Here is a 288,358-nt window from a genome sequence, read left to right on the forward strand (position 1 = left end):
AATCTGAGCTTCCATAACACCTCAACAGTGCCACAGGCTGATCGCCTCCATGCCACACCGCATTGATGCAGTTATTCATGCAAAAGGAGCCATGACCAAGTACTGAGTGCATTTACTGAAAAGACTTTTCAGTAGGCCCCAACATTTGACTTTAAAATAATTTTTTTTCAGATGGGCTTATATAATATTCTAATTTTCTGAGATAATGACTTTTGGGTTTTCATTGGCTGTAAGCTATAATCATCAATACTAACAGAAATAAACACTTGAAAAGATCACTCTGTGTGTAATGACTCTATATAATATGTGTTTCACTTTTTCTATTGAATTACTGAAATAAATTAACTTTTTGATTATATTCTAATTTATTGAGATGCACTTGTATCTTAGCACTACAGAGTGCAACTGTTTCCTTTTTGTTATAATGTAAAGACATAGACCCTTATTCCAGCCCTGAGTCACTTAGTGGGATGTTTGCTGTAGTTTTGATAAAATCCCTTTTTTTCCCTGCTGCAGAACTACCAGTTCTCTTAATGCTGAACTTTGTATTACTCCGCCCACACCACAGATTGGCAGCTTTCTGTGTACACTGTGCATAGGCAGAAAGCTGCCAATCAGAGGTGTGGAAGGGGTTATACAGATCTCATGAATATGTAGAACTACATGTCAGCAGGTTTACTAGTTGTCAAGGGATAGTCTCTTTTTGATAAAACCGTGATTGTATCAAAACTACAGCAAGATGCCCAGTAAGTTATACATCATTGGAATTAGTGTCTCTACCCCTACATTATGCTGCTCTGAGATTATGTGGCAAAATCCTGGTGACAGATTCGCTTTAATTATCACATCATTATATGCACACATATTATTTAGACAGACAGTGAATCCATTAAGTCTCTAGAATCGAAAGACATAGGTGTTGGTTTTCTATAGAAGCAAAATATTCCTCGGCGTATATATACTGCACTTCCCGGTATTCAATGTTTCTCCAGGTCAACCTTTGGTAGCTTCCTATGAGAACTATTTCCAAATTGATTTATGGCCTCAAAGTCGAGTTCTCTCACATTGCCACATGGTGAAGTTACGTGCCATCTGCCGTAATAAAGAGAAAATCAAATATTGTTATAACCACATCATATGTCACAATTTGTCAGCCAACAGGCACATTCAATGATAGTATATTTTATGTAATTTATGGCAGGTATTCAATAGTTGCTGAAAATCTGCACCATTGGGCACATTGAGCTGAAGAATTTGGCTGAATGCTGACCCCTAGTGGTAGAAACAGAATATGGACTGATTCCTTATTGCACTGACCTAAAGTTTATATTAATCTAATTATATGTTTTTTATCGTATGGAATGTTATGGCATGTAGGTGTTTATACTAACACCCTAACCCTAATATACATGAATCAGAATTCATGTGCTCTCTGATCGCTATTAGGCATTGAGTTAAGAACTAACAAACTTTTACAGCTGCTTTTCTTTCAGAATCGATGTGTTAAGACGCAATCATCCTGCCTCTAGTTTACATCATTGCAATTGATTTTCACAAATTTCTTTAGCTTAGCGTTATAATCTTTGCAATCACTTGTTTTTATATATTCCTTATATGAGATTTTGATCTCATTAGCAATAATTAAGCTACCGCTGTGTTCTCCGGAGCTGACAGCTATTTCAGCACTCCACTAACAGACATTTAACATCGTGACTAAGCGTGAAACGCGTTAAAGGATGCCTCTATTATTTTAGCAATGGTTTTAATGTGATTTGAATTTTCTACCAAATAATGAAGGCTACCTTCTAAAGGGAATCTGTCACCTACTCACCTGCGAGGCAGATCAAAGTACTGTAATGAACAGGTGTGGGAAAAGGTCAAAGACCGCTCGCGCATGCACACTACATCTGGACACGAGCGTGCAGCTGCATAGAAATACATGCAGCCGACCCGCTCCTGTCAGGACAGTGTGCGGCCATGCCGGGTGATCCAATGCGAGACTCATGAGATTCCTTCGAAAGTGTGACTCCGGCCTTAATTTCAGCCATGGGGTCTCAGAATGAACTCGGGTGAACCCTTTACATCACAGCAGCGTACCCCACACTACCGTGGGTGTCGCGGTAGTGATGTCATGGGTTCACCCAAGTTAATTCTGACACCCTGTGGCTGCAACCAACCTGAGTGATGTCGCGCTGATTGCGCAGCTCACTTAAGTCACTCTGGTGATTTGCTGTCACAGGTGGATGACTCTACTGTGGCTGAGGTTAACCCCCAGTGACATCACTGCTGATAGCGCAAATCACTTCAGTTGCAGCTTGGAACTCACAGCCGACCATCATGTTCTATGGCCGCTCGCTGTGAGCGTTACATGTAATAGTGCTGGAAGCGTCATAGTACCTCTTGTGAATTATTTCGGACTGGTAATAGTGTTTTGGGGGTAAATAAAATGGTGAAAGAGGGTGCTTTTTGTCTTTTATTTAAAAAAAAAAAAAAAAAAAAAAAAAAAAAGATTTTTGGGTTGTTTGTGTTTATTTACTTTCATTTACAGATTAGTGATGAGGGGGGTGTCTCATAGACACCTGCTATTGCTAATTGAGGACTTCATGGTAGATATGGGCTGCTATTAGCTCCTTATTAGGGACGGGCAATCTTGATCTGTGAAGATCGGGGATCGTACTGATCACATAGTGATCGTGTACATGATCCCATTCACAAACTTTCTCGGGAAGCTCGTGTTACAGATCGGGTCCAGTTCGGGTCCAGGCGCTGTAAAAAAAAAAGCACATTATTAAAAAACACTGACCATACTTACTGGTCCACAGCAACACGTTTTGCCAGAGCTGTATATATATATATATATATATATATATATATATGTATATGTGTGTATGTATGCATGTGTGTATATGTATATGTATATATATATATATACTAGAAGGTGGCCCGATTCTACGCATCGGGTAGTCTAGAATTTACGTATTGTGTAGTTAATGTATGATTTTTGTTATATATATAGATGTTGTTGTGTGTAGTTACCAAGTGTTTGTGTAGGGCGCTGTACATGTTCTGGGTGTTGTCTGGGTGTGACGGGGGGTGAGAGCGGTGTTTGTGTGTTGCGCGGTTTGTGTGTGTGTGGTGTGTTTTGGGGGGAGGTATGTTTTGTGCAATGTGTGTGTTGTGCGGTATGTGCGTATATTTGTGTGTGCCGCGGTGTTTGTGTGTTGGGTGTTGTGTGTGTGCAGCGTTGTCTGTGTGTGTGGGTGTCTGTGTAGGGCAGTTGTTTGTGGTTCCCAGTGTGTGTGTGTGGTGTGTTGTGCAGTGCGCGCGCGTGTGTGTGTGTGTTGGGGGGAGGTGTGCACTTCCCATCGTGCTCCATCCCCCATGCAGCGCACTCCCCATTGTGCTCCATCCCCCATGCAGCGCACTCCCCATCAAGCTCCATCCCCTATGCTGCGCACTCCCAAATGTGCTCCATCCACCATGCTGCGCACTCCCAAACGTGCTCCATCCACCATGCTGCGCACTCCCAAACGTGCTCCATCCGCCATGCTGCGCACTCCCAAACGTGCTCCATCCCCCATGCTGCGCACTCCCAAACGTGCTCCATCCGCCATACTCCGCACTCCCAAGCGTGCTCCATCCCCCATGCTGCGCACCCCCCATCGTGCTCCATCCCCCATGCTGCACCAGCATGAGCCTCTCTACCCGCAGCATCAGCCTCTCTCCTCCCAGCATCAGCCTCTCTACCCGCAGCATCAGCCTCTCTCCTCCCAGCATCAGCCTCTCTGTCCCCAGCATCAGCCTCTCTGTCCCCAGCATCAGCCTCTCTGTCCCCAGCATCAGCCTCTCTGTCCCCAGCATCAGCCTCTCTCATCCCAGCATCAGCCTCTCTCCTCCCAGCATCAGCCTTTTCTGTCCCCAGCATCAGCCTCTCTCCCCCAGCATCAGCCTCTCTCCTCCCAGCATCAGCCTCTCTCCTCCCAGCATCAGCCTCTCTCCTCCCAGACTACCCCAGCCTCAGCCTCCCCCAGCATCAGCCTCTCTCCTCCCAGCATCAGCCTCTCTCCTCCCAGCCTACCCCAGCCTCAGCCTCCCCCAGCATCAGCCTCTCTCCTCCCAGCATCAGCCTCTCTCCTCCCAGCATCAGCCTTTTCTGTCCCCAGCATCAGCCTCTCTCCTCCCAGCCTACCCCAGCCTCTCTCCTCCCAGCATCAGCCTCTCTCCTCCCAGCATCAGCCTCTCTCTTCCCAGCATCAGCCTCTCTCTTCCCAGCATCAGCCTCTCTCTTCCCAGCATCAGCCTCTCTCCTCCCAGCCTACCCCAGCCTCAGCCTCCCCCAGCATCAGCCTCACTCCTCCCAGCATCAGCCTCTCTCCTCCCAGCATCAGCCTTTTCGGTCCCCAGCATCAGCCTCTCTCCTCCCAGTCTACCCCAGCCTCAGCCTCCCCCAGCATCAGCCTCTCTCCTCCCAGCATCAGCCTCTCTCCTCCCAGCATCAGCCTCTCTCCTCCCAGCCTACCCCAGCCTCAGCCTCCCCCAGCATCAGCCTCTCTCTTCCCAGCATCAGCCTCTCTCTTCCCAGCATCAGCCTCTCTCCTCCCAGCCTACCCCAGCCTCAGCCTCCCCCAGCATTAGCCTCTCTCCTCCCAGCATCAGCCTCTCTCCTCCCAGCCTACCCCAGCCTCAGCCTCCCCCAGCATCAGCCTCTCTCCTCCCAGCATCAGCCTTTTCGGTCCCCAGCATCAGCCTCTCTCCTCCCAGCCTACCCCAGCCTCATCCTTCCCCAGCATCAGCCTCTCTTCTCTCAGCCTCCCCATCCCAGCCTTCCCCAGGATCAGCCTCTCTCCTCCCAGCCTCCTCCAGCACGCCGTGCTCCTCTGCCGACACTCACAGATCCGATCGCATACACTCACACACACCCGATCGCATACACTCACGCACACACACATTGATGATATTGCACATACGCGCTCACACTCACAACATCCGGAGATACCACATGCTTCTGGCCATGTGATCCTCCGGCAGGTCCTGGAAGCTCACAGCACAGTATCGCCGCCGAGAAGCAAGCGATATCCCAGGATGTTGTGAGTGTGTGGATGCGATGTGATGTGTGTGTGAGGTGTGTGTGAGAGTGAGTGTGATCTGATGTGTGTGTGTGTGCGTGCGTGTGTGTATGTTCCGCCGCTGCAGGACCTTGATGCGCTGGTAGCTATGCTACCATGGTTACCAGCGTATCTCGTCCCCCGCTCGCACGGGAGCCCACTCCAGCATACGCCGGCCAGCCCCAGCAATGCGAGGGTATGTGTCGGCTGGGTTGGCGGCGTACGCTGATGTGGGCTCCCGGGGGTACAGTACTCACCTGGGAGTCGTGGCTCCATGACCGTGTCCGTTCGAGGAATGCGTGGGGGGGCGGGGCCAGAGCTAGCGTGCATTGCGTGAGGGGGGCGAGGCGTGGGCGAGTTGCCAATGCCTGCAGGGTGCCGGGGCGAGAGGCCAATCCGTGTGGGGGCGGAGCCTGGGCGAGCGGCCGGCCAATCCGTGTGGGGGCGCAGCCTGGGCGAGCGGCCAATCCGTGCGGGGGGGCGGGGCCATGGCGAGCCCAGCGGCCAATCAGCTGTGTGTCACCGTAAGGACACAATTTTGGAGCAAGACAGACAGACAGACAGAATAAGGCAATTATATATATAGATTTATATACCGTATATACTGGCGTATAAGACGACTTTTTACCCCCTTAAAATAATGGCTACAGTGGGGGGTCGTCTTATACGCCGGATATACGGGGGGGGGGGTGTGTGTGTATATATATATATGTACACTGCAGGGTCCAGGGGAGGTGGGGGCAGCAGCTCTGGAGCACAGGGGAACGCTGCGGGCTGCAGCCTTTGATCTCCTGCACCCGCTCATATAATATGCACAGCCGCTGTCCATCTCCAATGGTGCTGAAATCGCACGCAGTGAGGGGCTGGGGCAGCGGTGCATATTATATGAGCCTGCGTCCCAGTGTGATCGCACATGCCCACCCCTGTGTTAGATTTGGCCCCCAGGCTGCTGCTCATTCTAAAATAAAAAAGCTTTACTTACCCCTGCAGCGTTTCTCCCCGTGTCCCTGCTTCCACTGTGATCAGGCAGAGAGCTCAGTCTGCTGTGCCAATCACATGACCGCACTGAGAACCAGGAAGTGGAAGAACAGAAGCACGGAGCCAGACAGGAGGGAGATCAGCGCTGCAGGAGATAAGGAAAGAGGGTTTTATTTTACTTTGGGCAGCAGCCTGGGGGCGATATCTAACACAGGGGGACTTGTGCGATCTATAGGGGCCATGGGCAGCACTATGGGGGCGATATCTGACACAGGGGGACTTGTGCGATCTATATAGGGGCCATGGGCAGCACTATGGGGGAGATATCTAACACAGGGGGACTTGTGCGATCTATATAGGGACCATGGGCAGCACTATGGGGGCGATATCTAACACAGGGGGACTTGTGCGATCTATAGGGACCATGGGCAGCACTATGGGGGCGATATATAACACAGGGGGACTTGTGCGATCTATATAGGAGCCATGGGCAGCACTATGGGGGCGATATCTAACACAGGGGGACTTGTGCGATCTATAGGGACCATGGGCAGCACTATGGGGGCGATATATAACACAGGGGGACTTGTGCGATCTATATAGGAGCCATGGGCAGCACTATGGGGGCGATATCTAACACAGGGGGACTTGTGCGATCTATATAGGGGCCATGGGCAGCACTATGGGGCGATATCTAACACAGGGGGACTTGTGCGATCTATAGGGGCCATGGGCAGCACTATGGGGGAGATATCTAACACAGGGGGACTTGTGCGATCTATATAGGGGCCATGGGCAGCACTATGGGGGCGATATCTAACACAGGGGGACTTGTGCGATCTATAGGGACCATGGGCAGCACTATGGGGGCGATATATAACACAGGGGGACTTGTGCGATCTATAGGGGCCATGGGCAGCACTATGGGGGAGATATCTAACACAGGGGGACTTGTGCGATCTATAGGGACCATGGGCAGCACTATGGGGGCGATATATAACACAGGGGGACTTGTGCGATCTATATAGGAGCCATGGGCAGCACTATGGGGGCGATATCTAACACAGGGGGACTTGTGCGATCTATAGGGGCCATGGGCAGCAGCATGGGGGCGTTATCTAACACGGGAACGTGTGCAATCCATAGGGGACCATAGGCAGCACAGGGGAACGTGTGCCATCACAAGGGGGCTATATTCAATATAAGGGGGCCATATCCAGATTAAGGGGGCTAATTTTAGGATGGGGGGCTATGAGGGACATATACCCTATATGATTTGTTAGAGGGACACTGGCATTATAAGATGGACCCCATTTAACATTAAAAAAAAAAATTCTCTTTTCCTTCACCAAATTTGGGGGTGCGTCTTATAATCAGGTGCGTCTTATAAAGCGAAAAATACGGTATATATCATACAGCAGGGGTCGGGAACCTATGGGTCGCGAGCCAGATATGGCTCTTTTGATGGCCGTATCTGGCTCGCAGACAGGGCTCCTACCTGTCTATGGGCAAATGCCGGGGCCCTGGAGAGCCGGGGGGGCCCACTCGGCCTCGTCAGTTCTCCTGTCCCTTGGCCGGGGCCCACTCGCCTTTATAGTTCTGCTGCCCCCGGCCAAGTTCCGGGGACCGCAGTCCTCGGCAGCAATCTGCGGCGCCGTCACTTTAAGGCGCGCAGACATCCTGTTTTGAATTTCATCTGTGGGCGGAGCTACCGCCTTCTCAGTCCCACAGATGAAGGAGGCGAGCTTCTGTCCGGCGCTGTGTGGGCCCCCTCTCCACCGTGACCTAATCGGGTAAATGCCCTCCCCGCCTCCCCATTATGGGCCCCGGTGAGCTGCTTCTAACCCCCCAGATGTATGCCCTGCCAATCCCCCCCCCGCCAATGCCGCGGGTGCTGTACCCGCCGAGCCGCGGGTGCAGGCCCCACAGAGCAGCAGAGTTGTGTGTATTTGTCTGTATGTAGCAGAGTTGTATGTGTTTGTCTGTATGTAGCAGAGTTGTATGTGTTTGTCTGTATGTAGCAGAGTTGTATGTGTTTGTCTGTATGTAGCAGAGTTGTGTGTGTTTGTCTGTATGTAGCAGAGTTGTATGTGTTTGTCTGTATGTAGCAGAGTTGTGTGTGTGTGTTTGTCTGTATGTAGCAGAGTTGTGTGTGTTTGTCTGTATGTAGCAGAGTTGTATGTGTTTGTCTGTATGTAGCAGAGTTGTATGTGTTTGTCTGTATGTAGCAGAGTTGTATGTGTTTGTCTGTATGTAGCAGAGTTGTATGTGTTTGTCTGTATGTAGCAGAGTTGTATGTGTTTGTCTGTATGTAGCAGAGTTGTATGTGTTTGTCTGTATGTAGCAGAGTTGTGTGTGTGTGTTTGTCTGTATGTAGCAGAGTTGTGTGTGTTTGTCTGTATGTAGCAGAGTTGTGTGTGTTTGTCTGTTTGTAGCAGAGTTGTGTGTGCTTGTCTGTTTGTAGCATAGTTGTGTGTGTCTGTTTGTAGCAGAGTGTAGTACCATTGTTTCAGTCCAGTTGTGGCTTTATACAGCAGGGAGGAGCATTCCTTGCTGTACTAAGTGAACATTGGAGCGATTGATCTGTCAATGGCCCTTTAAAAACATATTGTACAGCTCTCGCGGAATTAAAATTAACATGTTGCAATCAAAGCAGACTTTTTTTCATTTGGGAGCGGGGTAGTCTTATACAGTGAGTATATCCCAAATTCTATATTTTTAGGGCAGAAGTTGGGGGTCGTCTTATACGCCCAGTCGTCTTATACGCCGGCATATACGGTATATAATATAAAACATATATATATATTTATACACACACACAATCTATAGTTGTATTAAAATAACTAAATAATTTAAAAAAATGACATAGCGCTCCGCGGTATTTTTGATTTTCAGTGCACATAGAGCAGATGGCTAGGGGTTGCTACCCCCATCTGCCTGGCTTTACCTTGGCTGGCAATCAAAATACAGGGAAGCCCTTTTTTTTTTTTTAAGTTTAAAAAAATAATAAAAAAGAAAAAGCGTTGGCTCCCGCTGCATTTTATATTGCTAGCTAAGGCTAATCCAAGCAGCTACTAGCTGCTAACCCCCACTGCATGGTGTTACCTTCACTGGCAATAGAAAATGAAAAAGTTTTTTGCCAAAAATTAAAAAAAAAATGACGTGGGTTTCGCCATATTTTTGTATGCTAGCCAGGTACAGCAGGCAGGTACTGGCTGCCCCCAACCCCCAACTGCCTATTTGTACCTGTCTGGGAACCAAAAATATAGTGAAGCCCTTTTTTTAATTATTTCAGGAATTTCATGAAATAATTAAAAAAAAAACGACGTGGGCTTCACCCAATTTTTGTGTTCAACCAGGTACTACTAGGCAACTGGAGATTAGAATCCGCAGCGCAGGGTGGCCCAGGCTTTCTGGGCTCCCCCGCTGCAAATTGCAGTCCGCAGCCGCCCCAGAAAATGACACTTTCATAGAAGCGCCATCTTCTGGCGCTGTATCCAACTCTTCCAGTGACCCTGCTGCCTGGTGGCACGCTGGGTAATAAGGGGTTAATACCAGATTTGTTTTACAAGCTGGTATTAAGCCCGAGATTCTTAATGTCATGCCAAGTTTGACCCAGCCATTAAGAATCTCCAATAAAGAGTTAAATAAAAGACACCACACAATGAAAAAATACTTTATTAGAAATAAATACACAGACACACTTAGGGACTCCATCTTTATTACTCCCTCTCACCCCTCCACGAGCCTGGTCTTCTGTCACTGATCTAGCTCTGATATAAGAAAACATGGAGAGGAGAAAGAACACTTCTGCTCCCTGTGCTGTCTAATCACTGAGCAGAGACTGTGGGTTGGTAAGCGGTGACATCACTGCTGCCACTGTTGCAATAGTAACCCAACGAGCGGGTTACTATAGCAACGGTGATCTCCGATCACCTGATTCCCGGCGCCGCTATTCATTGGCTGTGGCATTACAGTGTGTGGCAGCTAATCCCTGCATGTGGGCTGACTCTGTAAAGAGCGCCAACATGCAGGGAGGGGGAGCCGAGCATGTGCTCGAGCATCTCACCGGTAAACGGTGCTCGCCAAGTATCTTGAGTGCTGAGATGCTCGAGTGAGCATCGAGTACCGGCGGGCATGCTCGCCCATCCCTATCCACTGACACTACAGGACCTTGCATGACGTTACAGCCATGTGACCAGTCCGTAACCAACAAGGTAATACAAAATTCACACCTGACTGGTCACATGGTTATGACATCACGGAAAGGTCCTTTAGTCAGCGGTGGGTACTGGGAGGATACAGTGGTGATCGGACTCGGAAGCAGAAGCGGCGGGAGTCTGCAGGACTCATCGCGGGACATGTAAGTATAATGACAATGTTTATTATTAACTATATTCTTTATTTTACAGCCCCCCCGCCCCATCCCATAACTGTAAAGCCCGAGATCAGTGATTGGACGCAAGATCATGTTATCTCGATCCCGATTCTGAACTTTACAAAACGATTGGGCAATTCTCCCCGATCCCGACCATCAGGGGGATTGCCCATCACTATTCCTTATTACCCTGATTTCCACCGCACAAGTGCAACGGAAAGAGCTGGGTTCAGCATCAGAATTGTGGGACTGGGTCAGCTGCGGGATGCTATGGTTAGACTGGAAAGGGCCAAATAACCATGGCCCGTCCCACCCTAATAATGTCAGCTCCCAGTTGTCTGCTGCACCTTGGCTGGTTTTAGAAAAATGGAGGGGACCTCATTAAAAAAAAAAAAAAGAGAGTGGGATCCCCTCTATTTTTAACAACCAGCCAAGATACAGCAGACAGCTGAGGGTTGCAGCCCGCAGCTGCTGCTGTTCCTGTGCTGGATATGAAAAATGTGGGGGACCCCACGTCATTTTGTTTTACCAAAAAATAATTTAGAAAACAGCTGGCCAAGCTAGCTATCCCTCTATCTATTGAGCTATTCTATTATTTCTTTCTATCTATTCTGTTCTTTCTAATTATCTATTCTATATGTTCTTTCTTTCTGTCTAATCTATATGTTCTTTCTATCTATTCTAAATGTTCTTTCTATCTATTCTATATGTTCTTTCTATCATCTATTCTTTCTATTTTTTCTATCTATTTATCTATTCTAGCTATATATCAATTATCCTATCCTATCATATTTTGTTTCCACTTTAAAAAACACATTAACAAAAGTGCACCTAAATGCGGTAAAAAAGCGGCAAGCGTTTTTGATGCATTTTTCTGCCAGAGAGTGCGTTTTTCGCTGGAGAAACAAAAACTACACATGTGCGCACATACCCGAATACTGTTTTTTGTTTTCTCCAGGTGTCTGCACCAAACTACACAATAGCAACCTCCTCTGATTATTGCACGTCTGAGCTCCCAAGATACTCGGCTGAGCACCATGAGCACCTGAGCACTCCAATACTTGATAGCGTACCGAGCACGCTCACCCATCATTAATCTCTATGTAGCTGTATAATTTGCCCATGGAGTCAGAGCCTGCAATGCAGCTTTAAGATTGCATAATCTTACTATGACATAATCAGAACCTGTGGCTCTAGGCTTTAGCTCCTGCCTGCAATATTGATGGTTGTTAGTTTGTCCTGGGTGGGGGAATAATTTTTTTTTTACATTTTGTAATTGTTTCTTATTATTTTATAGTAGTTTTATAGGAACAAAACAAAATCTGACTTTTTCTTCACCTCTAGCATACAGGAACATAAAAATACACTGCAATGTACAATGTACCTATATGTTCCAGTATAATCTGCTTTTGGGTTCTCTGTCTGCACTACAGCTCAAGATTACCAAATCCTCCTATCTTTCACAGTGGGGATGGTGGCTCATTGGTATAGCTGTTGCATGTGAATGGCGAGGTTCTGTGTTTGAGTCCTGGGGACACCAGAGGAGAATTGTTAATTTAATTTATGCTCATTAGCGAAATACCGGCCCCTCTCCCGAGGAGGAGGAGCTATGGAGCACGAGAGGAGACATGAGAAGAAGTCCAGGCCAAAAGCCCTGACTGCCGGGAAAGTGGGTCTGAGCCATCAAATTAGGACTGTCCCCTTGAATACGGGACGGTTGGGAGCTATGGATAAAGCTGCATGAGCACGGATAGCAGAAACTATCATACAGAATTGTTCACTGTGCAACAAGATGTCTGATGCCAAGGGTAACTTGAAGTTCCTGGGTCCCAATACAAACATGTAACAGGCATTTTTTTTAGTGGCCCTTGGGGACCCATGTACAACTTTTTACTACCGTAGTTGAACAAAATTATTTGTAGGTCACTGGTCTAGCAGTCATGTTGGTAGTCAAGTGCTGCAGAACCAGGACCTTGTAAACCTCTACCTTCTTAATAGTTTCCCCAGGACTTCTTTTGATTTGTAGGACGCCATGACAGCATCGTTGCAGCATGATGCATGGATTCAGTAGAAGAACAGTGGATCCAAGCAGTGGATGCGTGGAGGTTTCGCAATGCATTGTTGACCACAGAATACTGATCTAGCCACTGGACCAGGGTCCTGAGAATCTTTTCTTTATCTGCTATCTATGCACTCCTATAGATTCACCCCTGTCTGTCATATTTCCCATAAACATTTTTTTCCTATACATATTTCTGTAAGACTATCTGTTGCTTACATCTGTCCTTACCTCCTTTGTGCAATGAAATGTAGAAGGATCTGACAGAGACTGATAGTCTGAACATGTGAAGTCCACAGATCGAGAAGATGAAGACATGCTAGATTGTGGCATCAGAGTGGAAATCCAAAGTCTGAGAAAGCATCAATAATTTATTAATAAAAATATATAATTTCAGATAAAAAAGATCCTATACTATCTTGATGACTAGCTTAATCAGCATGACAGATGTTTTCCACAATGTGGGAACCATGCTGCAACTTTCCCAAATAGCCATTCACTTATATAATTAGCTAAGCGTATTATGATATATATCTATATATACAAGAGCCGTTGTGATTACTCGTGGTTACTCGCTAATCCCTTCACTCCATGTGACGTCATCACAGCCGAGCCATCCCACACATAAACTCGCATGCACCGCCACTGCCTCCTCCTCTCCTACCACGCCTCCTCACCTGTGGATCCGCCTGCCTATACACTTTCCCGAGCTTCGCGCACCCGCCGCCTGCTGTATACCCGCCGGGAAACCCGCCAATATTCAAGGCTGCAGTGTAGTGTCACGGTGATTAACCCTTACACCGCTAGCCCGCCGGGGAAGGACAGCTGTATACCATTGGGGGAGGGGAGTTTTATACCCTTGGGGGAGACCTGTATACCCTTGGGGGAGACCTGTATACCAGGGAGGTGAGCTGTATACCCTTGGGGGGCAGAGAGCTGTATACCCTTGGTGAGAAACCTATATATCCTTGAGGGGAGGGGAACTGTATACCCTTGGGGGAGAGCTGTATACTCTTGGGAGGAGAGCTGTATACCAGGGAGGTGAGCTGTATACCCTTGTGGGGGAAGAGAGCTGTACCCTTGGGGAGCGTTAGCTGGCTGAGAACGCCCACTATATATATATATATATATATATATATATAAATATATATATATATATATATATATATATATGTAAATATATATATATACACAGTATATATATATATATATATATATATATATATATATATATATAATGTATATTTTCATTAGTTGCCACCGTTAACAGGTTAGAAAGAACGATGGTTTGCATAACTTACCTAGTTCTCACAGATTTAGAGATTGTCTTAATGTCAATTCTACGAATCAAGAAGGGGATAAAGGCCAGAAGCACACACAGAAGAATACAGCACCCGCCAATGACACAAGCTAGCTGGAATGTGGTGAGGGATGACCGGCAGCATTCGCCTCCGTAACACAAAGATCTCATCTGCTGGCACCTATAGTAAGGAGGCATTGGCAGTAAGGATGGTAAATGAGAACAGAGCATATCATTGAGTTCTACTGTCCACTAGTACAGAACATTTAGTTTTATTGGATTTTATTGTATAGCTTCATAATAAGTGTAAAAAAAATACAAAAAAGTTTGAAGATCCCTCAATAGGATTTCATGAATGTTTGTAGTACCTCCCTAGGTTCACTTCCATGTTGGGACTGATAAAGGATAGGAGACAACTTCTTTTGTTTGTACATGACCAGTGTCTTTATGAAATGAACTGGCTGACTAGCTCATTTTAATAACTAAGCCAGTACCCTTCTCAGTATCAGCTATGGTGGAGAAAGTGCCTGAATAAGCAATTGAAACAATCAATCCTCTTCATACATATCATCTGGATACTGATACATGAAACCTAATGTAGAACATGAGCTGCTAGTAGTGACATTTATACTGGTACATTGAGGCACATCTAAAAAATAAAGAATGTTAATAAGTGCCATTATATTAATACATTAACGAGCAAAGGGGTAACAATGTTTTGAACTTTTGAATTTCAGGCTCCATATCTCACTATCTACTACGTCTTCCATCGTTAAACTACCTTCATTTTATAGACGATCATCTTGGCTATCTCATACATAATCTTGGCTTGCAACTATTTAGCATATGATTAGTTATGCAGATTCTTGTCAAGTCAGTAAAGTGTCACTGTTTTACTCATGAAAATCTAAATTTTAATTTGTATTATTTTGTTAGTATTCTGTAAATCCATCTTTAGCTTTCAACTCTGCCTGAATTCTTCTAGGCATTCTCTCAATGGCATTCAAGTATGTCTTGACTGAAACCTGATCTCAGGTCTCTTCTCCATGTTCCCAATGTTGGTGCATACTGGTCGACTCACTTGGGTATATATACAGCTTTTTCTTTAACTCTACCCACAAGTGTTCACTTGGGTTGAGGTCTGGGAGCCGATCCAGCTCCTATACTTCATTGTCATTGAACCATTTCTTCTCCAATCTCAATATATGCTTCGGGTCATTATTCTGCTGGAACACAATGTCGTCTTTTTTCCTACCCATAGTACTCGAGTGCATGAAGGAACTCGCCTTGTGGGATACTCACATATAGCTCAACATTGACACCACGATCGATTTTGGTCAAGTATGCAATGCAATTGGTTATGAAAAAAAACATCATCAGGTTTCCACCTTCAAACTTGACAGTTCCTTAAATTTCTCTATCTGTTTTGCTCCTTTTTTCCATTGTTTCTTCCAGACCTATTTGCACCCATCAAAACCTAGTCTATTGACTTTCATCTCATTGCTCCAAACCACCCATTTCCAATCTTCTACTGTCCACTTTTTGTATTTTTTTTGCAAACTCAAGCCAACGCTTTATATGATGGTATTGAAGTCGAATCTTCTTCACCTTTTTTTTGGGCCACCATTCCAGACTTATGTAATATGTGTCGCATGCTGCTTGTGAGGATGTCTGTGATCTCACTATTAAAAAACAGCCACCTCCCCTGCCATCTTTGCCACGCCAAAACTGATATACCTTGTGATGAGCCGAGTTATTTTGCCTGGACGTCCACCTCTTGGTGTTTGAGTGGATGCATGGACTTTATTTCATATTCTTCCAACTGTTATGGCACTCACGTGATGCAGTTTGGCAACTTCTTTCGCCGAGAGTCCTCAATCGATGAGCTAGATGATGATGTTTCTCTTTTCTTGGGAAATAGTCTTCATGGATATTACTTGATTCCAACCAGTGACCTGTCACTTGGGAATCAACCTAATAACACCCTGAGCTATTCGGAAATGAGAACAGGTTATAATTTGTTGTATACAGAAAGAAAAAGATTTTTCCACCACCAGGAGCAAAACAATAACAATGCAGCAACATGACAAGAATCTGCATAATTAATCATATGCTAAATATTTGTAAGTCAAATTTATGTGTGGGATAGCCAAGATGATTGTCTGTGAAATGGTGGTAGTCTCATGCTCGTAGCTGTAGTGGATGGTGAGATATGGAGCCTGAAAGTCAAAAGTTCAAAACATTGTTACCCTTTTGCTAGTCATGGATATTTCTATATATAATTGTGTCCTGCATGGAAAGTTATGAAACTTAGCAAATAAATGTATTAGGGGACTTGTCTTCGTTCCTGTAAATTGCTTGTAAGTAGCTTCCAAACCCTTACTTTTTCTCAGTTTATTTGTCTGCCCTCAGGTGCACTGATATCAGAACGTAGTCATTTGGAGTATAGATGCTGGCAGTGAAGGGTCAGCACCTGTCTCCTCCTTTGAGTGTTGTGCTCAACAGAATGACCTCCTGCAGCAGCTTATCCTAAGGGGCACTTTGCACACTACGACATCGCAAGCCGATGCTTGCGATGCCGAGCGCGATAGTCCCCGTCCCAGCTGCGATATGATGGTGATAGCTGGCGTAGCGAACATTATCGCTACGCCAGCTTCACATGCACTCACCTGCCCTGCGACGTCGCTCTGGCCGGCGACCCGCCTCCTTATTAAGGGGGCGGGTCATGCGGCATCATAGTGACGTCACACGGCAGGAGGCCAATAGAAGAGGAGGGGCGGAGATGAGCGGGACGTAAACATCCCGCCCACCTCCTTCCGCATAGCTGGAGTGAGCCGCAGGACGCAGGTAGGAAATGTTCCTCGCTCCTGCGGCTTCACACACAGCGATGTGTGATGCTGCTTGAACGAGGAACAACATCGTAACATCGGTCATTTCCAAATTATGGAAATGACCGACGCTACACCGATGATACGATTATGACGATTTTGCGCTCGTTAATTGTATCAAAAAGGCTTTACACACTATGATATCGCCTGCGACGCCGGATGTGCGTCACTTTCAATTTGATCCCACCGACATCGCACCTTCGATGTCGTAGTGTGCAAAGTGCCCCTAAGAGTTAGTGAGGCACAGAGGCTGCCTCTTTCAATGCAAGCATCTGTACTCCAAATGAGTATGCTCTGATATCAGTGTGGGTAAATGAAGGCAAATAAACTGGGGAAAAATAGGGGCTTGGATGCCTTACATGCAATTTTTTTTTTACAGGAATGAAGACAAATTCCCTAATAAACAGATTTTCAGAGTCTCTTAACTTTCCATGCTGAGCAAAATACATACACAAAAAAAGTTTAGTTACTCTTTATGACATTTTCATAATACCGATATACTAACCTGCACATTGCCCCAATATTTTCCACAATAATGCACTGCCCCTTCTTTCCACAAGAGATGCCACCAATGTCACACTGGCTTTTACAAACACCGCCATATTCTTTATAGCCAGGCTTACAATATATTGGTCCAGGATTAGGGCTCATTGTTGCCTCCAATGGGCTGAATATTCCATCAAGTAACTTTTCGTTGCCTGTGGTTCTCGGTACCTCGCTGTTTTTTTTATGGGTAGGAGATGGTGAAGTGTTGTATGAAGACTGCTGTATATCTGCTATAGGAGGTGTCTGGAGGAATTGCGGTGTTTTATGAGTCGTTTCAGATTTACCTTTTTGAGGTGTCAAAGTTACAATGTTGTCCTCGTGGTCAGGACTTACAGAATTATACCTCCCACTCCCTTCTTTTTGAAAGATAAAGTCCTCTTGTGACGAGGGAGGAGTCTGGTAATCAGTTTTGTAGGGTTTGGTATATGTTTCTTCAGGCTGTATGGTATCTGAGTAAACTTCTATTATGGGATTTTCTGCTATTGGCACCAACACTGTCCAACCCTGTGCATCATCTGGAGGAAGCTCACTACCTCCATTACTTGTAGGGTGGACTGTCACTGAAGACTGTTCTGCTCCTCCATTAGGAAAAAAAATGAAATGTTCATTTGCAATAGTCACCAAGGAGGACTCAGTTTCTTCCAGATGATCCTTTATGGTACTGGGTTTTTTAGATGTTACCTCCCCTCCACTCTCTGAGAAGAAATTCATTTTTCTATGTCTAGCATAATCCAGAGTAACATGTTCTCTTGATCCATTCCGTATGACAAACTTCTGCTCTTCTTCTTCATCTCTCTTTTGTAGGACATCCATTTGTTGAGTATCGTTAGAGCTTTCTCCTCCAAGGTGGTATGTCACTAGGACATCCTCATTTAACACCTCCCCATCAATCATAGGTGGTACTCCCAGGTAATCTCCCCAGTTCCTTGGTAATTTACTTATTTGGATTTCCTTGATTCTCCCAGATATTGATTGTTTTTCTCCTGTTGGTTGTTTTTTTTTCCAAGATCTGCTGAAAAGTTCAATTCTTTTGGATCTTAATTTCTTACGTTTTACCTCCTTGAATCCCTCTCCTTCTTCTGATTGATGCGTTAGCTTTGGCTCTTCAACAGTATCAGACTTTTGGGGTTTCTTGAGTTTTTTTGACCAACTTTTCCTCTGGGAATATTTTTTGCGCAGTTTTTCATACTCTTTTTGTATGTTACTTAAAGGAACCTTGTAGTTTGGTTTGGGTTTAGCTGATGTTTTCACTTCATCTTGTATCCTCCCACCTAGCTGTATGGTTTGACCACTGTGAGGATTGTTATCAACTTTGTCCAAACTATTCTTTATAGACTTATTTCTAGTTAATGGTCGAAGATGAAAGCTTACTACGCGTAGATCAAGGTCCTTTTTTGGGTTATTCAATGGATATTTCAAGAACTCTTTTAAAATATTTCTTTCCTCCATTATTTCCATGTCGTCCACTACTACGGGAATATGATGTGAAAAACATTAATTCAGTGATGCACAATTAGGCCTCATGCAAACAAAAAATATAGAGCTATTCAGGGTACCACAAAGAAATGTCCACAGGTTGTGTGTGGTATTGCAGCTCAGACCTTTTCACTTCAATGGAGCCAAGATTTAATTCTAGAAACAACCCATGGACAGGTAGAAATACAGTATTTTTCTAAAAAAAAGCAGCCATATTTTCCTCAGTACTACACATTTAAGGCTAAGTTCACATTTCCTGTAGTCATTCGTTAGAATGGATCTGTTGGGAAACTGATTTCTACCGGATCAGTTTTTTGTTTTTTTTAACATGGGAGTCTACGGACAACGGATTTGTTAACAGATTGCTATTTAGCCATCCTTTGTTCTTGCCTTTGTAACTTATCCATTGTTTTCTTGGCGGATCCGTTATGAATGGACAATAAATAGCAATCCATTTAAGGATCTATTGTCCATAGACTCCACATGTTAAAAATGCATCCGGCAGACATCCGTTATTTAACAACAGACAAAAAAGACAACTTTTTTGCAACTGGATCTGTAACGGATCTATGAAAATGAATGACTACATGACATGTGAACCCAGCCTAAAGGCCCCGTTACACGCAACGAAGTACCTAACGATATATCGGCGGGGTCACGGATTCCGTGTCGCACATCCGGCATCGTTAGCAACGTCATTGCGTGTGACAGCAAGGAGCGACTGTTAATGATGGAAAATACTGACCTTATCGTCCATCGTTGACACATCGTTCCTTTTCAAAAAATCTTTGATTGTTGAGCTCGCAGGTTGTTCGTCGTTCCCGAGACAGCACACATCGCTACATGTGACACCTCGGGAATGACGAACTACAGCTTACCTGCGGCCGCCAGCAATGCAGAAGGAAGGAGGTGGGCGGGTTGTTACGCTTCTATTGGGTGGCCGCTTAGTGGCGCCGCTGTGACGCCGCACGCACCGCCCCCTTAGAAAGGAGGCGGTTCGCTGGTAACAGCGACGTCACTAGGCAGGTAAGTCCCGTGTGACGACTCTGAACGATATTGTGTGCCACGGGCAGCAATTTGCCGGTGACACACAAACGACGGGGGCGGGCGATTTCACCAGCGATATCGCTAGCGATATCGCTGCGTGTAACACCCCCTTAAGGCTTGAAATGCCTTGGCCAATTAATCATTCTTTTTAAAGGGATACAGTATTCCCATCCCTTAATTTAGTGATATATTGCTGTGATACGAGGGGTGTTCTGATGTCTGAGAATCTACTTAGCCCAAAAACAAAATGATAGATGTCTCTACAGCAGTGTTTGCATGGTAGTACCCCCCACCCTCCAGTCATCTACTTTGCAAGGAACTGCAACAAAGCTCTACTCAAGTGATTGAAGAATTGTTGTAGTTCCCTGCACAGTAACCTGCTGTACCTGTGTGGAACAACTGCTGAAGAGATACCTGTTCTATCATTTTAGTAATCAATAGATGTCCTGGACTTCACTGTGTAATGCCTCCTTCACACATGCATGTCTCTGGTACATATGACATCCGTTTTCACATGTACCGGAGGCACGGACACACATAGACCCATTAAAGTCAATGGACTTGCTCATCTGTCTGTGTTTTGACACGAACCAGGTGTCCATGTGGAGCACATGCGTGTCCATGTGTTCCACACGGCAACATGTCCCATTTTGAAGGGGTTGAAACCAGAAGTTTACATACACTATCTAAAAAGACACATATGCATGTTTTTATCATTATCTGACATGAAATTAGAATAAAGCTTTCCCATTTTAGATCAATTAAGACTACCAAAATTATCTATATTTGCCAAATACCAGAATAATGAGAGAAAATTTTTTAAGGCATTTTTATTACTTTCTGCAAAGTCAAACATTTACATACACTAAAGGGTGCTTTACCCGCTGCGACATCGCTAACAATATATCATAGGGGTCACGGTGTTTGTGACGCACATCCGGCGTCGTTAGCGACATCGCAGCGTGTGACAGCTAGGAGCAACGATCAACTATCGCAAAAACGGCAAAAATCGTTGATCGTTGACACGTCGCTCCAAATCATAATGTCGTTGGTGTGTCATTCCGCAGGTTGTTCGTTGTTCCTGCGGCACCACACATCGCTGTGTGTGACACCGCAGGAGCGAGGAACATCATCCTACCTGCGTCCATTGGAAAGGAGGAAGGAAGGAGGTGGGCAGCATGTTCCGGCCGCTCATCTCCTCCCCTCCTCTTATATTGGGCTGCTGTTTTGTGACGTCGCTGTGACGTCAAACGCACCTCCCCCTTGAAGGAGGGATTGTTCGGCAGCAACAGCGACGTCGCTGAACAGGTATGTGCGTGTGACGCTGCCTTAGTGATATTGTTCGCTATGGCAGCGATCACCACATGTCGCACGAACGACGGGGGCGTGTGCTATCGCTCGCAACATTGCTAGTAATCGCTAGCGATGTCGCAGCATGTAAACCACCCTTAAGAGTACTATGCCTTAAACAATATGAGACAGCCATTATGATGATGTCATGTCTTTGGAAGCTTCTTAAAGGTTTATTGGCAACATATGAGTTAATTAGAGATACACCTGTAAATGTATTTTAATGCACACCTGAAACACACTGTTTCTTTGTGTAGCATCATGGGAAAGTAAAAAGAAATCAGCCAAGCTCACAGGAAGAGAATTGTGAACTTGCACAAGTCTGGTTTATCCTTAAGTGCAATTTCCAGATATCTGAAGGTGCCTCATTCATCTGTACAAACAATTTTACGCAAGTACAAACAAGATGGGAACGTCCAGCCATCATACTGCTCAGGAAGGAGATGGGTTCTGTGTACTTGAGAGGAGTGTGCTTTGGTTAGACATGTGCATATCAACACAAGAACAAAAGTAAAAGACCTTGTGAAGATGCTGGCGGAAGCTGGTAAGATTGTGTCACTATCCACAGTGAAACAAGTACTGTAACAACATGAGCTGAAAGGCGCCTCTACCAGTAAGAAGCAATTGCTCCAAAAAAGACATAAAAAAAAATCCAGATTAATTTTTACAAATGCATACAGGAACAAAGGACTTACATTTTGGAGACATGTCCTGTGGTCTGACAAAAGTAAAATTGAACTGTTTAGCCATAATGACCATTGTTACATTTGGAAGAAAAAGAGAGACGCTTTGAAGCCTAACAACACCATCCCAACTGTGAAACACGAGGGTTGCAGCATCATGTTATGGGGTTGTTTTGCTGCAGGAGGGGCTGGTGCACTTCACAAGATAGATGGCATCTTGCAGAAAGAAGATTATGTGGCAATACTGAAGCAACATCTCAAGATATCAGTCAGTAACTTGGGAAATGGGTCTTCCAAATGGACAATGACCTGAAACATACTGCCAAACTGGTTACAAAGTGACTTAAGGATAAACAAAATCAATGTTTTGGAGTGGCCATCACAAAGCCCTGATCTCAATCCTATTGAAAATTTATGGGCAAAACTGAAAAAGCAGGTGCAAGCAAGGCGACCTACAAACAAGGCTCACTTACACCAGTTCTGTTAGGAGGAATAGGCCCAAATTCCTACCAACTTGTGAGAAGCTTGTGGAGGGATATCTAAAACATTTGATCTAAGTCAGACAGTTTAAGGGCAATGGTACCAAATACTAATGAAATGTATGTAAACCTTTGACTTTGGAGAAAGTAATAAAAATGCCTTAAAACATTCTCTCTCTCATTATTCTGGCATTTGGCAAATATAAATCATTTTAGTTCCAAATTGACCTAAAACTGGAAAGGTTTATTCTGATTTCATGTTAGATAATGAGAAAAACATGCATGTGTGTCTTTTTAGATAGTGTATGTAACCTTTTGGTCTCAACTGTACATACCCACATAACGGACTGTGCAAAACGTGTGAAGGGGGCCTAAGGAAAATCTGCGAAAGAGCCAATGCAATGTGGCCTTTCATGTTGGGAATTTGTGGGGTCCTGTTAGTCAGACCCTCATCAATTATTATATATACAATATATATATTATATTTTATATATAATACTATATTGTATATTCTAGTATTTTATTACAACTGTCTTTATTCTGCCATATAGGTTTCATTTAAATACATTTGCCACATAAAACACTAATTTAGAACTTCCGGCATCAGACATTCTTGCATTGTGGCCAGTAGGTGGCAGCACAGATATATAGGCTGCATTCTTCCAGACTCACTGAGCTGTGGGCGGTGTTTCACCGCTGTCACAGCACAGCGCGTCCCCTGCTTGCAGTGTTCTGCTGTGAGGGAGGAGGGAGCAGGGAGCAGGGAGCAGATGGGCACCTCTCACAGGACTATTGCCAACACAAGGTATTTGAGAGAAACATTGTTTCTCAAAATAATATCGAATTAGACAATAAAAAATATGGGTGAACCCTTTAATATATAGGAACATGCAGGAATTCTTTGCGGTTTAGTGTCATTCTTGTTATGAAAATTTAGGGTGCACACTAACTTAGAAGAGAACAATCTCCACTAAAATGGTACTGAGCTGCAATGCCAGTCACATCCTATTGGAAAGAGTGGCGCTGTTTCAGGGAAAAAAAAACAACTTTTTTTTAATCCAATCTGCAGAAAATAATGACTAATAACCTTTTACAGTCATGTACTAGTTCGATTGCTCCGCTACTTGAAACTTAAAGAATTACTCACATTTTATGTCATTTTTTTTATCCCGCACACTATACTTTGATCAAAAAGCAAATATGGGATCATAATGGGTTCTTTTAACTAATACTGAAAGGCTTCAGTTAAAGGGAATCTCTCAGCAGGTTTTTGATACCTCATCTGAAAACAGCATAATGTAGGAAAAGAGACCCTGAATCCAACAATGTATCTGTAGCGCCCTTGAGCCATTAGGAGCTAGAGGGACTTGCATCCTGTCAGAGATGCAAAGCCTGCCCCCAGGGACCCAGAAGACCAGTGTCGGTAACACCAAAACACTCATACAACCCGTTTTTTCTCCCCCAAAACTGGTGACGGGCTAGGGTTGGACCCTATGGATGGCCACCTAGAGGTGGACCCGATCCAGTTCACTAGATAACAACCAGGGAGTAGGGACCAGACAGTCAGTAAGTGGAGGTGAAAGGAGACGTAACAGTACTGACGGGAGAGTGTAGCAGTGACCTGTCAGCCTGAGGCATGTGGTTGCAGAGGGAGTACGGCGGAGTACTCGCGGAACCATAGCACCAGCAGGGTGCAGAGCCCTAGGTCAGGAAAACGCTCCAGGCAGACCTGATAAAATCTGCACGGTGAGGGGACCATCCAGGACCTCAGCGACCGTAAAGTCCGGGGCACAGTAGTGACGGGAGAACCTGGGTACGAGAACAGAGATCTGACCCAACAGGATTCAAGTTGCCTGTCTTACGGACTAAGACTGAAAGACAACCAGAAGGGGACCCCCAGAAGCTCCAAGCCACGGGGACCCACCAACCAGAGACAGGTGCAGGTGAAGTAAGCCACCAGGTCACCACACCGGCTCTGGGACAAAGGGGACCAGTGGTGAGGACCAGCCTCCATCGGGTTGCAAGCATCACCAGCATGAGTAAAAAAACAGTTACACTGCAATCCCTTGTGTGGCCTACCTTCTTTCCGCGCCCCAGTATCAACGGACATAAACAACAACCACCATCATCTATCCCCTTAGGGCTTGGCCCTACTTGTGAAGGGCCCCAACATCCAGGCTGCCATTAACATCAGCCCCAGCAGTGACAGACTGTGCAGCGGCAGCTCAATCTATATAGCCGCAACCCGCAGGTGGCGTCACGACCAAAACCTTATTAATAATCCCTGTAAATACTCCCCTTTTAAAAGCGACCCCCCCCCCCAGGGTCACGGAACCAGGTATCGGCCATTACACCTGTAACACTTCCCAGTGAAACCAGGCCCGGGACAGAGTACCCCATAGCCCTGGGGTGCGACATATCATTAATTTACTGGGTGCAGCAGTTGTGACACAATCAGAGTTTTTAGATTTGGCATGGCTCAGAAAGCTGCCCCACCCCCACCACAACTTTGTTTGTACATTAAGGGGTACTTTGCACACTACGACATCGCAGCTGCAATGTCAGTGGGGTCAAATTGAAAGTGCCGCACATCCGGCGTCGCTGTCGACATCGGAGTGCGTAAATCCTTTTAGCTACAATTAATGATTAACGAGTGCAAAAGCGTCGGAATCGTATGATCGGTGTAGTGTCCAACATTTCCATAATTTCGCGGCAGCGACAGGTACGATGTTGTTCATCGTTCCAGCAGGCAGCACACATCGCTGTATATGAAGCCGCAGGAGCGAGGAACATTTCCTTACCTGCGTCCCGCCTGCAATGCGGAAGGAAGGAAGTGGGCGGGATGTTTACGTCCCGCTCATCTCCGCCCCTCCGCTTCTATTGGCCGCCTGCCGTGTGACGTCGCTGTGACACCGCACGACCCGCCCCCTTAGGAAGGAGGCGGATCTCCGGCCAGAGAGACGTCGCAGGGAAGGTAAGTCTGTGTGACGGGTGTTAGCGATGTTGCAGGGCAGGTGAGTGCATGTGAAGCTGCCGTAGCGATAATGTTCACTACGGCAGCTATCACAAGATATCGCAGCTACGACGGGGGCGGGGACTATCGCGCTCGGCATCGCTACCATCGGCTTGCGATGTCGTAGTGTGCAAAGTACCCCTCACAGTTTAAGCAGCTTATCAGAAGAGGGGACGTGGTCGATCTGGCAGGGGAATGAGTTGTAGCCTGGGCATTGACAATCTACTGGTGATAAAATCTTAAACAAGTATTCCCACTTCCAAATGTAAAAATAATAATATTAGCAAATACCTCCAATTAGAAATGTTGTATGGTTCTCCTGATTAATTATGTCACTTACCTTTCTTTCGTGCAGGATATTCCAGCTTAGGTATCCATGGTTATTATGACCACTTGCAACTAACTGCACTATATGAGTGGTCATAACCATGTGGTCTGTAATGCCCTGTACATGAGGTAAGCAACAAAGCTAATCAGGCGAACTATACTATATTTCTAATTAGAGGTATTTGCTAATATTATATTATTATTATTATTATTATTACTACTACTATTCTTCTTTTTCTTCTTTTTCCTCTTCTTCTTCTTCTTCGTCTTCGTCTTCTTCGTCTTCTTCTTCTTCTTCTTATTATTATTATTATTAAACCTACTAAATATCGGATGTTGGAGATGGGAATACCCTTTTAAAGAGAATCTGTTAGAAATTTTTTGCTACCTCATTTGAGATCAGCATGATGTAGGCAATGATGTATCACTTAGTTTACTGGGTGCAGCGTTTGTGACACAATAGGAGTTTTTAGATTTAGCATGCGGCAGAGCGGAGAAATCAGGTCGCACCCACACCAGGCTCTCTATGTACAATGTTTATAGACAGTGATCTGCTAATGACAGCAGGGGGCATTCCGGACTAAATTACCTCTTGCTGACCTTGGCTGGCAATGATAATCTCCTGAAGCTAAAATAAACATACAAGGTAAACAACAGCACACATTGTGATAAGAGACCATCACTGAAATCTGTGGGTTAATCGTTACAGCATGCTGTCTTCAGATTACATAGCAAAACCCTGCTGACAAACTCCCTTTAATACCATGCACATATCAGAAATCAATTCTGCTGCAAATCACAACCAAATACTATTTCTACTCCCCCTTCTTACCTGTTCCAGCAATAAAGAATACATGTCCGAGACAGCAAAGCACAAAACTATTTAGCAGCATCCTCCGAAATAATGTCCTTATTATGTTCCCAGCTTATTCTGTGCTGCTCTGCATCCAGGGTAAGTCACCTCACATAAAGTGTGAGGTCTTCTTATGTGCTTTATTATAGCGCTACCGCTTCTATGTAGTTCATCCAACTCCCATCTCTAATTAAGATCTCAATTCTATTTCAAGCATTCAAGCATGTGGGAAATATAGCTTGTGCCTCCCTCCCTGCCTGCATTTGCAAGATTTCCAACATTTCTACAGATTGATCTCTATGTAAATATGTCCTATATATGTGTGGATTGGACCCGGTGTTTGATTGATACCCAGAGTACTAAAGGATCCCAGGTCATGACAACAAAGGTCCAGTAGAAGATAGTGGTGCCATGTTATATATATTATATATATATTCGGAACGGCTGTAGAACCTTTTCCCATATACCCTCAGTGGTCGCTCTCCTAAGGGACACTTATTGCTTACAGCATGTCGTCCACAAGGAGCAAAGCCCCTAAGGCACAGGTTTTTTTCGCAGCCTGTACCTCTTGTGGGGCTATGTTGCCTGCGGGATCCGCCTACCCTCACTGTGATCAATGCTCGACTCCTGCCACGCTTGCTCAGCCGGAGCCTAGGGCACTTGTGGGCCCCTCGGCTCATGTAGATCCCCCTGCTCCCCCTGAGCAGGCTGCAGGGACAGAGTCACCGTCATTGGCCTCTTTCGCTGAGAAACTCTCTGTCACTTTCTCAATCCATTGCACAGTCTATGGACAAATGGTCATCTAAGCTCCTTAAGGCATTGCAGTCCAGACCGGGCTCTTCACAGGCCCCGGCCCCTGTTAGTTTGTCTCCTCCAGGGCCTTCTCGGTCCGCGCCGCAGCGCGCTCCCAGGATAGCCCCTAGGTCCCAGGCGGAGGACTCCTGCCCGAATCGCAGTCCCAGACCGGCTAAGCGGCCTCGCTGGGACTCTTCCCCGGCCTCCTCACGCTGCTCTGGATCTCAGCTTGAGGACTCTCAGGATGACGAGGCGGACGTGGGAGCTCAGGGCTCTGACCCTGACTTCGCCCTCAACCTTGATACCCCTGAGGGGGACGCCTTAGTAAATGATCTTATCTCGTCCATCAACCAGGTGTTGGATCTCTCTCCCCCGCCTCCACCTTTAGAGGAGTCGGCTTCTCAGCAGGAGAAACACCAATTTCGATTCCCCAAACGTACGCGCAATACGTTTTTTGATCACTCTAACTTCAGGGACGCTGTCCAGAAGCCCAGAGCGGTCCCGGACAAGCGTTTTGCTAAAAGGCACTCTGACACACGTTATCCCTTTCCACCTGAAGTCGTTAAGGGCTGGGCACACTCACCCTAGGTGGATCCGCCAGTCTCTAGATTGGCTGCTAGGTCCGTTGTGTCTGTTGCCGATGGCTCATCCCTGAAGGATGCCACTGACAGACAGATAGAGCTCTTGGTGAAGTCTATTTATGAGGCCACGGGCGCATCTTTCGCCCCGGCCTTTGCGGCCGTGTGGGCTCTCCAAGCAATCTCGGCATGTCTGTCTGAGATTAATGCTGCCACGCGGAATTCTGCTCCGCATGTTTCTTCCTTGACCTCTCAGGCATCAGCATTTTCGTCCTACGCCATGAACGCCATCCTGGACTCCGCTAGCCGTACGGCCGTGGCATCCGCTAACTACGTGGCTGTCCGCAGGGCCATGTGGCTGCGCGAATGGAAAGCAGACTCTGCTTCCAAAAGGTTCTTAACTGGTTTGCCTTTTTCTGGCGAACGTTTATTTGGCGAACGGCTGGATGAGATTATTAAGGAATCCTCGGGAAAGGACTCCTCCTTACCACAGTCCAAACCTAAGAGACCTCAGCAGAGAAAGATCCAATCGAGGTTTCGGTCCTTTCGTCCCTCCGTCAAGCCCCAAGCCTCTTCGTCCAATCGGCCGGAGAAAGGCCAGAGGAACTCCTATGCGTGGCGGTCCAAGTCACGCCCCCAAAAGGCCGCAGGAGGCACTGCCTCCAAGACGGCCTCCTCATGACTCTCGGCCTCACCTACCCACATCCTCGGTCGGTGGCAGGCTCTCCCGCTTTGGCGACGCCTGGTGGCCACACGTTCAAGACCGTTGGGTGAGAGACATTCTGTCTCATGGTTACAGGATAGAGTTCAGCTCTCGTCCTGCGGCTCGTTTCTTCAGAACCTCCCCACCCCCTGCACAGGCAAAAGCGTCTAGCCAGGCTTCCGCAGGTCCGCACGTTCCTGCAGGGGGTCTGTCACATGGTCCCACCTTACAAACGTCCGTTGGAACCTTGGGATCTTAACAGGGTCCTGACGGCTCTTCAAAAGCCGCCTTTTGAGCCGCTGCGGGATGTCTCTCTCTCCCATCTTTCGCAGAAGGTGGCCTTCCTGGTGGCAGTCACATCACTTCGGAGAGTGTCTGAGCTTGCAGCGCTGTCATGCAAAGCCCCCTTCCTGGTTTTTCACCAGGATAAGGTGGTTCTGCGTCCTGTCCCGGAATTTCTCCCTAAGGTGGTATCCCCTTTTCATCAAAATCAGGATATCTCCTTGCCTTCCTTTTGCCCTAATCCAATTCACCAGTGTGAAAAGGATTTGCACTCTTTGGATCTAGTGAGAGCACTCCGGTTCTACGTGTCTCGCACGGCGCCCCTGCGCCGTTCAGATGCGCTCTTTGTCCTTGTCGCTGGCCAGCGTAAGGGCTCTCAGGCCTCCAGGTCAACCTTGGCTCGGTGGATCAAGGAACCGATTCTCGATGCCTACCGTTCTTCTGGGCTTCCGCTCCCTTCAGGGCTGAAAGCCCATTCTACCAGAGCCGTAGGTGCGTCCTAGGCATTGCGGCACTGGGCGACGGCTCAGCAGGTGTGTCAGGCAGCTACGTGGTCTAGTCTGCACACTTTCACGAAGCACTATCAAGTGCATACCTATGCTTCGGCAGACGCCAGTCTGGGGAGGCGAGTCCTTCAGGCGGCGGTTGCCCACCTGTAAGAGGGGGCTGTTTTCGGCTCTTTTGATTGAGGTATTCTTTTACCCACCCAGGGACTGCTCTTGGACGTCCCAATTGTCTGGGTCTCCCAATAGAGCGACAAAGAAAAAGGGAATTTTGTTTACTTACCATAAATTCCTTTTCTTCTAGCTCCTATTGGGAGACCCAGCACCCACCCCTGTGCCCTTTGGGCTGGTTGTTCTTTTGTGTACACATGTTGTTGATGTTGAATTGTTCTTTTGGTTCATGGTCTTCAGTTCTCCGAACATCCTTCGGATTGAATTTACACTAGACCAATTTATAAGTTTTCTCCTTCCTGCTTTTGCACCAAAACTGAGGAGCCCGTTGTCCACGGGAGGGTGTATAGGCAGAGGGGAGGGGTTACACTTTTTAAAGTGTAATACTTTGTGTGGCCTCCAGAGGCAGAAGCTATACACTTGGGACCGTCTTGTCTTGGGACCGTGAAGAAGGCGGCTGCGTCCGCCGAAACGCGTAGTCCATACTGCATATCCCTTGCACTTAACAACTTGTCAAGAGCTCTGGAATTTTTTATTCTTAGATAATAAAGTCAGAGAAAAAAAAAAACAAAAAAACTTTTGTTGCCCTTTGGAGTCATTCTGCCTTGCTGGATCCTTCTTCATGTCGTTCTACATATACATATTTATATATACATTTTTTATTTTATCTTTATTTTCACTATCTTTCACATTCACTTTCCAGCGTCACTGGCTTTGTATCATTGTTCTGATTACATCAAACTTGTTCATATATTCAGCACTCCAGCAATTAAACTGGTTACACCCTCTCTTTGCTCACAGCCATAAACATTTTTTTCTCTTTTTTTCTCTTTTTCCTTTTTCTCTTTCTCCTTTTTTTCTTTTTTCATTTCCTCCCATTTTTTTCCTTTGAGAGCTCCACGTGGCGATGAGTCACTGGTAAAAGGTCATGCTGTTCTTTTCTTGTACTGTCTTGTCCTGATGAAGAAGGTGGCTATGCCTTCGAAACGCATTGACTCGTGCCAATAAAGGAAAGGATTTCATCGCATCTCTTGGAATCGTGGTTTTTCTAGCGCAGCATTTAACCCGTTTTCTCTCACCCATCTTGTAATCTACATTTCTCCATCGGGGCTGCTGCTGACCACTACTGCATAATCTGCCTACATGCTCGCATAGGAGTTGTGCCTGTCACAACTGGAACAGGTGAGTACCTGTTTTTTCACGTGTATCCACTCATCCACCAGATAAGACCCTATTTTACGCTTTTCTCCTCCACAGTTTTTACCTGATGCTCCTGTATATGGGAGAGCTGAGCAAGATAGCTGTCGGCTGAAAGATCAGACTATACTGTATGAGGGCTTTAGTCTTTTACTTATTCGGCTGACAGACATGCAGATAGCTGTATTTTTAGTCCAGCACACTGACGCTATGTTTTAGGATCAAGACTGATAAGGTAAAGATTACAACAGCCACATGACTATCACCAGAACCACCATCAGTACAGTAATACACAACTAAAACCACACTAAATACAATAATACATAACCAAAACCACAGTTAGTACAGTAATACATCAACAGAACTACTGTCAATACAGTAATACATCACCAAAACCACCCTAAATACAATAATACATCACCAAACCCACACTAAAGACAATAATACATCATCAAAACCACCATCAGTATATGAATACATTGCCAACTTCGTACAGCAATCAAGTGCAGTGTCAGGTTAGACCCATATACATATATGTATTGCATTAACTTACAACGCCCAGTATGTCCTTAACAATGGTAAGGAGATGCTGGTAGTTGTTACCAGCTATCATTAGACTGTGGACCATATAAGAACCACAATACTGATTAGTTCCAGGCAGTAGACTTAAGTTTTGGAGGAGATCTTATATGTTTAGGTCCATTAATTCTGAGGAGATTAGTAGGGCAGAGGTGGGCTCACAATAGGGAGAAGGGGCATCATGGGGTGGGACTTGAGACCCCCACAAATTGCTCAAAAGACCTCTTAAGTGCACAGCTCAGGAGACAGGACTATGAAATTTTACTCCCGGCATCCATTCTGTCTACATGTTCTGGTTCTGGGAAACACTCGGGGCCACGGTAGTCGGACCCCCAACGATTGGAAAGTTATTCCCCATCCCAAGGATAGGGGGTAAGTTTCCAATGTGAGAAAACCCCTTTAAAGCAGCATTAACACTGCAGCCAAACATGGGAAACTGATTTATCTAAACAGTGTCCATCACCCGATGCACGAGCAAAACTTTTATTCGTCAGGTGAGATGATTTTTAAGCTGACTGAAAGGGAATCTGTCACCCCAAAATGACACCTAGACTGCAGAAATATTTATATGGGGGACATGATCTGTGGAGAAATAATCCCACCCATAGGCCCCTTTCACATTGCGTTTTACCTTCCACTCACAGGTCCCGTCGGAGCATCCGTCCGAACCGCCCCTCCCCCACTCTGCAAACCGTGTTCCGGACGCATGCGCCCGACAGGGCCATTCAATGCTATGGAGCGCACTGCGTTAGCGTGTGCTCTCTTTTGTGCCATTTTTTGCACATATACGTTTCTGCAAACGGACACCCGAACGTAGGTAGACTACGTTCGGGTGTCCGTCTGCAGAAACGTATATGTGCAAAAAATGGCACAAAAGAGAGCACACGCTAACGCAGTGCGCTCCATAGCAGTGAATGGCCGTCGGGCGCATGTGTCCGGAACACGCTTTGCAGAGTGGGGGAGGGGCGGTTCGGACGGATGCTCCGACGGGACCTGTGAGCGGAAGGTAAAACGCAATGTGAAAGGGGCCATATAGTTCAGCTTAAAAAGAACTGGTCACGACCTTTAATATTAAACTGCTCCATCGTCTTGTTAGTCAGAAAATGTGCATCACTTATGTTGTGTCACTAACAAGACATTGGGGGCAGTTTAAAATTGAAAAAGGGTGTAACAGGTTCCCTTTAATATTCACTGAAAAAGCCACATTTATTTGATATGAAAATTAGGACATTTCTGCGCGGCCTAAGCCTGGGTGCACAATACCACCTAATATAGGAAAATACTAGCCAGGCCTTTGTCTTGATTAATCCCTTCACGACCGGCCGATTTTTCGCTTTCCATTTTTTTTTCACAATTCTTATTCTGAGAGACGTAACTTTTTTATTTTTCAGTCAATATGGTCATGTGAGGGCTCATTTTTTGCGGAACGAGCTGTACGTTTAAATGAAATGATAGGTTTTACCATATAGTGTACTGGAAAACGGCAACAAATTTCCAAATGCAGAAAAATTGCAAAAAAAGTGCGATAGCACTATTGTTTTTGAGATTTTATTCACTGTGTTCACTGTATGGTAAAACTGATGTGATTTGAACTCTTAGGTTTTTTTAAATTTTTTAACTTTTTTTTTACTTTTTTTATTTTACTAGTCCCCCTAGGGGGCTATAGTGATCAGCAATCCGATCGCTCTGCACTAGCTGCTGATCACAGCTACACAGCTGTAAACAGCAGATACGTGCATTTCCTGCTTCCCTGGCCTTCCTGGAAAGCGAAAGTCAAAGTGGTTCATGTCTAGCACAGGAGTCATCACATGACCCTGTGCTACCATGACAACCACCGGAAGTCACATGATCATGTCACGTGACTTCCAGTATCGGGCGGTAAGTAAAACTTTACCGCGATCGTGTTTATAATGGCGCTGTCGCATATTGACAGCGCCATTACAGGGGTTAAATGGCACGAGCAGATAACGATTCTGCTTGTGCCTAGCAGGCACACATCTCAGCTGTGAAAATCAGCTGAGATGTGCGCCAATCGCGGCATGCTGCTGCCGGCAGACCGCGGGCAGTAACATTATGACCGCTAGAACGTAATTTTACTGCCCGCGTCGTTAAGGGGTTAATAGTGATCCATTGGTGAGAGTGAGCACCGTAACACCAGATCTCCTGACTGTACAGCACCCAACACTGCGGCACACTCCAAGCATCAGTGCGGGTGTGCACACAACACAGGAGGAGCACAGTGAGGAGGGGGACACGGCGCTGTGATGTGCTGTCTGCTCACTTCAACAACCTTCCTCCTCATTGAATCTGCAGTCAAATACAGGCAGCAACCAGGTGTAAGAACGTGCCTGCAGTCACATTGCATGCGCACCCACACTGACACTGCAGTCACATTGCGTGCACCCACACTGACACTGCAGTCACATTGCGTGCACCCACACTGACACTGCAGTCACATTGCATGCGCACCCACACTGACACTGCAGTCACATTGCATGCGCACCCACACTGACACTTGGAGTGCTACTCTGCTCCTCCAGTGTCAGGACACGTGCAGAAATGCTAAGTGATTTTAGACAGCACTGACTCTCACCTAAGGACGAGGGACTGTCTTTAACCCCTTCACGACCGCGGGCAGTAAAATTACGTCCTATTTTAACGTGACTTAACGACCAGGGACGTAATTTTACGGCCTAAACTTCATTTGATTGCCGTGGCCATAGCAACAGCTTTCAAATGATGTCCCCTGCTGTTTCTTACAGCAGGGGACCTTTGCCTGACCCGAGGGGGGTGGCATCACCACCCCCCATAGGCGATCGATGTGATTGGCTGTTCAAATCTGAACCGCCAACCACATCGTTCGCACTAATTTCGGCAAAAATAATGCCCGAATTAGTGCGATACTGTGAGATCCTGCTATGATCTATTGTAGCAGCTACAGCAGATCATAGCCGGATCTCTAACATGTCGCCCCCAGCCCCTGCAGCACTGATTGGAGCGATCGTGCTATGACGCGCAATCGCTCCAATCAGTGTGCAGTGGGGCGGTCTGATCTGCGGGTGGCCGCCCTCCCCAGGCCTGTCCTGGTCTGGGAACCCTCCCCCAACATGTCTGCAGCGTGGAGTGGCTGGTACTTTTGGTACCACGCCACCGCTGCTGCCGCCGCCGCCTCTGATGTCACCGCCACTCCTGCTCCAATGGTAAGTATTCCGCTCCCTGCGCGCTCCCGTGAAGGCCCCTGCGCGCTCCCGTGAAGGCCCCTGCCCGTGCCCCCCCCGATCTGCCCCCCTACGCCCCGATCTGCCCCCCGGCATCCCGATCTGCTACCCACGCGATCTGCCTGCCTCCTCTGTCATCTCTATTCTGCTTCCAAGGTTCCTTCCTTCTGCCTTTGCTTCTCCGCCCCCTCTGCCCCCCCTCTGCCCCCCCTCTCCCCATCCCCCTCTGCCCCCCCCGACGTCCTCTTACCTGCCTTCACGGGTCGTCCGAGGTCTTCACTGGCCCGATCACATCTGCCTCCATCGCTGGGTCCTTCTGCTGATCTGTCCAACGTCCTGCCTGCTGCTGGTGTAAAGCTGTCTATCTCACTGCCTTCTTGTTCCTCTGCAGCTCTTCTGGTCAGTGATCCTCTTGGTACTGTGAGTATAACTTTTTTTTTTTTCTTGTATCCTGTCCATTTTTACACTTCATCCGTCCGTGCGTCCCGCCAAGCGCTGATCAGGGATGCAGATAACGGATCTGCATCCGTGGTCAGTTTTTGGCGTGACTTTATTCCGTATTCGCGATGCTTTTTGTATCGCATCTGTCCGTGCGTCCCGCCGAGCGCTGATCAGGGATGCAGATAACGGATCTGCATCCGTGGTCAGTTTTTGGCGTGAATTTTTTCCGTATTCGTGACGCTTTTTGTATCGCATCCATCCGTGCGTCCCGCCAAGCGCTGATCAGGGATGCACATAACGGATCGGCATCCCTGCTCAATTTTTGGCGTGACTTTTTTCCGTATTTACGATGCTTTTTGTATCGCATCCGTCCGTGCGTCCCGCCAAGCGCTGATCAGGGATGCACATAAAGGATCGGCATCCCTGCTCAATTTTTGGCGTGACTTTTTTCCGTATTTGCGATGCTTTTTGTATCGCATCCGTCCGTGCGTCCCGCCAAGCGCTGATCAGGGATGCACATAATGGATCGGCATCCCTGCTCAATTTTTGGCGTGACCTTTTTTTTTTCCGTATCCCCAACGCTTTTTGTATCTCATCCGACCGTGCGTCCTGCAGCGGCCGATCAGTGCACTGCGTCTGTGCGTTTGAAAAGTCAAATGGCGTTCCTTCTCTTCTGAACCCCACCATGTGCCCAAACAATTACTTTCCACCACATATGAGGTATCTGCGTACTCAGGAAAAATTGCACAATATGTTTTATGGTACATTTTTTCCTGGTACCGTTGTAAAAAAAAAAAGCTACCTGGTTGATACAAAAATTTTGTGGTTAAAAAAAAATAATAATTTTCATGGTTCAACGTTATCAACTTCTGTGGAGCCCCTGGGGGTACAAGGGGCTCACCAAACATCTAGATAAATTCATTGAGGGGTCTAGTTCCGAAATGGGGTAATTTGTGGGGGAGCTCCACTGTTTAGGCACCATAGGGGGTCTCCAAACTTGACATGGCGTCCGCTAATGATTCCAACCAATTTTGCTGTCAAATGGCGCTCCTTCTCTTCTGAGCCCCGCCATGCGCCCAAACAATTACTTTCCACCACATATGAGGTATCTGCGTACTCAGGAGAAATTGCACAATACGTTTTATGGTGCATTTTTTCCAGATACCCTTGTGGAAAAAAAAGCTACCTGGTTCAAGTGACAATTTTGTGGTGAAAAAAAAAATTGTATTCATGGCTCAACATTATCAACTTCTGTGGAGCCCCTTGGGGCTCGCTAAACATCTAGATAAACTCCTTGAGGGGTCTAGTTTCCAAAATGGGGTCACTTGTGGGGGAGCTCCACTGTTTAGGCACCATAGGGGGTCTCCAAAACGTGACATGGCGTCCGCTAATGATTCCAACCAATTTTGCTGTCAAATGGCGCTCCTTCTCTTCTGAGCCCCGCCATGCGCCCAAACAATTACTTTCCACCACATATGAGGTATCTGCGTACTCAGGAAAAAATGCACTATAAATTTTATGGTGAATTTTTTGCTGATACCCTTGTGAAAAAAAAGCTACCTAGTTGAAGCAACAGTTTTGTGGTAAAAAAAAATTTTTTTCTTTTCATAGCTCAACGTTATAAACTTCTGTGAAGCCCCCAGGTGTTCAAAGTGCTCACCAAACATGTAGAAAAAATATTTGAGGGCTCTAGTTTCCAAAATGGGGTCATTTGTGGGGGAGCTCCATTGTTTAGGCACCTCAGGGGGTCTTCAAACCCGACATGGCGTCCGCTAATGAGTGCAGCTAATTTTGCACTCAAAAATTCAAATGGCGCTCCTTGCCTTCCGAGCACTGCCGTGTGTCCAAACATTTGATTTCCACCACATATGAGGTATCTGCGTACTCAGGAGAAAATGCACAATACATTTTATGGTACATGTTTTCCTGATACCCTTGTGGAAAAAAAAGCTACCTAGTTGAAGCAACCGTTTTGTGGTAAAAAAAAAAAAAATTCTTTTCACAGCTTAACGTTATAAACTTCTGTGAAGCCCCCAGGTGTTCAAAGTGCTCACCAAACATCTAGAAAAATTATTTGAGGGCTCTAGTTTCCAAAATGGGGTCACTTGTGGGGGAGCTCCATTGTTTAGGCACCTCAGGGGGTCTTCAAACCTGACATGGCGTCCGCTAATGAGTGCAGCTAATTTTGCGTTCAAAAAGTCAAATGGCGCTCCTTCCCTTCCGAGCTCCGCTGTGCGCCCAAACAATTGATTTTTACCACATATGGGGTATCAGCGTACTCAGGAGAACATGCACAATAAATTGTAGGGTGCACTTTCTCTTTTCTCCGTTGTGAAAATGAAAATTTTATGGCTAAAGTAACATTTTTGTGTTTAAAAAGTAAAATTTTCATTTTTTCCTTCCACATTGCTTTGGTTCCTGTGAAGCACCTAAAGGGTTAATAAACTTCTTGGATGTGGTTTTGAGCAGTGTGAGGGGTGCAGTTTTTAGAATGGGGTCACTTTTGGGTATTTTCTGTCACCTAGGTCTCTCAAAGTCACTTCAAATGTGATGTGGTCCCTAAAAAAAATTATTTTCTAAATTTTGTTGGAAAAATGAGAAATCGCTGATGACCTTTGACCCCTTCTAACTTCCTAACGAAAAAAAATTTTGTTTCGAAAATTGCGCTGATGTAAAGTAGACAAGTGGGAAAGTTTCTTTAGTAACTATTTTGTGTGACATAACTCTCAGATTTATGGGCATAAATTTTCAAAGTTTGAAAATTGCGAAATTTACAAAATTTTTGCAAAATTTCCTAAATTTTCACAAATAAACGCAAAAATTATCAGTTTAAATTTACCACTGACATGAAGTACAATATGTCACGAAAAAACAATCTCAGAATCGCCAGGATCCGTTGAAGCGTTCCAGAGTTATAACCTGTCAAAGTGACACTGGTCAGAATTGCAAAAAATGGCCCGGTCATTAGGGTGTTTTTAGTGGCCGGGGGTGAAGGGGTTAATATGCAAATAGGACGGTGCACATCTGCACCAAGACACCGGCCGCAACAGGGTGCACAGAACAGTCTGCATATATATAATAAAATATTAAGTTAAAACTGTACATGCCAGAGCGATGTCTCCTGTATAAATGTGTCTGCAGATTAATTGGCATTTTGGGAGTAAAAGTAAAATGTCATCGTTCTTAGCAACACATTGTCCTGCGTCTCCCAAAACCTCCCTCTTGTTTGGTTTGCTGCAGCACATGCTGCAATGGTGCCCGTATAGGGAATCTGTCACCAGGTTTTGCTCCCCCATCTGAGAGCAGCATAATGTAGAGACAGAGTCCCTGATTCCAGCAATGTGTCACTTACTGAGCTGTTTGCTGTCATTTTCTCTGCTGCAGATCTCGCAGTTAGGCTGGACTCACACGAACGTATTAAAAAACGGTCCCATTCTCGTTTGTGAGAGTCGGACGAATTTTTCTCACTTGTCATCAGTGTGCTGTCAGTATGCAATCCGTTTTTTTGCACAGCAGCTGTTACTCATTTACAGTCATGTACAGGAGAATTGACAGTGTTCTGTGCTACATGATAGGATTGTATTTAGAAAAACGGATGTCACTAGGATGGTCCGTGTGCCGTCCGTGTGACATCCAATTTTTCCTCGCACCCATTGACTTGTATTGGCGAGCATCGGACGTATTCTGGATCAAATCGCAGCATTCTGCCGCTTTTCTCGCATCCAGAATCTGGATGCAAGAAAAGCTGACCAACAGCTCTCCCTCATTGACTAGTATTGGTCCGAGTGCAATGCGAGAATTTTTCGCATTGCTCTCGTCCGTTTTTGTCGCTCGTGTGAGCGTACCCTTATACAGAGCTCATGAATATACTGGACTACCTGCAGCACACCAAGTAGTCCTGTAATGATAAAATCACTGTTTAATCAGCAGTAGTTATCAAAACACTAAGCAGTCCAGTAAGTGACAACACTGGAATCAGGATCTCTGCCCCTACATTATGCTACTCTCAAATTAGGTGGCAAAAACCTGGTGGCAGACTCATAATTCTCCTCACTAAAAGAGTAACCACCCTAAGTAAGCCCAAGGCTGTGCCCAAGAATAAATAATTGCCCATCACTGAGCTCACTTCACAAAAAATGACCTCACACCGTCTTACTTATAGTATACGGCCTCCACATTCTCTCCTATAACATTCCCACTACACTGCCCCCTGAAATGAACCCCCCCCCGTCCTCACCACTGAATTATACCCTCCAGACCTTCCTCACTTATGAACTACCGTATGACCTCCACTGTCCCCACCTCTCCATACAGCCCCCACTTCACTGCCCCCTCATGATGTCCCCACTCTATAATGAGCCTTATGCATCGCATTCTGTATACCGAGCCCTCCCAGGCTCCTAACTGAGCGCTCCCCGTGCTGCCCCTTCTCCATATCAAGCCCCCCCTATGGTTCCCCATTCTTCATACCATGCCTCCCCCCATGCTACCCCATTCTTCATACCATGCCTCCCCCCATGCTACCCCATTCTCCATACTGCAACTCCCATTCGCTATACTGTCCACCACCCTCATTTTCCCTCCCCCCATTTTACCATCCTGCTCCATCCCCCATGCTGCGCACCCCCATCATGCTCCAACCTCCATGTTGCACCCCCACATCATTCTTCATCCCCCCATCCTCCAGGTTGCGCCCCCACATCATGCTTCATCCCCCCATCCTCCACGTTGCGCCCCCACATCATGCTTCATCCCCCCATCCTCCATGTTGCGCCCCCACATCATGCTTCATCCCCCCATCCTCCATGTTGCGCCCCCACATCATGCTTCATCCCCCCCATCCTCCATGTTGTGCCTCCACATCATGCTTCATCCCCCCCATCCTCCATGTTGCGCCCCCACATCATGCTTCATCCCCCCATCCTCCATGTTGCGCCCCCCACATCATGCTTCATCCCCCATCCTACATGTTGCGCCCCCACATCATGCTTCATCCCCCATCCTCCATGTTGCACCCCCACATCATGCTTTATCCCCCCATCCTCCAGGTTGTGCCCCCACATCATGCTTCATCCCCCCCACCCTCTATGTTGCACCCCCACATCATGCTTCATCCCCCATCTTCCATGTTGCGCCCCCACATCATGCTTCATCCTCCCCACCCTCCATGTTGCGCCCCCACATCATGCTTCATCCCCCCCATCCTCCATGTTGCGCCCCCACATCATGCTTCATCCTCCCCCATCCTCCATGTTGCGCCCCCACATCATGTTCCATCCTCCCATCCTCCATGTTGCGCCCCCACATCATGCTCCATCCCCCCATCCTCCATGTTGTGCCCCCACATCATGCTTCATCCCCCCATCCTCCATGTTGCGCCCCTACATCATGCTTCATCCCCCCCACCCTCCATGTTGCGCCCCCACATCATGCTTCATCCCCCCCATCCTCCATGTTGCGCCCCCACATCATGTTCCATCCTCCCATCCTCCATGTTGCACCCCCACATCATGCTCCATCCCCCCATCCTCCATGTTGCGCCCCCACATCATGCTTCATCCCCCCATCTTCCATGTTGCGCCCCCACATCATGCTTCAACCCGCCATCCTCCATGTTGCGCCCCCACATCATGCTTCATCCCCCCATCCTCCATGTTGCGCCCCCACATCATGCTTCATCCCCCCACCCTCTATGTTGCACCCCCACATCATGCTTCATCCCCCCCATCCTCCATGTTGCGCTCCCCCATCATGCTTCATCCCCCCATCCTCCATGTTGCGCCCCCACATCATGCTTCATCCCCCCACCCTCCATGTTGCGCCCCCACATCATGCTTCATCCCCCCCATCCTCCATGTTGCGCCCCCACATCATGTTCCACCCTCCCATCCTCCATGTTGCGCCCCCACATCATGCTTCAACCCGCCATCCTCCATGTTGCGCCCCCACATCATGCTTCATCCCCCCATCCTCCATGTTGCGCCCCCACATCATGCTTCATCCCCCCACCCTCTATGTTGCACCCCCACATCATGCTTCATCCCCCCCATCCTCCATGTTGCGCTCCCCCATCATGCTTCATCCCCCCATCCTCCATGTTGCGCCCCCACATCATGCTTCATCCCCCCACCCTCCATGTTGCGCCCCCACATCATGCTTCATCCCCCCCATCCTCCATGTTGCGCCCCCACATCATGTTCCACCCTCCCATCCTCCATGTTGCACCCCCACATCATGCTTCATCCCCCCATCCTCCATGTTGCGCCCCCACATCATGCTTCATCCCCCCACCCTCTATGTTGCACCCCCACATCATGCTTCATCCCCCCCATCCTCCATGTTGCGCTCCCCCATCATGCTTCATCCCCCCATCCTCCATGTTGCGCCCCCACATCATGCTTCATCCCCCCACCCTCCATGTTGCGCCCCCACATCATGCTTCATCCCCCCCATCCTCCATGTTGCGCCCCCACATCATGTTCCACCCTCCCATCCTCCATGTTGCGCCCCCACATCATGCTCCATCCCCCCATCCTCCATGTTGCGCCCCCACAGGCGGCTCCATTTCCCGTTCTCCGCGGTGACGGCGGCGGGACCTCCCATCTTCCTCGGCAGCGGCTCCATCTCCCGTCCTCCTCTGCGCGGCTCTGCCTCACGCTGCTGTGACCTCTGCAGAGTGAGCGCACGGCAGCACGTTGGGGCGGGGAGCTGATTCCAGCTCCTCTGACCCCGGAAGTGCCGGCGCGCTCACAGTTTCATTTATTTTCGCGTGTTATAGACGCGACTATAAATGACTGCGGCGCCCCTCCCTCCTCCAAAAATGTAATAAAGAGTTTGGAGGAGGGAGGAAAATTTAAAAAAAAAAAAAATTAAATAAATATTTTTTTCTTTTTTTTTTAAGTTTTGGTCTGGGCGCCGCCCCCTGGAAGGTGCCGCCCCAGGCACGTGCCCTCAAGTGCCTAATGGCAAATACGGCCCTGCCGAGGCAGCACACATCGCAGTGTGTGACACCCCAGGAACGATGAACAGATCTTACCTGCGTCCTGCGGCTCCCGCCGGTTATGCGGAAGTAAGGAGTTGGGCGGGATGTTTACGTCACGCTCATCTCCGCCCCTCCGCTTCTATTGGCCGGCTGCCGTGTGACGTCGGTGTGACGTCCCTCCCACTCCAGGAAGTGGATGTTCGCCGCCCACAGCAAGGTCGTATAGAAGGGTAAGTACGTGTGACAGCTTTTAATCGATTGTGCGACACGGTCAACAAATTGAACGTGCCGCACATAGGATGGGGGCGTGTCACATCGCATACAATATCGTATGCTTAATTGAAAGGTGTAAAACAGGCTTTATGTGCATGGGGGTTGAGAATAGAAAGCTTTTCCACGATCTGCCTGCACTACCGCTCTCTGTTCTGTAGACAGCAGCTTGCTTTAAGCCTGTGGCCTACAGAACAGCAGGTGATGCATAAAACGTCAGAGTCCTGACAACGTGATGTCATCACACCGCAACTCTGATATCCTGTACGTGCGATAACAGAGTGTTGGTCCGCCCGTGCTTTGTGGAATGAATTCGTCAGGATCCTGGATTAGGTGAATATAGGATGTTTTTTGTTTTATATACAATACTAGCTGTAGTACCCAGCAATGCCCGGGATAGTAACTGTCTCTGTCTCTCTACCAGTCTCTCTCTGTCTGTTTGTCTCTGTCTATCTCTTTCCCGGTCTGTCTCTGTCTGCCTCTGTGTGTCTGTCTGTGTCTATATCTCTGTGTCTACCTCTCTGTCTGTCTCTGTATCTGGGACGCCCCTGGACTATCAGGTCATCACAGGGTACTGCACGCTCTCTCTTTAGTGCAGTATTCAAATCCCTCATGGTTTGGGTCCCCATCTTACAGTGCTGCCTCCAACAGCAAATCAAATCCTAGATACACCCTGTAGTAGTGAAGAGGAGTAGTGAAGTGGAGGAGGCTGGGAGTAGTGGCTCTCAGGAGAAGCTATCTAGGTTGCGGACGGTGGTCTGGACCTAGAGGAGTCGGACCCCCGGTCGCAGGGGATTGAGGCAAGGAGCCTGGACCTGTTAGAGAGAAAGGTCAGCAGCCTGGTCCTATCACCGGTCTGGGACCAAAGGCACGGCGGGGTACACGGACCCTAGGTCGGGGAGAAGCTTCAGGCAACCCGGCAATTAACCTGCGGAGAGCGGAGCCTTTATGGACTGTTCCCATTCGCTCGAGAATCGGGGCACTAGCGCAACGAGGGGCATAGGGCCTTCCATACAAGCAGCCCACTAAAATCCCAAGCATTAGCCCTGAGAGCAGGCTCCCACACTTAGCCACAGTGGGGAGCGGGGCCCGGCAAGTTTCAGACTACTGGGCAACTACGGTGAATTTACACTTTGTGCCAGGAGGCAGGTCACGGATCACCAAGCAGCACTGCAGGGGATGGTACCCAGACGAGCTCTTGAGAGGCAGTGGCACCCAGAGACTTGGTTTACCCGGTTGTCAGTGTCTGCTTATTGGCTGAGTGAGTACCTGAGTGATTTCCCCTTCACGGCACCCAGTAGCATCATCCAGAGTCCCGGGGCCAACTCCTACCCATGGAGGGCAACAACACTTTGCTGCCCCACTCCATCATCCCGGATACTCCCAACGGCAGTGGCGGTACTCCCAGTTACCGCACACCATGGGTGGCGTCACAAACTATAACTCCTCTGTAAATATCCCCCCTTTTACTTTAGAATGTGGACCCTAAGCCCCCGGGTCCGGAGACCCTCGAGCCACGAACGGACACTACCCCCGGATCCGAGCGGTTCGATCCGCTGCTGGGGCGGCACACCCTCTAAAAACTTGGCATCATGAACAGGATTCGGACAGGACCCACTAACCTGGGTGACGTGCCCCTTAAAATCTGAAAACTGCGTGTCAAAAGTCCCGTTCCCGCCATTTTACGCCATCTTTGGCACCAAAACGCCGTCTTCTCGACCAAAAGCACGCTAAGCCGAAGCCCCGCCCCTTGTCCTGAGAGTTTGCCCGGAATCGGAAGTTCCCAGAGGGCTCTGGCGCAGAACTGAGTGGCTGGCGAAAACCGAGGGGGCGTGACGGCATGTAACAGCGGAAGTGGAGCAGGGACGCCAGGACTCTGGGAGTAGTGGCTCCCAGGAGAAGCTATCTAGGGTGCGGACGGTGGTCTGGACCTAGAGGAGTCAGACCCCCGGTCGCAGGGGATTGAGGCAAGGTGCCTGGACCTGTTAGAGAGAACGGTCAGCAGCCTGGTCCAATCACTGGTCTGGGACTGAAGGCACGGCGGGGTACACGGACCCTAGGTCGGGGAGAAGCTTCAGGCAACCCGGCAATTAACCTGCGGAGAACGGAGCCTTTATGGACTGTTCCCACTCGCTCCAGAATCAAGGCACTAGCGCAATGAGGGGGATAGGGCCTTCCATACAAGCAGCCCACTAAAATCCCAAGCGTTAGCCCTGAGAGCAGGCTCCCACACTTAGCCACAGTGGGGAGCGGGGCCCGGCAAGTTTCAGACTACTGGGCCACTACGGTGAATTTAAACTTTGTGCCAGGAAGCAGGTCCCGGATCACCAGACAGCACTGCAGGGGACGGGACCCGGACGCGCTCCCCTTGAGAGGCAGCGGCACCCAGAGACTTGGTTTACCCGGTTGTCAGCGTCTGCTTATTGGCTGAGTGAGTACCTGAGTGATTTCCCTTTCACGACACCCAGTAGCATCATCCAGACTCCCGGGGCCAACCCCTACCCGTGGAGGGCAACGACACCTTGCTGTCCCACTCCATCACCCTGGGTACTCCCAACGGCAGCGGCAGTACTCCCAGTTACCACACCATGGGTGGTGTCAAAAACTATAACTCCCCTGTAAATATTCCCCCTTTTACTTTAGCGTGTGGCCCCTAAGCCCCCGGGTCAGGAGACCTTCGAACGGACACTACCCCCGGATCCGAGTGGTTCGATCCGCTGCTGGGGCGGCACATATCAGTCTCTCTGTCTCTCTCTATCTCTGTGTCTGTCTAGCTCTCTATCTCTGTGTCTGTCTGTCGCACCCAGGGATATGGGGTACTCGGTCCCAGGCAGTGTCTCTCTTGGGAATGTCACGGTGGTGGCCGTTGCCCGGTTCCGTGCCCTGGGCCCTTTTTGTAATGGGGTGTATTTACAGGGGATTTAGGTTAGTGTTCATACGTGACGCCACTTGCAGTGTTTCGGCTATATATATATGGAGCCACCGCTGCAGAATGTCACTACTAGGGCTGGTGGTAATTGCAACCTGGATGTTAGGCCCTCTGCAAGCAGGGCCGGGCCCCAGAGGATGGTTGTTGTGACGGGCTTCAGAAGGTAGTCCACAACTGGTTTTTACTCACTGCTGGTAGGTGGTAACAGGCTACCCGAGGCCGGCTGGTTTCACCTTCAGGTCCCCTTCGTCCCAGTGCCAGTTCAGTACTCTGGTACCTTCTTCCCCTGCACCTGTCTCTGGTAAATGGGTCTCCGTGGTGTAGAGCAACTGGGGGTCCCCGTCCAGTGGTTTGTCCACTTCTGTCCGCCTGACGGTAGCGTGAACCCTGTGGGGTTGGAGTCTATGGTCCTGTTCTCTGTTCTCCCTTTGCTACTGAGCCTTCAGATTCTTAGGGTCAGCGAGGTCCTTGATGGTTCCGTCGCTGTGCATGTGTTAACAGGTTGGCTTTAAGCTCTTTCCTCTCCTAGGGTCCAGTATCCCATCGGTGCATAATTTTCGGAGTACTCCACCGACAACTACTCTCCTAGGTACCAGGTTACCGTTAACCTGAGTCAGGACATTGCTTCACTTCCACCTTCACTCCTCTACTGCTCTCAACTCACTGGCTACTCTCCAAAGTCTGCCCCTCCCACCTGGTCAACTAGTGGACTGGTTTGTCTCCACCTCTAGGCAGCCATCCATTGGTCCGACCCTAGCTAAGTACCATTGTATGGGGGATTGTTGGGGAAAACTGGGAGTACCTGGGTTTTTGGTGTTACCGGCACTGGTCTCCCGGGGACCTAGGGGGTACCTAGGGGGTAGGCCCTTCATCCTTATAGGGATGCAGAACCTTGTAGCACCCTGATGGCTTTAGAGGCGCTACATGCCTCTCTCTATCTCTGTCTGTCTCTCTATCTCTGTCTCTCTCCCCGTCTGTCTCTTTGGCCATCTGTCTGTCTTTTTCCTTGTCTGTCTCTTTCCTTGTCTGTCTTTAGCTCTCTTTCCCAGGTCTGTCTCTTTCCCAGGTCTGTCTCTTTCCCAGGTCTGTCTCTTTCTGAAATCTCTTTCTGAGGTCTGCCTCTTTCTCAAGTCTATCTCTTTCTCAGGTTTGTCTCTTTCTCAGGTCTGTCTCTTTCCCCGATCTGTTTCTTTCCTCAGCTGTCTCTTTCCCCGGCTGTCTCTTTCCTCATCAGATCCTTAAAATTATAGGAAAATTCCATTAACCCAAATCACCGTGACCTGCTGAATTCTGAATGATTCTGTGCACAGAAAATCACACAAATTACTATGGAAAACTATTTTCTAACTGACTTTCTGCTCAATCGGCAATGTGCTGTAATTCTATGCTGGACTAATACATGTTCTGGATTATTAAATGCTGGATTATAGGAAAGACACTTTATTCTCAGATTAACTGGAAATTCTTGTTATATAAATTAATAGTCTCACATGAGAAGTATCCAGAACCAAAGACTCATTCCTGGCGGCGGTAGACGTCCTAAAGAAAACAGAATTCGGTGAGTGTCCACTCATCAGCGATGGACAATAGGACGAGGGTCCGTGTATAATAAAGCTGCGGACCTCCGGAGAGCTGCGGCTTGCTACCATCCTGTATATGTCCTGTACTGACGAATCCATAGGAAAATCTGTAAATCCAAAAAAGATTTAGTCACAGATCTGATAAAAACACAAACATCACAGCTTCCCACACATATTCATAGTGAACGGGGACCCCATTACACCCATACATGGAGGCAACATGAGCAAATCAAGTCTTTACTGAGTGTTTGTAGTCTCCAGTATAGGTAAGGCCACATGCAAAACATTGTACATTGCAGTGTACTGGGGCCTGTATATAAACATACATGGCATACATGGATTTCTATGTTCTTCATGCAAATAAATACAGATAACCACACAAAAATGGCAGCAAAAGTGAGTTCATTACCAAATGTGGCAAAGATCCCTAAACACTTTGGGGATGGTGGACAAAAAGGCGGTTGTTTCCCATGTGGATCATGTTTATCATGCCAACTTGGGAACATTATCCATTCTACATCCTTTAGATCCAGCACGGGTGATACGCAATATCAAATTAAGAAATACATAATGTGTGCTACGAGTTTTGTCATCTATCTCGCCTCATGGGCTGCAACAAACTCTATGTGGGTCTGACGTCGCGTGAACTACGTGTCCATATAAGGGTATGTTCACACATCAGGTTTTTGCTATGTGGCACAATCCGGTGCTTTGCGGGAAAAACGCATACTTTTTTTTTGCCACCGGGTGCGTTTTTTCCTCATAGACTTTTATTAGCGCCGGATTGTGCCGCATGTACTTGCATTTGATCCGTTTTTTGCCGAATGTGGCAAAAATCGTCACTACAGCGGCCGCACAGGACGCAGAGAGGAACGTTTTTTGCCAGCGGCAAAAAACTGCATAGCGCCACATCTGGTGCTGTGCGGCATGGTGCATAATGAAAGTCTATGCGTGCCGGTCCCCCCGAATTTTGATACCAGCCAAGATAAAGCCACACGGCTGAAGACTGGTATTCTCAGGATGGGGAGCTCCACATTATGGGGAGCCCACCACCCTAACAATATCAGCCAGCAGCCGCCTGGAATTGCCGCATCCATTAGATGCGACAGTCCCGGGACTCTACCCGGATCAGGGTTAATCATGGCAGGCGTCTATGAGACACCCTCAGTGATTAACCTGTAAGTGAAGGTAAATAAACACATACACCCAAAAAAATACTTTATTTGGAATAAAAGAAAAAAAAAACACACCCTCTTTCACCATTTTATTAAAATCCCCAAACACCCCTCCAGGTCCGACGTAATCCACAGAGGTCCCACGATGCTTTCAGCTCTGCTACATGAAGCTGACAGGAGCGGCAGTAGAAAACCGCTGCTCTCTATCAGCTCCACACAGCAACTGAAGTGAATTGCGCTATCAGCGGTGAAGTCACTGAGGTAGTGCCAGGGCGTGTGCAGTGATGATGCGTGCGTTAGTGCCCTCATGTGCGGTGATGGTGCGTGCGGTAGTGCCTGCGTGTGCGGTGATGGTGGGGGTGGTAGTGCCTGCGTGTGCGGTGATGATGCGGGCGGTAGTGCCTGCGTGTGCGGTGATGATGCGTGCGATAGTGCCTGCATATGCGGTGATGATGCGTGCGGTAGTGCCTGCGTGTGCAGTGATGGTGGGGGCGGTAGTGCCTGCGTATGCGGTGATGATGAGTGCGATAGTGCCTGTGTGTGCGGTGATGATGCGTGCGGTAGTGTCTGCGTGTGTGGTGATGGTGGGGGCGGTAGTAGCGGTGTTTGTGCGGTGATGATGGGGTCTCTCTCTCTCTCAGCATAAAAAAAAACTGATCCGTTTTTTTACCGGATCCGTCGCATCAGTTTTTACATAATCCAAGACGGATCCGTTGCATCAGGCACAAGCCGGATTGTGTCTGATTGGAAAAAACTGATGTGTGAACTTAGCCTAAGGGAACATGTTAGGGATATCTCTGCAGCTGTAGAGTATGATGAAGTTTCCAGTCTAAGAACTATTCCAAGGCATTTCAAGTTGCGCCACAACTGCTATCCCCGGGGATATAGGGCTTTTGGTATTGACCGGGTCCAATGTGGTATTAGAGGGGGACATTTGAAAAAGATCTTGGCGCAGCTTGAATGTCGATGGATAACCAACTTAGACACAATGGTTCCAGCAGGCCTTAATGAAAAATTAAGTTTTGCGTGCTTATTGTAAATTATGGGCTCCTGCATCAGATTGGTTTTTTTTTTTAATTATTTTTCATAGATTTTAGTAACACTTATTCTTTTTTGATTTTTAGCACTTCCCCTCCTTTTTTTGTATTTTTGATACTCCTTTTGGATATTATGGACCCCCATTAAAATTGGACCTGAGATTGATCGCTTTGGGACTAAGCCATCTTTTTAAGTATTTATATATTCCTACCGTTTGGACATATTTGGATCTAAAGATTTCATGTCCCAGTTAGTGATACACATGCTCTTATATTGTATGATTATGATGGATGCTATAACTGATGTTATTTATATGCATAGTGTGTATACAGTATATGGGACTGGGACTTATTGTATGACGAATTGATTTGTGTATGTCCTGGTCACGCTATATACGTATATGATGCGACTTTTTGGTAGTGACTAATCATATAATGAATTGATCTATCTATGTCACATGTCATGTTATATATTGCTGTATATATGTTTATCTCGCAGCGCGTCATTAGATCACATGATGGTGATTTTCCCTTACACTTGCCCTCAGCAATTATGGCGGTGATGAGAAAGCACATGCGCACTGGTTGCCGTCTTGTGAGCATTTCCTAAGGCCTAAAACACACTTCCGCAAAAAAAACGTACGTGTCTTACGGTCCGTTTTTCGGGTCCGTGTTCCGTTTTTTTGGGGCGTTTCTCCGGTACGTATGGCATCTGTGTGGTGGCGTATGCGAGCCTTGTGTACGTGTAAAATGTCCGTGTTTGTGTGTAAAATGCCCGTGTATGTGTACGTGGAATGTCCGTGTGGAATGCCCGTTTGTGTGATGCACAATGTCGTTGATACATGTTGGCTGACAGCAGACAGAGTTGCGCGATGAGAATGAACTCGGGTGAACTTCACCCGACTTCATTGTCATGCCGCGGCTCTGTCTGTGTGCCGCGTACTGATTAGCGGTCACCTGTGAAGGATTCACCAGTGACCGCTAATCCCCCGAGTGACTGAAGTGAGCAGCCCTCTCTCATACTTACTGCTCCCCGATCACCAGCGCGGCGAGGAACAGCTGTGCAGAGAATGCGCGGCAACAATTACTTTGAATATGCCGGCCGCTCATTAATCAATCTCGTATTCCCTGCTTTCCCCGCCCACCGGCACCTATGATTGGTTGCAGTCAGACACGCCCCCCACGCTGAGTGACAGGTGTCTCACTGCACCCAATCACAGCAGCCGGTGGGCGTGTCTATACTGTGCAGTAAAATAAATAAATAAATAATTTAAAAAAACGGCGTGCGGTCCCCCCAATTTTAATACCAGCCAGATAAAGCCATACGGCTGAAGGCTGGTATTCTCAGGATGGGGAGCCCCAAGTTATGGGGAGCCCCCCAGCCTAACAATATCAGTCAGCAGCCGCCCAGAATTGCCGCATACATTATATGCGACAGTTCCGGGACTGTACCCGGCTCTTCCCGATTTGCCCTGGTGCATTGGCATTCGGGGTAATAAGGAGTTTTTGGCAGCCCATAGCTGCCAATAAGTCCTAGATTAATCATGTCAGGCGTCTCCCCGAGATACCTTCCATGATTAATCTGTAAATTACAGTAAATAAACACACACACCCGAACAATCCTTTATTAGAAAAAAAAAACTAACAAATTGCCTTGTTCACCAATTTTATAAGCCCGAAAAAGCCCTCCATGTCCGGCGTAATCCAGGATGGTCCAGCGTCGCATCCAGCTCTGCTGCATGAAGGTGACCGAAGCTGCAGAAGACACCGCTCCTGTCAGCTCCACGCAGCTAATGAAGGGAATAGCGCGATCAGCTGTATTCAGCGTTGGCCGTGAGTAACCTCAGTGACAACTCAGCTGATCGCGCTATTCCCTTGATTAGCTGCGTGGATCTGACAGGAGCGGCGGTGTCTTCTGCAGCTCCGGTCACCTTCATGCAGCAGAGCTGGAAGCGACGCTGGACCATCCTGGATTACGACGGACATGGAGGGTTTTTTCGGGCTTATAAAATTGGTGAACAAGGCAATTTGTTAGTGGTTTTTTTTCTAATAAAGGATTGTTCGGGTGTGTGTGTTTATTTACTGTAATTTACAGATTAATCATGGAAGGTATCTCGGGGAGACGCGTGACATGATTAATCTAGGACTTATTGGTAGCTATGGGCTGCCAAAAACTCCTTATTACCCCGAATGCCAACGCACCAGGGCAAATCGGGAAGAGCCGGGTACAGTCCCAGAACTGTCACATATAATGTATGCGGCAATTCTGGGCGGCTGCTGACTGATATTGTTAGGCTGGGGGGCTCCCCATAACGTGGGGCTCCCCATCCTGAGAATACCAGCCTTCAGCCGTATGGCTTTATCTGGCTGGTATTAAAATTGGGGGGACCGCACGCCGTTTTTTTTAAATTATTTATTTTACTGCACAGTATAGACACGCCCACCGGCTGCTGTGATTGGGTGCAGTGAGACACCTGTCACTCAGCGTGGGGGGCGTGTCTGACTGCAACCAATCACAGGCGTCTGTGGGTGGGGAAAGCAGGGAATACGAGATTGATTAATGAGCGGCCGGCATATTCAAAGTAATTGTTGCCGCGTATTCTCTGCACAGCTGTTCTTCGCCGCACTGGTAATCAGGGAGCGGTATGAGCCGGGGAAAGAAAAAAAACGAGTGCCAATGTAAGTATGACTGAGAACAGCAGAAAAAAAGGTAAGTATACTGAATTTAATTTAAAAAAAATAAGATCATTAGTGTAAAAACGCACACGCACGAAACGTGCTGAACACGGACATACTCCGTGTGCGGTCCATGCAGGCACGGACCCATAGACTTTAGCGGGTCCGTGCCTGCGTGCTGCCGGCCAAAAACGGACATGTCGTCCGTGCAGAAAAGCGCACACACGTACTTACCACACGGTCACACGTTCCGTGTGATTTTACGTGTGTGTGCCATCTACCATTGAATAACATGGATCTCCGTGTGTACGTGTCTCCGGTACGTGCAAATACGTACCGCACACGTACAAAAAAACGGATGTGTGTTGCGGGTCTAAGGCATCCACACGGTGCAGGGCGGGACTATATTGACATCATAGTAAGGATTCTTCCCTCCCGCCCTGTATCCGGGATTGCCGGAAGTCTCGCTTTGCAGTGGGGTGCAGCGAGCATGCGCTAGAATATTGATACGATCTCCACCTGGTCCTCCTGTTACTATAAAAAGCTTGTGTTGATGTGATACACCTTATCTCCCTTCTTGATAAAGCATAGTGCCGGCTTCCGGACACAGTTCTGAATATAGGTAAATATTGATTTTTTTATTTACTGATAGGAGGACTGTTTCTATGCGGTTGCAGTAACCACTGTCAGGTTTACTTTAAGTTGTATTTACTAGTACACATAGGGTAGCTGACACGGATTGTTTATTGTCAGCACTAATAATTCCCCACTGTGCTCAGTGATATGCCTGCTTAGAACAATCAATTGAGCTTTTTGTGACTAGTTATTTAACATCACTCTGACAGCACTTTTACCTCTAAGGGTGGCTTTACATGTTGCGATATCCGACCCGATATCACTAGCATGACACCCGCCCCCATCGTTTGTGCGCGACGGGCATATCGCTGCCTGTCGCGCACAAAATCGCGCACCCCCGCCACACATACTTACCTGTCCTTCGACGTCGCTGTGACCGGCGAACCGCCTCCTTTCTAAGGGGGCGGTCCGTTTGGCGTCACAGTGCCGTCACTAAGCGGCCGCCCAATGTAAGCGGAGGGGCGGAGATGAGTGGGACGTAACATCCCGCCCATCTCCCTCCTTCCGCATTGTGGCCGGAGGCAGGTAAGGAGATGATCCTCGTTCCTGCGGCGTCACACGTAGCGATGTGTGCTGCCGCAGGGACGAGGATCAACTTCGCCCCTGCGACAGCAGCGATAATTGGGAGTGGACCCCCATGTCAACGAGGAGCGATTTTGGACGTTTTTGCAACGATCCAAAATCGCTCCTAGGAGTCACACGCTATGACATCGCTACAGCGGCCGGATGTGCGTCACAAAATCCGTGACCCCAACGAGATCGCTGTAGCGAAATCGTAGCGTGTAAAGCCCACTTTACACCCTTGGAACTGGTGACTGATTTTTCTGTCCTCAGCATATGTCCTCTAGATTTTTGTAATAAACTTTGCATTACCTTATCTAACTGTTTTTTATATAACAATATGTGATTAATAAAGATTTTGTATTTTTATTACAACTGGTGGCAACCTTGCCTTTTTGTTCTGTGTGATATATTGGGATATCTAATATTTTGGGATTATGATCCCTTTATCCATGGTTTTGAAAAAATTATCAAGTCCGTGTATAATAAAGCTGCAGACCTCTGGAGAGCTGCGGTTTGCTGCTATCCTGTATATGTCCTGTACTGACGAATCCGTAGGAAAATCTTTAAATCCAAAAAAGACTTAAGCGGGCTTTACACACTACGATATAGCTAACGAGATGTCGTCGGGGTCACGTCGTAAGTGATGCACATCCGGCATCGTTAGTGATATTGTAGCGTGTGACAGCTATGAACGAGCAGAAATACTCACCTTCTCGTTCATCGCTGACACGTCGCTCATTTTCTAAAAATCGCACGTCCTGTTGTTCATTGTTCCCGAGGCAGCACACATCGCTCCGTGTGACACCCCGGGAACAATGAACCGCTCATCTCCGCCCCTCCGCTTCTATTGGCCGGCCGCTGTGTGACGTTGCTGTGACGCCGAACGTCCCTCCCCCTTCAGGAAGTGGATGTTCGCCGCCCACAGCGAGGTCGTTTGGAAGGTAAGTACGTGTGACGGGGGTTACAGCATTGTGCGACACGGGCAACAAATTGCCCGTGCCGCACAAACGATGGGGGCGGGTGCGATCGCACGATTAATTGTAACGTGTAAAGCAGGCTTTAGTCACAGATCTGATAAATACACAAACACCACAGCTTGCAACACATATTCATAGTGAACGGGGACCCCATATATTGGACCCCATTACACCCATACATGAAGGCAGCATGAGCAAATCAAGTCTATACTGGGTGCTTGTAGAGTCTCCAGTATAGGTAATACCACATGCAAAACATTGTACATTGGATTGTACTAGGGCCTGTATATAAACATACCTGGCATACGTGGATTTCTATGTTCTTCATGCAAATAAATACAAGTAACTCCACAAAAATTACAGGTAAAGTGACTTCATCACCAGCACATAGAGCCGAGCCCCCAATAACAGTGTCAGGACACTAATCCCACTGACATTAGTGGTAAATAATGTCCCAATAAATAATACTTGCAGCAGTGTCCTATGTCACCTAAACATTAAATTCTGCTTTTCTGCAGCCACTAGATGGAGCACAGTGCACCAGTAAATACAGATTACTCTGTTAGCACCCCCTAGTGGCCGGTGACAGCAGCTGTGGCAGAATTCTCTGCTCTGCCCGGTTTCTCGCCTATTTTGAGTTTAGGTGAAATGATAAAATCATCAGCGGATTCCAGATAACAGGAAAGAAACATCGAGTAGATGAGATAAATCAGTGTCAGGTCCATCAGGGAATGTGATGGCGGCTACTCACCAACATCCACCTCCACTGGTCACTGTCTGCAACACACTGAGGACAGTGACAGTTTGTGTTTATTTTTCCAGATTCAAATCCAGCAATCTTATTGGCTGCTGACCAGTGTCATGGAACAGACAGAATTTAAAAGGACAGGACTCTCTTATTTCTCCACAGTGCATTTCATATAGACGTCTTATAACTCTGCTTAATATATGAAGCTGGGGAGATAATCTGGGGGAGCAGCTTTATGTTTTCATACAGAGCAATTAAAATGTCACTATCGATACCGTCAGAGCATTATATTCTACATATTATTAGAGTGTTGGTGCATGAAGGAGTTAATTATAAATTATATTATTTTCAATTACCTCTTCCTAAACAGGATATTGTACAAAATTTTCTTTTATCACACGGCTGATGGCTTATTTCTACATTACTGACATGTAAATTAATGAGGCTGACTGCGGCCGAGGTGTCAGGCTGGGATCCATTGGGTGCAATACGCTCTGAGCTGATGGCGCTGAGGGATATTTTCTGATTTAGAAGGAAAGTGATCATGTTATGTCTTTCATCTGCTGCACTGTTTCCTTGACCGATCACTGCATCTACAGTGCTCAACGTCGCCCATTTCTTGGTGCATCTTTTCACCCCCGGGTGATTTTCCGTTTTTCCATTTATTTTTTTTATTTCTCTGTCAATCTTGCCATAGAAGAGCTTATTTTTTGCAGGATGAGTTCTACTTTTAAATGAAAGTTTTACCATATAGTGCACTGGAAAACAGCAAAAAAATTCCAAGTGCAAAAGAATTTGCAAAAAAAGTGCAATTGCATGATTGTTTTTGGGATACTTTTTTCACAGTGTTCACTATATGGTAAAACTGATGTGTTGGTGTGATGCCTCAGGTCAGTAAGAGTTCGTAGACACCAAACATGTATAGGTTTACTTATATTTAATTGGTTAAAAAAAATTTAAAGTTTGTCCCCAAAAAATGGCACACTTTTTGCATAATTTTCCGTGATTGGCTTAGTGATGGCTTATTTTTTGCGTCTTGAACTGCCATTTTTAATGGTACCATTTTTGCACAGAAGCGTCGTTTTGATCGCCTGTCACATTTTGCACAAATGTCGCAGCGACCAAAAAACTTAATTTTGGTGTTTGGAATTTTTTGCTGCTACGCCGTTTACAAATTAGATTAATTAATTTTATATTTTGATAGATCGAGCGTTTCTGAACGTGATGATCCCAAATATGTGTATATTTTTTATTTTTTTAACCTTTTACTTTTCAATGGGGCGAATGGGGGGTGTTTTGAAGTTTTAGGTTTTTTTATTTTTTCTTTCATTTTTTTAAAGCTTTTTTTTATTATTTTACTAGACCCCTTAGGAGACTATAAAAATGAGCAGTCTGATCGCTCTTCCATTTCTCCAGATCACAGCTACACAGCTGAGATCTGCAAAAAAGCAGCTCTCCTATTACAAACGGCAGTCTGACGGGTGTAAGAAGAACTGACTCATGATAGTGACAGGAGTCATCACATGACCCTGTGCTACCATGGCAACTATCGGATTCACGTGATCACATCACGTGACTTCCGATAGAGCCGGGTAAGTGAATGCTTATCACGGCCTGCTATTACATCACGCTGTGACATTTTCACAGCGTGTTGTAAGGGGTTAACAGACACAAGTGCGTATCGAATCCGCTGCACATGTCAGGTGTTCAAATCCGCTGACATGTGCAGCGATTGCTGCTGGCTGCCGGCAGCAGCAGGCAGGCATTAACCTGACACGATCTATGATGTACCCAGTACGTGAAGAGTTTAAAATTCCTTGAACAAGAAATCTTGGAACCCCAGTCTGCTTTGAAATTGTTGCCACTATTTGCTGTGCTCTGTCTTGACATGAAATTGTCTTCATCAACCTCACCTTTGCAGTTGAGTATGTTTTTCCTTCACCCAGTTTTTCTCTATTTAAGGCCCCGTCACACACAGAGATAAATCTTTGGCAGATCTGTGGTTGCAGTGAAATCATGGACATATTGTTCCATTTGTACACAGCCACAAACCTGGCACTGATTGTCCACAATTTCACTGCAACCACAGATCTGCCACAGATCTGCCACAGATCTGCCACAGATCTGCCACAGATCTGCCACAGATCTGCCACAGATCTGCCACAGATCTGCCACAGATTTATCTCTGTGTGTGACAGGGCCTCAACTCACACACCTGACTCAGGGGTGGACACAGATTGCAGGGGGCCGCTGTGCAAGAAATCTTTTTGGGCCCCCTTCATACCAAAACAAAATGATGTAAACATATAGATTGCACTGTTTATTACTAGCTTAGGACACAACTACCAAATCTAAACGATAACTAAGTTCAATTTTTACCAACTGAATATAACACAGCACAGTCCGGCCGCCCTTCTATCTGCTGCATCTTCAGCGCTGTCTCCAATGCTTCTAGTTACATTGGCTGGAAATAGCACAGCCTGGACACCCTGTGTGTTGCAGCTTGTCAGTGGTATACAGCTCAAGTCTGAAACCAGTGATTGTCTGCAGCAGTCACATGGGGCACCTGGGCTGTGATGTTTGCAGCCACTGTAAACAGAAGCATCAGGGAATGCAACACTAGAACTGTCAGGTGGAAGAAAGATGAGAATTATAGTATATTAAACGGATTGTCCAGACAAAGGTCATTACCTGGAGGCCAGATTCTGAAAAATAATTAAATAAATTGTATTTACCTGCTGTCCCCCTCCTGGATCCAGCGCCGGCCGTCCTGTGGTCTGTGCCTGCATTAATTATGTCACCGTTCTATGGGACACAGGACCTCTACAGCTTGTGATACCTGCAGTTCAAGTCACCTGAGCGCTGCAGCCGATCACAAGCTGCAGTGCTCGTGTGTCTGGTGAAACGGTGACATAATTAATGCTGCACAGACCACTGGATGGTTGGCGCTGGATTCAGGAGGGTGACAGCAGGGGGGAATAATTATTTTGTTAGTTTTACAAAATGTAACCCCCATTAGATCCTTTTGCCAGACAGTTTCTTTACAGTACATGTTTCACACAACTCCTTTTAAAGGGAACCTGACAGCTGATACCCATGAGCCGTGTGCAGCCTGTACCAGGCAGTGGCTGTATGATCATAGCCAGGTATGTGTGACCCTAAAATGCTGCGCAGATTCAGGGAAAGACATTAATAGATGTCGGGGACTGAGCCGCATAAAATACTAGTCATACATATGTGATGTCTGATACAGGCTCCTTGATCCACGGGTGATATGTATCCGCTGTCAGGTTCCTTGTAAGCAGTGCTCTATACCACATTAGGGTATAGCAAAGAAACAGAGGAAATACAACAAAAAATAGCTGCACCATAAACACCATTAAAGAAGGTCTCACTAATTTGTTTATTGATGGGATATGTGTATATGCATGTAGTGTCATAATATACTCACCTACCGCCAGTGGCGTAACTAGAGTTTGATGGGCCCTGGTGCAAACTTTGGACCGGGGCCCCCCTCCATGTACACAACACTTAGGGTACGGGATAATGATGCTGACACTTGGCTTTTACCCACAGCACCCAGGTTTCCCATGATCTAAAATCCCTCTATCAGCACCCTGCTTTCCCATGCTCTGTCATACATCTTTCCCTCAGCACCCAGCTTTCCCATATCAGAGCATGGGAAAGCTGGGTGCTGAGAGATGTATAGCAGTTCATGGGAAAGCTGGGTGTTGAGAGATGTATAGCAGAGCATCGGAAAGCTGGGTGCTGAGAGATGTATAGCAGAGCATGGGAAAGCTGGGTGCTGAGAGATGTATAGCAGAGCATGGGAAAGCTGGGTGCTGAGAGATGTATAGCAGAGCATGGGAAAGCTGGGTGCTGAGAGATGTATAGCAGAGCATGGGAAAGCTGGGTGCTGAGAGATGTACAGCAGAGCATGGGAAAGAGCCCTTTTCCCTCAGCACAAAACATTCCCATCCCATACTTGTATCTTTTTCCTCCCTCATATATAGTTCTCCAAATACTATAATGGCCCCCACATAGCCTTCCATATAGTATAAAGGGTCCCACATAACCCTTTATATATTAGAATGCACCCCCATAGTCCTCCATGTATTATAATGCATTTCCCATAGTTCTCCATATTTTATACTGCACCACAGTCCCCCATGCTTTATAATGCACCCCCACAGACCATGTGTCAGGTAGCCTCCATAGTCCTCCATATATTATAATGTAGCCCCCATAGTCCTATATGTATTATAATGCAGCCCCATAGACCTCCATGTATAATGCGCTGCTATAGTCTATGTATAAGGTGTCCTTCATGTTTATTATGCAGTCCCATAGACCTCCATGTATCATGCAGCCACACCCCCAGGCCTCCATGTATTATGCAGCCAGTCCCACCAGGGCCTCCATGTGTCATGCAGCCAGCCCCACCAGGTGTCATGCAGCCAGCCCCACCAGGGCCTCCATGTGTAATGCAGCCAGCTTCCCCTGGGCCTATATGTGTCATGCAGCCAGCCCCCCCAGGGCCTCTATGCGTCATGCAGACAGCCCCCCCAGGGCCTCTATGCGTCATGCAGCCAGCCCCCCCAGGGCCTATGCGTCATGCAGCCAGCCCCCCCCCAGGGCCTCTATGTGTCATGCAGCCAGCCCCCCCAGGGTCTCCATGTGTCATGCAGCCATCCCCCCCAGGGCCTCCATGTGTCATGCAGCCAGCTTCCCCAGGACCTCCATGTGTCATGCAGCCGGCCCCCCCAGGGCCTCCATGTGTCATGCAGACAGCCCCCCCAGGGCCTCCATGTGTCATGCAGCCATCCCCCCCAGGGCCTCTGTGTCATGCAGCCAGCCCCCCCCCCAGGGCCTCCATGTGTCATGCAGCCAGCCCCCCCAGGGCCTCCATGTGTCATGCAGCCAGCCCCCCCAGGACCTCCATGTGTCATGCAGCCGGCCCCCCCAGGGCCTCCATGTGTCATGCAGCCAGCCCCCCCCCCCCCCAGGGCCTCCATGTGTCATGCAGCCATCCCCCCCAGGGCCTCCCTGTGTCATGCAGCCAGCCCTCAGGGCCTCCATGTGTCATGCAGCCAGCCCCCCCAGGGCCTCCATGTGTCATGCAGCCAGCCCCCCCAGGGCCTCCATGTGTCATGCAGCCAGCCCCCCCCCAGGTGTCATGCAGCCAGCCCCCCCAGGGCCTCCATGTGTCATGCAGCCAGCCCCCCCAGGGCCTCCATGTGTCATGCAGCCAGCCCCCCCAGGGCCTCCATGTGTCATGCAGCCAGCCCCCAGGGCTTCTATGTGTAATGCAGCCTGCCAGCCAGCCCCACCAGGGCCTCCATGTATCATGCAGGCAGCTTCCCCGGGCCTATATGTGTCATGCAGCCAGCAAAATAAAAAAACAAGTACCTCTCAGCTCCTTCTGACCCCTGCGACTGCGGTAGTTACGCCCCTGCCCCCATATGTCACACACTCTGCTCCCTATACAGCCTGCACCCCCATATCACACACACACCCTGACCCACATATCTCACCCTGCCCGTACTCCAACTTACCCCTCTCAAACACTGCACCCTTCACATGCTTCTGTCACAGTCTGCAGCCCTCATATCCCACTCACCCTGCAGCCCCTCCCCTCATGTCCCCTCTTTTCTCATTACCACTCATGTGTTCGAAGTATCTTCTCCTGCTTTCTCCCCGGCATCCTGTGTCTCCTCCCACACAGTCACATGGGCATGACATCATCGCAGGTCCTGGTAGGGATGGTTTCCGTCTGCCGTGCAGGAGCGCTTCTGCTCTGCTGTAGGTCAGGAACGCCTGGTGGCCTCTCCAGGTCAGGGGCCCCTCTGCAGACACTGGCCCCCCTGAATCACAGGCCGGCCCCCTAACGATCTCACAGTCGGCCACTACACAGCGGCACTACACATAGGGGCCCGGCAGCCGGCTCTGCAGAGCGGCTGCCGGGCCCCTATAACCCTGCGGGCCCGGTCGCAGTGGCGACCTCTGCGACCACGATCGTTACGCCCCTGCCTACCGCCACTCTCTGGTGACCAGTGCTGTTCTGTTCCTCTTCTCACTGACATCACCACTCTCCAGTATCTCCAGTGTCCAGCGCTGTTCTGCTATTCTTCTCACTGACGTCACCACTCTCTAGTATCTCCAGTGTCCAGCGTTGTTCTGCTCCTCTTCTCAGTGATGTCACCACTCTCCAGTGTCCAGCGCTGTTCTGCTCCTCTTCTCAGTGATGTCACCGCTCTCCAGTATCTCCAGTGTCGAGCGCTGTTCTACTCCTCTTCTCAGTGATGTCACCACTCTCCAGTATCTCCAGTGTCCAGCGCTTTTCTGCTCCTCTTCTTACTGATGTCACCACTTTCCAGTATCAAGCGATGTTCTGCTCCTCTTCTCAGTGACATCCCCGTTCTCAAGCATCTCCGGGTCACACTGCTCTGCATGACCTGAAAGTGACTTACAATATTAGTCTATGGAGCATCAGAGAGATGCTGTATAGGCTTTAATTGTAAAAGACTTCTGGCTCAGAGTGTAGTGTGACCCGAGATACCGGAGAGTGGTGACTGCACTCAGGCAAGTAGAAGAGTAGAAGTAGGTGAGTATATAAATACACTCACACTACATTACATTCACAGACACACTCCATCAGTAAAAAAGTGAGTAGGAGGCTTCTTTATATGAACGTATTCACCTATATGCTCACATGCGACTTCACCACACACCCCCGGCCTTGCTCATACTTATAATGGAGCTGAAATAACATGTGCATATAGGTTAATACAAGGATGTATACAGATAAATACACGTACAACATATACACATATGTGCAGAAATACATAGACATAACACATACAAACATATTAGACATATAGATGAATGCATGGATAGATAGATAGATTAGATAAACAGATAATAGATAGATAAATGGATAGATATATAGATAGATAGATAGACAGAGGGATAGATAGGTAATACATAGATTAGATACACAGATAATACATTATATATACAGATAATAGATAGAAAGATTAGATACACAGATAATAGATTAGATACACAGATAATATATATAGATATACAGATAGATTAGATACACAGATAATATATAGATAGACATAGAGGGAAAGTTAGATAATACATAGATTAGATACACAGATAATAGATTAGATACACCAATAATACATTAGATACACAGATAATAGATAGATTAGATACACAGATAATAATAGATAGATGAGATACACAGATAATAGATAGACAGAGGAATAGCTAGATAATAGATAGAATAGATACACAGATAATAGATAGATTAGATACACAGATAATATATAGACAGATAGAGGGATAGATAGATAATAGATAGATATATTAGATCAGGGGTCTCAAACACGTGGCCCGCAGGCCGTATGCTGCCCCTGGGGCTGCTTGTTGCGGCCCACAGACCCCGTAACGATCGCGGCCCGCAGGCCCCGTGACAATCGCAACTATGCTGAGGGTCTGCTCCAGCAGGACTTTACTGCATTTGAATCCATTTGCAGTGCCGCGCAGAGGAACTGTCAGCTCTATTCAGGCCCGGACTGCCCATAGGGCAATTCTGGCAAATGCCAGATGGGCCGATGCTTGTAGTGGGCCGCTCTATGTTCAGACACCGCCGCTCTGCTCAGCAGTGTGCAAGCCGGGCAGTATTATCTGCCGTGCACACACTAGCTGTAGCAGGACCAGGAGGAAGTGTGCTGCGCCGGCTCTGCTGTGTGATAGTGTGCCTGGCCTGCACACACTGCTGAGGAGCGCGGCGGTGGCGGTACCGGTGACCGCAGCTTCCTCCTTCCTATTCAAATGTCTTTGCATTTTTCAGAAGTAAATACATTTGAACAGTGCGCCGGGACTGAGCCCCGCCCCGATGTGCAGCAAGATGATGAGATCAGCACCTTGCTGACGTCATCACAGTGCTGTGGGAGCCACACTGGATGCATCAGGCAGCGGTAAGCGCTCCATGGAGGAGCCGAAGAGACAGGTTTAATGGGGATGAGTGGGGAGGGGCTGAGGACATGTAAAAACATTAAAATTAATACATCTAGTTCTCAAACATTTTATAGTAGGACATATTATATACGTTCACAGTTCTGTTTATGTTGGAGGGCATAGCTTATCGATAAAGTTTCTTATAAGGAATAAATATTAAGATATCCATATTGAATATACATAAGGGCTGACATGGTATATATATATATATATATATATATATATATATATATCCTTCCATCTGGAAGCTTCTAGTGATTACGTCATGTGTAACTGTGTTCAGCTGAAATACCCTATATGGATTGGACAGTTGACATATAACACACGGTGGGAGGGGGTGCCTGCTCACTCCTGCTCCGAGAGTCAATTCACACATGTCAAGGCTGCAGAGTCCGGCCACCCGATTCAAGAAGCAAAACATGCCTGTCAGCCCTGCAACATGATTCTATTTGGGAACCAAGGTGAAATGGATGAAGATTTCTATTGATTTGTATGGACTCATTGAACTCTTTACGTAAGCTAATGAAGTATATTATTTTTCCTTTCTGTAACTGAATTTTGGCAACCATTTTAATAGATAAAATACATTTATTTTTTACATTTTTGAAGTTCTTTCTTTCATGCACTTTTACGTATTTGAAGAAAAATATATTTAAGGGTATATTTTTAACAGGACACATAACGGTGAACATTTGTGAAGAAACACAGCTTTGTGACAGGTAGAGGGGGAGTACTGCATTCCGAGGGAGGGAGGGGAGGGGAGGCAGGAGTGTGTAGTGATGGGGTAGTGTAATTTGTGTGTGTAGGGGGTGATGGGGGGTGCATTGTATTATGTCTGGGGAGGGGGTAATGGAGGGTGCATTGTATTGTGTGTGGGGGGAGGGGTAATGGGGGGTGCATTGTATTGTGTGTGTGTGTGTGTGTGTGTGTGTGTGTGTGCGTGTGTTGGGGGTGCGAGGGATAATGGAGGGTGCATTGTATTGTGTGTGTATGTGGAGGGGGTAATGGGGGTGCATTATATTGTGTGTGTAGGGGTAATGGGGGTGCATTGTATTGTGTGTGTGTGGGGAGGGGTAATGGAGGGTGCTGTGTGTGTGTGTGTGTGTAATGGGGGTGCATTGTATTGTGTGTGTATGTGTGTGGCTGGAGGGGTAATGGAGGGTGAATTTTATTGTATTGTGTGTGTGCATAGGGGTAATGGAGGGTGCATTGTACTGTATGTGGGGGAAATGAGGGTGCATTGTATTGTGTGTCTGTGTGGGGGGGGGATAATGGAGGTTGCATTGTATTGTGTGTGTGGGGGAGGGGATTACAAAAGAGTAGTTTGGGGGGAGTATATAAATAAATAATAATAATAAAGGGGCAATATGGGGGGATATTATGGAGAGAGGCAGTGTGGGGGTATATTATAAAGAGAGCAGTGTGGAGAAACTGTCTATGGGGACATAATGGAAAGAGGCAGCATGGGGGTATATTAATGAGAGGCAGTGGGGGAGGTATTTGGATAAGGACAATGTGGGGGGATATTTTGTGAAGGAAGCACAGCAATTATTTTTTCAGGGGCACAACATGGGAGATATTTATATTTATGGGGCTGTATAATGATACTTTTATTTTTAAAGGTGCTGTGTGGGGAGGTGCTGCTTCAGAGACGAGCTGTGGGGACAAAACCTCATCATGGCATCTGCACTGCGTGCAGACAAAAAGGATGGTGTCACAAACCACCGGGGGGGTCACTCAGAAATCCCCCGCGCTGGCTACCAGTACGTCACAATCGGGGTGTAACAAGTGGGGGGTCACCCCTCCTTTATACCTCCCGACCGACAGACAGAGCACGTGACGCGCTCTCTAGCGCCCCTCTTATAGTCAGGCCAATTATGGAATTGCCCGACCATAAGCAAGGAGGCCGCTATACTACTTATGCCGATTATTGAAGGGTCCCCGGTGAGAGTAAGGTATATATTCCCCCGACCTCCGCGGGCGGAATATATAAAATCTCCCCGAATCTCACTGGCCTCCCCACAATAATCCTTGGCACAATTCGCTGCCACCAACCGATTTACGGTAACTATTAGCCGAACACACAGACGTGGGATTCAAGATCGAGATAACAGAACAGCCCAAGATTAATTATATAATTTAATCAGCCTAAAGCACACTAGAAACTACAATATATACAATAGGGAATCTACAGAATATACATATGTCAGAGTACAGTTACAATCAAAGCATGGGTTACAAACAGGCATACACAGTTCCAGCAGTTACCTTGTTGCGTCTGGCCACAGGGGGGCGCTGTAGACCAGGTTTCCAGGAACTCCCTCACAGGTCTTTCCCAACCAGGCCCCCGAGCAGAAGAACACTGGAAAATGGCCGAAGTAGGGTTATCAACCTGGGCAGATCCAGGTCCCCTCCTACCTTAGTGACCTCACAGGGAAGCACTGCCACTCCCCCTGCATGGATCAGAATTATCCAGCAAAGGGGATATTGGCCATAACTTTGCCTGGGAGCGTCGTAGGCGGACGCCAATGCTCTCATTGTGACAGTTATGAATTTAGCTACAGAACGAGGGGACTCATGACCTGTCTGCCAGTTCCCCATTGGCTGATATCACGCCTGGGGCATTTCCCAATGTCCTGCTCCCATAAAAAGGGGGTGCCGGCATCGTCCACATGCGGAGACACCATTTTTATGGTTGCCATATTTATCGGAAATATGGCTTGCGAGATATGAACCATTTTTTACTGGAGTCGTTCTGTCTGCTAGTTCCATAGCCTTGCTAATGAGATACAACTCTTGTTACAGGGTGACGGCAGGGAGTCATCCTGTGTCCATTGTCCCTACACCACCTCATTTCCATATCACAGGACATGGCCATGGGATTTGTTGCTAAACCAGTTGTGTGAAGGAAAGGGGGGGTGACACCAGGAGAGGGCTTCCTGACATAACTTGAATATCATGATTTATCGTCATATCTCCGGATTTACCTCACACCTCCCCCCTTTTGAGGGCGCTAGGGGGCAGCACACTCCGGTGTTCCCCCGTGCGCCCGTCCGCGACCTCTCCTTGTCGGGACAGCCCGTCTGCGTTACCGTGGTCACGGCCCCTTTTGTGGCGAATGGTGAAGTTGTATTGCTGGAGCGCAAGGCTCCATCGCAACAATCGCCCATTCGTCCCAGAGACGGTGTGCAACCAGCTGAGGGGATTGTGGTCCGTCTCCACGATGAAGTGGCGCCCGTATAGATAGGGTTGCAGACGCTGCAGGGCCCACACTATGGCCAGGCACTCCTTCTCCATCGTGGAATAGGCAACTTCCCTTGGTAACAGCTTCCTGCTCAGGTACAAGACTGGGTGCTCTTGGCTCGCAGAGTCCACCTGGCTGAGCACCGCACCGAGGCCGAAGTCACTGGCGTCGGTCTGTACTACAAACGGCCGCGTGAAGTCGGCTGCCTGTAGCACGGGCGGGCTGGACAGGGCGTCCTTTAGGGCCCGGAAGGCTGTCTCGCAGTCCATTGTCCAATCGACTGCAGAGGGCAGCTTCTTCTTGGTGAGGTCCGTCAAGGGCTTTGCCAGGCTACTATAGCATGGAACAAACCTCCTATAGTACCCGGCGGTCCCCAAGAAGGACATCACCTGCTTCTTGGTCCTGGGGGTGGGCCAGGATGCGATGGCCTCCACTTTCTCAGGCTCGGGCTTCAGTGTTCTCCCGCCTACCCGGTGACCGAGGTACTGGACCTCGCTCATGGCCAGCTGACACTTTCCCGGCTTGATGGTCAAACCTGCCCGGTGGATCCGCCTGAGCACCTGTGCTAGATGCTCTAGGTGGTCCTCCCAGGTGGGACTGAAGACGGCAATGTCATCTAGGTACGCGGCCGCGTACCCTTCAAGTCCCTTGAGCAGGGTGTTGACCATCCGCTGGAAAGTGGCAGGGGCATTCCTCATCCCGAATGGCATCACCGTGGACTCGTACAGTCCAAATGGGGTAATAAAGGCAGAGCGTTCCCTGGCCTTGCGAGTCAGGGGGATCTGCCAATATCCCCGGCTCAGATCCATGATGGTCAGGTACTGAGCCCCGGCCAACTGATCGAGCAGGTCATCGATGCGTGGCATTGGGTACGCATCGGCGACCGTGACCGCATTGAGCCCCCTGTAGTCCACGCAGAACCGAGTGGTTCGGTCCTTCTTAGGGACGAGGACTACAGGCGAGGCCCAAGCGCTGTTGGATGCCTGGATCACCCCCAGCTTCAGCATCTCGTCAATCTCCTGGCGCATGTGTTGCTGCACCTCCAGGGAGACCCGATATGCTGAACGCCGGATCGGGGGATGATCCCCAGTGTCCACGTGATGGACAGCCAAGTCAGTCCTTCCGGGCTGGTTGGTAAACAACCCCCGGAAGGGGAGGAGGGTGGCCCACAGCTGGGACCGTTGGTCTTCCAAGAGCTGGTGGCCAACCTCCACATCCTCAATGGATCCGCCTGCCCTAACCTGGGCTAGCATATCCAAGAGGGTTTCCGCTTCTCCCTCCTCGGGCAGGTTGCACACGGGGAGCGCACATGCCTCCCGCTCATGATGTGCCTTCATCATGTTCACATGGAAGGGCTTCCGCCTTCCACGGGCAGGGTCCAGGGTGACCAGGTACGTTACAGGGTTGAGCTGCTGGTACACGAGGTATGGGCCTTCCCAGGCTGCCTGAAGCTTGTCCTGTGGTACGGGGACCAGTACCCACACCTTTTGACCCACTTGGTAGGTCCTCTCACAAGCGTTCTGGTCGTACCAACGCTTCTGATCGGCCTGGGCTTGAGCCATATTGTCGTGTACCAGTTGCGTCAAGGCCTGCATTTTGTCCCGGAAGCGCATGACATACTCGATAACCGACACTCCAGGGGTGGCCAAATCCCCTTCCCAAGCCTCTTTCACCAGAGCCAGGGGGCCCCGCACACGTCGCCCGTACAGGAGCTCAAACGGTGAGAATCCTGTTGAGGCCTGTGGAACCTCCCGGTAAGCAAATAACAGGTGTGGGAGATACCGCTCCCAGTCACGCCCATGGGAGTCGACCAACATCTTAAGCATCTGCTTTAAGGTGCCATTGAACCGCTCGCACAGGCCATTAGTCTGTGGATGGTACGGGCTGGCCACCAGATGTCGCACCTGGACTTGCTTACAGAGGGCCTCCATCAGCTGGGACATGAATTGGGTCCCCCGGTCAGTGAGCATTTCCTGGGGAAAACCCACTCGGGAGAAAATCTCCAGCAATGCGGTGGCCACCTTGTCAGCCCGAATGGACGACAAGGCCACTGCTTCTGGGTACCGGGTGGCATAGTCCACTACCGTCAGTAGGAAGCGTTTCCCGGAGCTGCTGGGGATGGCCAGCGGGCCAACCAGATCCACAGCCACCCTCCTGAAAGGCTCATCGATGATGGGCAGAGATACCAGTGGGGCTTTGGGGCGTGGCCCCGCCTTCCCCACTCTCTGACAGGTTTCACACGAACGGCAGTAGGCAGCCACATCGGCCCCCATTTTTGGCCAGTAGAAATGCTGGTTTAACCTGGCCTTGGTCTTAGCGATCCCTAGGTGTCCGGCCATCGGAATCTCATGTGCGATCCGCAACAACTCCGTCCGGAACGGATAGGGTACCACCAACTGTCGGTCCCTGGGCCACGCCTCCGGTGAACCCTGCTGGACCGTGGCCCGGTACAGCCGTCCTTGGTCCCAGACCACTCGCTCCGGGTCCGAGTCCGAGGGAGGCTGTGCCGCCTGCTCCTTAAGAGCTTTCAGGCTGTCGTCAGCTTCTAACGCTGCCTGAAACCCCTGACTAGATGTGGCCAGAATCGACGAGACTGTCACATCTTCAGTCAGTACCCCGGGACCTGTGTCCTGGCCTCCACCTGACTCGGCTGCCACTTGGTCAGAAGGGGAAGAGCTATCGGACCTCCGGGAGGCCCCTTGGCTTCCAGCACTCCCACTGCGGGTGACAGCGGCCACAGCCGCTGCGACCGTGGGTCGTGCCTGCTCCTCCTCCGTTCCTGACCAAGTCGCCGGTTCAGGCAGACCTACCTGGCTTCCTGACACCCCGGTTGTGGGGGAACCATGCACCGAGATCTTACCTGGGAGCACTTCCGCTCCTGGACCGGCCCCAATCTCACCTGCCTGTTCCCCTCCTGCAGCAACAGAACCCCGCTGTGAAATCTCTGGGGACCCCACATTTGCTGTGGTAGCCCCCACCCCACACACTGGTCCTCCCCCTGCAGCACCCTGCTCTCTGCTTATCCCTGCAGAGGGCAACAGATCCCAGCTCACCGGCTGGTTACTTGTAGAGGCATTGTCACACCTTTCTCTGACCCCCTCCCCTGTCACAGCTGCAGCTGAGTGTGTGTCTATGGTGTCTATGCAAGCAGAAATATCAGAGTTCACTCCCTCCTCCCTTACATCATTCATAGATAACACATTAACATTGTTAGGAGTCATGTCAGTACGGGCTGAAGGTTCAGCCCTTGGGGGGGGCCCAAACTGGGAGGTTATCTGCCCCAAATCTGTCCCAAGTAGCACGTTTGCAGGGATCCGATCAGTTACCCCCACCTCCCTCACCCCCCGCCCTGCGCCCCAGTCCACATAAATGTCAGCAACAGGCAGCGCCGGGTCAGTGCCTCCAATCCCGGAGACAGCGAGGGTTTTTCCAGGGATCAAGTCTTGGGGGGACACCATCTCAGGCCGCACCAGAGTCACCTCCGAGGCGCTGTCTCGCAGTCCTATGGTCACAGACCGGCCGACGGTGACAGGTTGGAAGCTGTCCAGGGACCTACCACCACCCCCACCCACACAATACACCTTGGGCGGCCCTTGGGACGGGGACGGAGCCGGGGCCTTGGGACGCTGAGGGCACATGGCCTTGAAGTGTCCAGGTAGGTTGCACTGGTGGCACCGTCTTGGTTCTGCCACGGGCCTGGAGAGGGGAGTTGAGGGGGACACCCCCTGCAGTCTAGGGGCAGGTGGGGCAGTCGCAGAATTCATCTTACCCCCTCTCCAGGTGCTGCTGGTGGCCGCTCTCCTGGCCTCAGGGGCCCGGTTGTTGGTGTAGTCATCGGCAAGGGCAGCTGTAGCCGTGGACCCCTTTGGCTTCTGGTCTCGGATGAACTGGCGGAGATCCTCAGGGCAGTTCCACAAGAGTTGCTCCGTGATGAACAAGTCCAGGATCTCCGGTCCGGTGGAAAGCTGCAGGCCTTGGGTCCAGTGGTCGGCAGCTCGGGCAAGTGCCCGCCGGTGGTCAGCCCAGGAGTCCTTTGGTCCCTTTTGCAGGGTCCGGAACTTCTTGCGGTAGGACTCTGGAGTGAGGTTGTACTGTTGGATCAGGGCCCGCTTGATGGTGTCGTAGCCCTGATCTGCCTCAGCAGGCAAGTCCCCAAGGATATCCAGGGCCTTACCCCTTAAACGGGGGGTCAGGTATTTGGCCCACTGGTCCTTGTCCAGATGGTGCTGCAAGCAAGTCCGTTCAAAAGCAGTCAAGAAAGAGTCCAAGTCTCCATCCTTCTCCAGCACTGGGAAGTCCTCAACACGGACCTTTGGAAGTTTGGTGTCTCGAAGGTCACGTGTGGCTGATGAGGGCCGGAGCTGAGCTAGCTGCAGCTGGTAGTCACGCTCTGCCTGGCGCTCTTCACGCGCTGCCTGCCGCTCCGCAGCCTCAGCCTCACGCGCTGCTTGCCGCTCTGCCCTGCGCTCTGCCAGGAGTCCCTTGTAGCCCTCCTGGTCTCCAGCCTGGAGAAGGGCCATAGCCATTTGAAGAAGGCTATCCGAGCCTCCCAGGCTCGGTGGAATGGCACGTGGTGATCTGCGGCCCGCTGCGGAGCCTGGTGATTCACTGTCCCTTGCAGAGCGGAGGGCTGGCATCTGGCTCGTTGAGGACCCTTGGGTGAGCTGCTCCTCATCTTGTCCATAATTGCCAGCTTGTGCGCTGTCCTCTGCAGAACGGTTTTCTGGCGTCGAGCTCCTGGAGGACTCGTGGGCAACCTCCTCATTACTGCCCACAGCACCGTCCTCCCTCTATTCGGCTCCTGCTTTAGCATTGGCCAGTTGCATAGCTCTGCTCCTGGTGCCATCAGCCATTCTTGCAGACTTTTGGTCACTGACACAGAACTGACACCTGATGCCTCCACACCCCTTACAGTATCTGCACTCTGACACTCTAGTGTTGAGCTAGTCTGAAGACCCCAGCAGCCACAGCTGCTGCAGGCAGTCTTTAGTGTCTGGGAGTATGGGTCTCACACTCACACACACTATTATCTCGATCCCACCGCTATGCCACCAATATGTCACAAACCACCGGGGGGGTCACTCAGAAATCCCCCGCGCTGGCTACCAGTACGTCACAATCGGGGTGTAACAAGTGGGGGGTCACCCCTCCTTTATACCTCCCGACCGACAGACAGAGCACGTGACGCGCTCTCTAGCGCCCCTCTTATAGTCAGGCCAATTATGGAATTGCCCGACCATAAGCAAGGAGGCCGCTATACTACTTATGCCGATTATTGAAGGGTCCCCGGTGAGAGTAAGGTATATATTCCCCCGACCTCCGCGGGCGGAATATATAAAATCTCCCCGAATCTCACTGGCCTCCCCACAATAATCCTTGGCACAATTCGCTGCCACCAACCGATTTACGGTAACTATTAGCCGAACACACAGACGTGGGATTCAAGATCGAGATAACAGAACAGCCCAAGATTAATTATATAATTTAATCAGCCTAAAGCACACTAGAAACTACAATATATACAATAGGGAATCTACAGAATATACATATGTCAGAGTACAGTTACAATCAAAGCATGGGTTACAAACAGGCATACACAGTTCCAGCAGTTACCTTGTTGCGTCTGGCCACAGGGGGGCGCTGTAGACCAGGTTTCCAGGAACTCCCTCACAGGTCTTTCCCAACCAGGCCCCCGAGCAGAAGAACACTGGAAAATGGCCGAAGTAGGGTTATCAACCTGGGCAGATCCAGGTCCCCTCCTACCTTAGTGACCTCACAGGGAAGCACTGCCACTCCCCCTGCATGGATCAGAATTATCCAGCAAAGGGGATATTGGCCATAACTTTGCCTGGGAGCGTCGTAGGCGGACGCCAATGCTCTCATTGTGACAGTTATGAATTTAGCTACAGAACGAGGGGACTCATGACCTGTCTGCCAGTTCCCCATTGGCTGATATCACGCCTGGGGCATTTCCCAATGTCCTGCTCCCATAAAAAGGGGGTGCCGGCATCGTCCACATGCGGAGACACCATTTTTATGGTTGCCATATTTATCGGAAATATGGCTTGCGAGATATGAACCATTTTTTACTGGAGTCGTTCTGTCTGCTAGTTCCATAGCCTTGCTAATGAGATACAACTCTTGTTACAGGGTGACGGCAGGGAGTCATCCTGTGTCCATTGTCCCTACACCACCTCATTTCCATATCACAGGACATGGCCATGGGATTTGTTGCTAAACCAGTTGTGTGAAGGAAAGGGGGGGTGACACCAGGAGAGGGCTTCCTGACATACTTGAATATCATGATTTATCGTCATATCTCCGGATTTACCTCACAGATGGGAACGACTCAGAAGATGTCACCTATAAAGATACCTGGATGTAAATGATTATTTGTGATATTGACTGCGTCTTATCAGTATTGTGGTTCCTGTATGGTCCGCAGTCTGATAACAACAACTCCCAGCATCTCCTTACCATTGTTAAGGACAAGGTGGGAGTTGTAGATTCCGGGCATCTTCCGAGCCTTCCCATTGATTTGCATTGTAAAATACAGAACATTTTCCGAGTGAAGAACACCAGAAGAAAGGAGCGGTCACTTCTTTTAATCACTTGGTGGTTTTAGAAACCCGAAGTTGGAAAAAGATGCTCAAAAGCCTGAACCTGTGCACAGCGAGGAGATGCAAATGGTTATTCGAGGATTTTTCATAGTGGTTTCCATGGTGGGATCTGCCCCCAAAAAATATCATTGCATATTCCCTAAGTGGTATGTGTCCAAAATTATCACCAGTGAAAACTACATCTTTCTTGATCACCTCTCTGTAGAATAGGTCATTAATATTAGTTCACGGGGATCTGATTTTGTATCCCTGCCCACCAACTATGTGACGATGACGCAGCATTATATGGAGAGCAGCATCCTCTTCATTATCTGCGAGACCCAGCTCTGTAGGGAAAATAACGGCTTCATCAGGTCCTGCTACTAGAAGTAATAAATAGGACTGAGCTGTAATACTGGACACAGTAGTGACTACATGTTATATGGTCGTGTTACACAACCTACAAGTGCACAAAGATATTACACATTCACCACGCGAAAAGTGGGCCTGTGCACCTCCAAATGCCAGGGCTGAATTTTAGTCCTAGTCCGGCCCTGGCTCTATTTCAGTTGCTGCTGCTGTCTGCCAATCATATGCAAGGAGGTGACGTCATACAGCGACGTCACTTCCTTTCATCTGATTGGCAGACAGCAGCCATTGGTCCAGACACAGCTCCTATGCACGGCACCGCAAATAGATTCAAATGCAGTAAAGTTCCTGCATAGAGCTGTGATCGTCACAGGCCGCAACAAGCAGGTAAGGTACGTGCTCAAGATCAGGACCCGTTGCGTCCTGGACACAGCGGGACCTGATCGGCGGGGCCGAAAGTCTCCTCCTTAGGAGATTGCAGCTGCCTGTGCCCGCGATCAGGGTTCGGGCTCCTGCGGTCTCCTCGCTGCCTAGGGAGGACGCTTCCGACTCCGCAGCATAAATTTACATGCTGCGGTCTCTGCAAGCCGCACCGCAAGTCAGTTTTCACTGCTGGTCGTACATGCACAGTGGGCATGGCATTTTTAGAAATCCCGTCCACTCTGCTTGTACTGTACATAGCAGGGTTTTGGACACAGCTGAAACATGCTGCATCCAAAACTCTGAAAACACTGATCGTGGGCACGCAGGGAACAAAGGAAAGGTGAGAAGATTTTTTTTTTTTTTGCGTATTACTAAAGGATAAGCAGAATACTAAAGGGATGGCCACAATACTACAGAGCACAATACTACAAGGATGGGCAGAATATTACAGGCCACAATACTACAGGGATGGCCACAATACTACAGGAATGGGCACAATACTACAGGAATGGGCACAATAATACAGGGATGGGCACAATACTACAGGGATGGGCACAATACTACAGGGATGAGCACAATACTACAAGGCACAATGAGGGGAACAATATTACTGGGCACAATACTACAGGGCACTATACTACTGGGCACATACTACAAGGATGGGCAGAATACTGCTGGGCACAATACCACAAGGATGAGCATATTACTACAGGGCACATGGATGGGGACATTACTGCAGCATGGGCACATTACTACAAGATGTTGGCTAAGATTACTATATGATGCTGCTAATTGTAAAACAATATTACAAGAAGGTGATAAAATGTAACAAAAAAAATTCATAATAAAGCATGACTTTTTTTCTGCCATTAAACAATAAACATAAAACAAGTGCACGTTTGTTATAATATACAAGCAAAAAATGTTTAAAAAAGTGATCCAAAGGTGTATAGAAAAAATCATGGAATCACTAAAAATGTTCACTTTGTCCTGCAAATAATGCGGCCCCTCTCAATTTTTTTTTTCTATATGCGGCCCATGCACCCAGCTGAGTTTGAGACCCCTGTATTAGATATACAGATAGATTAGATAAACAAATAGACAGATGGATAGACGGATAGATAATAGATGGATAGATAGATAATAGATAGATTAGATACACAGATAATAGATTAGATACACAGATAATATATAGATAGACAGATACTTAGATACACAAATAGATAGATAGATAGATAGATAGATAGCTGTGCACACATTACACATGGACTCTCTGCAGATGATTGCATATGGGGCCCAGGACGGTTCTTCTCTGGAGCCTGTACTTCCATCTTCTCTTGTGGTGCAGCCTCCCCTCCACCTCCTGGGGCCCGACTGCTGTATTTTCATTAAATAATTCCAGTGCAGGAGAAGAAGCAGCTCAGGGATGAGGGGAGGCAGGGAGCCATGTTTGCATACAGAGGCCCCTGCTCTGCTGGAGACAGAGCTGATGTGCAGAGCCTCCTCTCTCTGGCGCTGAAAAATTACGTCATCCTCTGTGCGGCCAGCAGCTCCTGCAGAGATGAATTCTCCCTCCTGCAGGCCCCCAACAGGTGAAGAAGGGGCCTGTGTCAGCTCAGCATAATCATATGCGTTCAGCTGAACGGGCCCCTGATTCTCCTGTTAGTGTTCAAGCTGCCACCGGCAAAATAAATCCCCATGTGTTTTCAGGACCTCGGGGGCCCCCTCCTACTCGGGACCCCTGTGCGACTGCACATGCTGGATGTCCGCCAGTGGAGAGAATTATTAAGAGCAGAAAAGAAGATCCAGCGCGGTCCAATCAATAAAACTCCACTTTATTTAGGTTTTCTTAAAATATAGCCTATACAGCACATGATACAGATATTCTCACTGACCTCTGTATCATGAGCTGTATATCCTGGATTTTAAGAAAACCTAAATAAAGTAGAGTTTTATTGATTGGACCGCGCTGGATCTCCTTTTCTAATCCTATTACCTAGTGGCCAGACCATTCCGTTCGCAGGACATTTTCATTAAAAGCCTTAAGCTGATCGGTGAGCTGGATTCTCTCTTTGTCTCAATTATTAAAGGGAACCTGTTACCACTTTTTTGGCTTATAAGCTGTGGCCACCATCACCGGACTCTTATATACAGCATTCTAACATGCTGTAAACGTCATGGCCAAAAGTTTTGAGAATGACACCAAAATTATATTTTCACATGATCTGTTGCCCTCTGGTTTTTAATTGTGTTTGTCTGATGTTTACATCACATACAGAAATATAATTGCAATCATATTATGAGTACCAAAAGGTTATTTTGACAGAATGAGTTAATGCAGCAAGTCAATATTTGCAGTGTTGACCCTTCTTCTTCAGGACCTCTGCAATTCACCCTGGCATGCTCTCAATCAACTTCTGGACCAAATCCTGACTGATAGCTGTCCATTCTTGCATAAGCAATGCTTGCATTTTGCCAGAATTTGTTGCTTTTTGTTTGTCCACCCGTCTCTTGATGATTGCCCACAAGTTCTCAATGGGATTAAGATCTGGGGAGTTTCTGGGCCATGGACCCAAAATCTCTATGTTTTGTTCCATGAGCCATTTAGTGATCACCTTTGCTTTATGGCAAGGTGCTCCATCATACTGGAAAAGGCATTGTTGGGCGCCAAACTGCTCTTGGACAGTTGGGAGAAGTTGCTCTTGGAGGACATTCTGGTACCATTCTTTATTCATGGCTGTGTTTTTAGGCAAGACTGTGAGTGAGCCGATTCCCTTGGCTGAGAAGCAACCCAACACATGAATCGTTTCAGGATGCTTAACAGTTGGCATGAGACAAGACTGGTGGTAGCGCTCACCTCTTCCTCTTCTAATAAGCTGTTTTCCAGATGTCCCAAACAATCGAAAAGGGGATTCATCTGAGAAAATGACTTGACCCCAGTCCTCAGCATTCCACTCCCTGTACCTTTTGCAGAATATCAGTCGGTCCCTGATGTTTTTTCTGGAGAGAAGTGGCTTCTTTGCTGCCCTCCTTGAAACCAGGCCTTGCTCAACCAGTCTCCGCCTCACAATGCGTGCAGAAGCACTCACACCAGCCTGCTGCCATTGCTGAGCTAGCTCGGCACTGCTGGTAGTCCAATCCCGCAGCTGAAACAGTTTTAAGATACGGTCCTGGCGTTTGCTGGTCCTTCTTGGGCGCCCTGGAGCCTTTTTGGCAACAATGGAAGCTCTCTCCTTGAAGTTCTTGATGATGCGATAGATTGTTGACTGAGGTGCAATCTTTGTAGCTGCAATACTCTTCCCTGTTAGGCCATTTTTGTGCAGATCAATGATGGCTGCACGTGTTTCTTTAGAGATAACCATGGTTAACTGAAGAGAAACAATGATACCAAGCACCAGCCTCCTTATAAAGTGTCCAGTGGTGTCATTCTTACTTAATCATGACTGATTGATCGCCAGCCCTGTCCTCATCAACACCCACACCTGTGTTAATGGAACAATCACTTAAACAATGTTAGCTGCTCCTTTTAAGGCAGGAATGCAATGATGTTGAAATGTGTTTTGGGGGTTAAAGTTAATTTTCTTAGCCAATATTGACTTTGCAAGTAATTGCTGTTAAGCTGATCACTCTTTATGACATTCTGGAGTATATGCAAATTGTCATTAGAAAAACTTAAGCAGTAGACTTTGTAAAAATTAATATTTGTAGCATTCTCAAAACTTTTGGCCATGACTCTATATAAGAGCCCAGGCTGCTGTGAGAACATAAAAAACACTAATACTTACCTAACGGTCGCTTGGTTGGCCATATGGGCGTCTCTGTTCTCCGGTGCCAGCGCCGCCTCTTTCGGCCATCTTCGTCCTCTTTCTGAAGCCTGTGTGCATGACGCGTCTACATCATACACACTCGCCGGTCCTGCGCAGGCGCACTACAATACTTTGTTCTGCCTTGCTCAGGACCTGAATGCCGGCGAGTGTGGATGACGTTGGACGCGTCATGCACCGCGGCTAGAGAAGGAGGACGAAGATGGCCGAAAGAGGCAGCGCCGGCACCGGAGAACTACAATACTTTGTTCTGCCTTGCTCAGGACATGAATGCTGGCGAGTGTGGATGACGTCGGACGCGTCATGCACTGCTGTTATGATCCGGAACCATGGAAGACCACCACAAATACTTGGCAAAAGGTGACAAGAGCATTGGCAACTAATCTGGCCGCCATCCCCTTACTAACCATCACAACTAGAAGTAGCCGAGGGGTGAACTAACATCCTGTGCACTGCGAACCCAGCCGGAGAACTAACTATCCTAAAAGGTAGGAAAGATGAATAACTCTCTGCCTCAGAAAATAAACAAGAATAGCTAGCCCCCCACAGTCAAAGACTGCGGTGATATAGGAAAAACACAATACACAGGTAGATGACAGGATTAGCAAAAGGTGAGGCCCCCGCTGACTAAAATAGGAAAGGATAGGAAAGGGACTGATGGTGACCAGAGAAAAACCCTGCAAAATACCAACTTCCTGATAGTACAAAAAGACCCTCAGATCGCACGATCTGAACTCCGTCCTATACCAGGTGCCCTTGTCATACCAATGAACAGAAAACAAGAATCATAACAAAGTCAACAAGCCACAAACACATGGACCCAAAGGAGCTATACTCCACACAGAACTGCAGGGAGTTCCTCAACAATCCACTAAGGGGGAAAATCCCTGCAAGCAAATAAACTGAAACCAACCACAGCAAATGACAAACCCAGATAAAAAAAAGAACCAGACAATAAATAAAGAGCAAGCACTTATCTGGGGAAGATGTGGTGTAGAGCAGGATTAAGCAGGCTGGAGATACAAAGAACAACTGACATCCGGCAACAGCCTGCAATCAGACCAGGATTTAAATAAGCAGAGAGTTAGCAAAGGAAACACCCACTGCACAACACACCTGGTCCAAGTCCAAACCATTCCTGGCCACCAGAGGGAGCCTCCCAGCAGCCAAAACATAACTAACATTCACAACAGTACCCCCCCCCCCTTGAGGAGGGGTCACCGAACCCTCACCCACGCCACCGGGTCGCTCGGGATGAGCATGATGGAAGGCGCGAACCAACCTGTCCGCATGAATGTCAAAAGCCACAACCCAAGAGTTATCCTCCTGCCCATAACCCTTCCATTTCACAAGGTACTGAAGCTGACGCCTACTGCGATGGGAATCCAGAATTTTTTCAACCTCATACTCCAGATCCCCTTGTACCAAAACAGAGTCAGGAGGCGCTGCTGCAGGAACTGCTGGCTCCACATGTTTCTTCAACAAGGACTTATGGAAGACATTGTGAATAGTGATGAGCGAGTACTAAAAAGATCGGGTGCTCGAGGCTCGGGCCGAGCATCCAAAGATACTCGTGTACTCGGCCCGAGCACCGAGCCCAATGTTATCCTATGGGAGACCCGAGTATTTTTATGAAATGACCCCCCGACAGCATGTAGAAACCCTAAAAATGTCACAAAAGTCTCAGAAGAGTGCTCAAATGACATGGCAAAAGCATGGGGAAGACCCCTTGAAGCATTTATCACTCAAAAGTCACAGCTGTGAACAATTTTATCCGAGTTTTACGCCATTTTTACGGACTCGCCAGAAAACCTTCCAAAATGACACCAAAATAAATTTTCATGGCAGAAATGTTAAGGGCACATACCCAATAGTGAGATAGAGCTGGTGTATGTTACTTTTTGAGATTATTACATGAAAGATTTTACGTAAAAACATTGTGTGGCACTCCGATGTCCAAAACGCACGTTTTGTGCTTTTTACTAGCGATGTCGGTTATTTTTTTTTTTTTCACTCTATCTCCCTCAGTCCGTCGGTTGGTCTCTCTGTCTGTCTGTCGTTCTCTCTCTGTCTTGTCTGTCCCCCTCTCACAGTCTGTCGGTCATTCCCCCCCTCTCTCATACTCACCGTTCCCCGATCACTGCCGCGGCGCTGCACAGCTGTTCACTAAACTCCGGCGGCTTTTCCTCTTTTGAAAAAGCCGGCTGCTCATTAATCAATCTCGTATTCCCTGCTTTCCTGCTTTTCGGCGCCTATGATTGGTTGCAGTGAGACACGCCCCCAAGCTGAGTGACAGGTGTCTCACTGCACCCAATCACAGCAGCCGGTGGGCGTGTGTATACTGTGCAGTGAAATAAATAATTAAATAATTAAAAAAAACGGCGTGCGGTCCCCCCCAATTTTAATACTAGCCAGATAAAGCCAGACGGCTGAAGGCTGGTATTCTCAGGATGGGGAGCTCCACGTTATGGGGAGCCCCCCAGCCTAACAATATCAGTCAGCAGCCGCCCAGAATTGCCGCCGCATACATTAGATGCGACAGTTCTGGGACTGTACCCGTCTCTTCCCGATTTGCCCTGGTGCATTGGCAAATCGGGGTAATAAGGAGTTATTGGCAGCCCATAGCTGCCAATAAGTCCTAGATTAATCATGTTATGCGTCTCACCGAGATACCTTCCATGATTAATCTGTAAATTGCAGTAAATAAACACACACACCCGAAAAATCCTTTATTAGAAATAAAAAACACAAACCAATTCCCTCGTAACCAATTTAATAAGCCCCAAAAAGCCCTCCATGTCCGGCGTAATCCACGGACCTCCAGCGTCGCATCCAGCTCTGCTGCATGGAGGTGACAGGAGCTGCAGAATACTCCTGTCACCTCCACGCAGCAACTGAGGTAAGTAGCGCGATCAGCTGAGCTGTCACTAAGGTTATCCGCGGCCACTACTGGATCCAGCGGTGGCCGTGAGTTACCTGACTGACAGCAGCTGATCGCGCTACTCACCTCAGTTGCTGTGTGAAGCTGACAGGAGCGGCGGTGTATTCTGCAGCTCCTGTCACCTCCATGCAGCAGAGCTGGATGCGACGCTGGAGGTCCGTGGATTACGCCGGACATGGAGGGCTTTTTGGGGCTTATTAAATTGGTTACGAGGGAATTGGTTTGTGTTTTTTATTTCTAATAAAGGATTTTTCGGGTGTGTGTGTTTATTTACTGTAATTTACAGATTAATCATGGAAAGTATCTCGGGGAGATGCCTGACATGATTAATCTAGGACTTATTGGCAGCTATGGGCTGCCAATAACTCCTTATTACCCCGATTTGCCAACGCACCTGGGCAAATCGGGAAGAGCCGGGTACAGTCCCAGAACTGTCGCATCTAATGTATGCGACGATTCTGGGCGGCTGCTGACTGATATTGTTAGGCTGGGGGGCTCCCCATAACGTGGAGCTCCCCATCCTGAGAATACCAGCCTTCAGCCTCCGGCTTTATCTGGCTGGTATTAAAATTGGGGGGACCGCACGCCGTTTTTTAAATTATTTATTTATTTATTTTTACAGTTTTACCGGCGGCAGATTATTGTGAACGATCAGCTGATCGCTCCCAGAAGCCGGCCGCCGGGTGATCAGCTGATCGCTCCCTGCAGCAGGCCGCCGGGTGATCAGCTGATCGCTCCCAGCGCCGGGTGATCAGCTGATCGCTCCCAGCGGCGGGTGATCAGCTGATCGCTCGGCCGCCGAGAATCTGTGCGGGGGGAGGAGTGCGGAGTGGGTGGAGCCGAGCGGGGCCATGGTGCTGAGGAGAGGCGAGTGTGTGTGTGCGTGTGTATATATATATATATATATATATATATATATATATATATATATATATATATATATATATATATATATACACATGCGGAGTGGAGTGCGGGAGGGGGCGGAGCCGAGCAGGGAAGTGTCGGGCTCCCTGCACACGTGGCCAGGGTAAATATCGGGTAAAGCACTTTCCTTGGTTACCCGATATTTATCTTGGTTATGGGTCCAGGGATCCAGAGAGAGTATGCGCAGTGAAATCCTAAGGATTCCGCTGCTCAAAAAAACGTCACTGCACAGTATACACACGCCCACCGGCTGCTGTGATTGGGTGCAGTGAGACACCTGTCACTCAGCGTGGGGGCGTGTCTCACTACAACCAATCATAGGCGCCTGTGGGCGTGGAAAGCAGGGAATACGAGATGGCTGTGTGCAGAGCACAGCGCGCCCGCCGGTATAAAGGCTCGGTCACGCTGTGCGGGCCGGCCAATCACTGCAATTCCACAACTAACAGGGCTGTGGCATTGCAGTGGTCTGCCAGCCAATCCCTGCATGAGGGCTGGCTCTCAAAAGAGCGCCAACATGCAGGGATGAAGACCACGAATACAGCACGAGTATCGCGAGATTACTCGGTCCCCGCCGAGTAGCCCGAGTACAGTGATACTCGTGCGAGTACCGAGTAGTGACAAGCATACTCACTCAACACTAATTGTGAATCTTAAATGACGCAGGCAGAGTCAAACGGAAAGATACAGGGTTAATAATCTCCGAAATCTTATAAGGTCCAATAAATCTGGGCTTAAATTTAGGAGACGGAACTCTCATAGGAATATGTTTAGAGGACAACCACAAATCATTGGCAAAAGGTGACAAGAGCATTGGCAACTAATCTGGCCGCCATCCCCTTACTAACCATCACAACTAGAAGTAGCCGAGGGGTGCACTAACATCCTGTGCACCGCGAACCCAGCCGGAGAACTAACTATCCTAAAAGGTAGGAAAGATGAATAACTCTCTGCCTCAGAAAATAGACAAGAATAGCAAGCCCCCCACATTCAAAGACTGCGGTGATATAGGAAAAACACAATACACAGGTAGATGACAGGATTAGCAAATGTTGAGGCCCCCGCTGACTAAAATAGGAAAGGACAGGAAAGGGACTGATGGTGACCAGAGAAAAATATAATAGCAGATTCTGTCAAGCAGAAAATATAGCCCAATAGTCCAATATAATAGTGAATAATAGCAAGGACTAAAACTTAGCTTTTAATAAATACATTAAAAGGGTACCAAAGTGCTAGTGCATGAATTGTGCAAATAACAAAAGGTGATGCCAAAATGGCAATAAATCAGAGCAATCTCACCCAGATCTTCTCCATGGATAAGATTAAACACCGGTCCGGGGTTGATCACTGGCTGGAAGAATCAGGGCAATGCGTCGGGTGATGGAATAGCAAACCCTGTCGTGCCCCGTGGTTAAACTTCCGCCCTGACAAGGGCAGCCCCAAATAAGTTGTCTGCCCCACAACCACAAAATGAAAATATATGTACTCCCGACGCGTTTACCTCTTAATAAAAAAAAGAGTTCCTCAGGGGAGAGAGATCAGCCTGCAATGGCAGGAGAGAGAAAAAGATCGACCTGCAGTGGCAGGGATCAATACAGGCTAGTGGATCAAAGAAGACCTATGTGCCCGGGTAGACGGTGATACACAGTCCCTAAAGCCTCCCACCACTTTATACATGTTGAATAATTGTGATTACCTCCAACTGTGAAGAAGAATCCTCAAAGGGCGCAATAGACTCCATTGCTTAGTGCAGCATTAGCGTCTGAGGTGATTTCCGGTTTGACAAACCTCCGACTTCCGCGTTCCACCCTGGGACGCATCATTCACAGTCGCACCATACCATGAGGTCACTTCCGGTATAGCGGAACTCATTCCATACTGCAAATACATGCAGTCAAATGGCAAGCTGATAGGAGCGTGCCTTTAACAGCTTAGCCGCATCCCACTTTATATATAATAATGGACAGTACATAAACGCAGTGTCCGTATTTCAAATACAAGCGCCGTGACTTCTGGTTTACTATCACAGCGACGCCCACACAGAGAGGGACAACCAAAGTCACCAATCAGAAAGTATAGCTTCGCTATTGCCTATTTGGTTACTGTATGTTATTCCATAAGGCGGCACCTACAGGGTTAATCACCCATGTTTTTTAGGTGCGTGCGTCGCTATGAGCGCCTGCTCAATTTCTTATGCCTGATGCATGTCTGTGTCACCTATCACTAGAGACGCTAGCATTGGTAAATCCAGCCACAGCCTATGGTTATGAGCTGATTTAGTAATACACGCCCCAATACTTTCTGATTGGTGACTTTGGTTGTCCCTCTCTGTGTGGGCGTCGCTGTGATAGTAAACCAGAAGTCACGGTGCTTGTATTTGAAATACGGACACTGCGTTTATGTACTGTCCATTATTATATATAAAGTGGGATGCGGCTAAGCTGTTAAAGGCACGCTCCTATCAGCTTGCCATTTGACTGCATGTATTTGCAGTATGGAATGAGTTCCGCTATACCGGAAGTGACCTCATGGTATGGTGCGACTGTGAATGATGCGTCCCAGGGTGGAACGCGGAAGTCGGAGGTTTGTCAAACCGGAAATGACCTCAGACGCTAATGCTGCACTAAGCAATGGAGTCTATTGCGCCCTTTGAGGATTCTTCTTCACAGTTGGAGGTAATCACAATTATTCAACATGTATAAAGTGGTGGGAGGCTTTAGGGACTGTGTATCTGTTACGGGGGGCTGTCTGATAATAACTGAAAGGAGTATCAGACAGTCAGGGTCCACCGTGCAAAGACTTTGCTGCAGACTATGGCAGAGTGCAATACCTCTGTTAACTCACAGAAGGATATAGTAAGTAAGTAAAGCAATTCCTCCCTTACTTGGAGGGTGTGTGGAATGATCTCTGTTAATAATCACAGAGACAAAGGCAATGTGTGCGAAATGGCACCTACCTAGGTCCGCTCTTCTAGTGGTGCAAAAGAGACGAACAGCAGCGTAAGCCGCACAAAGCTCCTACCTGCGTTCGCTCCACTAGTGTGCGAGGACACGAACCACTAGATATGGCACCTGCCTAGGTCCGCTCTTCTAGTGGTGCAAAAGAGACGAACAGCAGCGTAAGCCGCACAAAGCTCCTACCTCTGTTCGCTCCCCTAGTGTGCGAGGATACGAACAACTGCCAGACGCAGTATAAGGAACGTTACCCTAGCGGCAACGTCCACCTACGAGTAGAATCACAAGGCCCAGCCAGACCATGTGCCTCAGGCACCTTTACTTTACCGCTCCCCTAAGAGGTAAGGATACGGACAGCAGCCGAAGCTGTAAGGTATAAGAACGCTACCCTGCCGGTAGCGCTCACCTAGCATAGACAGAGGAATGCCTAGAGGAACGCGCACAGAGCGTCTACTCATATGCATGAACCAAGAGGACTGAGCACCATGCGGCGTGTGTCAGGGTCTTATATAGACTCTGTGCCTCATCCAAGATGGAGGACACCAGAGCCAATCCGCTGCCAGAACGACAGGAGTGACGTCATGCTGGCCTATCACCGAGCAAGACGTCACAAGCACATGACCAGCGACCAATCGGCATAGAAGGTGTCAGAGACATGTGACCTCGTGTCAGCGATGATGTCACCCGCACATGTGCAATGGCTCCAAGATTGGACTTAGTCTCCAGCGCTCGCACATGTGCAGTAGCAAGAAATCTGGACTTAGTCTCCAGCGCTCGCACATGTGCAGTAGCAAGAAATCTGGACTTAGTCTCCAGCGCTCGCACATGTGCAGTAGCAAGAAATCTGGACATAGTCTCCAGTGCTCGCAGCAACCGTAACAGTATCACCGTCTACCCGGGCACATAGGTCTTCTTTGATCCACTAGCCTGCATTGATCCCTGCCACTGCAGGTCGATCTTTTTCTCTCTCCTGCCATTGCAGGCTGATCGCTCTCCCCTGAGGAACTCTTTTTTTATTAAGAGGTAAACGCGTCGGGAGTACATATATTTTCATTTTGTGGTTGTGGGGCAGACAACTTATTTGGGGCTGCCCTTGTCAGGGCGGAAGTTTAACCACGGGGCACGACAGGGTTTGCTATTCCATCACCCGACGCATTGCCCTGATTCTTCCAGCCAGTGATCAACCCCGGACCGGTGTTTAATCTTATCCATGGAGAAGATCTGGGTGAGATTGCTCTGATTTATTGCCATTTTGGCATCACCTTTTGTTATTTGCACAATTCATGCACTAGCACTTTGGTACCCTTTTAATGTATTTATTAAAAGCTAAGTTTTAGTCCTTGCTATTATTGACCAGAGAAAAACCCTGCAAAATACCAACTTCCTGATAGTACAAAAAGGCCCTCAGATCGCTCGATCTGAACTCCGTCCTATACCAGGTGCCCTTGTCATACAAATGAACAGAAAACAAGAATCATAACAAAGTCAACAAGCCACAAACACATGGACCCAAAGGAGCTATACTCCACACAGAACTGCAGGGAGTTCATCAACTATCCAGTAAGGGGGAAAATCCCTGCAAGCAAATAAACTGAAACCAACCACAGCAAATGACAAACCCAGATAAACAAAAGAACCAGACAATAAATAAAGAGCAAGCACTTATCTGGGGAAGATGTGGTGTAGAGCAGGATTAAGCAGGCTGGAGATACAAAGAACAACTGACATCCGGCAACAGCCTGCAATCAGACCAGGATTTAAATAAGCAGAGAGTTAGCAAAGGAAACACCCACTGCACAACACACCTGGTCCAAGTCCAAACCATTCCTGGCCACCAGAGGGAGCCTCCCAGCAGCCAACACATAACTAACATTCACAACACACCGCGGCTAGAGAAGGAGGACGAAGATGGCCGAAAGAGACAGCACCGGCACCGGAGAACGGAGATGCAAATATGGCCAACCGAGCGACTGTTAGGTAAGTATTATAAAGTGTTTTTTATGTTCTCACAGCGGCCTGAGCTCTTATATACACTTGCCCCTTTCCAGCACCTCTCTTCAAGATAGAATCAATTTTAGGGGTTCTGGCGGCAATAACCAATTTCCTCACTTTTCCAATCAGATTTCCAGCATATCCCTCTTGCAGACTATCTCTTATTGCCAGCTGCAGCGTGTGCACAACACAACGCATGTGATGAATATGAAAGTGTTTTGAAGCAGCTTCAACAAGATCATCTAATCCTAAAGCATCATTTTGCTGTTCTTCTGTTGTAATATCTGTTTGTTCCTCAGTTACATGAACAGCACTGTGGCTCCATCTCACACATACTGAATCCTAAATTTTCTTCTAGCTGTTGTTCATTGATTGCTCTTATTCATCAGTTTAATTGTACTTATCATGTTTGAAGCATTGTCCGTTATTTTTCTAATCTGCTTTTGCTATTGAAACATTATTTATGAGCTCAACACCTTGTCAGGTAATGCGGTTTTTAAAAAGCTGATCTGCTTTTGCAGCTGAAAAACGTATCCTCAAAAAACGCAGCAAAAACGCCGTGTGTGAATGTAGCCTTAGATCAGGAATAGAACAGCCATTTATAGGACATTTCATAACTTTCATAAATTCCTATGAAAAAATATTCAGCCCATTCTGCATTGCACTACTGTCCCCAATTTATTATATGTTTTAGGAATTGGAGTCAGTCCATTTTATACCGACTCCGACTCCACCAAAATGAACTCCGACTCCACGACTCCAACTCCGACTCCACAGCCCTGGTCAGCAGCAGCGCCACTGACCTGTGTGCAGCTGTTCCCCTGCAGCATCGCGATGTCCTCCTGTCTGCCGGCCAGCTGACCTGTGTGGAGACTAGCGGTGTGCACAGGGATGACGTCATCGCTTTGCTCACCGCTCCCTACACAGATCAGCTGGCCTGCAGACAGGACATCGGGATGAAGAAGATACCCCATCAGGATGAAGAAAATCTTTCCCAAAATGAGCTTCTTGCACGTGAGTGTGTTCCAGATCCATATTACACAGATACTACACTAATGCATTTTTACACGTATGTTGCCAAGATTTTTTTTTGCAGCCAGCTTCTCATAAAATGGAAAAATCCGCCTCAAACCAAAGTGAATTTTATATTATCGTTCTACTTCTACCTTGAAAGCAGTGAATTCTGCTGTGAAAATCCTTAACAGAAATTGACATTGACATTGAGATTTTAATATGCAAGGGTGCTAGAGTATGGAGCAGGCTCAGGAGCTGAGACTGTTACAAACATGGTGGCTGCGCCTGTGTCACACAGCCGACACCTGGACTCTAATTATTGATGTTTAGCCACTTAACCCCTTCGCCCCAAGCCCATTTTTACCTTCGTGACCAGGCCATTTTTTTTCAATTCTGACCAGTGTCACTTTCTAATAATTCTGGAATGCTCAGTGCATCCCAATGAGTCTGATAATGTTTTTTGTGACTTATTGTACTTCATGATAATGGTAAATTGAGAACAATATGTTTTGTGTTTACTTGTCAAATTATTGGAAATTTGGCGAAAATTTTGAAAATTTCTAAATTTCCAAATTTTGGATTTTTACGCCCTTAAACCAGAGTTGTGTCATGCAAAATAGTTGTCGCGTTTGGAGAGCCCCTGAGGTGCCTAAACAGTGGAGCTCACTTATATTTGAGTTCAGATTTAGTTGGATTGGTTTGTGGGTGCCATGCCACATTGGCAGAACCCCTGTGGTGCCAGAAAAACAGAAACCCCCACAAGTGGCCGCATTTTGAAAACTAGACCTCTCGGTGAATATATCTAGATGACTGGTGGGCATCTTGAACCCCCGGGGGCTTCACAGAAATTTATAACGTTGGGCCTGAAAATGAAAAAATATAATTTTAACCACAAAAATGTTGCTTTAACCCCACAGTTTTCAAATTCATTAGGTAAAAGGAGATAATGGACCATACAATTTGTTGTGCAATTTCTCCTGAGTGCGCACATACACCATATGTGGTCAAAAAATACTTTTGAGGCGCAGTCCAAAGTGAAGAAGGGAAGGAGCGCCATATTGGAGTGAAGATTTAGTTGGAATGGTTTGCAGGTGCCATGTCACATTGGCAGAGCCCCTGAGATGCCATAACAGCAGAAAGCCCCACAATTGACCCCATTTTACAAATTGCACCCCTCAATTAATTCATCCATGGGTGCAATGAGCTTATTGACATTATAGGTGTGTCACAAAATTTTATAATATTGGGGTTTAAGGAAAAATAATTACATTTTTAACACTAAATTGTTGTTTTAGTCCCGGATCTCCAATTTTCACAAGGGGAATAGGTAAAAAAAAAAAAGACCTCATAATATGTTACACAATTTCTCCTGAACGAGGCAATACCCCACATGTGACCGTATATCACTATTTGGCCTCACCACAGGGCTCGGAGGGGAAAGAGCACCATTTGATTTTTCGAGCCCAGATTTTCCTAGAACAGTTTGCAGACCCCATTTACAGAACCCCTAACTGCAAGAACAGAAGAAACCCCCTCAAGTCACCACATATTGGAAATTACACCAACTGGGAAATCATCTACGGGTGTAGTGATTATTCAGTCTGTGGAAAACACAGATAGAGTCTAAGGATGGCTTTACACGCTGTGACATCGCTAGCATCGGCTAGCGATGTCGCGTGCGATAGCACCCGCCCCCGTCGGTGGCACAATATGTGGTAATCGCTGCCGTAGCGAACATTATCGCTACGGCAGCGTCACACGCACATACCTGCTCTGCGACGTCGCTGTGAACGGCGAACCGCCTCCTTTCTAAGGGGGCGGTTCATTTAGCGTCAGAGCAGCGTTCACTGAACCGCCGCCCAATAGAAAAGGAGGGGCAGATGAGCAGCCGGAACATGCCGCCCACCTTCTTCCTTCCTCCTTTTTCCGGTGGACACAGGTAAGGAGATGTTTGTCGTTCCAGTGGCGTCACATGTAGCGATGTGTGCTGCCGCAGGAGCAATGAACAACATCGTTACTGCAGCAGCAACGATAATTGGGAATAGGGGGGATGTCACCGATGAGTGATTTTGAATGTTTTTCCGACGATTCAAAATCGGTGTCACACACGACATCGCTAACGCGGCCGGATGTGCGTCACAAATTCCGTGACCTCAACGACATCGCTTTAGCGTGTAAAGCCACCCAAACACAATGAATGCTGCAGAATTAAAAATTGCAAATAAGTCCTTGCTGTGCCCAGTACATTGTAGTGTCCATACATTGTGCCGAGCTTGTGCTTCAGGAAACCTACACCCTGTAACTTAAGCGGGCTCTCCTCACTACACTAATGACAAATATGTAGATACTGTGTTTTAGACACATTGTGGTGTTCAGAAGGGAAGGGGGACATTAGGATTTGGTTTCAGTCATTATCAAAATTCTGAGGTAAAATCTGTTTTTAGTGAAGACTTTCCCATCACTGACATAGAAGATGGCAGTTGGTGCTGATGAGATTCTATGCAGACAGAAGAGGGAGGAGGCGGAGCTCTGCTTATAGCTCCTCCCTCTGCCTCTAGCTCCTCCCTCCTCCAGTCATCAAAGAAACTTATTTTTCTCCCATTTTCATAATATTTTATAGTAAAGTGAAAAACTACAACTCATCCAGCAAAAAGCAAAAAAACCCCACAAAAAAAAACAAAAAGTTATGGCTCTTGGAAGAAGAGGAAAAGAGAACTGTGACTATAGCAGGAAAGGGTTAAAATGGGTGCCTTTCCGAATGGAAAATGATTCAGCCATAACCCTCAGCCCCAATGTATTCTGCGGTGTAAGATGCTGCACCAAAAACCACACCGCCCGGCATGTGGGCAGCACTGCACTGGGCTGGGTCATGTGACCTTATTACGTCACCGTCTGGGATTGGCTCCTATGACTGCACGGTTTCCGAGTTCCTCTTCTTGCTATTACCTTCCCGTGCAGCAGATGGCGCTCAAGAGCTTCAGTGGGAACGCACGTGACGTTCCCGCTGTTCAATACAACTCTATGGTCTGGGCAGGACGTCCGCTCGTACGTAGCTGCGTCTACGCCGCTTCCGGTCCTGAGTCACGGTGAGAAGGAGAATGGCTCCGCCGGGTGAATTCAAGATGGCGGCGGACGGATCAGAACAGGTACCGGGTGTACGTATGTGTATGTAATGCGGGGCACGTACTGGAGGCTGCGGGTCCTGGCCCCTATTGTGTGCGGTATTTGCAGCCTGATTGGTGCCTGTTTACACCGGATAGTAATAGGCGTGCATGCCTTACAGCCCTGCTAGGATTACACATCAGGGGCTGTGCTGAGCCTTGAAGTCATGCAGATTTAAGGGGCCTGTCCACATGTAAGCCTCACTGCACGGTGTATGGAGGCCTTAAAGGGGGTGTCCAGTAGCAGCAAGATATCCCCCATGTATAGGTTAGGTGATAACTCATAGATAAGGGGGTCCACCTGATGGGCGGAAAGGGAACCTGACCAGAGCTGCATTCAGTCACTGTCTGCAGCGGTGACTGACTCATCAGAAGATGCCATCATGGAACCAGATAGTTCCCGTCAGTGGTTGCCCTATATTCATCCAATGAGTGGAGCTCGCCATTGTGGCTCCGTTATAAGAAATGGTACATGTAGTCACTGACATTACGGAAAGTCCACGTCAGACACATGAGGTGAACATAGCCTTTTGTGGAAAAAGCAATTCCAGCATCGAAGTAGGGAAGGGTTCTTTACAGTCAGAGCAGTCACACTGCACTGCCCGGCCATCAAGGTAGTAACAGCAGACGTGATATGTAGCCAAGGGCTAGATGTTTTATAGTGGTACAGAAGGTAGAACTGGACCTATCAGGGTTTTTTTTTGTGTAACTATTGGTGCGATCAATAATATTGTTTAAAGTTGTAAACTGCTGTCCTCAGGATGGCTCATCAAAGTCTGATTGGCCTGGTGCAACACCTGACAACCCCACTGTCCACCTTTTTCCGGTGCCTGCAGCGGCCGTGACTGCTCAGTTAATCTCCAGCTATGGTGACCGCAGCGTGGGTCCTGCATATCCACCCACTACTCGATTCAGTAGCTACTTCCGCTGGCACAGGGTACAGCCGATCAGCGGGTGGCCGGGTGTCGCACCCTCACCGATCAGACATTGATGACCTATCCTAACGATATGACCGCAATTTTAGTGTCCCAGAGATCTCCTTTAATAACGTAACTGCTGCGATCCATGCTTACGATGGAGCGATGACAGATGTATCTGTGGACACCTACATTTACATTCTGGTATTCTTAGTGATTTGTAACAAAATGTAGAGTTTTCCGTTTTAAATTTACAAGAATTATCTCCTATATGTAAGGTGGAGGATATCTGCAGTACACAAAAGTGAGTACACCCCTCACAGTTTTGTAAATATTTTATCTTTTCATGGGACAACACTGAAGATCTGACACTTTGATACAATGTATAGTAGTCAGTGTACAGCTTGTATAACAGTGTATATTAGATGCCCTCTAAATAACTCAACACATGGCCATTAATGTCTAAACCACTGGCATCAAACGTAAGTACACCCCTAAGTGAAAATGGCCAAATTGTGCCCAAAGTGTCAATGTTTTATGTGGCCACCATTGTTTTCAAACACTGCATTAACTTTCTTGGCTATGAAGTTCACTAGAGCTTCTCAAGTGCCACTGAATCCTCGTCCATCCTCCGTTACAATATCACAGAGCTGGTGGATGTTAGAGACCTTGCAATCGTGCACCTTCTGTTTGAGGATGCCCCACAGATGGTCAACAGGGTTTAGGTCTGAAGACATGCTTGTCCAGTTCAGCACCTTTTACCCACAGTTTCTTTAGCAAAGCAGTGGTCATCTTAGAAGTATATTTGGGGTTGTTGTTATGTTGGAATACTGCCCTGCAGCCCAGTTTCTGAAGGGAGGGTATTGAGCTCTGCTTCAGTATGTCTCAGTACATGTTGGTATTCATGGTTCCCTCAACAAGCTGTAGGTCCCCACAACCGGCAGCACTCATGCAGCCCTCAACCATGACACTCCCACCACCATGCTTAACTGTAGGCAGGACACCCTTGTCTTTGTACTCCTCACTGGTTGTCACCATACACACTTGATACCATCTGAATCAAATAAGTTTATCTTGGTCTAATCAGACCACAGGATATGCCCCCCCATCCCTTTACCTTTTAACCCCTGCAGCAATGCTGGCAGCATGCAAATGTCTATTTTGAAAGTGACAACCTCTGAATATGACGCTAAGCACGTGCACCTAGCTTTTTTGGTCGACCATGGCAAGACCTATTGTGAGTGGAACCTATCTAGTTAAACCACTGTATGGTCTTGGCCACTGTGCTGCACTTCAGGTTCATGGTGTTGCAATCTTCTTATAGCCTAGGCCATCTTTATGTAGAGAACAATTCTTATTTTTTTCATATCCTCAGAGAAGTCTTTGCTATGAGGTGCCATGTTGAACTTCCAGTGACCAGTATGAGAGAGTGTGAGCGATAACATCAAATGTAACACACCTGCTCCCCATCACACCTGAGACCTTGTAACGCTAAGTCACATGACAGCGGGGAGTGAATATAGCTAATTGGGCACAATGTGGCCCTTTTCACTTAGGGGTGTACTCACTTTTGTTGCCAGCGGTTTAGACGTTAATGGCTATGTTGAGTTATATAGAGGGCTGACTACTTTACATGGTATCAAAGTGTCAGATTTTCAGTGTTGTCCCAGGAAAATATAATGAAATATTTCCAAAATTTGAGTGGTGTACTCACTTTTGTGATATACTACAGTAGAAGACTTCAAGCTATCCAAAGAACAGGACTTTGGAACTTGAGAATCAAGCAGAAGTGTGTACATGCCTGACCTCCATTCTTGGAGAATGCAGAGTACGGAGCTCAGCTGTTTGTCAGTTCCATAGAGAATGAATAGAACAGAGGTTGATCATGTACACGGTACTGCAGAGACCGCCTCTTGGGATCGGTAGGGGTCTCAAGGATCAGTAAGTTATTTTAAAGGAGCACTCTGGTCACATTTGTTTATTTTTAATATTCCAGTGTGCTAGCTATTATGTATGTGAGTGTAGTAAGCTACTCACCGGCATCAGATATCAGTTTCATGCCAGCATCGCGTGACCACCTCTGTAACCTGCCGGATCACCGTGTGGTGTAGCTGTTACAATCTCAGTGTAAGTCTGTGGGACTCGGAACAAGGCTGCAGGACCTCATTCTGAATTCCCATAGACTTAAGGGGGCTTTACACGCAACGACATCGCTAACGAGATGTCGTTGGGGTCACGGAATTCGTGATGCACATCCGGCCTCGTTAGCGACGTCGTTGCGTGTGACACGAACGAGCGACCGCTAACGATCAAAAATACTTACCAAATTGTTGATCGTTGACATATCGTCCATTTCCAAAATATCGTTGCTGCTTTTGGACGCAGGTTGTTCGTCGTTCCTGAGGCAAAACACATCGCTACGTGTGACACCCCAGGAAGGACGAACAACACCGTACCTGCGTCCTCCGGTAACGAGGTGGGCGTGACTTTCATGTGGCTGCTCTCCGCCCCTCCACTTCTATTGGTGGCCTGCCGTGTGATGTCGTCGTGACGCCGCACAAACCGCCCCCTTAGAAAGGAGGCGGTTCACCGGCCACAGCGACGTCGCTAGGAAGGTAAGTATGTGTGACGGGTCCTAGCGATGTTGTGCGCCACGGGCAGCGATTTGCCCGAGACGCATAAACGACGGAGGCGGGTGCTTTCACCAGCGACATCGCTGGCGATTAAGCAGCGTGTAAAGCAGCCTTTAGGCTATGTGCGCACGTGTGCATTTTTCATGCGTTTCCGCAGCGTTTTAAACTGGGTCCTGCGTCCCCAGCAAAGACTGAGAATTTTGCAAATTCCATGCGCACTTTGCGTTTTAGAACACAGCGTTTTGAATGCTGACATTTTTTGCCAAAACGCTGCGTTCTAAAAAGGAACATGTCACTACTTTTATGCGTTTAGGATGCTTTTCCCACTCTGTCTATGGCAGAGCAAGCATCCAGAGCGCATGAATTCTGCATTCAAAATACATCCAAAACGCAGCTTTTCGGCTGCGTTTTGGAACGCACGTGCGGTGTAAAAAATCTGCGGTCTATTTGTCACTGCAGAATACAGACGTGCGCACATAGCCTTACGCTGAGAACACTCAGAAAGTGACCTCTACTGCACACAGCAACCACTGTGTGATTGGGGAGGTTAGAAATGCACAACTGAGCAGACGGTGCTGGGTGCTCCTGCGCTAATCACTCTCACATACATGATCTCTGGCACACGAGCCAATAATTGACTGAAGCGCTCTCTTCAGGATGTGCTCACACCACAGCATTGCTGCTTTTGTTTTCCTGTCCATTCCCAGTTACACAGTTCGGAGACCTACAGACAGCTTCATATGTGTCTGTTTCCATCAGTTGAGGCCACAGGACAAGAATTACAGCTATATTAGTGCAGCAGTGCTATTCCATGGGCCTGCCCTAAAGCAGAATACCCAGAAACGCTCCTTTAGGCTATGTGCGCACTAGGCCGTTTTACCCGCGGTTTTGCTGCGGAAATTTCTTGAGAAACGTTTGAAATCTTTCTGCAGACATTTCCCAGCAAAACCTATGGGAAAAAAAAATAGCTGTGCGCACGCTGCGTTTTTTTCTCAAGAAAATTCTTTGTGAAGATTTTCTTGAGAATATTTCTTGAGAAAATGTGCATGTCACTTCTTTTCCGCAGGTACCTGTGGTATACCCTCGGAATTTCACTCCATTCACTGTAATGTAATCGCGAAATACCGGGGGTATACCGCAGGTAGCAAATGATGTGCGGTATAGCCACGATTTACCTGCGGTAATGCTCATCGCTGCCTGTGGTTTTGCAGGAAGTGATGTCATTATGCCAGGAAGAGGAACCGGAGATGAGTAAACACAGACGTCACACTCCCTGGACGCCGCACAGAAGCACTTCCGTGTGACCTCCAGCTGCCCGTGCAGTCTGTGTCCTGCTCCAGCCCCGCGGCTGCCTGCCCTGCAGTGTCAGTGTCTGCCCGCAGTATTGGCAGCTTGTCACCCTGCAGCGCAGGCAGACACTGACACACAGCAGTGCGTGCAGCCGCGGGGATGCCGAGCGCTGCTGTCAGGAGATGAGATCATTACCTGCTGTGACGATCTCCTGCCTCCTAACGTCACCGCGGTCACTGCTGTCTATGCCCGTCTCGCGAGCGGCCCGAGACTTGTCACTAGCGGTGACGTCACGGGCTCTCTCGATACTGCTGACAACGCGGCGGGCATAGAAGTCAGTGACAGCGCTGACGTCAGCAGTACAGGAGATGATCACAGCAGGTAATGATCTCATCTATCCTCCTGACAGCAGCGCTCGGCATCCCCTGCAGTGACCTGGGCTATTGATGTTGGCTCAGGTCACTGCACTGCTCTCCCAGCCAATGGGGGAACATTCTGTTCTTCATGGACTGGGACAGTGACTATGGTATGGATCGCCGTGGGACCCCCCCCTTATTGGATTATGCCGGACGTGGAATTGATTGTTCTTATCAATAAATTGGTGAAAGAGGGAATGTGGGGAGTGTTTTTATTTCAAATAAAACTTTTTTTGTTGTCTATTTTATATTTCTTACTGACTGGGTTTGTGATGTCAGGTATCTGATAGACGCGTGACATCACTAACCCCAGGGCTTGATGCCAGGTGACATTACACATCTGGCATCAACCCCATATATTACCTTGTTTGCCACCGCACCAGGGCAACGGGATGAGTTGGGGCGAAGTGCCAGGATTGGCACGTCTAATGGATGCGCCACTTCTGGGGCGGCTGCAGCCTCCTGTTTTTAGGCTGGGGAGTGTCCAATAACAGTGGACCTCCCTAGTCTGAGAATATCAGACCCCAGCTGTCCGCTTTACCTTGGCTGGTGATCCAATTTGGGGGGGACCCCACGTTTTTTGTTTTCAATTATTTAATGTAAAATAACAGCGTGGGGTGCCCTCTGTTTTGGATTACCAGCCAAGGTGAAGCTGCCAGCTGTGGTCTGCAGGCTGCAGCCGTCTGCTTTACCCTAGCTGGCTACAAAAATAGGGGGAACCCCACGTCATTTTTTTTTTTTTTTTTAATTATTTATTTTTTGGCTAAATACAAGTCTAAGCACCCTTTAGTGCCACATGAAAGTCACTAAAGGGTGGCGGCTTAGAATATGCAGGCGGGTGGGACACATAGGTCTTTCTCATCTATCTATCTATTCATCTATCCATCTTTCCCTCTATCCATTATCTGTCTATCGATTATCTATATTATTTATTGCAGTTCAGCATAAAAAAACTGCAGGGACCAACCTGTGGAAAAACCGCGGCAAAAACGCATGCGTTTTTCCCGCGGATTTGGTGCGTTTTTTTATCGCTGGTGCTGTAATCTTCAACTCCCAGAAGTTTCTCAAGAAATTTTCTTGAGAAAAATCACTTTTCTAGTGCGCACATAGCCTAAGAAATTCTTTAAACATATTCTCTTTTGTGTCAGCGATCACATCACAAGTCCATAGGAAATTGACATCCTCATGGTCTCGCGTTTGTAAACTTTGACTGAAGCACTGGTATTTTTGTGTGACTATATGGACACGTTCTTCTGTTTTTATTGGCATTTTGTGAATTGTGTGGTGGAAATGATGTTAATGTGAACCTGTCAGGTCCTGTATGCACTCAGATCCACGAGTAGTTCTGGGCGCATATTGCTAATCCCTGCCTAACCGTCCCTGTATACAGTAGAATAGATAAGGAGATCTTTAGAAAAAGTATTTTTAAAGATCCTTTATGATATGCTAATGAGGCCACGGACTAGTCTCGAGCGTTCTTTCCCCCAACTAGTCCACCCTCTTAGAATGTTAGGACACCCCTGTAGGTGTGCTAACGTGCTAGTCAATGTCCAGCGTCTTCGACATTGGTGCGCATACCTGTCCGTTGTGTCCACCTCCAATGTCAGCCTTAGGCTTATGTGGCCACTTGGCATTTTTTGTGTTTTTTCCTTATTTTAATCAATAAAAGCAAGGAAAAAGCATCCCAGCAAAGTCTAAAAATAATCCTGACTTGCTGTGCAGACGCTGCTTCTTTTTTCCTTGCAGATTTTGTTGCTGAAAAAAGTATTTCAGTTGTTTTCATGTTGATGACCCAGGGTTACCATGGCAGCAATCGGGTCCCTGTGATCGCATTACAGGGACCCGATCGCCAGGGAGAAGTAAGCAATTCCTCTCACTGCCTCCTTTATACTGTAATTGCACTTATCATAGCATTTAGGGGGTTAAACTGCCAGGAGTGTTGCAGGCACCACTCTAGGCACTGAGAGCCAGGTCCTGGCTGCGATTTCGGGAGTACAGCACCTGAATCCCCGTGATCACCATGACTTAAAAGCTCAAAAATGCATATGAAAAAAACATGTAAATGCAATTAAAAATGTACATTCTTTCTGCCGCGGTTTCCTGACAAACCATGCCTTTTTCTGTGCAGAAGAGAAGCACCTAAAAAAGCAACGCGGGCACATAGCCTTAGGCTCAGTGCGGATGATCAGAAGTCCTGGCACATTCGGTCATGCGCACTAGACCTCTCTGAATCCAGGACGCGTACACCCGACTTCATAGTTCGCATGACCGGAAGTTTTAAAAATTAGTGCAGGAAATGGCCAGTTTATGAGAGCCCAACAGCCAGCGACAAGGCACATCTTTGGGACCTAACCTAATACCACTCTATCCTAATTTAGTAAGGATGGCACTCACATAACACTACTAGTCTCCACTTCATTCTCTGGACTATGAGGAGGCCCTCTGCGATCATGGCATCGTGCTATCGCTTCCCATAGTGATCTACAACTCACCTGGTGAAACAATAGCAGAACCAGCTGTCTGTCTCCTATATTACTTTGTTTTATCTTTACTCTAACAGCAGTAAAAATAAAATTACCATGATTTCTTCTCCATGCAGATGGATATGGATGAGACTCGTGGTGGCACCGGCTTACGTCAGTATTATTTGTCAAAGATCGAGGATCTACAGGTAAAAAAATGAAATATTCCCACTTCCCTGCTGCTTGTAATGCACTCGTAACCTGTGTCATGTTACATAGCCTTTTTTTTTCTGAAGCCTATGAATATACCCAAAGTCTAATCTGCGTTGTATTCAGAGGATTGTAGATCTACCATTCACTGCAGCTTATTTCTTCAGTCATTTGTGGTATGTGACTCTGGTCAATGTTTTTCTCTCTAGTTGGTCGTCAATGAAAAAAGCCAAAACTTGAGACGTCTTCAAGCCCAGAGAAATGAGCTCAATGCAAAAGGTAAGCTGAACAGACGATACTGGGCTCTGTGCACACTGGTGTCATGGCTTTCTTTCTCACAGTGTTCATTGTGGTTGATTACAGTCCAATATAATGGTTAGGCTGCTCGGCTTTGCTTTTATTCCTTTTTAAACTGGGTAGAATTTTGTAGCAAAAACCTGCTGCCCACTTTCTTCATTGTCTGGTCCTGGTACAATATTCTGTCCCTACAATTAACCCCACAGCCAAAAGCTGAAAGTGCCAGTTATATCACCTGATTCTGGGGTGCATGAGTGACTTGTATTGCAATATGACAACTGTTACCTTAAAGGGAACCTGTCAGGTCCAATATGCACCTAGATCCACGAGCAGTTCTGGGTACATATTGCTAATCCCTGCCTAACCGTCCCTGTATACACTAGCATAGATAAAGGGATCTTTAGGAAACGTATTTCTAAAGATAGTTTCTTATGATCCGGAGTCCCCTGGACTTCCAATTATGTGCACTGAATTGATGCTGGGTGTAAGCTTGCTGGCTTCAGTAAGGTATAGTGCACTTGATCGGACGTTCCAGATACTCCGGATCATGTGCAGTGCGCATCCATCCTCTGCTGGCCGCCATGAAGAGTGAGGTATGTGCGCGTCACTGCGCATTCATTAGCATGTTAGTACGCCAACAGGGCATGCTAACATGCAAGTGGGCCAACTAGCTGAGGGAACAAACGCGCTTGCGACTAGTCCCTGGCCTCATTAGCATATCTGAAACGATCTTTAGAAATACTTTTTCTAAAGATCTCTTTATCTATACTAGTGTATACAGGGACGGTTAGACAGGGATTAGCAATTTAATTTGTTGAAAGGAGAACTCCGGCACACTGTTTACCCCTTTAAGAAACAAACCAGTTGCATGTACTAAAAATTTTCTTTATTGATCAAAAAAATTTTCTGGATAGATGGTACATGTTTGTCCAAACAATCAATTGACGTTTCGGCCTTTGTCAGATTGGACTATTATCACACGTAAAGCATCAGTAATCAATTGGTATGTATGCCATAGTGAGGGTAACGAGGGTATTAATCGTCAGGAGGATGGAGTCCTGGAAAGGATAATATGCTATGTTTCCTCAGGGAATGCAGACTTTTCTATATTGCCGTGATGTCCTGCAGACAGTCAGACAGGGTAAGTTCTATACTGAAAATGGATTATATTTTCACATCTCCTTATGTCATATATGCTTTTTGTCATATAATCTTGTTGGAGTAAATGGTCATGTCAGAAAGGCACCAAACGTGGCGTAACAGCAATGGTGCAATACGTCCGGCAGGACCAGGTATGGGCTACCAGAAGAAGCTTGCTGTGGAGCGTGCCTGTGTGATCCCTGCAGTGTCATACCACGTTTGGTGCCTTTCTGACATGACCATTTACTCCAACAAGATTATATGACAAAAAGCATATATGACATAAGGAGATGTGAAAATATAATCCGTTTTCAGTATAGAACTTACCCTGCCTGACTGTCTGCAGGACATCACGGCAATATAGAAAAGTCTGCATTCCCTGAGGAAACATATAGCATATTATCCTTTCCAGGACTCCATCCTCCTGACGATTAATACCCTCGTTACCCTCTCTATGGCATACATACCAATTGATTACTGATGCTTTACATGTGATAATAGTCCAATCTGACAAAGGCCAAAACGTCAATTGATTGTTTGGACAAACACATGTACCATCTAACCAGAAACATTTTTTGATCAATAAAGAAATTTTTTTTTGTACATGCAACTGGTTTGTTTCTTAAAGGGGTAAACCGTGTGCCGGAGTTCTCCTTTGAATTTTGATACTTTCTTTGTCGCTCCATTGGGAGACCCAGACAATTGGGTGTATAGCTTCTGCCTCCGGAGGCCACACAAAGTATTACACTTTAAAAAGTGTAACCCCTCCCCTCTGCCTATACACCCTCCCGTGCATCACTGGCTCCTCAGTTTTATGCTTTGTGTGGAAGGAGGCACACATCCACTCATGCATTCTCAGATTAGTTATATCGGTTGGAAGAAAAGAGGACCCCCACGGGGTCCCCGGCATGTTCCCTTCTCACCCCACTAAAGTCGGCGGTGCTGTTAAGGTTGAGGTACCCATTGCGGGTACAAAGGCCGGAGCCTCATTCCGTTTTCCTTCACCATCCCTTAGTGGCTCTGGGAGAAGTGGGATCCTGACCGGTCGTACATTCACTGGGACCGGGCTCCCTCCGCAGCCCCTGTGGGAATCTGCTGGACAGGAGTCTATTCTTCATCAGGGATCGGGCCCTGCATCTATAAGGTACTCTGTGTCCCCATGGGGACTGTGCATGGAGCGCCTTATTCCCGGACGCTGCAGCAGCTGCTGATTTCGGAAGACCGGCGGACTTCCGCGCCGACCGAGCCTGCTTGTCGGCTGCGGTCTTAAATTTAGTCCCCGGCTTCATCGCGGCCTAGTAGCAAAAATCCCGCCCCCGGGCCTGCCTGTCAGGGGTAAGGGCGGGACGGCCGGCCTGACGTCGGCTGTGAGGGCCGGAGCACCCTGTATGTTTCCTCCCCCCTCACTGATCACTGTGGGGAACCCAGATTCCCGCACTTTTCTAGCACCGCCCACGGCTCCACTGCTCCCCTGAGAGCTCCGGCAGCCATGTTTTTGGCATTCTGCCGGTGGAGGATTATCAGAGAAGAGCTCTACAGCTCTGGGAGACCTAAGGCAGGGAATCTGGAGGACACACACTCGCTTTTTAGCGGTCGGTAAGCCACACCGGTCACCCGATGCTGGTCCCCCCCCCCCCAGGGTGCCGGAATAGATACGTATTTATATACATATTTCTGTTCGGTCAGGCTGTATACCCCTTCCCATATACCCTCAGTGATCACTCTCCTAGGAGACAACAGCATGTCGTCCACAAGGAGCAAAGGTGCTAAGGCACAGGGTTTTTTTGCGACCTGTACCTCTTGTGCGGCTATGTTGCCTGCGGGTTCCACCTACCCTCACTGTGAGCAATGCTCAACCCCTGTTTCGCTTGCTCAGCCGGAGCCTCGGTCACTAGTGGGCCCCTCGGCTCATGTAGACCCCCCCCCCCCCCGCTCCCCCTGTCCAGGCGGCAGGGACAGAGTTTGCTGCGTTTGCTGAGAAACTCTGAGTCAGTCTATGGACAAATGGTCTGCCAAGCTGCTAGAAGCTTTGCAGTCCAGACCGGTCCTTACACAGGCCCCGGTCCCCGTAAGCTCGTCGCCTCCAGGCCCCTCTCGGTCCGCGCCGCAGCGCTCTCCCAGGTTGGGCCCTAGGTCCCACGCGGAGGACTCCTGCCCGGATCTCAGTCCCAGACCGACTAAACGGGCTCGCTGGGAATCTTCCCCGACTTCTTCACGCTGCTCGGGTTCCCAGCCCGAGGACTCTCTGGAGGACGAGGCGGACGTTGCAGCTCAGGGCTCTGAACCTGACGTTGCTCTCAATCTTGATACACCTGAAGGGGACGCCTTAGTTAATGATCTTATCTCGTCCATTAACCAGGTGTTAGATCTATCTCCCCCGCCTCCACCTGTAGAGGAGTCGGCTTCTCAGCAGGAGAAACACCAGTTTCGGTTCCCCAAACGTACACTGAGTGCTTTTTTCGATCACTCTAACTTCAGAGATGCTGTCCAGAAGCCCAGAGCGGTTCCGGACAAGCGCTTTACTAAGCGCCTTACTGACACACGTTACCCCTTCCCCTCTGACGTAGTTAAGGGTTGGGCTCAGTGTCCCAAGGTGGATCCTCCAGTCTCTAGATTGGCGGCTAGATCTGTAGTATCGGTGGCAGATGGCTCATCGCTGAAGGATGCCACTGACAGGCAGATAGAGCTCCTGGTGAAATCCATTTTTGAAACCACGGGCGCGTCTTTTGCCCCGGCCTTTGCAGCCGTGTGGGCACTACAAGCTATCTCAGCTTGTCTGGCTGAGATTAATGCAGTCACACGTAATTCTGCTCCGCAGGCTGCGTCTCTGACCTCTCAAGCGACAGCTTTTTCTTCCTACGCCATGAACGCAGTCCTAGATTCTGCTAGCCGTACAGCGGTGGCATCCGCTAATTCTGTGGCAGTCCGCAGGGCCATGTGGCTGCGCGAATGGCAGGCAGACTCGGCCTCCAAGAGGTTCTTAACCGGTTTGCCGTTTTCTGGCGACCGATTGTTTGGCGAACGATTGGATGAGATTATTAAGGAATCCAAAAGAAAGGACTCCTCCTTACCCCAGTCCAAACCTAAGAGACCTCAGCAACGGAAAATTCAATCGAGGTTTCGGTCCTTTCGTCCCTCCGCCAAGCCCCAGTCCTCTTCATCCAACAGGCCGGAGAAAGGCCAGAGGAACTCCTATGCGTGGCGGTCTAAGTCACGCCCCCAAAAGGCCGCCGGAGGCACTGCCTCCAAGGCGGCCTCCTCATGACTCTCGGCATCCCCGAACCACATCCTCGGTCGGTGGCAGGCTCTCCCGCTTTTGCGACGCCTGGCGGCCACATGTTCAAGACCGATGGGTGAGAGACATTCTGTCTCACGGTTACAGGATAGAATTCAGCTCTCGTGCTCAGACTCGTTTCTTCAGAACCTCTCCACCCCCCGCTCGGGCCGACGCACTTTTTCAGGCAGTGGCCACTCTGAAAACAGAGGGAGTTGTGATCCCGGTTCCCCCTCAGGAACATGGTCGCGGCTTTTACTCCAACTTGTTCGTGGTGCCAAAGAAGGACGGATCATTCCGCCCCATTCTGGACCTCAAACTACTCAACAGACATGTGAGCACCAGACGGTTTCGGATGGAATCTCTCCGCTCGGTCATCGCCTCGATGTCACAAGGAGACTTCCTAGCATCGATCGACATAAAGGATGCTTATCTCCATGTGCCGAACGCACCCGAACATCAACGCTTCTTGCGTTTCGCCATCGGGAACGAGCACCTTCAGTTCGTGGCATTGCCTTTCGGCCTGGCGACAGCCCCACGGGTGTTCACCAAAGTCATGGCATCCGTAGTGGCGGTCCTACACTCTCAGGGCCACTCGGTGATTCCCTACTTAGACGATCTCCTAGTCAGGGCACCTTCTCGGGCGGCGTGTCAACACAGCCTTACAGTCGCTCTGGCGACTCTCCAGCAGTTCGGGTGGATAATCAACTTCCCAAAATCCCAGTTGACACCGACCCAATCACTGACTTACCTCGGAATGGAGTTTCATACACAGTCAGCGGTAGTCAAGCTACCGCTGGACAAACAGCTGTCCCTGCAGGCAGGGATACAATCTCTTCTTCGGGGTCAGTCATACCCCTTGAGGCGCCTCATGCACTTCCTGGGGAAGATGGTGGCAGCGATGGAGGCAGTGCCGTTCGCGCAATTCCATCTGCGGCCACTCCAATGGGACATTCTCCGCAAATGGGACAGGAGGTCGACTTCCCTCGACAGGAACGTCTCTCTGTCTCTTGCAACCAAGACGTCTCTTCAGTGGTGGCTCCGTCCCAATTCTCTATCGCAAGGAAGATCCTTCCTACCCCCAACCTGGGCTGTGGTCACCACGGACGCGAGCCTGTCAGGGTGGGGAGCGGTTTTCCGCCACCACAGGGCTCAGGGAACCTGGACTCCGGTAGAGTCCTCCCTTCAGATCAATGTTCTGGAGAACATTGGGCGGTGTATCTAGCATTATTGGCCTCCCATCGGTTGCTGGAGGGCAGACAGATCCGTATACAGTCGGACAACGCCACGGCCGTCGCATACATCAACCATCAGGGAGGCACGCGCAGTCGTCAGGCCTTCCAGGAAGTCAGGCGGATTCTGCAGTGGGTGGAAGCCACAGCCTCCACGATCTCCGCAGTGTACATCCCGGGTGTAGAAAACTGGGAAGCAGATTTTCTCAGTCGTCAGGGCATGGACGCGGGGGAATGGTCTCTTCACCCAGACGTGTTTCGAGAGATCTGTCGCCGCTGGGGAACGCCGGACGTCGATCTCATGGCGTCACGACACAACAACAAGGTCCCGGCCTTCATGGCACGGTCTCAGGATCACAGAGCTCTGGCGGCGGACGCATTAGTTCAGGATTGGTCGCAGTTTCGCCTGCCTTATGTGTTTCCTCCTCTGGCGATGCTGCCAAGAGTGTTACGCAAGATCAGGTCCGACTGTCGTCGCGCCATTCTCGTCGCTCCAGATTGGCCGAGGCGATCGTGGTACCCGGATCTGTGGCATCTCACGGGTCAACCGTGGGCGCTTCCAGACCGCCCAGACTTGCTGTCACAAGGGCCGTTTTTCCATCTGAATTCTGTGGCCCTCAACCTGACTCTGTGGCCATTGAGTCCTGGCTCCTAGCGTCTTCAGGATTATCTCAGGATGTCATTGCCACTATGAGACAGGCCAGGAAACCAACGTCCGCCAAGATCTATTACAGATCTTGGCGGATCTTCTTATCCTGGTGCTCTGATAATGGTTTTTCTCCCTGGCCGTTTGCCTTACCCACTTTTCTTTCATTCCTTCAATCCGGACTGGACAAGGGTTTGTCACTCGGCTCTCTCAAGGGACAAGTATCGGCGCTCTCCGTATTTTTTCAAAAGCGCCTGGCCAGGCTTCCGCAGGTCCGCACGTTCCTGCAGGGAGTTTGCCACATAGTCCCACCATACAAGCGTCCGCTGGAACCCTGGGACCTTAACAGGGTGCTAACGGCTCTTCAGAAACCACCTTTCGAGCCGCTGCGGGATGTTTCTTTATCACGTCTTTCGCAGGTGGCGGCATTTCTAGTGGCAGTTACATTACTCCGAAGAGTGTCGGAGCTTGCAGCGCTGTCATGCAAAGCCCCCTTCCTGGTTTTTCACCAGGATAAGGTGGTTCTGCGTCCTGTCCCGGAATTTCTCCCTATGGTGGTATCCCCTTTTCATCTCAATCAGGATATCTCCTTACCTTCATTTTGCCCTAATCCAATTCACAAATATGAAAAGGATTTGCACTCATTAGATCTAGTGAGGGCAATCCGGTTCTACGTGTCTCGCACGGCACCCCTGCGCCGTTCAGATGCGCTCTTTGTCCTTGTCGCTGGCCAGCGTAAGGGTTCGCAGGCTTCCAAGTCAACCTTGGCTCGGTGGATCAAGGAACCGGTTCTTGAAGCCTACCGTTCTTCTGGGCTTCCGATTCCTTCAGGGCTGAAAGCCCATTCTACCAGAGCCGTGGGTGCGTCCTGGGCATTGCGGCACCGGGCTACGGCTCAGCAGGTGTGTCAGGCAGCTACCTGGTCTAGTCTGCACACTTTCACGAAACACTATCAGGTGCATACCTATGCTTCGGCAGATGCCAGTCTAGGTAGGCGAGTCCTTCAGGCGGCGGTTGCCCACCTGTAAGAGGGGGCCGTTTTCGGCTCTTTTTATCGAGGTATTCTTTTACCCACCCAGGGACTGCTTTTGGACGTCCCAATTGTCTGGGTCTCCCAATGGAGCGACAAAGAAGAAGGGAATTTTGTTTACTTACCGTAAATTCCTTTTCTTCTAGCTCCTATTGGGAGACCCAGCACCCGCCCCTGTTCCCTTCGGGCTGGTTGTTCTTTTGTGTACACATGTTGTTCATGTTGAATTGTTGTTTTGGTTCATGGTTTTCAGTTCTCCGAACATCCTTCGGATTGAATTTACCTTAGACCAATTTATAAGTTTTTCCTCCTTCCTGCTTTTGCACCAAAACTGAGGAGCCCGTGATGCACGGGAGGGTGTATAGGCAGAGGGGAGGGGTTACACTTTTTAAAGTGTAATACTTTGTGTGGCCTCCGGAGGCAGAAGCTATACACCCAATTGTCTGGGTCTCCCAATAGGAGCTAGAAGAAAAGGAATTTACGGTAAGTAAACAAAATTCCCTTCATTTTCTCCTGAGCACCTGTGTTTCAGTGATGCAGAGTCTTAAGGCTACTTTACACGCTGCGATATTGGTACCGATATCGCTAGCGAGTGTACCCACCCCCGTCGGTTGTCCGACACGGGCAAATCGCTTCCCGTGGCGCACAACATCGCTAATACCCGTCACACGGACTTACCTTCCCTGCGACGTCGCTCTGGCCGCTATCTGCCTCCTTTCTAAGGGGGGCGGTTCGTGCGGCGTCACAGCGACGTCACGTGGCAGCCGTCCAATAGCAGCGGAGGGGCGGAGATGAGCGGCTGGAACATGCCGCCCACCTCCTTCCTTCCTCATTGCCGGTGGACGCAGGTAAGGAGATGTTCGTCGTTCCTGCGGTGTCACACATAGCAATGTGTGCTGCCTCAGGAGCGACGAACATCGTACCTGCAGCAGCAACGATAATAAGGAAATGAGCGACGTGTCAACGACCAACGATTTTTCACATTTCTTTGTCGCTCCATTGGGAGACCCAGACAATTGGGTGTACAGCTACTGCCTCCGGAGGCCACACAAAGTATTACACTTTAAAAAGTGTAACCCCTCCCCTCTGCCTATACACCCTCCCGTGCATCACGGGCCCATCAGTTTTATGCTTTGTGTTGAAGGAGGCTGACATTCACACAATGCTCCACATTTTAGTCAGCAGCAGCTGCTGACTATTTCGGATGGAAGAAAAGAGGGCCCCTAACAGGGCCCCCGGCATGCTCCCTTCTCACCCCACTGAGTCGGCGGTGCTGTTAAGGTTGAGGTACCCATTGCGGGTACAAAGGCAGGAGCCACATGCCGTTTTCCTTCCCCATCCCTTAGGGGCTCTGGGTGAAGTGGGATCCTAACCGGTCATCCAGGCACTGGGACCGGGCTCCCTCCGCAGCCCCTGGTGGTATCTGCCGGACAGGAGACTTAGTATCGTCAGGGACAAGGCCCTGCAACTACAGGTACTCTGTGTCCCCTTTGGGACGGTGCATGGAGCACCTGAGCCTCAGACGCTGCAGCGCCTGCAGTGTTGATTTTTGTCCGGGACTACCGCGCCGACCGTGCCTGCTTGCCGGCCGCGATTTTTACTTTAGTCCCCGGCTTTTGCGGCCTAGTACATTAAACTCCCGCCCCCGGGCCTGCCAGTCAGGGGCAAGGGCGGGACGGTCGGTCTGACGCCGACAGTGAGGGCTGGAGCACACATAGCTGTCCTCCTCCCCCCTCACTAATCCCTATGGGGCACCAGATTCCCGCACTTTTGTAAGTTACGCCCCCGGCTCCCTCCTCCCCTGTGAACGCCGACAGCCATGTTTTAACACATTCTGCCGGTGGAGGACTTCTGACCACAGCTCTGGGAGACCCGAGGCAGGGAATCTGGTGGCCACACACCGCTGGAGCGGTTGGTAAGCCACACCGGTTACCGGTGCTGGTCCCCCTAGGGTGCTGAACTGTATATAGATACATTATATTTGTATACTTTTTCCGGTTCAGCTGTACTGTTAACTTGTGGCTATATACCCTCAATGATCACGCTCCTGGGAGACAACAGCATGTCGTTCACAAGGAGCAAGGGGGCCAAGGCACAGGGTTATTTTGCTACCTGTACCTCTTGTGCGGCTATGCCACCTGCAGGTTCCACCTACCCTCATTGTGTGCAATGCTCGGCCCCTGTGACACTCACTCAGCCGGAGCCTGAGGCACTAGGGGGTCCCTTGGCCCAGGTAGAACCGCCGGCCCCCCCTGTCCAGATGGCAGGGACAGAGTTTTCTGTTTTAGCTGACAAACTCTCTGAGTCGCTTTCACATTCCATGGCTCAGTCTATGGATAAATGGTCTGCTAAGTTTCTAGAGGTTTTGCAGTCCAGACCGGCCCTTACACAGGCCCCGGGCACTGGGGGATCACCCCCAGGCCCCTCTCGGTCTGCGACTAAGTGTGCTCCTGGTGTGGCCCCTAGTTATTACGTGCAGGACTCCGGCACGGACCGCAGTCCCAGACCAGCTAAGCGGGCTCGCTTAGAATCTTCCCCGTCTTCATCACGCTGTTCGGGGTCTCAGCTTGAGGATTCTCTAGAGGAGGAGGCGGAGGTCGCAGCTCAGGACTCTGACCCTGACGTTGCTCTCAATCTTGATACACCTGAAGGGGACGCCATAGTAAATGACCTTATAGCGTCCATCAACCAGGTGCTAGATCTTTCTCCCCCAACTCCGCTTACAGAGGATTCGGCTTCACAACAGGAGAAACACCAGTTTAGGTTTCCTAAACGTACCCGGAGTGCTTTCTTCGATCACTCTAACTTTAGAGATGCTGTCCAGAAGCACAGGGCTTTCCCGGACAAGCGCTTTACTAAACGCCTTAATGACACACGTTACCCCTTCCCCGCTGACGTGGTTAAGGGTTGGGCTCAGTGTCCCAAGGTGGATCCTCCAGTCTCTAGACTGGCGGCTAGATCCGTAGTAGCAGTGGCTGACGGTGCATCGCTCAAGGATGCCACGGACAGGCAGAGCTGCTACTGAAATCCATCTATGAAGCCATAGGCGCGTCTTTTGCCCCAGCCTTTGCAGCAGTGTGGGCACTCCAGGCTATCTCAGCTTGTCTGTCTGAGATTAATGCGGTGTCCCGTACCGCTGCGCCACAAGTAACATCTTTGACTTCTCAGGCGTCAGTATTTGCATCCTACGCCATGAATGCTGTCCTGGACTCGGCTAGCCGTACAGGGGTAGCATCCGCCAATTCTGTGGCAGTCCGCAGGGCCATGTGGCTACGTGAATGGAAGGCAGACTCTGCTTCCAAAAAGTTCTTGACCGGTTTGCCTTTTTCTGGCGACCGACTGTTTGGCGAGCGATTGGATGAAATTATTAAGCAATCCAAGGGAAAGGACTCGTCCTTACCCCAACCCAAACCAAATAGACCTCAGCAACGGAAAGTTCAAGCGAGGTTTCGGTCCTTTCGGCCCTCAGCCAGATCCCAATCCTCCTCGTCCAACAGGCCACAGAAGAGCCAGAGGAACTCTTCTGCATGGCGGTCTAAGTCACGTCCTCCAAAGACCGCCGGAGGCACCGTCTCCAAGGCGGCCTCCTCATGACTTTCGGCCGCCCCAAACCGCATCCTCGGTCGGTGGCAGGCTATCCCGCTTTTGCGACGCCTGGTGGCCACATGTCCAAGACCGATGGGTGAGAGACATTCTGTCTCACGGTTACAGGATAGAGTTCAGCTCTCGTCCTCCGACTCGTTTTTTTCAGAACATCTCCGCCCCCCCGAGCGGACCGTTGCCTTTTTTCAGGCGGTGGACACTCTGAAAACAGAAGGAGTGGTGATCCCCGTTCCCCTTCAGGAACGCGGTCGCGGTTTTTACTCCAATCTGTTCGTGGTGCCAAAAAAGGACTGCTCATTCCGTCCCGTTTTGGACCTCAAATTGCTCAACAGACATGTGAAAACCAGGCGGTTTCGCATGGAATCCCTCCGATCTGTCATCGCTTCGATGTCCCAAGGAGACTTCCTAGCATCAATCGACATCAAAGATGCCTATCTCCATGTGCCGATCGCGCAAGAGCATCAACGCTTCCTGCGTTTCGCCATTGGGGACGAACACCTTCAGTTTGTGGCACTGCCTTTCGGCCTGGCGACAGCCCCTCGGGTCTTCACCAAGGTCATGGCATCCGTCGTAGCGATCCTACACTCTCAGGGCCACTCGGTGATCCCTTACCTAGACGATCTCCTAGTCAAGGCGCCCTCACGGGTGGCTTGTCAACACAGTCTGACCGTTGCTCTGGAGACTCTCCAGAGGTTCGGGTGGATCATCAATTTTCCAAAGTCAAAATTGTCTCCGACCCAGTCACTGACGTACCTCGGGATGGAGTTTCATACTCTCTCAGCGATGGTCAAGCTGCCGCTGGACAAACAGCGGTCGCTGCAGACAGGGGTGCAATCCCTTCTTCGGGTCCAGTCGCACCCCTTGAGGCGCCTCATGCACTTCTTGGGGAAGATGGTGGCAGCAATGGAGGCAGTTCCTTTTGCGCAATTTCATCTGCGTCCACTCCAATGGGACATTCTCCGCAAATGGGACAAGAGGCCGACGTCCTTAGACAGGAACGTCTCTCTGTCTCTGGAAGCCAAGACCTCTCTTCAGTGGTGGCTTCTCCCCACTTCTCTGTCGAAGGGAAAATCCTTTCTGCCCCCATCCTGGGCTGTGGTCACGACGGACGCGAGCCTGTCAGGATGGGGAGCGGTTTTTCTCCACCACAAGGCTCAGGGAACCTGGACTCCGACAGAGTCCTCCCTTCAGATCAATGTTCTGGAGATAAGGGCAGTGTATCTAGCCCTCAAGGCGTTCCATCGGTGGCTCGAGGGCAGGCAGATCCGCATACAGTCGGACAACGCCACGGCGGTTGCGTACATCAACCACCAGGGCGGCACTCGCAGTCGTCAAGCCTTCCAAGAAGTCCGGCGGATTCTGTTGTGGGCGGAGGCCACAGCCTCCACCATCTCCGCGGTTCACATTCCGGGCGTAGAAAACTGGGAAGCAGACTTCCTCAGTCGCCAGGGCATGGACGCGGGGGAATGGTCTCTCCACCCGGACGTGTTTCAAGAGATCTGTTGCCGCTGGGGAACGCCGGACGTCGATCTCATGGCGTCTCGGCACAACAACAAGGTCCCGGCATTCATGGCACGGTCTCAGGACCACAGAGCTCTGGCGGCGGACGCCTTAGTTCAGGATTGGTCGCAGTTTCAACTGCCTTATGTATTCCCTCCTCTGGCAATGCTGCCCAGAGTGTTGCGCAAGATCAGGTCAGACTGCCGCCGCGCCATCCTCGTCGCTCCAGATTGGCCGAGGCGGTCGTGGTACCCGGATCTGTGGCATCTCACGGTGGGGCAACCGTGGGCGCTCCCAGACCGACCAGACTTGCTATCTCAAGGGCCATTTTTCCATCTGAATTCTGCGGCCCTCAACCTGACTGTGTGGCCATTGAGTCCTGGCTCTTAGCGTCCTCAGGGTTGTCTCAAGATGTCATTGCCACTATGAGACAGGCCAGGAAACCAACGTCAGCCAAGATCTATCACAGAACTTGGAGGATCTTCTTAGCCTGGTGCTCTGAGAGGGGGTTTATCCCCTGGCCGTTTGCCTTACCCAGGTTTCTTTCCTTCCTTCAATCTGGATTGGACAAGGGTTTGTCTCTCGGCTCCCTCAAGGGTCAAGTCTCGGCGCTTTCCGTGTTTTTTCAAAAGCGTCTAGCCAGGCTTCCGCAGGTCCGCACGTTCCTGCAGGGAGTTTGCCACATAGTCCCACCTTACAAGCGTCCGCTGGAACCCTGGGATCTCAACATGGTTCTACGGGCTCTTCAAAAACCACCTTTTGAGCCGCTGCGGGATGTCTCTCTCACGTCTTTCGCAGAAGGTGGCATTTCTAGTGGCGGTTACTTCACTCCGTAGAGTGTCAGAGCTGGCAGCACTGTCATGCAAAGCCCCCTTCCTGGTATTTCACCAGGATAAGGTGGTTCTACGTCCGGTCCCGGACTTTCTCCCTAAGGTGGTGTCCCCTTTTTCATCTCAATCAGGATATCTCCTTACCTTCATTTTGCCCTCATCCAATTCACTAATGTGAAAAGGATTTGCATTTGTTAGATCTAGTGAGAGCACTCCGGATCTACGTGTCTCGCACGGCGCCACTGCGCCGCTCTGATGCGCTCTTTGTCCTTGTCGCTGGCCAGCGTAAGGGTTCGCAGGCTTCCAAGTCAACCTTGGCTCGGTGGCTCAAGGAACCGATTTTTGAAGCCTACCGTTCTTCTGGGCTTCCGATTCCTTCAGGGCTGAAAGCCCATTCTACCAGAGCCGTGGGTGCGTCCTGGGCATTGCGACACCAGGCTACGGCTCAGCAGGTGTGTCAGGCGGCTACCTGGTCGAGTCTGCACACTTTCACAAAACACTATCAGGTGCATGCCTATGCTTCGGCAGATGCCAGCCTAGGTAGGCGAGTCCTTCAGGCGGCGGTTGCCCACCTGTAAGAGGGGGCCGTTGTTTCGGCTCTTTTTATCGAGGTATTCTTTTACCCACCCAGGGACTGCTTTTGGACGTCCCAATTGTCTGGGTCTCCCAATGGAGCGACAAAGAAGAAGGGAATTTTGTTTACTTACCGTAAATTCCTTTTCTTCTAGCTCCTATTGGGAGACCCAGCACCCGCCCCTGTTCCCTTCGGGCTGTTGTTCTTTTGTGTACACATGTTGTTCATGTTGAATTGTTCTTTTGGTTCATGGTTTTCAGTTCTCCGAACATCCTTCGGATTGATTTTACCTTAGACCAATTTATAAGTTCCTCCTTCCTGCTTTGGCACCAAAACTGATGGGCCCGTGATGCACGGGAGGGTGTATAGGCAGAGGGGAGGGGTTACACTTTTTAAAGTGTAATACTTTGTGTGGCCTCCGGAGGCAGTAGCTATACACCCAATTGTCTGGGTCTCCCAATAGGAGCTAGAAGAAAAGGAATTTACGGTAAGTAAACAAAATTCCCTTCTTTTGCGCTTGTTGATCGTTGCTCATTGGTGTCACACGCTGCGATGTCGCTAACGACGCCGGATGTGCGTCACTAACGACGTGACCCTGACAATATATCGTTAGCGATGTCAGTGTGTAAAGCACCCTTTACCCTTACATTTGGGATTAGCAATTTACACCCAGAACTGCTCGTGGTTCTGTCTGCATATTGGACCTGACAGGTTCCCTTTAAAATGATTATTCCCTTAGGTCTACATCAGCCATTGAAAGCCGCTGCTGACCTGTCCTTGTGCTGCTTGCTTGGTATAGTGCACATGGCATATTCCCAAATGAAGAGGACAGCTACACAATACCCGCAGGCTACACAAGAGCTGTCGAGCAGCTGTTAGACACCACATGGTAGCTGTTCTCTTTCTGATGTTGGACTGGGAAGCCCTGGATAACTCTTCAAACCTAAAGGGGGCTTTACAGGCTGCGACATCGCTAACGATATATCGTCGTGGTCATGGTATTTGTGACGCACATCTGGCGTCGTTGGCGACATCGCAGCATGTAACACCTATGAGCGACCTTAAACAATTGCAAAAGAGGCAAAAATCGTTGGTCTGCTACACGTCGTTCACTTACCAAAAATCTTTGTCTGGTCAGTAGCGAGGTTGTTTGTAGTTCTTGCGGCATCACACATCGCTATGTGTGACACCACAGAAACAAGGAACAACCTCGTACCTGCGGCCGCCTGCAATGAGGAAGGAAGAAGGTGGGCGGGATGTTTGTCCCATTCATCTTTGCCCCTCCGCTTCTATTGGACAGCTGTCGTGTGACGCCGCACAAACCGCCCCCCTTTGAAAGGAGGCGGTTCGCCGGCAATAGTGACGTCGCAGGGAAGGTAAGTACGTGTGACGGGTGTAAGCGATGTTGTGTGCCACTGGCAGCGATTTGTCCATGACGCACAACCGACGGGGGAGGGTACGCTCGCTAGCGAGATCGCAGCGTGTAAAGCACCTTTTAAGGCTCCCCCAATTACAGGCAATCTGTCACTGGGTTTTTACCACCTAATCTGAGATCAGCATAATGTAGGGGCAGAGATCCTGATTATTGGGCTGCTTAGTGTAGTTTTGATCTACTGCTGATCAAAGGGCATAAGATAATAGACTTGTGACTTTAAGGTGACAGCTTGCTAAGGGGTGCAATCGTTAACAGTGCACAAAGCAATGTTCGTAACAGCATGGCTGGGGGACTTTTGGTGGAAGAACATGATTTGCCTCAATTCCGTCTAAGATTGTGAGATTGGCCCTTTGGTGATTAAGAGGACAAATTCTGACAGACCGACATGTATTTGCTTGAAAGCTGTCTTAGAAGAATGGAAGTTAAATATGCAAAGACAATTTGGGGAGGGAGAACAAACTCTATATTAATGACCATGGATTTAGAATCTGTGGTCATAAAATCTCCTGTATGTGGAAAGTATATGGGCGCCAAAATGTTTTGTCCATATAATGTATACAAGGGATGCTATACAAATCAACTTATGTCTTACCATATAAATCTCTGTGAGATTAAATAACTGTGTGTGTGTGTGTATGTATGTAATATATATATATATATATATATATATATATATATATATATAATATATATATAATATATATATATATATATATATATATATATATATATATATATATATATATATATATATATATATATATATATATATATATATATATTACACACACACACACACTTATTTATTCTCACAGAGATTTATATGGTAAAACATAAGTTGATTTGTATAGCATTATACACACATACACACGCACGCTATATTTACACCTCCATAGCCATGTAAGTTGTGCTTTTTCCAGTGCGTCTGCTTCGTGAGGAGCTGCAGTTACTTCAGGAGCAGGGATCCTATGTTGGAGAAGTGGTGCGAGCCATGGACAAGAAGAAGGTGTTGGTGAAGGTGAGGCAGAGCACCACACATTACTGATGACCTGTAGAAAGACTTCATGTAACTAACCGACTTGTCATCATCTAGGTCCATCCCGAGGGGAAGTTTGTTGTAGACATTGACAAAAACATTGATATAAACGATGTGAGTATTTTCTTTGGAAAGAGTTTTTGTTGTGCTGTAAGAGATTTATTACTGACCCCAAACTCTTTATCAGGTGACACCAAACTGTAGAGTGGCTTTAAGAAATGACAGTTACACTCTGCACAAAATCCTGCCCAATAAGGTGGACCCACTAGTGTCACTGATGATGGTGGAGAAGGTTCCAGACTCCACATACGAGATGATTGGAGGTTTGGACAAGCAGATCAAGGAGATAAAAGAAGTCATCGAGCTGCCAGTCAAGCACCCTGAGCTGTTTGAGGCACTTGGGATTGCACAACCTAAGGTTAGAGATTCAGCATGGATTGTGTACTGGTTTTATGATCTGGACAGCATTAGAGGTAGGGGAGCGGTGTCACACTCGGGACACTGGTCTGGGAACCACAAATGGAGAGCTAACACTTTAGAGCACTTCCTCTGTTTTCTTTATACCCCTATTGGAGGAGGGCAGGAACATGTAGTCTATTGCACCCTGCTGCCTGCAGTTGAGGTTCAGATTATGTATGTATGTATGTATGTGTGTATTATATAATTTTTTTTTTCTTCGGCGCTCCATTGGGAGACCCAGACGATTGGGTGTATAGCTACTGCCTCCGGAGGCCACACAAAGCATTACACTAAAAAGTGTAAGGCCCCTCCCCTTCTGGCTATACACCCCCCGTGGGATCACGGGCTGCTCAGTTTTCAAGCTTTGTGCGAAGGAGGTCAGACATCCACGCATAGCTCCACTGTTTTAGTCAGCAGTAGCTGCTGACTATATCGGATGGAAGAAAAGAGGGCCCATATAGGGCTCCCAGCATGCTCCCTTCTCACCCCATTCCTTTTGGCGGTGTTTGTTAAGGTTGAGGTACCCATTGTGGGTACGGAGGCTGGAGCCCACATGCTGCTTTCCTTCCCCATCCCCCTGAGGGGCTCTGAGGAAGTGGGATCTTACCGGCCCCCAAGCCCTGGGGCCGGGCTCCATCCACAGACCCATAGAACCTGCTGGATACGGAGCTGGGTACCGTTCAGGGACAAGGCCCTGCAACATTCAGGTACTCTGTGTCCCCGTTCAGACAGGCACAGGCACACTCCAGACTTGCTGGGTGTGCTAGTGCGCCGGGGACAGTAGCGCTGGGGTCGTGTCACTGCAGCTTAACTGAGTGACTTTATGGTTGGGAACTACCGCGCCGACCGCCCCTAGAGCGGCGGCGCGGCTGAGACTTGTGGTGCGCCGGGGACTTAGCGCCGACCGTGCTTTTACGACGGCGGCGCTTATAAATTTAGTCCCCGGCTTTTGCGGCCTAGCTCCGCTTCGTTCCCGCCCCCACCCTGTCAATCAGGGAAGGGGAGAGACGCTGTGCAATAGGCAGCGCCGAGGGCTGGAGCCTTATTTACATGCTCCAGCCCTCTCACTGGGCACAGTGGGACGCATGTTTCCCGCACTTTGTCTGTATACGCCCAGGGCCCGCCCCTCTCCACAGGACGCCGGCAGCCATTCCTGCATGCAGTCTGGCTGGAGAACGGACACAGGCTCTGGGAGACCCAGACAAGGGATTTTGGCGACCACACACCCGCTTTTCAGCGGGCGGTAAGCGGCACATATGTGCTGGCCCCACTAGTGCCACAGTGTTTTTATTGGTGTACTTTTACTGTGCCATATATATATATATATATATATATATATATATATATATATATATATATATATATATATATATATATATATATATATATATATATATATATATATACATACACACATACTGCACTGAGGTCGCTTCTTGGCTTATACCCTATACTGCTCTAAGGAGACAACAACATGTCATCCGCAAAACGCAAGGGTGCCAAGGCACGGGTTGTATACGAGGCGTGTACAGCATGTGGGGCTGATCTACCGGCAGGTTCCAATGACCCCCATTGTGTGCAATGTTCGACCCCTGTGCCGCTTCGGCAGCCGGAGTCTATGATAGTAGTGACCCAGGCAGAGACACCGGTGAACCCTGCCCCGGTGACGGGGACAGAGTTTGCAGTTTTCGCTGATAAGATGTCTGTGACTATGACAAAGATACTGGAAACCTTGCAGTCCAGGCCAGTTACCCAGACCATGGACACTGCTGAGTCAATGCTCCCTGGTCCCCCTCAGTTGGAACTTATCCGTGCTCCAAGGGGGTCCCTGGCATCACAGGCTGATGGCTCTGACTCGGATGACAGTCCCAGGCAGCCTAAGCGAGCTCGCTGGGAGAGACCCTCCACGTCATCACGCTGGTCAGGGTCTCAGCGAGAAGAGTCTCTGTATGATGAGACAGAGGGGGGTGATCAGGAGTCCAATCCTGAGACCGCACTCAATCTGGATACGCCTGATGGTGACGCCATGGTAAATGACCTTATAGCGGCCATCAATAGGCTGTTGGATATTTCTCCCCCAGCCCCTTCAGCAGAGGAGGCAGCTGCACAGCAGGAGAAGTTCCATTTCAGATATCCAAAGCGTAAATTGAGTACTTTTCTGGACCACTCTGACTTCAGAGAATCAGTTCAGAAACACCATACTTATCCAGACAAGCGTTTCTCCAAACGTCTTAAGGATACACGTTATCCCTTTCCCCCTGACGTGGTCAAACGCTGGACCCAGTGTCCAAAGGTGGATCCCCCAATCTCCAGGCTTGCGGCTAGATCCATAGTTGCAGTGGAAGATGGGGCTTCACTTAAAGATCCCAATGACAGACAGATGGACCTTTGGTTGAAATCTGTCTATGAAGCTATCGGCGCGTCGTTTGCTCCTGCATTCGCTGCCGTGTGGGCACTCCAAGCTATTTCAGCTGGTCTGGCACAGGTGGACTCTATCTTACGTCCAGCAGTGCCGCAAGTGGCGTCCTTGACGACGCAAATGTCTGCGTTTGCGACCTACGCTATCAATGCAGTCCTGGACTCTACGAGCCGGACCTCAATGGCGTCCGCCAACTCTGTAGTTTTGCGCAGAGCCTTGTGGTTAAAGGAATGGAAAGCAGATTCTGCTTCCAAAAAATGTTTAACCAGCTTGCCATTATCTGGAGACAGACTGTTTGGTGAGCAATTGGCTGAGATCATTAAACAGTCCAAGGGTAAGGACTCTTCCTTACCCCCCAGCCCAGATCAAGCAAACCTCAACAGAGGAGGGGACAGTCGAGGTTTCGGTCCTTTCGAGGCTCGGGCAGGGCCCAATTCTCCTCGTCCAAAGGGACTCAGAAGGACCAAAGGAACTCAGATTCCTGGCGGGCTCAATCACGCCCAAAGAAAGCAACCGGAGGAACCGCTTCCAAGGCGGCTGCCTCATGACTTTCGGCCTCCTCTCTCCGCATCCTCGGTCGGGGGCAGGCTCTCCCGCTTTTGCGACATTTGGCTGCCACAGGTCAAGGACAGGTGGGTAACAGACATTTTGTCTCACGGGTACAGGATCGAGTTCAGTTCTCGTCCTCCGCCTCGGTTCTTCAGAACTTCCCCACATCCCGACCGAGCAGATGCCCTTCTGCAGGCGGTGGGCTCACTAAGAGCAGAAGGAGTGGTGGTCCCTGTTCCTCTTCAGGAACAAGGGCAAGGTTTTTACTCCAATCTCTTTGTGGTTCCAAAAAAGGACGGCTCGTTCCGTCCTGTTCTGGACCTAAAACTGCTCAACAAGCATGTGAAAACCAGGCGGTTCCGGATGGAATCCCTCCGCTCCGTCATTGCCTCAATGTCCCAAGGAGATTTCCTAGCATCAATAGACATCAAAGATGCTTATCTCCACGTGCCGATTGCTCCAGAGCACCAGCGTTTTCTACGCTTCGTGATAGGAGACGACCATCTTCAGTTCGTAGCTCTGCCATTTGGTCTGGCGACAGCCCCACGGGTTTTCACCAAGGTCATGGCGGCACTGGTAGCAGTCTTGCACTCTCAGGGACACTCGGTGATCCCGTACTTAGACGATCTTCTGGTCAAGGCACCTTCTCAAGAGGCATGCCAACTCAGCCTGACTGTTGCGCTGGAGACTCTCCAGACTTTCGGGTGGATCATCAACTTTTCAAAGTCAAATCTGTCACCGACCCAATCACTAACGTATCTTGGCATGGAGTTTCATACTCTCTCAGCGATAGTGAAGCTTCCGCTGGACAAGCAGCGTTCACTACAGACAGGGGTGCAGTCTCTCCTTCACGGTCAGTCGCACTCCTTAAGACGCCTCATGCACTTCCTAGGGAAGATGGTGGCGGCAATGGAGGCAGTCCCGTTTGCACAGTTTCATCTGCGCCCACTTCAATGGGACATTCTCCGCCAATGGGACGGGAAGTCAACGTCCCTGGACAGGAAAGTCTCTCTTTCCCAGTCGGCCAAGGATTCCCTGCAGTGGTGGCTTCTTCCCACCTCATTATCACAGGGAAGGTCCTTCCTACCCCCATCCTGGGCAGTGGTCACGACAGACGCGAGCCTGTCAGGGTGGGGAGCAGTTTTTCTCCACCACAGAGCTCAGGGTACGTGGACTCAGCAGGAGTCCACCCTTCAGATCAATGTTCTGGAAATCAGGGCAGTGTATCTTGCCCTACAAGCATTCCAGCAGTGGCTGGAAGGAAAGCAGATCCGAATTCAGTCGGACAATTCCACAGCGGTGGCATACATCAACCACCAAGGAGGGACACGCAGTCGGCAAGCCTTCCAGGAAGTCCGGCGGATTCTGATGTGGGTGGAGGACAGAGCATCCACCATATCCGCAGTTCACATCCCGGGCGTAGAAAACTGGGAAGCAGACTTCCTCAGTCGCCAGGGCATGGACGCAGGGGAATGGTCCCTTCACCCGGACGTGTTTCAGGAAATCTGTCGCCGCTGGGGGGTGCCGGACGTCGACCTAATGGCGTCTCGGCACAACAACAAAGTTCCGGCCTTCATGGCGCGGTCTCGCGATCAAAGAGCTCTAGCGGCAGACGCCCTAGTGCAAGATTGGTCGCAGTTCCGGCTCCCTTATGTGTTTCCACCTCTGGCACTCTTGCCCAGAGTGCTACGCAAGATAAGATCCGATTGCAGCCGCGTCATACTCGTCGCCCCAGACTGGCCGAGGAGGTCGTGGTACCCGGATCTGTGGCATCTCACGGTCGGCCGACCGTGGGCACTACCAGACCGGCCAGACCTACTGTCCCAAGGGCCGTTTTTCCATCTGAATTCTGCGGCCCTGAACCTGACTGTGTGGCCATTGAGTCCTGGATCCTAGCGTCTTCAGGATTATCTCAAGGGGTTGTTGCCACCATAAGACAGGCTAGGAAGCCCACGTCTGCTAAGATCTACCACAGAACGTGGAAGATATTCTTATCCTGGTGCTCGGCTCAGGGAGTGTCTCCCTGGCCATTTGCATTGCCTACTTTACTTTCTTTCCTGCAATCTGGGTTAGAAAAGGGCTTGTCGCTCGGCTCCCTGAAAGGGCAAGTCTCGGCGCTATCCGTGTTTTTTCAGAAGCGTCTAGCACGACTTCCTAAGGTGCGCACGTTCCTGCAGGGGGTTTGTCATATCGCTCCCCCGTACAAGCGGCCGTTAGATCCATGGGATCTCAACAGGGTACTAGTTGCTCTCCAGAAGCCGCCCTTCGAGCCTCTGAGGGATGTTTCACTTTCTCGACTATCACAGAAAGTGGCCTTTCTGGTAGCGATCACGTCTCTTCGGAGAGTGTCTGAGCTAGCAGCGCTGTCATCTAAGGCTCCCTTCCTGGTATTCCACCAGGACAAGGTAGTGCTGCGCCCCATTCAGGAGTTTCTCCCTAAGGTGGTATCCTCGTTTCATCTTAATCAGGATATCTTCTTACCTTCCTTTTGTCCTCATCCGGTTCTTCGGTATGAAAAGGATTTACATTTGTTGGATCTGGTGAGAGCACTCAGAATCTACATTTCCCGCACGGCGCCTCTGCGCCGCTCGGATGCACTCTTTGTCCTTGTCGCTGGTAAGCGCAAAGGGTCGCAGGCTTCCAAATCCACCCTGGCTCGATGGATCAAAGAACCAATTCTTGAAGCCTACCGTTCTGCTGGGCTTCCGGTTCCATCAGGGCTGAAGGCCCATTCTACCAGAGCCGTGGGTGCGTCCTGGGCATTACGACACCAGGCCACGGCTCAACAGGTGTGCCAGGCAGCTACCTGGTCGAGTTTGCACACTTTCACCAAACATTATCAGGTGCATACCTATGCTTCGGCGGACGCCAGCCTAGGTAGAAGAGTCCTGCAGGCGGCAGTTGCCTCCCCGTAGGGGAGGGCTGTCTTTGCAGCTCTAACATGAGGTATTTCTTTACCCACCCAGGGACAGCTTTTGGACGTCCCAATCGTCTGGGTCTCCCAATGGAGCGCCGAAGAAGAAGGGAATTTTGTTACTTACCGTAAATTCCTTTTCTTCTAGCTCCTATTGGGAGACCCAGCACCCGCCCTGTTTCCTTCGGGATTTTTGGTTTTTTCGGGTACACATGTTGTTCATGTTGAACGGTTTTCAGTTCTCCGATGTTACTTCGGAGTGAATTTGTTTAAACCAGTTATTGGCTTTCCTCCTTCTTGCTTTAGCACTAAAACTGAGCAGCCCGTGATCCCACGGGGGGTGTATAGCCAGAAGGGGAGGGGCCTTACACTTTTTAAAGTGTAATACTTTGTGTGGCCTCCGGAGGCAGTAGCTATACACCCAATCGTCTGGGTCTCCCAATAGGAGCTAGAAGAAAAGGAATTTACGGTAAGTAACAAAATTCCCTTCTTTTTTTACCATATTTACCAGGTAGCTGACTTGTTGATACAGTTTTAATTTCATTTTTTCTTTTCAGGGCGTGCTTCTTTATGGACCCCCAGGTACAGGAAAGACACTACTGGCTCGGGCTGTTGCACACCATACAGACTGCACATTTATCCGTGTGTCCGGATCCGAACTTGTTCAGAAGTTTATTGGAGAGGGTGAGTATAAATGTTTTCTGAAACTGTATTTTTTTGGCATAATTGACTGAAATTACAGAAGAATATGGACGCTTTGTACAAATGTGGTCAGATAAAAGTGCAGTAGCCACACATTTAGAACCCAGAACTGGATTCGATACGATCGTGTATTCGAAGAAACGGTTTCCCAAAAGGTTATAAATCTTTTTCTCATGTGTTAGGCCATGTTCACACATTGAGTATTTGGTGGTTTTTTTTACCTCAGAATTTGTAGCCAAAACCAGGAGTGGAACGGTCAGAGGAAAGTACAATAGAAACACGTCACCACTTCTGTATTTATACGCACTCCTGGTTTTGGCTACAAATACGAAGGTAAAAAGACTCTCCAGATACTCAACGTGTGCACGTGGCCTTAAAGTAGGTACCGTATTTTTCGGACTATAAGACGCACCCTGGTTTTAGAGGAGGAAAATGGGAAAATAAAACTTTAAGCAAAAAATGTGGTCATGACACACTGTTATGGGGCGAGGATCTGCTGCTGACACTGTTATGGGGTAATGTCCCCAAATTCTCTACTAAGGTACCCCATCCTGGTAATGATCCTCCTGCGTTGTATATGATCCTGCTATAAACCCCCATCCTGCTCCTATACCAGCATCCTGCTCATATACCTCGATCCTATTGATATACCCCCATCCTATTGGTATACCCCCCATCCATCCTGTTCATATACTCCCATCCATCCTGTTCATATACTCCCATCCATCCTGTTCATATACCCCCATCCTGTTCATATACCCCCATCCTGCCTGCTCATATACTCCCATCCTGTTCATATACTCCCATCCTGTTCATATACCCCCATCCTGCCTGCTCATATACTCCCATCCTGTTCATATACTCCCATCCTGTTCATATACCCCCCATCCTGTTCATATACCCCCATCCTGCCTGCTCATATACCCCCATCCTGTTCATATACCCCCCATCCTGTTCATATACCCCCCATCCTGTTCATATACCCCCCCATCCTGTTCATATACCCCCCCATCCTGTTCATATACCCCCCCATCCTGTTCATATACCCCCCATCCTGTTCATATACCCCCCATCCTGTTCATATACCCCCCATCCTGTTCATATACCCCCCATCCTGTTCATATACCCCCCATCCTGTTCATATACCCCCCATCCTGTTCATATACCCCCCATCCTGTTCATATACCCCCCATCCTGTTCATATACCCCCCCCATCCTGTTCATATACCCCCCCCATCCTGTTCACATACCCCCCCATCCTGTTCACATACCCCCCCATCCTGTTCACATACCCCCCCATCCTGTTCACATACCCCCCCCATCCTGTTCACATACCCCCCCATCCTGTTCACATACCCCCCCATCCTGTTCACATACCCCCCCATCCTGTTCACATACCCCCCCCATCCTGTTCACATACCCCCCCATCCTGTTCACATACCCCCCCATCCTGTTCACATACACCCCCCCATCCTGTTCACATACACCCCCCCATCCTGTTCACATACCCCCCCCATCCTGTTCACATACCCCCCCCATCCTGTTCACATACCCCCCCCCATCCTGTTCACATACCCCCCCCCATCCTGTTCACATACCCCCCCCATCCTGTTCACATACCCCCCCCCCATCCTGTTCACATACCCCCCCCCCTATCCTGTTCACATACCCCCCCCATCCTGCCTGCTCATATACTCCCATCCTGCTATATGCCCCCATCGTGCTCATATACCATCCTGGTATATGGCCGGTATCCTATAGCACAGAGAAAAAAATAAACGTTTATACTCACCTTTTCCTCACTCCCTCCAGCACCGATCATCTTCCTCTCTGCGCCACTGACCTGTGTGTGTGGAGCCGTTCCCCTGCTGCATCGCGATGTCTTCCTGTCTGTGCCGATCAGCTGACCGGCACAGACAGGAAGACATCGCGTGCAGCAGGGGGGCGGCTCCACACACGGGGACGGGTGAGTGTACTGATTCACTGCACCCCGCGCTGGTAATGACGCGCGGGGGGCAGTGAATACAGCCGCACATGATCACTCCAGGCTGTAATTGCCAGGAGTGATCATGCGGCCGGCTCTTTGCTATGCGCGCGTCCCCGCTCGTCCTCCCGCCCACCTGTCAGCGCCGGCTTCTGCACTGAGAGATGGGCGGGAGGATGGGCGTGCATATGTAATGAGCGGGCCCACGTGGTCACAGCAGGCTGCTACAGCCTGCTCATGCCCCCGATGACCCGCTCCACCGCAGCACCTCATTCCCCGGAGCCACAGTCAGACCATAAGACGCACCCCCAACTTTCCCCCAACATTTGGGGGAAAAAAGTGCGTCCTCTGGTCCGAAAAATACGGTAATTGACGTTGGCTATAAGTTTACAGCTCCTGCACTGAGCCGAATTATCGTCTGCTGCATACGGACTCCATTAAAGATGGGCGAGTCAGGTGTCAAATATGCCCCATCACCAACTGGCATGATTGTGTTACTAAAAAGTGCATGACTACACAGGTAGATGTATTAATTCTTAACCTCTGGTACATTACTAGGCGCTCGTATGGTGCGAGAACTCTTCGTCATGGCTCGAGAGCACGCTCCTTCCATCATATTCATGGATGAGATTGATTCCATTGGATCTTCACGGTTGGAAGGGGGCTCTGGTGGAGACAGTGAAGTGCAGCGTACCATGCTCGAGCTGCTGAACCAGCTGGATGGGTTTGAGGCTACAAAGAATATTAAGGTATGCTATGCTTTAATGCATTAATAAACATGGTTGGCCTTTCAGCTTTCATATTCTATCACAAATCTATGTTCATCTAACTTGCTGACATATCCTAGTTATCTTTACTTGTAGGATTCCCTCGCGTTTCCTTGAAACATTCTTGGTTTTCTTTGTATGACATGATACAGATTTCAGACATATTTACAATAAGTATCTATGATGCTGTTTGGTTCAAAAGAACAAGAATTGCTTTATACGGACAAGAAAAAATAAAAACGATAGTCACGATAGTCAGGTGCTGTTTCCTTCAAAATAAGAGCCACGTACTCCAGAAAACGAAAAACTAAAATAGATCCTCATCACATGTTGCCATTAGTACCTTTTTATCCTATATGGACATATGACTGAGGCAACCAGAGAATGGGACCTCTGCCCTATGAGATTAGGGGTCTCCTTACCCTTTAACCCTCGTTTACTTGTCAGTGAAAATATATAGACCGGTTTTTCATCAGTCTTTTGGATCAAATTTTCATCTGGGTTTGGTCAGCAAAACAATCACGAACATGTGCATATCCACGTAGACTATAATCAGTACATGTTATGTCTGGGAAAGTATGGATTGAACACATACATAACATGTAAATGAGGCTTTATCCTAATGGAGATTAAATGGATAGATCAGTAGAAAGCTGGAGTGCAGACTGTCATGTAAGGGTGCTTTCACACATCCGGCATTTCACCGGTTTGCCGGATCCGTCACAATCCAGTACAGTGCAATACAGTACAATGGCATCGCGGCGACCTCCGGTCACATGTGACCGGAGCTTGCCGCAATGCCATTGTACTGTATTGCACTGTACTGGAGTGTGACGGATCCGGCAAACTGGCGAAATGCCGGATGTGTGAAAGCATCCTAATACTACGCTGCCAGTTATTACCGAGGTGTGGCCACATGCTGCTCTTAAGCCTGCTTTACCTGAGACGACCGATTGTGCGATAGCTCGATTGATCGTACCCGCCCCTCGTTGTTTTTGCATCACGGGCAATTAGTTGTCCGTGGCGCACAAACTCGTTTAAACCCCCGTCACACGTACTTACCTTCTGGACGACCTCGCTGTGGGCGACGAACGTCCACGTCCTGGAGTGGGAGGGACGTTCGGCGTCACAGCGACGTCACACGGCAGCCGGCCAATAGAAGCAGAGGCGCGGAGATGAGAGGGATGTAAACATCCCACCCACCTCCTTCCTTCCATTAAGCCGTCGGGTGCCACTGGAGGCAGGTAAGCTGCTGTTCATCGTTCCCGTGGTGTCACACGGAGCAACGTGTGATGCCACGGAAACGATGATCAACCACCGCCATTTTAATGAAAAAATTTTATGAAACCTAGCGACGAGTACACGACTCACGATTTGTGAGCGATACTGCGTCGCTAGGAGGTGTTACACGAGACGACGACGTGTACGATGCCGGATGTGCGCCACGAAAACCGTGACCCCGACGATGCATCGCACGATCAGCCGTCTCGTGTAAAGCCCGCATTAGGGTCTGCCAGTGGCCACAAGATTGGCAAATTTTTAACACCATGGCCATCTGCAGAATGTGGCTGGTCTCTAAGATTTCTTTTAAGTGTCTATTAAAAGGGTTGTTCATGTTTAAATGCAGTCTTCAGTTACTTTATATGACCCCATTTGCATACATGCGGTCACGTGCTGTTTGGGTATATTTTTTTTTTTTTTTATTCACTTCTATTGAAGAAACAGAGTGGCAGGTGACTGCATGTATTTGTAGCATTGGCAGTACCAGGGAATGGTGACGACATCTTTAACAGATTACAACCCCTATTATACTCTGTGGAGAGATGAGGAGCAGAGTGCGAGAATGGCCAGGGGGAGACTCAAAGATCACGCTGTGCTTCCTAATGGATCTTTTTCCTGAGCCCAGAGCTTGATTCACAGCTACGCTTCTCTGTATTTCTGTACAAGTTCCTCCATGCTACTTCGGCCCATGTGCTATCTAAGGCATGAAGAGCAGGAATCCTTCTGGGTACAGGCGTCTTCATAGCAGCAAGTCTCTTCCTACCAGCTCTGAGTCAATTGCAAAAACAGAGTGGAAAACTAATGAGCATGCAGGATACAAGTCATAATGGCAGACACAGCATTATTCCTTATGGACAACTTTTATCATCTAGCAGTTGCCCCCTCCATGTTTTGGAGGTGTGTGTGTGATTTGCTCCTCCTGCACCTGTGATGCCTCTACTTAGTGGGGGTTTAGCTGCATCCTAGTAGAGTACTAGTTTTTGGCCTGGGCTATGTACACACTGCAGCCCATCTTTGCTGTAAGTAATTGCTTAATTTCTTCGGCGCTCTATTGGGAGACCCAGACGATTGGGTGTATAGCACTGCCTCCGGAGGCCACACAAAGCAATTACACTAAAAAGTGTAAGGCCCCTCCCCTTCTGGCTATACACCCCCAGTGGGATCACTGGCTCACCAGTTTTCTGCTTTGTGCGAAGGAGGTCAGACATCCACGCATAGCTCCACTGTTTGTAGTCAGCAGTAGCTGCTGGCTCTATCGGATGGAAGAAAAGAGGGCCCATATGGGGCCCCCAGCATGCTCCCTTCTCACCCGCGGTGGTGCTTGTAAGGTTGAGGTACCTATTGCTGGTACAGAGGCTGGAGCCCACATGCTGTTTTCCTTCCACATCCCCTGGAGGGCTCTGTGGAAGTGGGATCTTGCCGGCCCCCAAGCCCTGGGGCCGGGCTCCATCCACAGACCCAGAGAACCTGCTGGATTTGGAGCGGGAGTGCCGTTCAGGGACAAGGCCCTGCAACTTTCAGGTACTCTGTGTCCCCGGCAGGCACGGACACTCTCAAGGCTTGCTGAGAGTTATAGTGCGCCGGGGACAGTAGCGCTGTACGCTGGGGTTAGGTCACTGCAGCTTTGCTGAGTGACGTTATATGTTGGGAACTACTGCGCCGACCGCTCCTGGAGCGGCGGCGCAGCTGCGACTTGTGGTGCGCCGGGGACTTGGCGCCGACCGCGCTTTTACGGCGGCGGCGCTTCTAACTTTAGCCCCCGGCTTCTGCGGCCTAGCGCCGCTTCGTTCCCGCCCCCACCCTGTCACTCAGGGTAGGGGAGAGACGCTGCTCAATTGGCAGCGCCGAGGGCTGGAGCTTTATTTACATGCTCCAGCCCTCTCACTAGGCACAGGGGGAAGCAGACTTCCCGCTCTTCGTCGGTGTACGCCCAGGGCCCGCCCCCCCCTCTCCACAAGGACGCCGGCAGCCATTACACATGCGATCTGGCTGGGGAGAGGCAGCAGGCTCTGGGAGACCCAGACTAGAGGGATTTCTGGCGACCACACACCGCTCCTAAGCGGGCGGTAAGCTGCACAGTAGTGCTGGCCCCACTAGTGCCTCAGTGATATATTAGTGTACTTCTTTCTTGGTACCATATATATATATATTTATATAGTGCACTGTAAGGTCGCTTCTTGGCTGGACACCCTGTACTGCTCTAAGGAGGCAGCAACATGTCATCCGCAAAACGCAAGGCTGCCAAGGCACGGGCTGTGTACACTGTTTGTACTGCATGTGGGGCTAATCTACCGGCAGGCTCCAATGATTTACATTGTGTGCAATGTTCAGTCCCAGTGGCACTTCGTCAGCCAGAGCCTATTGTGGTGGTAGCCCAGGCTGAGACGCCTGTGAACCCTGCCCCGGTGACGGGGACAGACTTTGCAGTGTTTGCTGATAAAATGTCTGAGACTATGTCAAAAATCCTGGAGACCTTGCAGGCCAGGCCAGTTCCTCAGACCATGGACACTGCTGTGTCTCTGCTCTCCGGTCCCCCTCAGTTGGAACTAATCCGTACTTCAAGGGGGTCTCAAGCATCACAAGCCGAAGTCTCTGACTCAGATGACAGTCCCAGGCAGCCTAAGCGAGCTCGCTGGGAAAGACCCTCGACGTCATCACACTGCTCAGGGTCTCAGCGAGAAGAGTCTCTCTGTGAGGAGACTGAGGACGGTGATCAGGATTCTAATCCTGAGGCCCCTCTCAATCTGGATGCCCCTGATGGTGACGCCATGGTTAATGACCTTATATCGGCGATTAATAGACTGTTGGATATTTCTCCACCAGCCCCTTCTGCAGAGGAGGCAGCTGCACAGCAGGAGAAGTTCCATTTCCTGTATCCCAAGCGTAAATTAAGTGCTTTTTTGGACCACTCTGACTTCAGAGAATCAATCCAGAAGCACGACGCTCATCCAGACAAGCGTTTCTCTAAACGTTCTAAGGATACCCGTTATCCTTTTCCCTCTGAAGTGGCCAAACGCTGGACCCAGTGTCCAAAGGTGGATCCCCCAATTTCCAAGCTTGCGGCTAGATCCATAGTCGCAGTAGAGGATGGCGCTTCACTTAAAGATGCCAACGACAGACAGATGGACCTTTGGTTAAAATCTGTCTATGAAGCTATCGGCGCGTCGTTTGCTCCAGCATTCGCGGCCGTGTGGGCACTACAAGCTATTTCAGCTGGTTTAGCACAGGTGGATGCTATCATGCATCCAGCAGTGCCGCAGGTGGCGTCCCTAACTTCGCAAATGTCTGCGTTTGCGACCTATGCTATCAATGCTGTCCTAGAATCTACGAGCCGTACCTCTATGGCGGCCGCCAATTCTGTGGTTTTGCGCAGAGCCTTATGGTTAAAGGACTGGAAAGCAGATGCTGGTTCCAAAAAATGCTTAACCAGCTTGCCATTATCTAGAGACAGACTGTTTGGTGAGCCATTGGCTGAAATCATAAAACAGTCTAAGGGTAAGGACTCTTCCTTGCCACAGCCCAGAGCAAATAAACCTCAACAGAAAAAGTGGCAGTCGAGGTTTCGGTCCTTTCGAGGCTCGGGCAAGGCCCAATTCTCCTCGTCCAAAACGACTCAGAAGGGACAAGGGAGCTCAGATTCCTGGCGGGCTCACTCACGCCCCAGGAAAGCAAATGGAGGAACCGCTTCCAAGGCGGCTACCTCATGACTTTCGGCCTCCTCCCTCCGCATCCTCGGTCGGTGGCAGGCTCTCCCGCTTTTGCGACATTTGGCTGTCTCAGGTCAAAGACCGGTGGGTAACAGACATTTTGTCTCGCGGGTACAGAATCGAGTTCAGTTCCCGGCCTCCACTTCGGTTCTTCAGAACCTCCCCACACCCCAACCGAGCAGATGCCCTGCTGCAGGCGGTGGACTCTCTAAGAGCAGAAGGAGTCGTGATCCCTGTCCCCCCTCAGGAACGGGGGCGAGGATTTTACTCCAATCTCTTTGTGGTTCCAAAAAAGGACGGCTCCTTCCGTCCTGTTCTGGACCTAAAACTGCTCAACAAGCATGTGAACGCCAGGCGGTTCCGGATGGAATCCCTCCGCTCAGTCATTGCCTCAATGTCCCAAGGAGATTTCCTAGCATCAATAGACATCAAAGATGCTTATCTCCACGTGCCGATTGCTACGGAGCACCAACGCTTTCTACGCTTCGTGATAGGAGACGACCATCTTCAGTTCGTAGCTCTGCCATTTGGTCTGGCGACAGCCCCTCGGGTATTCACCAAGATCATGGCAGCAGTGGTAGCAGTCTTGCACTCTCACGGACACTCTGTGATCCCTTACTTGGACGATCTACTGGTCAAGGCACCCTCTCAGGAGGCATGCCAACTCAGCCTGAATTTTGCACTGGAGACTCTCCAGGCGTTCGGGTGGATCATCAACTTCCCAAAGTCAAATCTGTCACCGACTCAATCACTAACGTATCTTGGCATGGAGTTTCATACTCTCTCAGCGATAGTGAAGCTTCCGCTGGACAAGCAGCGGTCTCTACAGACGGGGGTGCAGGCTCTCCTTCAAAGTCAGTCGCACTCCTTAAGACGCCTCATGCACTTCCTCGGGAAGATGGTGGCGGCAATAGAGGCGGTTCCGTTTGCGCAGTTTCATCTGCGTCCACTTCAATGGGACATTCTCCGCCAATGGGACGGGAAGTCGGCATCCCTGGACAGGAAAGTCTCCCTTTCCCAGACGGCCAAGGACTCTCTGCAGTGGTGGCTCCTTTCCACCTCATTATCACAGGGAAGATCCTTCCTACTACCGTCCTGGGCGGTGGTCACGACAGACGCGAGTCTGTCAGGGTGGGGAGCAGTGTTTCTCCACCACAGGGCTCAGGGTACGTGGACTCAGCAGGAGTCCAGCCTTCAGATCAATGTTCTGGAAATCAGAGCAGTGTTTCTTGCCCTACTAGCCTTCCAGCAGTGGCTAGAAGGGAAGCAGATCCGAATTCGGTCCCATCAGGGCTGAAGGCCCATTCTACCAGAGCCGTGGGTGCGTCCTGGGCATTGCGACACCAGGCTACGGCTCAACAGGTGTGCCAGGCAGCTACCTGGTCGAGTCTGCACACTTTCACCAAACATTATCAGGTGCATACCTATGCTTCGGCGGACGCCAGCCTAGGTAGAAGAGTCCTGCAGGCGGCAGTTGCCTCCCCGTAGGGGAGGGCTGTCTTTGCAGCTCTAACATGAGGTATTTCTTTACCCACCCAGGGACAGCTTTTGGACGTCCCAATCGTCTGGGTCTCCCAATAGAGCGCCGAAGAAGAAGGGAATTTTGTTACTTACCGTAAATTCCTTTTCTTCTAGCTCTTATTGGGAGACCCAGCACCCGCCCTGTTGTCCTTCGGGATTTTTGGTTTGTTTGCGGGTACACATGTTGTTCATGTTGAACGGTTTTCAGTTCTCCGATGTTACTCGGAGTGAATTTGTTTAAACCAGTTATTGGCTTTCCTCCTTCTTGCTTTTGCACTAAAACTGGTGAGCCAGTGATCCCACTGGGGGTGTATAGCCAGAAGGGGAGGGGCCTTACACTTTTTAGTGTAATTGCTTTGTGTGGCCTCCGGAGGCAGTGCTATACACCCAATCGTCTGGGTCTCCCAATAAGAGCTAGAAGAAAAGGAATTTACGGTAAGTAACAAAATTCCCTTCTTTTGGAGGATATTTATTCCTCTTTATGTTGTTTTCTTATGGACAGCTTGGTTTGAAGTTACTTTAAAGTGGATTTACCCCTTATGAAACGTCACAATCGTGTATCTATAGCATACTGGTTTCTAATACTTCGCTTGGGATGGATGCAGTTTGCTCAGTATTGCTCTTTAAGGCTAAGGACACACATCCGGCTTTTCTCCCGTTTGTCGGATCTGGCGCGCTCCCGTACAGTCTATAAAGTACAGTGGCTGCGCTGTAACTTCCTGGCCACTTGCTCCGGTCACATGACAGCACGTGACCGGAGCTTGTTGCGCAGCCACTCTACTATACACAGTGTACGGGAGCGCGCCGGATCCAACAAACGGGAGAATAGCCGGATGTGTGTCCTTAGCCTAATCTACCAGTTTTTGTCCTTCCACCTACTAAACCGTAAGAGAAATCATGTGTTTTTGGTATTTGTGTCACTGATTTATCCACTGTGGTTTTTCCCCAGGTCATTATGGCAACCAACAGAATTGATATATTGGATTCTGCTTTGCTGCGCCCAGGTCGCATTGACAGGAAGATTGAGTTCCCCCCTCCTAATGAAGAGGTAAACGCCTGCACCGTTGTGGTATATGGACTCTTTTCCAGTTCGCTCGGTCAGTTCCTGCACTTTTCTTTATCTTCACCAGCACATTAGCGGATATTATTTGCTTCTATACACTCAACACTGGCACTATCATGAATATTCCTGCTCGTATACATATTCTGCACATGTTCTACCAAAATGCAGAGACTCGGTACAGAAACTGGCCTCACGTTCCTGCATACTTTATGGCCTGCTATGATGGTTCCTCCTATATTAGGTTTGGGACAAGTGTAAGCTAAATGTTTTGTTTTGGTTTTTTTTTTTTCTTGTAGGCGCGTTTGGACATTCTCAAAATCCATTCCCGAAAGATGAACTTGACACGTGGTATCAACTTGCGTAAAATTGCCGAACTTATGCCCGGAGCATCTGGAGCTGAGGTGAAGGTAAGGATCCAGGGACTTGTTTGGAGAGTCACCGTTCAGTCTCACAACTCCAGCAGAGGGACGTATCTGTGCTATTGGCCCAGCACCCAGGTCCTTGCAGATGACGGATTAATAGGGAGCAGATGGATATTTGTGAGGCTGCTCTATAGCGCTCGACACCGCCCACAGTCCCAGGACACAGATCGCTGGGAAACAGATGTGGAAACTATTGTGAAATCCCCGTTTACCCCCTGGACATGTGTTTAACACCCATTCCCAAAATGTTACACCATGACCATACTTTCCGAGTAGTTCAAGTGGGACTGGATGTCAGTAATTTTCAGAGCTGTTTTTCTTGACTTTTTAAATTTAGTTTTAGAGCATGTGTACGGAGGCGAGCTCTGAGGAATCCATCGTGACCTGTAATTGCTAGCAGAGCACAAGTCTGAGTGACTTTTCAGCTGTTTCTATGTGAAGCCATTGTCTATAATAACCAGTTCAGTGTTGGTAATACTACCTGATTCATCCTAGTCCTTAAAGGGACCCTGGCACCAGGTTTGTCCCATATAAACTGCGGCTACCATCAGTTTATATGGGCAAAGAAGGGAATTTTGTTTACCATAAATTCCTTTTCTTCTAGCTCCTATTGGGAGACCCAGACAATTGGGTGTATAGCTACTGCCTCCGGAGGCCACACAGAGTATTACACTTTAAAAAGTGTAACCCCTCCCCTCTGCCTATACACCCTCCCGTGCATCACGGGCCCATCAGTTTTGGTGCCAAAGCAGGAAGGAGGAACTTATAAATTGGTCTAAGGTAAATTCAATCCGAAGGATGTTCGGAGAACTGAAACCATGAACCAAAAGAACCCTTCAACATGAACAACATGTGTACACAACAGAACAACAGCCCGAAGGGAACAGGGGCGGGTGCTGGGTCTCCCAATAGGAGCTAGAAGAAAAGGAATTTACGGTAAGTAAACAAAATTCCCTTCTTCTTTGTCGCTCCATTGGGAGACCCAGACAATTGGGATGTCCAAAAGCAGTCCCTGGGTGGGTAAAAGAATACCTCGATAAAAAGAGCCGAAACAAACGGCCCTCTCTTACAGGTGAGCAACCGCCTCCTGAAGGACTCGCCTACCTAGGCTGGCATCTGCCGAAGCATAGGCATGCACCTGATAGTGTTTCGTGAAAGTGTGCAGACTCGCTCAGGTAGCGCTGACACACCTGCTGAGCCGTAGCCTGGTGACGCAATGCCCAGGATGCCCCTACGGCTCTGGTAGAATGGGCTTTCAGCCCTAAAGGAATCGGAAGCCCCGAAAACGGTAGGCTTCAAGAATCCGTTCCTTGATCCACCGAGCCAAGGTTGACTTGGAAGCCTGCGACCCCTTACGCTGGTTAGCGACAAGGACAAGGAGCGCAGCAGAACGGCGCAGGGGCGCAGTGTGCGAAATGTAGAGCCGGAGTGCTCTCACAAATCTAAGAAGTGCAAATCCTTTTCACACTGGTGAACTGGATGAGCCAAAAGAAGGTAAGGAGATATCCTGATTGAGAAGAAAAAGGGGGATACCACCTTAAGTAGGAATTCCGGGACCGGACGCAGGACCACCTCGTCCTGGTGTAACACCAGGAAGGGGGCTTTGCATGATAGCGCTGCTAGCTCCGACACTCTCCGAAGTGATGCGCCTGCCACTAGGAAGACCACCTTCTGCGAAAGGCGTGATAGCGATAACTCCGAGGACGCTAAGAGCCAGGCCACAATGGCCACGCAGTGAGGTTGAAGGCCGCATAATTCAGATGGAAAATGGCCCTTGAGACAGCAAGTCTGGTCGGTCCGGGAGTGCCCACGGGCGACCCACCGTAAGGTGTCACAGATCCAGGTATCACGACCTCCTCGGCCAGTGTAGAGCAACGAGGATGGCGCGGCGGCAGTCGGACCCGATTTTGAATGACACTCTGGGCAGCAGTGCCAGAGGGGGAAATACATAAGGCAGTCGAAATTGCGACCAGTTCTGAACTGATGCGTCCGCCGCCAGCGCTCTGTGCTGGTGGTTGATGCACGCGACCGCCGTGGCGTCGTCCGACTGTATCCGGATCTGCCTGCCGTCCAGCCACCGCTGGAACGCCTTTAGGGCTAGCCACACTGCCCTTAATTCCAGAACATTGATCTGAAGGGAGGACTCTGTCGGAGTCCAGGTTCCCTGAGCCCTGTGGTGGAGGAAGACCGCTGTCCACCCTGACACTCTCGTCCGCCCAGGATGGGAGCAGGAAGGATTTTTCTTTCGACAAGAAGTGGGAAGAAGCAACCACTGAAGAGAGGTTTTGGCTGCCAGAGAAAGAGAGACGTTCCTGTCTAGGGACGTCGACCTCCTGTCCCATTTGCGGAGAATGTGCCATTGGAGTGGACGCAGATGAATACTGCGCAAAGGGAACTCCATTGCCGCCACCATCTTCCCTAGGAAGCGCGTGGGGCACCTCAAGGGGTGTGACTGGGACCGAAGGAGAGAGTGCACCCCTGTATGCAGCGAACGCTGTTTGTCCAGCGGAAGCTTCACTATCTCTGAGAGAGAATGAAACTCCATCAAGAGGTAAGTCAGTGATTGGGTCGGTGTCAATTTTTACTTTGGGAAATTGATGATCCACTCTAACCTCTGGAGAGTCTCCAGAGCAATGTTCGAACCGTGTTGACATGCCACCCGAGAGGGTGTCTTGACTTAGGAGATCGTCTGAGACGGGGATCACCGAGTGTCCCTGAGAGTGTAGGCCCGCCACCACTGATGCCATGACCTTGGTGAAGCCCCGTGGGGCTGTCGCCAGGCCGAAAGGCAGAGCCACGAGCTGAAAGTGTTCGTCCCGGATGGCGAAACACAAGACGCGTTGATGCTCTGGTGCAATCGGAACATGGAGATAAGCATCCCTGATGTCGATTGATGCTAGGAAGTCTCCTTGGGATCGAGACGATGACAGAGCGGAGAGATTTCATCCGAAAAAGTCTGGATCTCACGTGTCTGTTGAGCAGAATGAGGCCCAGAACTGAACGGAACGATCCGTCCCTTTTTTGGTACCCCGAACAAGTTGGAGTAAAACCGCGACCACGTTCTTGAAGCGGAACGGGGATCACAACTCCATCTGCCGTCAGAGTTCACCGGCTGAAAAAATGCATCGGTTCGCTCGGGGGGCGGAGATGTTCTGAAGAAACGAGTCGGAGGACGAGAGCTGATCTCTATCCTGTAACCGTGAGACAGAATGTCTCTCACCCATCGGTTTTGGACATGTGCCCACCAGGCGTCGCAAGAGCGGGAGAGCCTGCCACCGACCGAGGTCGCGGTCTTGGTTAGGCCGAAGTCATGAGGAAGCCGCCTTGGAGGCGGTTCCTCCGGCGGTCTTTGTAATACTTGACTTAGACCGCCATGCAGAAGAGTTCCTCTGGCCCTCCTCTGACCTGTTGGACGTGGAGGAACGGAACTTGGCTGAGGACCGAAAGGACCGAAACCTCGATTGTATTTTTCGTTGCTGAGGTCTGTTTGGTTTGGACTGGGGTAAGGACGAGTCCTTTCCCTTGGACTGTTTAATAATTTCATCCAATTGCTCGTCAAACAAACGGTCGCCAGAAAATGGCAAACCGGTTAAGAACTTCTTGGAAGCAGAGTCTGCCTTCCATTCACGTAGCCCAATGGCCCTGCGGGCTGCCACCGAATTGGTGGATGCTACCGCTGTACGGCTCGCAGAGTCCAGGAACGGCATTCATGGCATAAGGACGAAAAAACCTACGCTTGAGAAGCCAAGGACACAACCTGTGGAGCAGAGGTACGTGTGACCGCATTAATCTCAGACAGACAAGCTGAGATAGCTTGGAGTGCCGTCACGGCTGCGAAGGCCGGGGCAAAAGATGCGCCTCAGTGGCATCCATGAGAGATGAACCATCTGCCACTAATACTACGGATCTAGCCGCCAGTCTGGAGACTGGAGGATCCACCTTGTGACACTGTGCCCAACCCTTAACTACGTCAGGGGGGGAAAGGGTAACGTGTGTCATTAAGGCGCTTAGTAAAGCGCTTGTCCGGAAAGTTCTGTGCTTCTGGACAGCCTCTCTGGAGTTAGAGTGATCGAAAAAAACGCACTCCGTGTACATTTGGGAAACCTAAACTGGTGTTTCTCCCGCTGTGAAGCCGACTCCTCCATAGGAGAAGATGGGGGAGAGAGGTCTAGCACCTGGTTGATGGATGCTATAAGGTCATTTACTATGGCGTCCCCTTCAGGTGTATCCAGATTGAGAGCAACGTCCGGGTCAGAGCCCTGAGCTGCGACCTCCGCGTCATTCTCCCGAGAGTCCTCAAGCTGAGACCCCGAACAGTGTGATGAAGTCGTGGAAGGTTCCCAGCGAGCCCGCTTAGCCTGTCTGAGGCCGCGGTCCGTGTCGGAGTTCTCACCGTGGGATCTGGGTGTTACCCCAGGAGCCCCTTGTTGTACCGACCCAGAGGGGCCTGGGAGCGATGAACTCACAGCGCCCTGGCCCTGTGTTACCGGTCTGGACTGCAAAGCTTCCAGCTTAGCAGCCCCTCTGTCCATAGACTGGGCCATGGAATGTGAAAACGACTCCGAGAGTTGCTCAGTCAAACGTGCAAACTCTGTCCCTGCCATCTGTGCAGTGGAAACCGGTGGTACCACCTGAGCCGAGGGTCCCACCAGTGCCGGAGGCTCCGGCTGAGTGAGTGCCCCAGGGGCCAAGCATTGTACACAATGATAGGTGGAACCTGTCGGCAATATAGCCGCACAAGAGGTACAGGTTGCAAAGAAAGCCTGTATATATATTATATATATATATACACACTTCGGCACCCAAGGGAGACCAGCACCTGATTGGGAAACTGGTGCCCCCCAGTGCTCAGTGAGGGGGGAGGAGGATACCAAGTATGCTCCAGCCCTCACTGCCGACGTCCAGTCGGCCGTCCCGTCGTTACCCCTGACTGGCAGGCCCGGGAACGGGAGTATATGGTACTAGGCCGCAAGAGCCGGGGACTAAAGTTAAAAACGCGGCCGGCAAACAGGCGCGGTCAGCGCGGTATTCCCGGCCTCACAAACCACACAGCAACCGCTGTGGCGTTTGTCACCCAGGTGCTGCATGCAGCGTCCCAAAGGGGACACAGAGTACCTTATGGATGCAGGGCTCTGTCCCTGATGATGTCCAGTCTCCTGTCCGTCAGAATCCCTCAGGGGCTGCGGATGGAGCCCGGTCCCAGTGCATGGCGACCGGTTAGGAACCCCCTCTCCCGCAGAGCACATTCTGAGATCCTTCCACCGGCAGAATCATACTGAGACCCATATAACAATGGCTGCCGGCGTTCCGAGGGGAGGAAGGAGCCGTGGGCGTGAACCACAAGTGCGGGAATCTTGCCCCATAGTGATCAGTGAGGGGGGAGGAGGACAGCGAAGTGTGCTCCAGCCCTCACTGTCGGCGTCATACCGACCGTCCCGCCCATCCCCCTGACTGGCAGGCCCAGGGGCGGGAGTTTAATACACTAGGCCGCAAAAGCCGGGGACTAAAGTAAAAACCGCGGCCGGCAAACAGGCACGGTCGGCGCGGTAGTCCCGGTCAAAAAACCACACCGCAGTCGCTGCGGCGTCTGAAGGCCAAGGTGCTTCATGCACCGTCCCAAAGGGGACACAGAGTACCTGTAGATGCAGGGCCATGTCCCTGACAATACTCAGTCTCCTGTCCGGCAGATTCCCCCAGGGGCTGCGGATGGAGCCCGGTCCCAGTGCCTGGATGACCGGTTAGGATCCCACTTCACCCAGAGCCCCTAAGGGATGGGGAAGGAAAAACGGCATGTGGCTCCAGCCTGTGTACCCGCAATGTGTACCTCAACCTTAACAGCACCGCCGACTCAGTGGGGTGAGAAGGGAGCATGCCGGGGGCCCTTAGGGGCCCTCTTTTCTTCCATCCGATATAATCAGCAGCTGCTGCTGACTAAAATGTGGAGCATTGTGTGAATGTCAGCCTCCTTCGACACAAAGCATAAAACTGATGGGCCCGTGATGCACGGGAGGGTGTATAGGCAGAGGGGAGGGGTTACACTTTTTAAAGTGTAATACTTTGTGTGGCCTCCGGAGGCAGTAGCTATACACCCAATTGTCTGGGTCTCCCAATGGAGCGACAAAGAAAACCCGGTGATGGGTTCCCTTTAACCTTTCATGCATGTAGATGTCACACCGGCAGCTTGATAATTGTAGGTCACCGAGTGTATATTTTTATATGCGACTACTGAAAATATTTGTTTGTGCTGCTGCTCCCGTAGCCGATCTGTTACTAGATAGCTGAGGCCGCAGGGAAGACCATAGGGAGGTTCTTAATCACCTAACCTCTCTGATGCAACAATCAACAGATGATTAGACAAGGGGAAGGAGCTACCTTTTCTTTGTCGCTCCATTGGGAGACCCAGACAATTGGGTGTATAGGCTATGCCTCCGGAGGCCGCACAAAGTATTACACTAAAAGTGTAAAGCCCCTCCCCTTCTGCCTATACACCCCCCGTGCTCCCACGGGCTCCTCAGTTTTTTGCTTTGTGCGAAGGAGGCAGACATGCACGCACAGCTCCACAGATTGGTCAGCAGCAGCTGCTGACTATATCAGATGGAAGAAAAGTGGGCCCATATAGGGCCCCCAGCATGCTCCCTTCTCACCCCACTCTTGTCGGCGGTGTGGTTAAGGTTGAGGTATCCATTGCGGGTACGGAGGCTGGAGCCCACATGCTGTTTTCCTTCCCCATCCCCCTCAGGGCTCTGGGTGAAGTGGGATCCTATCGGTCTCCAGGCACTGAGACCGTGCTTCATCCACAACTCCTGTGGAGACTGCTGGATAGGAGCCGGGTATCGTTCAGGGACATGGCCCTGCTACTTGGAGGTACTCTGTATCCCTGTGGGGACAGCGCACAGCAACACTCCAGCTTTGCTGGGTGTGCTAGTGCACCGGGGACCGCGGCGCTGACCGGTTTAATATGTGCCATTACACACTCAGCGTTGCTGAGTGTGTTTATGTATAGGGACTGCCGCACTGACCGCCGCTGCCATGGAAACACCGCGGCGCGGCTGGGACTTGTAGTGCGCCGGGGACTTCCACGCCGGCCGCGCTTTTACGGCGGCCGCGTTCATTACTAGAGTCCCCGGCTTTTTGCGGCCTAGTTTCCTTTCCTCCCGCCCACAGCCCTGACAGGCAGGGGAAGGGCAGGACGCTGCACAGAACGAGCAGCACTGAGGGCTGGAGCATGCTTTGCATACTCCACCCTTCTCACTGTGCACAGTGCGGGCACCAGTTCCCGCACTTTCTGGGTCACGCCCACGGCTCCCTCCTCTCCTCAGGACGCCGGCAGCCATTCCTGTCAGCTCCTCGGACGCTGCAGAGGGGGACAAAGTCTGGGAGACCCAGGCAGGGACTCTGGTGGCCTCACAACCGCTTTAAGCGGGTGGTAAGCAGCACCTGTGGTGCTAGCCCCATTGTGCAGTAGTGTAACATTATATGTTTATGGTATATATATATTTTACACTGTATGGTGCACAGTTGATTTCTGGCTATATACCCTATTGTGTTGCTCAGGGAAGATAATAGCATGGCGCCCACGAAAGGCAGGGGTGCCAAAACACAGGCTTTTTATGCTGCCTGCGCCGCATGTACGACCCCGCTACCGCCAGGTTCCACTGACCCTCATTGTGTGCACTGTTCGGCCCCTGTGGCACTTACTCAGCCAGAGCCTCTGCTAAGAGGGGCCCAGGGGGAGCCACCTGCTAACACTGTTCAGGTGACGGGGACGGAGTTTGCAGTCTTCACTGATAAACTCTCTGAGACTATGGCTAAGATACTAGAAGCCTTGCAGTCCAGGCCGGTATCTCAGCACAGGGACTCTGTTGAATCTTTGTTCCCTGGCCCCCCTCAGTTGGACCAACAATGTCCTCCCGGGGTATCTCATGGGTCCCAGGCTGAGGGTTCTGACACAGACCCCAGGCCGACTAAGCGAGCTCGCTTAGAATTTCCCTCGACATCATCATATTGTGCAGGGTCTCAGAGGGGGGAATCTCTGGTTGATGAAGCGGAGACAGTTGATCAGGATTCTGATCCTGAGGCCGCTCTCAATCTTGATACTCCTGACGGGGACGCCATAGTGAACGATCTTATTGCGTCCATCAATCTAATGCTGGATATTTCTCCCTCAGCTCCTCCGGCGGAGGAGTCGGCTTCTCAGCAGGAGAAATTCCGTTTCAGGTTTCCCAAGCGTACACAGAGTATGTTTCTGGACCACTCTGATTTCAGAGAGGCAGTCCAGAATCACCATGCTTGTCCAGATGAGCGTTTTTCTAAGCGCCTTAAGGATACACGTTATCCCTTTCCCCCTGACGTGGTCAAAAGTTGGGCTCAGTGTCCCAAAGTGGATCCTCCAATCTCCAGACTGGCAGCTAGATCCATACTTGCAGTGGAAGATGGGGCGTCACTCAAAGATGCCACTGACAGGCAGATGGAGCTCTGGTTGAAATCCATCTATGAAGCTATCAGCGCTTCTTTTGCCCCAGCATTCGCAGCCGTATGGGCGCTACAAGCTATCTCAGCAGGTCAAGCGCAAATTGACGCAGCCACACGCACGTCCGCGCCACAGGTGGCGTCCATAACCACTCAGACGTCGGCATTTGCGTCTTACGCTATTAATGCTGTCCTGGACTCTGCGAGCCGTACGGCGGTTGCAGCCGCCAATTCGGTGGTACTACGCAGGGCCTTGTGGCTACGGGAATGGAAGGCAGATTCTGTTTCCAAAAAGCGCTTAACCAGTTTGCCAATTTCTGGCGACCGATTGTTTGGCGAGCGTTTGGATGAAATCATCAAACAATCCAAGGGAAAGGATACATCCTTACCCCAGCCCAAACCGAACATACCCCAACAGAGGAGGGGGCAGTCGAGGTTTCGGTCCTTTCGGGGCGCGGGCAGGTCCCAATTCTCCTCGTCCAAAAGGCCTCAGAAAGATCAAAGGAACTCTGATGCATGGCGGTCTAAGTCACGTCCTAAAAAGACCACCGGAGGTGCCGCTACCAAAGCGGCTTCCTCATGACTTTCGGCCTCCGCAATCTGCATCCTCGGTCGGTGGCAGGCTCTCCCGCTTTTGCGACACCTGTCTGCCACGGGTAGAAGACCGCTGGGTGAGAGACATTCTGTCTCACGGTTACAAGATAGAGTTCACCTCTCGTCCCCCGACTCGATTCTTCAGGTCATCCCCGCCTCCCGAGCGAGCCGAGGCTCTTCTGCAGGCGCTGGGCACTCTGAAGGCAGAAGGAGTGGTGGTCCCTGTTCCTCTTCAGCAACAGGGCCACGGTTTTTACTCCAACTTGTTTGTGGTCCCAAAGAAGGACGGGTCTTTCCGTCCTGTCCTGGACCTGAAACTTCTCAACAAACACGTAAAGACCAGGCGGTTCCGGATGGAATCCCTCCGCTCCGTCATCGCCTCAATGTCCCAAGGAGATTTCCTTGCATCGATCGATATCAAAGATGCTTATCTCCACGTACCGATTGCTCCAGAGCACCAGCGCTTCTTGCGCTTCGCCATAGAAAACGAACACCTGCAGTTCGTGGCACTGCCGTTCGGCTTGGCAACAGCCCCACGGGTTTTCACCAAGGTTATGGCTACTGTAGTAGCGGTCCTCCACTCTCAGGGTCACTCGGTGATCCCGTACTTGGATGATCTGTTGATCAAGGCACCCTCTCAAGAGGCATGCCAACACAGCCTCGACGCTACCCTGGAGACTCTCCAGAGTTTCGGGTGGATCATCAATTTTCCAAAGTCAAATCTGACACCGGCCCAATCGCTGACATACCTTGGCATGGAGTTTCATACCCTCTCAGCGATAGTGAAGCTTCCGCTGATCAAGCAGCGGTCACTACAGAAAGGGGTACAATCTCTCCTTCAAGGCCAGTCACACCCCTTGAGGCGCCTCATGCACTTCCTGGGGAAGATGGTGGCAGCAATGGAGGCAGTCCCTTTCGCGCAGTTTCACCTGCGTCCTCTTCAATGGGACATCCTACGCAAATGGGACAGGAAGCCGACGTCCCTCGACAGGAACGTCTCCCTCTCTCAGGCGACCAAAGCTTCCCTTCGGTGGTGGCTTCTTCCCACTTCATTATCGAAGGGGAAATCCTTCCTACCCCCATCCTGGGAGGTGGTCACGACGGACGTGAGTCTGTCAGGGTGGGGAGCGGTTTTTCTCCACCACAGGGCTCAGGGTACGTGGACCCAGCAAGAGTCCTCGCTTCAGATCAATGTTCTGGAAATACGGGCAGTGTATCTTGCCCTGAAAGCGTTCCAGCAGTGGCTGGAAGGCAAGCAGATCCGAATTCAGTCGGACAATTCCACAGCGGTGGCATACATCAACCACCAAGGCGGCACACGCAGTCGGCAAGCCTTCCAGGAAGTCCGGCGGATTTTGATGTGGGTGGAAGCCACGGCCTCCACCATCTCTGCAGTTCACATCCCAGGCGTGGAAAACTGGGAAGCAGATTATCTCAGTCGCCAGGGCATGGACGCAGGGGAATGGTCCCTTCACCCGGACGTGTTTCAGGAGATCTGTTGCCGCTGGGGGGTGCCGGACGTCGACCTCATGGCGTCCCGGCACAACAACAAGGTACCGACGTTCATGGCACGGTCTCTAGATCCCAGAGCTCTGGCGGCAGACGCCTTAGTTCAGGATTGGTCGCAGTTTCAGCTCCCCTATGTGTTTCCTCCGTTGGCACTGTTGCCCAGAGTGCTACGCAAGATCAGGGCCGACTGCCGCCGCGTCATCCTCGTCGCTCCAGACTGGCCGAGGCGGTCGTGGTACCCGGATCTGTGGCATCTCACGGTCGGCCAACCGTGGGCACTACCAGACCGACCAGACTTGCTATCTCAAGGGCCGTTTTTCCATCTGAATTCTGCGGCCCTCAACCTGACTGTGTGGCCATTGAGTCCTGGATCCTAGCGTCTTCAGGGTTATCTCAAGACGTCATTGCCACTATGAGACAGGCTAGGAAACCAACGTCCGCCAAGATCTACCACAGGACGTGGAAAATTTTCCTGTCGTGGTGCTCTGCTCAGGGTTTTTCTCCCTGGCCTTTTGCCTTGCCCACTTTTCTGTCCTTCCTTCAATCTGGACTGGAAAAGGGTTTGTCGCTCGGCTCCCTTAAGGGACAAGTCTCAGCGCTCTCTGTGTTTTTCCAGAAGCGCCTAGCCAGACTTCCACAGGTACGCACGTTCCTGCAGGGGGTTTGTCACATCGTTCCTCCTTACAAGCGGCCGTTAGAACCCTGGGATCTGAACAGGGTGCTGATGGTTCTTCAGAAACCACCATTCGAGCCAATGAGAGATATTTCTCTCTCACGCCTTTCGCAGAAAGTGATTTTTCTAGTAGCAGTCACATCACTTCGGAGAGTGTCTGAGCTAGCAGCGCTGTCATGCAAAGCCCCCTTCCTGGTTTTTCACCAGGACAAGGTGGTTCTGCGTCCGGTTCCGGAATTTCTCCCTAAAGTGGTATCCCCCTTTCATCTCAATCAGGATATCTCCTTACCTTCTTTTTGTCCTCATCCGGTTCACCAATGTGAAAAGGATTTGCACTTGTTAGATCTGGTGAGAGCACTCAGGCTCTACATTTCTCGGACGGCGCCCCTGCGCCGCTCGGATGCACTCTTTGTCCTTGTCGCTGGCCAGCGTAAAGGGTCACAGGCTTCCAAATCAACCCTGGCTCGGTGGATCAAGGAACCAATTCTCGAAGCTTACCGTTCTGCTGGGCTTCCGGTTCCCTCAGGGCTGAAGGCCCATTCTACCAGAGCCGTGGGTGCGTCCTGGGCTTTGAGGCACCAGGCTATGGCTCAGCAGGTGTGTCAGGCGGCTACCTGGTCGAGCCTGCACACTTTCACGAAACACTATCAGGTGCATGCCTATGCTTCGGCGGATGCCAGCCTAGGTAGACGAGTCCTTCAGGCGGCGGTTGCCCACCTGTAGGAAGGGGCCGTTTTACGGCTCTCTCACGATGTATTATTTTACCCACCCAGGGACTGCTTTTGGACGTCCCAATTGTCTGGGTCTCCCAATGGAGCGACAAAGAAGAAGGGAATTTTGTTTACTTACCGTAAATTCCTTTTCTTCTAGCTCCAATTGGGAGACCCAGCACCCGCCCCTGTTTTTTTTGTGTGTACACATGTTGTTCATGTTGAGTGGTTTCAGTTCTCCGATATTTTTTCGGATTGATTTTACTTTAAACCAGTTTATAATTCTTTTCCTCCTTCTTGCTTTTGCACCAAAACTGAGGAGCCCGTGGGAGCACGGGGGGTGTATAGGCAGAAGGGGAGGGGCTTTACACTTTTAGTGTAATACTTTGTGCGGCCTCCGGAGGCATAGCCTATACACCCAATTGTCTGGGTCTCCCAATTGGAGCTAGAAGAAAAGGAATTTACGGTAAGTAAACAAAATTCCCTTCTTTAATTTTTTTTTACCATATTCCCATGCAAATTGATCACAGGCTGCAGAATAATTAGGGGCAGTTGATTCATATAAAGGTCATAGGCCTACCATGTCTACATGTCTGATTGGCTATGCCACAGGTACATCCTCATAGATTGCACCATTTTATTACTAGCAGGCAATAATGCTTTGGTACAGGGAGTATAACACATAGAAGAAACCAAATGATCGCTGGGTGAAAATTCAATCCTTTTTTTAATGTAAGGCCTAAGCCACACGGCGAGAAAATCGGTGCGAGTGGAGTGCGATAAAACATCGCATTCCCCTCGGACCAATTCTAGCCTGTGTCAGCACACATGAGCGATTATTTTCCCTAATCGGACCGAGAAAACAATCGCAGCATGCTGCAATTCTAAGCTGAGACTTTCTCTCGCACCCATTCAAGTGACTGGGGCGAGAGAAAAATCGCACTGCACTCGCAGTACACCGGTGTACTGCCAGTGCAGTGCGAGAATGGCAATAGCAGACTACGGAGGAGAGAGGGAGAAAAATCCCTCCCGCCCCTCCACCGTGCCAGCCCGCCCCCCACAGTGGTTAAAATCTTCTGAATCTTTTTCAGCACTGTTTACATGAAATACACCTGTAAGAACATTACACGCTCCGTCCCCTGCCGTCAGTGTAATGTGTTTCTCGTCTGCTATCCTCTCATCACAGGGCGTGTGTACGGAGGCTGGTATGTACGCTCTGCGTGAGAGAAGGGTACATGTCACACAAGAAGACTTTGAAATGGCAGTAGCAAAGGTAAGATGACGGCTTTCATTGTCCCTGTGTCTCTGCTTAGGCAGAGTACAAGATAATGCTGTTGTAATAAAGGGTTTCTGATGTAAAAGCTCCAATGAAATCTAGCTGTATCCACCAAAGAGTTATATTAGAACCGCTCTGACTATCTGACATGTATCTAAGTGCAGAAAAGACTTTCATCTGCTATCCAGTGCATTCGGTAGAGCTGCAAGTTAACTTGGTTTTGCTGAGAATTATAGTATCTATTTTAAGAATGGAGCTTTATATTAAAACCAGATAAGACTGTCGGATGATGTGCCACTACTTTCGGAGAGTGGCTGGGAAGGAGTGGGTAGATCAAAACGGAGCTGCATCCCTAAAGTCGCCCACAGATGTTGGAGCAGCAAGCTTGGAATCCTTGGTCTCCAGGCGTGTGCACACATACGCCCACCCACTTTGGCTTTCTATAAATTATTATTGGTTTTCTGAGGAATGTTCTACCATATTGAATGTAATTGGGGAAAATCATCAAGAGCCGCTGCTGGCAGTTTCCTTTACAATTGTTGAGAAATGACATCCCAGATATGCTCAATGAGAGAAAAGTCCATAGACGCTGCAGGCCATGGTAGCACCTTTAGGACACACAGGCTGCTCATAGCAGTACGAGGAACATGTGTGTTGGCTCCTGGGACACTTTGGAAAAATTGGTTGTACCACTGTTTCCATGATCAAATCAAGAAAACGTCACGCTGGTCCTACGCCACAGATTATGGTGTGAAGTGACGTAATGTACAGTTGACGGATCCCTGAAGTGTTCATTCCAGGAACACTAACTGCTAAGCATTGGTCATGATATTATTTGTGCGTCCATTTCTCCAGTGTCCCCGGAGCCATTTTTCAACAGCGACAACACCAGGCCATGTGTTGCCCATGCTACATTGAGCAGCTACACGGCATAAATATACTACTATGGCCTGCAGCATCTCCGGACCTAACAGGAGATTCATGCTGACCAAACCATGGGCCACATGAATCAGACACCACCTGCCTTATTACAGAGAGGGGTTTGTTTCTTTTTCTGAAACTTGAACACATATAAAAGCTGGCCGAAGAGTGTCTCGGAGAAATCATCCAAGATGCATAGTCCCCAGACAGCTTTGTCATGCTTTCTCTGAGATGCCGCAGCAATTCAGAAAAAAAAGCCATACACAGTAAGTGTCAGATACATGCTGCCCCTTGTTTGGTGAGCATAAATCTCCCTGCTCCCATCCCTTTGACCCTTTTTCACCCAAGTATTCATTATGTACCTAGACTGAAACTGGTATTAACATACTGCTGCTATTTTCAGGTGATGCAAAAAGACAGCGAGAAGAACATGTCTATAAAGAAGTTATGGAAATGAAGCCGCCATGTGAGCATTGTCAGCCCCATTGTGTGCGACGTACAGCTGCTGCTCCTGCTTCCAGCCTCTTGTGTAGTTAGGGCACCCCAGGGCAAACACTTCTACATTCAAGAACTGAGCTGTTATTGTCTCCATCTTACTTTAACCTGCCAGGGGGCTGTATCCAAAGGGAAAAGCTCCTGTCACAGGACGCCATGAATCGCCGATCCCGTTACCCTGACATGCATGTAAAAGCCCTTCTTCTGTATTTCGGGTGTGTAATTGATGATCACATAGCAGCAAGTTGGATCGTGAGATGTCTTTTCAATTACTAGCGATCTAGATCTGGATTTGTTTTTGTAATATTACTGGAACGGAATCTGTCGTCTGTTTTTAATAAAGAACAGAACAAATTAAAAAAAAAAGAAGCTTTTTATTGTTATTTCTGAACCATTCAACAACAAAGAAATATTTAGCAATGAAACACTCAGACCCCGCTCCCGCAGCGCTGTAAACGGCACATCACTACCAGATCATGAGAAACGACAGCAGCCATTTTACCACAAACCCATCTGCCCCAGACTTTCCAATAAAGTTATTTAAGGGGATGGACTTTTTTTTTTTTTTAATTATCCTCAAGATGGGCCTCAAATATCGGATCATTTCCATAGTGGTTGTGGCCGTGTCCTGCATATACACCCCCTATTCAAATAGCTTGGGGTGGCTCTGTAGTACCCGGCCTCGTCCACCATAGAAATTCTACATTGGCTGTGTTCAAGAGCTTCCCAGAACTTTGTCCAGCGCCGGTAACAGCTGCTCGGTGGGAATGTAAGTTGTCGCACGCCCACTGATAAGATATTGATGGCTTATCCTAAGGGTAGGCTATGATTAAAACAAGCATGTCTCTGGTTATGTGCTATTACTACTGGCGTAATAACCTGATCATAGATATGTTTGATTGTAGGGAAACTGTAAGGCACACATAGATCTGCCTAAAGCTAGTTTGATTCTGGCTATGAAGCGCTCCCCAGCCTCTAGTGAACACTCTACCTACCTTTCCTTCTTTATTTATGGCAGTAGCGTCTAATCAGGAGCCCACCGTAGAGATAAATTGAGTTGAGGGGTCGTGGAGTGCTAATTAGGGACAGGAGAGTACATTATAGTTAGTGACTACCTACAGTGCCAGAATAAAGCTTCATTGCAAGAGTCCTGCTTCAAACTAGGCTATTTCACATGCCTGAGTATCGTGGTCCTGGTACGGACTGATTACAGGTCTCCTGACCCAAACTCAACAGCTTCTTTTGTGCCCGTGTGGCTGTGGCGTTTTTTTTTTCTTTTTTTTGTTTGGGCGACTCAAGGCTGGTCTATACTTGGATCGTGTTACCTGTATGTGTGAAACTAGTTAAAGGGAACATGTCACCAGATTTTTTCCCTATTAAACTAAAAGAATCACCTTCTGCAGCTCCTGGGCTGCATTCTATGAAGGTGCCCCTTGGCCCTGACTCCCCTTCCAGACCCCAAAAATAACTTTATAAAACTTGGCCCTTAGGCTGTGTTGGCCAGATGGGCAGGCTCATTTTCTGCTCCTTTCCCCCCTCCTGCCGCTGATCGCCGTCCTCCTGTCTTGATTGACGGGATGACCCCCTCCGTCCTAGTCACATTTTCAAACCTGGTGCCTGTGCAGTTAGGTCTGCTTGTGCAGGCGTAGTTCGCTCTGCCATATCGCGGGGAGAGCAGAAAACTGCTGCTCTAGCTCGCATCGAGATTATGGGCGGGTACAAGCATGGCGCTGGTGAGGTGATGCATAGTGCCGATCTCACCCGCCCATAATCTTGCGCCTGCGCATTTAGCTCACCGGTGCGAGCTAGGGCAGCTATGTAATGCGCATACCTAAGGGCCAAGTTTTATAAATTTATTTTTGGGGTCTGGAAGGGGAGTCAGGGACACGAAGCACCTTCATAGAATGCAGCCCAGGAGCTGCAGAAGGTGATTCTTTTAGTTTAATAGGGAAAAATCTGGTGACAGGTTCCCTTTAAAAACTTATATGAATCTGTTTAGGCAGGTCTTCTGTCAGCAAATTTGCATGTTTAAACGACTGCTAAACTAGAGTACAAAAAAGCTGGAACACAGCATAATGCGGATGGAAGAGCGCAGACTAGTACACTGTAAAGTGGCCACTGCCGAGTACTACACCACATCTCCCATTCACATAAATGGCTGTGCTGTCCACCTCTCCGGCAGTGGCCGGAGAGGTGGACATCTGCTGATCGGTGCGTGTGTCTGACCCCTACTGATCCCATATGGATTACCTATTCTTTTGGATAGGTCCCAAGTGTTAGTCCTAAACAACCTTTTTTAACATTTCTGCCCAAAAAAGTTACAAACTGATAAATTCAGACAGTGAATGGAATATTAGTTTTTTCCCGCTCATCCAGGGGGACTAAAAAACGTGCAACTAGCTATACAGTGCAGTTTGTAAGGTAAGTTTGCACGCTGCGTAAAAATCCAAGCCAGTAATGTGAATGAAGCCAGTACTGCAGTCTGTGCATGGACACCTACACCATTCAGATGTATACAGCAGTTGGGGAATTGTTTAACCATAAATCTGCCATGTGTGAGCATATTATTAATGCCAGAATGAATGGGCTGTTGTGGAAGACTGTGGGGAAGGACAAATATTCTCGTGGTTTATGATATAAATTTCGTAAAAGCTCTGTGAACAATATGGCCAAGATGGGTGATTTTCTCAGAGCTTGATGGAGCCAGACACTTCAAGAGCGTCTGACAAGTGGCATGCGCCTCTGTACACTTTGTCAGAAATCTTGCTCCAGTCACTGAGTGGAGAAGGATTTCTGACATAAGGAGCAGCACACTTTGTCATGCACTAAACGAGCGGTGGTGTCACGCCCCAGCTTCTTCAGTTTTGGCGGATCTTGGAGAAACTTCTTTTAAATATGGCTAAATTTTCGCGCAACTTCAAGTTGCGTAAAAATCTTGTGACTTTCAAAGTGATTTATCTAATAATTCTGGCTAAATTTACTTTGGAAAGGGAAATATTTAGGCCATCAATCATCAAAGTCATACATATTCTTCATCTTTTTGATTGCTGTGTATGCTGGGAGCATGTTGTCTGTCACATACGGCTACAATAATAATTAGGCTAATGGGTGAGGAATGGCTGCTGCCGAAGCACATGCTCCAGATAGTGTGGCTTAAGCCTAAGGACACAGATCCGGCTTTTCTCCCGTTTGTCGTATCCGGCGCACTCCCGCACAGTGTATACAGTACAGTGGCTGCGCGACAAGCTCCGGTCATGTGCTGTCATGTGACCGGATCATATGACCAGGAAGTTGCAGCGCAGCCACTGTACTGTATACACTGTACGGGAGTGCGCCGTATCCGACAAACGGCAGAAAAGCCGGATGTGTGTTCTTAGCCTCATCCTAAAATACATTCACGCAATTACAGATACCTTGTTCCTATATCACAACTTTTCCTGAATAAACATTCACAGGTAAGGGTTCCTATTAGAACTGGAAGAACAATCCCCATCTGCAGCCATCCTAGGACATGCCCTGAGAAAATAACAATATGGCTCCAAGTTGCACTCTTGAGTACATTTTGCAAGGCTAATTCACAGCATCGATCCCGTGCATCCTCCTTTATGCTGGCTGTGGGATGTCATGTTTATTATATAGGAAATGATACGACGCACCAGCCAAAAAGGAAAAAAAAAAAAAAAAAGATTCTTGCAAACATGGCTGCTGGTGATTACCTTAGACACAGTAGTGCAAAGATCTTATATATTAGCAATTTGCATAATAAGGCCCCTATAGAGAGGAATACATAACATTCACAATATCCTCAAAAACTACTAAAAACCAAAACCTTTGTACCCAGCATCCTCCACCAGAATATAGTGCAAATGGTACTTATGCTTGAAGTAATGAACATACATGCAAGATGACTACTAAAAAACTAACTGGCATATCTACAAGGCGGAAGAAAAACTCCAGCCGTACACTGAAGCATTGCGAATCTCCACTGGGTTATTCCTGAGCTTTTGTGATGTGAAGACATTAAATGTCACTTGAGTTTGGCACCTCAGTCCATGTATACAGACTGACATCAGAATTACTCCTCAGCAGGACGTCCCTTCAAAGTCTCACTAAGTCAATGTGCACACTGTGTCCTTTAGACGCCGATGAAGCCGATTCAGGGTTGTTGGAAGAGACATAAGATGGACTGTGCACAGCAGTGGTGTTTTGACATTGCTGTGCATTATGTTAATTTATAAGGTCCTATTTCAGGAGGATTCATGGCTGAATCCGCCTGAAAAAGACGTTCTGTACACAGTCTAAAGGCCGCTTTACACGCTGCGACAGTATTGTCTAGATCGATATTATATTGAGAAACAATGTTTCTCTCAAATACCTTGTCTTGGCAATAGTGCCTGTGAGAGGCGCTATTGCAGACCGCTGTTCCCTGTCCAGTGACGTACCCGTCAAGTGCCGCACACGTCACATCCGTGCAGCTGGCTACATTCTGAGCCCATCTCCTCCCCCCTCCCTATTCCCTCACAGCACAGCGCATCTCTTGCTTGCAGCGTTCTGCGAGGAGGGAGGGGGAGCAGGCGACGCGCTGTGCGAGGAGGGAGGGGGGGAGCAGGAGACACGCTATGCTAGGAGGGAGGGGGGAGCAGGAGACGCGCTGTGCTAGGAGGGAGGGGGGAGCAGGAGACGCGCTGTGCTAGGAGGGAGGGGGGAGCAGGAGACGCGCTGTGCTAGGAGGGAGGGGGGAGCAGGAGACGCGCTGTGCTAGGAGGGAGGGGGGAGCAGGAGACGCGCTGTGCTAGGAGGGAGGGGGGAGCAGGAGACGCGCTGTGCTAGGAGGGAGGGGGGAGCAGGAGACGCGCTGTGCTAGGAGGGGGGGGGAGGAGGGGGATCAGGAGATGCGCTGTGCTAGGAGGAAGGGTGGAGGATGGAGGAGGGAGCAGATGGGCTGTGACAGCGGTGAAACACTGCTCACAGCTCAGTGTGAGGTAGAATACAGCCGGCTGCACGGATGTGACGTGTGCAGTATTTGATGGGTACGTCACTGGACGGGGAACAGCGGTCTGCAATAGCGCTTCTCACAGGCACTATTGCCAACACAAGGTATTTGAGAGAAACATTGTTTCTCAACATAAAATCGAACTAGACAATAAAAAATATATGGGTAACCCACCCCTTTAAGGCCAAATTCAGATGACCGTGAACCACCGTCCCAGATGTAACCATGATGCATGGACTGACCTTAACTTGACAGTCTTATATGGGCCTATAGGTCTGTCAAGTTCAGATCAGTAGACACGAGGCCAGTCTGTGCATTGCAGCCCATGATAAATCGATGTCTAAATTTGGCCTAAAACGTAAAAATGTTTGGATTCCTTATTAACGCATAAACAGACGGTACAGATAATATTTTAACTATTTGAATCACCTCTTTAGTGCAGTTGGTTCTTCAGATAGCTGTAATACCTGGAGCTCCCATAGTCCCACTAGTGTAAGCTTAGAATACAGAATCCTACAGTGGTCCAGATTGGGCTGAATTGAACCACATACTGCTTGTGGGTCAGTACGTCTGCAGGTCTTCTGGTTAAACCTTACCTCACCATAGTGCTCTGCAGCGACCCATACTTGGATAAATTATGGCCATGCAGTCTTGCAGCACTGATGCTACAGAACTGTTTTTAATTATTTTCTTTCTCAAGTTTTTTTTCTTTTTAAAGGGAACCTGTCAGGTCCAATATGCACCCAGAACCACGAGCAGCTCTGGGTGTATATTGCTAATCCCTGCCTAACCGTCCCTGTAAACACTAGCATAGATAAAGAGATCTTTAGAAAAAGTAATTCTAAGATCTTTTATCTTATGCTAATGAGCAAGGGGACTAGTCCCCTGGTGTTAGTTCACTGGCCAGTCGCCCCTCATTAGCATGTTAGTACACCCCTGTAGGTGTGCTATCATGCTAATGAATACGCAGCATCACTGGATGATATCTCACCTCTCCGCTGCCATCACGTCCGACAGGAGAGTTCGGCTCAGTGCGCATGACCCCGGAGTACTGGTCATGTGCACTATGAAGCCGAGTGTACGCGTCCTGGCTTCAAACTGACGTAGTGCGCATGACCCAAATTCCGGGGTCATGCCCACTGAGCCGAAATCCAGCGATGGCAGTGGAGAGGTGAGTGAGATCATCCTGTGATGCTGTGTATTCATTAGCATGTTAGCACACCCACAGGGGCATACTAACATGCTAATGAGGGGCAACTGGCCGGGGAACTAATGCCCAGGGGACTAGTGCCCTTGCTCATTAGCATACGTAAAGACCTTTAGAAATACTTTTTCTAAAGATCTCTTTATCTATGCTAGTGTATACAGGGACGGTTAGGCAGGGATTAGCAATATGCACCCAGAACTGCTCGCGGTTCTGGGTGCATATTGCACCTGACAGGTTCCCTTTAAGATGCATGTAATGCCATATATTCATCCTCTGACTAGCCCTTAAAACTATATATCTTGTATTCTTTAGAAAAACTGAACTCATTCAATTGTTCTAGTGAGTTATGACTATAGTTTGCAGCTTTAGTAGTAAATCAAGTTCCTACAAGCTGATGTGGCGATACACCCACAAAACGCTGCTAGCCTAACCTTCTAGTAGTAAATCTGTGCAGTGTATATGCCGACGTTAACCACCAGATAACTATTGCTCTATGTGGAAGCACAGGAATGAAACATTTAGATGAAACTAATGTGTGCCTCATTTAAAGGGAACCTGACAGCTGATAGGAGCTGCACGAACCATGGCAGCATGACTGCAGCGTTTTAAGGCAAAACATACTTTAAAAGCTGCACAGATGGCTGAACCCATACAGCCAGTGCCTAATAGATGCTGTCTGGGATTCGGGCAGGACATAATAGCGGTCAGGTTCCTTCCAAGGTTTGGCATTGATTGTCTAAACTAAAGCATTTATAAAAATAACTCGAAGGCAGCATATCCCTATCGTACCTGAGAACTGACACACAGTCATTCCAAGGTGACTGGGTACATAACATAAAGATTTACATTTACAGATATAGAACATTAAAAACAAGGCACATGGAATGTATAGAAGCTTGTTCTGGACCGGGTTTAGGTGAGACGAATCCCCAGAACCTGCTCAAGTTCTTGTCTCCTTTGCTGAACCTAAAAGAAAAAACAAAAACTGTGAAATGTAAAGGCTGCAGTTAAAACTTGTCAGTACTTTATTTCCGCAAGAGATAAGCGGCATACAAAGGAAATTATATGCCCGGTCAGCCAAGGCCAGTGCCGATTTGTGCCGATCCTCCGTTTAAATGGGTAATAAGCCTCTTGCCATTGAAATAAAGTATTCACGTTTGGCCAAATTGATCAAGCTTGCTTATGGGGTCGTTGTGGGGGAGCGGGAGAATGACAACTATCTAAAGGGTATACCCTACCTACTCTTTTTGACCAGCTCTAAAAGGGCTGTAAAGAGAACCTATCAAAAGTGGAGTTTTTTCACTCCTATTTTATTCTCACTGCTCGCTTGAGTGTTTTGTTTTTTTTTGTTTTTTTAAATCTACTGTCCGGTTTCAGAGATATTGGCCTTTATATTTAGTGCCCCAATATACAAATTTGTTGGTCTTTCTTAGAAGGCATTGTTTATGAAGTAATTATGCCGAGCATCCTAAAGACATGCCGCCATAGAATGCCATGAGTATTGCCCCTCTGGTCAACATCATAAAAAGCAGCAGGAATAAAGTAAAGTGTTAAATCTGTGCACTTCTGAACTAGTGACAGGTCCTCCTTAACGATCCGCCATTTATATATTTTTGCCTTGCTGCATTTTAGTAGCTATAAGGTTAATACTAAACTACGTTTTTGACTACTGTCCGGCATATATGGTTATCAGGTACAACCCAGATGTTTCCTGTCGCATCCCTTTACCATAGTGAATCACTGCAAAAAATATGCACCACACCGTATTGCACATTAATTATGGCAATTCCTTCACTACACAACCCTTACTGATGCTTCTGTGCATGACACGGCCCTCATCGATGCTCTTATTCACTACATGGCCCTCATCGACGTTCTTATTCTCTACACGGCCCTCATCGACGCTCTTATTCACTACTCTGCCCTCATCGACGCTCTTATTCACTACAATGCCCTCATCGACGCTCTTATTCACTACACGGCCCTCATCGACGCTCTTATTCACTACTCTGCCCTCATCGACGCTCTTATTCACTACACGGCCCTCATCGACGCTCTTATTCACTACTCGGCCCTCATCGACGCTCTTATTCACTACACGGCCCTCATCGACGCTCTTAGGGTATGTGCGCACGTTGCTTTTTACCTGCTTTTTACCTGCTTTTTTGCTGCTTTTTCTTCTGCGCTGTTTAATGCCAAAATGGATGTGTTCTTCTATTCAAGCAAAGTCTATGGGAATTTGGGTTTCTTGTTCACACTATGTTGTTCAAAATGCTGCCTTTTTGTGGCAGAACTTTGGTCAAAAACTCAGCTTTTCAAAGAAGCAACATGTCAATTGTTTTTGCCATTTGGGTTTTGCACTGCAAAGCTGAGTTTTTGACCAAAGTTCTGCCACAAAAAGGCTGCATTTTGAACAACATAGTGTGAACAAGAAACCCAAATTCCCATAGACTTTGCTTGAATAGAAAAACACATCCATTTTGGCATTAAACAGCGCAGAAGAAAAAGCAGCAAAAAAGCAGGTAAAAAGCAGGTAAAAAGCAACGTGTGCACATACCCTCATTCACTACTCGGCCCTCATCGACGCTCTTATTCACTACAATGCCCTCGTCGACGCTCTTATTCACTACAATGCCCTCATCGATGCTCTTATTCACTACACGGCCCTCATCGATGCTCTTATTTCCTACTCGGCCCTCATCAATGCTCTTATTCACTACACAGCCCTCATCGATGTTCTTATTCACTACACGGCCCTCATCGATGCTCTTATTCACTACACGGCCCTCATCGATGCTCTTATTCACTATACGGCCCTCATCGATGTTCTTATTCACTATACGGCCCTCATTGATGCTTTTATTCACAACATGGCCCTTATCGATGCTTTTATTCACTACACGGCCCTTATCGATGCTTTTATTCACTACACGGCCCTCATTGATGCTCTTATTCACAACATGGCCCTTATCGATGCTTTTATTCACTACACAACGCTCATTGATCTTTCTATATACTACACAGCTCTCACTGCAATAATGACTAATGGACCCAATGCCGTAAAAAAAAAAATCGACAGTAGGTGGTCAGGAAGGTGTTCAAGTGTAAACTAGGTAACTCTTGTATTGTCTGGGGTGGTATGTAACTTACCACATATCGGTAACCTCAGGGTACAGCAGAGTCTGTTTTCTTCATGTACATTGTTTTTGTACAGGGGGCATCCTTAAGACTCCAATACACATTAGATTGCTGCTGATTTCGGCAGGATCAGCCAATCACTTTATCTATTGTCATCGCAATAAGATGTTAGGCATAGGAAGGATCTTAACTGTTGAATTTCAACAGGAATTCTTTTCGTTATCCCTGGAGAAAAGCCGCTGCCATATGACTCACAAAGAACACAGGACCCCTCGGTAGAGCAATGAGTTTCTGTGTTAAGGCCTTGCTCAAAGGAGGGTATGAATTGGACAAGTGCAATGCGAGAAAACCTAGCATTGCACTCGGACCAATGTTGGTCAATGAGTTGGAGCAGATGGTCAGTGTTTTCTCACATCCAGATTCTGGATGAGAAAAAAGTCGTAGCATGCTCAGAGTGGATACCGAAATTATGCGACACTCGTGAATACAAATCTATGGGACGCCACAGGGACCATCCTAGTGACACCTGTCTTTCACGGATACATTGCAATTCATTAGGTTAGAACACTATAAATGTTCCTATAAATGACTGTAAATAGATAATAGTTGCTGAGAAAAAAACGGATTGCATACGGATGACAAGTGAGAAAAAATCGTCCTACTTTTCTGGATGAAAATGTGACCAATTTTTAATACGCTCATGTGAACCCCAGCCTAAGGGAAAATTGAGTGAGATCACTGCTGGCCGAACAATTGCCTGGCCACCTGCTATATGATATCTATGGCCAGATTAGCTCGCCTTCATTATTCTATAATTGCATTTATTACTCCATTACAGTACAGGAGATGTGATGAATGAGATAAAAGTAAATGCCTTTTAATTATAGAAACTGACCTTAAAGTAGATGTGTCTTCCCACAGCTTCCTGAGCCCATGGCTGTTGGTAAAAGTCTGAATGTCTTTCCTCGTCTGGATTTCCCATCATATCTGTCATGATCTTAAATAATCAATAAAAGAACAATGTAAGAAATCACCTGTATCAGTTCTCCCCTTAAAGGGTTTTCCAGATGTTGATTGACAAGTCATCAATATCAGATCAGTCGGTGTCTGATACCTTCACTGATCAGCTGCTGTTGGTGCCAGCTGGGTGTAAATGGTAAAGAGCAACCCTGTTCACTGTCTACATCTGACTGCCACCAGACCTAATAACTGGTAGGTGAAGATACCTGGTGTCAGACCCCCATGGATCTGATATTGATTTTGAACAACCCCTTTAATGTATACAAATTCTCACATGATTAAAATCTTAAGCCCCCCATACACCTATAGCTACAGCGGAAACCAGAAGTTTACATACACTATCTAAAAAGAAACATCTGCATGTGTCTTTGCATATGTGTCTTTCTTTCTCGCTCCATTGGGAGACCCAGACAATTGGGTGTATAGCTTCTGCCACCGGAGGCCACACAAAGTATTACACTTTAAAAAGTGTAACCCCTCCCCTCTGCCTATACACCCCCCGTGCATCACGGGCTCCTCAGTTTTTATGCTTTGTGCGAAGGAGGCTGACATCCACGCATAGCTCCACATCTTAGTCAGCAGCAGCTGCTGACTATGTCGGATGGAAGAAAAGAGGGCCCATAACAGGGCCCCCAGCATGCTCCCTTCTCACCCCACTCTGGTCGGCGGTGTTGTTAAGGTTGAGGTACCCATTGCGGGTACATAGGCAGGAGCCACATGCTGTTTTCCTTCCCCATCCCTTAAGGGCTCTGGGTGAAGTGGGATCCTAATCGGTCTCCAGGCACGGGGACCGTGCTCCCTCCGCAGCCCCTGGGGAATCTGCTGGACAGGAGCCGGGTATCGTCAGGGACAAGGCCCTGCTACTGTGAGGTACTCTGTGTCCCCTTGGGGGACCGCGCATGAGCGTTTGTGCCATACACACTGCAGCACTGCTGGGTGTGTTAGTGCGCCGGGGACTACCGCGCCGACCATGCTTATTTGCCGGCCGCGCTTATAACTTTAGTCCCCGGCTTTTGCGGCCTAGTATCGCATATTCCCGCCCCCAGGCCTGCCAGTCAGGGGAAGGGCGGGACGCTGCACAGGACGTCAGCGCTGAGGGCTGGAGCATACTTTGTATCCTCCTCCCCCCTCACTCAGCACAGTGGGGCACCAGATTCCCGCACTTTCTAGGGCACGCCCACGGCCCCCTCCTCCCCACAGAACGCCGGCAGCCATTCCTGTCAGCACTTCTGACGCTGGAGAGGAGAGACAACACGGCTCTGGGAGGCCCAGGCAGGGAATCTGGTGATCACACAACCGCTTTGAGCGGTCGGTAAGCAGCACCTGAGGTGCTGGCCCCACTGAGTGCCGAAGTGTACAGATATATATATGCTTATATGCTATACATTTACACTGTACGGTCGCACTGTTGATTTTTGGCTATATACCCTCCTGGATTGTACTCAGAGGAGACAACAGCATGTCGTCCGCAAAAAGCAAGGGTGCCAAAGCACAGGCTTACTTTGCAACCTGTACCTCATGTGCGGCTATACTACCGGCAGGTTCCACCGACCCTCATTGTGTGCAATGCTCGGACCCTGTGGCACTTACTCAGCCGGAGCCTCTGCTACTGGTGGCCCAGGTGGAACCACCTGCTACCACTGTCCAGTATTTGCTGACAAACTGTCTGAGAGTATGGATAAATGGTCTGCTAAGATACTAGAAGCCTTACAGTCCAGACCCAGGCCCCGGGCACTGTTGAATCATTGACCCCAGGCCCCCCTCAGTTGGAGCAGCAAAGTGCTCCTGGGGTGACCCATAGGTCCCAGGGTGAGGTCTTTGACACGGACCGCAGTCCCAGGCCGCCTAAGCGCGCTCGCTGGGAAATTCCCTCGACTTCATCACACTGTTCAGGGTCTCAGCAGGAGGACTCTCTGGATGATGAAGCGGAGGTAGCAGATCAGGATTCTGATCCTGAGGCCGCTCTCAACCTAGATACACCTGAAGGTGACGCCATAGTGAATGACCTTATAGCGACCATCAATCAGGTGTTGGATATTTCTCCCCCAACTCCTCCAATTGAGGAGTCAGCTTCTCAGCAGGAGAAATTCCGTTTCAGGTTTCCCAAGCGTACAATGAGTACGTTTCTGGATCACTCTGACTTCAGAGAGGCAGTCCAGAAACACCGAGCTTGTCCAGATAAGCGTTTTTCCAAGCGCCTTAAGGATACACGTTATCCCTTCCCCCCTGACGTTGTCAAGGGCTGGGCTCAGTGTCCCAAGGTGGATCCTCCAGTCTCCAGACTGGCGGCTAGATCCATAGTTGCAGTGGAAGATGGGGCTTCACTCAAAGATGCCACTGACAGACAGATGGAGCTCTGGTTGAAATCCATCTATGAAGCTATCGGCGCGTCTTTTGCTCCAGCATTCGCAGCCGTATGGGCACTCCAAGCTATCTCAGCTTGTCATGCGCAGATTAATGCAGTCACACGTACGTCTGCTCCGCAAGTGGTGTCCTTAACCTCTCAGGCGTCGGCGTTTGCGTCCTACGCCATTAATGCTGTCCTGGACTCTGCGAGCCGTACGGCGGTAGCATCCGCCAATTCGGTGGCAGTCCGCAGGGCCATGTGGCTACGTGAATGGAAGGCAGACTCTGCTTCCAAAAAGTTCTTAACCGGTTTGCCATTTTCTGGCGACCGCCTGTTTGGTGAGCGATTGGATGAAATCATTAAACAATCCAAGGGAAAGGACTCATCCTTACCCCAGTCCAAACCAAACAGACCTCAACAACGGAAGGTACAATCGAGGTTTCGGTCCTTTCGGTCCGCGGGCAGGTCTCAATTCTCCTCGTCCAAAAGGCCTCAGAAGGATCAGAGGAACTCCGATTCATGGCGGTCTAAGTCACGTCCTAAAAAGACCGCCGGAGGAACCGCTCCCAAAGCGGCATCCTCATGACTTTCGGCCTCCTCACACCGCATTCTCGGTCGGTGGCAGGCTTTCCCGCTTTTGCGACGCCTGGCTGCCACAGGTAAAAGACCGTTGGGTGAGAGACATTCTGTCTCACGGTTACAGGATAGAGTTCAGCTCTCGTCCTCCGACTCGATTCTTCAGAACATCTCCGCCCCCCGAGCGAGCCGATGCTCTTCTTCAGGCGGTGTGCACTCTGAAGGCAGAAGGAGTGGTGATCCCTATTCCTTTTCAGCAACAGGGTCACGGTTTTTACTCCAACTTGTTCGTGGTGCCGAAAAAGGACGGATCCTTCCGTCCTGTTCTGGACCTAAAACTGCTCAACAAACACGTAAAAACCAGGCGGTTCCGGATGGAATCGCTCCGCTCCGTCATCGCCTCAATGTCCCAAGGAGATTTCCTAGCATCAATCGACATCAAAGATGCTTATCTCCACGTACCGATTGCACCAGAGCATCAGCGCTTCCTGCGTTTCGCCATAGGGGACGAACACCTTCAGTTCGTGGCACTGCCTTTCGGCCTGGCGACAGCCCCACGGGTCTTCACCAAGGTCATGGCAACAGTAGTAGCAGTTCTGCACTCTCAGGGACACTCGGTGATCCCTTACTTAGACGATCTGCTTGTCAAGGCACCCTCTCAAGTGGCATGCCAACACAGCCTGAACATTGCTCTGGAGACTCTCCAGAGTTTCAGGTGGATCATCAATTTTCCAAAGTCAAATCTGACACCGGCCCAATCACTGACATATCTTGGCATGGAGTTTCATACTCTCTCAGCGATAGTGAAGCTTCCGCTGGACAAACAGCGTTCACTACAGACAGGGGTGCAATCTCTCCTTCAAGGCCAGTCACACCCCTTGAGGCGCCTCATGCACTTCCTAGGGAAGATGGTAGCAGCAATGGAGGCAGTTCCTTTTGCGCAGTTTCATCTGCGTCCACTTCAATGGGACATTCTCCGCAAATGGGACAGGAAGTCGACGTCCCTCGACAGGAACGTCTCCCTTTCTCGGGCAGCCAAGGCTTCCCTTCAGTGGTGGCTTCTTCCCACTTCTCTGTCGAAGGGGAAATCCTTCCTGCCCCCATCGTGGGCTGTGGTCACGACGGACGCGAGCCTGTCAGGGTGGGGAGCGGTCTTTCTCCACCACAGGGCTCAGGGTACTTGGACTCAGCCAGAGTCCTCCCTTCAGATCAATGTTCTGGAGATAAGGGCAGTGTATCTTGCCCTAAAGGCGTTCCAGCCGTGGCTGGAAGGCAAGCAGATCCGAATTCAGTCGGACAACTCCACAGCGGTGGCATACATCAACCACCAAGGCGGAACACGCAGTCGGCAAGCCTCCCTGGAAGTCCGGCGGATTCTGCTATGGGTGGAAGCCACAGCCTCCACCATATCCGCAGTTCACATCCCGGGCGTAGAAAACTGGGAAGCAGACTTTCTCAGTCGCCAGGGCATGGACGCAGGGGAATGGTCCCTTCACCCGGACGTGTTTCAGGAGATCTGTTGCCGCTGGGGGATGCCGGACGTCGACCTAATGGCGTCCCGGCACAACAACAAGGTCCCGACATTCATGGCACGGTCTCAAGATCACAGAGCTCTGGCGGCAGACGCCTTAGTTCAGGATTGGTCGCAGTTTCAACTCCCTTATGTGTTTCCTCCTCTGGCACTGTTGCCCAGAGTGTTACGCAAGATCAGGTCCGACTGCTGCCGCGCCATCCTCGTCGCTCCAGACTGGCCGAGGAGGTCGTGGTACCCGGATCTGTGGCATCTCACGGTGGGCCAACCGTGGGCACTACCAGACCGACCAGACTTGCTGTCTCAAGGGCCGTTTTTCCATCTGAATTCTGCGGCCCTCAACCTGACTGTGTGGCCATTGAGTCCTGGATCCTAGCGTCTTCAGGGTTATCTCAAGAGGTCATTGCCACTATGAGACAGGCTAGGAAACCAACGTCCGCCAACATCTACCACAGGACGTGGAGGATATTCTTATCTTGGTGCTCTGATCAGGGTTTTTCTCCCTGGCCATTTGCCTTGCCCACTTTTCTTTCCTTCCTTCAATCCGGATTGGAAAAAGGTTTGTCGCTCGGCTCCCTTAAGGGACAAGTCTCAGCGCTCTCTGTGTTTTTTCAGAAGCGCCTAGCCAGACTTCCACAGGTACGCACGTTCCTGCAGGGGGTTTGTCACATAGTCCCTCCTTACAAGCGGCCGTTAGAACCCTGGGATCTGAACAGGGTGCTGATGGCTCTTCAGAAACCACCTTTCGAGCCAATGAAAGATGTTTCTCTCTCACGCCTTTCGCAGAAAGTGGTCTTCCTAGTAGCAGTCACATCACTTCGGAGAGTGTCTGAGCTAGCAGCGCTGTCATGCAAAGCCCCTTTCCTGGTGTTTCACCAGGACAAGGTGGTTCTGCGTCCGGTTCCGGAATTTCTCCCTAAGGTGGTATCCCCCTTTCATCTCAATCAGGATATCTCCTTACCCTCGTATTGTCCTCATCCAGTTCACCAATGTGAAAGGGATTTGCATTTGTTGGATCTGGTGAGAGCACTCAGACTCTACATTTCTCGTACGGCGCCCCTGCGCCGCTCGGATGCACTCTTTGTCCTTGTCGCTGGCCAGCGTAAAGGGTCACAGGCTTCCAAATCAACCCTGGCTCGGTGGATCAAGGAACCAATTCTCGAAGCTTACCGATCTTCTGGGCTTCCGGTTCCCTCAGGGCTGAGGGCCCATTCTACCAGAGCCGTGGGTGCGTCCTGGGCTTTGCGGCACCAGGCTACGGCTCAGCAGGTGTGTCAGGCAGCTACCTGGTCGAGCCTGCACACTTTCACGAAACACTATCAGGTGCATACCTATGCTTCGGCAGATGCCAGCCTAGGTAGGCGAGTCCTTCAGGCGGCGGTTGCCCACCTGTAGGAAGGGGCCGTTTTACGGCTCTATTACGAGGTTTTACTTTACCCACCCAGGGACTGCTTTTGGACATCCCAATTGTCTGGGTCTCCCAATGGAGCGACAAAGAAGAAGGGAATTTTGTTTACTTACCGTAAATTCCTTTTCTTCTAGCTCCAATTGGGAGACCCAGCACCCGCCCCTGTTCCCTTCGGGCTGTTGTTCTTTGTGTACACATATTGTTCATGTTGAATGGTTTCAGTTCTCCGAAATTCCTTCGGATTGAATTTACTTTAAACCAATTTATAACTTTTCCTCCTTCTTGCTTTTGCACCAAAACTGAGGAGCCCGTGATGCACGGGGGGTGTATAGGCAGAAGGGGAGGGGCTTTACACTTTTAAGTGTAATACTTTGTGTGGCCTCCGGAGGCAGAAGCTATACACCCAATTGTCTGGGTCTCCCAATTGGAGCTAGAAGAAAAGGAATTTACGGTAAGTAAACAAAATTCCCTTCTTTTATATAGTGTATGTAAACTTCTGGTTTCAACTGTATATGTTAACCGAACAATGGTTCCTGTGCTCTCTATGAGAAAGCCGCTCTCAGACATGTCTGGTGGCGGTTTATCTCAGGGAGAACAAAAGGATCAGTAGTACGAAACTGGACATGCTGGATCCCATGCGTAAGTCTAATGCACATACCTATTGTCATACCTAAAGCTTAGTGAATAAATGTTAGCATTACCTTGAGGTCTCTGCTTTGGGATTTCAGCCAGTCCTGGATAAATTCCTGTGGATCATTGCTGAAGCTTAGCATGAAGTCTCTCTGTGTCTTCAGCTGGTTGATGGATTCGATTGTCTCATGAATCTGAAAGGAGTAAAAGTCAAAAAATACATTACAAAGTCAAACGTCCAAGTGTGTAATTAATAGAAACAAAAGAACAGGTTGATGCCTTTTCTGGATCTTGGCAAAGATCGGTGAGTCTAACCTTGGAATCCAGGCTGGCGATCTCCTGCTGGTTTGTAGTAGATGCAAGAAAGTTACTCATTTGGGACTTTAGAGGGTCATCCACTTCAACCTCTATGTCGTAACATGCCGTCTTCTTCTGATCGTTTGGATCCACACTAAGCAAAACGGTGAATAACATATACTTGTTTATTAGGTTGGTTCTTTTTATTAAAAAGAACGATTCAAATTTACCAGAGGTGCACTTACCTAATGCTGTGATTAATTATTATAGGGTCTGGGTGCTGCAAGAGACTCGCTAGCTTCATGGGAATGTCAGAGAATCTCATTCGGATGCAGTTAAATATCTGTGATAATCATAAGGGGGAGATTAGATGTGGACACAGCAGAAGAGTGGAGAGTAGTAGAAAAGTAATCCTAAAACCAAGCCATACACACACGATAGCTGTTGGCGCAATGCTTGTTTGGCTGACAGCAATCTTCCAATCTCTCAAGCACAAGAACGTTCAACTCAGCCAAGTGTTCACATGTTTCCATTAAAGGAGATCAGAGTAAGTAGCTGCCAAACATCTCTGGCAGCAACTTATCACCTGAAGAAAAGAAGTCTGCATTTTCTATGTCAGATGATGGAGGCCCCATACACATTCCATGATGGTGGATTCAGCTGATTCAATCTAATATCTATGGGGGCATTAGACGGATATATCCGTCATGGAGCCGCGGGCAGGCAGCGGGGAACGGCGCACATATCAGCTGTTATCAACATGTTCCGAGTGGAATCGCATTCGACCCGGAACATTAACCCCTTACATCTCGCTGCCAAAGTCTGGCAGCGAGATGTATATGCGCGCGGCCATGTTTTTTTACTTACCGCCGCCCCCACCGGAAGTCACGAGAGTGATCACGTGACTTTCGGGGGTTGCCATCATAGCACAGGGTCATGTGATGATGCCTGCAGCTATGAGGTTTTACTTTCGTTTTCACCCGGCCGGAAGCAGGGTGAAAACAAAAGTGACTGAATCTGCTGTTTACAGCTGTATAGCTGTGATCAGCAGATAGATAATAGCGATCGGATTGCTGATCGCTATAGCCCCCTAGGGGGACTAGTAAAATAAAAAAAAAAAGTAAAAAAAAAGTTTTAAAAAATAAAAAAAACTAAAAAAAAAAACCTAAAAGTTCAAATCACCCCCCTTTCCCCCCATTGAAAATTAAAGGGTTAAAAAATAAATAAATATACACATATTTGGTATCGCCGCGTTCAGAAATGCCTGATCTATCAAAATATAAAATCAATTAATCTGATTGGTAAACGGCGTAGTGGCAAAAAAATTCCAAACGCCAAAATTACGTTTTTTGGTCGCCACAAGTTTTACGCAAAATGCAATAACAGGCGATCAAAACGTAGCATCTGCGCAAAAATGGTACCATTAGAAACATCAGCTCGAGACGCAAAAAATAAGTCATCACTGAGCCATAGATCCCAAAAAATGAGAACGCTACGGGTTTCGGAAAATGGCGCAAAATGTACGCCACTTTTATTGGACAAACTTCTGAATTTTTTTTAACCCCTTAGATAGATACACGTAAACCTATACAGGTTTGGTGTCTACAAACTCGCACCGACCTCAGGCATCATACCCACAAATCAGTTTTACCATAAAGTGAATAAAACATCCCAAAAACTATTGTGCCATCAAACTTTTTTTGCAGTTTTTCCCCACTTGGAATTTTTTTGCTGTTTTCCAGTACACCATATGGTAAAACTTATGGTTTCATTTAAAAGTACAACTTGTCCCGCAAAAAACAAGCCCTCATATGGCAAGATTGACAGAAAAATAAAAAAGTTATGGCTCTTGGAAGAAGGGGAGCAAAAAACAAAAATGCAAAAACGGAAAGTGCCCCGGGGCTGAAGGGGTTAAAGGGGTTGTCTCATGGAGAGGGGATAACTTCTTGATTGCTGAGAGTTAGAATGCTGGGACCCCCACTAATCTCAAGAATTGAGGATTTGAAGAGCCCAGTATGAATGAATCGTTGATCGAACATGTGTACTGCCATTTTATTCATTTTTAATGGGACTGCCGGAGATATCCGAATCCTGTGTTTGGCTGGTCTTAGTCACTCCCATAAGGATGAATTGAGCAGATGTGCGCATTGTCAACCACCGCTCCATTGACAGAGCCCTGATTCTTGGGTTCGGTGAAGGTCCCAGTGGTTGGACCCCTAGGTATCGGTAAGTTTTCACCTAGGGGATGACTTCCCTACTTGAGACAACCCCATTAAGGATGTTGGTCCTATAGCAGAATATCTGCACATGGTTTTGTAAATGATAAGTAGTTGTAAACGTACGCTTCTGTAGTAGTGTTAGAAGATATGAGTACTTGTCTTTGACTTCTCAGTGACCAGCATTTGTTGACTCTCCTACCTGTCTGAAGTAGCGATTGCAGTTGATGTATTCCTTCTCATGACTGTCTTGCAGCTTGTTGGTCTTAATATAGAGCCACAGAGCCTGCATGATGTTGGCACGGGTCTGAGTATGAACACCCAGCAGGCGAGCCAAGCGAGTGTCCAACTTATACTGAGGAGGCTGCCAAATTAATATAGAGGAAAAGAGATGAAAACAAGTGTATAAATATATACATCCCACTCATATCCATGTCTAATCTACGTGTTGCACTTTTGAGGATAGACGACTAGTGATGAGGTTAACAAGACCAACACAACATGAGCAGTATTTGCTTCAACAAAAAGTCTTACTACTTCTAACCACACCATATTTTGCCCTGTGTCTGGTACTTGTTTTAACCCAAAAGATCTAAACTCTAATATCAGCCATTATAAGGAACTAAAAATCCACTGCAAAAATAGGCTTCCTCATTTTATACCCTTTGCATGGCAGAGAGCAAAATGTACTGTGGATTTTCTCTGCTGTCTATGGATGACATTTTTGGAAATCTCCTCCATAGTGCTGCTACTGTAATAGGCAGTGGATTTTCGGTATGTAATTCCCCATCAGAAAACCTGCTGCTTAAACAACATCCCCTTAGTCTTACAGACCTATTCCTTCTTTCTTTTCTCAGTTCTTACCTGATGATCCAGCATAAGAAGCAGAGTACACTTCACATTCACATCTCCGGGTCGCTTCACCTGGAAGCCATCTGTCTCCTGTGTGGTGGCCATCCTGTGCCACTGTAAGGGGTAGATAAAAAATAATAATGCATCTTTTTCTGGGACGGTCCATGATTATTTAGCCTTTCAAGCCCACAGCTGCCAAAGGAGTGGCACATCACATAAGATGCGCCAGTTTTGGCTCTTCTCCTTGGATCTTCCCGATTTGCCCTGGTTTGGTGGCGATCGGGGTAATGGTAGTCGGGGTTGATGTCAGCTGTGTAGTATCATCTAACATCAAGCCCTGGTGTTAGTTATGGAGAGGTATCTATCAGACGCCCTTATTACTAACCCACTAAGTAAAAAAAAAAAGAAAAAGAAAAACACACACACAAAGAAAATCTTTATTTTTTAAAAAAACACTCTTCAGCACTTTCCCTGGTTCACCAATTTATTTAAAAAAAAAACAACCCATGCAGGTCCAACATTGTCCAAGGAATTCTACGTAGTCCAGGGAAGGAAACCTGAAAGACATAAAAAGAGAGAAATAAAAACAAGAGACTGTCCCTCATTCACTAATTTATTAGAAAGCAAAGTTCCCAGGAGAGTGCAGTGTGAGGAGGGAGTGGCTGCTGCTTACAGCTTAAGAAGACTCATTCTAAGGCTTCATAGCCTTTGATCTCCATAACTGAGGAACGTCATGGGAACTGCTGGAGTACATCAGAGCTGGGAACTTTGCTTTCTAATAAATTGGTGAATGAGGGACAGTCTTTTGTTTTTGTTTCTCTCTTTTTATATTTTCTGGTTTCCTTCCCTGGACTACGTCGGTCCTGCATGCTTTGTTTTGTTTTTTTAATAAATTGGCGAGCAGACAATAAAGTATTTTTGTGTTGTGTTTTTTTCAATTGTGACTTACTGGGTTAGTAATGGGGATTTCTGATAGACACATCTCCATTACTAAACCCTGGTATTGATTCCAGCTGACACTACACAGCTGATATCAACCCCAAAAAACATTACCTTGATTACCACCACACCATGGGAAGAGCCGAGGGAAAGCATCAGAATTGAAGCATCTAATATGCAGAGTGGCTGTGGGCTGGTATTTTAGGCCGAATTGCCATGGATCTTCCCAGCCTGATATTATCAGTCTGCAGCTGTCTGTTTTACCTTTGCTGGTTATGAAAAATAGGGGGATCCCACGTAATGTTTGCTAATTATTTATTAGGTTAAACCAGGCTAAACACTCTTTAGTGCCACATGAAAGACACGAAAGGAGGGCTGCGACATTATAACATCAGGATATCTCTTTCTGTAAAAAATTTTTTTATTAGTTGCCAAGAAGGTTCTGTTTGGGAACTTAGGGGAGTATATCACATGAGACTTGCCGATGAAAGCCGATGGGTGTGAGAAATAAAAATCAGACGGCACCACCTGTGTACCGTCCTTTCTTTCTGGCACCCATAGACTTTGGCATTTGCGAGTCTTGTTCAATATATACGTGGCCATTCACAGCATGCTGCAATTTTTCTTCTCAGCCCGACTAAAGCTGACTAAAAACTTGCAGATGTTCACTGCCTCATTAAATAACATTGCAGCCAGTGCAATCCGATTTTTTATCATATTGCACTCGGCATTTTTAATCGCCAGTGGGAGTGAGGCCTTACCAGAGCTGTATGACACTTCAATGTGTGAGCACTTACAATGCACCAGTTACAAATTATAATCGCAACCTCATACAGACAGGTCACATTAGTATATGATATGTTACTATTTAAAAAAAATTATGGTAAACAGTACAGACCAAAAGTTTGGACACACCTTCTCATCTCTAGAACAACTATTAAGAGGAGACTTTGTGCAGCAGGCCTTCATGGTAAAATAGCTGCTAGGAAACCACTGCTAAGGAAAGGCAACAAGCAGAAGAGATTTGTTTAGGCTAAAGAACACAAGGAATGGACATCAGACCAGTGGAAATCTGTGCTTTCGTCTGATGAGTCAGAATTTGAGATCTTTGGATCCAACCACCGTGTCTTTGTAGAAAAGGTGAACGTATGGACTCTACATGCCTGGTTCCCAACGTGAAGCATGGAGGAGGAGGTGTGACGGTGTCGGGGGTGCTTTGCTGGTGACAGTGTTGGGGATTTATTCAGAATTGAAGGCATGCTAAACCAGCATGGCTACCACAGCATCTTGCAGCGGCATGCTATTCCATCCGGTTTGCGTTTAGTTGGACCATCATTTATTTTTCAACATGACAATGACACCAAACACACCTCCAGGCTGCGTAAGGGATATTTGACTAAGAAGGAGAGTGATGGGATTCTACGCCAGATGACCTGGCCTCCACAGTCACCAGACCTGAATCCAATCAAGATGGTTTGGGGTGAGATGGACCGCAGAGTGAAGGTAAAAGGGCGAACAAGCGCTAAGCATTTCTGGGAACTCCTTCAAGACTGTTGCAAAACTATTTCCAGGTGACTACCTCCTGAAGCTCATCAAGAGAATGCCAAGAGTGTGCAAAGTAGTAATGAAAGCAAAAGGTGGCTACTTTGAAGAACCTAGAATATAAGACATATTTTCAGTTGTTTCACACTTTTTAAGTATTTCAGTCCACATGTTTTCATTCATAGTTTTGATGTCTTCAATGTGAATCTACAATTTTTAGAGTCATGAAAATAAAGAAAACTCTTTGAATGAGAAGGTGTGTCCAAACTTTTGGTCTGTACTGTATATATATATTTTAATGTATGTGCTTGATATAAATATATGAATTGTAAATGCTTTACTGTAGGGTGACATACAGAAACGTTTGGAAATTGTGCAACAAACAATATCTAAATAGACTGAACATTCAATAAGAACCTTTGTTTCACTTACCTCTACCAAGTGATTATCTGGCCCATAGAGGTCTTTGTCCAGCTCAATAACAAGACTCTTAAAGAATGAAGAGAACTTCCTTTTCTGCTTGCTGGGCTGCAAATGTAAAAATACTATTTTATGATATTATTTTTTGGGCTTTCTGCACTATCAAATGCCAGATACAAGTGATCTTGTTGTATTACATGTCACTCCAGTCATGGCTTGCAGCAAAGGCTGTCTTACTTCCTCTACTACTGCCTGAAAGTCCATCCCATGAGCGGGCGAGATGGGCTTAGGAGTCAAACATAGGCCCCATATCTTTTGAATAATGGGAGCTTGTTTTGGAGCTCCAAAGTTGGTCTCTCCTATAGGGCATGTCAGTGTTTTACTGAATGCACCCTGACTGCTGTGCCCTGGTAGTAAGGGGTTAAGTTCCCTCTCATGTCCGATTCTCCCTCCTCCCCCTTCCAGGGGTGTTATCCAATGGGAATGTTCCCATGATTCCACTCTTTCCCCTATAAATATTCCCCCTCTTCCTGGTTCCGGTCTCTCCTCACCTTGTGAGATCCGGACGCTGCTGTCCTACCCTCCCTCCCTATCTTTTGGTTAATCTTTTCAAGTCACAGCGGTTTTGAGCCAAACAGTTGTTCGGTTACGAAAGCTAAAGTGCGCCGGAAGTCCGGCCTGGCACAAAGTTTCGTTTGAAAGTATTGATTAATAATGGTTAATTGTGCTGTGACCGACCTCCATCCACAATAAAAGATGAGAGTTGTTTAATTTTGATAAAGCTCTCCTAATAAAGTTTGTATTTTGGTTAATTTGGTCTCGGAGTGGTTAATCGGACATGGGGAGGGTCTTGTTTGCGGGGTGTGGGTCTCAGCAGTCTATGTATTCTGAGAGAACCACACAAGTCTACATATTACATACCATACTCCAGCCAGAATGTGTATGGTTCAACCCCAGCTCCCAAATGTGTGCCCCAAGTGTCGTAAGGGTCAGGTCGTGGACATTTTTTCACATCTTGTTGACTTGTCCAGTGAGGGTACTGGGCCCAGGTGGTTATATTTCTACATAACAGTATGGAAATACCGGTCAAAGATTATTCCGGGACCTGCCTTTTGTTTATTGAGCCTGAACAGTGTCTGTTGACACCAGACAGGCTGTTTCTAAAGGAGTTCTTGTTTATTGCTTGGAAGTGTGTGGTTAGGTATTTGTTGTCTTCTACAATACCCACCATTTCTCTAAAAAAATCAACTGTAAATTTTTCCTTTGGTTTTAAGAAAAGTATTTATATATACATAGGCAGTCATGAAAAGTATACTAAAATCTGGGGTAGATGACTTGAGACCCCCTGACTGCTTAGTTTGCCTCTCCTTCAGATTGTCCTTGTATCACCTCAAGTCCATTTCTTGGTGGAATCAGACAGACACACAGAAGAAGCAGTTCATTTTTTCCCCCTTAATTTATTGTTGGATTTGTTTGTCGTCAGATCTGCTTAATGTCTGCACTGATGTATAAAATGTCTGTATACTGCATATTATATGTGTCGTAGGGATTCCCTCGCTTTACGCAGCTGGTAGCATTCATAAAAGCACATGGCTTCATGGTCAAACGGAAGTTTTTTGAAACTGCATAAACTTCTGGCAAAAATGGCAAACTAACACAGCCTTTTTTCAGCATCAAGGAACAAAAATAAACCGTCCACATACAGGTATATGTAGGCTCATCCATACAGATAAATGTCCAGCAGATAAGTGTCCAGCAGATGAATGTCTAGCTCTCATTTCAGGATCACCAGTGTAAGTTCTCTCACAAATGTAGTTCACGCTCCACTCCTAGCTCAAAGATCTCTCAAGCTCAGGATCGACTGTCCATCAAACGGGCTTTTTTCCTTTGGTCAGCAGCAGACTGCTCCAGCTCCCAAACCGACTCTTGCAGACTCCACTCAGACAGACTTTGTCTAAGCCTCCACATGCAGCTACCTCTCAGAGACTCACTCTCCCTGAGACTTCATTCAGACAGACGCTCTGCCTCAGTCTCCACCTGCAGCTCCCTCAGAGACTCACTGTCTCTGAGGCTCTATTTAGACAGGCTCTGTCCTGGCTGCCACCTGCAGCCTTCTCCCAAAAAGAACTCTACCTCTCTAAGGGTACTTTCACACTTGCGTTGTTTTCCTTCAGTTGCAATCCATCGTTTTGGAAAACAGCAGAATCCGTTAACATATTCCACTGCTTCCCTCCCATAGACTTGTATGGACGACGAATTGCGAGTGATGGACCTGCGTTGCTTCTGCTGGGCGACGCTGCATTGCTTCCGCCGGGCGGAAGGAACGCAGCATGTGACGTTTTTTGAGTAGCGCAATCCGTAGGATTTCACTGCACATGCTCTCTCTGGCTCCCTGCACACGTAACCAGGATACACATCGGGTTACTAAGCAATGCGCTTTGTCTAGTTACCCGATATTTACCCTGGCTACGGGTGCAAGGAGCCAGCGCTAAGCAATGTACGCTGGTAACCAAGGTAAATATCGGGTAACCAAGCAAAGTGCTTTGCTTAGTTACCCGATATTTACCCTGGCTACATGTGCAGGGGGCCAGACACTTCCCCGCTCGGCTCCGCCCCCTCCCGCAGTCTGCATGTACACACACACACACACTCACACTCACACTCACCTGTCCCCAGCCATGCAGTCCTTGCGGCACTGACGTCCTCAGCGCTTATCTCCCGCTCAGCTCCACCCACCCCACACTCCGCCCCCACCCCCCGCACACATTCTCGGCGGCCGAACGATCAGTTGATCACCCGGCGGCCGGCTGCTGTGAGCGATCAGCTGATCACCCGTCGACCGGCTGCTGTGAGCGATCAGCTGATCACCCGGCGACCAGCTGCTGTGAGCGATCAGCTGATCACCCGGCGACCAGCTGCTGTGAGCGATCAGCTGATCACCCGTCGACCGGCTGCTGTGAGCGATCAGCTGATCACCCGGCGACCAGCTGCTGTGAGCGATCAGCTGATCACCCGGCGACCAGCTGCTGTGAGCGATCAGCTGATCACCCGGCGACTGGCTGCTGTGAGCGATCAGCTGATCACCCGGCGACTGGCTGCTGTGAGCGATCAGCTGATCGTTCACAATAGTCTGCCGCCGGTAAAAAGAAGAAAAAAGAAGAAAAAAAAAGATTCCGTTGTTTTGTACGATCCGTTGCATCCGTTGTGCCACTAAATGCAACACATCCGTTGCATCCGTCACACAACGCAATGCAATGGATGCCGTTCAACGCAAGTGTGAAACTAGCCTTAGACGTTCCCTCCAGGTGAACACATGCCTGGTTCTATACAACAACTTATAGGTGCATTTCCTATCAATACATGCAGAGGAAGGATTTAACCCTCACCTTCCCAGTTATGCTAGATAACAGCAGAGTTAGGATTTAACCCTTACCACACTGGCTTCACTACAGTGCATATATGTTTAGTATCATCTTCTTTGTATACCGTTCTATCCTAGAGATACTTTGTACATGATTGTCTCTTTCAGATGCTGTACTGTGATGTGTACTTCATTCTGTAGTTTCCTAATATAGTTTATTTGTTTTTTTAAAAAAAATCCTCTCTATAGTCAAGAATGGAGAGATTTTTAATTCTAGTGTTGATGCTTGCTGCCCATGTTACTGATCACCTCTGCAATGTATCAGTGATGGCCGATTTCCTAGGAAAAGATGATGTGCTTACAAGCTATTTTTTGTAGAGCTTGCAAGCACCTCTCTGAAGCTGGCAGGATTACCCTGAAGCTGATGACTGCGCTCCTCCAGTGCTGAAGAGGAAAAGCTGCCTCTGCTTGCAGCATCAGAGAGCGCAGTGCACTGTTCAGACCAGTGAGTCAGTTATGCTGCTTAGTGTGGCGCCCCTGACCCGGTCAGGCACCAATGAGTACTGCACCCATGCTGGGACAGTACTTCCAGGTAATCCTAAAGGCCAGAATGAGGTGTGTACGCACAGACACATAGCAACCAGTTCTCCCACACCATTAGTTGGGACCCTTGGGTAGTCTCCAGAGGGGGCTAGCCTTCAATTCTTGTCAAGGGGTGTAGTGGAAGGGCTGGGAGCTAAAGTGCAGAGGTTGTCAGGAAAAGAGTGGAGCGAGCCAGTCTGGCAGTGGTGAGCGGCGGTTGCTAAGGGATACGCGCGCGGCCACTAGTCAGACCCTGCGTGGTATAGTGACAGTTGGCGGGGGAGAAAGGTCACATGGTCAGTCAGTAAGACAGTCAGTCAGTACGAGGTTGCCGGTGACTAGGCACACACGGGGAACAGGTCCCTGGAGCAGACTTTAGTTTTAACTACCTGCTAAACCTGCCAGTGAGGGGAACTACAGGTACCTCACCAACCACACAGAGTCCGAGCCTCAGCAGCAACGCAGGGACCCATAAGGAGACAGAGCTTGAAACTATCTCACCTGGTCCATGCTGCCGGCAAACGGGCCAAACACTGGGGAGAAAAGGCAGTTGCGACTCCCTGGATAGACACCACGGTACTTCAAGTCAGGGGTTATCCAAACACAGAAGTGCTAGAAAGGCGAGCTAACCTGTTACCCTCAGACTGGTCCAAGGAGCCCTGTTTTTTTACCTGGTTTATCATAGCATCGCCCGAGTCAGCTCACAATATCAACAAAGTGAGTAAAAAGCAGTTGAAAGACTTTCGGACTCAGCCTGTGTTATTCCTGGACCCGCTATCCTACTCACCTGAGACCCTGGGGCCTGCCCCACTCACGGGAGGCTACATCACCTGGCTGAAGACTCCATCAGCCAAAGACGCTCATAACACCTGCAGCGGCGGTCATCCACATCCCTGACCGCAAGCCATGAGTGGCGTCACGACACATAAAATAAAACTGACATTACCTGTTGCCATATCAAATAAGCTCTGTGGCATCCCTGAAGAGGCTCAGCATCCCTGGGGCGACACACTAGTCTAAACTGTCAATCTTCAGGAGCGCACCACCCTCCAGCAAGAAGAAAGCTGGAAGACAGTGGAGTAGTGTGCTCCTGAAGATAGAAGATGAGAATAACACTTTCTCTAAGCTTCATAGCCCTTCATGTGATTACTGCAGGAAACCAGAACATTATCATACAATGTGGAAGCTCCACAGAAGGGAACCTAGACTTCTAAAAGCATGTAATAAAGAATTTTCTCTCCGACAGGAGCCATAACCAAGACAGTTTACAGATAATAAAGGTATATGTCAGCGAGTATTTAACCCGACCTATGGTGTTCCTGTCTATGAGTAGATGAGTATATTATGACTAAAGTCCTCATTAGCAAAATGACTCATACTTACATCTTCCAACAATTTTCCTTCAACTCGCAGCTCCCAGGAGCTCACTTTTTCTGCTTCCTCTCCATCAGGTTTGCCCGGAGTGAAAGTGTTGGAAATATATATCCTCAGCTTACGCTTTTGCTGTAGAATAAGAAGTGGTGTTAGAAAATTAGGTATTGGATAAGGTGAGATATGAACTTATTAAATTTTTTTTTTTGCCCACTTGCCCATAAATTAAATCAAAGAAAAACTAGTAAATATACAATTGAGGCCTCGCTCACATCACCGGTATTTTGCGGCAAAACCGGATTCCGCACAAATGCATTTCACTTCAATGCATTTCCTCGCACCAAGATCCGGTCACATGCGGTTGCGTGCGTCATACACAAACGCATGTGACCATATCTTGCCAAGAGTCCATAGGAAATGTATTGAAGTGAAACGCATTTGTGCCGGATCCGGTTTTGCGGCAAAATACCGCTGATGTGAGCGCGGCTTGATTTTATATTTTTGAAGAGTAACATAAGAATATCACCTAGGAAGATCATCACAAAGACATATCTCACACAGCATATTCTGTGCATATATACATGGGCATAAATTCCTAATCCGTCAGCCCCCCAAAATTAAGGTCTTTGAGTAAAACAGATACATTGTGTTACAAATTGAACTGCACCTAAACCATTTACATAACTTGTGAAAGAAATGTATCCCTGCTATCCTCATACATAGGTAGCCCTATCATCACTCATCTTACAGTCAGAGGTTTCTTTATGGCATCTTGGATCTCCATTCTCTTCCTGGCAATTGTCTGATCTAATTTCCGCTCAAAAGCCAAGAGATCCATATACGCCTGTGACTCCGGTACGAGTTCTCGGATCTAGCAAGAAGACATAAAAGGGGAAGAGGTGTAAAAATTTAAACTGTCCTGTAAATAATGGTCATAAAACAAACATTAGTCCCAATTAAATGATTGCTTAATTTTAATAAGGGTATTCTGAATTTATTAAATGTCACCATCTCTTAGATCTCTCTTTTCTGTCAGTGGATGGAAATATTCAGTTTACGTGCTGAGGCTAAAAACCTATACTTCAGGAGTGAGGCTCATTAGAAGAAAGCTATCTGCACTGTAAAGACTCGCTCACACCACCGTATAAACCGGATGAGGGCAAACCGTTAAAAAGGTATTGCACTTGGACCAATGTTATTCAATGAGGAGGTGCAGAATAGCGTATTCTTTCTCATATCTGATCGGCGTGTGGTAAAAAACACAACATGCTTTGATTTGACTCGGAAATCGGATGAGACTCACTCATTCAAGTCTATGGGTGAGAGAAAAAAAAAACCAGATATAGCATCCGATTTTTATGGATACATTATGTACCGCCCTGCGGCCTCGGCTGCGGCCGCCGAGCCGCTCGGATCTGTGCTCGCGTTCTACAGGTGGTTGCTCGAGCCTCTCACGGACCCGGGGATCACATCGCTCTGCAAGGGAGGTTGGCGCTACGCGCAGGGGATGCGGGAATTTGGTTTTGGGATGATTGTTCGTGACGCCACCCACGGGTTGTGGTGATTGTGGACACCACCACTGCGGTGAAGGTGCGGGGACTCCCGGGAGCGGGGTAGTGGCGCAGCTAGGTGTTGACCCCTCCGTGGGTAGGGGATGTTGGTCCCGGGGCCCGATTGGCGAGGGCCGGGGTGCAGGGCGCAGTGTTGCGGTGCAGCGCAGTGCGGTGCCTGAGGGCACCGGTGTACTCATGATTAAACCACACAGATTCACTGGTAAACCAAACGGGGTGATGAACAAGGTCCGCAGCCGGCTGCAACTTCCCAGTCTGGTTGGCAATGTCCGTCTTTCTCCTGCACCTGTGTATGTATCTTGACTACTGTGCCTGGGCACTGGTAGTCCGCTCCCCGGTGTATAAGTGTCGTAGGAGCCCGTTTGCCCGCAGACGCTGGCCCTTTGGATCTCTGGCCTTTGGCGGTGGCTCCTATCCGGACGGATTGGGCTGTTGCCTTCAATCGGGACTTAGGTGGGAATGAACCTCTGAGGTCGAGACCGCAATCAGTTGATTTGACTATGGTGGTGGCTTATAGCCTAGTTCGGGGTCTGAGTACCCTGCCTGGTGCTCCGGTATCCAGTTGGCTCCCCGGTTCGGTTCCGGCGGGCCACTACCCTGTCCCGGTCCCTTACGGTTCCACCGGTCATATTCCCGGTCTTCTGCAGGCGGCCACTACCGTCCGCCTGCCTGACTGATCGGGGGTCCTAGGCTCCAACCCATGCCCCACGCAGAACTGTACTCCTCTCACTTCCAAACTTAATCTCGATCTGCTTGTATTTCCTGCCTCAGGCCAGCAGACTCCTCGGATGGCGTGTCTATCTGCCTGACTCCGCCCACCTGGTGTGCCTGTCTGACTCTGAGGGAGGCAATCAGGTCTTTGGTTGACTGATGATACCTTACTAGGGTGGGGGTGTATGTGGTGTGTGTAGTGACCTGTGACCCCTGGGTGTCCAGGGCGTCACAATTACAATTATGTAACATAGGAAACTGTAAATGGTCATGTAAATGATTAATGGCTACTGTAAAAAAAACGGATTGTACATTGATGACAAGTGACAAAGAAATTGTCCAACATTTCTGGATGAAATATTGACCAATTTTTTATACTGTCATATGACCCTAGCCTTACACGCTTCAGGCCAAATTCACACTTTTGACACTCATGGCCGGAATAAAGACTATGATGGTTGGACTGGCCACAGGTCTCCGTCTCCTGACCCGAGATCAATAGACTCCTATATGCCTATAAGTCCAGATATCGGGGAGCGGACTCAAACTGTGATTGTCAAACATATGAAATCAGCCTTACTCGTGTGTAAGCAGGACATGATCTGCACAGATTTTTGGCCTCTGACTGTAAACAATGAACTGTTTGCCAGCAGTGGTATTCAAAGCTGTGGGAAATTCATTTACAAAACATATTATTAGCATTTGTTTTATGGAAGAAAAATTCTTAAAGCGTTCAGCCACAATCTTTTTCTTGACGGCCTAAATTTCGCATTGTCTATTAATATCTGATTTATGGGGGTGTGACACCCAGCGTCCCTATTGATCTGCTGTTATTCTGGAAGGTCTTGGAAGCTGCCAGAACACAGCAGTTCCATCAGTTCTGTAGTAGCATAGGTAGCTACGGCCAGACCCTGCAGGTCCTCCCCTCTTGAGTAGAGAGTGAATCTGCAGTACCAGGCTGCGACCACTGTAGTTTTGACGGCGTTGTGTTTTAGCAGCTTCCGAGACCTCGCCAATAACAGCTGATTGGCACAACCCCACCACTTAGATATTGATGACCTATCCTAAGGGGCACTTTGCACACTACGACATCGCAGGTGCGATGTCGGTGGGGTCAAATTGAAAAGTGACGCACATCCGGCGTCGCAGGCGACATCGTAGTGTGTAAAGCATTTTTGATACGATTAACGAGCGCAAAAGCGTCGTAATCGTATCATCGGTGTAGCCTCGGTCATGTCCATGAATTAAGAATGACCAATGTTATGATGTTGTTCCTCGTTCCTGCGGCAGCACACATCGCTGTGTGTGAAGGCGCAGGAGCGAGGAACATCTCCTACCTGCGTCCTGCAGCTCACGCCAGCTATGCAGAAGGAAGAAGGTGGGCGGGATGTTTACGTCCCGCTCATCTCCGGCCCTCCGCTTCTATTGGCCGCCTACCGCGTGATGTCGCTATGACGCCGCACGACCCGCCCCCTTAATAAGGAGGCGGGTCGCTGGCTAGAGTGACATCGCAGGGCAGGTGAGTGCATGTGAAGCTGGCGAATTGATAATGTTCACTACGCCAGCTATCACCATGATATCGCAGCTGCGACGGGGGCGGGGACTATCGCGCTCGGCATCGCTATCGGCTTGCGATGTCGTAGTGTGCAAAGTGCCCCTAAATGTATGCCATCAATAAAAAGGTAGTGGCCAAACCCTATAAATTGCATATTAGTTGGACATTTATTTTTAGTTTACTGATATATTTTATAGACTCTACGCCGATCATTCTAGTCCTCTCCTTTTTCTGGACTCATCACGTCCACTTCTTTCTCTTCCTCGGTATCAGAACATGACGATGGCTATCAAGCTCAGTTCACAAGCTAATCAGGACCACTCCTCCATCACGGGAGATGTGAGACATGGGCTGACTTAGCTTGTGAACTGAACCAGACAGGCAGCCTTCAGGCTTGTCACTAGTCATGTGCTGACACAGGAGACAAAGTTCTCTGCCTGAGTCAGAACTAAAGCGTAAGCCGAGAGCGTCTGTCATAACATGATTTCATAAATAAAGTATATAAAATGTTTAACTTTTTGTAACATTTTAAAACCATAAATGACCTATTATTTAAATCCAGCTTTTATGATGAAGGTATTTTTTTCAACATTTTTTAGAATGTTTCATTTAATTTATCACTATCTGTTTTTTAAAGACAAATAAATATTTCTGAATTTTAACTCAGAACATTTGGGCTCAATATTAGAATCCTTCTTCCTATTCATGACATGGACATTAGTAGCAATAGAATGACCCAGACATGATTTCTCTGTATAGAGGTGTTATTGTGACGCCCTGGGGGGGGCTAGAGCAGAGTGTGTGGAGAGAGAGAGAGGAGAGGAGTCTGGAGTTGTAGCTCGCGGGCTGCTATAGAAGCATGCTCCAAAAGGGCAGGGACAGGCTGTTTGTAAGGAAGGGGCCAGAGGTAGCCGGGGCAGGGTAGCAGCCCGCCGGTACCAAGGGTGACCCGGATCACTGCAGGGGAGTGGACTCCCCGTTCCCGGCTGAGGGGAAAGAGAAAGAGTGGAGAAAGAGGCACCTGGCTGCAGGGAAAGAACAGGGGCTGCTGCACCGTGTGTGGGACACTAACACCCTCCGTACCGAAGGCTGCGGACTCCGGCAGTTTCTGGTTAATTCCTGACTCTGTGTGAATTTCTTTGCAAAGCGAACTGTGAGTAACAACATCCCCCGGTCCAACCGGACGCACAGCTCTCAGACCGTCTCCATCTCCTCCCTGCACCACCTCACCGGGGTACCGGAACACCAACATCCTACCCGTGGAGGGAAATAACCACCTTGATGCCCACCACCATCCCCAGGATCCATTAACCGGCAGCAGCGGTGCTCCGTTACCTCACCGCACACCACGGGTGGCATCACGGAAATCTGCCTTACCTAATCCCCTTCTTACTGTGGAGCCTGGGATCACAGACCGGGTCACGCCACCATGATACCCACAGAAGTGACCCCGCGGCCCGGATCTGAGTACCCCTTATCCCCGGGCGACACATTATCTGAGCATGCTCAAATCTAACCAAAGTTCATTGTCCAGGGAGGAGGAGGAAGTGAGCTGAGCCATCATTGTGAATGATGGACCCCGTGTCATTGTAACCCTTTGATAAGACTGTTGTGATGATCCGGAAGTGTGTCTCTAGTATAAGTCCTAAAAGCCAATGTGAAAACTACAACTTTTCTTTTTTATTATTATTATTATTATTATTATTATTTAATATAGGTAAGGAAAAGTGAAAAAAAAGTCAAACTTTTTAAAAAAATACATTTAAATTTAAAACCTATATATCCCTTTCTGATGAGACAATACTTTTAAGAAGTCAGGTAACTTCATTATACAGTGAATACACTTTATTTGCAACAAACTAAGACATAGGTGACAAGTCGGTGACAGATCAGAAACTTACCCTTTGTGGTAATATCTTATCAGCCATTTTCCTTCTTTTCATTCTAGAAAAATCAATAAGGGAATAATTATTAAGCTGTGTAAAATGCTGCCTAATCTTACAAAGTCTTATTTAAAGGGTTTGTCTGCTTTGAACAATCCCTATTTTTTGAAGGATCCCTTGACAAAGTGTCTCTTTGCTAGGAAGATATAGAAAAAAGCCATGGGGACACCTGGGCGTAAGGCTGGCCATACGCACAGATGGCTGTCGGCCAAATGATGCCGATTGTTCGGCTGACACTCCCATACCCAAGAGCGCTCAGCTGAGAAAGTTGTCCCGACTGACACATTGGCAGCGGCTTGTGTCAGAGAGAACGATGTGATTGGCAGTCCAAAATTGGACTTGCATGACTGACATATCTTCCGACCATTGGTAGGCCGACACACCCATAAACATTAGATCATTGGCCAAACCCGTCATAAACGGACAATTCAGCAGACGTTAGTCTAAGGTGTCCGTTTATGCACCACAGATCGGTAAATCGATTGTTTAAAGGGGATCAGTCAGCAGGTTTTGGCTACCCTATCTGAGAGCAGCATAATATAGGGAAAGAAACTCTGAATCCAACAATGTATTACTTAGATTATTGCCCGCAGCTGTTCTGACACAATCAAAGCTTTTAGATTTAGCAAAGCAGGAGAACTGACAGAGCTGCCCAGCCCACCCCAGATTCACAATAGAGATTGTACTTTGACAGGTTGACAAAGGAGGGAACAAGGCGGAGTGCCTTGTGCGAGACTTTGTAGTCCAGCAATGATAATGATTAGGTGATAAAGCCTTTAGTTTACGTAAACAACACCACATAGCCTGATAAGAGAGACATAATTGATTTTTGTTTTTTAACCCCTACAAAATGCTGTCCTCAGATTACATAGCAAAAACTCGCTGATAGATTCCTGTGCTGTTTCTATTTGTCTTAGTTAAAACTGTTATTTAATGTTTTTCATGCTTGTCTCTGCTGCCTCTACTGGTCAGACCTTTCGGCTCCTCTGTTTCTTTTGTCCAGCCCATGGGAGTGTCTGATAACCCTCTTGCATCACATCCTGGTATGTTGAATGTTCATTCCAAACCAGAGTTTGTGAGAACAACATCCCTTATTGGAGCTGCTAGAAGCAAAGTCTTCTGACCGTAGTAGCTTCAGAGACAAGCATCACAGGAGAACTACAATGCCAAGTACTTGGACTGCTGTACTTCTGCATGTCCTTAACCTTTGGAGAAAATAAACCACCATTGTTTCATCTCAGCATGTGCATGTTTAACTCTGGAGCACTCTGGTCCTGTCTGCCTCACCTATAGGAAAAACAAAGGTAAGATTCTCACAACTACACGCCTTCAATCGCCTTTAAGTGGCGACAGAACAGTCAGAAGACTGCTTTACAGCCCAAAGTCAAAACTTCCTTGAGAGCCCAAATCAGTCAGAAGACTGCTTAACAGCCCAAGTCAAAACTTCCTTGAGAGCCCAATCAGTCAGAAGACTGCTTAACAGCTCAATACCCCAGCTACAGATCCCTAAGAACCCTGCAACTTCACTTGTAATCTGCCTAGCAACAAGCCTTGTGTACTAGTCTGCCTGCAACAGTGCATGCCTGGACAAGCCTAAGGGGAAGCTCTCCCATCTGCCACGTCCTGTATCACCTCTGCTTGCATTGTAAAGGGAGAGTTTATGCACCTGCTGTTTCCCTCTAGCCTTACCCCTTCTATAGACTTGAAGTACATTTACACCTCATTACTGCATATTACTGGATTGCGAACCCCAAGTTTTGCTAAAGCCACCTTGGGAATCTCATCAGGGAGTCCTTGCAGAGCTGCACGACGATTTTCGGACCCCTATTCAAAAGTCAAGTTTCTTAAAGAGACAGTACACCTTAAATCAAAATGGCCGAAAAAGACCTCGGACAGTTCCCCACTGCTGAAACAGAGCAAATACAATCTGATACTGTCCATTATGAAGCCCAGGAGGCAGATCCCGCGCTTCCAGCAGACCAAGTTGTCCGACCGAAGCGCTATTCCAAACCCACGATAAAGGCCTCTGAAAACTATCACACTATGAAAGATGAGCTATGTGAACACCTGGAAGAACAGTGGGAACGAGTCACCTATTACATGTCAAGACTTGAATCCTCATCAGGTGATGCCGCATGCTTACTAGCCGCTATGGAACGGCTGAACACAGCTCATGAAAGATACAAGAGACTGTCAACAAGGTACATTACCTTTCTAAAAGACTCTAAAATTGATGAAGCTTTTTCAGACCTGAGCAAGGCAGAAGAGGTGGACAAGGAAAGAGATGCCAAGTTGCAAGATGCCATAGACAAGGCCAAACACCGTATCTCTCACCAGCAAGAAACTAGATCACACCGATCAACCTCATCTAGACGTTCCTCTCGGTCATCCGGGTCATCATCCTCAAGAAGCTCAGCCCTGAGCGACAGGATACTAGAGGCCCGCATAAGAGCAGAGGAATCCAAGGTGAGACGTTCCTTCACAGAAAGAAGTAGAGGGAGAAGCCAAAAGGGCAGAAGCCCTCGCAAAAGCAGAAGCCGCTAAAGCAGAAGCCCTTGCAAAAGCAGAAGCCGCTAAAGCAGAAGCCCATGCAAAAGCAGAAGCTGCTAAAGCAGAAGCCAAAAGGGCAGAAGCAGAAGCCCTTGCAAAAGCAGAAGCTGCTAAAGCAGAAGCCCTTGCAAAAGCAGAAGCCGCTAAAGCAGAAGCCAAAAGGGCAGAAGCGGAGGCTCGGATAAAGATTCTTCGGTCACAGATGGAAGAGGAAGTTGCACTAGCTAAAGTGAGACTACTTGACCAAGCATTGATCCAAGGTCCTGATCCAGCTCACTCGCCACCACTGGAAGCAGACAATCCAGTTGATCACACAAGAGACTGTGTACTGAATCAGTTACCTGTAGCAACCCCGGTTTGCAATACCGTCCAAGCCGACAACACCGAAACCTCCAACTTACCTCTATCAGTGCCAGTACCACCTAAAGCACCTGAGCAAATTAATAACAGTCACCAAGAGGTGCCCTCTCAAACACAGTCACCATGGCAAGATGGCAACCAAGTGTTTCCTGACCCACTTCCACAGCTCAAGCAGCGGTCATCAGAATCTACAGAGGCTAAACCACAGCTCAAGCCTGCAGCATCGTCATTCTACCCGGGCACATCTCATCCATTCACGCCAGGCAGCCCATATGCCCCAGGGGCATCACGAGTCGTCGTGGCAACAAGTGGTGAGAAATCAGATATGTCTGAGTTTGCCAGGTTCATGGTGAGCAGAGAGCTAATCAACACTAGTCTCACGAAATTCGATGATCGTGCAGAGAGCTACAGGGCCTGGAAAGCAACTTTCATGGCAGCCATCGCCAATCTCAACTTCACTGCAGAACAGGAGCTCGACCTCCTGATCAAGTGGTTGGGCCCAGGCTCTACAAACCGTATCAAGAGCCTCAGAACCATCTATGTGGGACAAGCAGAAGCAGGTCTCACTGCTGCATGGCAAAGACTGGAACGCACCTTTGGCAGCGCCGAAGCAATAGAGAAATCCCTATTCAAGAGACTGCAGGACATCTCAAAGATCAACCTTAAAGAAGTCCACAAGCTTCAAGACCTAAGTGATCTGCTCATGGAGCTGAAGCTCGCCAAAAGAGATCCTCGTCTGTCTGGGCTGTGCTACCTGGATACAGCCCATGGAGTGAACCCAATCGTGGTGAAGCTGCCATACAGTCTGCAGGAGAAATGGGCAACATCAGTCTCAAGGTACAAAAGAGTGCATGACGTCACCTTTCCCCCATTTATTCACTTCTGCAAGTTCATCAACGAGCAGGCCCAGATGAGGAACGACCCCAGCCTCGACTTCCTAGAGTTCAACACTTTGGCAGCTGTAACAACATCATCATCAAGGTATGAAGGTGCCATACACAAACGCAGAGACATTAAGAACACTGTGAGTGTCAGGAAGACTGAGCTACCATCACCTGCAGCACCCACAGATAAACAGTACGCCATCTCATCACGAGATAAGTCTTTCAATCAAGAATGTCCCATCCATAAAAAAACGCATTCACTGAACAAGTGCAGAGGGTTTAGATCCAAAACCCTACAGGAGCGCAAGAAAGTCCTCACAGAGCTCTGTTTCAAATGCTGTGCATCACTTGAGCACATGGCCAAGGACTGTAAATCCATCATCAAGTGTGAGGAGTGTCATAGCGAAAAACACGTTTCAGCCATGCACCCAACCCAGCTAGCTAGAGACACACCGGCTGCAGTCACCACTGCTCCACTCCAAGTCATGGCGGGGAGTCCAAGAATCAGACTGACACCACCACAGCCATCTCTTGCTCATGCTCAGAGGTATGTGGAGAGGGCCAAATGCAGAAATGTTGTGCCCGAAAATGCCTCATCAAGGTTTATCCCGAGGGACATCCAGAAAAGGCAATGAAGGTGTATGCCATCATAGATGACCAAAGCAACCGGTTCCTGGCAGGAACCAAATTCTTTGAAGCCTTCGGAATTAATGGACCATCAGGACCCTACATCTTGAACACCTGCTCGGGTTGCATAGAGACTAGCGGCAGAAGAGCCCAGGGATTCATTGCGTCTCCTATCAATGGGAAGACTGAAATACCTCTACCAACGCTTGTTGAATGTGACCAAATACCCAGCCACAGGAATGAAATTCCTACCCCAGAAGCTGCATTTCATCAACCACACCTAAGACACCTTGCTAGCGTTATCCCACCTTTGGACAATAACGCAGAGATTCTACTCCTGCTCGGCAGAGACAATCTAAGGGTACGCAAGGTGCGACAACAGTGTAATGGGCCTGACTATGCACCATACGCCCAGAGACTGGACTTGGGATGGGTAGTCATAGGAAATGCGTGCGTTGATCGAACAGAAATTGACTCCTTCAAGACTTACGTGCATGGAGATGGGCGCACAACCTGCCTAAAGCCATGTCGTCATCACTATGGAGTGAAAGAGAAGTCTCCAGACACAATACAGCTACCTGACATCGCTTCTTCTCTGCATATCGACAACTTGGGAAGATCAGTCTTTCACACAACCAAGGACAACGATAAAGAAGCCTTGTCAGTAGAGGACAGAGAATTCATCGGAATAATGGACTGTGAGTTTTCTAAAGACAAAACCAACCACTGGGTCTCTCCATTACCCTTCCGATCTACCAGGGTAAGACTCCCAAACAACCGAGATCAAGCTCAGACTAGGTGTAACTCTCTTCAGCGTTTCATGAATAGCAAGCCTGAAATGAGAGAACACAGCGCCGCCTTTATGGACAAGGAAGTCTGCAACAACCTAGCAGAACCTGTACCAACCGAACTGAATCCTGCAGATCACGCAACTAGACCTATGTCTATAAGTTCTTTTGCTAACTCTTCTTGGATTACAGGTCTAGAGTTCCTGCTGAGATAGTCAGAAGAAGGTGTCCAGGAAGCCTTCAGCATCCTAGATCCAGACAACGATCCAGATGTCCGAGCTGAAGTCAATACCCTGGCCACCAGTGCAGAAAAAACTTCCAACCTCGGTTGCCGTTTTGAACGTTTCTCCAGCTGGATGAGGCTCGTCAGGACTGTCGCTAGGTTAGTGCACATCGCCAGATGCTATCATACGGACCTTAAAAAAAAAGACTGTCATCGCTGGCATGTCTGCCACAAACACCTTTCTGCTGAGGACATCTCCCATAGCGAGTCCCTCATGATACGCCACCTCCAACAGAGTGAATTCGCCATAGAATGGAAGTGTTTATACAACAAACAGCAGATTCCATTAAGAAGTCCTCTCGCCAATTTAAACCCAGTCATCGACAGTTTCGGCTTACTGAGAGTTGGCGGTTGTTTAAATCAGGCTGATCTTGGAGTTGCAGAACAAAATCCTCTCATCATTCCCAACAAACACCATGTTACAGTCTTGCTGATCCGACACCACCATGAAAAGACTGAACACCAAGGCAGGCAAATTACAGAAAGTGCTTTACGGTCTGCAGGCCTCTGGATTATTGGGATGAAGAGACATGTAGCACAAATACTACACAATTGTGTGCACTTTCGTAAAGCGAGAGGAAAACAACTGTACCAACAAATGGCTGACTTGCATACAGACAGACTTTCTACAGAGCCACCTTTCACCTACGTGGGCCTAGACGTTTTCGGACCCTGGATGGTGTCCACATGCAGAACTCGCGGCGGCCAAGCAAACAGTAAGCGGTGGGCCGTGTTATTCACCTGCATGAGTGTTCGAGCCGTTCACATTGAGGTGTTAGAGTCCATGGATACCTCCAGCCTAATCAACGCCTTGAGAAGGTTCCTTGCCATCAGAGGACCAGTGAAAAAGCTGAGGTCTGACCGTGGAAGCAACTTCGTCGGTGCATGTAGAGAACTGAACATCGACACCAAACCTATCCAAGATCAGCTGGCAGAGAAAGGTTGCACCTGGATCTTCAATCCCCCTCACAGTTCTCACATGGGAGGCTCCTGGGAGAGGATGATCGGGATTTCACGCAACATCTTGAACTCCATGCTAATGGACGTCAATTCCTCAAGACTCACACATGAGACTCTAGTCACTCTTTTAGTTGAAGTCTCAGCCATTATCAATTCAAGACCCCTTGTGCCGGTGACCATGGATCCAGAAACACCAACCATATTGACTCCTACTATTCTTATTACCCAAAAAACTGACAACGTGGTAATGCCCAGCGGAGAGTTCACCCACGCGAACGCTTATCAAAAACACTGGAAACAGGTTCAATACTTGGCTGACTACTTCTGGAACTGATGGAGGAAGGAATACCTCACCATTCTTCAAGGAAGAAAGAAGTGGCGACATCCCAAGCCGAACCTCAAAGAAGGAGACCTAGTTCTCATGAAAGACCAGACCACAAAAAGGACTGACTGGCCTATGGGACTGATTACTAAGATACTGCCTAGCCAGGACGGAAATGTTCAGAAGGTAGAGCGAAAGGTCATCAGGAAAGGTGAGACGAAGACCTTTGCAAGGCCAATCCACGAATTTATTCTGCTGTTGCCCATAGAGAGCGTCCCTACGGGATGAACGCTACCGGACCTGAACTTTGAGCCATCCTCCTTGTTTGGACTCAATTGATCTTGTTTTTGCATTAACATGCCTTTCCTTTCAGGTTGTATTATGGACTTAATAGTGAAATCCCCAAAGTGAATTTCAGACGGGGAGTGTGCTGTTTCTATTTGTCTTAGTTAAAACTGTTATTTAATGTTTTTCATGCTTGTCTCTGCTGCCATCTACTGGTCAGACCTTTCGGCACCTCTGTTGTCCAGCCCATGGGAGTGTCTGATGACCATCTTGCATCACATCCTAGTATGTTCATTCCAAACCAGAGTTTGTGAGAACAACATCCCTTATTGGAGCTGCTAGAAGCAAAGTCTTCTGACCGTAGTAGCTTTCAGAGACAAGCATCACAGGAGAACTACAATGCCAAGTACTTGGACCGCTGTACTTCTGCATGTCCTTAACCTTTGGAGAAAATAAACCACCATTGTTTCATCTTAGCATGTGCATGTTTAACTCTGGAGCGCTCTGGTCCTGTCTGCCTCACCTATAGGAAAAACGAAGGCAAGATTCTCACAACCTCTCACAACTACGCGCCTTCAATCGCCTTTAAGTGGGGACAGAACAATTCCCTTTAATAGCCTTTTTACACAATCTACCAAAATAAACTATGCACACTGGGCAATCTGTGATAGAGGTCTCCTGGCCAGAGGTATAAAGCCTCATTCATATTCAGACCATGAATATCAGACATGTAAAAGTGGCTTAAGTGTGTAATTTCTCCGCAGCGCTATCATGGGAAGAAATATAGCATTACACAGTGCCTATTAAAAAGAGAGGGTGTAATACAGGACAGGAGATATCCTCCAGACTAAGACACCCATTATAGCTCCTCTCTGCTCCATGAGATGAGGATCCTGAGCAGAGGACCCTCTAGAGTATATAATTTTTTTTTCTAAACTCGAGAACCCCTTTAACCGTGTCCCTTAATAAAACGCTATGAAAAAAGCACTTTAAAACTACTCACCCCCTCCTTGGGTTTGGTAAAGAAGGATGTCCTTGTGGGGTCATAAGTCTTTTCCTAAATGAGTCCATCAACATAGGGTTCATACCAGGTCGCATAGGGGATCCTGGTCCATATGTGGGGAGCATTGGTGATCCAACCGGCATGCCCGGTACAGGCATGCGAGCTCCATGCATCATCCCGGGGCGCTGAAAAAATATCAGATGTGAGAATGAAAATCAGAACGATGGCGGTGATAGCCTGGAGGTATAACCGTAACAACAAGTGAAATCGTTTATTTGATTTACATAGAAATAATTGGCCATAACGATCGTTCTCAGTCATTCCGCTCACTAAATCTGTGCATCCGAATAACACCAAGCCACGCCATCTGTTAAAGTGCTTGTAAACTTTATTAGAGATACGCTTTGAGAAACAGAACACGTACCGTGGTATTGTAATATAAGCTGCATTAAAAAGTACAGCACAATATATGCACTAGCGTAACTTTAATGAAGCATACAATTTTACAGAAATTTTTTTTTACTTTTGCAGCTAAAGTTAAAAAAAATAAAATAAAGCAAATAGTGTTCCTCTCCTAGGAAAACCAATATGTCTCCATGGTTACAGGCTATCCTGTGTGTAGTCTGGCACTGTAGATACATTTTTTCTCTTGGGAGGCATGGCCATTTTTAGGAGTTTTTCCGGCTATAATTTTTCCCTCCCATTATTTCAAGAATATTTTTATATTTTATTAGTTTGGACAATTAAGTGATAATACATTACACTGTGTGCAGAATTATTAGGCAAATGAGTATTTTGATCACATGATACTTTTTATACATGTTGTCCTACTCCAAGCTGTATAGGCTTGAGAGCCAACTACCAATTACGTAAATCAGGTGATGTGCATCTATGTAATGAGGAGGGGTGTGGTGTAATGACATCAACACCCTATATAAGGTGTGCTTAATTATTAGGCAACTTCCTTTCCTTTGGCAAAATGGGTCAGAAGAGAGATTTGATGGGCTCTGAAAAGTCCAAAATTGTGAGATGTCTTGCAGAGGGATGCAGCAGTCTTGAAATTGCCAAATTTTTGAAGCGTGATCACCCAACAATCAAGCGTTTCATGGCAAATAGACAACAGGGTCGCATGAAGCGTGTTGGTCAAAAAGGGCGCAAAATAACTGCCTATGATTTGAGGAAAATCAAGTATGAAGCTGCCAAGACGCCATTTTGGCCATATTTCAGAGCTGCAACATTACTGGACTATCAAAAAGCACAAGGTGTGCCATACTCAGGGACATGGCCAAGGTAAGGAAGGCTGAAAAATGACCACCTTTGAACAAGAAACATATGATAAAATGTCAAGACTGGGCCAAGAAATATCTTAAGACTGAATTTTCAAAGGTTTTATGGACTGATGAAATGAGAGTGACTCTTGATGAGCCAGATGGATGGGCCAGAGGCTGGATAAGTAAAGGGCAGAAAGCTCCACGCCGACTCAGACGCTAGCAAGGTGGAGGTGGGGTACTGGTATGGGCTGGTATCATCAAAAGATGAACTTGTGGGACTTCTTTGGGTTGAGGATGGAGTGAAGCTCAACTCCCAGACCTACTGCCAGTTTCTGGAAGACAACTTCTTCAAGCAGTGGTACAGGAAGATGTCGGTATTGTTCAACAAAAACATGATTTTCATGCAGGACAATGCTCCATCACATGCATCCAACTACTCAACAGCGTGGCTGGCCAGTAAAGGTCTAAAAGATGAAAAAATAATGACATGGCCCCCTTGTTCACCTGATCTGAACCCCATAGAGAACCTGTGGTCCCTCATAAAATGTGAGATCTACAGGGAGGAAAAACAGTACACCTCTTGGAACAGTGTCTGGGAGGCTGTGGTGGCTGCTGCATGCAATGTTGACCGTAAACAGATCAAGCAACTGACAGAATCTATGGATGGTAGGCTGTTGAGTGTCATCATAAAGAAAGGTGGCTATATTGGTCACTAATTTTTGGGGGTTTTGTTTTTGCATGTCAGAAATGTTTATTTCTAAATTTTGTGCAGTTATATTCGTTTACCTGGTGAAAATAAACAAGTGAGATGGGAATATATTTGGGTTTTATTAGGTTGCCTAATAATTCTGCACAGTAATAGTTACCTACAAAACAGATATCCTCCTAATGCCTGCTTTACACACTTCAATAAATCTTTCAATCCGTCGTCGGGGTCAAGTTGTAAGTGACGCACATCCTGCATCGTTCGTGACGTATTTGCGTGTGACACCTACATGCGATCAAGATTGAACGAAAATACGGTGATCGCATACACGTCGTTTATTCCTCATACATTGGACGTTTTGTTGTATGAACCTAGTCAATTGAAACGTGTGACATCCCTCATACGATTTTGATGTCTGAGGCTATGTGCGCAGGTGTGCGCTCTGCACCGCAGCTTAAAAAAGGTCTGCTTCAGAGCGCAGCTGAAAAGCTGCGTTCTGAAGCGCCTCACAATGTCTGTCATTCCCTAATCTCTGTCAGTCCGTCACTATCTCTGTCCCTCTCTCTCTGTCCATGTCAGTCTTACCCTCTTACCCCCTCTCTCATACTCACCGCTCCCCGATCACCGGCGCGGCTCTGCACGGCATTCACACTGCTCCGGCGGCTTTTACTGTTTTGAAAAAGCCGGCCGCCCATTAAACAATCTCGTATTCCCTGCTTTCCCCGCCCACCGGCGCCTATGATTGGTTACAGTGAGACACGCCCCCACGCTGAGTGAAAGGTGTCACACTGCACCCAATCACAGCAGCCGGTGGGCGTGTCTATACTGTGCAGTGAAATAAATAATTAAATAATTAAAAAAAAACGGCGTGCGGTCCCCCCCAATTTTAAAACCAGCCAGATAAAGCCATACGGCTGAAGGCTGGTATTCTCAGGATGGGGAGCTCCACGTTATGGGGAGCCCCCCAGCCTAACAATATCAGTCAGCAGCCGCCCAGAATTGCCGCATACATTAGATGCGACAGTTCTGGGACTGTACCCGGCTCTTCCCGATTTGCCCTGGTGCGTTGGCAAATCGGGGTAATAAGGAGTTATTGGCAGCCCATAGCTGCCAATAAGTCCTAGATTAATCATGTCAGGCGTCTATGAGACACCCTTCATGATTAATCTGTAAATTACAGTAAATAAACACTAGAGATGAGCGAACTGGTCCCGGTTCGGCTCGAGGCCGGTTCGCCGAACGGGGGTCCCGTTCGAGTTCGGTTCGTCGAACGTTCGACGAACCGAACTCGAACGTATAGGCTAGAATGGGAGGCAATCACAAACACATAAAAATGCATTATAAATGTACACAAAGAGTTAATAAACATTGCCATAACACTTACCGGTCCTCGCGATCCCTTCTGCACTCTGTCTCCTGCCGCTATTCCATCCGATGATCGCTGAATCCTCCCGGTGACCTGCACTGCCAGCAGAGATGCAGGACCTATCTTGACGTCAAAATAGCCATGTGACCAGTCACGTGGCTATTATCTCATTGGCTATAGACTGGTCACATGACTATGACACGTCATGTAGGACCTGCGAGTGCATCTCTCCGGTACACGGTGCACATATGTGTATCGCCGTGTACCGGCAACATGCTCTAGCACACGGTCGACTCCCCGTTCCGTTAGGGACCGGCTGACACAGCCGGTCATTAACGGAGATCACCGTTGCCATAGCAACGCAGTTAGCGGTGACGTCACCGCTAACCGCGGCTCCGAGAGCACCGTTGCTATGGTAACGCGTCTGTCAGCGTTACCGCTAGCAGCCAGCACTGATCACTCACGGAGTGAAGGCTGCACGCTGCTTCCCGATTGTAGTGATGATTGTAGTGAGGATGGAGGTTCCCCAGCCCCAAGTGATGAGCTGGTGAATCTCATCCTTCCTCACTACAATCGTCACTACTACTACACTAGTGATGATTGTAGTGAGGATGGAGGTTCCCCATCCCCAAGTGATGAGCTGGTGAATCTCATCCTTCCTCACTACAATCGTCACTACTACTACACTAGTGATGATTGTAGTGAGGATGGAGGTTCCCCAGCCCCAAGTGATGAGCTGGTGAATCTCATCCTCACTACAATCGTCACTACTACTACACTAGAAAGAAAGAAGACAGAAGACCATGGATCGTGGAGGGCTGACAGGGGGTAATAAAGATGGAGTCTCTAATGTGTCTGTGTATTTATTTCTATTAAAGTATTTTTTCTCTGTGTGGTGTCTTTTTTTTAACCCTTTATTGGAGATTCTTAATGGCCGGGTCAAACGTGCCTGACATTAAGAATCTCTGGCTTAATACTGGCTGGTAAAACAAAGCCAGTATTAACTCATGATTACCCAACAAGCCACCCGGCTCCAGGGCTGTTGGAAGAGTTGGATACAGCGCCAGATGATGGCGCTTCTATGAGAGCGCCATTTTCTGGGACGGCTGCGGACTGAAATCCGCAGCAGAGGCGCCCAGAAACCTCGGGCTAACCTGTGCTGCGGATTCCAATCCCCAGCTGCCTAGTTGTACCCGGCTGGACACAAAAATAGGGCGAAGCCCACGTCATTTGTTTTTTAATTATTTCATGAAATAAGTGAAATAATTAAAAAAAACGGGCTTCCCTATATTTTTGGTTCCCAGCCGGGTACAAATAGGCAACTGGGGGTTGGAGGCAGCCCGTGGCTGCCAGCTGTACCTGGCTAGCATACAAAAATATGGCGAAGCCCACGTCATTTTTTTGGTGGGCAAAAAAATTCTGCATACAGTCCTGGATGGAGTATGCTGAGCCTTGTAGTTCTGCAGCTGCTGTCTGCTCTTCTCCATACAGACAGACAGCAGCTGCAGAACTACAAGGCTCAGCATACTCCATCCAGGACTGTATGCAGAAGTTTTTTGCCCCCTGAAAAAATTATGTGGGCTTCGCCATATTTTTGTATGCTAGCCAGGTACAGCAGGCAGGTACGGCTGCCCCCAACCCCCAGTTGCCTATTTGTACCCGGCTGGGAACCAAAAATAAAGGGAAGCCCTTTTTTTATTATTTCATGAATTTCATGAAATAATTAGAAAACAAATGACGTAGGCTTTGCCCCATTTTTGTGTCCAGCCAGGTACAACTAGGCAGCTGGGGATTGGAATCCGCAGCACAGGTTGGCCTGAGCTTTCTGGGCCCCACTGCTGCGAATTGCAGTCTGCAGCCGCCTCAGAAAATGGCATTTTCATAGAAGCGCCATATTCTGGCGCTGTATCCAACTCTTCCAGCACCTGCCTGCTATACCTGGCTAGCATACAAAAATATGGCGAAGCTCACGTCCTTTTTTTGTAGTTTTTTGGCAAAAAAAATAAAAAATGCTTCCCTGGATTTTCCATTGCCAGTGAAGGTAACACCAAGCAGTGGGGGTTAGCAGCCAGTAGCTGCTTGGATTACCCTTAGCTAGCAATACAAAAAATGCAGCGGGAGCCCATATTTTTTTTTTTTTAATTATTTATATAAATAACTAAAAATAAAATGGGCTTCCCTGTATTTTGATTGCTGGACATCACAGTGCTGTAAAAATAAATCTTTAAAAAAATGACGTAGCGCTCCGCGGTATTTTTGATTCTCAGCGCAGATAAAGCAGACAGCTATGGGTTGCCACCCCCATCTGCCTGCCGTTAACTTGGTTGGCAATCAAAATACAGGGAAGCCCATTAATTTTTTCTATTTAAAAAATAGTTAAAAAAAAAAATGACGTTGGGTCCCCCCATTTTTGATAGCCAGCTAGGGTAAAGTAGACGGCTGTAACCTGAAAACCACAGCTGGCAGCTTTACCGTGGTTGGGGATCCAATGTGGAGGTCCCCTCAGGCTCTTTTTTATAATTATTTTATAAATATTAATAATTACACAAAAAAAGTAGGGTCCCCTCCAAATTGGATCACCAGCCAAGGTAAAGCGGACAGCTGTGGTCTGGTATTCTCAGGGTGGGAAGGTCCATAGTTATTGGGCCTTCACAGCCTAAAAATAGCAGGCCGCAGGCACCCCAGACGTGGCGCATCCACTAGATGCGCCAATCCTGGCGCTTCACCCCAGCTCATCCCGTGCCCTGGTGCAGTGGCAAACGGGGTAATAAATCGGGTTGATACTAGCTGTAAAGTCACCTGAGATCAAGCCCAGCAGTTTGTGATGTCATGGCATCTATTAGATACCCAACATCAAACTGTCAGTACTAACAAAAACAAAAAATCGACAAAAGAAATTTATTTGAAAAAACAGTCCCCAAAACATTTCCTCTTTCACCAATTTATTGTAAGAAAAAAAATAAAGGCGTCCCACGACGACTCTGGACCGTCTAGAATATGGGGGGAGACACTCAGGGAACGTATCCCCCATTTTCTAGGAGTGCGGACCCTTCATGTGAGGAGTGTGGGTGCAATGAATCTGCACTCACTCTCCCCGGGTCCACAGCAGCAGAGTCCATGTCGTAATGGTTGCTACCAAAGCTGCAATGCCCTGCTCATGAGGTAAGGGCATGCCTAATCAGGAGAACTACTGTAGAGGAAGCTCTGCTCACTGGTATATAGGTGCTCAGAGGTAATAATAGATAAAATTAGTGAGTAACCTCAGCACTCTAAATCTCCCAGACTAAGTCAGTAAGTCCCAATGGATAGTAATGCAAAATCACTCTTTATTGGTCCGTATTAAGAACATTTTTTTTTTCATAAGCATATATGTTTTTTTCCAAAACAAGTTACAATTGACGTTTCGGCCTGAGCCTTCGTCAGATTGGACTTATCTGCATGTAATCATGAAAAATGACAATAATCAGTATCACATAAGAGTGAGAGAACAATAACATAAACTCGAACAATGTAGAGGTACAATTGGGATGCAGCAAAAAAATTGCAACACAGCAAGAAATGAAACACATGATACAAATGTCATAATACAGTACAAGGACAATATAGTAATGACAAATATGGGGTCAGAGTAGACTTAGACAGCTCTGGTACGAAAGAGATGTCAATCATAAAGTAACATGTGCAGTAGGTGTAGAGCTACAGTATGCATGGCAGAGCTAATGGGTAGACCGACCATAGAAAAAGAACGGAGAATAAGTGGAGAAAAAGTGGAGAAAAAGTGGAGAAAAAGTGGAGAAAAAGTGGAGAAAAAGTGGAGAAAAAGTGGAGAAAAAAATGGAGAAAAAAATGGAGAAAAAAATGGAGAAACAGTGGAGAAAAAGTGGAGAATAAATGGAGAATAAGTGGAGAAAAAATGTAGAAAAAGTGGAGAATAAGTGGAGAATAAGTGGAGAATAAGTGGAGAATAAGTGGAGAAAAAGTGGAGAAAAAGTGGAGAAAAAGTGGAGAAAAAGTGGAGAAAAAGTGGAGAAAAAATGGACAAAAAATGGAGCACCCTTTGGTGCCTTTCATGTGGCACTAAGGGGTGCTTAGCTTTGTATTTAGCCAAAAAAAATGAAAAAAAAAATGACGTAGGGTTCCCCCTAGTTTTGTAGCCAGCTAGGGTAAAGCAGACGGCTGCAGCCTGCAGACCACAGCTGGCAACCTCACCTTGGCTGGTAATCCAAAACTGAGGGCACCCCACGCTGTTATTTTAAATTAAATAAATAATTAAAAAAAAAAAAAAATCACGTAGGGGTCCCCCAAAATTGGATCACCAGCCAAGGTAAAGCAGACAGCTGGGGCCTGATATTCTCAGACTAGGGAGGTCCATGGTTATTGGACTCTCCCAAGCCTAAAAATAGCAGGCCGCAGCCGCCCCAGAAGTGGCGCATCCATTAGATGCGCCAATCCTGGTGCTTCGCCCCAGCTCATCCCGCGCCCTGGTGCGGTGGCAAACGGGGTAATATATGGGGTTAATACCAGATGTGTAATGTCACCTGGCATCAAGCCCTGGGGTTGGTGAGGTCAGGCGTCTATCAGATACCCGACATCACCAACCCAGTCAGTAATAAAAAAAAATAGACGACAAACACATTTTTATTTGAAAAAACACTCCCCAATACATTCCCTCTTTAACCAATTTATTAGAATGAAAAACAAATCCAGGTCTGCTGTAATCCAAGGGGTTGCCATGACGATCCACACTGTCCCAGTCAATGAAGAGCAGGATGTTCCCCATTGGCTGGGAGAGCAGTGCAGTGACCTGAGCTAACATCAATGGGTCAGCCCAGGTCACTGCAGGGCATGACAAGTGCTGCTGTCAGCGAGGTACATTACCTGCGCTGATCTCCAGCACACTGACAGCCCCTGTCACGGAGGTCAATGACCGGCGCCTTCACATCAAGTATCGCGAGAGGTCCGTGACGTCACCGCCAGTGTCAGTCTCGGGTCGGAAGCGATAGGTGATGTGACAAGCGGCGGCCATGGAGGACAGTGACAGCGCCGAGGTCGGGATGGCGGGACTTCATCACCGCAGGTAAGCCGAGCGGGGGGGGGGGGGGGTGAGAGTGTGTGTGTGTGTGTGCGTGTGTGTATATGTATGTATACATGCCGCGGGCAGGAGGGGGCGGAGTGAGCTGAGCGGGAAGTGTGGGCTTCCTGCACGTAACTAAGATAAACATCGGGTTACTAACCAAAGCGCTTTGCTTGGATACCCGATGTTTATCTTGGTTACCAGCTTGTGGCAGGCTGCCAGCGATGGCTCCTGCACACTGTAGCTGGGAGGGGGGGGGTGTGCGTGAGTGAGAGTGTGTGTGTGTGTGTATATATGTGTACATGCCGCGGGCAGGAGGGGGTGGAGTGAGCTGAGCGGGAAGTGTAGGCTTCCTGCACGTAACTAAGATAAACATCGGGTTACCAACCAAAGCGCTTTGCTTGGATACCCGATGTTTATCTTGGTTACCAGCTTGTGGCAGGCTGCCAGCGATGGCTCCTGCACACTGTAGCTGTAAAAAGCCCTGCTTTTTGCTGCTAGAACCGTTCTCGAACGTATCTAGAACTATCGAGCTTTTGCAAAAAGCTCGAGTTCTAGTTCGATCTCGAACAGCCCCAAAAATCACTCGAGCTTAGAACTGGAGAACCTCGAACCACGAACCGCGCTCAACTCTAATAAACACACACACGCCCGAAAAAATCCTTTATTAGAAATAAAAAACACACACATATACCCTGGTTCACCACTTTAATCAGCCCCAAAAAGCCCTCCATGTCCGGCGTACTCCAGGATGGTCCAGCGTCGCATCCAGCTCTGCTGCATGGAGGTGACCGGAGCTGCAGCAGACACAGCTGCTCCGGTCACCTCCACACAGCTAATGAAGACAGCCGCGCGATCAGCTGATCTGTCACTGAGGTTACCCGCTGTCACTGGATCCAGCGGTGGATCCAGCGGTGGCCGCGGGTAACCTCAGTGACAGCTCAGCTGATCGCGCTACTCACCTCAGTTGCTGAGTGGAGGTGAGAGGAGCAGCGGTGAGTAGCGCGATCAGCTGAGCTGTCACTGAGGTTACCCGCGGCCACCGCTGCATCCACTGCTGGATCCAGTGACAGCGGGTAACCTCAGTGACAGATCAGCTGATCGCGCGGCTGTCTTCATTAGCTGTGTGGAGGTGACCGGAGCGGCTGTGTCTGCTGCAGCTCCGGTCACCTCCATGCAGCAGCGCTGGAAGCGACGCAGGAGCATCCTGGATTACGCCGGACATGGAGGGCTTTTTGGGGCTGATTAAAGTGGTTAACCAGGGAATATGTGTGTGTTTTTTATTTCTAATAAAGGATTTTTTCATGTGTGTGTGTTTATTTACTGTAATTTACAGATTAATCATGGAGGGTGTCTCAGACGCCTGACATGATTAATCTAGGACTTATTGGCAGCTATGGGCTGCCAATAACTCCTTATTACCCCGATTTGCCAACGCACCAGGGCAAATCGGGAAGAGCCGGGTACAGTCCCAGAACTGTCGCATATAATGTATGCGGCAATTCTGGGCGGCTGTTGGCTGATATTGTTAGGCTGGGGGGCTCCCCATAACGTGGAGCTCCCCATCCTGAGAATACCAGCCTTCAGCCGTATGGCTTTATCTGGCTGGTTTTAAAATTGCGGGGGACCGCACGCCGTTTTTTTTAATTATTTATTTCACTACACAGTATAGACACGCCCACCGGCTGCTGTGATTGGGTGCAGTGTGACACCTGTCACTCAGCGTGGGGGCGTGTCTCACTGTAACCAATCATAGGCGCCGGTGGGCGGGGAAAGCAGGGAATACGAGATTGTTTAATGGGCGGCCAGCTTTTTCAAAATAGTAAAAGCCGCCGGAGCAGTGTGAATGCCGTGCAGCGCCGGGGATCGGGGATCGGTGAGTATATGAGAGAGGGCTGCTCAATTCAGTCACTCAGGAGTTTAGCGGTCACCGGTGAGCCCTTCACTGGTGACCGCTAATCGGGACGCGACACAGACAGAGCCGCAGCATGACCATGAAGTCGGGTGAGGTTCACCCGAGTTCATTCTGACAGTGCGGCTCTTTCTGTGTCTGCTGTCATCTGCCATTCAGGTCTGCTACATGGCTGTCTGTGTCTGCTGTCAGCGGCCATGTAGCAGAGCTGAATGGCAGATGACATAGTAAAAACGCATCTCTACACATTACACACGCTTGGCAAGTAAATAAATAAAAAAAAAAAGGGTGCCCAATGCATACGTCACAGAAAACATGATCTAAAGGATCGCACACAAAATTGATCAATTTAACATAGACTACTAACGCACGTGTGACAGCAAATGAACGACCTACGTGCAATCTCATAAGATCGCATATGCGACCTGGGCGTGTCACATCGCATACGAGATCGCACACCTAATTGTAAGGTGTAAAGCTGGCTTAAGATAGCCAAATCTAAAAAAAAACAAAAAAAAAAAACACACTCCAACTTCCAAAAATATTAAGCTTTGATATTTATGAGTCTTTTGGGTTGAGTGAGAACATCGTTGTTGATCAATAATAAAAAAAATCCTCTAAAATACAACTTGCCTAATAATTCTGCACACGGTGTACATTGTTTATTTCTTTAGACCTTGCTATTCGTGTTTTGAGAAAAAAGGCAATTTAAAGGTAACCTGACGTGTCATTTATGTTACCAAAACCAGTAGCAGCATAAATCGGATTATGTGCACAGAGGTTTGTTCGGTTTGTTTTTTTTTGTTTGTTTTTTTTTTAAAACAGCTGAAAAAAAATTGTTCAAAAATGCTGAAAAACCTCTTATTTCTATAGCAAAACCATGCTGTTGTTCATATGTTCAGTCTTTAGTCTTTCTGTTTTCCCTTTTCAAAAATGGCTGGTGGGAAAAAAGAAAGTGTACCTCAATTCTTTAAAACTAGGCGCTGTCCAACTAGAAGGCCACAAAATGCATCAGGAAAATATGCTTCTAAAACACATAAAAACTCTTCAAAACTGCTTCAAAAAACAAAAAAACTTGTTTCAAAAACTCTTACATAAAGGAGTGAAATGGTTTCAACTAGAAAACTCATACTTTTTAGTCACCTCAAAAAACTCTATGTGCTCATACTCTCAGAGCCCGGCTCAGTCATTTCAGCGAGGTATGTTTTAGTCAGAAAAGCTGTGGAGTTTCACAGACAGCATACATATAAATGCCAGGACAATGAGACTGGGATAACTAGTTCTCGAAGGCGGTCACCGTCAGCTTCTCCCTGCTCTTTTCTTGAATGACAGGTCTCTCCCTATGTGTGTGTGTGCAGAGAGAAACCTGTCAGTCATAGGAGGCAGGGCAGGGAAAATCCAGCCTGTTGGACTAGTCACTTGAGCCCCATGGTACCCTGCCAACCTATACAAGTACACTTTTTTCTGAAACGCCATTGCGTTTCGTGGTAGATCATCTCTGACTTAAGGGGAACCTGTCAGGTCCCATATGCGTTCTGACCTACAAGCAGGGTGATGTGTGGCCTAGAAACCCCTTTCTACCCATCCTTGTGTTGTAATATTGTGTAATATGAATTTATAAAAAAAAAAAAAACGTTTTATACCTTACGTGTTCCCTAGGTAAATAAGCAAGAGGGTATAGTCCCCTGGGCATCGCTTAGTCCTGTGGGTGTTTGCATGCTGTCCGTGGTATCACGCCCCTGTGGGCGTGATACCATGGATTTACATGAGCGACGTCACCGTCAGCTCCTGGAGATCCCGCTCTTGCGCTCTTCTCATTCGTGCAAAAAATCTTATCTGGATGTTTACTTGCCAGCTTTAGACGAGCTCTGCGCATAATCGGAACCGCAGGAGTCTTCTGAGCATGCGCAGTGCACTTAAGAAGCCAAGAAGCAAACATCCGAATAAGAAGGCTGCGCGAATGGCAAGTGCGCACACGCGGGATCTCCAGGAGCTGACGGTGACGTTGCTCATGTAAATCCATGGTATCACACTCACAGGGGCATGACACCATGGAAAGCATGCAAACACTCACGGGGCTAAGCGACGCCCAGGGGACTAGACCCTCTGCTTATTTATTTATTTATAGGAAACACGTAAGTTCTAAAACTTTTTTTAATAAATTCATATTACACAATATTACAACACAGGGATGGGTAAGAAGGGGTTTCTAGGCCACACTTCAACCTGCTTGTAGGTTAGAGCGCAGGTTCCCTTTAAAAGATTCAGCCGGACTATTATTCATCAGCATGAATCTGTTGTCGAGTTCTATTTAAACTTTTACACTTTTACATATGGAGGGGAATGAGATTACTTTTTATTGTTGTTTTTTTTTTTACATTCTTATTTTCTTTAGGGGAACCATCAGAGTAAGATACAAGTGAAACGCGAGTCAGGGGTGCTTCTTTGGCCATCACACACGTCTTTGTCTTCCAACATTTACATCACATCTGGCACCTGCCTTTACCTAGCTTCAATCTTGCAGCATTTTTTTGGGTCTTGTCATCTTGCATTTTGAGGATTTTCTGTACCCCTATAACTATGCCTAATGTCACATTTCGGATTTAGACCCCTTCTTACAGCATTTTAAACCTAATTCTGCATTTTCATTTGTTGATGATGAATCAATTCAGTTGTTGTTCATCTCTGTAGTAATGTTTCCACGGTGTGTGTGTGTGTATATATATATATATATTATATATATATATATATATATATATATATATATATATATATATATATTATAATTACACTTCTGCAGTTTGGTCATTTATGATTACAGTTAATTTCGGTAACTGTTTTCTTCTATACTTGGGAGGCTCTCTGTGATTCTCTCCTTGTCTAACACTTTCCTTTTAGTAATGAGATTTTTTAAAAAGTGTTACTAATGTTCAATAAAGATTTCTTTTTATTCTGGCTGCTCCTGATCTTGTTCTTGTTAGGAGGGCTTTTAACACTCATGGTCTTTAGATTACCTGTAATTGTTTGATCATCTATAAAATACACGTCAACACTGCCATTTTGTAGTATATTGTAAAATTGACAATTTCCTACAAACAAGTGGCTGGGCTTCATAGGTAACATGGCAGTCAAGGTGTCTTCATTAGGTCCCTAGCTGCCATCACAACCTATGGGCACCTATGGAATCGCTTCATGTGCGAAAGGTGGTGTACTGGTGTCGGAATAGCATCTCCCTGTGTTTTCTAACCTCTTAAATGAGATGTCACAATTTACATCAGTATAAGAGCTAAAACTGTAAACTGCAGTGACTCTGGGAGCCCTGTAATCTGCCACCGCTGTTTCATGAGGAGAAATCCCTGAAGCAGTGACCTGTCATTAAAAGACAGTAGGTGGGTGGATGGGCCGGGGAATCATAGACAGGGAGGAAAGGCCTAATATACAGTCCTGCCCCTGTGCACCCCAAGCTAATCAGTAGAAAACTTCAGATGGTGATTAAAGAGGAATAAAGGGGATTTATTCACCAAAGATATCGATGTAATCAGCATTAGAGTGTCATTACAGCCATGGCTTTACTCTACAATACAAAATCAGGCCATCAGGTTCTCATTAAAAGGAATAATTTATATAAATATATATTTTAGATAATTTACAGTGCAATAAAATAGCTTAGAATTTTTTAAATAGCAAAACTAAATGCCAGAGCTGAATATTTAGGCTGGCCAGGACTTGGTGATTGTCGAAAAGTAGAGCGTCACTGATCCCTGCAAGTACACAGCCCCTTTTATATACACGTAACACGGCGATGGACACTGAGCTGACCACGACATTCATTCTCTGACTGTAACAAGCTTCTAGAGACTTCCACATCTTTCACCGAAACCACCAGGGTGTTCAGTACAGTGTCTCTGATTCTCATTGGACATTGCATGTCATGTGACCCTCCACAGTGTATTATGGTATTGTAGTTCGCTTCTTAGGTACTTGTTCACAACTTTCCAGGCATTGGAACTACACATCCCATGATGCATTACTATGATATTTAGGCGCCATTTTCCTAATCCTATGGCGTATTTATTTGATTGCCTATGACAATTGTTAATGGCACATATGTAATTCGTGTATAATTAGCCTATATGTGAGGACTGGTCAATTAAAATCAAAAGTATAATAAATAATCTTTCACATCAGACGTCAGTCAGACTTCAATAATATCCGCATTAAGAACGAGCAGTCCCATAAGCATAGCGTGTTTACTGACTGAGAGGATTGTTTGTGCTGAAGCCAATGTCATGTGCTGTTCTAGAGATAAAATGTGAATTATACATGCATAAGCCTGATTTAGTACCACAGGGCTGTAAACTGTGTCTTCTGAGGTGATTTATATCCAAAGCTATGGAATAGTCGTAGAGAAATGTGATTTACACATCCGTCTTGTGAGGTAGAAAGTACAAATAATGTGATTTACATGCAGAGAAATGAGAATGTCATCTGTAATGTACAAATGATGAGAGCAAGTAATCTCTGGAAAGTACCCTGTATACAGCGATGTATGGGGGGGATAAATCTGAAATGGGAAATACCCCATATACAGGGATGTATGGGGGATAAACCTGAAGTGGGAAATACCCCATATACAGGGATGTATGGGGGATAAACCTAGAGTGGGAAATACCCCATATACAGGGATGTATGGGGGGGGGGATAAACCTGAAGTGGGAAATACCCCATATACAGGGATGTATGGGGGATAAACCTAGAGTGGGAAATACCGCATATACAGGGATGTATGGGGGGGGGGATACAATGGGGTGAGATGCTTCATATACAGGAATGTATGGGGGATAAAACTGAAGTGGGAAATATCCCATATAGAGGGATGTGTGACGCCCTGGCCTATCAGGTCGTTACAGGGTATTGTGCAATCTGCCCTTCTGCACAGTATCCATTCCTCCTTGGTTACGGATCCTGGTCCTTTGGTGTTGCTAACAGCTTAGCCAGTCAAAATCCTAGGAACACTTTACATCGAACCCACCAGACACACCATTGGGGGGCCTGAAGGGAATAGGGCTGCCCACATGGGGGGTTGGTATGGAGAAGTGAGAAAGTGATAGAGAAGTGAAACAGGAGTGAAAGGAGGAGGAGGAGGTGAAAAGTGACTCACTGGGAGAGAGAGGTCACCGGTCCGGAGCAGGACTTCTGACGTTTACTAGGTGGCAGATGTTGGTCTGGGCCTGGTAGGAGCTGCAACCCCATTCGCAAGGGATCGCGTCAAGGAGCACGGACTGCCTAGGAGGGCAGCCGGCGGCCTTGAGCCATCGCCGGGCAGGGGCCAGGGCATGACGGGGTACGTGGACCCTAGGCTGGGAAGTAGCTTTACGCGTCCCGGTAATTTACCCAACGGGTGAAGACTTCAAAATTCATCCCCAACTCGCTCCAAAATCGGGGGTACTAGCGCACCGATGGGATAGGACATTCCCAAATACAGTCCAAAGAAATCCTACGTGTGAACCCTGAGAGCAAGCTCACTCTGTTAGCCATACGGATGAGCGGGACCCAAAAAGTTTCAAGCTTGAGGGTCCAACTAGTGAGAAGGTGCCACGGAAAAGGCCACAGGCTAACAACACCACCAAGGGCACAGATCCCAGCGTGCTCCCTCCAGGCTGCAGTGGTGCTCAGAATTCTGGTTTACAAGCTGTCGGTGTCATTATTCCTGGACTGAGTGAGTACGCTGAAAAGCCCCTTTTTCACTACCCAACGGTACCCTAAACGCCACCACCCGACGGGCCCCGGGTACAAACCACCTACCCATGGAGGGGTTAAACATCCTGCTGCTACACCATCGCCACCGGGCTCCCCCAACAGCTGCGGTGGTCTCCCACATTACCACACACCGTGGGTGGCGTCACAAACTTTCAATCCCCCTGTAAATATCCCCCTTTTACTGAGTGGTCTCGAGCCACCGCGGATCCGGATCCGAGCAGCCCGGCTGCTGGCACGGGGGCGGCACAGATATATGGAGGGTAAACTTGAAGTGGGAAATACCCCATAAACAGGGATGTATGGGAGGGGGAATACAATTTTGTGAGAAATGCCTCATATACAGGGATGAATGGGGGATAAAACTGAAGTGAGAACTACACCATATACAGGGTTGTATGGAGGATAAAACTGAAGTGGGATCTACCTCATATACAAGGATGTATGGGGGATAAAACTGAAGTGGGATCTACCCCATATACAGGGATGTATGGATGATAAAACTGAAGTGGGATCTACCCCATATACAGGGATGTATGGGAGGGGGAATACAATAAGGTGAGAAATGCCTCATATACAGGGATAAATGGGGGATAAAACTGAAGTGGTGAATATCCCATATACAGGGATGTATGGGGGCATAAAACTGAAGTGAGAACTACCCCATATACAGGGATGTATGGAGCATAAAACTGAAGTGGGATCTACCCCATATACAAGGATGTATGGGGGATAAAACTGAAGTGGGGAATATCCCATATACAGGTCTGTGAGAGCCAGAAATCTTGCATGTTTTAGATGACTAAATACTTATTTTCCACCATAATTTGCAAATAAAATCTTGCAAAATCAGAGGAGATTTTCTGGATTTGTTTTCTCATTTTGTTTCTCATAGTTGTGGTCTACCTATGATGTCAATTACAGGCCTCTCATCTTTTTAAGTGGGAGAACTTGCACAATTGGTGGCAGACTAAATACTTTTTCCCCACTGTATATCAGACTGCATTCAGATGACATCTGAGTGCAGTCCGATGTTTTGCACAAGCCCATAGATTGAATGGGTGCACACTGTCCGATGTACGCTGCCAATCGTAGCATTAGGCCCTTTTTTTCTTAACACGAATCAGCATTACCCCGATTGCCACCACACCAGGGCAATCGAAAAGAGCCGGGTAAAGTGATGGGGTTTCGCATCTAATTGATTCGACAATCCTGGACAGCTGCAGGCTTATATTTTTAGGCCAGGGGGGGGGCAATAACCATGGGTCTCCCTAGCCAGAGAATACCAGCCCCCAGCTGTCTGGCTTTATTTTGGATGAGTATCAAAATGGGGGGGGGGCGCACACTGTTTTTTTTCCAATTATTTATTTAAATAATTAAAAAAATAAAAAAGTAGCATGTGGTTCCTCCTATTTTGATGCACAGCAAAGATTAGTGCATGGCTGGGGGCTGCAGCAGTATTATTTTCCTGTGCTGGGTATCATAATATGGGAGGAACCTAAGCCAAAAGTTTATTTATTTATTTTTATATGACGATAGTGACCCGCAGACAGTGCCTGTGATTCGTTGCAGTCAAATGCTGTCACACAGGCTGGGGGGCGCGTCTGACTGCAACCAATCACAGACTCCAGGACGGCAGATGGGCGGGGAAAGCAGTACCTATGGATTAGCAATAATGAGCAGCTTCGAAAGCGGCCTGGAAGTAGTCACAGCTGTGCCGGAGACTCGGTAAGCATGAAGTGCTTGCACCTATCCCACTATCCCTTCTACCACTATTTTGAATCACTAGATTCTGGTCCCCATAGACTTATATGCATAACCGGGACCAATCCCGAGCCGGAACCGGGATTTTGTTTTTTAACCTGGTTTAGACTTGTCCGTACTGGTTACCTGCAAGGCTGGCCATCACTAATGACAATCTGATTCAGCCGACAAATGGAAATCGCGTACGTGGAAAAAAACCAACGGACTTTTGCAACTGTACCGCGTACATTCATTGGTCCATTTGTCACTTAGATTTTATAAAAAGCTACACCTTGAACACACAAATGTTTTATAATTCTTCCCTTAAAATGTTTCCATATACAACAATGATAACTAAATCCAAGCTTGTGTAATTTATGATCAGGCAGTTGGGGATTCTACATGAGCTGGAATTAGATCCAAATTGAAATTCTGTCTACACAAAGGCACGCTGAGTGCAATATAGATAATGTATCTGCCTGGAATAAGATTTATTGTATTTATGCAAGGCAAACAATGAAATGCAGAATGTTGTAGAAGGTATGGTAGAGTGTTTGATCACGAGTAGTTCTGCCAAACAATAGTTTTGTTCAAGTTGTGATACAGTGTTTCCCCGAAAATAAGACCTACCCCGAAAATAAGCTCTAGCAGGATTTATTTATTTTTTTTGGAGTATGCTTATAATATAAGCCCTACTCCAAAAATAAGCCTTGGCTGCGGTTCATGATTGTAGTATCCTGAAATAGGGCTTGTGCACCCCTTTCAGGATATGTAACTTTTAGGCTATGTGCCCATGGAGACATTGTCCTGCGGATATATCCGCAAGACATTCCGCAGGTGCTCCTAGAAATCCGCAACAGAACTTTCTGTTTCAATGCTGCGGATATACAGCGGAATGTCGTGCGGATATGGTGCGGGCATTCTGCATTGAGGATACAGTACCATGGCTTCGGCACTGCATCCTCAATGCAGAACAAGTGCTGCAGTGATCGGGGTGCTCATACTTACCTCCATCATGCAGCACCTCGCTTTCTGGCGGCCGGGTCACTGTCAGGCAGCGTTTGGTTCACTGTGCTGGAGGTGGGCGGGCCTGAACTAGCTCCGGCTGTCACATGACCGGAGCTCATGCCGGCCCCGCCCACCTCTTCCTTCCTGTACCTGGCTGGATCCACCGCGCTGCTGCCGCTACACCGGACGGAGAAAGTGACTCAGGTCTCTATCAAGGCAGGTAAGTATATGGGACCCTGCGGAGAAATCCGCAACAATAATTGACATGCTGCAGATTTTTCCGCACGAAAATCCGCACGATTTCCGCTGCGGAAAAATCCGCAGCGTGGGCACAGCATTTCCCAAATGCCATAGAAATGGCTGGGGAGTAGCTGTGCTGCAGATTTCTGGAAAATCTGCGGCTTTTCCGCGATAAATCCACGGCAAAATCCGCGCATTTTCCGCAGCGTGGGCACATAGCCTTATTGGTGCACACCCGCTGTTAATACAAAATAAATGCTTCCCTTACCCATGCCCACCTCTCTGTGTCGTCAGTAATTCATGTATACCACCATTTAATACAATCTATTTAATATGTATTACTTAGGCTATGCTCATATGCAGCATTTTTGCAGCTTTTAAAAAAAAATTTTGATGCAAATTAAAAGCTGTTTTTTATAGTACCAGCAAAAGTCATGAGATTTCAGAAATCTCATGCACACACTTGTTGTTTTTTTTTTAACTTAATTTTACAACTGCAGCGTTTTAAAATCTGCATCACATCAAATTTTTTAGTGTTTTTACTGCATTTTTTCACCCACAGAATGCAATGAGAAAGTGGAAAAAAAACTACAAAGGCATTTTATGGGCTATTTTCAGAGCATAAAACTAACTTTATTAAACATGTAGGGTAGACAAAGCACACATTTAAGCTTCAATCCCCAAAAAGTAACAAAACCCCGGTGAAAATGAGAAAAACAGTTGTTTTGAAAAAGGTGCTTTTACTGCCAATGGAGCAGGTTTTGGCTGCATGTAAAGATAGCCTTAGGGGTACTTTGCACACTACGATATCGCAGGTGCGATGTCGGTGGGGTCAAATCGAAAGTGACGCACATCCAGCGTTGCTGTCGATATCGTAGTGTGTAAATCCTTTATGATACGATTAACGAGCGCAAAAGCGTCGTAATCGTATCATCGGTGTAGTGACCGCCATTTCTATAATGTAGCTGCAGCGACGGTCCGATGTTGTTCCTCGTTCCTGCAGCAGCACACATCACTGTGTGAGAAGCCGCAGGAGCGAGGAACATCTCCTACCTGCGTCACCGCGGCTCACACCGGCTATGCGAAAGGACGGAGGTGGGCGGGATGTTTACGTCCCACTCATCTTCGCCCCTCCACTTCTATTGGTCGCCTGCCGTGTGACGTCGCAGTGACGCCGCACGACCCGCCCCCTTAGTAAGGAGGCGGTTCGCCGGCCAGAGCAACGTCGCAGGACAGGTGAGTGCATGTGAAGCTGGCATAGCGATAATGTTCGCTACGGCAGCAATCACAAGATATCGCTGCTGCGACGGGGGCGGAACTATCGCGCTCGGCATCGCAAGCATCGGCTTGCGATGTCGTAGTGTGCAAAGTACCCCTTAGCTATGTCTGCAAGCTGCGTTCTGGTTTAACAACAAAAATGCACCCTCTGGCAGACTCTTGACAAACAGACAGAGACAGAGCCATGTGATGAGAATGAACTCGGAGGAACCTGTGAGGTCAGTGCCAGGACACAGGCAGTAGTGTGGGGTCCGCAGCTGTGACTTCAGAGCTTCACCCGAGTTCACTGTTATCATACGGCTCTGTCTCTGTGTCGCGGCCTGATTTGTGGTCACAGGTGAAGGACTTACCTGTGACCGCAAATCACCTGCGTGGTGTCCCGCTGATCGCGCGACTCACTTCAGTTGCTGCGTGGAGCTCACAGCTAGTGTTTGTGCTCTATGGCCGCTCATTGTGAGCTTCCGATGTAGCAGAGCTGGAAGCTTTGTGGGTCCTCATGTGGATTACGTCGGACCTGGAAGGGTGTTTGAGGGTTAATAAAGTGGTGAAATATGTTTTTTTTTGTCTTTTATTCCAAATAAAGGATTTTTTGGGTGTATGTGTTTATTTACTTTCACTTACAGATTAATCATGGGGGGTAAATGTGACGCCCTGGGCTATCCAGGTCGTCCCAGGTAGTCACACACACACACACACAACATCACACCCCTTCCAGTTAGGTGGCAGCAGTCAAACATAGAAAACCTTGTCACCACCCTCTAGGTTTGATGTCCACACCAGGGAGAGGTGGAGCCAGGCGGTTGGAGTCAAGATTCACATACAGGTGCAGTAGAAAGGCGGACACTACTAACCTAACAGGAAAAGCTGCAGCCGGCTGCGGGCCCCGTTCATCACTCCGTTTGGTTTACCAGCGACTCCAGTGTCTTGTATCAGAGTGAGTACACCAGTGCTATCAGGCACCACACCGCAACACCGCGCCCTGCACCCCGGCCCCCTCAACAATCGGGCCCCGGGACCAACATCCCCTACCCACGGAGGGGTCAACACCTAGCTGCGCCACTACACCGCTCCCGGGAGTCCCCGCACCTTCACCGCAGCGGTGGTGCCCACGATCACCACAACCCGTGGGTAGCGTCACGAACTATCATTCCAAAACCAAATACCCGCATCCCCCGCGCTTAGTGCCAACCCTCCTTGCAGAGCGACGTGACCCCCGGGTCTGTGAGAGGCTCAAGCCACCACCCGCAGTAAACGAGCACGGATCCGAGCGGCTCGGCGGCCGCAGCCGAGGCCGCGGGGCGGTACATATCTCATAGACGCCTGCCATGATTAACCTGCTATGGGCTGCCATTAACTCCTTATTACCCAGATTGCCACCGCACCAGGGTAATCGGGATGAGCCAGGTAAGGTCCCAAGACTGTCATATCTAATGGATGCGGCAATTCCAGATGGCTGCTGGCTGATATTTTTAGGCTGGGGGGCAGCCTAAAAATGATAGGCCTCCCCAGTCTGAGAATACCAACCAGAAGCTGTGAGGCTTTATCTTGGCTGGGTATCAAATGGTGGGGACCGCACGTTGTTTTTCTTTTAATTATTTATTTATTTTACTGCACGATATAGACCCGCCCACCGGCGGCTGTGATTGGTTGCAGTGAGACAGCTGTCACTCAACATGGGGACGCGTCTGACTGCAACCAATCATAGGCGCTGGTGGTGGGCAGGGGAAGCAGTGAATATGAGATGAGCCTTATGAGCGTCTGGCACTTTCAGAAGCAGGAGAAGCCGCGGGAGCCGTGTGACAGCTGTGCCGAGAAAAACGCAAAGTGCGGATGGAATTTAGTGACTCATCATAGACTTTGCTGGGGAAGCAAAACGCACGCATTTTGTCATTGACACGGTGCAGTTTAAAACGCATCCAAAACTAAAGAAAAATGCAACGTGCGCACATGACCTTAAAAGATTTCTCTCAATTGGTTAAATGCTGGAGTAGTAGTAATTTTTTGGCCTGAGCAATATACAGCTGCAATTCCATCTTGCTGTAAGTAATGATATTCTGTTTTGCTTTTTTTGATTTTTCTCAATTGGTTAAATGGCTAAAAAAAAACAACTTTGCAATTTACTTCTTATTAAAAAATTCTCCCCGTCCTAGAGAAGGAAAGGATTTTAAATTCGATAATCTGATATTTGTTGGTTTGGTTTCCATCCATCTCAAAGATTGTCGGTTTCCTAGGAAAAGAGCGTATTGGGTAAGAGCATGCAGTTGTTGTATGGGTCCCTGACACCTACGATGATAAAGAGGCAAAGCCGACTCTGTTAGCGCATCTGTGAGAGGACAGTTCAGACCAGTGGTAAAACAATGCCGCTGGTTCAACTCTCAATCTACCAGAGTGCATCAACCACTAACAAGTAATAAAAATGCAGAGGCGCACTGTGTTCCTGAAGAAAGAACTTTACACAACCCTTTTACTATACCGACATATACGCAGCATTTTTGGCTTATTTTGTATTAATTCTTACTTACTTACATTATTATTCAAAGTTTTTAAGTATACATTTGTGGCTAAAAGTTTTCTTTTTCACACCGTTTGCTGATTCAGTGTTATTAGCTAGATGTTTCTATCGCTACTGCAGCACAATTATAAGCATTCCACATGTTTTTACACTTGTCTTGAGAAGTACATCAAGCTAATGGAAAGACTCAATATTTATAGCATAGAAAGAAAAGGTAAAAAGGGAGCTCAACATGCTGGTGACCAATCAAAGAAGCTGAGACCTTCAATGGCTGGTGATGAAGCACAGCCAGAAAAGAAGGAGAAAATCAAGAGAAATCCGGCATATCCATTATCCATATCCTTAGAGATTAAAAACAATCTTTATTGAAAATCCGTGGAAAAGAGAATCCATATAGCATTGTAAAACCTGAAGCATTTCTAGTGCGAAAAACGCACTTAGTCATAGGATAAGGAGGGACTTATGGGAACCTGCAGCTGTGACCGTAAATAACCTGAGTGACATCACCGATCATCGCTGCGGCTCAGTTGCCACCTGAAGCTCACAGCGGGCGGTCATGCTCTATGCCCGCACACCGTGCCTTCAGTAATATAGCAAAACCGGAATCGATGTGGGACCTTGTGTGGATTAAGTCAGATCTGGGTGTTTTTGGAGTTAATAAAGGGGTAAAAGAGGGGTTTTTTTGTATTTTATTTCAAATAAAGGATATTTTTGGTGCTTGTGTTTATTTATTTTCACTTACAGATTAGTAATGGGGGGGGGGTCTCATACACACTTTCCATTACTAATCTAGGGCTTAGTGGCACCTGTGAGCTGTTATTAACCCCTTGTTACCTCGACTGCCAATGCACAAGGGCCATGTGATGAGCTGGGTAAAGTTCTGAGGAGATTGTCGCATCTAATGGATGTGACAATTCTGGGCACCTGCTGGCTGCTATTTTTATGCTGGGGGCCCAATAAGCATGGGTCTATCTAGCCTGTGAATACCAGCCCCCAGCTGTCAGCATTATCATGGCCGGGTATCAAATTGGGCTGGACTGCACGCCATTTTTAAATTATTTATTTACATTAAAAAAAAAAAAAGCTGCATGCGGTTCCTCTTATTTTGATACAGAACCAAGATAAGCACACTGCTAGGATCTGCAGCCTATAGCTGTATGCTTTATATGTGCTGGGTATCATAATATGGAAATATGGGAAGACCCTACGCCAATTTTTTTATTTATTTATTTTTACAGCCATATAGATACACACAGAAAGCATCTCTGATTGAAAGCAGTCAGACACGCCGTCTCACAGGGTGGAGGCGCGTCTTACTGCAACCAGAGAAGCAGGGACTGCCAGTGGGTGCGGGAAGCAGTGCATAGTCATGAGGGTAATGAGCAGCCGTTGTGTGGAGAATGGTAAATATAAAGCCCTTGTTACAATCCCCCTATCCCTTCTACCACCATTTTTATACTCTTTATTCAGGTCCCCATAGACTTATATGGGGACCGGCGTCAGGCTAGATATCCAGATATCCGTAATCAATTCTGGGCCCGAAGAGTTTTTTTCTTTGTTTTTGTTTTTTTAAATCCGGTTGGACCTCCAAAGGCCGGGTATCTATGAGTCTGCCCATCACAAATCCTGAGACAATTCATATGTGGGGTTGTTTTTCATCCATAGAGTGGGATCACTCGTAATTTTGCCTAAGTATACTGCCATGAATAAAGAATGATCTAAACATCCTCCAACTTCTCCCATCGAGCAATTTGCTGATGGACAACGAATGCTTTTTCCAGCATGATGGAGCAGCATGTCAGAAGGTAAAAGTGACAACTTTGTGATCGGTAAACAAAACATTGAATTTTTAGGTCCTTGGCCAGGAAACTCCCCATATGTCAGTCGCATTGATAACCTATTGTCAATCCTCAAAAAGCAGGTGGACAAAGAAAAATACAGAATTTATGATGATCAACTCCAAGAACTGATTATGTACAAGAATGTGTTGTCATCAATCAAGATTTTGGCCCAGAAGCTGGCATCCAGCTGCCAGGGCAAATGCCAGAAGTCTTGAAAAATAAGGGTCAACACTGTAAATATTGAGTCTTTGCATAAACGTAATGTATTTGTCAATAAAAGTGTAGAACCTATGAAACTCTTAAGCCTGCTTTACACGGTACGACCGATTGTGCGATTTCACAAATCGATCGTACCCGCCCCCGTCCTTTTTGCGTCACGGGCAAATCGCTGCCCGTGTCGCACAAAGTCGGTAACCCCCGTCACACATACTTACCTCTCGTGCGACCTCGCTGTGGGCGGCGAACGTCCACTTCCTGGAGTGGGAGGGACGTTCGGCGTCACAGCGACGTCACACGGCCACCGGCCAATAGAAGCGGAGGGGCGGAGATGAGCGGGACGTAAACATCCCGCCCACCTCCTTCCTTCCACATAGAGCCGGCGGCGGCCGCGGGAGGCAGGTGAGCTGCTCATCGTTCCCGTGGTGTCACACGGAGCGGCGTGTGCTACCACGGAAACGATGGTCAACTAAATTAAACGATATTATGGAACCTAGCGAGCAGTACCCGACTCACGATTTGTGAGCGATACTGCGTCGCTAGGAGGTGTCACACAGGCCGGCATCGCCAGCGATGCCGGATGTGCGTCACAAAAACCGTGACCCCGACGATCTATCGCACGATAGATTGTCTGGTGTAAAGCAGCCTTTAGGCTATGTGCGCACTAGAAATGTGAAGTTTCTCAAGAAAATTTCTTGAGAAACTTCTGGGAGTGAAAGATTTCCGGACCTCCGGAAAAAATCCGCACCAAATCCGCATGCGGATTTTCCGCGGATTAGCCGCGGAATAGCCGCGAATTTGCCGCAATTTTCTTGCGGGTGGTTCCCTGCGGATTTTGCAGGCTGTACTGCCGAAATCCGCAGGGTACCTGCGGAAAAGAATTGACATGCTCATTTTCTCAAGAAATTTTCTCGAGAAATTCTTCTCAAGGAAATTTCTTGAGAAAAATCCGCACAGTGCGCACAGCTATTTTTTTTTCTCATAGAATTTGCTGGGAAATGTCTGCACAAAGATTGCAGACATTTCTCAAGAAATTTCCGCTGCAAATCCGCGGGTAAATCCGCGGGTAAAACGCATTAGTGCGCACAGAACCTTAGGGGTACTTTGCATGTTGCGACATCGCTACTGCGATATCGTCGGGGTCACATCGAAAGTGACGCACATCCGGTGCCGGTAACGACGTTGCAACGTGTAAAGCCTAGATGCGCCGATAAACGATCGCAAAAGCGTCGAAAATCGGTGATCTGTGTAGCGTCGGTCATTTTCATAATGTCGCACCAATAGGAGATACGATGTTGTTCCTCATTCCTGCAGCACCACACATCGCTGTGTATGAAGCCGCAGGAGCGAGGAACATCTCCTTACCTGCCTCCACCGGCAATGAGGAAGAAGGAGGTGGGCGGGATGTTTACGTCCCGCTCATCTGCACCCCTCTGCTTCTATTGGCCGCCTGCCGTGTGACGTCGCTGTGACGCAGCACAACCCGCCCCCTTAGGGAGGAGGCGGGTCGCCGGCCAGAGCGACGTTGCAGGGCAGGTAAGTGCGTGTGAAGCTGCCGTAGCAATAATGTTCTCTACGGCAGCTATCATAATATATCGCATGTGCGACGGGGATGGGTCCTATCGCGCTCGGTATCGCTAGCCGATGGTAGCGATGTTGCAACGTGCAAAGTACCCCTTAAGGGCGCTTTACACGCTACAATAAATCTTACAATGTGTCAGCGGGGTCACGTCGTAAGTGACGCACATCCGGCATCGCAAGTATGATTGTAGCGTGTAAAACCTCCGTGCAATTGTGATTGAACGAAAATCCGTTCATCGCATGCACGTTGTTCATTTCTCAAACATTGAACGTGCGGTTGTGCAATCTTCCCGAGGCAGCACACATCGCAGTGTGTGACACCCCAGGAACATTGAACGACAGCTTACCTCCGTCCGTGGCTCCCGCCGACAATGCGGAAGGAAGGAGGTGGGCGGGATGTTTACGTCCCGCTCATCTCCGCCACTCCCCTTCTATTGGCCGGCTGCCGCGTGACGTCGCTGTGACGCCGAACGTCCCTCCCACTCCAGGAAGTGGATGTTCGCCGCCCACAGCGAGGTCGTATGGACGGGTAAGTACGTGTGACAGTTTTTAATCGATTGTGCGGCACGGTCAAAAAATTGAACGTGCAACACATACGATGGGGGCGGGACACATTGCATACGATATCGTATGCGAAATTGAAAGGTGTAAAGCAGGCTTTAGAATTGGACTTCAGCAGCTATAGGAACACCTGACCAAAAGATCTAAAAACATTAAAGCAGCAATTTTGTAAAAATAAAATATTGTGCCAGTCTCAAAAATTTAGGCCACGATTGTACAATAAGTTTTTATTTTTCTGTCACTGCCTGTCAATCACCAGATCCCACTGAATAAAATATTGAAATATACATTGTTATGGAAAGAATGGAGGACATCCTATCAAAATGCAATAAGTTACCATCTCTGGAAAATGTAGACTAGGGCTAAACAGTGAATATATTTGCACATTATTTCATCTAATGGGGTCGCTTCCAGCCGTCACACAATATCCAGCCCTGTTGGATTTCTCAGTCTGGCATTGCACCCCAAAGTTCTACTGACTTTCATTGCTGATGTTCGGTTTTCTCAATAAATAGCCACAACATGTGCACCATGTCCGAATGTGGCCTAAGAGAAATATAATCATTACCACATATGAAACTATATTCACAACAGGCATGAACCCAATAACCAGAGAAAGTACCATGCCAGTGTGGCGCCCTGTACAAGCCAGGACGTCACAGGTACTGCAACAACACACCCCACACCCCGATTAGGCACATCAGTCACACACAAATCCTTGTTGCCTCCCTCCAGGGGCTGATGTCCACACCAGGTGGGGTGGAGCCAGGTGGTTGGCCCCACCCACTGAGGAGTTCACAGTCCTGGAGGCAGGAAAGGACGAGAGTGTAGTTGGGGAGAGTGAAGTGGAAGGAGTAAGTGGTAGGAGAGGAGCAGTCTGACCGTGTCCGGGTACGTGGCCCGGGCACATACAGCAAGGTTGGCAGACGGTGGTGACCGTCTGCAGGAGGGGCCGATCGACGTGGAACCGTAGGACCGGGGACAGGCGGTGGCCCGACGGTACCGAACCGGGGAGCGAAGAAAAGCCAGCACCATCCGGCAGGGCCTACGGACCCCGACCAGGCTTGGAGTCGCCGTAAAACCGGTCAAATCCGTTAGCGACGGGAACCTCCGGGGTTTCCCAGCAGCAAAGACCCGATTGAAGGCAACCGCTCAACCGTGAAGGGAAATACAGTCACCGCCAAGGCTACAGTTCCTAGGGCCAGAACCTGCGGGCAAAAGGGGCTCCCTCGGCATCTATCAACGCTGGGGAGCGGGTTACCGGTGGGAAGCCATCGGGGCCGAAAACACACTACAGGTGCAGGGAATAGCAGTAGCAACCTACCGGGAGTGACCACCGCAGCCGGCTGCGGGACCCATCCATCCTGCCGTTTGTTTTACCAGAGACTTCGTATACGTTATTGGCTGAGTGAGTACCACCGTGCCGTCTGGCACCGCGCTGCCTCCGCGACCCTGCACCTCATCCAAACCCTGCCATCCACTTTCCAGTTACCCTCGCCGGGCCCCAGGACCACCAAAACCCCCTACCCACGGAGGGGAGAGAAACATCTCGGCTGCTCCCTGTCATCGTTACCGGGATCCCCGTCCAGAGCAGCGGTGGTGTCCCAACCTCACCACAAACCGTGGGTGGCATCACGCACCGACTACCCAAACCCCAAAAACTATCCCCTTTTCACTCATGGGCGAGGAGCGCCGCTCGAGTCCCTGGGTCCGGCCCACCTCTTGAGCCACCGAGCAGCAGCAGCAGCGCCGGACCCGAGCGTTAGCGAGAGCGCAGCGGCGGCGGCCTCCTCCCCGCCCGCGACACTAGTAAGTATGAGATACACATAGATACCTTTGATGTGGACAAGCGCTTTGTTCACATTCTTTTGTGGTCCAGCTTGTACATTCGGCACTAAGTAATAGAAGTAATGTGACTGGTATGCAGCGTGTCTTCTGTGGTAATAGCTTAGCTGACATTGTAAATCCCTGTAATGTGTAATGTGTAGAACTACATACAGTGGCATACTGTAAGTTGAAGTTCGTAGTTTAATGTAAAATCTCCAACATGGCCCCAACTATATTTTTTAGGCCATGTGCCCACATTGCCTTTTTTTTATTCGTTTAATGCGTTTTTCCATATTTTAAATCAATAAAAGCAAGCAAAAAGCATCTCAGCATAGTCTATGAGAATCGTGACTTGTTGTGCACACGCTGCTTCTTTTTTCCTTGCAGATTTAGTTGCTGAAAAAAGAAGCAGCATGTGAATTGTTTCTGCATTCATTTGAAGCCATTCTATAAGCCCCTGCAATGCTTTATCACTACAGGGGATTATAACGCAGCACTTTGCCTCACACACCGTGCATACAGCATGGTGCGTGAGGCTCTCCAGAGCTCAGTAACCCAGGGTTGTCATGGTGATGACCCAGGGTTACTATTGCAGCAATCGGTTCCCTGTGATCTCATTACAGGGACCCGATCACCAGGGAGAGGTAAGCGATTCCTCTCCCTGCCTTCTGAATGCTGCGATCGTACTGATAGCAGCATTCAGGGGGTTAAACTGCCGGGAGCAGTGCGGGCACTGTAAGATCAGCCAGAGACCCGACAGCGATCGCGGAGTTAGAGCGCCTGAACTGTCGAGACCGCCATGACTAAAAAAAAAGTACCAAAAAAAGCAGGAAAAAATGCAAGTGAAAAAATGCGCAAATGCAATAAAAATATGCACTTTTTTTCCGTACTCAGTCCGTACTCAGACTGTGAAATTCAGATGTACCTAATGCTAAGTACACACTGTGTCTATGCACTCAGCCTACAGTATATGTTAGGAGCATAGGCCGACATACACTGTAACGTTCCGATAAACCAACATCACCCAGGAAGAAGCCAAATGTGTCTTCTTTCAGCCTTCATCTGGCTAGTATGTGTCTACATACAGTTTGCTTTACTGTATAAGAAAGATCAGCAGTCTGAGATTTAATGTTCAAAGGGCCATTAAAAAGAGACGTATACTATACAGTATATGTTACTTTAAAATAGGTGCCACATTTGAGAGAATCCATTTATTCTGACTCTAACTACTGTCGGGTGCATACCTCCTGAGCATATGCTCCGACAGTGGGCACAAATGCAGTGTGCACCGAGCCTAAGAAGATCTATATATATGAGGAAACAAACGTTCCAGTTATGAAATGGAAGTGGGATGTATAAATTCTGCATAATGGGACAGATTTATCAATATATTCCAAACATACAGTAATGGTCAAAATTTGGACACAAAAGTTCATTCACTGGATTGCTTGTTCTTATTTTTATATGTACATTGCAGATTCAGACTGAAGGTAGTAAACCCAAAAAAGAATACATATTGAAACAAGGTGAAATGAAACAAACCAGAATATTTGCGAAACCTTAGATTTTTGAAAGTATCTTCCTTTTACTCTGATGATCGCTTTACATGCCCTTGCCATTGTCTGAATCAGCTAAAAGTGATGGTTCACCCCTTTTCATTACTAGCCACATCAATATTATGTTGAGAAACAAGGTTCTCTCAAATACCTTGTGTTGCCAATAGTGCCTCTAAGTGGCACTACTGCGGTCCACTCACCCCCTTCACATGACCACCGGGCTCTGTGACCTCTAATGTCTGGTGATGTCACGTTAACTGAGGGCCGCAGTCTTCCCGAGTGACTGGGCTGTGGGCGGCATTTCACCGCTCATCACAGCCCAGGATTTCCCTGCTCCCTCCTCCTTCACAAGTGCACAAGCAGGAGCGACGCTGGGCTGTGACTCTGGATTGTGATGAGCAGTGAAACTCCGCCCACAACCCAGTGACTCATGGAGACTGCTGGCAGCTGCGGTAATGTCAGGTCAACAGGAAGTTGACGTGACATCACTGGACATCAGAGGTCATGCAAAAAGGGGTGACTGGACTACATTAGCACCGCTCACAGGCACTATTGGCAACACAAGGTATTTGAGAGAAACTTGTTTCGCAACATAATGTCGATGTGGCTAGTAATGAAAAGGGGTGAAATACCTCTTTAATTAGGCTCTCACTTGGAATGACTTCCATTGTACAAGTATGCCTAGTCAAGACTTCATTTGTGGACTCACTGTGCTTCAAAAAGTGTTTATTACAATGAGGTGTGTACTGCAGAGGCAGTGTTGCTGCACAGCTCCATACAGTGCTGAGTCCTTTTCCACAACTGTTCTAAGTCAGAATATGGTAAATACCATTCAACTAAGCAAAAAGAAGCATTAGCCTATTATTACTATAAAGACATGAAAGTCAGTCAGTCTAGAAAATTGCTAGAACATTGAAGGTATCCTGTAATGCAGTCATGAAAACAATGAATCACTATGAAGAAACGGTCTTTCATGAGGAGTACTCCAGGAAAGGAAGACCAATAATTACATCTGCTGCAGAGGGTAAGTTCATCAGAGTTACCAGCCTCAGAACCTGCAGATTGAAGCACCCCAGAAAACAATCATAAATGATGCACATACATAAAAGTAGCATGCCTTTATGTTTGAATTGCTGCAAAAGATTCACTACTGAAGATTGCAATCTAGAAGAGACTTGTTTAAACAAAGCAACAGACGGATTTGACATTAGAAGAGAATGAGTGAAAATCTGTACTGTGGCCTTATAAGTCAACATTTTAGATTTTTGGTACCAACCGCCATGTCTTTGTGCGATAACTATAAATTCTGATTGGCATGCATTTGGTCAAGGTGAAGGTGCTGGTAGCGGGGATGATAATCCCATGTAATCAATGTCTGAAAAATCACCGCGCTCTCAGATGTAATTAGCAATGGTGTTAAAAATGTATTAACAAACACATGGAACAAATAGTAGGTGATGCCGGGAATAAGTAGGTGCCACATCTGCCATCTCTGTGACTGACTCAGGTGTGAGAGCGCAGATCTTCACCACTAAGGTTACAAAACCAAAAGGAACCTAGCTACAGAAAGGCACTGATGCGCTGGATTAACCAAGACCTGGAGGGTGCTTAATACTGATTGCTCCAGATGGATGTAGGCGCGGAAGTGCCCTCTGTATAGCATACCGGAGTGACAGCGTGAACAAGACCCATCATGGTTGAAACGTTGTTTTGTCGCTTATTCCCGGCATCACCTACTATTTGTTCCATGTGTTTGTTAATACATTTTGAACACCACTCCAAATTACATCTGAGAATGCGGTGATTTTTGAGACATGTCTTTGTGAGAAGCATAAAAGGTCAGCAGATTGTTTCTACAACCCCAATTCCAAATTACTTGGGACACTGTGTAAAATGTAAAGAAAACGAGAATGCAATACTTTGGAAATCTCTTAGCCATATCTTATTCCCAACAGAACAAAGAACACAGATCAGAAGTTCAAATTTAGACATTTTTTCAATTTCATTTCAAAAATAACAAACCAAAGGAATTTATACATTGATGTCATGAACCCAACGTTTTTGGAATTGGGGTTGTAGAAACCATCCACACACCTCTTCTGCATTTCATAAAGACATGGTGGTTGGTACCAGCACATCTTAATAAAGTTGGGACAAGATTAACAATGGATGGAAAGGTAAGTCGCACTAATGAAAAACAGCTGAAGGGTCAATATTAAACTAAAGCGATTTGACTGTGTATAAATAGAGGATGTTAGAGAGGCAGAGTCTTTCAGGAGGAAGCACAGATGATCAGAGATTAACCAATCTAAAAATTGTGGAACAATTTCATAATAATTTTTCTCAATGTAAAATGACTAAAAGTTTCATCATCTAGAGTACATATTATATATATAAAAAAATAAATAAATCAGGGAATCTGGAGAAATCCAAGTACACAAAGGTATATGGTCGATAGTTAATAATGGACGCTCATGATATATAGACCCTCAGGCGGCACTGTATAAAAACAGGCATGATTTGGTTGTGGAAATCACTGCATGGACTCAGGAATATTTCAATATCGATTTAGGCTAGGTTCACGACTGTAATATGCGTTCCTTGCACGGATTAATATTCCTGGTCCAACCGGCAGGTCTCCTAACCCGAATTAACTGCAGGTCAGTATACCTGAACTAAGTCACATTAAACAGTTTATGCCTTTGAGGCAGAAGGGAGATCGGCAAGTCACATCGGGTCCTGCAATCCAAGCATAGACCATATATCATAGATGTGTGAACTTGACTTTACAGCCAACATCTGGTCGCAGTGGAAATAAAAGCCACCATTGCTTTCTCAGAATACTTTGTGTGATTGAGCCGGGTGGTTTCACACAATGCTTTTTTTTCTTTTTTGGTGTTTTTTTCTGTTTTCCCCCTACCAATGATGCCTTTTTTTATACTTTTGGTACTTTTTTTTAATTCCTAGTATATTTTTCGAAACTCATCATATTCTAGGTATTGTTACTCTCATGAGTTTTTCATCGGCTCGATGGGGTAGGATAACGCAAGAAAAAAAAAAAGATGGCTCAATAAAAAAAAAAAAAAATCACTGCAAAAAATGGATGCTACACTGCCATCACTAAAGCTCTATACACCCTAAAACCCATTAAAGTCTATGGAATGGGTGCCCTCCCTGTATAACAGTGAACCACAGTATTTTTTATGAAGCCTTAGGGCCTTGCACGTGCATTTTATTCTGTAGGCGAACGCCATTGTCTTATACTGTACTATTACTGTATTTCTGCTTCTTCTCAGACGTCTTTCGCTCCACTTAGTCCTTACCACCGCCCTCTCCACTCCCTTAGCCCAGGTGTGCTGTTTGCATGCCTCACCTAGCTGGAAAGACCAGATTCCTCTCCAAAGACCGCACACTGCATGCTGGGAAGTGGCTGTTACACTTAACGCTTCTATTGCTAATGTGGGAGGGAAAGCAGACAAACACGGGGCCAAGGTTTAGTGTAAGATGTTATCGAGCTTGACTGCAAGTAGTGGCTCTCCGTCTCTCTCGCTCCGTGCTATAAATACTATATCACGTTCTTGCCTTTTTACGTACAACATATTCTCTATATAATGTGCGTGAGTCTCGTTAGTGCATTTTTAGTTGTTTTTTCTTTCTTGCTTTGCAAATATTAATCTTGTGGTTGTGTCATGGGGTAGTCATATGGTACTGCTGCTTCTAAGTCAGGAAGGGGAAATATGAGTTAGAAGAAAACGAAAGATACAATGTTTTATCTGAAAGCATATTCTGAATATTATCTGAGACAATCTGTCCTTAACCCATTTTATTACAAATTGTTAAAATGTTTTTTTTTTTTTATTTATTTATTTTAATTTTAAAGCAGAAACCACCTAAGGAAATGCTAAATTTTGGGGGGCATTCTTCTTTTCCTGATGAAGAGTAGGGATGAGCGGACCCATAGAAGTTTGGTTCTTCTGGTCCAGCTGACCTTTTTTAAAGTTCGGTTTTGGACCTGGACTTCACCTGAACTTCATCTGTAATCCTTGATTGACAGTTTGGCTCTCCGTCCACATGCAGCCAGCCATAAACAGATCCCTTCCAGGGGAGGGTGGATGGGTTTGTTTTTTTTGGTTGGGGGGTGCACACTACATCTGATCACTTTGTTGCTACCCCTAGTACAAGCCATTCAAACATGGAAGCGACTCGCACTGGGTCGAACACCAAGCATACCCGAGCACAGCAATGCTCACGTGAGTGGTTTGCATCCGTAAAGCACCCGAACTCCGAACCGGAACTTTGTTTTTTTTTGTTTTGTTTTAAATTCTTAGTTCGTGTCGAACAAACTTCAGGTTCACTCATCCCTACTTAAAAGCTTTTCTTTGGCAGTGGCTTTCCTTCAGCTTTAAAGCACCACTTCAGCATTTATTCTTCTTCAAAAGCTGAAGTGGTGCTGTAAATGTAAGCCACCCTGCCCCCTGTCTTGTACTTACCTGCTGCTATCTTCATCTTTTTCCAGCATCGCCCCGATCTGTCTCCGCCGATTTGTGACCCGCTGGCAACTCTGGTGTTTCATGGAGCGCGCTGGAGGTCACAAATTAATACAAGTCTATGAGAGCTTAATTTTTGCTCTCATAGACTTGTATTTAGCGTTTGTGACATAACTTCTCACTTCCGGCCAGTCTGAAGTTACAGGCACAAGATGGCTCAAAAGGACTGAAGCCACCGGAGGGTGAGTATAATACCGGGGGTAGGGTGCTAACATTTACAGTGCCACTCCAGTGCTGAAATAAAACCAAAATGCTGGGAGTAAAGCTTTGAAGAAATCTTGTCTTTCAAAAATTCTCAAAAACTCATGAACAGCAAAGTGTATTTCGTAGAAGTTAAGAAGAGAAGTTTGAAGCAGGTTTTAAAGGATTTTCTGCTCAGAATATTTCTCAGACTCAGTGGGTAGAGAGCTTTAAGTCTATGTGCACTTGGAGTGTTTTTGCTGAAGTTTTGGAGAAGAAACTTCAATTTTGTTGAGGAATTTTGAGATTTGGAGGAGGCGTATTAGGCTGCTTTCACACCTCCGGTTTCTGCAATGCGGCACACTCCGGCACGTTGCAGGAAAATCGCAACCGTTTTTTACTGCCGGTTGCGTTTTTTCTGCATAGACTTTAATTAGTGCCGCATTGTGCCGCAAGGCCTTGCGTTCCATCCGGTTTTTGCCGCATGCGGCAGATTTAGCCGATGCGGCGGCCGGATGGAACATTGCCCAGCACGTTTTTTCGTGCGGCAAAAAAACCCGCATTGCGCCGCATTCGGCCGATGCGGTGTATTTTTCAATGCATGCCTATGGCGGCCGGATGCGGCGCGATGCGGCAAAAAACGCATCCGGCCGCCGCATGCGGTTTTTGCCACTGCGCATGCTCAGTAGCATGCCGCAAGCGGCAAAAACCAGACGGGCCGCATGGGAAAAACTTATGCAATGGATGCGGTGTTTTCACCGCATCCGTTGCATAGCTTGCACAGCCGGATTGAGCCGCAGAGCTCAAGCCGGATGTGTGAAAGCAGCCTTAGGAGAGTTTCCGTTCAGTTTCTCCAACAAAAATTCCTTGAAAAACCTCTTTGTGCACATAGCCTGATTCTTCGCCGGAAACTACAGGTATCACCCTCAATACTGCCAAAAAGCTTCTAATAGAAGGGTTTAGAGATTTCGGTTTGCGGTTTGTAGTGGTTGTGAAAGTTGTGGATGGGATGTTGTTTTATGAGACAACTCCTTTCAATAACCAAACAATACCCTGATTTGGCTCCTGGCAGCCCTTGCGCCTCCAACCTGGTCAACTGCAAAAACGGAAGTCGCCTATCTAATGTGGTGGCTTTGAGTGAGGGACCCTCCTTCATATCATTTTTTTCATAATGCCAACTCTTTAAATAACTTTAAACCCTAATTCCTTGATACTATCTATTAGTAATTTTAGATCAACGTCCTAAAACTGTACAAACTGAACAATTAGTGTGTTGTCATAGCTTGCAATGATGAGTTAGGCTGCTTTCACACATCCAAGTTTTTAGTGAGCGGCACAATATGGTGCTTTGCAGAAAAAACACAACCTTTTTTTTGCCGCCGGTTGCGTTTTTTCCGCATAGACTTGCATTAGTGCCGTATTGTGCCGCATGGCCTTGCGTTGCATCCGTTTTTTGCCGGATGCGGCATATTTAGCCCATGTGGCGGCCGGATGGAACGTTGCCTGGCATGTTTTTTTTGTGTGGCGAAAAAAACGCATCATGCCGGATCCGGCGCGATTTACAATGCAAGCCTATGGACGCTGGATGCGGCATCCTGCGGCAAAAACTGTATCTGGTCGCCGGATGCGGTTTTTTGAACTGTGCATGCTCAGTATCAAGCCGCATCCGTCAACAAACGGACGGGCCGCATGAAATAACTTATGTAACGGATCCGTTTTTTTCGCCGCATCCGTTGCATAGGTTTTTGAGCCGGATTGTGCCTGATGCAAAAAAACTGATGTGTGAAAGCAGCCTTAGGCTACTTTCACACATCAGTTTTTTTCCATCAGGTACAATCCGGAAAAAAACGAGTTAAACGGATCCGATACCGCATCCGTTTTATCCCCATAGATTTGCATTGTTACCGGATTATACCTGATGGCTTTGCGTTGCATCCGTTTTTTTCCGGATGCGGCAAAATTAATTAAAGCGGCGGCCGGAGGCAACGTGTCTTGCAACGTTTTTTTGTCCGGCAAAAAAAACGCATCGCGCCGGATCCAGCGCGATACGGCGTGTTTTACAATGAAAGCCTATGGACACCGGATCCGGCGCAATGCGGTAAAAAATGGATGCGGCTGCCGGATCCGTTTTTTGTTAACTGCGCATGCACCAAATTAATAAAAAAAACTGATCCATCAAAAAAACGGACAAAACTGATGCAAAAACGAATGAAAAACAGATCCAACGGATCCGGTTTTTTAAGCATCCGGCATAACGGATCTGTTAAAAACCGGATCTGGTGGATACGGTTTTACATTTTTTTGCCGGATCCTTTGGATCAGGAAAAAAAAGGATTGTGCCTGAATTCAGAAAACTGATGTGTGAAAGCAGCCTTAGGCTATGTGCGCACGTCGCGTAAAAACATGCAGTTACGCTGCGCTTTGTAGCGCAGCGTAACTGCATGCGTCCTGCGTCCCCTGCACAGTCTATGGAGACTATGCAGGGGCCGTGCGCACGTGGCGTTTAAGAGCGCAGCGCTTCGGCTACTGCCGAAGCGCTGCGCAAAAAGAAGTGACATGTCACTTCTTTCCTGCGCTTTGCCGGCAGCTCCTGCTCTGTCTATGGCAGGAGCTGCAGGCAGAGCGCATGGAATCGGCGCTCACTACGGACATTTCTGCAGCGATCTAAAGCGCACATGTGCTCTTCAGATCGCTGCAGAAATTTCTGCAGGGCTTGTACGCAACGTGCGCACATAGCCTTAGGCTGCTTTCACACATCCGGCTTGAGCTCTGCGGCTCAATCCGGCTGTGCAAGCTATGCAACGGATGCGGTGAAAACACCGCATCCTTTGCATAAGTTTTTCCATTGCGGCACGTCCAGTTTTTGCCGTTTTCGGCATGCTACTGAGCATGCGCAGTGGCAAAAACCGCATGCGTCGGCCGGATGCGGTTTTTGCCACATCGCGCCGCATCCGGCCGCCATAGGCATGCATTGAAAAATGCGCAGCATCGGCCGAATACGGCGCGATGCGTTCTTTTTTGCCGCACGAAAAAACGTGCCAGGCAACGTTCCATCCGGCCGCCGCATCGGCTAAATCTGCCGCATGCGGCAAAAACCGGACCGAACGGGAGCCCATGCGGCACAATGCGGCACTAATTAAAGTCTATGCAGAAAAAACGCAACCGGCAGCAAAAAAAAAACGGTTGCAAAGTGCCGGATTGTGCCGCATTGCAGAAACTGGAGGTGTGAAAGCAGCTGATGAGCTTTCTTTCGCCTCTGGAGGCTTTTTACTAACTTTCCCAAAGAAAAAAAAAATCACTTTCTGCCTGATCTCATTCTCCTATAAATCAAGCGACAACAGTGCGTTTAGACAAGTTGAGACACAGCAGTCAAACAAAGGCCTAGTTAGTACCACCGCTCAGTATTCAGATTCATCTGCTGTCAACTAGCTACTATCGGCAATTCTGCCTCAAATTGTGCACATTCCACCATGGATACTCCCAGTCACGGCATTCAGAAATCAGTTAACATATCTCAAAATACAATGTACATATAGAGTTGTTAGATCGGATGAGACTGGTCTGTTTACTTTAAAAATGCATATCAGACTGGCTGTAAGTTTCCTGAAAGTTTACAAGTCTCTATATACTTATTTATTTTTTTCTGTCGTGGATTTTCAAAGCAAGTACACCAGTTTCATCAGGTCTAAGAGATTTCTTTAGTAATTTGCCAGTATGCATTTTGAAATCTGGTGACTGTTCTGCTTTAAAAAAAAAAATACTTAGATCTGGTATGTCAAAGGGAACCTGGCATCACTTTTTTGCCCTATAAGCTGCGGCCACCACTACCGGGCTCTTATCTACAGCATTCTAACATGCTGTATATAAGAGCCCAGGCCACTGTGAGAACATAAAAAACACTTTATAATATATTACCTAACGGTCGCGCAGTTGGACATATGGGCATCTCCGTTGTCCAGTCCCGGTGCCGCCTCTTTCGGCCATCTTCGTCCTTCTTTTCTAGCCGCGGTGCATGATGGGTCTGACGTCATACACACTCGCCAGCATTTAGGTCCTGAACAGGCGCACTTTGATCTGTCATGAGCAGGGCACATCAAAGTATTGTAGTGTGCCTGCACAGGATCGGCGAGTGTGTACCGCGGCTTCAGAAAGAGGACGAAGATGGGCGAAAGAGGAGGCGCCCACATCGGACAACAGAGACGCCCATAAGGCCCACCACAGCAACCGTTAGGTAAGTATTATAAAGTGTTTTTTATGTTATACCCCCGGCCTGGGCTCTTATATACAGCATGTTAGAATGCTGACTATAAGAGCCCGGTGGTGGTGGCCGCAGCTTATAGGCCAAAAAACTGGTGACAGGTTCCCTTTAAACCATTTCCATACACACAGTTTGAAAAGGCCAAGCTTCTCAGCGTCAAACTCGTGTTATTAGATATTTCTTGAAGTCCCATTAACAATGAAGGGAACAGATGTGCACATACCCAGCCCCATTTTATTTAGATAAGGCTCTTCTTGGGATTGGTGGTGGTTCCAGTGGTTGGACTCTGAGCAATTGGAAAGTTATTCCCTATCCTCTCGATAAGGGGAAACATCTAATCCTGGTAAATACCCTTTAAGGAAACAGTTGGTGCACAGTTTGATTATACACATTATTATTATTACTTAAAGGGAAAGTACACCCACAACTAAAATTTCTCAAATGTTCCAACATTAATTATATTCCATTATGTGTCAATCGCTTACCTGTAAAATTGCGCAAAAATATTCTCAGGACGCCCGTTCAGAGGCCATGTCAGAAATCCATGACTGCCAAATTTGAGTGCTGCGAACCTTCTCTTTAGTACGCCCTACACAGCGTTATTGTTATGCGCCTATTTACTGATCAGAAGAGGCGACAGTGGTGCCAGCACACGGAAGGAGGTTTGCAGAGGTTGGGTTTGGCGTCAACAGAATACCAAAGTTGCCTCTGGCCCAGGGTTCTGTGAATTATTTTGTTCTACTCTACTTACTTGCTCTTTTTCCTGCCACTTATCGAACCGTTCCATGGTATTATTATTATTTATTATTATAGCGCCATTCATTCCATTGTGTTATACAAGAAAAAAGGGGTATATATAGTAGGGACAAGTACAATAATCATAAACAAAACAAGGCACAGACGGGTACTGGAGGAGAGAGGACCCTGCCCGCGAGGGATCACAGTAATAGTTGAATCTAGTTTTGATGAGATGCTTTAAATTTTTTTTACATTTGATTAGAAGTGATTCTGTTGCGCATACAATCACTAAGTTCCTGAATGATAATTTTCCATACTGTTCCATACTATTCACATGAGGAAATACAAACTTCTATCACAGTTACTGATGATGACTAGATGACTCCTTCACACGGATATGATGAAAAATTTCAGCTCAGTGTCTAATCACAAGCAAAGAGTGAACTGTAGGGAAATGACTACATTATACAAGAAGTACAAAGCTGTTCCATACTATTCACATGATGGAATACAAACTTCTATCACAGTCACTGATGATGACTAGATGGCTCCTTCACACAGATATGATGAAGAATCTCAACACGGTGTCTGATAACAAGCAAAGAGTGAACTGCAGGAAAATGACTACACTATAAAAGTACAAAGCTGTTCCATACTGTTCACATGAGGCAATACAAAGTTCTATCACAGTTACTGATGATGACTAGATGGCTCCTTTACACAGATATGATGAAAAATCTCAACATGGTGTTTGATCACAAGCAAACAGTGAACTACAGGGAAATGAGTACACTATACAAGAAGTAAAAAGCTGTTCCATACTATTCACATGGGGGAATACACACTTGTATCACAGTTACTGATGAAGCATAGATGGCTCCTTCACACAGATATGATGAAAAATTTCCACATGGTTTCTGATAACAAGCAAAGAGTGAACTGCAGGGAATTGAGTACACTATACAAGAAGTTCAAAGCTTCTTAAAAATATAAGGTGATAGATAATGGAAAGTTTAATTTTTGCTGTAGGTTCTCATTAATTGTTGTGATATGACCAATTAAAAGCTAAACTTGTCAAAGCTTACCTAGGTAATTCACAAACAATAATAGCTTAGTGCCCATCAGTAAGTTGTGTTATTTAAAGCAGTGGTTTATGATCCCCCCAATTTGCCAACAATGATCATGTACCAAACATCAAAGTATTTGACATTTTTATACTAAAAAGTATTAGTATAATTATAAGCATGAGAGTTTACAGAATCTGATGCATTCATGAGGACAAAACTCCCTTGCCTTTCTTGTCGCTCTATGTGTCCGCTAGTCTTTTTGCATTCCTATGGCTCAAAACTTTTTTTTGTTGCGCTTTTGACAACCAGGAGTACACTCTTAGCTATTAATCCTGTTTTTATATTGCACAACATATTAATTTGACAATTTCACTATTAACTAGTCATCAGATGCCCAACAAATTGATCATCTGAATGTACTGATTATTTGCACAATAAGGCCGGGGCCACACAGGGCACTAGTGCGATGCTCGCATGACACTCGGCTCACGCTGGCAGCACAGCAGGAGCCAAGTGTCATGCTAGTATCCCTGCAACTGAGGTATGACTGTGCGAGCAGACCTCAGCTGCAGGGGGCGGGCCAGCGCTGCGGAGGGGCAGGAGGGATTTCTCTCCCTCTCTCCTCCGTAGCCAGCTATTGCGATTCTCGCTCTGCACGCGCGGTACACCGGTGTACCGCGAGTGCAGTGCGATTTTTCTCTCGCCCCATTCACTTGAATGGATGCGAGAGAAAAGTGTTTTGCATAACAATCGTAGCATGCTGCGATTGTTTTCTCGGTCCGATTAGGGCTGAGAAAATAATCGCTCATGTGCGCTGACACACAGGCTAAAATTGGTCCGAATGGAATGCGATGTTTTATCGTACTCCACTCGCACCGATTTTCTCGCCGTATGGCCTCATGTTAAGGCTAAATATTGTCCAAAAAAATTAAAGGGAATCTGTCAGCAGGATTTCAAAACCCAAACTATTTATATTAGCATGTAGCTCTTTAAAAGACGAGTCCAACAATACCTTTATAAAGTCAGCCCCTTCCTCCATTAAAGAGAAATCAGTGTTTGAATTCATATGTAAATGAGGCTATAGATCCAAAATCTATGTCACTCCAGCTCTATTCCCCGCCCAGTGCCACCTCCTATAGTACAACTGACAGCTCTGTTCCTAAAGTCACACAGAGCATAGAAACTGTCAGTCAAGCAGGAGGAGGTGGCGCTGGTGGAAAATAGAGCTGGAGTGACAGAGGCTTCAGATCTACAAATAGTTCTTCAGCCTCATTTGCATATCAACTCAAACGCTGGGGAATGAACTAGCCATGTAAAGATATTGCTGGACTTGTCTTTGAAAGAGCTATAGGCCCTGATGGAGAAGTGAGTGCACATTGAAACGTGTTGAGAATAAAACCACATTACCTCATTACCTGTTCTCAAGTGTTTTCTGACATCTATTGAGATGTCAGCAGTGCAGCATATCCTCCTCATCACACCTATTCACAGGCCATATAGATAGTTTGGGGGTAAAATTCTGCTGACAGCTTCCCTTTAAACTTACAAATCAAAGGCCTTTTTAAACATATATTGTAAGCTCACGAGTTCTTTCATGTCTGTGCAATTCAGTCTGATGTCGAATCGCAATGAATGGATTGGCCACGGCTCTCTTGACTCAAGCGTGGCAGCTTCACGTATTTCGAGTCCGGAGAGTCGTCGCAAGTCTGTGCACTGCGATCTGACACCAGACCAAATTGCAAGGACATGTGAAAGAGCTCTTATTCTGTAATGTCTTACTTTGTACATGTCCGGTCTCAATTGTAAAGTTCTGTGGAACATGTCAGTGCTATAGACATAGAATTAATACTATTAATCAAAAAGACAGTGAATAAATGGCAACTGAAATCCACAGCCTGTGGTGACATCTCTGGGAGGAGAGGGGTAATTTTCTTACAAATTGTGTTTTCTTAGTCCATATTTACATGTAAACAAGAGGTTTTTTGTTTTTGTTTCCCAAAGAAAACAATGCCCTCAGTATTGTAACTGGTCATGGAAAATCCTAAATGGTTCAAAGTTACTATATTGAAGAAATTATAATATTGTGCCTTATGCCCAGACCATGGCAAATGTGCGTGCACATGGCACAGCGCCTGTATGGCACAGCGCTTGTATGGCACAGAGCCTGTATGGCACATAGCACAGTGCCTGTTTGGCACATGGCACAGCGCCTGTATGGCACAGTGCTTGTATGGCACAGAGCCTGCATGGCACAGCGCTTGTATGGCACAGAGACTGTATGGCACATAGCACAGTGCCTATATGGCACAGCGCTTGTATGGCACAGAGCCTGTATGGCACATGGCATAGCGCCTGAATGGCACATAGCACAACACCTGAATGGCACAGTGCACGTATGGCACAGCACCTGTATGGCACATGGCATAGCGCCTGTATGGCACAGCGTTTGTATGGCATAGCGCCTGTATGACACATGGCATAGCGCCTGAATGGCACATAGCACAGCACCTGAATGGCACATGGCACAGTACACGTATGGCACAGCACCTGTATGGCACATGGCATAGCGCCTGTATGGCACATGGCACAGCGTTCGTATGGCACAGCACCTGTATGGCACAGTGCCTGTATGACACATGGCATAGCGCCTGAATGGCACATAGCACAGCGCATGTATGGCATATGGCACAGCTCTTGTATGGCACAGTTCACGTATGGTGCCACACGTTGTCCTACGCAGTTCTCTACCATGGGGCCGTATGGGATTGGCCTATGTTTAGAGATGTGCACCCATGGAAGCAATGCTCCCTACATTTGGCATGACTTTGAGCTCCATGCATTCCTTTGGCCATATTACTGAGGCCCTATAATATACTATGTGGTGAACCTTCAAGAATATCCAAATTGTTTTAATCCTCATCAATATGATCTAATACATTTTAGATTATCATATATTCCAAATTTTAAGATAGCCATAAAAAAGTATATAAAACTCACTTATTGGGTGAAGAATCTTTATGGAGAAAGTGCCCTCCTTCCCACAAAAAGAAAATCTATGAGTGCTGTGTGAAATCCCAATTCATGTTTTGGCTTTGTAGTGTAAGTGGCGGATTATCAGATGCTATCAGATGGACAGGAGGACTTTCACTTTTCCATTCCTTACACTTTGTGCTGCTGATTTGGATATTAACGCTGATTCCAGATTTTCTTGTGGGATCAATAAAAGTAAGCTGACACTATATGGCGGTATATATTTAGGATTATAAAGATTACCTGGTAAGGTCCTGGCGGACTCCTGTACAGTCCTGGGTTTGGTCCTCGCATCATATTCATTGGGCTTCCAGTTGGGAGAGGTGGACCTCTGGAGGACATGAAGTTTCGGAGGGACGATGCCCTTGTGTAGGTGTTCTTCGGTGGCCCAGTATATATGCAGTGGGTGCGCTGCTGCCCCTTTAGCTATGTTACTCTTCCTCCTGAGTAGTTTGGGCTGTGTATCAGCAGCCGCCCTCTTTTATAGAGTCACTTCTCGTATTCTTCCTGTTCCTGTAGTCTTTCTGCCCCATGCAGCCTGTGTCTATCCTCTGTAGTCCTATGTGCTATGCTGTAACCTGTATGCCACCTCTTCCTCGTGTGTCCTCAGTACTCAGGCACCTCCTTTGTACACCTCACCTCCCATCTGTGCTGTGTAGTCTCCATGTGCAGGACTGTGATCTGCTTCCTCATCAGCCACTTTTGTGCAGCCTCCCCTGATTGTCTCCTATGTGTGCAGTGCAGCCTCATGTGTATACCTCCTCCCCCACTGTGTATCTGGTACTGTGCTGTGTCTTCCCACTGCTGTTGGTCTCATAGGAAGTTATTGGAAGGTTTTTCTGTTGGTGTCATCACTTCCAGAGAGCTGTTTTGCAACAAACCTCCCATCTCATCTCTGCCCTCCCTCTTTCACCCATTTCCTCCTCTTCTTATCTCTCCCCTCCTTCTCTCATCTCCTCCCTTTCTCTCCTCTTTAATCATTCTCTACCCTCACTCCACCTCTCACCCTCTTGCTGCCACTCCTTCCCCTTATGTGCCTTCTTGTGTGTCTGTTCTATGTCACTTGTGCAGTCTTTCTTTCCACTTATCTTCTTCCCTCCTCCTTCCCAGCCTTCCCCTCCTTTTACTGTCCTGTCTGTGCTCTGGCACTGCTATCTGCCTCTACGCCCTTTCCCTGCCCTCTCACCCCCTTTTAGGATCCCTCCCCTGTTTTGTGTCCCATGTGCTTTGCAGACTTTGATCTGGTTTGTCCTCAGCCCTTTGCCGCTGGTTTTGATCGTTCATCGTTGAGGCTTCGCGCTCCCTACCTGTATGAGTGCATTAATAACGAATGTAATAGCCTCACCGTCCATTTACCATTAGTAGCTACTTATCCGTTCTATTGGGGAGACAGATTAATATGGTCAAAAGATGTAAACACTTAAGCCCTTATTAACCCCTTCACCCCCGGACGATTTTCTTTTTTTCGTTTTGTGTTTTTTTGCTCCCCTTCTTCCGAGAGCCGTAACATTTTTTCATTTTTCCGTCAATCTTGCCATATTAGGGCTTGTTTTTTGTGGGACGAGCTGTATTTTTAAATTAAACCGTACGTTTTACTATATATTGTACTGGAAAACTGCAAAAAAAATTCCAAGTGCAGAAAAATTGCAAAAGAAGTGCGATTGCCTGATTGTTTTTGGGATATATTATTCACCGCGTTCACTATATGGTAAAATTGTGATTCCTCAGTTCGGTACGAGTTCATAGATAGCAAACATGTATAGGTTTACTTTTACCTAAGGGGTTAAAAAAAATTCAGAATTTGTCCAAAAAAGGTGACTTTTTGCACCATTTACCATGACCTTCTCATTTTTCGGGATCTATGGCTCAGTGACGGCTTATTTTTTCTCAAGCTGACGTTTTTAACGGTACCATTTTTGCGCAGATGCTACATTTTGATCTCCTGTTATTGCATTTTTCGCAAAATTTGTGGCAACCAAAAAACGAAATTTTGGCATTTGGAATTTTTTGCTGCTACGCCATTTACCGATCAGATTAATTGATTTTATATTTTGATAGATCGGACATTTCTGAATGCAGCAATACCAAATGTGTGTATATATTTTTTTTAAAAATGTAACCCTTTAATTTTCAATGGGGCGAATGAGAGGTTGATTTGAACTTTTTTTTTATTTTTTTTCCTTTTTTTATTTTACTAGTCCCTCTAGGGGACTATAAAGGCTGCTTTACACGCAGCGACATGGCTAGCGATGTCGCTAGCGACAGCACCCGCCCCCGTAGTTTGTGCATCACGGGCAAATTGCTGCCCGTGGCGAACAATATCGCCGGTATGCGTCACATGAACTTACCTTCCTAACAACGTCACTGTGGCCAGCAAACAACCTCTTTTTTAAGGGGGTGGTTCGTGCAGCATCACAGCGACGTCACACAGCAGGCCACCAATAGAAGCGGAGGGGCGGAGATGAGTCACATGAACGTCACTCCTACCTCGTTGCGGGAGGATGCAGGTACAGTGTTGTTCGTCGTTCCCGGGGTGTCACACGTAGCGATGTGTGCTGCCTCAGGAACAACGAACAACCTGCGTCCCAAACGCACAGCGATATTTTGAAAATAAACGACGTGTCAACAATCAACGATTTTGTGAGTATTTGGGATCGTTAGCGGTCGCTCGTATGTGTCACACGCAACAACGTCGCTAACGAGGCCGGATGTGCGTCACGAATTCCGTGACCCCAGCGATATCTCGTTATTGATGTCGTTGCGTGTAACGGGGCCTTAAAGCCTGCTTTACACGAGACGATAGATTGTGCGATAGCACAATCGATCGTACCTGCCCCCGTCGTTTTTGCGTCACGGGCAAGTAGTTGCCCATGGCACACAAACTCGTTTAACCCCCGTCACATGCACTTACCTTCCGGACGACCTCGCTGTGGGCGACGAACGTCCACTTCCTGGAGTGGGTGGGACGTTTAGCGTCACAGTGACGTCACACGGCAGGCTGGCCAATAGAAGCGGAGGGGCGGAGATGAGCGGGATGTAAACATCCCGCCCACCTCCTTCCTTCCATTAAGCCGTCGGGTGCCGCGGGAGGCAGGTAAAGCTCTTGTTCATCGTTCCCGTGGTGTCACACGGAGCAACGTGTGATGCCACGGAAACGATGAACTACCGCCGCCATTTTAATTAAACAATTTTATGAAACCTAGCGACGAGTAAACGACTCACGATTTGTGAGCGATACTGCGTCGCTGGTAGGTGTCACACGAAACCACGTTGTGCGGTATGCCGGATGTGCGTCACGAAAACCGTGACCTCAACGACATATCTCACAATCTATCGTCTCGTGTAAAGCCCTCTTAAGGATCAGCAGTCTGATTGTTCATTTATTTCTGTTGATCACAGCTACACAGCTGTGGGTTTACCCCACAGCCATTAGGAATTGGAAGTGTTTGACATGGCCTAGTGTAAAATTATTTAGGATACCATGGGAATATTCACATTGGAGTTTCTGCCACCAGAGTGCTCACCATTCTTGCATATAAAAGGAGTCCAAACAGGAACATGCGCTCCATGATGTTGTAGTGCCCCTGAAGCAATCAGGAGCTACAGGGAACTGCATCCTATCAAGGATGCAGGGCCTACCCCCAGGGACCCAGAAGACCAGGGCCAATAACACCAAAGCATTCATTTTATTCCTGTTTTTCCCATTCCCAAAGACAGGTGACAGGCAAGGGTTGGACCCAATGGATTGCCACTTAGGGGTGGAACCGGTCCAGTCCACTAGACGACAACTAGTGGGGAGGGGTCAGACAGTCAGTAAGTGGAAGTGAGAGGAGACGGACGTAACCGTACTGATGGGGGAGTGTAGCAGTGACCTGTGGGCCCAGGTGTGTGGTTGCCTGTGGAGTACGGTGGAGTACTCCCAGAACCATAGCACCAACGGGGTACAGAGCTCTAGGTCAGGAAAACACTCCAGGCAGACCTGATAAAATCTACACAGTGAGGGGACCATCCAGGACCTCACCGACCGTAAAGTTCGGGACACAGTAGCAACGGGAGAGCTGGGGAACAGGAACAGAGAAACCAACCCCACAGGGTTCAAGCTACTTATCATACGGACTAAAGGCTGCTTTACATGGTACGACCGATTGTGCGATTTCACAATCGATCGTACCCGCCCCCCATACTTTTTGCGTCACGGGCAAATCGCTGCCCGTGGCGCACAAAGTCTGTAACCCCCCGTCACACATACTTACCTCTCGTGCGACCACGCTGTGGGCGGTGAACGTCCACTTCCTGGAGTGGGAGGGACGTTCGGCATCACAGCGACGCCACACGGCCGCCGGCCAATAGAAGCGGAGGGGCGGAGATGAGCAGGATGTAAACATCCCGCCCACCTCCTTCCTTCCACATAGAGCCGGCGGCTGACGCGGGAGGCAGGTACGCGATGTTCATCGCTCCCGTGGTGTCACACGGAGCGACGTGTGATGCCACGGGAACGATGAACAACCGGCGCCCGATTTCAGAACCGATATTATGGAACCTAGCGACCAGTACACGACTCACGATTTGTGAGCGATACTGCGTTGCTAGGAGGTGTTACACAGGCCGGCATCGCCAGCGATGCCAGATGTGCGTCACAAAAACCGTGACCCCGACGATCTATCGCACGATAGATTGTCTGGTGTAAAGCAGCCTTTAGACTGAAAGATGACCAGGAGGGAACCCCCAGATGCTCCAAGCCACGGGGACCCACCAACCAGAGACAAGTGCAGGGGAAGAAAGCCACCAGGTCACCACACCGCCACTGGAACTAAGGGGACCAGTGGTGAGGACCAGCCTTCATCGGGTTGCAAGCCATAACAACGCTGTGAGTAAAGAAACCAGTTACACTGCAATCCCTTGTTTGGCTTACCTTCTTTCCGCGCCCCGACACCACCATCTATCCCCTGGCCCTACTTGCAGAGAGCACAACATATAGGCTGCCACTAACATCAGCCCCAGTAGTGCGAGACTGTGCAGTGGCGGCTCCATCTTAATAGTTGAAACCCGCAAATGGTGTCACGACAAAAACTTTATTATCATTCCCATGTACATAACCCCTTTCAAGCGACCCCCAGGGTCACGGAACCGGGCAACGGCCACCCAGTGAACTGTGCCAGTGAATATACTGCCCTGGACCGAGTACCCCATAGCCCGGGGGAGCGTCAATGTCCATGTACCCTCTAGTGGCACATGGGAACAGGTTGTTGCCCTTAGGCATTCCCTTTCAGTTTCTGGTGGCTTTGAAAGTTTTGTTCTTTGTCTCTGACTTCCAGATGTTGCACTCCAAAGATAATAGTACTTTTTCGATTAATATTTCTTCACCTGGACAAAAGAATGTTACAAAATAACATGTATGGCTACTTCTAAGCAAATTAAAGGGGACCTGACAGCTTCCCCAGCCCCTGAAAATATTAATGCAAATATAGCTATCATTGGTGATTTGTGTTTTTCATTTGAGCATATGGGGCTGTAAGTCCGACTTTACGTTTTCTGCCACTAATATGGAACTATTCTGCGGCTAGGTCTGGCATCGCTGCTGCCTTACTGGGCATGTGCAGTGGGCTGATGAAGCTGGGGACGCACACCCAGGTTCACTGCATATTCCCAGGGAGCGAGAACATGGCACACAACCATAATATTTGCTAAGAGTCAGCGGTGACATCGCTTTTGCAAAGTTGAGGCTCAGGCCCATGGGCGTGTGATTACATAATTAGAAAATAAATAGTCCAGGGTAATCACTGCCTCCTCGATTAGTTGACCATTAATTTGCAGAGTGTGAGTGCAGCTTCAAAGTAGATGCTATATTAATTCAACAATCTTTAAGCCATAAAAAGAAGCTTGATAGAATGCAGAGGATGGTTGCTATACAGGATGGTGGTTTAAAGGGAATCTGTCACCACTTTTGACCTATTTAAACTGTCAATATTGTCATACAAGTTATAGAATGCTGAAAAAAATCATACCTGTATGTCTCATATCAGATGTTTTGTTGTCGATAAATCATCTATTATCACTATAAATAAATGAGCTCTTCCAGGCTATGGGGCGGATGCTGCCTGGAAGAAAACTCCGTCTTCAGAGATTATTTTATACAGAAGGCTCGTAACCAGTGTGAGACAAGTAGCTGATACAGAACGAGAGAAATTAAATTTGACTTCTTGCAAACATATTTTTTGCAGCTCTCTGAGCTCTGCTGTATTGCAAAAATATTGCAAACCTTTTTGCCTGTGAGATGGAGACTGAACCTGAGAGGAAACTGCAGATGTGTCAGTTATAATCACATACAGCTCTACAGTAAGATCAGGAGAGCAGAGAGCAGCCAACACATAACAACAGATAATCTCTGGAGGCGGAGTTATCTTCCAGGCAGCATCTGTCCCAGAGCCTGGAAGAGCTCATTTACGTAAGGTGATAACACATAATTTATCCACAACAAGGCATCTGATATGAGGCATAAAGGTATGACTTTTTTCAGAATTCCACAACCTGTATGCCCATATTAATGGTTTAGATAGGTCAAATGTGGTGACAGCTTCCCTTTAATAGGGTAGGGCAGCTGTTATGTTCCATTTAGGTACTGACAAAGCCCACGGGACAAATGGAATTCATCCATGCGTATTGAATGAGATGAGCTCCATAACTGACAGACCACTGTAACACATCTTTTTAGGGTATGTGCCCACTGACTTTTGGAGGGTGGTCAAAAAACATGAGTTTTTCAAGAATTTTTTTTATTGAGTTTTTCTTTTCCTGCAGTGTTTCCTGAAGCGATTTTGAAGAATTTTGGACGTTTTTTTTCTAAGCGTTCTTTGGAGCCTTTTTGATTTGACTGTAACTAGCTTGGAAAGATTACGTTTGAAGAGTTTTCCAAAAGTTTTTGAAGCAATTTTTGAGGAGGATTTTGGAGAGGATCTGCTTTAAAAAAAACCTCACAAATATCCATGTGAACATAGCCTAAGATTTTTATAACAAGTCCGAGCCATAAGGATGGAGGATGGTCAAGGCTAAATGCACATGTGATGCCCTGGCAAAACCAGGTGGTCACAGAGGCTGCACAAATCTTCCAGGTGCAGTACGCCATCCTCTTTGGCATACCAACACAAACCCACACCCAGGTACACAACATCAGCCAGCAAAGCCTAGTCACCTCCCCCCCATCACAATAGGGACACACCAGTAGGTGAGGCCAAGTGGATGTGACTCGCCCACCCCAGGGCTATGGGACACCCGGTGCCGGGCCGGGCTAGTCCGGGGGTCGTCAGTGGTGGCGGGGCCCGACTCCGTGGCCCTGGTGGGTGTCAGTTAAAATGGCTGGTGACTTGGGGTGAATAAAGTTTTTATTTCGTGACGCCACCTGTGGTTTGCGGCTATTAAGCCGCCGCTGCAATATGAGGCCTCCGGGGTGATGATATGGCAGCAATGGTGGTACTTCTCCCCACAGGTGGAGCGGTGCCCCGGGGACACTGTTGGTGCTCGTGAGAGTCTATGGTATTGTGTGGATAACACGGTGCAGGGCCGACAGGCAATGAAAGAAACAGGCACAAACAACAGTCTCTTTACCTTCTCCTCTTTTACTTCACAAACGGTTAGTCCTGGGAAACCGTTACAGGTGGTAGAGGGCTCCGGCCGGCCTGGAAGTAACTGAGATGTCGTTTTGGCCAGATGAGTATGAGGCCTACTCCTGTTCTTTTCCTTACTGTGATAGGACCCTGCTCTCTGAATTATGCAATGGCCCTCTTTCTGCTGGGACCGGTGGTACGTCCCTCTCCCTGTGTGGTAGGCTGCGCAGGCCCTCTCTGGTGCTTCTCTGCTGGAGTCCACACCGGGCCCTGATGATGCAGCTGTACCTTCGGGCTGTTTATGGGCCAGGTGCTTGCAGCTCTCTTGCCCTTCGGATTCGGCTACCAGGGAGTATTTTAGGCCCTGGTGGCCACAGACTCCGATGTCCGAGTCTCTTCTGTGCCTCTCTGCTCCTCCTGCTTCACTGGGCCAAGCTGCTCCAGCTCTAGGCCCCAGTTCCACAGGACAGCACACTCTGCGTCTGCACTCTCTGCTTTCTCCTACAGACTGAACACTAACTCCTCCCTCAGGCCAGACTTAAGGAATGCTCCCTGGAACTCCAGGTTCAGAGCTCCCCCTGCTCCCCTGAGGGAGAAACTGCGTTGGATGTTAAACTTACTGGCCAATAGACCTCCCAATTACCTCCAGGCTCAGCATTAACCCTTTGGAGGGGCAATGCTGTTGTGGCGACCAGGTCCTGGGGCGCCACACTCCCCCTTAGTTAAACTCAGTTCTCCCGGACTGAAGATACAAAACAAAACATGTTACAACCTTAAACAACTATAGAGTCCAGTGTGGCTCCGTGCCGGGTGTCCATTACACTGCTCCATGGGGGACACGCCGCGATAAAACCCCCAACGTAGGCTCTGGGCGTGCATCAGAGCATTGCTGACCCCACTCTATGCACGCCGGACGGGTTTTTCTTCAGGGGTGTTGAGCACACTGGTGCTAACTATGAACAATTAAAGTGTTGGCCACTCATAGTCCAGTGACCCAATTGTCCATTTACTTAATCACCTAAAACAAAACATTACATACAAGACATTTTCACATAACTATATACATTCTGTTAGGTATTTTACTTTCTATGTTCTATACCTTGGAGGGGGCTGTCCCGAGTGCTACGTTGGGACCGGCGTAGCTCTGGGGTTTGTCCCTGACTACTTGGAGTGTTTGCCCCCTCCGTGTTACTGGTAGGCCTAACCCTGACAGGTATGCGTGTTGGTTGCCTACGGGGTCTCAGATTCGCCAAGGGTACGACAGGTTCACCACTGGCAGGTGGTTGATTCTCCTGTTCTACTGCTGGCGTGTCATCTTGTGTTGGGACGGACAGTTCCTTAGGTGGATCTGGAACCTCTTCTGTCTCCGGCTCGACCAACTGCGGGAACGTCAAGACTGGTACCACTATGGCGTTATTGATTCGGGTCCAAGTTTTGGGGAATTTTCCGAGGATTGTTTGGATCATTTCTTCCTCCTTTTCTTGAATTTGGGGACTTCCTTGTATTTCTTCTACTTCTTTTTGGATTTTGCACCGCTCAGGGCACGCCTTCAGGCGGTCTCTAGAATCTGTTTGATAGGCCTTGCCTTCATCCTTGCTTATGAGGCATACCTTACTATTGTCAAAGTTGGAGGGAATAATGGTGTAGGGTTCATTCTCCCACTGATCATCTAATTTATGCGTCCTCCGCTTTTTCTTGAGGACCTGTTCTCCAGGTACTAAGGGAGTTGCTGGGGCCGTTTGATTGTAGTTCTGTTCTTGTCTCGTTCTTGCTTGGGACAGGCTCTTTTCTACGCATTCCTGAACTCTGCGGTACTGCTGTGTCTTGAGCTACTACAGCCACCTGCTCTCCCTCTGTGTCGGACATCTTCCTCCCCCTTAGTGAACCTTACCAGGCTCCGTTCACTTTTCAAAATCTCTTCCGGGTAGCGCGGGGTTAACGACCCTCCGCTCTGATGGCGCGCTCCCTTCGCGCTCTTTTTCGGGCACGCCCCCCTTCTTCCTGCGCTCAGCGAGGCTAATGGCGGCGGCAGTTTTCAAACAGTAACACAGTCTTTTAAGCACAGTTTCTGCAGGCGCACAGTACCCGGTGGGATCGGGCACGAAATCCTGTTCGTGACGCCAAAGTTGACTCGCCCACCCCAGGGCTATGGGACACCCGGTGCCGGGCCGGACTAGTCCGGGGGTCATCAGTGGTGGCGGGGCCCGACTCCGTGGCCCTGGTGGGTGTCAGTTAAAATGGCTGGTGACTTGGGGTGAATAAAGTTTTTATTTCGTGACGCCACCTGTGGTTTGCGGCTATTAAGCCACCGCTGCTATATGAGGCCTCCGGGGTGATGATATGGCAGCAATGGTGGTACTGCTCCCCACAGGTGGAGCGGTGCCCCGGGGATACTGTTGGTGCTTGTGAGAGTCTATGGTGTTGTGTGGATAACACGGTGCAGGGCCGACAGGCAATGAAAGAAACAGGCACAAACAACAGTCTCTTTACCTTCTCCTCTTTTACTTCACAAACGGTTAGTCCTGGGAGACCGTTACAGCTGGTAGAGGGCTCCGGCCGGCCTGGAAGTAACTGAGATGTCGTTTTGGCCAGATGAGTATGAGGCCTACTCCTGTTCTTTTCCTTACTGTGATAGGACCCTGCTCTCTGAATTATGCAATGGCCCTCTTGCTGCTGGGACCGGTGGTACGTCCCTCTCCCTGTGTGGTAGGCTGCGCAGGCCCTCTCTGGTGCTTCTCTGCTGGAGTCCACACCGGGCCCTGATGATGCAGCTGTACCTTCGGGCTGTTTATGGGCCAGGTGCTTGCAGCTCTCCTGCCCTTCGGATTCGGCTACCAGGGAGTATTTTAGGCCCTGGTGGCCACAGACTCCGATGTCCGAGTCTCTTCTGTGCCTCTCTGCTCCTCCTGCTTCACTGGGCCAAGCTGCTCCAGCTCTAGACCCCAGTTCCACAGGACAGCACACTCTGCGTCTGCACTCTCTGCTTTCTCCTACAGACTGAACACTAACTCCTCCCTCAGGCCAGACTTAAGGAATGCTCCCTGGAACTCCAGGTTCAGAGCTCCCCCTGCTGGCCTGAGGGAGAAACTGCGTTGGATGTTAAACTTACTGGCCAATAGACCTCCCAATTACCTCCAGGCTCAGCATTAACCCTTTGGAGGGGCAATGCTGTTGTGGCTACCAGGTCCTGGGGCGCCACAGATGGTGACGCCCACCTAGGGATTCTGAGTAGAGCTGATCGAACGGCCAATAATCCAAGGCCGGCGGATCACTAACAGATTTAAAAAAGAATCCGATCCGCTCCGGAATCCGGTGCCCATATAAGTCAATGGGGACCGGAATCCGGAGGTTAAAAACGTTTGTGGAGGGGCTAGGGGGCTAGGAGCATGCATAGCATACTCACCGAGGCGCTGTCATGGCTGCACACTCCTTCCGGGTCACGCTGTTACCTTCCGGAGCCGACAATTCAATATTCATGGTTTTCCCCGCCCATCGGCTCGCGTTGGTTGCAGCTAGACACGCCCCCATCCTGAGTGGCAGCGTGGCAGCTAACTGCAATCAATCACAGGACGGCCAGTGGACAGGGAAAGCAGTACAGTCTGTCGGTCAGTTCACAATAGTAAACACTCAGCAGTACAGTTATAGCGCTTGGCTGCAGCCCCAGCCGTCGCGCAGTCTGTACTGTGTATACAGTGCCCAGAGTCACACGTGCGAGGCTGCCGGGTGCTGCCATGGCAGACTCGCGTGAGCCCCTCGCACGTGTGACCGGTGAAAGTAAAAAAAAAAACGACGTGTGGTCCCTCCTAATCTTCACATCCAGCCATGATAACGCCAGCTGGGGGCTGGTACATCTTCAGCCCGCAGCCGTTCGGTATGTCACATCTGTTAGATGCGACATACCGGTGTGCGATACCGGCTCTTCCCGCTGGCGTGATGCGGTGCCAGTTGGGGTAATAGCAGGGTTAGCAGCGCCGCACGGCTGCTGCTAAACCCTAGCTTTGTGTGATGGCATAGGCGTCTGTCAGATACCTGCATCACACAAACCTGTAAATGACAGTAAATAAACACAGACACACAGAAAAATCCTTTATTTGGAATAAAGTACAAAACACTCCTCCTTCACCACTTTATTAACCCCCAAATACCCTGCAGCTCTGACGTAATCCACAGGAGAAGTCCCACGCCGCTTCAGCTTTGCTACATCTGAATATCAAAGAGAGCGGCACGACCGACCGCTCTCTGTGAGCTCCAGAGAATGAATGAGCTGCGCATTGAGCGGTGACGTCACTCAGGTCATTTGCGGTCACAACTGGAGGTTCCCACGGTCCTTCATCAGGTAACCTGACCTCAGGTGGAGGTCACTGAGTTCACAGACCTGCATCTCCTAGCAGAAAAAGCGCAGCTTTTTTGGCTAAGAGATGCAGATTTTGTGCTGAAATTTTTATACCATATTCCTGCATCCAATCTACACCTCCTGGCAAAAAAATCACGGTGTTTTGATGCAATTTTTATGCCGTGGTTTTTGCCGCGGTTTTTGCTGCGATTTTTGCGGCAGTTTTTTGCCAGGAGGTGCACATTTGGTGCTGAACTCGTCTGCACCAGCTTTCAGCACCAAATTTCCACCTGTGGCAAATTTTTTTTAATTTAGTTTTTATTTTTGGGGGCCAAGGGATGCCAATTTTATGCTGTGATTTTTACACCATATTCCTGCATCCAATCTACACCTCCTAGTAAAAAATCGCAGTGTTTTGACGCAATTTTTATGCCGCGGTTTTTGCCGCGGATATTTTTCCACGGTTTTTGCTGCGTTTTTTTGCCAGGAGGTGCACATTTGGTGCTGAAATCGTCTGCACCAGCTTTCAGCACCAAATTTCCACCTGTGGCAAATTTTTTTTATTTTGTTTTTATTTTTGGGGGCCAAGGGATACAAATTTGATGCTATGATTTTTACACCATATTTCTGCATCCAATCTACACCTCCTGGCAAAAAATCGCGGTGTTTTGATGCCTGTCTGAACATGAGCGTGCATGTACCTAGAAACACATGCACGCTCCTGTCAGATGTGTGTGCGGCTGTGCTGCGATGTCAGACTTGTGAGAGTCCCTCGCTGTGACTGCTGCCTAAGATAAACCACATGCGTTTTTTTTTGTTTTTAAATTTAAATAAATAATGAAAAAAAAAAACGACGTGCGGTCCCCCCCAATTTTCATTCCCAGCCATGATAACGCCGGCCGGGGGCTGGTATATCCTCAGCCCGCAGCCGCCCGGTATGGCCGCATCTGTTAGATGTGGCCATTCCGGTGCGATATCGGCTCATCTTGATTGCCCTGGTGCGGTGGCAATCAAGGTAATAGCAGGGGTTAATAACAGCGCATGGCTGCTATTAACACCCAGGTTTGTGATCGCACGGGCGTCTGTGAGAAACCCGCATCACAAACCTGTAAATTACAGTAAATAAACAAGACAGAGAAATCCTTTATTTGGAATAAAGTAGAAACGCAGCCTCCTCCTTCACCACTTTATTATCCCACCACAGCCCTCCGACGTAATCCACACGAGATCCAGTGGCGACACATCCAGCTCTGCTACATGTCAGAGCGAGCAGCCATAGATCACGGCTGCCCGCTCTGAGTGCAGCCTAGCAGCCTATTACTGAGCTGCGATGACTGCACGGCAGAGCTGTCACAGGCTGGGGGCGCATCAGCCAGGAACCAATCACAGCTGAGAGGACAGCCGGTGGGCGGGGAAAGCACGGAAAGCTGTGTGACTGCGTGCACAGCACAGGAAGTGAAAGCGCAACCCGGAAGCAAGTGTGCCGCCATGACAGAGTCTGGCAAGTATGAAACGCTCATTTATTTATTGTTTTTTAACATTTTTATTAATTGTCGATTCCAAATCGGGCAGCTGGAATCCCGCGCCCGGGTCCGGCCCGGGGATAGCGCTGAAACCGCGCGGATCCAGACGTTTACAGTCCGGGTCCGCTTAGCACTAGTTCTGAGGTGTTCTGGGAGGGAACAAGACAGTTCAATGCGGACAGTGGAGTAGAGAGGAGTGTGAAGTGACAGGGTAGTCAGGGGTTGGAGCCTCTGGACTACCAGACTACTGACTAGGTGGCAGTCGGCAGACAGGGCCACAGGCGACGGAGATCTGGTCGCGGGAGACCTTAAGTTGACCGGGGCAGGGTTGTAGCCCACCGGTATCGACAGTGGGAATCCGGTCCGGAGGCCGTGCACAGTCAGGGTACCTGGACGCTAGAGCAAGGACAGCTTCAAGCACCTTTCTAATTGACCAGCCGGGGACAAGATTACAGGTCTTGTCCCACAGGAGGCCCAGATAGAGCAAGACAGAAGCCCAATGAGGGGGATAGGGCTCCGCAATTGCCTGCTAAGATCCCATGGGTCAGTTCTCACGGGCCACAGCTCCCTACACATAAAAATCACCGGGAGTGGACTTCCCCGTTTCAAGAGGAGTAGTCAAACTGAGGACACAAATACTAAGTGCAGGAGAAAGGGACCCCTGTTTGCTTTACCAGGGTGCGGGGCCCGAATACACCCGCCGGAGGTCACCGGTCACTGGCAATTTGGTTTATCATTTGGACTCTGTGTGAATTCTTCTAGAACTGTGAGTACACGATTACCACCTACAGAATACGATCCGCAACATCTTTCCCACATACACCTGGGCCCCAGGACAACACCTCCCCTACCCGTGGAGGGGATACCATCCTGCTGCCCCGCTCCATCAGCCCCGGGCGTCCCATACCAAGGCAGCGGCGGTGTCACCAATCATCACCGCAACCCACGGGTGGTGTCACTGACAAACTCTCCCCTGTAAATAATCCCTTTTATATAGTTGTGAGGATGGATGGCTGCAAGAGCCCCGGATACGGCTACCACTCGAGCCACGATCCCGGATCCGAGCGTTCCAAGCAGCCCCCCCTACAGTGGTCTGTCCCCCGTCCGCAACACACATGGTGACCTTTTCAGGCAGATTCTCCATAGCGTTCTGAAGCTGTGCGGCCGCTACACTGAGATCTCAACTGTCAGGAGGAAATTAACTTTATTCCTCCCAGCAAACCTGGACTTTCAGTCATAATGGCGCGGCCAGTGTGGCCTCAGTCACCGCTCAGTGCATAGTGTAACCACGGCCCGGAACCGACTGACAGCTGTCTCATCAGTGCTGAGCTGGCTGTCAGTCAGTGCTGGGGCATTGTTACAGCTGTTGCTCACTATGTTCTGAGCAGTGACTCAAGCTGAATCTCTATGGCTGAAAACCGGAGGGAATAAAGTTAATTTCCAGTAGGCAGCCAGAGTGTCAGTTTGGCAGCTGAACGGCTTCAGAATGCTATTAACCTGCAGATTAATCCATATCAGCAAGTTAATAGAGTTCTTTTTACAAGACAGGTTTCCTTTATAAGGATAAGCTGCGGCCACCACCACCGGGCTCTTATATACAGCATTCTAACATGCCACACAGGCATTTGCTGGTGTACCACCCCACTGGCTCGGCTGCGACCGCCGAGCCGCTCGGATCCGTGCTCGTACGGTGGGTGGCTCGAGCTGCTCACGGACCCGGGGGTCACGTCGCTCTGCAAAAGGGTTGGCACTACACGCAGTGACTTCGGTGGGGAGTTCCACGGCCGGGGCCGCGGTGGTTTGGAAGGGATGTAAGTTCGTGACGCCACCCACGGGTTGTGGTGAATGGATGGACATCACTGCTACCGTTAACTAGGCCTCCCGGGGACGGTGTTACGCAGCTTGGTGTTGACCCCTCCATGGGTAGGGGAGTGATGGTCTCGGGGGCCCGAGGGGGGTGCTGAGGCGTGGGGACAGGCGCGTGCTGGATGCCGGTGCGGTGCGATGCAGTGCACGGCCTGAAGGCACTGGTGTACTCACTATGACACAATACACTGGAGTCTCTGGTAAACCAAATGGGATGATGAACGGGGCCCGCAGCCGGCTGCAGTTTCTCCCTTATAAGGTTGGTGGTTTCCGCCTTTATCCTGCACCTCTTTGTGTGAATGTTTGACTCCTATGCCTAAGCAACGGTAGTCCACTCCCCGGCTTGCCGGGTGTCGGAAGAGCCCTGTTTGCCCGCAGACGCTGGCCCTTTGGGTCTCTATGTCTTGGCGGTGGCTTTACCCTGTATGGTTGGGCTGTTGTCTTCTAACGGGTCTTGTGTGGGAAAGGTCCTTAAGTCCAGTCCTCAATCAGTTGATGTGACTCGGCCCTGTTGGTTCGGGGCTTCGTACTAGGTCTGAGTACCCCTCCTGGTGCTCCGGTTTCCAATCGGTTCCCCGGTTCGGTACCGGCGGGCCTCCGCCCGACCCCGCTCCCTACGGTTCCACCGGCTGTAATCCCAGCTCCTGCAGGCGGCCACCACCGTCTGCCTCCTTGCCAGAGGTGACTGGGCTCCAACCCAGCCACCTGAGTAGAATATTGGCAGGCCTGGTCACAGGTCTGCCCTTGAACTCAACCTCTCTCCTTCACTGTCAAGGCTAGACTGTCCACTGAACTTGTGTCTTTTTCCCGCCTCCAGGCCTGTGAACTCCTCGGTGGGTGGAGCTAACCACCTGGCTCCGCCCCCCTGGTGTGGACATCAAACCTGGAGGGTGGTGACAAGGTTTTTAAGTTTGGCTGCTGTCACCTTTTTAGGGAGGGGGTGTGTGTGCATGGGACTACCTGGGACGACCTGACTAGTCCAGGGCGTCAGACTGGCATACTGAGAACTGAATTCCAGAAGACAACTTTGGTTGTTGCTGCCACAAAACCCCTTTGCTGAACCTACGGTGTCTTTTTCCAGATGGTTGTCGATCACTGAAGATACACATTCTCAATTGGAATCTACCGATACGCTCCTTTCGGTCTTATATTCCTGTACCGGATGAGTGGAACCATAAGTCCTAAGCTCATGCCCTGCGGAGATATTTTTGTCGGGAAGTGTGCATATAAAGCTGCAGTTAATGTTAAAGCTTGACACCCAGGTACCCTGTTGCTGTGTGTGCAGTACAGGGGAAGGGGAGGTTAGCATTGTAGTTAAGTTTGTAAGTCGTCATGCTGACCCATTGACAGGTCCTTCTATGTACCCAGTGATCCTCACCGGGTATATAGAGTAGTATTTGCGCCCTTGGCAGAGGCAGTGCGCTTGTTGGGTAAATCTGTCCTGAGATCTCTGGATACATTGGAAAGTGTCGCTGGGGCAGGACGGTGGTCTTGGTCTCTTTTGGCCGAGTGTATTTTATATTTTCTCTGAGATAATCTGTACGAATTACTTTGCGTTACTTCTTCCAATCCAATTAGATTGTTTTTTACAACCCAACTGTTGTAGATATTGTCACACCATGTCTGAACTCCAACATGTTCTGTTACAGAAGCACTTATGAAAAATATTGTTGTTTTTTTGTCCCAATAAACAGATTAATATTTTATCTAAATTTGTAATTTTTGTTTGGAAACTTCAGGGTGCAATTTTTTGAAGGATGCTATAGTGGGCTTACTCGCCACTATGTTTTGGAGTGGTTGTTCCCCGCCTTCTTTACAGTTTTCCTAAATCGTTAGAGGCGGTTAGAAAACAGGAAGTAACTGACGACAAATTTGTGGTTACTTGTATTATTATAAACAATTTACATCTCCAAGTTTATAAATAACAAAGTAAATCTGAACAAACACAATATAAGCCGGAGCGCAGATTTGTTGCAACCACATACTACACTTTTGCTGTTGATGGCTCCACAAAGCAGACAGATTGCAGCATATGTTAGGAACAAAGCTTCTGATTTCTCACTAACGAATGCTTAATTAGTAGGATGCCAAAACATCTGTTAGCTGGTAATTATAGTGGAGGTCTAAGCCACTGCTGTCAAAGAGATGAGGGACAAAAGACAATAACTGACCAAAGAACAGAGAAAAAAAATACAAACAATATAATAATAAAAAAATCACGTTATGAGACTCTTTTCATGAACACAACTTCGAATCGATTTTTTGACCAGTTGTTCTCCCTCCTTTTAGGTATTTAAATGTAATTATGAATATCCATTGTATTGTCTCATTTGATGTGAAGAAATTTAAAGCTACGTCCCACAATGAGCTCTTTGTGAGTTTTTGATGCTGCGTATTTTCGCAAAATGTAGCCTTTCGGACTGCGCTCACACGAATGTAGATTCTCTCATGTGAGATAAACAGATTGCTTATGGCCCACTTTACACGTCGGTGATTCTGGTATGTTGCTGTTTTTACACGTGCTGGAATCATGGAAATACGCAGACCCATTAAAATCAATGGGTCTGCACACACATCAGTGATTTCTTAATGACCGTGTTTCCATGCGGTGCACACACGTGTCCATGTGTTCTGCACGGAGACAAGTCCGTATTTCTCTGGCATCACTGATGTCACATGGACCACACACTGATGTGATCCGTGTGACACGTACCAAAGAAAACGTATCTTTGAAATAAAATTTATTTTTATACTCGCCTGTCTCCAGCACTGCTGTCTCCGGCCGCTGATGTCTCTTGCTTTCAGGCCGGCTAATTAAGTTAATGAATATTCACTGCACCGCGACCTGGCAGTAACAGCAGAGGGGAGACAGCAGCGGCCGGAGACAATAGAGCCAGAGACATCACCACCACGGAGAGCAGCGCCGGGGACAGGTGAGTATTCGAGTGCCTAATCTCCGTGTGCTATCACGGATAGTATACAAAGAACACCCGTGTGCCAAAATCATGGCAAACGGAGGGACTCCGTGACGGCTTATTTTTTGTGTCTTGACCTGGCTTTTAATTATACAATTTATACGTAGATGCAATGTTTTGATCGTCTGATATTGCATTTTAATGCAATGTTGCGGCGACCAAAATAACGTAATTTTGGCATTTGGATTTTTTTTTCTCCCTATGCTGTTAACCGATCAGATTCATTGATTTTATATTTAGATAGATTTTTCTGAATGTGGCGATACCAAATATTGAGATTTTTTTTTTATTATTGTTTTATTCTCAATGGGGCAAATGGGGGGGTGATTTGAACTTGCAGTTTTTTTATTTTTAATATTTTTTAAAATTCTTTTTTTAATAATTTTTATTGATTTTACTAGTCCTTCTAGGGGACTTTATGCTTGCAGTGTCTGATCGCTTGTGCTGATCAGAGCGATGTTTCAGTATCGCTCTGATCAGCAGAAATGTTGTGTTCCTGTGAGTGCCGACGCTCTGCTGGCATTCACAGAAAGTGGAGTTATGACAGCGTCAGAGGTCATCATTTAACCCCGCGCTGCCATGGCAACATATTGGTGCTCCCTGATCGCTCAACGAGAGCGCCGATGGCAGCGGGGAACAGCGTGATCCCCGCCGAAGCACGTTAGCTTGTGCTGTCAGAATTTGACAGTGAAATCCAAGGGGTTAACAGGTACTGATGGATCTCTGATCCATCTGCACCTGTTAAGGCTGCTTTACACCAGACAATCTATCGTGCGATAGATCGTCGGGGTCACGGTTTTTGTGACGCACATCCGGCATCACTGGCTAGCTCGCTAGGTTCCATAATATCGTTTAATTTAGTTGTTCATCGTTTCCGGGGTAGCACACGCCGCTCCGTGTGACACCCCGGGAACGATGAACAGCAGCTCACCTGCGTCACGCGGCCACCGCCGGCTATGTGAAGGAAGGAGGTGGGCGGGATGTTTACGTCCCGCTCATCTCCGCCCCTCCGCTTCCATTGGCCAGCCGCCGTGTGACGTCACTGTGACGCCGAACGTCCCTCCCACTCCAGGAAGTGGACGTTTGCTGCCCACAGCGTGGTCGCACGAGAGGTAAGTACGTGTGACGGGGGTTACCGACTTTGTGCGACATGGGCAGCGATTTGCCCGTGACGCAAAAAGGACGGGGGCGGGTACGATCGATTGTGAAATTGCACAATCGGTTGTACCGTGTAAAGCAGCCTTTAGCCTCATAAGTCTGCTGATTTGATGGCAAATGAAGTAAAAAAACAAGTCAACCAAGGATAACGGCTGAAACAAGTCTTTTTTATGCAGTGGGGTGCCTTGCACATGTACATGGATTTGTCTCATCTCTATTTTTATATTTTGATACAATAAAGCTAGCTTTTATATGTCACTTGCCACAAGTCTATTTCACATTGTTGGATTTCTCCACCTTCTCCTATAGTCTAGAGTCTGATGGGCCTCGGTACAAAGTTTGAGACCCCCCCCACATGTTGGTCAGATGTATGTACCATTGTAGCATTCTAAATCCTATAAAGACATATGAGTTTCCCCTTTCCCTGTCATTGTGTAGTTATGATCCCCACCCTCTACTAATGTCCCCCATCCTGGGCAACTTCTTGATAGATGTGTCCCCCATCATGGCCTCATCCTGGTATATATCACCATCATGGCCCCATCCTGGTGTATGACCCCATCCGGGCTATATCCTGGTGTATATCGCCCTATCCTGGTATATATGCCACCATCATGGCCCCTTCCTAGTATATGTGTCCCCATCATGGTCCCCGGAATCGCTGGAGCAATGCTGAAGCTATAATTGATGACGAGGAACCGTATCCAGCACCTTATAAAGGTTGGCTGTGATTGGTCATTAGAAACCTGAGCTCCTAGCAGCAGTTCACAACCCAACAGGGATTAACTCCTGCTGGTCTGATGAGCAGTGAACATGAAACAGCCAATGCCCGGTTCTGGCTGAACAACCAAGGTCGGTTTCACACATCCGGCTTTTCACCGGTTTGGCGGATGCGGCGTGCACCAGTACAATGTATACAGTACACTGGCAGCGCAACAAGTGCCGGTCACATGCTGTCATGTGACCGGAGCATGTGACCCGGAAGTTGTGGCCCTGCCACAGTACTGTATCATACTGTACTGGCGTGCGCCGAATCCGTCAAACCGGTGAAAAGCCGGATATGTGAAACTAGCCTTAGAGACATCAGGTTGCTTGTCAGCTTCTGCAGTATGAAGAGAGTCCGAAGTTGCCATGACACCTAGCGAGTGCAGAGCAGAACACTACATGATACCCATCCTGGTGTATATGGCCCCATCCTGATATATGTCCCCCATCATAGCCCCATCCTTGTGTATGGCCCCCATCATAGCTCTCCTAGTATATATGGCCCATACTGATGTATATGTCACTATCATGGCTCCATGCTGATATATATGTCCACGTCCTGGCCCCATCCAGATATATGTCCCCATCATGGCCCCATCCTGGTATATGTGTCCCCATCATGGCCCCATCCTAATATATATGTTCCAATCATGGCCACATTCTGGTATATATATCCCCATCATAGCCCAATCTTTGTATTTATGTCCTCATCATAACCCCATCCTATTATATATGTTCACATCCTGGCCCTACCCTGGTATATGTCCCTATCATAGCCCCATCCTAGTATATATGTGTGCCGCCCCAGCAGCAGTCGAACTGTTCGGATCCGGGTTTTGCTGTGGCTCGAGGGTTTCCGGACTCAGGGGCTTGCGGCCACTTCAAATGTAAGGGGGATATTTACAGGGGATGAATGTTCGTGACGCCACCTTCGGGTTGCGGTAAAGGGGAGTACTGCCGCTGCCGATGGGAGTTCCAGGGCAGATGGTGTGAGGCAGTGAGGTGTCAGTCCCTCCGCAGGTAGGGAAGGCTCCGGATAGTGGGGATTTGGTGAACGGGAGGCTTGGCCTTGGAAAGCAAGGTGCAGGGGCCAGATTACTCACTGCGGTAGTTGTGGTGCTGGATCAGGTGGATAAAGCAGACACTCACACAGATGATAAACTAAAGTCTCTAGGCACCGCAGTCTCTATGGGGGGGAGCCCGTCCAGGTCCCGCTCCCACCAGTGTCACTTGGTAAGTCCGGAGCCCTGCCTCTATGCTCAAATTGATTTACAGTTGTGGCCCCTTGGCCCCTTGAAGCTCTTGGTGGGTGGCACTTGGGATTTCAGTGGGTTGTGTATTTTGGAGAACCCTATCCCCTGCGTTGTGCTGATGCCTCCAATATCTGAGCTCTTGGGGAAAGTTCATAAAGAGACTATCTTCCACAGGTTAATTATCAGGTTGCTTGAAGTTACTCCCTGATCTGGAGTCCAGTACCCCGCCGTGCTCGGTAGCGGTAAGGTGGCTGGGCTTTCTGGTGCCAACAGTACTCCTAGACTACGTCTGTTACACTCCAGTCCATTGTTCCTTATACCAGTCCCGGACCACCATTTGCGACCCACCCTGTCGCCTCCCTGGGAGCTCCAACTTCCCTGCTCCTCACTCTTTGAGGGCTAACTCTGTTCTCCACTTCCTCCCTCCCACCAGTCTGCCTGACCCCTAGGTGGGTGGCTGTGCTCCAACTTGACCAACCCACTGGTGTGTCTGTCCAGCCCTGGTGTGAGGTGTGGTTGGGATTTGTAGTGCGGATGTCAGTGACACTGTTGATGAGAACTTGGAAAGGGTAGGCCCTGCACCCTGGGGTACAGGATGCAGTTCCCTGTAGCATCCTGATATAGTCAGGGGCGCTACATAGGTGTCCAACATAGCCCCATCCTGGTATATATGTCCCCATCATAGCTCCATCCTAGTTTTGATGTGCCCATCATAGCCCCCTCCTGATATGTCTCCATCCTCGTATATGTCCCTATCACAGCCCCATCCAGGTATTTATGTTCCCATCATTGCCTCATCAAGCCATATGTCCCCATCCTGGCTGCATCCTAGTACATATGATCCCTCATCACGTTGCACACAGTTAATAAAATAAAAATGAATTAATATACTTACCTTCCCTATGCTCTCCCAGTGTCCTCCTCCGATGCTGGCATACAGGCAACTGACCTCAGCATGTAAGCCGCACAGCACATGATGTCACTGTCATGCACGCCTACTTACACAGCCATTAGCTGTCGGAATAATCGTTGCTCCACACACCTGGGATTATGGGTGTTGGGAGCAGTGAATTTTCAAATTCTTTTTAATAATTTAGTAGCGGCACACGTGACACATTATGCTGTTCTTTTCCTTGTCCTGATGAAGAAGGCGGACATGCCTTTGAAACGCGTTGACCTGTCCTAAATAAAGAAAAGAATTCATCATATTGTAGTGGGTGGGCCTACCCCCTACTAGTTTAGCATAGTTTACCCGGCATTGTGATTATTAAAAGTGTTGATTTTATATATATATGTGTTGTGTTAGGGCACCCCCTAGTGGCCGGGTGGGACGGCTGTTGCCACCGGAGAAGGAGGAGTCGGCCGGATATCTAGGGAAGGTCTGAGTGTGTGTGAGGGAGTAGGATCCGGGACAGCAGGCAGTGAACATCTAGAGCGGCAAATGTGAGTGTGTGAGCGGAACACCAGGGGACACCGGAGATAAGGAGGTGGACGCAACCTCAGGGTCTATTCCGCTGGTGTGGGTCCAGTGCGTGCTTGACCGGAGAGTGGGAGCCCGGAGAAGAGGAGTATCTAGGGCATATCCCCACCAGAGGGCGCGTTTGGGCAGGTTGTCCCCAGCTCCACCAATATTGCCGGAATCTGCTGACCGGAGTGTTTTTATGTGTAAATAAATGGCTGTTTTGATGCATTTCAACTTTTGCCTGAAGACTCTTTATGCAACGGCCGGTGAAAGAGACGTCGCACACTGCACACCTAAGTCGGCCCCAGAAGTTGAAGAAGTGGTGAAACCAGGGGTCTGCCTCAGCACCAGTGCCACGACTACAAGGCCAGAGGCTCCCCTGGCTCATCACTTCATGTGGCGTAGTCGGCAGGATCCGAGTTCCCTGCTGGGGACCCAGGGATCCGAAGATCAGGTAGTGCCTGACTGGTGGGAAGAAAACGCAGGGCCCGTAGCGTTGGACCGGGCCCAAGAAGAAGAAAAGGCGCGAAAAGGTGGCGCCGAAAGAAGAGCCTGGGGCTGGCCGGTGCCGAGGAAGAGGCACAGAGTACTCCGCCCAAAGAGGGGAGGCGCCAGCCCCTGGGCATTGAAGACATACAGAGTGGGCGGTATTAAGAAGAAAAAGAAGTACCGCCGCGGAGGAGTCAAGAGATTGCGTGAGGCTGGGGGAGGATACTGTTTAAGAGCGGGAAACAGAGGCCCGCCTTTTTCTCCCTCAGTCTGCACTTTGACACCACCGCTAGTCAAGACCCAGCAATCCGTTATGGCAGCTTTTGGACAACCGGAGGAACTGGCCACAACCATGGCCCTGATCACCTTAGGCCGGGGCCGCCCCAGGTTTGCCCCTGCCAGTGAGGCAGCTATGGTGGATCTTCCAGTGGGACCGGGAGGCTCTACGCGCCCTGACAAAGTGTCATGGAAGACCACCTGGGACGCACAGTCCGGAAGAACCATCACTGAAGTGAAGGCGACCTATGCCACGCCACCAGGAGGCCGTCCGGAGATTACACCCTTCCCGTGGGAGGTCCCACAGCTTGGCGCCGCCGCACCATCTGCTTCCTTGACGGAGCCGGCTGAGGAGTTCACCGAGCGTCTGGAGAAGGACCACCGGGGCTTCATCTGGGACCCGGTAGTCGTCCCGCCCGCCGAACCGCGCCCCAGAGCTCCATCCCCGAAGCCCGACCCGGTTCAGGAACGTCTTCTGGCCGAAATCCTTGTCCGGGAGATGCTGTCCGGTCCGGGCGGAGAGGAGCTGGCTCTGCAGTTTACCACCGGCGTGGTGGTAAAATTTAACCAGAAGGAGGGGTACGGCTTCATCCGCGAGTGCAGCACAGGGGACGACTACTTTTATAACAGGGTCCACCTGGACGTGGAGGGGTTACTCACCCGGCTTCGCACACTCTGGCCGGGTGAGAAGGTTCAGTTTCTGCCGGACGCAGGTAGTCGCGGGCTATTTGCCGTTGCCGTGAACTGAATGCCAACCACCCGGGAAGCGGCTCAGTGGCAAGAGGAACTGGAGTGGGAGGAGCAACAAGAGCGGCGCCGGAGCCACGCAAGACCGGTCCCGTCCGAGCCCTCTCACCCCCGGCGCACCGAGGCTGCTGCCCCGGAAGCAACATCTGTGCCGCCCGCTGACCCGGAGAAGATTTCTCCCGTAGTGACCGTGAGTCAGCATGTGACCAACCAACCGGTCATTGTTCTAGACGCGCCACCCCGGGGAGCGACACCTTCACCGCCGCCAGGAGCCGAGGCAGCCACGCCAGCAGAGCCGCCTTACGCCCCTCTGTCCTTCCGACGGGTCCGCCGTCAGCCGGGACAATCTCTGGGGGCTTACATCCAGGCGCAAGCGGAGGAATGGAAGCGGAGCTGGCCTACAGAGTAATTCTCCACTGTCACCTGTTGTTTAAGTCCGGTGCTGTTTAACCGGCAGCAGTTATGTTAAAGTTCTGTGGGTCTGTTGCCCGCCACCTAAGACCGGGAGCGCTATTGAGCCTCCGGGCGCCCATCTAAGACCGGGAGCGCTAGTGAGCCTCCGGGCGCTACCTAAAGACCGGGAGCGCTGCTGCGCCTCTGAGCGCCCCAAGGACCGGGAGCGCCGCTGAACTGGTGCCGCTGTGGTCGTGGACTGATCCAAAAGGTTTTGATGTTTTAATGTGTTTACAGTTAAGAGCCTTGCCGGGAGGCTCGGATTTTAAGAGGGGAGGCATGTAGTGGGTGGGCCTACCCCCTTCTAGTTTAGCATAGTTTACCCGGCATTGTGATTATTAAAAGTGTTGATTTTATATATATATGTGTTGTGTTAGGGCACCCCCTAGTGGCCGGGTGGGACGGCTGTTGCCACCGGGGAAGGAGGAGTCGGCCGGATATCTAGGGAAGGTCTGAGTGTGTGTGAGGGAGTAGGATCCGGGACAGCAGGCAGTGAACATCTAGAGCGGCAAATGTGAGTGTGTGAGCGGAACACCAGGGGACACCGGAGATAAGGAGGTGGACGCAACCTCAGGGTCTATTCCGCTGGTGTGGGTCCAGTGCGTGCTTGACCGGAGAGTGGGAGCCCGGAGAAGAGGAGTATCTAGGGCATATCCCCACCAGAGGGCGCGTTTGGGCAGGTTGTCCCCAGCTCCACCAATATTGCCGGAATCTGCTGACCGGAGTGTTTTTATGTGTAAATAAATGGCTGTTTTGATGCATTTCAACTTTTGCCTGAAGACTCTTTATGCAACGGCCGGTGAAAGAGACGTCGCACACTGCACACCTAAGTCGGCCCCAGAAGTTGAAGAAGTGGTGAAACCAGGGGTCTGCCTCAGCACCAGTGCCACGACTACAAGGCCAGAGGCTCCCCTGGCTCATCACTTCAATATCGTCTGGCATCGTGGTTTTTAGCGCAGCGTGAACCCGACTCTCCTATCCACCGTTATACAGTTGGACCCATAAGAAAGTTATCCTCTAAGCTACTGAAAGTGAATATCTCATTTTTTGGGGAAATAACCCTTTAAATAAAGAGTCATACAACTGTGTGAAAAAAAAGGTTTGTAAAAATTGCTGTAATCAAGAAAAACTATCTATGAAGTAGCTGGAACAAACACTTGGAGGAAGTGTTTAAAAGACTGTAGTGTTGGAGGGCCCCCTAGTGTCACAACATGTTATAATGTCCCATTTGTTAATGTAGTTTTGGCATCTTTTATTTTGCTTCTGAAAGAGAATATACAGTATATAGTGATGAGCGAGCAAGGGTTCGGTGTTCCTTTTTTTATCTGGTGTATTTCCATGCACCCCCTCACACCCAAAAAAGTTATACAGTTCATGGTTTCTTCTTTTTCTTGTCCTCCTCCACTACATAAAAAGGGTCATCATGCAGCCCTCGCTACAAATTATTAGAGGGCCATCGGGTGGCCCTCAGTCATAAATTTTAGAGAGCCATTAGGCGGCCCCCACTCATAAATTTTGGAGAGCCATTAGGCGGTCCTTACCCATAAATTTTGGAGGGCCATCAGACGGTTCTCACTTATAACTAATAAAGGGCCATCCCGCAGTACTCGGAACCCAGCTGCAAGAATTTTTCCCAATGTGCCATCATCGCCTTATACCAACACTTGTCCCACAACATCACCTGTGCTCTGACCAACGCAGTTAGATTGCAGTAGCAGTATGCCTATTGAAGGACTGTAAAGCAATATATCCTGCTTATATCCCTCTAATCCAAAACTATACCTCCTTCAGCACTGAAAGCAGCTAACAGCCATATTAATAGGGAATACAATAGATGTAGGGGTGCAAAAGACTTTTAGTTTTAGGTAGCAGCAGCAAGGACAGTAAGGCGGGCTTTGCACACTACGACATCGCAGGTGCGATGTCGGTGGGGTCAAATCGAAAGTGACGCACATCCGGCGTCACTTGCGATGTCGTAGTGTGTAAATCCTAGATGATACGATGAACGAGCGCAAAATCGTCGTCATCGTATCATCGCTGCAGCCTCCGGCATTTCCATAATGCCGGGGGAGCGACAGGTACGATGTAGTTCCTCGCTCCTGCGGCAGCACACATCGCTGTGTGTGAAGCCGCAGGAGCGAGGAACTTCACCTTACCTGCCTCCCGGCTGCAATGAGAAGTTCGGAGGTGGGCGGGATGTTTACATCCTGCTCATCTCCGCCCCTCCACTTCAATTGGCCGCCTGCCGTGTGACGTCACTGTGACGCCGCACGACCCGCCCCCTAAGGAAGGAGGCGGGTCGCCGGCCAGAGGGACGTCGCACGGCAGGTATGTGCGTGTAAAGCTGCTTTCACTATATATCGAACGTGCGACGGGGGCGGGACTATCGCTGCAGCATCGGTAACACATTGTTACTGATGTTGCAACGTGCAAAGCCCGCCTCAGGCTATAATTCCTGCCTACATGCCTCTAATACCCTATCCCTTCTCCACGATTTCTCCCTACACTGATTGCAGCTAAGCCCAGTACTATTAAAAAATAGTATAGATTAGAATTAGCCATGAAAAGAACTTTTGGATTAACGTAGCAGCAGCAACGTCTGTAAAGATTGAACACCAGCATATACAGTCTTGTGAAAAAATTTGGGCACACCTATTAATGTTAACCTTTTTTCTTTATAACAATTTGGGTTTTTGCAACAGCTATTTCAGTTTCATATATCTAATAACTGATGGACTGAGTAATATTTGCAAATAAGCACTTGTACCTTGCCCCTCCCCCCATCTCATTATAGATTGTAAGCTCTCACGAGCAGGGTTGCCTTTTTTTTCCCCCCTTTAAATATTGTATCTTCTATAATTGTTACTTGTTTGTATATGTTTATGTTTATGATATATATATATGTATATGAGCCTCCTGAATTGTAAAGCGCTGCGGAATATGTTGGCACTATAGAAATAAAGATTATTATTATTATATTTCTGGATTTAAATGAAGTTTTTTGTACTAACAGAAAATGTGCAATCCGCATTTAAACAAAATTTGACCGGTGCAAAAGTATGGGATCCCTTATCAATTTCTTGATTTGAACACTCCTAACTACTTCTTACTAACTTACTAAAGCACTAAATTGGTTTTGTAACCTCATTGAGCTTTGAACTTCATAGTCAGGTGAATCCAATCATGAGAAAAGGTATTTAAGGTGGCCACTTACAAGTTGTTCTCCTATTTGAATGTCCTATGAAGAGTGGCATCATGGGCTCCTCAAAACAACTCTCAAATGATCTGAAAACAAAGATTATTCAACATAGTTGTTCAGGGGAAGGATACAAAAAGTTGTCTCAGAGATTTAAACTGTCAGTTTCCACTGTGAGGAACATAGTAAGGAAATGGAAGAACACAGGTACCGTTCTTGTTAAGCCCAGAAGTGGCAGGCCAAGAAAAATATCAGAAAGGCAGAGAAGAAGAATGGTGAGAACAGTCAAGGACAATCCGCAGACCACCTCCAAAGACCTGCAGCATCATCTTGCTGCAGATGGTGTCAATGTGCATCGGTCAACAATACAGCGCACGTTGCACAAGGAGAAGCTGTATGGGAGAGTGATGCGAAAGAAGCCGTTTCTGCAAGCACGCCACAAACAAAGTCGCCTGAGGTATGCAAAAGCACATTTGGACAAGCCAGTTACATTTTGGACGAAGGTCCTGTGGGCTGATGAAATAAAGATTGAGTTGTTTGGTCATACAAAAAGGCGTTATGCATGGAGGCAAAAAAACAGCATTCCAAGAAAAGCACTTGCTACCCACAATAAAATTTGCTGGAGGTTCCATCATGCTTTGGGGCTGTGTGGCCAATGCCAGCACCAGGAATCTTGTTAAAGTTGAGGGTCGCATGGATTCAACTCAGTATCAGCAGATTCTTGACAATAATGTGCTAGAATCAGTGACAACGTTGAAGTTACGCAGGGGATTGATATTTCAGCAAGACAATGATCCAAAACACCACTCCAAATCTACTCAGGCATTCATGCAGAGGAACAATTACAATGTTCTGGAATGGCCATCCCAGTCCCCAGACCTGAATATCATTGAACAACTGTGGGATGATTTGAAGCGGCTGTCCATGCTCGGCGACCATCAAAATTAACTGAACTGGAATTGTTTTGTAAACAGGAATGGTCAAATATACCTTCATCCAGGATCCAGGAACTCATTAAAAGCTACAGGAAGCGACTAGAGGCTTTGATTTTTGCAAAAGGAGGATCTACAAAATATTAATGTCACTTTTATGTTGAGGTGCCCATACTTTTGCACTGGTGAAATTTTGTTTAAATGCGGATTGCACATTTTCTGTTAGTACAATAAACTTCATTTCAATCCTGAAATATTACTCAGTCCATCAGTTATTAGATATATGAAACTGAAATAGCTGTTGCAAAAACCCAAATTGTTATAAAGAAAAAAGGTTAACATTAATAGGGGTGCCCAAACTTTTTCATATGACTGTATGCCTCTAGTGCACTATCCCTTCTCCGGCAGCTAGTCCTACACTAATTGTAGTTAAGAGCAGCATTATTAAAAATAGAATAATTTGAATCAGCCCTGAAATGGACTTTTGGGTTAATGTGGCAGCAGCAAGGTCTCTAAAGCTAGAATCCCTGCCCACATGCCTCTAATACACTATCTCTTCTCCACCAGCTTTCCCTACAATAATTGATGATAAGAGTGGTATTATTAGAAAATTATATAGATTTGAATAATGGGTAATAAATAAATAAATAAACTTATGGTTTAACGTAGCAACAGCAAGGTCTGTAAAGCTAGTGTAGCGCCCCTGAGACTGGTCGCTACAGGGTATATCGTTATATCCTTCCCGAGCAGGAAGAGGGTAACCTGGTAAGTTTACACACACCTCACACCACCACACAGCAGGGAAAAGCAGTCACTAGGAAAGGGTTAACCATGTTTCTACATACACAGTTCCGGCAGATGCCAGGTAGCCTCCACTAGTTAGAGCAAGAGTGGTTGCCATAGCAACTTGCAAAGGTGGGGGCATGGGCAGTGAGGAGTAGAAAACAAAGTTTCACTTTACCTCAGAACAGCTTGGACACGAGACAGAGCAGACACACAGTGTATATCTCCCTGAGGGATGCTACCAAGCCCCTCAGGGAGGCAAAACAGAGCTGTCTGGATGTAACACCGTATAGACAGCACAGCCAAGTCGGGGCCAGTAACACCTAGAAAGATGGGACCCGGCACAACAGTCGCCAGAGCATGGGACTGAGCACAAGAGAGGTACCGAGCCCTAGTACAGGTGGCTGAGGCGCGGCAGCAGAGAGGGAGCCTGGGAGATGGGACAGAGGTCCAACCCACGAGAGGCCCAGGCTGCTGGCCGTACGGGCCAGGACCAGGGGAGAGTACAGAATTGTGCATGGAGGAGAAAGGCCACAGATTACCAAAACCGGATCCAGCCTCTGACCTGCCCAGGAGCAACCGGAGTCTCTGATGGTGAGGACCAGCACCCCAGGTGCGATACCACCTCAGCCAGTAAATAGAGTGACTGGAACCCATACCTGGTGACTCTGTGAATAACTGCCGCCACCCTGTACTCTGGTGCTCCCGTGGACTGCCGTCCCAATCCTCACCAACCTCTCAGGGTTCCCCGCTTCACCCATGGGGAGCGATACCATCCCGGCTGCACCTAATACATGCCCCAGAGAGAGACTGTGCAGCGGCGGCTAATTCCTGGCCGCATACCATGGGTAGTTCTGCAAAGCATCCCCATTCCCCATCCAGTACTGCCCCTGGGAGAGGACTAGTCGCAGAAAGGGTTGGCGGCGGAGGAGGCCGAGACTCCAGTCACCGCTGAAACCAGTGACACGCTCCCCAGGGACCCGTCACCCTCTTTCCATGCCCATCTGTACTGGACACTTGTTTGTTTGTTGTTCGTTTTTCATGTAGCCGACGGGGTCACGGAACCGGGTCAGGCCAGTCACAGCTACCCCAAGGAACCACTGGCTCGGAGACGAGTACCCTAAGGCCCCGTTGGACGCTACACTACAATCCCTGCCTACAGGCCTCTAATACACTATCCCTTCTCGAGCAACTCTTCCTACACTAATTGCAGCTAAGCATCGTGCTATTAGAGAATGGACTAGATTAGAATAAGCCATGAAAAAGACTTTTCGGTTAAGGTACTGTGACACCCCTGGACTATCATGTCGTCACAGGGTACTGCACGTTCTTTCTTTTTAGTGCAGTATTCAAATACCTCATGATTCTGGGTCCCTATCTTACAGTGCTGCCCCCAACAGCAAATCAAATCCTAGATACACCCTGCACCACACCCACCAGGCACACAAGTGCGCGGCTTGAGTGGAATAGGGTTGCCCACCTAGGGGTCAGGAAGGGGAGGTGAGGAGTGAATAGTAGTGAAGTGGAGTAGTAAAGTGGAGGAGGTAAAGTGAAGTAGCCCTCGAGCTGAGAGGAGCTCAGAGGAGGCTGGGAGTAGTGGCTCCCAGGAGAAGCTGACTAGGTTGCAAACGGTGGTCTGGACCTAGAGGAGTCGGATCCCCGGTCACAGGGGATTGAGGCTAGGTGCCTGGACCTGTCAAAGAGGATGGTCAGCAGCCTGGTCCTATCACCGGTCCGGGACCAAAGGCACGGCAGGATACACGGACCCTGGGTCGGGAAGAAGCTTCAGGCAACCCGGCAATTAACCTGCGGAGAACGGAGGCAGGTCACTGAACACCAGGCACCACTGCAGTGGACAGGACCCGGACGAGCTCCCCCTTGAGAGGCAGCGGCACCCAAAGACTTGGTTTACCCGGTTGTCAGCGTCTGCTTATTGGCTGAGTACCTGAGTGATTTCCCCTTCAAGGCACTCAGTACCACCATCCAGAGTCCCGGGGCCTACCCCTACCCGTGGAGGGCAACGACACCTTGCTGCCCCACTCCATCATTACGGGTACTCCCAATGGCAGTGGCAGTACTCCCAGTTACCACACACCACGAGTGGCGTCACAAACTATAACTCCCCTGTAAATATCCCACCTTTTACTTTAGAGTGTGGCCCCTAAGCCCCCGGGTCTGGAGACCCTCGAGCCACGAACGGACACTACCCCAGGGTCCGAGCGGTTCGATTCGCTGATGAGGCGGCACAGTACCAGCAGCAAGGTTTGTAAGGCTAGAGTACCTGCCTACATGTCTCTAGAACACTATTCCTTCTCCAGCAGCTAGCCCTACACTATTTGCAGATAAGAACAGTATTATAAGGGAATAGAACAGATTTTAATTAGCCCTGAAAAGGACTTTTGAGCTAACTTAACATAGCAGCAGCAAAATCTGTAAGGATAGAATCTCCACCTTTCTCTCTACACTACTCATTCTCCAACAGCTCTCCCTACACTAATTGCAGCTAAGAGTGGTATTATTAGATAATAGAATAAATTTAAATAAGCCTTAAAAAGGACTTTTGGGTTAACATAGTAGCAGCAAGGTCTGTAAGGCTAGTATTCTTGCCTACATACTTCTAATTCACTATCTCTTCTCCATCAGCTACCCCTACACTAATTGCAGCTAAAAGCAGTATTATTGGAAAATATCATAGACTTTTTTTTACATTGCAGCTGGAAGAACTGTAAGGGTGGCGTCACAAGCTATGATATATCGTGCGATCGCACGAATGATCGCAGCTGCCCCTGTCGTTTTGCGTCACAGGCAATTTGTTGGACGCAGGTAAGCTGTGTTTGTCGTTCCCGGGGTGTCACACATAGCGATGTGTGCTGCCTTGGGGAACGACGAACAACCGGCGCGCAGAAGGAGGAACGACTTTATGAAAATGAACGACGTGTCAACGAGCAATGGTAAGGTGAGTATTTTTGTCGTTCACAGTCATTTGTAGCTGTCACACGCTACGATATCTCTAACGATGCCGGATGTGCGTCACGGAATCCGTGACCCCGACGACATATCGCCCGATATATCGTAGCGTGTGACGCAGCCATAAGGCTAGAATTACTCTAATACACTATCCCTTCTCGAACAGAAGCTCTCCCTACACTATTTCCGAGTACAATGCACAGAGCATGGCTTCACCAGGTCTTATATACACCCGATAAGACAATGGCCAATTACTGTAATGCTAGTAGCCAACATGTCTATGGCATTAACGTGATTGGCACGCAATCCTCGAATGGTTAGTGGCTAAAAAACATCAGCACTACATGCAGGGTGGGCACTCGAGCATGGTGCCAAAGCACACGGATAGTTAATCGAGTACTGAATTGAGCTCCCCGATGCGCGATTGAGCGCCAAACAATGCCAAGCATGCTCGCTCATCACTAAATATGATCCGCTACGCTCCAAACTGAAACACCTTTCTCTGGTGAACGCAGACTGCAGACTGGCCTTCATCATTTCTTAGCCCCAAGTACCGCTGCACGAATGGTGAGGCCAGAACATGTTGAGGCGGTTTTAGATTATATGGCTACCAGTGCTTCCAGTTCCTTTGCATTGTCTTCCACCGAGACCACACCTGAAAGCTCAGAGTCATCTCCCAAGTTCCATTGTCATCTTCCTTCCACCTTAACAAATTCAAAATCAGCCAATCAGTGTGATCCACAAGTCATGCAGCAGTCACTTATGCTTTTTGATGACTTTGCTGGCTGGGATCTCGTGGTTCATCTACCTGGCCTTGTCCCAGAGGTGGAATAGACTGAGTGCACTGACGCCCAACCACTTGTTGTGTTGGAGGATGTGTCCATAGGAGGGCTGGTGGACATGGTCTATTGATCATCGCACCACAGCTCAGAGGATGATGAAACAAAGGTGCCGCCTGCTGCAGCTTCCATCAGCTTGCAGACTGAGAAGGAGGGCAAGGCTGACAAGTGGATGGATGGCGATGTGGCTGTACCGCAGTATGTTGTTCACAGCCACCACTATTTTCCAAGCGTGCAGAAATCTGTTGTTCACTACGCAATGCCATTAAGTGGAAAAGTCCACGTAACTACGGATACTTGGGCAAGTAAGAAAGAGCAGGAATAGTATATCTCTCTAACTGCACACTGGGTAAACGTAGTGGTGGCTGGCATGAGGCGCCAGGCGTTCAGGTGCAATCCTACCAACACCTCAGATCACTAGACATTTGTTGTCAGTGTTGCTTCCTTCACCTTCTTCTCATCTGGTCAGAGTAAAACCTGCACCACCAACCTCAGCACAGCCAGGAGTAAACGACAGCAGGTTGCTCTTAAACTCATCTGCCTGGGAGACAAACTTCACACTGCGCAGTAACTGTGGAGCGGCATAAAAGAAGGGCAGTGAGCCCCATAGGGGTGAATGAACCCCATGACGATCGGGAGGGTGCAAGGTTAGGAAAGGGTTAATGGGTTTGCATGGGATGGGGGATATGTGGGAGTACAGGATTGGTAGAAGGGAGCTGTAAGTGGATTGGGGGGGAGCAAGGATGGGGTGGGGTGTTGTGAGAGGTATAAGAGAGGGGGGTGTACTGATCACCTCCCCTTTCGTCGCTTGATCTCTGTGTCCCAGGACGTACTGCTGCCTCCTGCCATGGCTGCCCTTGCTGAACTGCTGGAGATGGTGCGGGGGGCCTCCGAGGTATTGGGGGTGGATGCCCTGAGGCAGCAGCTGGCAGCGGTCTGTGGGGCTGGAGCGGCGCCGCCTGCTGTTCCAGCGCCCGGGCCGATGCTACGTGCTCGGCGGGCGCGACCGCCGGAGCGCTACTCCCCAGCTGGAGGGGGAGAATACGATCAAGGAGCCCCTGCGGGGACCCTCCGGAGCAGCGGCGGAGCCCTTCCACTCACCTAGGGGAGCAGCCGGCCACCGGGAGGAATCCGCGTCGGAGATCCCGTGGGTCGGGGGTGGGCGGAGCCTCGGCGAGGCCCACTTCCGGTCCGTGGCCTGCGCAGCATCGGACCGGAGCATGGATGACGGCAGCCCCCAGTGATGTGCCGGCTGGGGGTGGCGCTCGGCGTGCCGGATTGCCGGAGGAGACTCCCTGCAGGCCGCAGGGGAGAGCTACAGGACGGAGGACGGGAGCGGATGCGTGCGGCGAGGTCAGGAGCTCGGAGGAGGGGTACGGTGGCCCGCAGGCACAGAGGAGATCGGTAGTCACGGTCCCCCCCGGCGAGGAGCGTGCTGGGGAGGGTCCCGGCGAGGAGCAAGCTCGGCACGGCCTTCCTGCAGTCGGCAGGGAGAGAGCCCTCTGAGAACGGCAGGAGAAGTGGCGGCGCAGCAGGATGGCACGACTACAGCGAGGAAAGACGGTGGCAGGGCGCCACGGCGGGAGAAACGGAAGAGGTCAAGCAGGAGTCGCCCGGACGAGCAGGGTGCGGTGACCGTGGGGGTCGACGGCCGCCAGGTGCGGGCTGTCCCCTCGCTGGTCCCCCCTGAGGATTTCGGCAGCGCATCTGACTCCAGCGAGGAAGAAGGAGCAGCGGCGGGTCGGATGGAGCGGCAGCAGGAAGATCGTGGCACGGCTGTTCCGGGGTCGGCGCAACGGCAGCCTGGTGAGCAGACAACAGAAATGTTTCATGCTGTGGGTAGCGCGAGCGGGGGCGGGGGTTCCGTCGCGGGACGCGTTGCGCTGGGGGCGAGTGCGGTCGGGCAGTCTGGTTTACCGGGTCACGGAGTTTTGGGGGCAGCTTATGGGGGTGTTGCAGGGGTTGTCTGCGGAACGGGTTAGCCGGACTGGGCCTGGGGCTCCGGTGGGGGCGTGGGTGGGCCCCACGGAGGTGGTGCGGACAGAGGCGCCGGTGCGCGAGGTGGCGGCGGGGGACCCAACCTCGGCGGCAGGTACGGGACAGGAGGCAGGTGGGGCGGCTTCCGGGGGCGCAAGTAAGGAGGCGGAAAAGGAAAAAGAAAAGGAGGATGAGGTTGTGCGCTTGGATGATAGGGCGAGGAGTGAAATTTATGTGTGTTTTGAAGGTCAGTTAGGGGTTCATTTGAAAAAGGAGGTGAGGGAAAAGATTTGGAAAGGGGAGTATGTGGAAATTTTTTCCCTGCTTCCCTTGGAAAAGTTTAATTTGGATAAGGTAAAGCCCAGTGATACAAAAAAGGAGAAGGAGGATGAGGAAAAACGGAGGTATAGGTTGATCCCGAGGACGTTTACTAACTGGCTACAGGCCTTTGCGATCTTAGCCAGCGTGATCGGGGAAAAGGAGCCGGAGCATTGTTCCGCCCTATTTGGATATATGGATGCGATAGGGGAAGCGTATAGAGTATACGGCGGTTTAGGGTGGTTGAGATATGATGAGCAGTTCCGGCAACGGAAGGCTCTGCGGCCGGGAGTCCAGTGGGGCCACAAGGATATTTCTTTGTGGATGCGGTTAATGACGGCGCCGGTTCAGCCCTTTCGAGGGGGTGCCGGGAGCCCGGGTGCGAGCGGCGGGTCCTCGGCTGGACAGAAAAAGGGAGCTTGTTGGCAGTATAACGAGGGACAGTGTAAGTTCGGGGCCTCTTGTCGGTTCAAACACGAGTGTTCCGGATGTGGAGGGTCCCACCCTCTGGCCAGGTGCTTCAAGAAAGGGAAAGGAAAGGCGGGGGATGGGTCTGGAAAAAGGGAGGACGCCAGTGAGGGTCGAGGCGATGCTTCCCTATTTAAGTAGATACCCGGATGTTCGGGCGGCGGAGTTGTTGGAACGTGGTTTTACGGAGGGCTTTCGGATTCCGTTTGAATCTGAGGCGCCGGTGTTTCGCCCGGGAAACCTGAGGTCCGCAAAAGAACATCCGGCGGTGGTGAAGGAAAAGCTGCAGAAGGAGGTGGAGTTGGGAAGGATGGCGGGCCCATTCCAGGACCCGCCATTCTCCAATTTACGGATTTCCCCCCTTGGGGTGGTTCCTAAGAAGGAGCCGAACAAATTTCGGCTCATTCATCATTTATCTTATCCGGCGGGATTGTCGGTGAATGATGGGATATCACCGGAATTGTCGGCGGTATGTTATGTATCGTTCGATAGGGCCTTGGAGCTGGTAAGGGTAGCGGGTCGGGGGGCCCTGATGGCAAAGGCGGATGTGGAAGCAGCTTTTCGTTTACTCCCGGTGCATCCAGAGAGCTTTCATCTCTTGGGGTGTATGTGGGATGGTGAATACTATGTGGATCGTTGCTTGCCGATGGGCTGTTCCATTTCGTGTGCTTATTTTGAGGCATTCAGTACGTTTGTGGAATGGGTAGTCAAGGAGGTGGCAGGAGTCCATTCGGTGATTCACTATTTGGATGACTTCTTTTGCGTGGGTCCGGCGGGCTCTTCGGTTTGCTCCTTGTTGTTGTTCACGTTAGAGCGGATCGCGCGTAGACTGGGTATTCCGTTGGCAAAAGACAAAACAGAAGGGCCGGTGACGGTTTTATGTTTCTTAGGTATCGAAATTGATACACTGGGCAATGGAATGCCGGTTGCCGGAGGGGAAGCTGTTGGATTTGAAGGCGTCGGTGCGGTTTTTGTCTCAGGCCAAGAAGGTGCGGTTGCGCGAGTTGCAGTCAGTGCTCGGAAAATTGAATTTCGCTTGTCGCATTATGCCGATGGGGCGGATATTTAATAGGAGACTGGCGGGCGCAACCGCGGGGGTAAAAGCTCCAAATCACTTTGTCTGAGTGACAAAAATGATGAAAGGGGATTTGTTGGTGTGGGAGGAGTTCTTGGACCGGTACAACGGTCGGACCCTTTGGATGAGCGAGGCAGTGTCCAATAGCCAGCTGGAATTGTACACTGATGCTGCTGGGGCGACGGGTTTTGGAGCAATTTTTCAAACGCGCTGGTGCGTGGGAAAGTGGCCGCAGTGTTGGGTGGAAGCAGGTTTGGTGAGGAATTTGGCGCTGTTGGAATTGTTTCCCATTATTGTGGCGGTGGAGTTGTGGGGCCCTGTTTTTGCTGGAAGAAGGGTTTGCATGCATTGTGACAACATGGCGGTGGTGCATTCCATCAACGCACTGTCGGCAAAATCCCCGCCGGTTGTGGGGTATTTAAGGCATCTCGTGTTGCGTTGCTTGGAGTTAAACATTTGCGTGGTGGCTCGGCATGTGCCTGGGATTCACAACGAGGTGGCTGATGCGCTATCACGGTTTCAGTTTTGCAGGTTCAGGAAGCTGGTGCCGGACGCGGACGCGGAGGGAGAACCTTGCCCGAACTGGCTGTGGGACCTGGCATCGGTATAGCATTTGAGGGAATTCGGAGATCGGTGTCTGAGGCTACTTGGTGCCGATATCAGGCGGTGTGGAAGGATTGGGCAGAGTTGGAAAGTAGGGAGTTCATGGAGTCGGGTTACAAGGGTCGAGTATTGGGGGTACTGATGTTAATAAGTGGGGATTTTTCGGAAGGCAGGTCGGTTTCGGTGATTGGTTGCAAGTTGGCGGCGTTGGCCTTTTTGTTCCAGATGCAAGGGGTTCGGGACGCAACTAAGGATTTTTTGGTGCGACAGGCAATGAAGGGTTTTCGGAAAGGGGCTCAATCGCGTGATTCTAGGCGGCCGGTGTCATTGCCATTGTTGGTGCGTTTAGTGGGGTGTTTAGGGGAGTTATGTTCGTCTCCTTATGAGCGGGTGTTGTTTTCGGTAGCTTTTGTACTGGCGTTTTTTGGGGCCTTTCGTATTGACGAATTGGTCAGCCCGACTAAGCAAGCGATGGGTGGTTTGCTGTTGGGTGATGTAATGCTGGGGGAGGATAGAGTGGAATGTCGGCTTCGCTTTTCTAAGACGGATCAGAGGGGCCGGGGGCGCTTAGTAGTGTTGTTCGCTTTATCGGGGCACCAGTTGTGCCCAGTGTTACATGTGTCAGAGTTTTTAAAAGTGCGCGGCGGTTACCCTGGTGTTTTTCTTAGACATGCGGACGGATTGGCTTTGTCGCGGTATCAATTCAATGCGGTGCTGAAGATGGCTCTAGCAAGGGTGGGGGAGGAGCCACGTGAGTACGGGTCTCACTCTTTCCGGATTGGGGCGGCAACGGAGGCCGCCAGGTGGGGTTTGAGTGAGGACTGTATCCGGCGGATTGGGAGGTGGGAGTCTTCCAGGTTCCGTTTGTACATTAGGCCTCACTTGGTCAGGTGATGGTCAGGGGTGGGGGATTCAAGGTTGGTGTTTGATGCCGGTTTTGTGGGGCAATTTCTTGTTCTGTTGCTGTTTTTATTCGTGGTCTTTGTATTTTAGGTCCATGTCTTGTGTGGATCCTCGGGCACTCCTATGTGTATTGGGGAGCGTTACGGGCGGATGTGCGACGGGACGGTCGGCAGCTTGGAGTGTCGGTGTCGGAAGCTCGAGTAAAGTGGCTCGGAATTCGGGGCATGACCTGGGGTAGAGTGCGCCCTGAGGTGGCTTATTATAGCCGGATGGATCGGGTCCCTGATGTGTTAATTTTGCATGTGGGGGGGAACGATTTGGGAGTGAGGTCGGCGAGGGAATTGAAAAGGGATATTAAGCTGGACCTGTTGCATTTGTGGAGGGCGTTCCCGGGCATAGTTATCGTTTGGTCAGACATTATAGCTCGGACGCAGTGGCGTTTTGGGAGGTCGGTAGACCGTATTAATAGGGCCCGGAGCAAGCTGAACCGGGCTATTGGCAGGTTTGTGGCGAGAAATGGGGGGTTGGTGGTGCGGCATAGAGAATTGGAGGAGTCCACGGAGCAGTATCTGAGGAGAGATGGGGTTCATCTGACTGATGTGGGTCTGGATTTATGGATGTTGGGTTTGAGGGATGGCCTGGAGCAAGCACTGGGGGTGTGGGGGGCTCGGGCCAAGTAAGGGTGTCACTTGGCCGGACTGTGGCGGGGTGATACGTCCGTCTGAGAGGTTGGGAGTACCGACAGTCGGTTGTTTGGTACGAAGTCGCTCAAGGGGAGTGGCTTCGGAGTGGATGGGAACTTGTGGGCGGAGGTCCCGCAGGTTCTGGGTAGGGGTAATTAACGATGGAACGTTGTTACCCCTCACCTTGGGCCGGGTGATCACGGCCGAGGTGGTCCTCTGGGCCGGTTTGGAGGTTACGGCCGGGGGGTTAGGAATGATGGTTTGCCTCTCGGACGGATCTATCGGTGTTTCTGGTTATACGGGTATATATGTATAAGGTTAAGTTGAACAATTGAGTGGCATGTTGGGCCACGAGTTTTGGTATACATATATACGGTAAAATAAAACTGTGGCCATTCCTGCAATAAAGTCGTGGTTCTCGTCTTTATTTAGGGAGATATAGTACGGGGGGTGTTTCTGCAGGATAACCTGCTTATCCCTTATAGATGCGTCAAGAAGGGCAGTGAGCCCCATAGGGGTGAATGGACCCCATGACGATCGGGAGGGTGCAAGGTTAGGAAAGGGTTAATGGGTTTGCATGGGATGGGGGATATGTGGGAGTACAGGATTGGTAGAAGGGAGCTGTAAGGGGATTGGGGGGGAGCAAGGATGGGGTGGGGTGTTGTGAGAGGTATAAGAGAGGGGGGTGTACTGATCACCTCCCCTTTCGTCGCTTGATCTCTGTGTCCCACCCGCCCGCCCTGATATTTAATTTTATGTATATGTTTATATAAAAAAAAAAAAGTGAAAAGGTGATGGTTTTTCAAAAAAAAAAAAAAAAAATTAAAAATAAAAAGGAATAAAGGTGAATACAAGGTTGAGTTGCTAATCTATTGTTGTCACAGCGGGGTGATAGGTCCGTCTGAGAGGTTGGGAGTACCGACAGTCGGTTGTTTGGTACGAAGTCGCTCAAGGGGAGTGGCTTCGGAGTGGATTGGAACTTGTGGGCGGAGGTCCCGCAGGTTCTGGGTAGGGGTAATTAACGATGGAACGTTGTTACCCCTCACCTTGGGCCGGGTGATCACGGCCGAGGTGGTCCTCTGGGCCGGTTTGGAGGTTACGGCCGGGGGGTTAGGAATGATGGTTTGCCTCTCGGACGGATCTATCGGTGTTTCTGGTTATACGGGTATATATGTATAAGGTTAAGTTGAACAATTGAGTGGCATGTTGGGCCACGAGTTTTGGTATACATATATACGGTAAAATAAAACTGTGGCCATTCCTGCAATAAAGTCGTGGTTCTCGTCTTTATTTAGGGAGATATAGTACGGGGGGTGTTTCTGCAGGATAACCTGCTTATCCCTTATAGATGCGTCAAGAACAAACAGATGAGTGACTGATGAATGTGGATCTACAGCCCAGCCTGGTGGTATGCTATAACGGCCAACATCTCGTTGCAGCTCTAGGCCCAATGTGGCTTGACACACATCCCTTGCCTAGCACATGTGCTGAATTTGGTGGTGCAGAGCTTCATCAAAAATTACCCATATATGTCAGAGCTTCTGCTGAAAGTGCGGGCAGTATGGGCGCACTTATGACGTTCTCACCCTGATGCTGCGCGCCTGTCTGTGCTGCAAAGTAACTTCGGCCTTCCTGCTCACTGCCTCACATGCGACATACCAACAAGGTGAAACTCTACCTTCCATACTGTGCAGAGACTGTGCTAGCAACAGCAGGCAAAAGTGGCGTTTCAACTCCAGCACGCACGGCAGAATCGTTTTGTGGACCAACACCACTTCACTACCAACGAGTGGGCCTCCATATAGGACCTGTGTGCTGGGTTATGTTGTTTTGAATATTCTAGCAACATGTCTAGCGCTGATTACGCCATAGTCACTATATCGTAACTATACCAATTTTATGCCTGCAGGAAAAAGCACTGGAGGTCATGGACAAGGTGGTAGCACCAGAGGAAGAGGATCAGGAGGAAACATTGACACATTTATCTGGGCTGTCATCCTCATAGGGGTCCGAGGTATGGTTTCTGGGCTGAAAGCAGCCAGCCAGGGGGACATTTTCAGAGGGGGAGGATGAGGAATGGTCTGTCCAGCAGGGTGTTCGAGAAGTTAGGTCAGGGACGTCACTGCAGTGTGGCTGGGGGGATAAAGAGGAGCCAGTCCACATACTTGAGACTGAGGACAGCTTGTTGTTGACTCTGGGAAGCCTGCACACGTGAGCCAATACATGCTGTTGTGCCTTCACAACAACCTTCGAGTTGCAAGGATTCTGGCCAGTGGTGATTACTGGGTATCATAGTATCATAGTTTTTAAGGTTGAAGGGAGACTCTAAGTCCATCTAGTTCAACCCGTAGCCTAACATGTTGATCCAGAGGAAGGCAAAAAAAACCCTCAATGTGGCAAACAAGTTCCAATGGGGAAAAAATTTCCTTCCTGACTCCACATCCGGCAATCAGACTAGTTCCCTGGATCAATACCCTGTCATAAAATCTAATATACATAACTGGTAATATTACATTTTTCAAGAAAGGCATCCAGGCTCTGCTTAAATGTTAGTAGTGAATCACTCATTACAACATCATGTGGCAGAGAGTTCCACAGTCTCTCTGCTCGTACAGTAAAGAATCCTCGTCTGTGATTATGATTAAACCTTCTTTCCTCAAGACGTAGCGGATGCCCCCATGTTCCAGTCGCAGGCCTAGGTGTAAAAAGATCTTTGGAAAGGTCTCTGTACTGTCCCCTCATATATTTATACATTGTGATTAGATCCCCCCTAAGCCTTCGTTTTTCCAAACTAAATAACCCCAAGTTTAATAACCTGTCTTGGTATTGCAGCCCACCCATTCCTCTAATAATCTTGGTGGCTCTTCTCTGCACCCTCTCCAGTTCAGCTATGTCCTTCTTATATATCGGTGACCAGAATTGTACACAGTATTCTAAGTGCGGTCGCACTAGTGACTTGTACAGAGGTAGAACTATATTTTTTTCATGAACACTTATACCTCTTTTAATACATCCCATTATTTTATTAGCCCTGGCAGCAGCTGCCTGACACTGTCCACTAAAGTGAAGTTTACCATCCACCCATACACCCAAGTCTTTTTCTGTGTCTGTTTTACCCAGTGTTCTACAATTAAGTACATAATCATAAATGTTATTTCCTCTACCCAAGTGCATGACCTTACATTTATCTACATTAAACTTCAATTGCCACTTCTCAGCCCAATCCTCCAATTTACATAAATCTCCCTGTAATATAAAATTATCCTCCTCTGTATTGATTACCCTGCAGAGTTTAGTATCATCTGCAAATATTGAAATTCTACTCCGCTTGCCCCCAACAAGGTCATTTATAAATATGTTGAAAAGAAGCGGGCCCAATACTGACCCCTGTGGTACCCCACTATGAACTGAGACCCAGTCCGAGTACGTACCATTAATAACCACCCTTTGTTTCCTATCACTGAGACAGTTTTTAACCCAGTTACACATATTTTCCCCTATCCCCATTATTCTCATTTTATGTACCAACCTTTTGTGTGGCACCGTATCAAAAGCTTTTGAAAAGTCCATATACACAACATCCACTGCATTTCCCTGGTCCAGGCTTGAACTTACCTCTTCATAGAAGCTGATCAAATTAGTTTGACAGGATCGATCCCTCATAAACCCATGTTGATACTCTGTCATAAGGTTATTTTTCTTGAGATACTCCAGTATAGCATCTCTCAAGAAACCCTCAAGGATTTTACCAACCGTAGAGGTTAAACTTACCGGCCTATAATTTCCCGGCTCAGTTTTTGACCCCTTTTTGAATATTGGCACCACATTTGCTATGCGCCAGTCCTGCGGTACCGACCCTGTTATTAAGGAATCTGAGAAGATTAAAAATAATGGTCTATCTATCACAGAACTCAATTCCTGTAGTACTCTGGGGTGTATGCCATCCGGGCCCGGAGATTTGTCAACCTTAGTGATTTCGAGGCAGCGGCGTACTTCCTGCTGGGTTAAGCAGGTAATATTCAAGGGTGAATTTATGGTATCACTGGTCATGTCATCTGCCATGGCATTTTCTTGTATAAAAACCGTAGAAAAAAAGTCATTCAGCAGGTTGGCTTTACCCTCATCCCCTTCCACCATTTCACCAAGACTATTTTTAAGGGGGCCAACACTATCGCTTTTCAGTTTTTTACTGTTTATGTAGTTAAAGAATATTTTAGGATTATTTTTACTTTCTCTCGCAATGAGTCTCTCTGTCTGGGTGGTGACTCTGCTGGATCCACGCTACAAGGACAACATAGACATCGCTACTTTAGCTACTAGAGCACGAATATAAGGCCAAGCTATGTAACACTGTACTTATGGCATTCCCACCATACATCGTGGGCTTGGTGGAACAACAAGGCGGCGTAGAAGGAGGAGAAGGAAGTCAACAACGCAGAGGTTGCATGAGCCACACCTCCGGAGGGAGGGTCATCATGGCCGCAATGTGGCAACAATTCATGTGCAGCCCTCTACACTATTCACCAACACCATCTGCTACGGTGCGTATTCCCAGGAGTCAGCGTTTAGCAAACATGGTGGAGGAGTTTGTGTCTATACGTATTGCAGTGCTAGCTGATGGTTCTGCACCTTTTAATTTCTGTGTGGCCAAATTAAAGACATGGTCTGAATTTGCACAATATGCCTTGGAGGTGTTAGCCTACAAGTGTACTGTCTGAACGTGTGTTCATCACGGCGGGGGGGGGGAGGGTCATCACAGACAGGTACATCCGTCTGTCCTCAGCTAACATGGACAAGCTGAGTTTCATTAAAATTAATAAGTCGTGGATTACACCAGACTTGTCCATACCATTTTTCTGAGTAGACAACTAGCCCATCCGCAAACAGACATTGGTATACTCTATTTGACATACCCATCGTTTTGAAGATTCAAAAATACAGTAACCCCTAAGTATAATATCACATTGAAAACCTAATAAATAAATGGTTTGCTGCCTCCTTCTCCAAAATTCTACTTGTCGCCAGTGTGCAGCCGGGTCTGTGGCCTTAATTTTTTTTTAAAATTACCTCTCGTCACTTCTCACCAGGGTCCGTGGCCTTAAATTTTGAGAAAAAAATACCTCTTGCCACGTCTCACTAGGGTCTGTGCCTTATTTTATATTTTTAAAAATAGCTTTCGCGTCTTCTCACCAGAATCTGTGGCCTTAATTTTTTGGGAAAAAAAATAGCTGTCACCACCTCTCACCAGGGTCTGTGGCCTTGATTGTTTTTTTAAAAAAAACTACCTCTCGACACTTTTCACCAGGGTCTGTGGCCTCAATTCTACTTGTCACCAGTGTGCAGCTGGCTGTGTCGCTTTAGTTTAAAAAAAAAGAAAAATATAGTCGCTGTGCATCAGGTATTGCGGACTTAATCTGTCACAAGCCTGTAACTGTGCTGCAGCACTCACAGTGTTGCGGAGCTCTGAGACCATCTTTATTACAGCGCTGTGCAAGAGTGTCGGATCTCAGGCAATCTTGGCTGTGAGGGTCAACCTGGTAAATAGGCTGTTTAAGGACCTTTTTAAAATAGGTTTTCTTTTGGCCCCTATGAGCAGACCAAAACTATCAAAGACCTCTGGTAGATGAGGGCCCTGCTGGAGATTTTGCATTGCATTTTGTATTGGAGCCCACATGTTTTAAGGAGGAAGGAAAGTCTAGAATGATGATGGTGCTTTGTCAACTTCACTAGTAGGCTAGGGTAGAAGAATGGTAAATGCCTACTTTCCCCAATAGTCTAGGTCATGTCTACAAACTTTGAAAGATAAGAGGGACAATTATTATTTTGCACTACTCCAGTATCCTAAATTTGCCCAGTGACCCTACATATATGACCCTACACAGACATATTCTTCTAGTGATGCCAATTAGTACTGGGTTTCCAGTGATGTAGTTATTCCAGCCTGTGTAGGAGCCATTGGGGGCTTCGCAGCAAGGGTCACTAGTCTGTACAGGAACAAGTAGTGAGCAGGTGCGGCTGCTTTGAGATAGGCTTCTCCTTTTACCCATGTTGGATTATGTGCATAACATTATAGCCAGCCCACCTCATTAGTGTGTGCTGAGGCATCAATATCGATTCTGTAGACATTTTGACCGCGTAACAACTGGCCTTGTTTCTGGAAGTGGTGGATACCAAGCAGCATCACACACTGCTAATGCTACAGAGGATTCGGTTCTTACAACGCGACATCAGAACCAACAGAACCAAAGGCAAAATTGCCAGACTGCTTCAATGGTAACTGAACTAAGTTTTCAATTTTGTTTGCCTTATGTAAATTGTACTTTTGCCTCTGTCCTGTTTCCTCTGAAGGTGAGAGTCAAAGTATGAGTATTATTTTGTCCTTGCTCCGTGAGGATCCTCAGGCTTGGACAGTTTTTTGCCTGAGCACTCTCGGCACTTTCCTCTGTCGAGACATTTTACTAGGCTCTTGACCTTATCTATGAGGGGCTGCTTATAAGTCTTTGGCTTTACCCAGAAAGAAAAGAGATTGGATGATGAAACTTTAATTTTATTCCACATACTCTCCATTGATGTCAACACACTTCTTACATCAGTATTCCAAGTTGTTTAAGCCTAGCAAAAAGAAGGATTTCGATTGTGCCTCAAACCAGGCATCCGTAGCAGCAATGGCATCAGAAATGGTGTGAAATTTGGTACCCTTGAAGTGTTTCTTCAAGTTTGGAAACATATGCTAGTTGTAGGGAGCTAGAGCTGGAGAATAAGGGTGTTCATCAACCAGCTTGAAGCCCAGCTCTGCCAGTTTTCACGTGGTCGCTTGTGCAGTGTGACCGGAGGCGTTGTCTTGCAGGAACAAGATTCCTTTGGACAGCTTTTGGCCTTCAGAGCTGAATTCATTTGGTCCAAAAGTTCAATGTAATACCTTTCATTGATGGTGGAACCCTTTTGAAGGTAGTCCACTAGCAGTGCGCCCTCCTTATCCCAGAACACAGACGCCATCACCTTAGTGGCTGTTTTTGTCACCCTGAACTTCTTTGGATGAGGAGAACCACTGTGCCTCCATTCTTTTGACTGCTCCTTGTTTTCAGGGTCATACAAATAAATCTGGGTCTCATCCATAGTGACCCCAGTCGATCCAGGAAGTTCTTATTAGTCCAGAAACACTGACAAATGGACCGGGAAGTTTTCACTCGCATGCTTCTCTGATCTGTTGTCAAACATTTGGGGACCCACTTTGCAGATAGCTTCCTCATGTCCAAATGTTCATGGATAATGACACAAACATGTTCACGGGAAATCCCCATGATGTTTGCTATTGCTTTAGCTGAAATTCGTTGATTGTCCATTTTGAGGTTGTGCACAACAAAGACGATTTCCGGAACAACAACTACTCTCAGTCGTCCAGGACGTTCCTCGTCATTGGTGCTGAAGTGGCACGTTTTAAATTTGGCAACTCAGTTCTTAAGGGTCAGCACACACGGAGAGTAATACGCAGCGAGTGGAATGCGATAAAAAATCGCTTTCCACTCGGACCAATATTACCCTATGGGACAGCTCCCATGAGCGATCACTCCATCTCCTCTGTAGCGCCAGACCTCCCCACCACAGCACCGGCCCTCCCCTCCGCAGCTGTGGTCTGATTGCACGGCACGTCACAGTCGCATGCCTCTTGCATGACACTCGGCTCCTGCTGTGCTGCGAGCGTGAGCCGAGTGTCATGTGAAGACTCGCAATAATCCCCGTGTGGCCTCAGCCTAAGGAGTACTTTGCACGTTGCGACATCGCTACTGCGATATCGTCGGGGTCAAATCGAAAGTGACGTACATCCGGCGCCGGTAATGACGTCGCAACGTGTAAAGCCTAGATGCACGATAAACGATTGCAAAAGCGTCGAAAATCGGTGATCTGTGTAGCGTCGGACATTTTCATAATGTCGCACCAATAGGAGATACGATGTTGTTTCTCGTTCCTGCGGCACCACACATTGCTGTGTGTGAAGCTGCAGGAGCGAGGAACATCTCCTTACCTGCCTCCACCGCCAATGCGGAAGGATGGAGGAGGGCGGGATGTTTACGTCCCGCTCATCTCCGCCCCTCCGCTTCTATTGGCCGCCTGCCGTGTGACGTTGCTGTGAGGCCGCACGACCCGCCCCCTTAGGAAGGAGGCGGGTCGCCGACATCGCAGGGCAGATAATTGCGTGTGAAGCTGCCGTAGCGATAATGTTCGCTACGGCAGCTATAACAAGATATCGCATGTGCGACGGGGGCGGGTACTATCGCGCTATCTGCGACATATCACCATGAATATCCTTTGCAGACTTTCCTTGCAGAAACAAGAATTTTATCACTCCTCTGCTCTCAGTTGCTGTGAATATCGCATTAGACTCATTTTGTTTTCCTGCGTGTGTAGAACACTGTTGCCATAAGCAACAAACACAAAATTTTTACAACATATACAGTTGGGAAAAAAGTATTTAGTCAGCCACAAATTGTGCAAGCTCTCCCACTTAAAAAGATGAGAGAGGCCTGTAATAGACATCATAGGTAGACCACAACTAGGAGAGACAAAATGAGAAAACAAGTCCAGAAAATCACCTGGTCTAATTTGGCAAGATTTTTTTTGCAAATTATGGTGGAAAATGAATCTCAATATTTTGTTCTATATCCTTTGTTGGCAATGAGAGAGGTCAAATGTTTTCTATAAGTCTTCATAAGGTTGGCACACACTATCGATGGTATGTTGGCCCATTACTCCATGCAGATCTCCTCTACAGCAGTGATGTTTTGGGCCTGTCGCTGGGTAACATGGACTTTCGACTCCTTCCAAAGGTTTTCAATGAGGTGGAGATCTGGAGACTGGCTAGGTCACTCCAGGACCTTCCTATGCTTCTTACGAAACCATTCCTTCATTGTCCTGGCGGTGTGCTTGGGATCATTATCATGCTGATAGACCTAGCCACATTTCATCTTCAATGCCTTTGCTGATGGAAGGAGGTTTGTACTCAAAATCTCACAATACATCACTGGGGGGGCACAGACATCACTAGGGGGGCACAGACATCACTAGGGGAGCACAGACATCACTAGGTGGGCACAGATATCACTAGGGGACACAGACAGTACTGAGCAGCCTCAGGCACCACTAGGGCGCACAGACATCACTAGGGGGCACAGGCCTCACTAGGGGGACACAGGCATCACCAGGGGGCACAGACATCACTAAGGGGGGACACAGGCATCATTAAGAGTGGGCATGTACCACCCCGCGGGCTCGGCTGTGACCGCCGAGCCGCTCGGATCCGTGCTCGTACTGCGGGTGGTGGCTCGAGCCTCTCACGGACCCGGGGGTCACGTCGCTCTGCAAGGGAGTTGGCGCTACACACGGGGATTTTGGTGAGGAAGTTCACGGCCGGGGCCGCGGTGGTTTGATTTAAGATGTTAATTCGTGACGCCACCCACGGGTTGTGGTGATTGTAGACACCACCGCTGCGGTGAAGGTATGGGGACTCCCGGGAGCGGTGTAATGGCGCAGCTAGGTGTTGACCTCTCCGTGGGTAGGGGGTGTTGGTCCCGGGGCCCGGTAGGCGAGGGCCGGGGTGCAGGGTGAAGTGTTGCGGTGCAGTGCGGTGCGGTGCCTGATGGCACTGGTGTACTCACTCTGACACAAGACACTGGAGTCTCTGGTAAACCAAACAGAGTGATGAACGGGGCCCGCAGCCGGCTGCAGCTTCTCCCAGAATAGGTTGCTGGTTTCCGTCTTTCTCCTGCACCTCTGTGTGTAAATGTTTGACTCCTATGCCTAGACACCGGTAGTCCGCTCCCCGACTTATATATGCCTTTGGGTCTCTATGCCTTGGCGGTGGCTTTACCCAGTATGTTTGGGCTGTTGTCTTCTAACAGGACTTGTGTGGGATAGGTCCTAAGGTCCAGTCCGCAATCAGTTAATTCGACTCAGCCCTGTCAGTTCAGGGCGTTGTACTGGGTCTGAGTACCCTGCCTGGTGCTCCGGTATCCAGTTGGCTCCCCGGTTCGGTTCCAGTCCCTTACGATTCCACTGGTCGTCTTCCCGGTCTCCTGCAGGCGGCCACCACCGTTTGCCTCCTTGTCAATGGCGACTGGGCTCCGACCCAGCCACCTGGTAGTCTGTTGGCAGCCTGGACACAGGACTGCCCGTGAACTTGACTGCTCTCTCCTTGCGCTCGAACTAGTGTCCTCTAGACCCTGAACTTGATTAACTGTTTTCCCGCCTCCAGGCTTGTGAACTCCTCGCCTCGGTGGGCGGAGCCAACCACCTGGCTCCACCCCCCCTGGTGTGGACATCAAACCTGGAGGGTGGTGACAAGGTTTTTAGTTTGCTGATGTCACCTAACCGGGAGGGGGGTGTGGTGTTGTGTGTGACTACCTGGGACGACCCAACTAGTCCGGGGGCGTCACAGGCAAAGGCATCACTAAGGGGGTGGTAACAGACATCACTAAGGGGGGGCACAGGCATCACTGAGTGGGGCACAGGCATCAGTGAGTGGGGGCACATGCATCACTAGGAGGAGACTGGGGGGCACAGACAGCACTTGCAGAGCACAGACATCATTAAGGGGTATACAGCACTGGGGGTGGTACACATTATTGGAGGGAACACAACATTGGGGGTGATACACATCACTGGGGGCTGCACACAGCACTGGAGGGAGCACGCTGCACCGGAGAAGGAGCGGAAAGCGGGCACACAGTGCTGGAAAGTGGGCGGCACACGGCACTGGAAAGCAGGCGGCACTGGAAAGCAGGCGGCACACAGCGCTGGAAAGTGGGCGGCACGCAGAGCTGGAAAGCGGGCGGCACACAGCGCTGAAAGCAGGTGGCACACTGCGCTGGAAAGCGGTTGGCACACAGCGCCGGAGAGTGGCTACACAATGCTGGAAGCAGTGAAGCTGCTGTGGGACGGAAGTGCAGAGCCCTAAACCCGTCCACAAAGTCCTGAGCATGCTGCACCTGCCAGCGAGAGAGATCATTAGTGCGCCCAAGCAGCCCATGTGGGGATTTAAAGGGCCAATGGCCGGTAAGACCGCGGCGGCGGCCGTAGCACTACCACCCCCAGGAATCTGACCGGGGTCCGCAGAAAAGTTCATGGCGGGCCGCATGCGGCCAGCGGGCCGGAGGTTCCCCACCACTGCTCTAAAGTGTAAGAATGCAGGGTCTAAGAGAATGAGATTGTCTTTCATCCATTCATCTGTTTTTTTCTTGCAGGTGTCCCTGGGGACTAAACCTGTTTTTATTGTTACTTCTGTATTTGTAGATTAAGGCTCCACCTTGAATCTTACTGACTGTGAATTTGCTATAGGCTGTGGTTACAATGTCTCTACTCTATATGGTTTTCTAAACTTGACTTGAGAGGAGCATATAACCTCATGTGTAATCGGCAGTGTGACAAATGGAAAACGGTTTTCAATACGCCTGAAGGTCTTTTTGAAAATTTACTGTAGCCGTTTGGGTTAACCAATGTTCCAGCAGTTTTTCTAAAGTTCTTAAATTACATTTTTTGTTCTCATTTGTGGTCATTTATTTGGATGATTTATTGACTTACTCGAATTCTTGATAGAAGCATCATAAGCTTGTTCGATAGCCTTCAAATTCTACGTGATAACTATTTATTTGCTAAACTGGAGAAATGTCAATTTGAGGTTCAGACCGTCCTTGATTGGCTGCACCTGAGTAACCTTAAAGCATTTCAGAGGTTATTTGGCTTTGCAAATTATTATTTGGAAGTTCATAAACAAGTTCTCGGTTATAGTCAAACCTTTAACTAATATGAACAAGATAAGAGCAGACTTCTCCTTTTAGAGGCTGTAAGTGGCTTTTCTTCCCTCAAGACAACATTCTCTAATGCCTGCTTTACACGCTTCAATAGATCTCTCAATCCGACGTCGGGGTCAAGTTGTAAGTGACGCACATCCGGCATCATTCGTGACGTATTTGCGTGTGACACCTACGTGCGATCAAGATTGAACGCAAATACGATGATCGCATACACGTCGTTCCTCATATATTGGACGTTTTGTTGTACGAACCTAGTCAATTGAAACGTGTGACATCCGTCATACGATTTTGATGTCTGAGGCTATGTGCGCAGGTGTGCGCTCTGCACCGCAGCTTAAAAAAGGTCCGCTTCAGAGCGCAGCTGAAAAGCTGCGTTCTGAAGCGCCTCACAATGTCTGTCATTCACTAATCTCTGTCAGTCGGTCACTATCTCTGTCCCTCTCTCTCTGTCCATGTCAGTCTATCCCTCTTACCCACTCTCTCATAGGAGCGGCGGTGTATTCTGCAGCTCCGGTCACCTCCATGCAGCAGAGATGGAAGCGACGCTGGACCATCCTGGTTTACGCCGGACATGGAGGGCTTTTTCGGGCTTATTAAAGTGGTGAACCAGGGTATATGTTTGTGTTTTTTATTTCTAATAAAGGATTTTTTCGGGTGTGTGTGTTTATTTACTCTCACTTACAGATTAATCATGGAAGGTATCTCGGGGAGACGCCTGACATGATTAATCTAGGAGTTATTGGCAGCTATGGGCTGCTAATAACTCCTTATTACCCCGATTTGCCAACGCACCAGGGCAAATCGGGAAGAGCCGGGTACAGTTCCAGAACTGTCGCATCTAATGTATGCGGCAATTCTGGGCGGCTGCTGGCTGATATTGTTAGGCTCCGGGGCTCCCCATAACGTGGAGCTCCCCATCCTGAGAATACCAGCCTTCAGCCGTATGGCTTTATCTGGCTGGTTTTAAAATTGGGGGGACCGCACGCCGTTTTTTTAAATTATTTAATTATGTATTTCACTGCACAGTATAGACACGCCCACCAGCTGCTGTGATTGGGTGCAGTGAGACACCTGTCACTCAGCGTGGGGGCGTGTCTCACTGTAACCAATCATAGGCGCCGGTGGGCGGGGAAAGCAGGGAATACGAGATTGTTTAATGAGCGGCCGGCTTTTTCAAAATAGTAAAAGCCACCGGAGCAGTGTGAATACCGTGCAGCGCCGCACCGGTGATCGGGGATCGGTGAGTATATGAGAGAGGGCTGCTCAATTCAGTTACTCAGGAGTTTAGCGGTCACCGGTGAGTCCTTCACTGGTGACCGCTAATCAGGACACGGCACAGACAGAGCCGCAGCATGACAATGACGTCGGGTGAAGTTAACCCGAGTTCATTCTGATCGTGCGGCTCTTTCTGTGTCTGCTGTCATCTACCATTCAGCTCTGCTACATGGCTGTCTGTGTCTGCTGTTAGCGGCCATGTAGCAGAGCTGAATGGCAGATGACATAGTAAAAACGCATCCCTACACATTACACACGCTTTGCAAGTCAATAAATAAAAAAAAAAAGGGTGCCCAATGCATACGTCACAGAACACATGATCTAAAGGATCGCACACAAAATTGATCAATTTAACATAGACTACTAATGCTCGTGTGACAGCAAATGAATGACCTACGTGCGATCTCATTAAATCGCATATGCGACCTGGGCGTGTCACATCGCATACGAGATCGCACACCTAATTGTAAGGTGTAAAGCTGGCTTTAGGCTTCTTTTCTCAGTCAACCCGTGGTCGATCTGCCATTCGTGGTTGAGGTAGACGCTTCTTCGGTGGGGATGGGAGCTGTTCTTTCACAAAGAACATCCTTGTGCTTTTTATTCTCAATAGTTCTCTCATGCTGAGTCTTATGCCTGCTTTACACGAGACGACTGATCGTGCAATTTCACGATCGATCGTACCCGCCCCCATCGTTTGTGCGTAACGGGCAAATCGCTGCCCGTGTCGCACAAACTCGTTTAACCCCCGTCACACACACTTACCTTCCGGACGACCTTGCTGTGGGCGACGAACGTCCACTTCCTGGAGTGGGAGGGACATTCGGCGTCACAGCGACGTCACACGTCAGCCGGCCAATAGAAGCGGAGGGGCGGAGATGAGTGGGATGTAAACATCCCGCACACCTTCTTCCTTCCACATAGCCGGCGGGAGCCACGGGACACAGGTAAGCTGCTGTTCATCGTTCCCGGGGTGTCATACGGAGCAACGTGTGATGCCACGGAAACGATGAACAACCGGCGCATTTTAATTAAACTATTTTTTGAAACCTAGCGACGAGTACACGACTCACGATTTGTGAGCCATACTGCGTCGCTAGGAGGTGTTACACGAGACGACATCGTGTACGATGCCGGATGTGCGTCACGAAAACCGTGACCCCCGACGATGCATCGCACGATCAGTCGTCTCGTGTAAAGCCCGCATAACTATGATATATGTGATCAAGAGCTTCTGGCGGAATAGAGGCATAGATTGAAGGAGGCTAGACGTAAGGCAACGGTCCTGGCTGATCATAAAAACCTACTGTATGTTGGTGCTGCAAAATGCTTAAACACGAGACAGGCCCGGTGGCCTCATTTTTTTTTTCCCGCTTTGCTTTTACTGTTACTTATCTCTCTAGATCTAAGAATGTTAAGGCTGATGCTTTATCTTATAGCTTTGTTCCAGAGTTGAAAGGCGAAAATCCTGTCAAGATTCTTAGTGAAGGGATGGTGGTAGATGCTCTAGTGATAGATTTCAGACACTGTATTCCGGATGCTCAGGATAGTACGCGAGAGGACTTGCCCCTGAACAAGCTTTATGTACTGTCCTCTCTACGCACAGATCATTTGAATGAAGTGCATGAGTCTGTTTTGGCTAGAAATCCAAGCCACTTGGAGACTTCTTTCCAGGTCGTTTTTGTGGCAGAATGCTCATCAGAATGTTGATAAGTATGTCCGTAAATATAAAGTTTGTGCCAGAGCTAAAGTCTGTTGTCAGGCCCCAGTAGGTCTTATCACAGCCTTGAACTCTCTTGTCCATGGGCTTTGTCCCTGATTTGTCTATTTCTGGTGGTAATACTGTTGTGTCGGTGGTGATTGACCATTGAAGCAAGTTGGTTAATTTGGTACCACTTCAAAAGTTGTCCACGGCTAAGAGTTTTCGCTACATTGTTTATCCCTCATATTGTTAAATTACATGTTGTTCCCAAGAATATTATTTCCGATGGCATGGTTCAGTTTTGGCTAGGTTGTGGCATAGTTTTTGCTCTAAATTGGGTATTAAACTTCATTTTTCTCAGGTTATCATCCCGAGACTAATGAACAGACATATTTTATAATATTTTTTCATGGGATAACACTAAAGATATGA

The 288,358-nt window shown here is 48.4% G+C and overlaps 3 protein-coding genes across 5 annotated transcripts; 1 reads left to right on the forward strand and 2 right to left on the reverse strand.

Annotated features, from left to right (window-relative positions):
- Window positions 1-360: 360 nt before the first annotated feature.
- Window positions 361-26,610, reverse strand: LOC142310249 (uncharacterized). The gene is made up of 5 exons (XM_075347742.1): window positions 26,462-26,610; window positions 17,214-18,723; window positions 13,822-14,001; window positions 12,752-12,872; window positions 361-1,092 (listed from the first exon to the last, which is right to left on the reverse strand). The coding sequence occupies exons 1-5, from the start codon at window positions 26,520-26,522 to the stop codon at window positions 1,045-1,047; spliced, it is 1,920 nt and encodes a 639-aa protein (XP_075203857.1). The 5' UTR covers window positions 26,523-26,610; the 3' UTR covers window positions 361-1,044.
- Window positions 26,611-62,984: 36,374 nt separating this feature from the next.
- Window positions 62,985-147,310, forward strand: PSMC5 (proteasome 26S subunit, ATPase 5). Of its 3 annotated transcripts, none has more exons than XM_075350300.1 (12): window positions 62,985-63,068; window positions 97,855-97,926; window positions 98,137-98,206; window positions 114,409-114,506; window positions 114,582-114,638; window positions 114,712-114,942; window positions 121,423-121,549; window positions 124,110-124,300; window positions 131,777-131,875; window positions 132,187-132,297; window positions 145,454-145,540; window positions 146,868-147,309. In XM_075350300.1, the coding sequence occupies exons 2-12, from the start codon at window positions 97,855-97,857 to the stop codon at window positions 146,919-146,921; spliced, it is 1,197 nt and encodes a 398-aa protein (XP_075206415.1). In that variant the 5' UTR covers window positions 62,985-63,068; the 3' UTR covers window positions 146,922-147,309. The 3 variants fall into 3 exon arrangements, with proteins under 3 accessions (XP_075206415.1, XP_075206413.1, XP_075206414.1); XM_075350298.1 differs by lacking the exon at window positions 62,985-63,068 and adding an exon at window positions 89,876-89,993 and having other exon boundaries at window positions 146,868-147,310; XM_075350299.1 differs by lacking the exon at window positions 62,985-63,068 and adding an exon at window positions 89,877-89,984.
- Window positions 147,311-153,387: 6,077 nt separating this feature from the next.
- Window positions 153,388-234,377, reverse strand: SMARCD2 (SWI/SNF related BAF chromatin remodeling complex subunit D2). The gene is made up of 13 exons (XM_075347743.1): window positions 233,744-234,377; window positions 189,232-189,416; window positions 181,128-181,170; window positions 176,138-176,260; window positions 175,402-175,521; window positions 170,088-170,183; window positions 167,187-167,288; window positions 166,525-166,686; window positions 164,352-164,449; window positions 164,125-164,260; window positions 163,881-164,003; window positions 157,193-157,294; window positions 153,388-154,125 (listed from the first exon to the last, which is right to left on the reverse strand). The coding sequence occupies exons 1-13, from the start codon at window positions 233,840-233,842 to the stop codon at window positions 154,072-154,074; spliced, it is 1,443 nt and encodes a 480-aa protein (XP_075203858.1). The 5' UTR covers window positions 233,843-234,377; the 3' UTR covers window positions 153,388-154,071.
- Between the last annotated feature and the right edge of the window lie 53,981 nt (window positions 234,378-288,358).

Source organism: Anomaloglossus baeobatrachus, chromosome 5 (genome assembly GCF_048569485.1).
Source record: "Anomaloglossus baeobatrachus isolate aAnoBae1 chromosome 5, aAnoBae1.hap1, whole genome shotgun sequence".
Classification (NCBI taxonomy): domain Eukaryota; kingdom Metazoa; phylum Chordata; class Amphibia; order Anura; family Aromobatidae; genus Anomaloglossus; species Anomaloglossus baeobatrachus.

Excerpts from the sequence above, each read along its gene's own strand:
- LOC142310249 (XM_075347742.1), bottom strand. The coding sequence starts at position 26,522 with ATGCTGCTAAATAGTTTTGTGCTTTGCTGTCTCGGACATGTATTCTTT. Across the intron at positions 14,002-17,213 it reads AATATTGGGGCAATGTGCAG|GTGCCAGCAGATGAGATCTT; the intron begins GTTAGTATATCG and ends TCCTTACTATAG. Across the intron at positions 12,873-13,821 it reads TCTAAATCTGTGAGAACTAG|ACTTTGGATTTCCACTCTGA; the intron begins GTAAGTTATGCA and ends ATGCTTTCTCAG.
- PSMC5 (XM_075350298.1), top strand. The coding sequence starts at position 89,937 with ATGGCTCCGCCGGGTGAATTCAAGATGGCGGCGGACGGATCAGAACAG. Across the intron at positions 89,994-97,854 it reads GATCAGAACAGGTACCGGGT|ATGGATATGGATGAGACTCG; the intron begins GTACGTATGTGT and ends TTCTCCATGCAG. Across the intron at positions 121,550-124,109 it reads TCAGAAGTTTATTGGAGAGG|GCGCTCGTATGGTGCGAGAA; the intron begins GTGAGTATAAAT and ends GTACATTACTAG.
- SMARCD2 (XM_075347743.1), bottom strand. The coding sequence starts at position 233,842 with ATGTCCTCCAGAGGTCCACCTCTCCCAACTGGAAGCCCAATGAATATG. Across the intron at positions 175,522-176,137 it reads CCATAAAGAAACCTCTGACT|CAAAAGCGTAAGCTGAGGAT; the intron begins GTAAGATGAGTG and ends CTTATTCTACAG. Across the intron at positions 164,450-166,524 it reads GCAATCGCTACTTCAGACAG|ATATTTAACTGCATCCGAAT; the intron begins GTAGGAGAGTCA and ends TGATTATCACAG.